At 42.4% G+C, this 227,229-nt stretch overlaps 1 protein-coding gene across 4 annotated transcripts; it reads left to right on the top strand.

Moving 5' to 3' along the window:
* Window positions 1-1,613: 1,613 nt before the first annotated feature.
* Window positions 1,614-169,719, top strand: FER (FER tyrosine kinase). 4 transcript variants are annotated; one of them, XM_081213663.1, is made up of 20 exons: window positions 1,617-1,708; window positions 10,689-10,784; window positions 12,174-12,440; window positions 14,427-14,600; window positions 15,029-15,128; window positions 25,064-25,247; window positions 27,969-28,106; window positions 31,163-31,282; window positions 32,516-32,638; window positions 33,612-33,801; window positions 68,937-69,029; window positions 76,485-76,688; window positions 81,483-81,605; window positions 96,421-96,477; window positions 101,962-102,077; window positions 104,656-104,750; window positions 129,113-129,236; window positions 151,075-151,229; window positions 158,542-158,664; window positions 162,177-169,719. In XM_081213663.1, exons 3-20 carry the CDS (start codon window positions 12,234-12,236, stop codon window positions 162,320-162,322), a joined length of 2,472 nt encoding a protein of 823 aa, XP_081069789.1. In that variant the 5' UTR covers window positions 1,617-1,708; window positions 10,689-10,784; window positions 12,174-12,233; the 3' UTR covers window positions 162,323-169,719. The 4 variants fall into 4 exon arrangements, 3 of the variants coding, with proteins under 3 accessions (XP_081069790.1, XP_081069789.1, XP_081069788.1); XM_081213662.1 differs by having other exon boundaries at window positions 68,937-69,041; XR_014013104.1 differs by lacking the exons at window positions 158,542-158,664; window positions 162,177-169,719 and adding an exon at window positions 110,511-110,625 and having other exon boundaries at window positions 1,614-1,708; window positions 68,937-69,041; window positions 151,075-151,093.
* Window positions 169,720-227,229: the final 57,510 nt, after the last annotated feature.

Here is a 227,229-nt window from a genome sequence, read left to right as displayed (position 1 = left end):
TACCATCTAAATGTCAACTTTGTTTCCCACAACTGCGTTGATAAAAGATTTCAAAGGCATCTTTAACCATATGGTTGCCCATACCGATTCATCTGCTATGGTTCAAGTCCTATGCTATACAAAAACCATTAGGCACAACATGGGATATGGATAAGTGTGCTTTAAGGCTACATGTGTACCATATTTCAACTTAATGAGTTTATTCTATTTTATGTTGCCAGGTATGAAGGGAAGTAAAATAAACAATATTCAGATCCACAAGTGGAAGGACATTTACAGTAACCAGTGTATTAAAATGCTTGCAAGTATAATGTGGGAAGTGTTATACATACCCTTTAAAAAACAAAAACATGTTCTACCCATTCCAGTTTGAGTGAAAAGGGCTGTCTCCTGTGGTTTTTTCTTCTCTCCCAAGATCAGGCACAGTTCTCTTAGCCACTTGGTAATGAGAGATCATCTAACAGTCTCATCTTTAGAAGGCCCTCTTTACTTAAGTTATTTTTTAAATTAAGCCCTTTCAAAAACTTTATTCTATACTAATAGTTGGGGCATTTTACCTCAGTCGGAGGGATATGTTAAAATGCTCCTCGAATATTGTATAATAGTAATTTGGTTGTTCCAGCTTTGCCATGAAACTTTTTAATATAGTTCACTCATATCTGTAACTTGAACGCTAGCTTTGAAGCCCCTCGGATGTCCGTTCAGAAGCAAGTCCCACTGAGTTCAATGGAGCTTAATCCTGTATGTGTGTGCATATGCAGAATCAAGTATACCCTTAAGCAGGATGAGTGAACCTTTTAAAGGAAGTGCAAGGATTTCTAGTCCACAGAAAACGCCTATGACACAACACAAACCACAACGTAAAGGTGTTGTTTTATTGCTGATCACTGTTCAAACAATAGAGAATCCAGTGCTTGATTGATACCGGTTAGGCGACACAACTCTTCCCCAAGCCAGCCTGTGCGCGCAGACCCGGGAGTGCCCGCGATGAACTGAGTGCAAACACGCTCGTCGGAACGGGCTGCACGTGAACACGGGAGGAGCCCCGCGATCGTTCTTGCGCTCGTGTACATGAGACCCGAGCGGGCTTACTCTGCACTTCGGCAGCCTTGTATAGGGTAGGGAGGCTTTTTATGTTTGACCATGTTTTTATACATGCTGGAAGCCGCCCAGAGTGGGTAATAATAATAATAATAATAATAATAATAATAATAATAATAATAATAATAATAATAATAATAATAATATCAGTCTCCAGCTGGGATTCTTCCCAAGCAAGTAAGCCGCCCAAGCGAAACTAAGGGCGGACCCAGCTGCCGGCGGCGCGTATCGAGACCGGGCTCGGCCGCAGGAAAGCGACGGGCATCCCCGCCGGCTTCTTCCCAGCCAGGACTCGATCCCCGCTCCACTCCCTCCCTGAGAGGAAGTCGACGCTTTCCCCTCCCCGACGCCTCACGTCTTCAGCCGTCACGGCGCAAGGGCGGGGTTTGAGCAGCAGCTCTTTCCTCGCCTCTCTCCGATTGGCTGGCGCGGCTCTAGGCCCATTTCGGATCGCGCGCGAGATCGCGGCGGCAGCTGGGTCACCGGTCTCCGATTGGCTGCCCGCGGGGTGGGCAAAGCGGGCGCGGGATTGGCCCGGGCGCGCCGTCACGTGAGCCAGGCGGGGCCGGCGACGGGCGTATTGTGGTGGAGGGGCTCCGCTTGTCAGGTAGGTGGAAGATGCTGGGGATGAGGAGAAGGGGAATAAGAATAAGGGAATTAAGAATAGCAGCAGTGGCGGGTGCGCGCGCACGGGGCCGGGGCCGCCTGTCCTTCGGGTGGGGCTGGTGCTCCGGCTGCGGCCGGGGGGTGGCAGGGGCCTGAGGCGAGGGGACTGGACCCGGGGTGGTGAGGGGGTGCCTAGGCCTGAGGTGGGGGGGCGCTTTCAAAAGGGCGACAGGGAGGAAGCACGGAGGACGTTGCTCCTCCTCCTCGCTTTCCTTGGGCTCGTTTGTTTTGGGAGGTTGGGGGGCGGGTCCCTCGTAGGTGCCTCGCCCGCCTCCGCGCAACTGCAGACAGTTCCGGGGGCGCGCGGGGCGGGTTTCTCTCAGGCACCCCACGTTCCTGCCGCGGGTGGGTTTCGTCCTTCCTTTGCCTCGCCTTCTGGTGGGGCGCCTGACCCCTGGGCGAAGGAAGTGCCGGGAACAATGAAGCTCCGGGGTTGGGTTTCCAGGCTGTCAGCGGCCGCAGGAGGAGGGGCGGAGCCGGCGACAGGGGGGCAGCAGCCCTGTGGGGCAGACTGGCACCTCAGACTCGGGGGTGGAGGAGGCGCGACCCACTCCCCCCACCCGCCGGGCCTGACCAGTGCTCTCTGCTATGGGTCATGCAAAGGGCAGCACCCTCTTCTCCTGCGGCGGCTGTAGGAAAGAGCACCGGGAAGTGCCCGCCAGGCATTTGAGTGGGGCTTTACTCTCTCTCGCCAGAGTGAACAAGTGAAGGCATAGTGGGTAGAAGTGGTGGGCTTGAATTGCAAGAAGGTAGAGCTGGGCCTTGCAAGAGCAGCAGCTTCTTCTGTTCATTTGCTTATGCTCTGTAATGTGGAGGCCTGAAAGATTCCTTTACCCTCTTGCTTTCTCTGATAGCCTTAGAGAGGAAAGCGGAGATGTGAAAGTGAGTGGTGTTTAGCCCATTAAAGGCAGTGCTGGTAGGCATCTGAGTAGAGGTGGTGGTCACTAGCTCTGGGTGGCCCTTCCGGTGCCCATTTGCCACTGCTCTGTCACCCAAACAGTAAGAACCATTGAGTGATCTGGAGCAGCAGTCCATTTTACCTGCTGTGCTACTAGTTGGGGATGGAAGCAATCGGGCAGGGGTAGTAATTTCTTCCCTTCTTTTGCTTGCTTGCTGTGCTTCCCCTGCACCCAGTCCTTTCTGCACTACCTGAAGGGAATGCACAGAAATGTGAGAGGAGCTACTGCTACGTGCTTCTACCTGCTTTTCCCCTAGGGGTCATTCAGCCTGTCTGAGAGACATCTGAGTGAGCAGAACCCGCTGCTGTCCCTACTCAGTTGCCTTTTAGCATTACTCTAGGCCCTCTGCACAATCTCTGCTGTTGAATCACCAAGAACAAGGACACAGGTGACTAAAATGGTGAGGCAGTTGATTCTTGTGTAGTCTCTGCCTACTTATGCTTTTCTGCTAGGGGCTGTGGTGGTATAGACTAACACAAATGCAAGTGGGTTGTGGTTGCCCTACTGTCTCTGGGCAGTTCTGTATAGGCCCTGCCCCCCCCCCCAATGTTTCACTTAGAGAAGGCATGGCCAAACTTGGCCCTCCAGCTGTTTTGGGACTACAGTTCCCATCATCCCTGACCACTGGTCCTGTTAGCTAGGGATGATGGGAGTTGTAGTCCCAAAACAGCTGGAGGGCCAAGTTTGTCCATGCCTGCCTTAGAGAGTGCATGTAACCTGTGCCTACTAGTTTGCTTTCTCTCTTGATGGCATAGCTTTGAAGATTGTGCTGGCTAGTGGGTGAGCAGGTGGGAGGGGGTCTCCAAAATGTTGTTGCTTAAGGGCTACCCAGAACTTGGGATGGAACCTGAGAAGGGGTTAAGAGTAATTCCCTAAGTGGGGAAGTGGTTGGGACTGGCAGGTAGGACTCTAAGGCACTTTTGGGGTTACTTGGCCTTCCACCCAGCAGTGAACACTTACTCCTGTTTACCATATGGACTATGGGATTTCTAAGTGTGCTTACCTCCTTCCAGAGATGGTGACAGGGTTTCATCAATGTGAAAGATAAGGCTTCACTTCACTAGTCAAAATTTGGTGTGCTGATCAGAGGAACTCGGGGAGGCGGGCAGGGAGAGATGAAAAAACATTTTCTTGGTTCTATGATTCTTTTATTTTTTTAATTTTACTTATTTATTAACTTTGTATACCACCCTTCATCCATAGATCTCATGGTGGTTCACAACATAAAAATACAATATAAAAAACACAAAATCCATAATAAAAATAAGAACAAAAACAAACCAATAATTCCTCCCTTTCACAACATGTTTTAAAGGGTGTTGGATGTTAATCAGCCAAAGGCTTGGTTGAGGGGAAACGTTTTCACCTGAACTCTAAAGGCATATAATGAAGGCATCAGCCAAACCTCTCTGTGGAGAGCTTTCCACAAATGGGAACCACTGAAGAGAAGTCCCATTCTTGTGTTACCACCCTCTGGGCCTCTTGTGGAGGAGCACATGAAGAAGGGCCTCAGAAGATGATCTCAGGGTTTGGTTAGGTTTCATACAGGGAGAGGTGGTCTGTGAGGTATTGCAGTCCTGAGCCAACTTTTGCTTGTACACAGTAGTGGAAGAGTGGAACTCTTACTTAGGCTTCTTAGAGCTATAGAAAGAGGTTGTTGAAGGTAATGTACTATTACACAAGGAGGTAGTAGAACACTTTATATATTTTTTATTTTTATTACTTACTCAATTTTAGCAGTGGTCCTGGCAGAAACAAGTTCCTTATTTTGTGCTTGAATTTTATAATTTGGAGGAATGGGACCCATCTCTGGTAGGACTTACCAGTTGGATCTATTGGCTTATAATGTAGTTTTCTTTTTTGGTAGTGTCACAGAAGACTAGTGGCACAAAGAAAACTAGTTAAGCAGGTAGAGTAGGTTTGTCATCTAGTTGCAATTCGATTTGTGCTTCAGTGCCTTTCTGTTGTTGTCTTCAGAGTGTTGTATGGAAACAATTTGAAACATAAATGATTCAAATAAAATATCAAGCGGTTAACTGCTGTGAAGAACATGTTGCTGTCAAAGCAATAAAATGTTTCAACTTGTTAAATGTGTTTTTTGCAGAGTGGGTTAAAATCAATGTTGGGTCACTGCTGTCTGAAACCCCTAAGAGCTGCTACCAGTCAAACAAAACTAACTTCTAGGGACTGATGATCCGACTTGTAAAGCTTCCTATGTTACCAATACTCCCCCCACATGGAACTCTCTCTGCACCTGGATATGTAAAAGAAAATTCCTTGATACATAAAAGTAAACCACAGAAAGCTTAGCGTCTGCTGACAAACTTGGGTTGGTCTGTCATTGCTTGTAACAGCAATTTCAGTTGGTTGACTGCTTATCAGCTTATAAAAGAAATTGAGCCACCCAAAAAACAAAGTAGTCATTTCTGAATACTTGGGTGACTCCCTAGAAACGCAAACATGGGCCTTTGAAAACTGAAGTGAAAATACCTTTTAAAACAGTGGTGGAAAATTCGTGGTCTTTCAGATGTTTGACTGCCACTGCTGTCGTTCCAGACCATTGGCCATGCTTGCTGGGCCTGATGGGAGTTTGAATCCAGCATCACCTGGAGGGCCACAGGTTCTTTCCCCTGCTCTAAATCAATCTGACAGATGGTGTTGAGATGCAGAAGCCAATATCACCAGTTGATGTCAATATTCTGTAATATATTTGCCACCATAGTCTATTCCAAAAGTCTTTATAATCAATTTAAAACCAGAACGATAATGTTAAGATGGAGTAAAAATCAGAGTCTCTGATTACTGAGTCCAAAGCATTAACCCTGGTCCTTAACATAATTTCCTGTCCCCATTTGCCATGAGGTGTGTTAGTTGTAAGTTTAGGTACATTTCAGCCACAGCTCTTTCCAAGGCTGTGGGGGTATGTGGGATATGAGGATGGGGGCACTATTGGATACCAAACCAAGAAACACCAGGACTTGTTTGATCAGAATGACAATGAGATTGAACAGATTATTGACAAGAAAAGGAAGGCCTTTCAGATCTGGCAAAGAAATAGAAACTGCGCCACTAAGAAAAAAACCCTATGCCAACACTAAGGGTAAGGTTTAAAGAAGAACCCTAGAGCTAAAGAACACCTGCTGGATAAAAAAAAACCCCTCAAGAGATCCAGCACTTAGCTGACATTCAGTGTGCACAGAGTTTCTTTAAAGCCACAAAGACCATCTCTGGGCCAATAAATCATGGCATACCCCCCCCCCCCACGTTCAACAGACAGTACCACACTTCTAAAAGATAAAGAAGCTATTGCATTGTGCTGGAAAGAACATTACTAGCATTTCCTTACTGCAACTCCCTCGTAGCTGCTGAGGTCCTCACAAATTCTGCAAAAACAAATTACAGATGAGCTTGCGGTATCTCCAAATCTGGGAGAGTAGTGTACAGCTATTAACCAAATGAAAAACAACAGAGCCAGCAGACCTGATGGGATACCTGCCGAAGTCTTCAAAGTGGGTGGAATTGAACTTAACCAACAGCTTCACAAACTCATTTAAAAAAATCTGGGGGAGAGGGGCGATCCCAGCAGACTTTAGGGATACCAAAATTATCATTCTCTTTTAAAAAGGTGATAGAACGGATTGCGGAAACTATCGAGGCAATTCTTTATTAGCTGTGACTTGCAAAATTCTTGCAAGGATCTTAGCAAACTGTCTCCTAACAATATCTGAGGCTACCCTTCCTGAATGGTTTTTGATGTTCTAGGGGGACAGTGGACATGATTTATACTGCTTGACAGCTTCAAGAAAAATGCAGAGAGCAAAACCAACCCCTGTATATAGCATTAATTGACCAGACTAAGGTCTTTGACACTGTAAATCATAATGCCCTGTGGACTATCCTTCTGAAAATTGGCTGCCCAGATAAATCTGTAAACATTGTTTGGCTTCTCCATGATAATATGGCAGCAACAATTGCAGATAATTATGGATCTCAAAGTGAACCATTCACAGTGGGATCAGGTGTTAAATAGGGTTGTGTTATCGCCCCAACTCTGATTTATATCTCCTTTGATTAGGTGACAACCAGGGTTTCTTTTCAGCCAAAACTCACAGGAGTGGGTAGCATCTCTCAGGCGGGCGCTATTGCCATCATAAGAGAACAAGGGAGGTGTTCATGGTGAGCTCTAGCACCTCTTTTTCTAGAAAAATAGCACTGGTTACAGTCAAACCTCGTTTGTCGAATGTAATCCGTTTCAGAATAAAGTTCAACTTCTGAAACTTTTGACAACCGAGGCGCGGCTTCCGATTGGTTGCAAGAGCTTCTTGTACTCAAGCAGAAGCAGTGTCAAATGTCCGGGTTCTGAAAAACGTTCGAAAACCGGACCATTTACTTCTGGGTTTTTGGTGTTTAGGAGCCAAAACGTTTGAAAACAGAGCCATTTGAGAACCAAGGTTTGACTGTACAACCAAAGGAATTGTAATTTCATATTATTAAAATTGTTGCAAACTGCAGTCTGCAACTCCTCTTCCCTTTGTGTGGATTAAGCAGTGGCGCTCTGTCTCCAATAGATCAAGGCCCTTCACATTATAGCTCACCAGTGGCTTATATCCTATCTCTGTGCTTGTGTGGGGAGCACTGACCCTGCAAACTATGGCAATAATGAGGGCCTTCAGTTGACTTCATTTAGCTGGGGTTTTTTTGCCCTGGGTGAAGGCTCCCAGCCTGTGTGTGTGTACATAAATGTGCATACAGGATGCCAAACTGTGTCTTTGACCCAGGTGAAATAAAGCCTAGTTTCACCCCTGGTTTTAATGTCTCTTTAGTCTCTGTGTCTGTAAAGATATCAGGCACATGATAGAGCGGAAGATGACAAAGCTTACTGAGTGAAATTTCTCTTGTACTTTTGTGTAGATACCATTCATGGTTGCTTTATCCACTATTCCTCAACATCAGTTACATTATTTCCTTCAAAATATGTAATGTTAAGCCTATGAGCTTGTTAGGACAGTTCAAGGTGCCCTTTGCTTCTCACATCATAGTTTGAAGCTGGTGTATGTTCCCAGCTTTAGCTGAAGCAGGTAACTAGTTTCCTGGTTTGAATGAAATGGGGAAATTTTGGTTTAATTAGAGACTTCCTGGTTTAATTGTGGCTTGTGAGAAGGGAGGAGCAAAGGAACTGCATGCACAGACAAAAGGTTATTTCATATCTCTGCTTCTAAGCTAAGGCTGTATCTGCACTATACATTTAAAGCAGTATCATACCATTTCAAACAGTTGTGGTGCCTGCCAAAGACTCCTGGGAACTGTAGCTTGTTAAGGGTGCTGATTAATTTAGTATCATCAACAAACTAGGACACCTAACTTGTCCTATTGTTTATGAGCAAGTTAAAAAGCACAGGTCCCAATACTGATGCTTGTGGGACTCCACATTCTACATCCCTCCATTTGGAGATCTGCCCATTTATTCTTATTCTGTTTCCTGCTGCTTAACCAATTCTTGATCCACAGAGGACCTCTTCTCTATTTTAAACCATATTTTATTGATTTTCAAATATAGCAGAACTAAATAAACAATAATATCATTACCAACCTAACCCCTCTCCCCGAAATAGAGATAGCATTAAAGAATAGCACTTTGGAATCAACAGCTAAATTGATGCCATAAAACGAGAATAAATCAAACAAATGTATTATTCCACATTGCCTCCTATTTCATGGACCTCTCCTCTTATTTCATGACTTAGGTTTAGACAGGAATCTAGTGAGGTACCTCGTCAAAAATTTTTTGGAAGTTTCAAGTGTCTATCCCTATCCATATACTTGTTGACACTTTCAAAGAACTCTGATAATGGGACTTTTATTTGATCACACAACCTTACAACATCTATATCCAGTACGTTGTTGATCTGTACAGTGCTGTGATAGTGCTTCATTATGCATCTGGATCATAAAAGGCACAGTGACTCCACAACAGCAGCATAGAGGCTTGAATTGAAATGGGGTCTTCTACTCAGGGAATGCTCCTACTGAAAGGAGCAAAGTCAGGATCCATGCCAAGTAGTCTATAAAAGCAATAGCAGGCAGTTTTTATAGACTATCATAGTTTGGCATTTCAAACTTCTGGCTTAGTTGTTGAGGAAGTAATAACGGTATTCTAGAGTACATTATGTATATTTATGGGTGCTTATGTTGACTGACTGCTACACCCAAATTGTGAACAAGAGTTACACCTATAGCATTTTTAATGTATAAGATGATGCTTTATTAGTTAGCAGTTTATTCATGCCACTTCATCTAGGAAAAATATGAGTGACTAGAAGAGATTATGACAAGAAACCCTACGTTAGAACTTTAAATATAGGGCAGTTTATATGCATAGTCAAATCTGAATTATTAGAAGCCAGGTTGCATAAAACTGAGAATAGAAGAGTGTGTTCTTGAGTATTGACAAAAAATGTGCCTTTGTCCTTATCTGTCACTATAGTAATTTAAAAAATAATAATTCATAATTTTGTAGAATTGTAGTAATCCACTGTTTTGGTCATATGTAATAGGGGTTAATTTCTCCAATAATACTTGAAGTCTAATTGTTCAGACACTATTTTGTTTTATTATTTATTGAAGCAAACCTTTTCATTTGTTGCTGCCATTTCTGTTTTGTGCAGTTGCAAGTGGCAACTAAATCCATCTTTGTTGACATCAGGAAGAATGAAATGTTTTATTTGTTCTGGTTTAATAATCACAATACTGTGTTATACAAAGTATTCTAACCCTAAGAGGAATCTGGTGATCACAAAGAAGTTCAAATACTGCTAACCATAAAAACAATGCAATATCATGAGATGTTAAAACACGCAATTCTATTGTCAGTACAGATAAATGGGGTGATAGCCAATGAAGTCCAGATCTGCCACTGGAAGCTCAGGTAGCCTCAGTGGCTAGAAGTGCCCTTTGCCAACTGCAACTTTTTGTTTTAATCATATTGGACAATTGGACATCATTAGCAAACTTGGCTATCTCACTCCTCAACCCAAGCTCTAAATCATTCAGGGAAAAAGCCAAAAAGGCACAGATCCTTGCAGGATTGTGCTTTTTATGTCCCTGCATTGAAAGAACCAGTTGTTTATTCCTACTCTCTCCGTTCTGTTTCTAAACCAGTTACTGATTCATAAGATCTCTTCTCTTGCTTCATGCCTGCTAAATTTACATAGGAGTCTTTAGCAAAAGTACTTTTATCATGGGTTATACAGATGGGGCACTTCCAAACATTGAAGAACCTGCTTTATACTGTTTGTGTTTCATCCCTGGTCAACACTGAGTCTGCTGAGAAATGGGGGGTTTTTCCCCTGCAAGTTTCAGGAATGTACATTTTGGATTTATATTGTTTGCTCTTTTTGTCTACTACATATAGAATTCTGGCACAATGCTATTGACTTCAATATTTGACAGTCAGTTGTAAAGGATATGAACTATTATGGTCAGGGAGACAGAGCAACTGTGGTTTTTATGTACTTATATAGTTATATTGACAGAAACGGAAACAAGTGAATTTCATGGGCCTTTGTTAACAGTGTGCAGATCTTTGTGATTATGAGGTTTTGCAAGCCGGTGGGAGTGTTACTCTTTTACATTTTGGTCCCTTCAAGTGATCAGGCCAAAGAATACGCAGGTGTGTTGAGCAAAAAGCAAGGCTCCCTGGAGGAGCCAGAGGTATGTCAGCGAGCAGCAGCAAGTCTGGTAGAACAGAGGGAGGATTTGGTGGCCTCAGCAACAGGATTCCCAATCTGACGAAAGTTGGCGAAGAACCTTATTGGAGTTGGTGTGAATGATCAGGCATAACTACTTGTATTTCTTTCTGCTGACATGAAGCCTGATAGTGCAGTGTCTGCTTCTTCAGGATTCATGAAGTTTCCTTTAGTGTTGTAGGCAAAATGGATCATACAATATTTTTGTTTTATATAGACGGGATAACCGGAACAGGGAATTGAAAGTGCTGGACGAAGGACCACGGCACAAGTGTTGAAGAATAAATTTGTGGGAAGAAAACCTTTTTTAAAGGTACGTTTCTTAAATTTTGTTCTCTTTCTGTCTGTGTCATTTTCATTCTTTTCTGGTATGTCCTATCTAGGGCACTTACCAGCAGTTGTTAAAAATTAGAATTTCCCAGCAAATGCTTTGCGGTTATGTCCTAAGTAGAACTCCTGTCTCATTTCACTTCAGCTTTTTCACTCATGCTGCTGATAGAGATATTTGTGCTTCCTTTTAAATGTATGCTTCCTCCTTTCAGTGAGCTTTAAACTTCTTATAAACTATATGTAATAAATTGGGGCTGATGTAATTGTGCACAAGTTTGTTGTTTTAAAAACAACAGCATGCAAATCCTAAATATTGGCAGGTAGCACATTGTGAGGAATATATTACTATGCAACTATGAAATTATTCTGAAAAAATGTTATTTATTAAATACAGTGGTGCCTCGCAAGACGAAATTAATTCGTTCCACGAGTTTTGTTGTCTTGCGATTTTTTTCATCTTGCGAAGCACAGTGTCGGGAAAGTTTTGGAAAAGCTTCAAAAATCACCAAAGTCTTTAAAAACCTCAAAAAAGGCTACCACACCGCGTTCTATGAGTTGCTCCTCGAAGTCAAGTTGCAACTGTATTAACGGTGTTAAGAAAAAGGAAACAAACTTGCAAGACGTTTCCATCTTGCGAAGCAAGCCCATAGGGAAAATCGTCTTGCGAAGCAGCTCAAAAAACAAAAAACCCTTTTGTCTAGCGAGTTTTTTGTCTTGCGAGGCATTCATCTTGCGAGGTACCACTGTACTCTAATTTGAGAAGCAGTTTCTCATTAAGATTGAAATTATTCCAGCAATAGAAGTTGCAAAATTTTGTTGTCTGTTGTGATATGTTTTAAAGAAACATCTCTCAACATTTGATTTTTGCTAAGTTGTGAGAAAGCTTGACCAGCTGGCATTTTTGAATGCTACAAACTGTTTGGCTTCCCGATTCTTTGTGAATGGTCCATACTTTTAAGTCTGTAGTCTAAGAACATTATTGGTTCTGGCTGTCTTAACAGCCCAAAGACTTCTAAATGGCTCTGGAATAGTGTACTTGTGTTGTCCTCAAAGCCAACTGGACTCAGAGTATATTGCTGATGACAAGCTGCTTACACAAAGCAGTTTTGGGGCATTTGGTGACATTTTCCAGTCAGTCCATGTATGTTTGTAGAAGGAGCTGGCAGGGGTGAATGATGGTTGTGGACTGGAGAAGACCTAATTTGATAATTTAAACATTTTCAAAGCCACAAACTGCCTCTCTTCTAGAGTGTAGTTGAGCTTACTTCTTGTTTTAAGTGTCTTAGTGAGACACAGAATCATTGCCATGGAAATAGAGCATTAATAGGTTCTGCTTTTGACATCTTTCTCATTAGTCTTGTTCTGTCTACAGATGTGTTGACCAGAAGAATCTCTCACTAGTGGCCCTTGAAAATCTAGTGCCTTATAAAAGATGGGGTTTGGAAGTGACCTGAAGTATTCTCATGAAGCATTGGTAAAACTGCAAGATTGGGAATTACGGCTGCTAGAAACGGTGAAGAAATTTATGGCCATGAGAATAAAAAGTGACAAGGAATATGCATCCACTTTACAGAATCTTTGCAATCAGGTTGATAAAGAGAGTACTTCACAACTGGATTATGTTAGTAATGTATCTAAGGTAAGGAAAATTAGGAATTTGAATTGATCACACTTTTGTGTATTTGATTTGCAAATAGTAAATTTTATGGCCAAGAGATGTAATAATGTTTAAGGCTGCAGTCCTAATCATACTTATCTGGAGATAAGTACTATTGACTGGCTGGACTTATATAACTACCCTTAGGATTTCAATGTATGTTTGGGTGGTGTTAAACTAAAGGGTTTTTTTGGGGGGGGGAAACATTTTTGGGGTGAGACTGATCAGGTTGGCAATCTCAGAACTGAAGTCATATATATATATTTCGGACTCTATGGATAGAAAGACGTTCATACTGCCTCTCCTAGCAGACATCCTCACTGTAGCCCAGAGCAATGGGTTTGCATTCTCTTGCTGTCAGTTGTCTCTCAGTCTCTGCTTTCCATACCTTTGGAAAATCATTACAGTGACTACTAGCCACGAGGGCTATGCTATGCCTCCACTGTCAGTATATCTCTGAATATCAGTTGTTAGAAATCACAGGTGGGCAGTGTGTTGCTACATTCATGTCCTGCTTACGGGACTTCTACCGTCAGCTAGTTGGCCATTGTGAGAACAGGATGATGAATTAGATAGGATAGGCCATTGGCCTGATAAAGCAGACTATTCTTACTTTATGTTTTTATGGCGTAGTCGGACCACTCTGGTCTCTTCCATTTGCTGTGTCCTGTAGCTTTCCCCATCCTGTATCACATTTGCCATTCTGCAAGGGTGGAGATTAATAAACTCCCCCCCCCATCCCGACTTACAGGATAAATTCACCGTTACCTTTTACGTTACTGGATAAATGTTCTAAAAACAGTAGATATAACACGGTTTGCAGGTATGCTGTACCTATTGTGGCATTGATTGAATTATGTTGGTACCTGTGTACTTGAGCTACTAACAGAGTAGGCTGGTTTATCTTGACATCTGCTTGTGGTTTTTTTCTAATTCAGATTCATCTTCTCAAGGCATTAATGAAATGCAGCTCACAAAAACGTAAAATGAAATAACATGTTAATAATATGCATTGGAATAAGAACTGCACATAGCTTTAGTTGGGTTTATTAGTAATATAAATCAGTTCAGTGGATAAATAGAAGTACTTTTAGTTACACTCAAAGTTGAGCATTAGTAGTGTGGCTTCTTTTCCCTGTAAGAATGATAGTTTCATTATAATATCTCCTTCGCCTTTTCTGTTCAGCTACCTTTGGGGGTCTATTTGGAACATTAATGGCACTCGCTGCAGGTTTTATTTATTATCACTTTTGCAATCTCTGTTCTTCAATTACAGTTTTATTAAATTAATAGATAAATCATTTTATGATCCAAAGATTCTTGGGAGGGAAAAAAAGTTCTTATTTTCTATTCAAAACATGTATCAGGCCAATTTCAATTCTGTTTCATAATAGTTTTATTCTGTAGTTTGAGGCTGCAGTCCTGTACCCATTTACCTTAGAGTAAGTCCTGTTGGACTAAGTAGGATATACATCTGAGTAAACATGCATAGAATTATGCTGTGAATGTAGCCTATTGTGCCCACTGTCTTTTTCTAAATCTAAACTGTACTTCAAACCTTCCAGTAATTCATTTATTGCTACATTTCTGGCCCTCTTGTCTCTAGGAAGCTCAAGATAGTTTATATGGTTTACATCCTCCCCATTTTATCCTCACAACAACCCTGTGAGGTAGGTTAGGCTAAGAGACAGTGTCTGGCCCCATGGTCTGCAGGAATTCAGTAGTAGAATGATTTCCTTTCAATGTGTTTATTTCCTAAAACTGGGAAGTGTTTGTAATATGACACCAATTTTGTGTATAATTGTATTGTCAGGTGACAGTTCTGTGTGTAGAATCCACAAATGCAGTCAGATGTTTTTATTCCTACTGTACAGTGATCTTTATTGCTATGTATCTAGTACTACATACTACTGTAAAAAAAATCTAATAGACAATAACAAATAAGCTCTCATCTCTTGTTTTCTCAAGTCCTGGCTGCTCATTGTGCAGCAAACAGAACAGCTTAGCAAGATCATGAAAACGCATGCAGAAGACTTGAATGCTGGGCCATTACATAGACTTACCATGATGATCAAAGATAAGCAGCAAATCAAGAAGAGTTACATAGGTGTTTACCAGCAAATTGAGGCAGAGATGTTCAAGGTATCTCATTCAATCATTATTCTGATTTTTTTAGTTTGTAGAACAAATTTAGCAACCGAAATCACCCATCACTGCTTTGTGATCAAAGGCATTGGTGGATTTCTGAGAGAATGTCACCTTATATTGAGCACTTTTACTGGAATACAATAATAATTTGAACTAAACAGTATTTAAATAGTATCCCTGTGCCTTATTCTCTCAAAAATATAATCCAAGGTTCAGCTCAAACGCTAGTCTATTGAAGCTGCCCAAATACTTCTGCTTGGTAGTGCTCCACTTAAGTAATAGTAACGTTTGAGTGTGAATTGCTGTGTCTGATTGTGTAGGACAGGCTGTGCATCCTTTCAGCATGTGGCTGAAACACCTTTTTTCTCTCCAAAGAGTGTCCTCACACATCTCTTGTTGGTTTGTTTGTTTTTTCTTGCTAGGTTACAAAAACAGAATTGGAAAAATTAAAATCTGCTTATAGACAATTAATTAAGGAAGTAAATTCTGCAAAAGAGAAGTATAAGGAAGCTCTGTCTAAAGGTAGGTTCTTAATGATAAATAGTACTACCTTTTGTATCTGCTGTGACCCTTTCATGAAACACTCAAAACAACATGTGTAATAAGACCTTAATAGAAACAGGAAAAATTAGTGGCTAAGTAATTGGCTAGATACGTAGTTGGAATCATCGTGGAATACAGCTGTATCCCATCCCACAGGCAATCCTAGACAGCCTCTCTTGTCCGTAGCAACTATTTGAGCTTTTTCTACAGTCTTTTATATTTCAAATGTTGACCTGCACAACTCCTTAGCTGCACCTAAAAAAGAAATACGGTCCTTCTAAATTATGTGTTTAGCTTAATATATCTATGTAGAATTGCACTTACTATTATTGTATAAGTATCTTTCTGGTAACTTTCTATGTTTTTATGTTGGAAAAAAATTGGAAAATTAAAAAGAAGACATAAACAAATCCTGTGGGTATTTCAACTTCGCACATTGACTTGATGCTGACCTCCAACTTGTGAATGCATAGTAACGTAGAAAGTCTTACTCTGGAGTCATATATTTGTGGGTGCCTATCAATGAAATGCTACATTGATCACAGGTCATTTGCCAGAAAACCCCATTCCCACAGTTTCCAATAAAAATTACCATGTTTGACACTTGCTCATGATACTTTGTATATATGGCTTCAGATGGATTTTATTTTATTCATGCTTTTAGAGAATACACTCATCCAAGTGAAAAACATAATATTTTGTGTTTTAGCTAATATTATTTAAGGAAGCTGGCAAATGTTACATTGGTCACCTAGGAATTACCCATTACTACTTTATTCAAAAACAGAAATACAGCATGTCAACAAATAATCACAAGTATGAGTGTGTTTAGCAGAGTTATCTGAATCTCTTGATAAGGACACAGATCAGTGCATTTTAAAGTTCAACTAATGTGGTTATCTTACTAGGGATGTTGTACTGAAGGAGTGACTTTGAAAAAAGGGTTTTGAAGTAATGGTCTCAAGTAATTGTATTAACTTCCCAGTGTGGTACTGTAACCGGCATTTTTAATAAAGGCCTCAGAAGTATAAACAAGTGAAGTATTTAAATGATTAGTTTGGAATAATGTAGCAGTTATGACAGCAATAAATTCATAAACATACTCTTCAAAGGAGTTACAGAAAGCTACTAAGTTGTAGGCAACATTTTTGTGGACACATTTTTGAAGTTGCAGCCTGTTTTGCCAAATATGTACACACATTCTTCAGTTGTTGTCTGTTGTTGTCTGCATTGAGCCAAAGCTAATATGTTGATCTGCTCACTTTCAGGAGCATACTTTGCTAATTTCATGTGATGCAGCAACCTCTGGTAGTAGGAGTGGTTTAACATGATCTGACAGCAAGTTTCAAGAGTTTCCCCATGAAGGTAGTAGCTTGTGAGGGGTGGGGTGGCAGAGGCAGTGGCATTGGCATTGGCATCCTCCTGGGATCCTTGTCACAACAGGGATGAGGTGAGGAGGTGCCAGTGAGGGTGGAATTGCTCAGGGACAGTGGTCCTGCAGGTGTGTGCACACCTGGGGGGCTGCCAGCATGAACCTTCAGCTCCTATGACCCCATCAATTCTTATGTCTTCAGGATCTTCATGATGACAAGTTGGGGTCAAAATATAACAGATTGGATTATTGTAATAGGCAGCAAACTGAATTAACCCTTTAACCAGAAGTTGAATGAACTGCTATCTAGTTATTTGAGAAATAGTTTTTGTAATAAATGTGTACTCTCTTCTGTGTTCTGTCCCATCTTAGGCATGGATGGCAGGAATCATAGAGCTCTTTACCTTGGGAGATCCTCTTGGTCCTTGTTCTTATCTGACGACATTCTGCCATTACATGAAAATATTTTTGTTTTGACGTGTTTCCCTCCCCATAGATATGGATTTATTTTGCAGGCTGCTTTCCTTTTGTGTAGGGATGAGAGGCCTGTGTGTGTGTTTTTTAAAATATACTTCAAGTTTAATGTTGCCCCCTTGAGGTTCAGGTTTTGAACTAGAAAATGAGGATACAAGTTGTTAATAAATAGGCTTGGATGTTGAATGCTAGCTAAATGGCATTTGAACATTTACCAACAGTAAAAATAGATTCTGTCTGTATCTGGTTTCCATTCTAACATCTTTTTGGGACAAGTGCAAAATTTAGAAGAATTAGGCTGCAACCCTACACCCACTTATCTGGGAACAAATCCCATTGAATTCAGTAGGGTGTATTGCTGAGTAGACATGTATAGGATTGCCCTTGTTAGGGAGGCAGAAATAGGAACTAGAATAAACAGTACTCCAGACTTGTAGTTCCTCTGATTACATTCTAATGTCACAGCAAGCCACAATGAATGGTTTAGCATGAATGTGCAGATTGCTCCCACTTCACTCCAAACCTCAACTCTTGGCTTCTGGTTGCATCTGAACCGGGATTGTGGTTTGTTTTACTCCAAACAAACCATGATCAGAAAGTTTGTTCTTGGTTTACCAATCCTAGTTTGCTTGAGTGAAACGAACCACGATAATCCAGTTTGGGTGCAATGCTAAGCCGAGGATTGTGGTTTGCTGCTCCAGTGCTCCAGTTCACTAGTGAGGCGGAGCAAAACAGGAGTCATCTGGTTTACTGTGGCTTGTGAACACACCCATTGTGTTTGTAACTTGGAAAGTTTAACATCGTGTTCTTTCTGTTTTTCTGTCTATGACGGGCTTTACTTGGTATTGGTTTAATGTGCAGGCTTCTTCAACAAATTAACTTGCCCTCATAGTATTGTGGTATGAATCTGCAACTTGCACACATGGGTTAGTGTTTTAATGGGCAAAATCAGAACAAAACCCAGAAATTATCCATCAAAACAAACTGCCGAAAAAGAGACCACGTCTCAGGATGCTGATAAATATTTATTGGTAACCCAGCAGAAATCATTCAAAAGGCCTTGACTAAGAGCGTTATGTACTATTGAAAATATTTTCAATAACTCAAAGCAGTATCTAAAATGATAATCTCCAGATATCTCTGCAGGTATATAAAGCCCTTGAAAAAGACCTTTTCTGCTGAACTGTGATGGGTTATCCGTAAATACCTATCAGCATCCTGAGACTTGGTCTCTCTTTTGGCAGTGGGGGGAAATACGCAAACGCAAAGCCCCTCAGATGGGAAATGAAATTGGCTTTCAGTAGGTGCATTGCACACTCTTTGTGTGGTTGCTCGCAAGCTTGATAGCTAGAACAGTTTTACAAGCATTCTTTCTTGTACAAATTGAACTTGTGTAATGGAATTCTATAATGGTCTTTGTGGCCTGACATACTGCACACAACCTTGTACTATATTAAACATTAGCAACAGGTGATGGCAATAGTTATAATTAGAACGTTTTGTGAAACCATTTTACAGCAAAAGAGGAATCTCTTACTTTCTTCATATTTTATTGAAAAATAGAACATGTGTGCACCTGTCTTTAGCTTTGTTACAAAAATAAAAAGAAGTAAAACTGCAGCACTTAGAACACTGAAGCTGACAATAAACATGCTCTTCATTGTACTCCAGTCCAGTTCTAAGTCTGACATACAAAGGGAATACAAAGCCAGCCCTGTTTTAAAACATTTTATATCCTGCGTATTTTGGCACTTCAGCTGGTTTTCAATAAAAAGTACAGCAGGTTGGACAAATAATGGTCTTAGTTTTTCTGCCAGGTTTTGTCCACAATGTGTGATATCGTTGCATGCCACCATGTGGACCTGGCACAGCACAGAGTGCATGGAATTTTGGAAAAGAAGACAGAGTGCATGGTATTGGCAGAGCACACTGATGCTCTTATGGTATGAGCGGCATTGAGTGTGGCTTGAACCTTTGCCAGGCTTCTCAGGTTAAGGTGGAGCTAGGAAGGTTGCTTTATGATTCTTGAGGTTTATGTCAGCCTGGCTGTTTGACACTCAGTCTTGAGCATTATCTATTTCTTGTTTGGCCTGCCTACAGTTCTGCTAATACCCTGTCCAAATTTAGATGTGACATTAAGCACTGGATTGTTTGCTTTTGCTTACCTTAGCATCTGGAGTGTGAGTGAGATCTGAGTGGCACAAGGAGGGAAGGAATTAAGGTATTTGGGCTTGATTGAATCCTTATATGGTTTGTGTCCTCCCCTCCACCCTAGTAGTCCTCTTTTCACCATTAATCCAGGAAAACAGTAACAGAAATGGTATATACACAGTCTGGAACTCGTAAGGTGGTTCAAGAAGATCAGTGAAATAACTGCAGGAAGGAGAGCAGAATAACTGCTGGATTTAGTTTTAAATTATCAATATGCATATAAAGTGGATATGTCTTAACTTAAACCGTAACAGACTGGAAATTTAATCCAATTTATTGACTTAAGGAAGATTTTAGTTATTTCCTCCCTGGTTTTAATTGAGGCCAAGGCATTCTTGTAATTTTTTAAAATGCTGAAGTTTAGGTGTCGGGAAAAGTGACAGAGTTGTTCTCATGTAAGATAAAGATTAATTTTAATGTCCAATTAATAAGATTCTTTTTAATATGGCACAGTCAAGACTAATTTGCAAGCTGACCAAAAATATTTTGCAAGCAGAATTTGTTTCTCTCTTTGATCTAGTTGAAATGTTACTTAAAAATAAATGTGGGCATTGGAAGTGCAGCTGTACAAGACATTCAAAGGAATACTAAGTAGTATCTTCTAGGATATTCATATAAAATTGCTTGCTTAGTTCAATAAGGGTACTTTAAAGAAAAGTATTTCTTCTGATATATATATATATATATATATATATATATATATATATATATATATATGTTTTGGTGTCTTCGGGTGTCTTCCCGTGTAAGAGTTGGGGTGTCTAGGCGACGTTTCGACGAGGTCTCACTCGTCATCTTCAGGCTGGTGCTTTCGGCTTCTTGTTACTGGAACAGAGCAGGATCTCAGTGTTTGAGTTCCTATAAATACTGTTGAGGGGGTGTGGTGTATAGCCTCTAACGTTCTGGGCAGAGAGGAAGTTCCCAGGTTAGTGTGCCTTTTCTTCTTTTGTTCATTAATTACTTGAGGGATATCTTGAGTGATTTCTTGAGTGATATTCTGAGTACCACTTAGGAGGGTCATTAGGTGTGGATTAGTTGCTAAAGCTTTCGTGTCTTGACCTCTTGAGCTTGTGAAGAGTTTTTCTGAGAAGATGGCTGTACTGCAAATAGTTGTGCTCTGGCTTGGCTTCGTGTATAGGGGCGAGCTGTGGTTTTGTGCCCTGTGCCAGCCAGATCTGTGTAGGGATTGCAGGGGGGTGCAGCATCCGGAGGTGCCACTATGGTTTGGCTACTGGATGGTGTCTGTAATTTATCTGTGGAGAGGGTCTGGGTTTGGGTCTGGTGTGGTTGATTGGAGATGGCGTTCTGTGTGCCTCTGGTTCTGGTGTCGGTTTTTGTGGGGAGGGCTAATTTCCAGATGTCTGGCAGGCGGGACGTGTCGTCACGCTTGTTCATGTTGTGAGGGTGTTTCTCTATCTCGATGGCTTCCATGATTATTCTCTTGTGGTGATGTTCCATGTTAAAGAGCAATTTGGAATCTGCAAAATTAATTTCGTGTCCTGTTTCTTTCATGTGTTGGTAAAGAGAGGAAGTTTTTTCTTCTTTTTTGACGGCATTCTTGTGTTCTGCGATACGTGCATTTATTCGTCTGTTTGTTTGTCCAATGTACGTGGCTGGGCAGACTTTGCAGGGTATTTCATATTTTGGGGTGTATTTCAACAGCCTACACCCCAAAATACAATTCACTATGGAAATAGAAGCCAACAACCAACTTCCCTTCCTTGACGTCCTAATCTACAAAAAACCTGATGGCTCCCTAGGACACACTATCTACCGGAAAAAAACACACACCAACCGCTACTTACATGCACAATCACACCACCACCCTGCACAAATAAACTCCGTAGCCAAGACTCTCATCTCCAGAACCAAACGCCTGGCTGACAAAGACCACTTGACAACTGAGTTACAGAATCTCTCAAATGTGTTAATCGCCAACGGATACCAGCAAAACAGGGTTACGAAGCTAATCCAAAAAGAAACACCCCCCAAAAACCAAGACACAGAAGAAAACAATGGCATGGCCCTCCTTCCTTATATCAAGGGCACTACAGATAAAATTAGCAAAATCCTCCATAAACACAATATCAAAACAGCCTTTTGCACCAACCAAAAAATAGCCAATATCCTCAGAAACCCCAAAGATAAAATCCAGCTAGAAAACCAAGGGGTCTATGAAATACCCTGCAAAGTCTGCCCAGCCACGTACATTGGACAAACAAACAGACGAATAAATGCACGTATCGCAGAACACAAGAATGCCGTCAAAAAAGAAGAAAAAACTTCCTCTCTTTACCAACACATGAAAGAAACAGGACACGAAATTAATTTTGCAGATTCCAAATTGCTCTTTAACATGGAACATCACCACAAGAGAATAATCATGGAAGCCATCGAGATAGAGAAACACCCTCACAACATGAACAAGCGTGACGACACGTCCCGCCTGCCAGACATCTGGAAATTAGCCCTCCCCACAAAAACCGACACCAGAACCAGAGGCACACAGAACGCCATCTCCAATCAACCACACCAGACCCAAACCCAGACCCTCTCCACAGATAAATTACAGACACCATCCAGTAGCCAAACCATAGTGGCACCTCCGGATGCTGCACCCCCCTGCAATCCCTACACAGATCTGGCTGGCACAGGGCACAAAACCACAGCTCGCCCCTATACACGAAGCCAAGCCAGAGCACAACTATTTGCAGTACAGCCATCTTCTCAGAAAAACTCTTCACAAGCTCAAGAGGTCAAGACACGAAAGCTTTAGCAACTAATCCACACCTAATGACCCTCCTAAGTGGTACTCAGAATATCACTCAAGAAATCACTCAAGATATCCCTCAAGTAATTAATGAACAAAAGAAGAAAAGGCACACTAACCTGGGAACTTCCTCTCTGCCCAGAACGTTAGAGGCTATACACCACACCCCCTCAACAGTATTTATAGGAACTCAAACACTGAGATCCTGCTCTGTTCCAGTAACAAGAAGCCGAAAGCACCAGCCTGAAGATGACGAGTGAGACCTCGTCGAAACGTCGCCTAGACACCCCAACTCTTACACGGGAAGACACCCGAAGACACCAAAACCTACATTCCTGTACCCGTGAAAATCTACGAAAGCAAATATATATATATATATATATATATATATATATATATATATATATATATATATATATATATATATATATATCAGATTACCCCCCTTTCTATTTTACGAAGTGGAAATAACTTTGCCCAATTTAGATAAATATTTATGCTGCATAGATAATTTTTTGTGTGTGTGCGCACACGTATTCTTGTTACTTTTATGTTGGAAGATTTATACCAGTGCTGCAACTTAATATGGACATGGCTGTTTCTGTTTGCATAGTGGAAAAATCAGCATATGCAGTTCCCAGCAATGAGTTGCAGTGCCAGAATTTAGTCCATTGCTTCTAAACTTTACAAAACTCTCCCCTTTGTAAAATCACTTTTGCTTGTGACTAGTCTTTATACTTAGTTGCCCTTGTAGCTAATCTTGGTTTATTTTGTAGCATTTGCCCCTCATCACTTTCCTTACTTTCTCAGTATTGCTCCTAAATTTTTGTGGGAGTATTGCCTCTTTTCCAAACGTGCCAGCTGTTTGAATTATACATACCTGAGCATATCTGTGCTACAAATCTAAACCAGTTTCTGTTGTGATGGTGGCAGATTGTGGAATGCTCTCCCCTCTGAGATGTATCTGGTCTTCTCACTGGATACGTTTTGATAACGGGTCATGAAACACATTTTGAATAGGCCCTTGGGGAGTGGATTTTATATTGTCGGAATCACATGGTGAAGGATGTGAGAAACATGGCTCTGGAATTCATGTCGTAAAATGCTCTGTGATGGGATTCCTCCAGTTTTACTCTACATTATATCCTATAATAGAGAATCCCTGCTGTGTCCCAATAATCCATATTTAAGAAATATACATAAAAAAGCAATTCTAGTTGGTCATTTATCCGTCAGAAGCGAACCCTTCTGATCTAGCAATGACCATCTGTTCTGAGTGCTGGTCATTATATGTCACACTTTAATTGCTGTAATTTTATTTATTTTAGTTTATTCTGAGATTTTAAACTTGGTAATTGGTGATTTTATCCTGATATCAGTCATTGGCTGTAATAAAATGACTTAGTTAGATAGTTAAGAAGTATTTAGAATATATTATTCTATAAATCAATTACAATTGTTTATGCTGTGATCCTTTGTACACTAACATTTATTTCAGTGTGTTATACCTATGAGTAACAAAGGGTTGCATTATTTTACTACTTGCAATTGCTATTTTGTATAGGATAGAGAATCATGATTTATGTCATGGTTAACTTTGACAAAAACAATTACAGTGGTACCTCGGGTTACATACGCTTCAGGTTACAGACTCCACTAACCCAGAAATAGTACCTTGGGTTAAGAACCTTACTTCAGGATGAGAACAGAAATTGTGCTCCGTCGGTGCAGCGGCAGCGGGAGGCCCCATTAGCTAAAGTGGTGCTTCAGGTTAAGAACAGTTTCAGGTTACGAACGGAGCTCCGGAACAAATTAAGTACTTAACCCGAGGTACCACTGTAATTGAATGATGCCTCAGAATAAAAACACTTTGAGATATGAATGTATATTATGAAAATAAATGTTCAGGTAACTGCATTATGAGATTTTTTAGCCCACTGTAAACTAAATGTAATAACACCTTATCCTTCATGAATGTGTAATTCATATTGTTGACCGTAGAGCTGAAAACAAAATATGCAGGCAGCACTGCTGCTGTATGAGAGGAAAAAAATCAAAATAGGAACATAACATCCAATACAGTTGTTCCTCAAACTCGGTGTTAAAAAGGGAAGAAAAGAAAGATAAAGAGTGCATAGTGTAAACTTTTTTGCAATATATTAAACCTTTAAAAATGGTGATTCAGAAAGCTCTAATTAGGGTAGCTTGCGCCCAGTTCAACAAATTATATATTGTACTTTGGCATTCTGAAGCAAAGAGAAGAAGAAGAAGAAGAGTTTGGATTTGATATCCCGCCTTTCACTCCCTTTTAAGGAGTCTCAAAGCGGCTAACATTCTCCTTTCCCTTCCTCCCCCACAACAAACACTCTGTGAGGTGAGTGGGGCTGAGAGACTTCAAAGAAGTGTGACTAGCCCAAGGTCACCCAGCAGCTGCTTGTGGAGGAGCGGAGACGCGAACCCGGTTCCCCAGATTACGAGACTACCGCTCTTAACCACTACACCACAGGCAGAGCCTGCTTTCATTTTGAAAATTGAAAGGCTAGCAGTTATTTGAATCTGTTTCTAGCACTAATTAGAACTCATTGCACCCTGGTAAGGCAGAGAGCTAAAGTAAAGAAAATGAATTTAAAGCCTTTAGAAATTGACAGAAGAACTTAAGGGTCTCATTAGGTTAATAGCTTGCATTAGAGAGCAGATATGAAAACAGAAGTGGTGGCTTGAATCCAAAAAACCCCCAAGAAACTATCTCTCTAGGCTTGTGTTTCTCAATTGCAGGCACCGTGTGTTGCATGGCAAACTGCTTTTGAAGGGAGGTGACCTAGGGTGTACTTAAGTATCTCTTTGGATCCCTGCCCATGTGTGTATTTAGCTAGAAATGAAATCATGAGCAAAGTTTAGGGTGCAGCCCTTCACAATTAACCATGTTAAAGCCCTGTTGAATTCAGTGGAACATGGTTATGTCATATGCATACCTGCACCATTGAAATCAATGGTAGTTAAAAGTGGTTAACTTTGGCTCTTGCTTAAGTTTTTTTTATTGCATCCCTATATAATTATGGATTTTCCTTCCCATTGCTCTTCCTTCAGGAAAGGAGACTGAAAAAGCCAAAGAACGTTACGATAAAGCTACTATGAAACTCCACATGTTGCACAATCAGTATGTGTTGGCGCTGAAAGGAGCACAGTTACACCAGCACCAGTATTATGACGCTACACTTCCTCTGTTCCTTGACTCCTTGCAGAAGATGCAAGAAGAAATGGTTAAAGCACTGTAAGACACGTTTTCTTTTATTGTAAAACCATGCATATTTCAGCTGCTTGGGCACATTGCATTGTTATTTGTAGGTAGCGGTAGCCTAAAATAGAATCCATTGCTGTTAGCTACTCCCAAAATTCTACAGTGGCAGCTAAGGATAGAAACATGAATTTAAGGTGCTGGTTTTATAAAGCATTGCATGGTTGGGAGTATCCGAAGGAACACTTTCTGCCAACCTGGGCCTGTATCAAAGACCCTGCACTCGGTGTCACTGCCCTCAGAGTTGAGTAGTCAACGCAGAAATGGCCTTTCTAATGGTGGAATCCTCATTGTGGAACATTCTCTCCAGGGACAGTAGTCAGCACCAACTTTTTTTGTGTTTGTATCAAGTGAAGAAGATAATTTTATTCTCATGGGCTTTTAATGGATGATTCTGTTTTCTGCCGTTATTTGTCTGAATTGCTGATGAGGTAAAATCAGCAAATGCCCGCAAGAAGTAGCAGAAATAAATAGCTGTTGCAATCTGAAAGCTGGTTGTTGGAACTTTAAACAGTGCTACATTGGAAGCTTGATCTGAAAAGTGGCGTTATAAAAGTATGTAAACAATATTTTCCATTCCATGTCATTGTTGGCTGTTCAGTTTTTATTAATTGGGTTGGATAGCCGTAATTGCTCTCGGTCTTCCTTTTTTGATAGCATAATCTTACAAAAAGACTCTTAGGGTAAATGGAGTTGCATTTTGGTTATGGTAGCTTCCCCCCCCCCCCCAGCTCAACAGCTTCTGTAGATATTCTAAAACCAGGTTACTCCCTCTTCAAACAGTTGCTAAAATATTAATGGGCCTTATGAGACAAACAGGGTTGCATTTTTTAATTTACTTTGAAGTGAATTGTTAAATTGGAGCCCGTATTTGCCATTCCCAAAGCAACTGACCCTGTTCTTTATTCTGTGACTTTTGCTCTTTTTCTTGTTTTGGCAGCTGTGAGTAGCATTGTTTCTCTAAGTATAGAAATTCTGTCTTCGTGCTCTTACCTGTTCAGTGCTTAGGATTTCATGGGGAACAATTTGTACAAGTGGATTAAATCCAATGGTGTCTATCCCACAGGTAGACTACATTTCCTCTCTCACGATAGGGCTTCCTCTTCTGGGGATTCTTCAGCAGAAGTTTGCAGGAAGCACAAGGGTGAGAAGAAAGGAAGGGAAAGTCCTGTTGTGTGAGAGGAAGTCTGTTCTACTTGTGGATGCATACTATGGGATTTACCCACTGATGCAAATCTTTGCTTATTTGACTTGTGCAGATGGGCCTATTTAAAAGGACATAACCTTCTTATAGTTTAGTTCTGAAACCTCAAATCAGTCTGATATTCATTTGGCTCTTCAGAAACCTTCTTGCAGTTGCTGGGTCTTCCAGATCACTCTTGATTCGGATCTGTCCTTAGCCTGCTCAATTTTATGGGTATGGTACTGAATATTTGACAACCCAGTAGAGAAAGGTTTTATGTTTTGATTGATTGATCTCACTCTAAACTAAACCTTTGAAAAAGCGTCATGCAGCAGTGAGTATATTGTAGCATGCGGAGTGCAATTCAATTATTCAGTGTTTATTTTTATTAAGTCATCCTGCTCAGCTGAACCTACAGCAAATTTCTCATTCTGGTGAGCAGGGTAGATTATGCTAAATAAATGGCTACCATCAGGATGTGTGGTTCAAGGGAATCTTCATTTCCTTCTTCAGTTCAACAGAAATAGCAGACAGAGGAGAAGAGATAAGAAGGGCGGTATAGTGGTTTCCTTCACTTCTCTCTTTCCCTTCGTTGGTGGTTTGAAAATGAGAAGAGGAACATGGAGCAGCTGCAATGGCATGTTTCTTGCAATCTGCTTGTTCCCCATGTGTAGTTCTAAAGAAGGAAAGGGAGGAGCAGAAGGGAAATTGCTTATGCTTCAGGGTTGCTCTCACCTCCCTTTCCAGCTTTTGAAGTATCACACAGGTGAGGATAGGCTGCATACCAATGTACCTATCTTGAATGATGAGTGTGTGGTTGAAGCGTGATCACTGTTGCACAGTGTAGACACATGATTGTCTTTCCCAGACTGGGCTCTGAGGGAACTTGTTCATCTGGTTCCTGGCAGAAACTAGATTTGTCACATTGCTGAATGGATGGCTCCTGTGTCAATTATGGAATTCCCCTGTCCCTTTTCAGAAGCAAACTGTGCAAAGCCCTAATTGTCTGGCTGTTGTGTCCACTGTAAAATAACTTCCTCCCCTTTCAAAACTGTTTCTAAAACATTTAAAAACACTGTAAAAAAATAAAACATTTTAAGAGCTGAACAAGTGTTTGATAGGATGAGCATGCCAGGAAGTAGACAGCCCATCTGAAGCACTGAGGTAGGGAGAGAGAGAGTGTCAGAATCTGATCCACATACTGTGATCTTCACAGAAGGGCAGGGAACCAGATTGCACACTGTAGCTCCCCCCCCCCCCCACTTCTTGTTCATATGTCTATACCCTAAGAGAGAAAACTGCTCTTCATAGCCTACTCATAAAAAGCATTTGGAGGCCTTGGGAAGGTTGCAATACCAAGACATTATATTATGACGCAGCATATGTCATATATAAATAAGATTTAACTATCCAAGGAGTTAATGAAGAGTTAAAAGAGTTCCTTCATGTTTTTAGTTTATAAATTACTAAAAGGTTTTCTAGACATACTTACATAGTATTTTTATTTTCTCCAGAAAAGGTATCCTTGAAGAATACAGTCAGATCACCAGTCTTGTAACAGAAGAAATAGTGAATGTTCATAAAGAGATCCAAACATCTGTTGAACAGTTAGACCCTGGTTCTGAGTACAGTAGTTTCATAGAGGCTCACAGGTAAATGTATATTTATAACTGCTGTTGTTGTTTCACCATTGCAAACTATAATCTGTTCTAAATAAATTTATCCTCAACACTGTAGAACATCAGATAATATGGTGGTTGCTTCACATGCATGCGCCTCATGCAGCAGCATGCGAGATAGCGTCTCTTCTTCCACATGGTTGCCTGAAGTTCCAAAAGAACTGGTTGTAGGAATATGGAGAATATCTCCTGTTGGCTTTCTTGTCTGTCTTGCCAGTGAGCAGCATCTTGTGTTTGTCTCTGGATTCAACTAGAGAGTCATTCAGGGTTTCTTCTCCAAGAAATTTGCCACCCACATAGCAGGTGATGGAGAGCTTAACGCAGGACCGAATATCTGCCTCCCAGTGTGTAGATGCCACAGAGTGCACCTGGCCACCACACCAGCTACAAGGACATAGTATCCATTGTAGCTTCTGCAATGAATGCAGCTGAACAGTGTAGCTTGAGTAAGGTTTGGCGGGTACGACTCATATCTTGATCAGGGTTGTCTAGAAGATCATCCACCTGCATTAAGGATGCATGTGCAGACACCAAGTCTGTGCAAACTACTTTTCTGGCTAAGGCCCTGTGGATAGCGCAGTGTAGGTGGCATTCTTCAGCTGAGAGTCCCCTTCCTGCAGAAGCAGAGCTTTAGAACCTGAAATGGAAATAGGTAGAGCTACGCTGGGCAGTTTTAAGGAGTCCATGAAATCAGAATCTAAATAGTATAAGTTTTTAGCAAGCACTACCGCTTTCTGATGCTGGAGGGTTGAATCCCATTCAGCCTTTGTAACCGTCAAGAAGAGAGCTGGAACTGGAACTCCAGACATAGGAGGTTGTGGTTCCTTTAGTACTGCCACTGTTTTAGTGGAAGCAGGAGATGACTCTGCGGGGGGGGGGGGGGGGAGTTAAACTCCAAGGTAGCTAAAGTTTTGCATAATAAAGGAATGTAATGAGATTCCTGGAATAGCCAATGTGAGAATTGTTGGTGTTTGTGTGTGGTGTGTTACTCCATACATCCTCATATTAATCCATGTTAGTAAAAGGAGTCATTGGATTCTAATCCTCTCCTAGACCAAAGGAATGGAGACACTGAGATCTGGTGGAAGCAAGCTCAGTGGTAGGTACATTAGGCTGCCTTGAGCTGAGAGAGAACCTTTTGGGCACTGTCTTTGAGGTCATAAATCCCTTGCCAGCAGGTGTGGCTAGAGCAGGTAAAGAGGCTTTTAAAGCATGCAAGATCTGAGAGTTGTTGCAGGAGAGCCTGCTTGATTTGATTGAGCGTGTCCTCGGACAGCTGTAGGGTATGAGCAGGAGCTGGCTCTGAGGGGGGAATGGACCCCTGAAAAACCCTGGTCAGTGGTAGTTTTGGGGGGAAGGAGGGTTGGAACCCCCTGAATTCCTCTTTATCTGATGATTGAGAAGGACTAATGTGATTCAGAGCATTGCAAGGAAGCAGTTTTTAAAGTCCTACTTGCATCTTTTCCTTTTCTCAGTTGGTATCAGCCTCAGAGGAGGGAGGGTCGCTTCCCCCCTCCCCAAGCATCTAACCCCACTAGCCTCCCTGGAACAGAAGAAACTGTACCTCTGGTGGGCTGGGTGCTGCAGGAGAGGTTTCAGCCATTGATGTCAATTGGCAGGTTCTACTTCCTTCTCCTTTCAGTTTTTTGTAAATGAATTGAGACTCTCTTTTGGAAAGGAATCCCCGATAAAAAAATTTCTCCTGCTTGCTGGAAGAGGAAAAATGGCTTTCTTGCCAAAAGCAAGCAAGATGGGCTTGCACTTTCTCTAGGTTTCTCAGACCCCTTTCCCTTTGTCTTGCATATTAAACGGCTGTTGCTGTAGTGGAAAGGATTTCCTTTTCTCTCGTAGCTTAATGTATGGGGGGGGGATATATAGAAGCTTTTGTTAAATTCCATCTATTCTGGGGTAGTGGTGGGGTGGGGTGGGGGCTCTGTGAAAACTAAAGACACAAAGAAGCTAAAGTTAAATCTGAGGATTTAAAGTTAAATCCGAGAAGTACTGAGTAAAAGGATTCAGTAAGCTATTTGGAAAGACAAGAGAAAGTGAATAAAAATGTAAGAACCTGAGAAATCAGTGGGAGCTAATGGCAACTGGCTGCACTTTGATCGAAAGCATGAGCAGAACTGCATGATGGATGCCCCACCTCCCAAAAGGTTGCTGCCTGCCTTTGTTCAATGGGCAGAGCCATTAACCCATCCTACTAACCTAGAGCTGGGAATGGGAAAACTGTCTTCAACACTGTGGAACAGCAGATAATTGGGTGGTGACCACACATGCATGGTCCTAGTGCATCAGCATTTGAGATAGTGTGGTTTAAATCACCCAACCTGTTTGAGGGACTGCTTCATACAGGTGAATAGTTGCACCAGAACTATGTGAGCCACCTGTGTGAGCTGTCAATTGTATGAACTGGTCCTCCTTTGATCGTGTGATTGGTGTAGATTGCAGCCATTTCATCTGCAGAGAAGGAGCTTTCAAGGATCAGACTAGAAATTCTTATGGACATAAGTCCCGTTCCTCAGGCAAGAGGTTAGTGGGATGGGGCATGGACAAAGGAAATCCACATACAACTACTTTGGCAAAGGTCATTGTCAGCTATGGAGGCATAGTTCATAAAAGTACTTACTTTCTCTACGCTTGTTTTAAATATAAAATATATTGTCTCCTATGGTCCTTCCACTAAATCTTAGTATAATTGTCAGAACTAACAGCCTGTAGCTGGCCAGCCTGGTATGGAAGAAGAATACAGTGTCATTCCCACTTCAGATGCTTGGTGTTAGTCTGTGTCCCACCTTTGGCAGTTCCTAGAACAAGCAGTCCTAGTAGCCCAGATGAAATTCCATTTGTGGGACCTGTATTCATATAGAATCACAACAGCGCCTATGGACAACCGTGATATGTTAATATCCTGCTTCCTTTAATTAAATGCAGTTGTATTTTTGTAGACTACGAATAGCATATTGTACTTGTGTGTGAAGTGTCTTTGAGTATTATATCAAATCAATCAATGTTTTGCATCTGTAAAGGACACCAGATGTTGCGCAACAAGAAATAGAATTTGATACATCTTTATTGGAAGAAAATGAAAATCTTCAAGCTAATGAGATTATGTGGAATAATTTAACAGCTGAAAGTTTGCAAACGATGTAAGTAACTTAGCCTCCTTTCTCATTTTTTTTCATCTTGCCTTATATGATTCAGTTACTGGCATCTCCAGGTAGACCCCTACGTGAAAGCTGGAGAGCTGTGCCAGTCAGTGTAGATAATACTGAGCTAGATAGACAAGAGTTTGCTTCACTGCAATACAGCTTCCTATGTTCCTATTTGTTGACCAGGGTGATGAGCAAAGTGACTGCAGTGTAATGATCAGTAAGCTTAGGAGAGTGGGGAATTGTTACTGGGGGTGAGTGATATATCAATATTTTGTCTCTTACCGGTATGAACTTGAGACAGCGATAAAGGTTTCATATTTTTTTTTCACCCTGTAATATATCGAGAATGCACTACCCAGCTGGCCTTGCAGACCCAGCAGGCAGGAAGCAGCACTTTACTGCAAAGCAAACCTTTACTGCAAAGTAGATGACCATTTCCTGCCTTCAGATCTTCAAAGCATAAGCCCCTGCTGCCTCTCACCTGGTGTTGCAGAGTAAAGGGCTTTACTTTGTAGTAAAAGCTGCTTTCTTCCTGCACAGTCTGCAAGGCGCAAGCCCCATGCCTCTGGCTAGAGACAGATCCAGCATAACAATAAGCTTCCTTGCCGAGGTAGGGAGATTCACTAGGCAGAACAGAGACCCAGCACGATATCAGGCTAAGCATGATATCAAGGTCTCTACTCTGCCTAGCAAGAGTGTGTGCCTTAAAGCCCCATGGATCTTATTGGCAGAAAAATAAACTTTGTTTGCTTATTGGAATCGATTCCGATCAGCAAACAAAGTTTCTTCTTCATGATAAGATCAATGTGGCTTGGTTCCTGCTTTTGTTAAGGCAAAGAAGCAACAATTTACTTTTGCAGGAAAGGCTTTATGCATTTGGAAACCAAGGTGCAGATGATGCTGGTGAATGGGCTGTTGAACTTGCAAGTATCCCACCAGCCTGAGCCAACATGGCCAGTGCACAGGGATGGTGGGATTTATAATTCAAAACAACTGGAGGGCTATAGTTGGTAGAGAATGTATCCCAATCGATGTAATATAAGCAAATAATAACAATAGATGGATATGTGTTCATAGATATGAAAAATCTAGAATGGCTTCATATAAGTGTATATTGCTCTCTCTTACATTTTCAACTGTATTCTGATGAAAACACTAGGGAGTTGCTAAGTGTATGCAATATATATTTGTGAGATGAATATATAATTTTTTTCATTGAAACCTTAGGTTGAAAACAGTAGTAGAAGAGCTGATTCAGACACAGCAGACGCTTCTAAACAAGGAAGAGCTAGTATTGGAATTAGAAAAAAAGATAGAAGAATCTTCTAAGATCTGTGAGAGGAAATCTGAGTGAGTAGTAAAAAAAAGTCATGTAGTTTTAGTGTGCCATGATTGGATCTCAAATCTGAAAATACTTAAGCAAGCCTGTCTGTATGCAAATGGCTTGTTTATAACTTGTTAGGAACATATATTCCAAGGTAGCAGAAGACCCTCCGCAATTGCTCCAATTCGGGCATTAAAATCTCCATAAATACGTATAAATGCAGTGAGAAATTTACCACTGACCTGCTCCAGTAAGGAAGTTAAATCTGACCATATCCTGGTGGTCAGTGACTGACTATTAAGCGGAGGAATGTAGATGTTTAAAAGCAAGGTTCCTAATTGTATTAGCTCCTAACAAGTCTCGATCTATTGACCAGTTAGGTAAGCTTTCATTAGAGGAATATGTAGCAAAACCTCTTATTTAGGATAAGGCATACCCAGCCCCATTTCTTGCACATTTGCCATGTAAAGAACCAGGGCTGTCCATATAAGGCAAATAAATTACACCGTGCTGCAATTGCTTTGTAGTTACCTCCATCTCCCTTGCCCTAGCTGCTCCAGTTGAGGATTTCTGGACAAACTTTCTGGACAATGGAGTCCCAGATGATTTATTTTAAGCACTGTGGGTCTGTGCTTGTGTGGTAACCATATTAAAACCATTAAAATTGCAGAATATCCCTCAGTCGAAATGAGCTTTAAAATTCCTTATCAGCAGAATGCTGAAAGCCGAATCAAAAGTTGCCCTCTCAGCGCCTTTCCTATAATTAACATATATGACTTTTAAGTCCACGTAAAAGTAAAACAGATAAGCTCCTTGCCTGCATGTTGCAATTAACATGAACAGCTGAGCCAATTGACTTTAAAACTAAGACAACTTAAAACAGACGGTGTAGCTCAAAGGACCTGTCAGCATCCTCACCCAGAAATCCATGTTTTTTGAGAGGAGAAATTAACTTCAGGTTCCCCCCCTCTAAATTAATTTTATCTCATTCATTTTCAGTGTTGTGCTTCTGTTAAGCCAGAAACAGACACTGGAAGAATTGAAGCAAACGGTTCAGCAATTGAGATGCACTGAAGTCAAGTTTGCTGCCCAGAAGGAACTTCTAGAACAAAAAGTGCAAGAAAATGAAGGGAAAGAACCGCCACCTGTTGTAAACTATGAGGAGGATGCCAGATCAGTTTCTTCAATGGTAATTCCTGTGATTATTATGGCATTAATGGTGTACTTGTATGGGGCTGCAACTAGCAGTGACTGTTAACTGGAGGATACAGCACAACTACAAGGCATCCTGTTTCACTCTAGAGTTACTTTAATGATACGTTGATAAATTAGGATCTTATTTTTTAAAATATTTTTTTTAAATTGAATTTTGGTGCAACTGTAAATACAAAGAGAACTTAAGAATGAGGATCTTACTCGATAGATTGCTTTAAAGCTGGGTTAAAATTAAGGTGGCTAGTAGCGCATCAAGACCAAAGAGAAAACAGATTTGCATAAAACTTGCATAAGCGAATTGATATGTGTAGATTGAAATTCAGAAACGATTGCTGTAATTTAAATGAAAGGGCAGCACTTATTAACATAGTGAGGAAGTCTGGGGCCAGAAGACCTGTGTGTCTGGTGAATCTACTGCCTAAGTTCTAATTGCAGAAAGGCAGCTTCAAGGCTTCATGGACTATGATAGCTATGACTATATCCTCTTTGTCCAGAACATTACATTTCCAATTACTAGGGCTATGCACCAGATTTGACTAAGTCCTGAATCCTGAGCCACGTTGTGCCTATTTGGAAGGATTCAGGCCTTGCACAAGTCAAGCTGAGATAGCCACAGATCCCTGTCGGTTGTGTTGAATGACCCAGAGGGATATGGGGCTGTCAATTGTTGTAAACAAAATCTGCTCTTATTCCCTTATGGGGGGACACAAGAGTCCTTATAGAATCCTTTGTAGGTTCTCCATCAGTAGGAGAAAATAACAGAGGCCAACCAGAGAATATTGGGAAGCAAAGCAGCTAATAAGTCTGATCTTTATTGAACTGTTGCAACAGGGTGTTCCCCTCACACACAGGAGAGAGGAGGAGGACCCAGAACAAAGGTGTGCCTGCCCTTATATAGACATTTTAAATTGCCCGCCCTGGAGTCCAATACCACCCCCAGAAACCTCATACATAGCTTGCAGAAGGGGTGTAGCCCAAGACCACCCCCCAGATACATCATACCTACATCACAGAAAAGGCGGTCCACAACAGAAATTTGAATGTTGTTTTTCCTGTCTACTGGTTATCTGATTGCCTTTTCCGGTAGTCTGCCATTTCTTTGAGATGGTAATCACTTAGTTCCTAAGACAATGGGAAGGTTCCCTCACCCCCTCCCTCCTTGCAGAGAAACATTTGGTCAGTTTTGGGAGTCAAAATGGTTTCAGGACTGTCTTCCTGTGCTGCTTCAGACGTGGTTTATATATTGATGTACATGTTTGCTTGGCACATTTATGAACATTTATTATATATATGAGACCTTAATTTTTTTTTAATTACACAATGATAAGGCATCAGGCAGGAGGAAGAGGCGTGCATTGAGTTCCTTGTGGCTGACAGCTGCCTATTTTGAGAGCAGGTAGGAGCCTAATGCCCCGTGACTCTCCTTCCTGCCTGATACCCCACTTGATCAGTGCCTCTGCATAACAGCTGTTGAGCAGAGGCATTGATCCTGTGTGGTGCAGGGTGATCCTTGCAAGTGGCTTCCCTACAGAGAAGTCACTTGCAAAGCAGCACCCTGAAGGATAGATGCCTTCAGCTCTTGTGTGGAGGAGGCATTATTTCTGCACGGTATGGGTCCTGGATTTCTTGCTGACATCATAGGGTCACTGGATTGGAAGCCGTAGCTCTGCCCTGAAATCGAGGCAGGAAAAGAAATTATTTTGGAAGAGGGCAGTTCCCAATCAGCTGGTTTATTAGTTTCTGACTATCCTGGCAGAATGGACTGTATGGATTTTGGGGTCTCAGTTATGTTCTTACCCTTTGGAGTAGGATATAAGGCTCTGGATCCCCACAGGAATTCTAATTCATAATATCTATGAAATTGTGTGGCTTAGCATTGCTTCTGTTTCATGGCAGGCAGATAAAACAAAAAAGACATAATTCATTTTATTCTAGTTGGTAACCATGCATCGATATGTGGGAGCGATTCACTAGAAATTTCTGAGTGGCTTTTCTCAACATGCAGAGGTTTGGAGCTTGTGTTTGGTGAAGAAAATTTTCTCTCATTTTTTTGTTCTGCCTGTCTGCATCACGTCAACATGACATCTTGGTTTGCAGGAGAGAAGACTTCATGACATCTATATCTCATGCATATGAAAATGTGCATTTGATATAATTTATTTCTGTCTCCATTAGGGCATGCTTGTTTTCCCATAAACATGTCCAAATATACTGTCTCAATACTGGCTATTGTTTCACCCTCCCTCTTTTTTCCCATCTAGTTGTTTTTCAAATGCCAAAGTTGCATTCATTCCCCTGTCACTATTATTGGTATGCAAAACATGAGATGTACATGCTGCTCTGGACAAACTAATTTGATAAGGGCCTCTGCTAGAAAGTTTGCAATATAAATTAGGTATAGTGTAGCAGGAAAAAATATATACAGTGGTACCTTGGTTTAATAATAATAATAATAATAATAATAATAATAATAATAATAATAATAATAATTTATTATTATTTATACCCTGCCCATCTGGCTGGGCCTCCCCAGCCACTCTGGGCGGCTTCCAAAAAAATATTAAAATACTGTAATACATCAAAGATTAAAAGCTTCCCTAAACAGGGCTGCCTTCAGATGTCTTCTAAAAGTCTGGTAGTTGTTGTTCTCTTTGACATCTGGTGGGAGGGCGTTCCACAGGGAGGGCGCCACTACCGAGAAGGCCCTCTGCCTGGTTCCCTGTAACTTGGCCTCTCGCAGTGAGGGAACCGCCAGAAGGCCCTTGGTGCTGGACCTCAGTGTCCGGGTAGAACGATGGGGGTGGAGACGCTCCCTCAGATATACTGGACCGAGGCCGTTTAGGGCTTTAAAGGTCAGCACCAACACTCTGAATTGTGCTCGGAAACATACTGGGAGCCAATGTAGGTCTTTCAAGACCGGTGTTATATGGTCTCGGCAGCCGCTCCCAGTCACCAGTCTAGCTGCCGCATTCTGGATTAGTTGTAGTTTCCGGGTCACCTTCAAAGGTAGCCCCACGTAGAGCGCATTGCAGTAGTCCAAGCGGGAGATAGCCAAAGCATGCACCACTCTCGCAAGACAGTCCACAGGCAGATAGGGTCTCAGCCTATGTACCAGATGGAGCTGGTAAACAGCTGCCCTGGACACAGATTTGACCTGTGCCTCCATGGACATCTGTGAGTCCAAAATGACTCCCAGGCTGCGCATCTGGTCCTTCAGGGGCACAGTTACCCCATTCAGGACCAGGGAATCCTCCACACCTGCCCACCTCCTGTCCTCCCAAAACAGTACTTCTGTCTTGTCAGGATTCAACCTCAATCTGTTAGCCGCCATCCATCCTCCAACCGCCTCCAGACACTCACACAGGACCTTCACCGCCTTCACTGGTTCTGATTTAAAAGAGAGGTAGAGCTGGGTATCATCCGCATACTGATGAACACCCAGCCCAAATCTCCTGATGATCTCTCTGTTTAAGAACAGTCCTGTTTAAGAACAATTTGGTTTACGAACTCCACAAAACTGGAAATAGTGTCCCGGTTTGAGAACTTTATCACAGTCTAAGAACGGAATCCGAATGGTGGAAGAGCACCGGCGGCGGGAGGCCTCATTAGGGAAAGCGCACCTTGGTTTAAGAATGGACTTCCGGAACAGATTAAGTTTGTAAACCAAGGTACCACTGTACAAAGAAAATTAACTGAGAGAAGGAAGAAAGGGTTGCTGTATCAGTACTTAAGAAAAAGTAAATTAGTTTTCTGATAATATTGCCATGGCCATACTAACCATAGAGGCAGCTTGCAACTACTTTGGGTGCCAAAATGACTGGGGTGCTAGCCTCACCTATGTAAACGGAGAGCACCACTATGTGTGGATTTTTGAAGGTGACACAAGAGACAGCTTAGTAGCTCTTAGACTGGGTGATACTCCCTCCCTTCCAGGAAAGATAAATGAAAGCCTTTTGATCCTCATGGAAACACACTTCGCCAAATATGTGCCTGTTTTGATGTGGGAGCATTTCACACGCATACCTCTAAGCATTTCCTTACATTTCACATGCATACCTCTAAGCATTTCCTTACATTTCCTGGACTTTACACACCCTAGTCTTGGAGACTAGCTTTCAGAGGGAAAGGGGGGCAGGGAGGGTGTTTCCAGGGAGTGTTGGGACTGGAGGGCGCTGGAGGGGCTAAGAATCCATTCCTACCTCATGATACTTGTGTACAAATGACTACTACTCCCCACATTTGTGCTCTCTATCTTTGCTTTGTAAGATGGGGTTCCCCTACCCTTAATTCAAAGAAGAATGCTAAACACATCTTTTCTGTAATGATTGTGATTGATCATCCATTTATCAGTATTTCATCGATAAAACAAAAGTATTTTGGTGGTGAATTATATATAACCTTTTCTCTTATCTCACCATGCTATAATTCTTAGTCATTTTTGAATGGCTTTTCAGATTTAGCACGTATAATGATCCTCCTGAATGAAAAGTATTTATTTAATTAGAAGTTAAATTGTTGTTTTCATTGCAAAGCAGGTCATCCTTTTGACCTTTTCAATTTTGTTATTTAATTCTTCTTGACTTAAACAACTATGAATGCCTTACGCATTTCTGGTTTATGATCTGCAGCATTCTTTTATGAATTTACAGTGTTGTTGAGCACAAAAATATACATTCAGCAGCATAAAAAACCATTGCTATTCAACTATCCTTAAGTAAATTATGCAAAGCTTCTGTATGCAGATGCAGCATAAGATTTAACGTATAAGGTATCTGTAAAATAGATTCTTGATCAGTTTTTTTTAAAAAATATCATTATTATAAATTAGAGTGTTACTGTTTGCATGGGTTTCAGTTTGACATTCATTTAAATATTTTAAATGTTTTTAGTGAGGGTTCATTGCTCAGTTTTTACTTGCCCTCCAATACAGCATGGAAGCTAAGGAGTGAATGGGGTAGAGCTTGGTTTTGTGTTGCTCTCTTCCCCACTCCCCTCATCAGAGTGTGAGTCATTCTTTCAGATAAACACAGGATCTCCTTGTATTTCATTTCCATCTCCTCACAGTGAAGGAAAGGGTAAGAGAGAGAGAGAGAGAGAGAGAATGCTCAGAACCCAACCTTATCACTTCCTAGGGGGTTAATTGGACTGTATTTTACATTACAGTGGTATCTAAGGTTAAGTACTTAATTTGTTCTGGAGGTCCGTTCTTAACCTGAAGACCACTTTAGCTAATGGGGCCTCCTGCTGGAGCACGATTTCGGTTCTCATCCTGAAGCAAAGTTCTTAACCCGAGGTACTATTTCTGAGTTAGCGGAGTCTGTAACCTGAAGCGTATGTAACCCGAGCTACCATTGTAATTTGTTTCCCATGCTTCCACTTACTGATTACCCTTATGGAATTGAGAGAGCTCTGTCACCTTGCTATATGTCACTGATAGCACTGACCTTCATCTGGTAGGCTGGTTCCCACAAGTTGGTCATAGCTTGGCATTTAGTGGGCTGCCCCTGTAACACTATTTCTGCATATGGTAAAATAAATAAGTGGGTCCCATAATGCATATTTGCATTGAAAGGTGCTTCCTAGGTGTGGAAAGTTGAGAACTGCAGGTGTAGTAGTGTTGAATTTGGGCAAACCGAGGCTAAGCACCTGTTGCTTCAGCGTGTAGCTTGATGGGTGACCACTCTGACTGGCCTATTGGGAAGATAAAATATATTAATTCCATGTATCTCTGAACTCCCTGAATACTTAAGAGGAGGGTAGGGCATAAATGTGATAAAATAAATGCTGCAGATGTCAACATTTTGATCTTGTGGGTAGTTTCTGTCAGCTTTCTCTCATAAAGTAGTCATAGCATTTTAGTGTTTATTAACCTTAAGGGCAGGATTCTGCAGGGAAGAGAAAATGTGACATAACTTTATCATGCTCACTCATGATTGCATGGTGAATGTGAAATTTCAAGATTCTTGTTAGAATCTTTGTTTCCTCTTCCAGTTTCCTCCTGTGAAATGGGATCAGGTTCCCTGTCTACCCCCTGCTCCTGATTTAAAATGGGGTAGTAACTTCATTTGTATTTGGTAGCTTTTCCTTGGAAAAACTTAGTTCATAAAACTGTTATTTTGAGGTTGTGTGTGTTGTATTCAGCTAATGTACTTAATAGGAATTTTGCATGTCCAGTGAAACAAATAAAATCAAGTTTGGTGATTTGTAGTAACTGTGGAAAAGAAAAGAGAAAAGAGAAACTCAAAGTTGCTTAAAAACATTTTTGTCAGCATTTTTATATCAAGAATTTCAAAGTGAGATCTTAAGAATGGTTGTGATTGAAGCTGAAGTTAGAAATATTCATCTTGGCATTAAATCAGTGACTGTCTAATAAAAGTATTCATCTTCTTTTTGGAAGCTATATTTCATTATTGCAGCAAATAAACTGTGGGAACATCAAATGTTTTATCTGTTTTCAAGAAAGTGAATAAAAGCGGAATAACATTAGAACTCTGTGTAGAAATGAGGGTATGCAAATGTATGGAATGAAAACAATGTTAACATGACTTCATGACAGCATTCTGGAGGAAGTTAGGATAATTCTGCTGTTCCTAGATGACCAGGGAAGGAAACCAGGACAAAGAGGTCTAGGCACTATAAATTATTTTGGTGCTTTTACCACGAAAGGTTTCCTACATGATGGAGTAAAAAGCCTGCCAAAAGTGGGTCCCAGAACTACTATATCCAATGTCTGATCTCTTCCTTTCTCAATTCTTAAGAACACATGGTGGAGAATGGACAGATTTACAACAGGGAAAAGAGGGCTTGAAGAATTGGGGATGAAGTGGGGAGGCACTACCGCTAATAGCAAACTCAGCTGGCCAGCTCTGACAACCATTGCAGATTCGGCCTTCTCGCTGTAGCCTGCTTTGCTCCCTGTGCAACTGGTCTGAAAACGTGCTCCAAAGGAGCGAAATGTCAGTTCTTCTGTCTCATAGCGGAAGAGAGACTCTGATCCATCGTTCTATAAGATTTGTAAGAGAGGTGTGTATTATAAAAGTGTGATATGGATTTAATCATATAATGGCCAGATTTTGATGTAGTGCTAATAATCTGTGATTTAATGTTTCATGTACAAGCCTTTGACTCCTACTGCGATGGGGAGGGAATTGGAAAGTTTCACTTCCTTGTTCAACCAACTGCTGCGCCTTATGTGGGAAGTCTTAACTGCGATTTAGGGCAGCTTCCCCAACCTAGTACCTTCCAGATGTTTATGGCTGCATCCCTTATCAATCATGTCCAACATAGCATACTGGCTGGGACTGATGGGAGCGCTAGCTAGCTAAAACATGTGGAGGATACCGGTTTGAGAAAAACAGGTTTAGAGGAGTAAGTCAGGATCAGAAACTCTGCTATGAAGATAGCTGACTCAAAACCTACCGTACTTGGACACTCTGTGAATCTGTATCAATGTCCAGTGCTTAAAAAAAATGTTTAGGGGTAGTCTCGTTTTCCTACTTATACTGAAATACTGCTTCTCAATGAGGCCAAACTTAGATTCACAAAATGTTTAGGGGTATTCGTACTCCTGCGTTCCCCCCAGAAAAAAAGCACTGTCAAGGTCCATCTCAAATTGTTCATATTATCGACAAAAAACAATAGTTCTGTCAAAGATGGAATGTTAGGTATAAAAATCCATCATATCTGGGTCAGTTTGCCAGTAGGTGGAGCTCACTGCCAGCTTAAAGATATGATTTTTAAGAAAAACCTTTATTTAATTCACAAGTTTGTTTTTTAGAACAAAAAAAGTACCCATAAGGTAAGAGAACCAAAGAGAACAAAAAAAGAGTTTCTCTCTGTACTAAAGGAGACTGCCTTAAATCACAAATGTATGTCCAAATTATAATGAGGCATACTTTTGCTACACTTCAGTAGGGAGATTAGTCAGATAAGGTCAAGCTGGGAGAAAATCATGGACTCTACCATTTGCTTAATGTCACATCACCATCCTTTTCAGTTAATACAGATAACATAGTTGGTAGGGCAGCTTTTGCCAACCTGATGCCTTTCAGATGTTTTGGACTATAGCACATCAGTGTTAGGGGATAGCTTAAGCAGCATTTTTAGCTCAGGCAGCATCTTTAGAGTTGGTGCTTGGTTTTTAGGGTCATTTTAACTGTGTGTATTATTTAATCACCATATTTTTCGCTCCATAAGACGCACCTGACCATAAGACGCACCTAGTTTTTAGAGGAGGAAAACAAGAAAAAATATTCTGAATCAAATGTTGTACTAAACTATTTAATAAACTACTGGTATATTAGAATAATATTTCAACCATGTAAAGTGAACAGTAGTCAACAGTGGCATTAAGAACCATCATCACTGTCATTAACAAATGAAGAGAGACTTTATCCCCTAGTAAGAGGGGCAGGCAATGGAAATATATGAGCTTCCCACATTGAGTCTCTTAGATCTAAGGACTGTATGGTTTTGCCCTACACAATTATTTTAATAAAGCCAAAAGAAGTGGGACTTTCTTCCTTTTTGTTCATAGCAGAGAGCTCTGGGGGCTTTCATATGAGGGAGGAATGAGGGAGAAATCTGATTCAGTTCCCATTTAAAGTCAAACCTACCTAATTCTCACCTTCATACACAACACAAGGACCAAACCACAGCCGCCCTTCAAATTTCACACTTCTGCAAAGGTAGGCACTACTGTCCTGGCAAGACCAGTGGCGGAGGGAGGGTCTTGCGTGGTGGCACGTCACCTGTGAGGATGTGGGACGTCGCCCATGTGAGCATTGTCCCAAGGGGGTGGCGTGCCCGCATGCACCCATCCCAGTGGGGCGGCCAAGCACAGGGGCAGAGGGATTACAGGGCTCCCTCTGTGCTTGCTTTACACCCGTGTAAGTGGCTTCTGTCCCGCTTTGCTGCTTTAAAGCGAGCAGCGGAGGAGGGAAGGACGGGAGCCATGGCTCCCATCTGTCCTCCTTCCGTGCAGCATTCGCTTCATAAGACGCACAGACATTTCCCCTTACATTTTAGGAGGAAACAAGTGTGTCGTATGCAGTGAAAAATACGGTACAGTGGTGCCTCGCAAGATGAAAAGAATCCATTCTGTGATTCTCTTCGTCTAGCGGTTTTTTCGTCTTGCGAAGCAAGCCCATTGACGGATTAGCGGATGTCAGGGAACTGCCATCAGAGGCACGGGAGAAGGAGAGGGTCTCTGATTCTGCAGGGGAAGGTCCCAGCGCTAGGGGGAGACTCAGCCGGGAAGAAGGGGAAGAGAATGAGTGTAACACCAGGGATCCAGGAGAGCAACGGGACAGGGAGGTGCAGGGGCTCCAGGACCCTTCGTTGGAAGTTAGCGAGGAGAGCCCAAGCACCCCGCTGCCCACGCCCACCCTGCGCAGGAGACTTCCGCGCAGTGAGAGGCGGAAACGATTGGGCGTCAAACAACTCTTATGTTGGCAACGCTTTAAGAAACACCCACAGACAGATTCTACGAGCGACTAAGGGCAGCCACGCTAAGATGGGCTGCGCAGTCCGGAGGGTTTAACCAGGCAATCCGATGCTCAAACGAAGCAGGATTACGCACGAGTAACTCCCAACCACTACAGCAATCTGTCTGTCCCTGAAAGTTGCTCGTGCGCAACAAGCAGAAAGGGGGCATCATGAGTAAGACCGGAGGAGCTGGAGCCACGGGAGGGGCGGCTGGAGGCCAATCGCTGGAGGAGAGAAACTGCGATTTGGAAGAGCACATAGCCATCCTGACGGCGAGGCTGGACGAACGACGGTCGCTGGATGCTCAGGGGAAACCCACCCCCATAGCGAGGAAGGTACCGGGACTGGTGCACAAGTTTGGGGGAAAGCCTCAAGAGTATGGGGCGTTTAGAACAGAAATAGAATATGCCTTGAAGCTGCAGAAAAATGATTTTGAAAATGACGCAGCCAAAGTTGCTTATATTGTGGGGCACTTGGAGGACGGGGCCAGGACATTTTGCCAGAGTCTGCCCACAAAGAAAGGTCTGGCAAGCAATGGTGGGGGGCCGTGGGGGGCGAGGAGGAGGAACCCCAGACTCCAGAGCAGGGAAACGGACACGCTTGGCTGCCAATCAGCGGGCACAGCAGCCGAGCCAACAACCAATGAATGTGCCCAAACCAGATTCTCCAAGAGCAGCAATTGCCATTGAGGTGGTGCTTGAACTCCCAAATGGGCACCCAGTGAAGGTTCAAGGTATGCTGGACTCAGGGAGCTCATGCAATTTTTTTAGTAGGGACTTTGCCTTAGAGCATCAGCTGCACCTGCTACCTTTGGATGCACCTCTGCAAGTCACCACCATTGATGGGAGGGAACTGATTGGGTGGGAAGTTACCCACCAGACCCCGCCGATGAGAATGAGAGTGTCTAGGCACTCAGAGACAATCGCCTTCCACGTTGCCTCATTAGCGGGTCCCCCAATAATATTAGGGATGAGCTGGTTAGCGCAACATGATCCGGTGGTGGCGTGGCATCAGAGGACCGTCAGCTTTGGGTCTGACTACTGCCTGCAGCACTGCCTAGGAGGGGAAACGCCAAGGATGAGCGTAGCCAGAGTGGCAAGCACTGCAGTGGAGGGTAAAGGGAAGGTGCCACCGCAATATGCTGATCTGAAGGAGGTTTTTAGTGAAAAGGGGGCAGTCCAGTATTTTTTGTGGACAAAAAGGACACTGATAAACCGAGGCTGGTCGTGGACTTTAGGGGGGTAAATTTGGTGTCAGAACCTGTGACTTTCCCGATGCCCAGAATTGATGACATTCTGACGAGAGTGAGGAAGGGAAAGATTTTCACCAAGCTAGATCTGAGGGGGGCTTACAACTTAATCCGGATGAGAGAGGGGGGTGAATGGAAGACCACCATGTTCACACCCCTGGGGGCTTTTGAATATCTCATTATGCCTTTCGGATTACAGTCAGGCTCCGCCTGTTTTCAAGCGTTCATGCACCACGTGTTGGGGTCTCTGCTTTACAAGAACTGTGTAGCTTTCCTGGACGACGTCTTGATTTATTCAGAAAATGAGGAGCAACATGTGAGAGATGTCAGGGAAGTGCTACAACGTTTGCAGAAACACCAGTTGTGGGTCAAGCTAGAGAAATGTCAGTTTCATGCCCGAGAGGTGGAGTTCCTGGGGTACAAGTTATCTGACAAAGGCTTAGCGATGGACCCAAGCAAGGTGCAAGCAGTATTGGAGTGGAAGACCCCAAAGACATGAAAAGATGTGCAGAGGTTCCTAGGTTTTGGCAATTTCTACAGGAAGTTCATCAAGAACTTTGCGCACTTGACGGCCCCAATCACGGACTGTCTCAGTAGTAAAAGAAAGTTTGTGTGGACGGAGGAAGCCCAGCAATCCTTTGAAAGATTGAAGAAGGCATTCGCGTCGGAGGAACAATTACTACATGTGGATTTGGAGAAACCAATGAGGGTGGAGACGGACGCGTCAGACAGCCATCGGGGTGGTTCTGTTGCAGCCAGGACTGAACAAGCAAGAATGGAAACCGTGCGCCTTTTTCTCGAGGAAGCTGAGCAAGTCGGAACAAAACTACACCGTATACCACCGAGAACTGCTAGCAATTTACGCCGCCTTTCGTCGGTGGCGCCATTTGCTGATAGGGGCGCAGCATAAGATCCAGGTCTGCACAGATCACAAGAACTTGGAATATTGGCGGACAGCACGGGTGCTCAACCAGAGACAGATTCGCTGGGCGCAGGAGTTTTCCAAGTTTTCCTTCGAAATCCAGTATGTGCCCGGCGAGCAAAACGTGAGAGCAGACGCTCTCTCGCGGAAACCAGAGTACTTCGAAGGAGAGGGGCCACCGGAGACCCGCCACATCATACCTGAGGACCGATGGGTGTGTGGGGGTACTCTAGTGGGCACGAGAGAACTGGCAGGACTCACTAGGGACGATGAATTCGCCCGGACAAAAATCAGGGAACTCCAAGAGGGGAGGGGAGCACCAGAGGGGTTTGAAGAGAAGGAAGGGGTGTTGTACTACAGGGGGGCGATGTACGTACCGGGGGAGGCTCTAAGAAGAAGGGTACTCAAACAACTACATGACACCCCCACAGCGGGGCACTTTGGGCAACACAAAACCATGATGCTGGTGACCCGACAATTTTGGTGGCCACGGGTGAGGGAAGATGTACGCGAATATGTAAGAGGGTGTGAACGCTGCCAGAGGGCCAAAGGGGAACGCACGATGCCAGCAGGTTGCTGGAACCCTTACCCACGCCAAACAAACCCTGGGAGGTGGTGTCAATTGATTTCATGACGGATTTGCCCAAATCGAGGGGAAAAACAGCAGTGATGGTAGTAGTCGACTTGCTAACCAAAATGTGCCATTTTATCGCCTGCTCCCATGCGGTGACGGCGGAAGAAACGGCACGGTTGTTTGTAGAACACATTTTCAGGCTGCATGGCGCCCCCTTGAGGGTTTTATCTGACCGCGGAAAACAATTTACTTCCCGGTTCTGGAGGAAGCTCATGAGCCTACTGCAAGTTGAGGTCAGCTTCTCGACAGCGAGACACCCAGAAACCAATGGGCAGGCGGAAAGGGCAAACAGTGTACTCCAGCAATACTTACGCTGCTATGTTAGCGAAAGGCAGAATGATTGGGTAGAGAAACTAGCGCTAGCAGAATTTGCGTACAATAATGCTGAACATGTGTCCACCGGTATGAGCCCCTTCTTGGCCAATTATGGGTGTCATCCCAGGGCATTCCCGGGTAATGAGGAACAGAGCTGGAGTGTGCCTGCAGTTGAACAGTTTGTGGAAGAAATGGAAGCGTTACATCAACAGCTCAAGATGAACCTAGAAAGGGCCAAAGCCAGTTACAAGAAGCAAGCAGATAAACACCGGAGGGAAGGGGAAACCATTAGGGTGGGGGATCGCGTGTGGTTGTCCACTCAAGGGTTACCCTTTAAGGGAGGGTGCAAGAAGTTGCAGCCCAGAAGGCTGGGCCCGTTTGAAGTTATACAACAGATAAACCCAGTGGCGTTCAAGCTCAGGTTGCCCAACAACATGAAAATACACCCCGTGTTCCACAGGTCCTTGCTCTCACCACACAGAGAGGGGCGGGAATTCGAGGGGCGGGAGGTAGAAGTCTTGCCACAACCACAGGTAGAAGAGAGGGAACACCAGAGCTCGGCCGCAGAGATAGTGGATTCAAGGTGGCGAGGGCGGCAGGTGCAGTACTTGGTGGCGTGGGAAGGAGAGCCCTGGTTGGAAAACACGTGGGTGCCAGCAGAGGCAGTTGGTGACGAGCATATGGTGGAAGTGTTCCACCGACGGTTCCCAGATAAACCCAAGCCCTTAGGGCGATTCTGGGAAGAACAGTTCGGAGGAGGAAGAGAGTTTCGAAGGGTTTTCAGAATCCGAAGAAGAATCGGATTGGGAGAGTCATTCCTTGGGTGGGAACCTTAGCAGGTGGGAAGAGGTGTTCACACCCACAGATGAGGAGGACAGCTCTTTCAGGGGTTTCCTTGGCTCGCCGACCAGAGAAGAGGCTGCAATAGAGCCCCCGGGTCGGAGGGGGAGTGAAGGGGGCCCTGGGAGGGAGGTGGATGTCAGGGAACTGCCATCAGAGGCACGGGAGAAGGAGAGGGTCTCTGATTCTGCAGGGGAAGGTCCAAGCGCCAGAGGGAGACTCAGCCGGGAAGAAGGGGAAGAGAATGAGTGTAACACCAGGGATCCAGGAGAGCAACGGGACAGGGAGGTGCAGGGGCTCCAGGACTCTTCGTTGGAAGTTAGCGAGGAGAGCCCAAGCACCCCGCTGCCCACGCCCACCCTGCGCAGGAGACTTCCGCGCAGTGAGAGGCGGAAACGATTGGGCGTCAAACAACTCTTATGTTGGCAACGCTTTAAGAAACACCCACAGACAGATTCTACGAGCGACTAAGGGCAGCCACGCTGAGATGGGCTGCGCAGTCCGGAGGGTTTAACCAGGCAATCCGATGCTCAAACGGAGCAGGATTACGCACGAGTAACTCCCAACCACTACAGCAGATTAGCGCTATTAGCGGCTTTTAGCGGCTTATCTGCTGATCGGATCAGCTGATAAGCGGCTTAGCGGCTTAGAAAAAGGGGGGGGGAAGGAAAAAAAACCAGCAGGAACTCGCAAGACATTGTCGTCTTGCAAAGCAAGCCCATAGGAAATTCGTCTTGCGAAGCACCTCCAAAACGGAAAACTCTTTCGTCTAGCGAGTTTTCCGTCTTGCGAGGCATTCGTCTTGCGGGGCAGCACTGTACATTCTCCCCCACCTGCCCACCCAATACTATTTGTATTTTTTAAAGCCCTCAAGATAGATCAACATCCCATATTGTTTGGCCCACAGACTTAGGATCTGCTGTCCTAAATCTCACTAGGATCATGCACTGAGCTCTTATGGCTGATTTTTTTTTTTATAAAATCTATTCTCCAACTGCTCTGTAATGAATTCAGTTTACAAATTTTTGATACATTATGACTCTTAAAAAGAATTCGGACATCTACTTTCGGCTACGTTGAAAAACACCCCCCCCCAGCTCCCAGACCCTACTTCATAGAAACCCAAGTTATAACCTGAACCTATGCATGTTGATTCAGAAGTACGTCTCACTTTGTTCAGTAGAAGCTTCTTCCAGATACAGGATTACAGCCTCAAACTCCAAGTAAATGAAATCTGTCCCTTGTCTCAAAGCAGATATAATTCTGAAGTAGGTAGGCTGCATGAGCAAAGCATTTAGGTCCATAGTTTTGGATTGCACCGCTTGGTTGTGCAAATACTTCAGTTAGTTTGTTGAGGACATAAGAGAGGGGCTTCTCAGTGGATGCTCCCAGATTGTGGAACTTGGTTGGCTGGCTCCTTCTCTGCTTTCTTTTCACTGGTATGCAAATACGTTTTTGTTCCAGTGCTGTTGGGGCAGGGTTTTCTAAGGCGCATCTTGTGCTTTTGTGGGTGTGTGCTTTCAAATAGTTTTAAGTGTTTTCAGTGATGTTTTTATACTTTGTCTACTTATTTACTTGGGCATTTTTAGATATTTATATTCATTGTGTATGTTTTAGTTGTATCTGCTTTCTCTTTTTATATATGTTGCCTTTGGTGTTTTACTAGGAGAAGTGTGGGATATAAATAAAATGAATAACTAGATAAATAAGAGTGACAGCCAAGTTTGTTTTAGCTGTTAAAGCAACCAGTTTCCTTGTTGATTTAAATCACCTTGAATTAAGCCAATCCATCTACTCTGCTCCAGAGATCAGCTGGTCACAAGGTTGTGGTTTCAGTTTTGGGCGATAATTCTTTGAGGCTCAATACTCCGTGTGACAAGATTAGCATTGCCAGCCACATGGTGAGGCCCACATCCCTGTAGAGAGCCTACTGTCAATGCTTTAAGCACCTGCTGCTGCTGCTGCTGCTGTTCTTCTTCCTTGGTTTTTTTTTTTTTTGCTCTTGGCTGCCCTTTCCCAGAGAGCTGCTACTGGGATGGGTGAGGAGAAGGAGCCAGTCACCCTTGCATGATTTGTCCTCTCCCTCAGGGAAGAGGTTTGGGTTGGATTTGGTGGAAGAGGCAAGTGGATGGACAGCAAATAGAGGGGGGCACTGATAGCAACTTGCCCAAAAGCTCATCAGAACCTGGAATTGGCACTGCTTTGTGTTATCCCCATGCTCTGTCAAGGCTTTCTTTCTTTTGGTATCTCCGAATAAAATCAGTGCATTTGCTTAAGTGCTATATTTTAGTTTGCTGCTGCTGTTGTTTCTAATTAAAACACACTCGCCCTTGGAGACTGCTGTTTAAACATTTCCTTAAGATTATATATATATATATATATATATATATATATATATATATATATATATGTACCATAGGGTTACAGTGTGCCGCAGCACAGCCAAATGCATGCAAGTGTTCTAAGCATTTCCAGGAGTAGAATTTTCATATCTAAAGTGACAAAGGAACTCTGTCAGATTCTGGGGCATTCTATCACCGCAGTAACTGGAAGCTCAAGAGTATAGCCTGGAACACCTGCTCACCAATGGAAGCATTTCAGTAATGCCTTAAGTACTATGAAAGTGCTTCCTTTATAAATCAGAATGGAGTTTTTAAAAACCTGTTGACTTGTATTACAGCGAGCCTATAAATAAGTAGAGCAAATGACTGATCGCTTGCAACATTTTTGTTATTGGGTGAAGAATAACCTTGTCTGGCAGCATATGGCGTGAGATGTAAACTGACTATTTTGCTAAGATTTGGAGACTTGATTTGAAGTTGGGTACAGTTGAGTTGAAGATTGTGTGTCTGAAGTTTAGGAATTAGCAGAATCGCAAGAGAATTATTTGAGATTCCTGATTGCTGACACACAGCTAGATTTTTTTGTTTTTGTTTGGGGACAATCATATTTAGCATACTAGAATCTACTATGGCCCGAAAATGTAGCAAATGTCCGGGGTTTGAGGAGAAACCAGACCATGAACACCATACTGCACATGGGACAGTTGAGTCTGGGGTTCCTCCAGTTTCCTCTAAAGCTCTGGTTCCTGCGGTCCCTTCTAAGTCCCTCACACCTTCTACAAATACAGGAAGCACCAAAGTTTCGGTAAGATTCTAAAAGTGTTTACCTCAAGAGAATGATTTGCACCATAATTTTATGGTGCAACGTTGAAATTTGCTTCCCACCCCCATTTGTGCTGAGTCAAGCTGTTGAAGGAGTATTAACCTGGATTTGTATTTGTTTGCCTTGCGTTCATATTATTTATAATTTCAATGGTTATGATCTGACCTGGCTGTCTTGAGTACAAAGAGGTTGGGGTTGTTGTTTTGCTAATTTTATTCATGTGAGTGTTCCTTGAGCTGATGTCTGGATCCAACCTTCTCTTATTGAAGGTGTATTCTTAGGGTAACCTGTTAAAGCAGCACAGGAGTACCCCATTAGTTAAGGCCAGTAGAATCACAGAAGTAGCAAAAAAGAAAAAAGATTTCACATTTTATAAAAACAGTACCTATCTACCCATTAACTTGAAAGGTGGTAAGCATAACTGACCTGATGGGGGTGTACAGATTTGCTGAATCTCAAACTGATCCAATAAAATTTGCCACAGATACAATGCTGGAAATTAACACTGACCCTTTTTGCTGGAAACTGACATTAAACGTTGGAGTAAAAACAGTTAAAAAACAGCCACATATATCCAGTTTTATTAAAACCACTGCTGTACTTTCATCCAGGCTTTTTGGTGATAGTAGTTCCTCATTGGTTTGGTGAAGTTTCAAAAGTTAAACGTTTTCTCAGCAAAGCAAGGCTGGCCAAGCACAAAACTGGTTTTTAAAGCATACTTTTGGCTAGGACTACAATGTTTGCAGAGGGAGCTACCTAGTGGAAGCTGTGTGCAATGCTTATTCATTGTACAATGGTTAGATGTGGGCTTGCCAACATTTTTGGACCCACGGAAACCTGAGGAATGTCATGAGGGACACCATCTCACACAGGGACACAGACACAGGAACCCTTACACTTCGCTCCATACTAACACCCCTTTCTAGCACTTTCTAGCACTCAAACCCAATGTCTGCTGCATCAGACAGAAACCCTGCACCACACTGAAACAAACCGTGAGACACACATAGGCATTAGGCACGGCTTAACTCAGGGGTCAGCAAACCTTTTTAGCAGGGGGCCGGTCCACTGTCCCTCAGACCTTGTGGGGGGCCGGACTATATTTTGAAAAAAATATGAACGAATTCCTATGCCCCACAAATAACCCAGAGATGCATTTTAAAAAACACGCTGATTCCCAGACCGTCCGTGGGCCGGATTTAGATTGGTTGGGCTGGATCCAGCCCCCAGGCCTTAGTTTGCCTACCCATGGCTTAACTCATAGGAGGATTCCTACAGCCATATAATAAGCCTCAGGTGCTTCATGAAAGCAGTACAGGACCAGGACAATATGGGAAATATTTTTTTCATTCCAGGCACCTCAACCTCCCCATCTGAATTTGGGCCTGAAAGATGAAGGGAAAGTGTTTGTGCGTGAAAGGCAAGTGGTAAGCAACACATTTTGCGATAGTTCATAGCTGATCATGGGGCGTGTATTCAGCTGTGGATTCCAGTTTCCCAGCTAAGGATACTTACTGATAAGGAGATGTCATTCTATCTCTTCTTGCAGTATTCATTGTTATAAAGAAACCAGTGAGCGCTGAGGATTCACCACGACTTAGAAAAAAATGTAAAGACGCATAAAACGCTATTCAGGTTACTCATCTCAAGAACATGATTTTGATTTGTTTATCCTGTTTCTTGAACTCTATTAAAAGAGCCTTCTGTAAAAAATATAATCTTGTGGAGAAATGGCAAACAAATGAATGAATTAATATTTTGAATTAGGCTAAACCTTTTAGGCGTTGAACTTGGTTACAGCATGTTTGGTACATTAGTTTAATGGTTTCCTGAAAGTTTAATGGTTTCCTGAAAACACATTTTGTTATTTTCACCAATACTTGCATTTTAATGCACAACTTCTCCTCATATAATGCATTCTTGTAGTCACTGATTGTACCCAATGTAGTGGTAAGGTAAAGTCAGTACATTTGTTCTGCTACTGAAATATTTTGTGCCAGTGAAATGTTGTTGAATGTATAAGCAGTTTGCTAGTAACTTTGTGCACCATCAGCTGCATAGTGAGTTTCTTCTAGCACAACTATGGTTTTGGACTATTCTGTGACACAATATTAAAATATACTCAAGAACCCTTGTGGTGATGGGCAGAGAACATTGAATACAACCCCTCTAGTTTGGTTGGAGAACTGCATTGTAAAATTTGGAGAAGTGTGAATATCAAAGGGTGGCTGATTTTCAGTTTGCATATTGGTGCATATTGTGTAATTTCTCATTAAAATGCAAACAAAATAAAATTTCTCCCCCATCCCTAGCTATAGGTCACATACATGGCAATCCTAGGCATGCTTACTCAGAAGTAAGACCCTCAGAGTTAATTGGATTTCACACTGAAGTACGTGTGCCTAGGATGGCAGCCTTAGGTGCTGAAGGAAAGAGATGGACTGAGCTCTGGCCCTTGGTTTTTTTTAATTCATTTCAATCCTGCCCTTTCTCCCAAAAAGGATCCCAGGGCAGTTGACCATTTTTCTTCAGGCCATTAGCTTATTGGTTCAAATGATGCAGGGAAAGAACTTACCGTGTTAAAAAGAATGTGGAGATAATGCAGAATTTTTGAAGAAGTTCATATACTTTGATAGGTTTGTTTCATTTGCTTCCCCCTGCGCTCTCTCTCTCTCTCTCTCTCTCTCTCTCTCTCTCTGTGTGTGTGTGTGTGTGTGTGTGTGTAGTTTTTTACTTTTGCAGGGCAGTAAGCTTCTGCTATAAGCATATGATATCACAGTTGGATTGCTGAGAGCAACTTATGTTCCTAAGGTAGCAAGATCACACCAAAACCATCAACAGATATGTTTAAATAAATATATCTCAGCTTTTTATTTATTCTTTCTGGAGTGATGATGGTGAAATTGTGAATACCATTGTTTCTCCCTAAGGAAATGTGGGTGTAAGCAACAAACATGCAAATACACAGAATACATATAACCTCCTCTGTGAATATTTTTGGTGATCTTGATGCCTAGAGCAATAGCTTTTCTGGGAATAGAATGGATTTCTGCTGCATAGAAACAAATCGATGGTAGGGATAGGAATGAAGGCATTTTATGTTCTAGCAAGGTAGAGTCGAAGCAGAAAATCCAAGGGTGTCCATGGCTGAGAGGTCATGTGACCGACAACTTAAAACACCAGATTTTATGAGGATATGAAATTATAACAATCACACTTTTTAAAAAAGTTACTATTAAAATTCCTATACTTAAATCAACAAACTATGTATTTATTCCAACATTAACAGACTGTACTTTCATAAAAATACAGCAAGGGGGTATACAGCATGCAAAATTACTATTGGATCAATAAATAACCAGTTTGGGGAAAAGAAATTCATGTTCCAAAGGACTGCCTGAATAACAGAGTTTTCAGGAGACACCTGAAAGTCGGCAGGGATGATTCCACAAAGAAGGGCTTGCCATTCTAAAGGATCGGTCCCTAGTACTCAGGAGTAAACAAATATAGATGGGCTGCACACCCAGGTTTCTCCTTTTCAGTTCACAGTTCAAAATCTTGGGACTTGCATGTTACAGGTGATACGAAATCAGAGTGTAACAAAACATTGTACATCTAGGCTATCACAAATAGACCTCTTGATGAAGTATGTATTCATAGTCTTGCTGAGCTGACTGCCTGACAGAAACAGCCACCTTGGTTTTTAATCTGTTCAGTCTGCATATCTCTTTCTGTTTCAGCGTATGAAAGGGTAAGATTTATCCTTTAATATAGTTAATGTAAAAAGCTAAACTGGTTAAGAGTGCATTTCCTTCCCTATCTCGCCAAAAGCTGATCAGGGTTAATTCCATCAGGCTTCTGTTTTACTGAGATAAAGAATTTTCAGTATCTCTCCACATGAGTTTCTAAGCAGAGGGTAGACCTGCAAGATAGTCATATCTAACTAGATTTTTAATAAACTTCTTCCTTGTGAACACCGAGGTGCGGAAATATTCACAGGGAAGGTGGTAATTTCAGGTAGCTTGGAGGCATGATGTTTGCAAAGGCACCTTAATTGGCTGTAGGTTTTTCATATTGAAAATGTAGTTTTAGAACGCAAGTAAAGAGCTCATGGAACAAAGCTCTGCTACCCTGCCTGTAACTGATATTCTGCACTATTTGGATACTTATTAAATATTTCAGTAGTGCTAAGAAGCTGACTGCATCTTTTTAGGTTTTATTCCTCTTGCTTAAATATGCATATCTTTAAACTGTAAGATAACGGTTATGTACATCGGCTGTTTGTTGTTATTACCTAGAGTCTCGTTAGGTGATATTCAACAAAATATTTGGTATATTTGGTATTCAACACAAAAATTAGCACTGGTGCAATGGAATTTCCCCCCTCCCCCTCCCCACCCCCGCAATTCGGGTTCCCTTTGCCATCCTCAGATCTGCTCTGGAGGGTTGGGGACACACAGGGAGAGGAGAATGTTCCATTGTGCAAGGAGAAATTATTACGCTGATGGTATGTTCACATTAGTGCTGTGTTGAATACTATCCTTTATAATAAAGCAGGTAGTGGGTTTTCTTTCCACACTATTTTCAGTCCTTTTCTTATATGCAGCAAGTTTTTTTAAAAAACGAATTCTTAAATGTTATAGAAGGAGGCTATTCCATGGGCTAAGGAGAATGTTTCAGAAAATGGAAATGCTCCCATTTCTATGGCAGATACCTCTTTTCTTGTGTTAACCACTGTGTATGTATGATATAGCCACCCACACCCATACATAAATAAATAATACTGTAATGTGAAGGTTGTGAATGTCTATGCTCATTGACACTAGCATTAAAACATTACGGAGGCATTTCTGGTTTCCGTTGGATTTAAAAGACGTTGAAGAGATAGTTAATATGTCTTTGGCTGAAGCTTGGCAATGCTCTGATGACAGAGAAAATGAAAAGAAATGGCCATAGCCCAGAGAATCCTGCAGCTAAGCTTAATGTCACATCATGTCTGTGTATTCATGTTTCCTGTCCAGCATTCCTCTTTGTCGCATTACAAACCTCCTTTGAAGACTTGTAGGGACAGGATTTTAATAGCAGCCTGATGTGAGATCCATGTTGTATTTAAATAAGTACAGTGGTACCTCGCAAGACGAATGCCTCGCAAGACGAAAAACGCGCAAGACGAAAGAGTTTTCCGTTTTTTGAGTCATTTCGCAAGATGAATTTCCCTATGGGCTTGCTTCGCAAGACGAAACATCTTGCGAGTTCTTGCGAGTTTGTTTCCTTTTTCTTAAAGCCGCTAAGCCGTTAATAGCCACTAAGCCGTTAATAGCCGCTAAGCCGCTAATAGCCGCTAAGCCGCTAATAGCCGTGCTTCGCAAGACGAAAAAACCGCAAGACGAAGAGACTCGCGGAACGGATTAATTTCGTCTTGCGAGGCACCACTGTAATTAGAAGCCTGACTTGGCAGGCTAAAGCCCATAGGTATGCTGAAATAGCCTTTTGGGTTATGGCCAATAAGTAGATTTTGAGAATCACGGTCAATATTGTGAATAACTATACTATACCCTATGGAGAATAAATGAAAATACTAGGAAGAAAATGAATCTGTATGTGGGTGAAATTCCGAACTCCCTCTGCATCTTCCTTTTTCTTTCTACCTTGTCTCCCTTTCTACAGTAGCCCATCATATTTTTACATTGGAGTTATTGGAGAAATGACTGGGATGTCTTTGTTAGGCAGTGTCAAGATAGTCCAGACAGGACAACCAGGGATCATAGAATAGTAGAGTTGGAAGGGACCCCAACGGTCATCTAATCCAACCCCTCTCAATAGAGGAATCGTTTCCACAGCCATCCCTGGGTGGACTCATACCACCAACCTTTTGTTTAGCAGCCAGATACAGTGACCCATCGCACCACAGGATACAAGTGTGTGCATAGGCAATGCAATGTTTATTCAGTTCAAATCCTCTTTAATCGCCCTCTCTTTCTCTAGGAGCTCTTGGTGCTGTGTCAGGTTTGATTTGTAGGTAGCTCATTTCAACACGGTCTCCAATTAGCAAATGCAACATGCTTTTCTGCTCTTGGTGTATATGATGTACTGAGTCAACTTTGTAGTTTTAAAGCTTGTTTAGAGACTTCTGCATGTGACAGACTTAAAAATTGTCAACTGTAGAAAGCTTTTGGGGGGGAAATGGCAAATTAACAATGCTATTTAAATAAAAAGGTGAACTAATTACAGATCACCTTGTCTGATAATTATTTTTTTTGTCTTTATCAGGGTATGAGCTCATTACATTAGTTCACTGAAAAGTGAAGCTGGTGTTAAGTTTTGAAGGTTGTGAAGCTGGTGTTAAGTTTTGAAGGTTCAGGGAGCTAGCCCTGCAAGGAAGCAACTGGTTTTAATGTTTTCATAACAGTTCTCTACTCTTCAACTGCCATGTTTGTATTTCCAATAGATGTCAACGTCATGAACCAATGATTTCATTTCATGACTATATAATCCTTAATGTGGCCAATACGTTTCACAACTGAAACTTTTATTTGCAAGATAAAATCGCTTCAGCTTGACTTGTGAACCCAATTCCTTTTAGTAGCCTTTTCAATCTGTTAATTTGTATCTACATATCTCCATTAAATTGTAAAGGCCTTCTCCCCTCTGTATTTCGTACAGTGGTACCTCTGGATACAAACGGGATCCATTCTGGATCCCTGTTTGCATCCTGAAGCACCCGCACATGCGCAGGTCGCGATTCGCCGCTTCCGCGCATGCACGTGACGTCATTTTGACCATCTGCTCATGCATGAGTGGCGAAACCCGGAAGTAACGTATTCCGTTACTTCCGGGTCGCCACGGAGTGCAGCCCGAAAGCGCTCAATCTGAAGCATATTTAATCCGAGGTATGACTGTACTGCCGGGATGCGGTGGCGCTGTGGGTTAAACCACAGAGCCTAGGACTTGCTGATCAGAAGGTTGGCTTGTCGAATCCCCGCAACGGAGTGAGCTCCCGTTGCTCGGTCCCTGCTCCTGCCAACCTAGCAGTTCAAAAGCATGTCAAAGTGCAAGTAGATAAATAGGTACCGCTCCGGCGGGAAGGTAAACGGTGTTTCTGTGCGCTGCTCTAGTTCTCCAGAAGCGGCTTAGTCATGCTGGCCACATGCCCCGGAAGCTGTACGCCGGCTCCCTCGGCCAGTAAAGTGAGATGAGCGCCGCAACCCCAGAGTCGTCCGCGACAGGACCTAATGGTCAAGGCTCCCTTTATCTTTTATGACTGTACTGAGAAGGCACTTAAAAAAGGGACCCTGTATATCAGGGGTCCTCAAACTAAGGTCTGTGTGACATATCCAGCCCACCAGGGTTCTGAACCCGCCCCGCCCGGGAAGAGCCAGCACCTCCGCCTTATTCTCAATGGAAGGAGGCACAGAATCTCCGCTGCTCCATTTCCCCATTACAAGCTCTGAAATGCGCTTGCAACCAGGGTAATTTCCGAGGGGCTTGCTCATGAACAAACGAGGTGAGTGTTCATCTGTTCCAAGCCTCTACCTTGGCAGCCCCCTGCGCCACTTGCGGGTCTCCTCAGAGGAGGCACCGCGCCGAAAGCCCCACAGAGCAGTGTTTGGCGCTGGCCAAAGGCAGGGAGAGGACAGGAAGGAGGCAGGGGGAGGGAAGGAGAGAAGCAAAAGCTCCCTCAACTCAGGACCCAAACCCTGAAATGCATAGTGTTAAAAAAAGTGATCCCTTGTGTGCTCCTGATCGATCGCTCCGTGCCCCACCCCGGTGCTTTGTCCCATTTCCGCCACCTCTGCCACTGTGAAAGCCTCTATTCCCCGTGTCTGCGGCTGAATGTGGGAAGGAGGGAGGGTTGCGTACTGTTGGGTGAGCATTTTAATCAATCCCACCACCAAAAGCTCAACAACTTTGTGCTCTTCCCCCCAAGAGAAGCTTTAAAACTCCTGCTAACCCCTGCCATAAATAGCTCAACAACTGTTGGCACTCCACCCTAAAAAAAAAAATTTCAAAAACTGTGGCCAATACTCCCCCCAAAAGGCTCAACAACTCTGGGCAATCACTTCCAACTGGGTGGATCACTGCCCTAGAATTATAGTATTGTAGAGTTGGAAGGGACCCTGTTGAGAATCACCTTTCACATTTGCTCTCAGCCCTCATTTGCCCTCCTCCTACTATGTAAATTTACATATCTCTCTCCCCCCCCCCCCACCCCACGGTTGCTAGTCCTACTCGGATGCTAGTCCTACTCAGAGTAGACTTACTGAAATGAATTAAAAATCCAGACAATAATTTGCCCTAAGTAGGATTCAGTTGGATGTAGCCTGTTATTATGACCGAAATATTTTACCCCAAAAGAACTGCGCAAACCAGTTTATCTGAGTGCATTTTTCGGGGGGGGGGCTCATTTATTTATAATTGCATAATCATATGGGACTAAATTGCATTATGTTGTAAGGACCTTTCATAAAATCTCCAGATGTCCTCAGCCTCCTACCCTTTTGCCCTAAGCAAGTTTCCAACCATTGTTCCACCTAGCTCAGTATTGCCGACACTGACTGGCAGCAGTGTGCATAGGAATTTGTTTTTTTTTTTTTTCAAACTATAGTCCTGCTCCCAACAGTGTCTGAGGGACAGTGAACTGCCCCCCTGTTTAAAAACTTTGAGGACCCCTACTGTAGATTATCTTAAAGCATAGATGGGTAGGTATATATGGAAAAGAGGTGGTTCTTGATAGCAAGGTCCCAAGTTTTACAGGGCTTTCTGGGGCTGGAACCACTCCTTCTCTTAAATAGAAGATTTACTAGCCCCTGGACTCAAGACAGCTCACCCCCAGCCAGCGGATGTAATAAGCTAAAAGAATGAGGGGTACAGAAATAGTAAGATGTAAAAATGAAAAGAGTGTACAATACAAAAAAATGGATCATGCATCAAGATATAAAGATATGAATTAAATGGTAGTGTTATGTGAGCTCTGTGCAAAACTGGAATCCTCTCCATCCCCCAGTTGTGCAATGTTCCCCCCAGAGAGGCTCACCTCCATCAACATTAATGTCTTTTCAGTGCCAGGCAAAGATAATTTTAAAAAAAATCCTAAGCATTGTAATATTTTTGAATGCTTTTAACACTTATTTTATCTCTTTTAAATGAACTTCCAATACTGATACCATTTAACTGTTTTTTTAATGGGAGTTGGGATTTGACCTGTTCCTCCAAGTTTGTGATTACCGTAGCTATATAATTTTTGGTCTGGCAATGTCTTTGTTTGGTTCAGTTTTCTTGATTTAATTATTTTGGTGTCTGCATTTAAACTGTGTAATTGTATCTCACCTAAAATATATGCCGTCAGGCTAAGAAACATAATAAATACTCTTGGTATTTTAACAGCTATATTTTGTTACTTGAATTTAGTACCAAATTTGAGCTAGTGCAAATAAATGCTGCAACATACATGGCTTGTCCTGAATTGAAATGAGGTACTGCCTTTGTAGTGGATAGGCTTCTTTTAAGATTAGGTTATCTGTTTCTCCCATGATGCTTGTGCAAAACTGATATTGTAGAGGAACTTCATTTCCTTCAGTAGCTGAACAGGCTGCCCCCATTTGTGCAACCTAGGATATTTTTTTCCAGAGGCAGTAATGTATAAGAAATATAATACAATTTAAATTCATTGTGGGTGAGGTAATGGTTGTGAGGACAAAAAATAAAACCCAAATAAATTGAAAAAACAAACAACTGAGGAATTGATTTCAGTCTCTTTCACATGAATTACACATACAAAAAAGCAATCCCCCACGTTGGAGAGATCATAATCCTTGAAATAACATCAGATGTATTTCTTTTGTTCTGATTACATTGGAGAAGTTTTCCAACTGCGAAGATGCAGGAGCACACATGAATGGCTACCCTGAGTGATTATTCAAATATCTAATCTGTCTACAATTGTCTTTACAATATCAAAGGCTGTCCTGGGCAAGTTTGGCATCTAAAATCCTATGTGTTTTCCTACATATTACTTAAGCATTTTATAATTTGCATATAATTGACTTGGAGATAACATTGTTATAAGAATGCAAGGAAGTTTCCTGCTAGATCAGACCAGATGCCTATAAAGTTCATCATTCTATTCTAACAATGGCCAACCCAGGGTGTCCTTGTGAAGACCACAAGTTGGACATGAGTGCAATATTGGTCTCCAACTCATGTTTAAGATCATAAGACGGGCTGCTGGATCAGGCCAACGTACCATCTGGTCCGGGCAGTCTATTGTCACAGTGACAAACTAGATGCCTGTGGGAATCCCGCAAACAGGACCTGAGTGAAACAGCACACTGCCCATTCGTGATTCCCAGCAGTTGGTATTCAGCAACTTTATAGGCAGAACATGACCATCACAGCTAGCAGCCAGTCATTAGCTTTCTAATCCATGAATTTGTCTCATCCTCGTTTAAAGCCATCCATGTTGGTGGCCGTCACTGCCTCCTGAGGGAGCAAGCTCCATAGTTTAACTGCGCTGCATGAAGAAGCACTTTTTTTTCCTGTCCTGAATCTTCCAACATTCTCTGGATGTCCAATACTTCCGGTGTTATGAGAAAGAAAGAAGAATTTTTCCTCTATCCACTTCTTCCATATCATGCATAATTCTGTTAGCATCTATCATGCCACCTTTTCTGTAAACCAAAGAGTACCAAATGTTGCACCCTTTCCAGCCTTTTGATCATTTTAGTTGCTCTTTCTGCATTATTATGAATATTAACACTTGGGTCCCACTGTTCCTTTGTTCAGGACATGACAACAGTGGTACAAAGGGATTGTTCTTCTGTATGCTTGCTAATTCTTTTCTTTAACAATACTTTCCACCAGTTTTCATGGATGTTAAACTAACCGGCCTGTCATTTCCAGGATTCCCCCACTACCAGATCCCTTCTTAAAAACTGGTGTTACATTGGCTCTTTCCCAATATTCAGAGGTCTACAGCCATGGTGAAAAGACAACCATCATGATCAGTAGCCTTTGATAGCCTTTGATATCTATTTCTCTTTTAAAGCTGTCCAAGTTTGTGCCTGTCACTACATCTTGTGGTAGCAAATTCTGTTAACTGTACGCTGTGTGAAGAACAACTTATTTCTTTCTGTCCTGAATCTGTCACTGTTGTTGTTTTTTACTTGATGACTCTGGGTTCTAGTTTTATAAGAGAAGGGGGAAATAACTTTTTCCACACATGCATAATTTTGTATGCCTCTTAGTAGGTTTCTTATTTGCCTCCCCCCCCAAAAAAAAATCCCCTAAAAGCTCTAAAAATTAAATATTTTTAGGAGAAAAATTCTGGGATAATCGCGGGTGTGTAATACTGAGGAAAGGGTAACCATAATTAAAGGGCTGGAACAACTTCCCTATCAGGGGAAAATTTTTCTCCTAAAAATACTGTAAATTAAATTGGACTGAGAGACATTAACTTGCCAAGGTCACCTAAGCGAGTTTCATGGCTGATCAGCAATCTGAACTCAGCTCTCCCTAGTCCAGATGCAACACTGTTTGCTATAACACACTGCCTCTTGTATGTTCTGTACCTTGAGAAAGTATTAGAAGGAGCTCTAATTGCTAATTGCTTTGGAAAGAACATTTAAGTACATTAGGTGGATGAATTGAAATGATATTAGTGTCACTTTGAAGTGCTTATCTACATTTCAATTTTAGATATGTGTTATAAATAGGATTTGCTTACTGTGTTGCTTGGTAAATGGAGTTCAACCAAGGGATAGTGCCATATTTACATCCAGTTAACTCCATGTGTTGTTGGAGTTCAGTACTTTTAACCAGATTTTGCATATTCAAGCTTCCTCTGGCCTGGTTGTCGCTGTTTGTTGTTGTACATAATTTCTAGCTTGAAGAAAAGAGTGGGAGATTGATCATACCATTTGATGTGTGCACACTGTCTTATGTGGGAGACCATGGATGTTGTATTCTGTAATGAGCTTGTGTACATTCTTTACTGATATAATACCAAGGAATGTGCCAGATGTGTCACTCTCCTTTCCTGGGTCCATTAGTGCTTTGAGACTTCTTCTTGTTGTTATTAAAAGGTGATAAAAATATTAGAAATCAGCCCTTTACAAGGTTTATTTTATAGATAGTGCACTGCATCATCAGATTGGGTGTGGCTTCATCTCAAGTATTTGTACTCAAAGAAGCTGTATGCGTTGGCAAGCATATTCTTTCATTTTGAAGCTGCTGGTTTCAAAAAGCCAACAGTTGGCCTTCAGGAACACTGTCTTCTCAGCATCCCAAATGTGTTTGGTGACTCAGCCTTTTGAATGTTAGCGTGAGTGCCATCTGGAAGCTTCTTGAAAAGCTGTCCAGCTTTTTCATAATATTGGTATAAATTAGGCTACATGCCATTGAAGTCATAAGTAGAGTTCTTTTGGATTGGACCAAGGGTCTAGAACTCTGTTCCCACAGTAGCCAACCAGAAGTATAATGTAAACTATAGAAGGGTGCACCATAATCAATGCTTAATTATAGTGTGACTTTGGGATGGGGTGGAATTTAATTCCTGCAGCTGTGAAACTCTGAACTCATTGTGAGCCAAGCCCAATTCTCCTTCCAGTTTGTTGCAGGTTCTATTGCCAGTCCTCCCTATTGCCAGCCAGTCCTCCTGCCTCTCATCTACCCTTACCAAAGTTATTCTTGCTAAGGTGGGGGACGAGTTGCAGAGAGGGCTGGTGGTGGAGGCCTCAGCTCTTAAGACCTGGATGCTTGTATGGTGTGTCAGTGCCAATGAGCAAGGAAAAGTTTCCACTATTCCACATAATTGATCCAGAAGGCACGGGAGCATACATTCCCCATTCTTCTCTGTGACAATGGTTTCTCTGTGTTGCAAAGATGAAATCTCTGCTTCTGCTCCAGCATGTTAGTGATTCCCCCCTCTTCCTCCTCTTTTTTTGGGCAAAGATAAGTCTTAGGGAACAGGAAGACTGGTGGGAAAGGCTGATGGAGAGATCCCTGTGGCTCATAATGTTCCAAGATTACATGCTGAAAGAGAAATCTCAGTTTCTCCACCCAAGCTAACACTTGAGGCTTTCTTTTTTTTTTTATGAAGTGGAAAGAGTAAGCCAACTCTGAACAACATGTGGGGAGGGGGAGTTTACCAGTCATTACTCATTTTAATCTTCAAAGCCTGTGAAAAATTAGTTCCTAGCTGTATTTTAATGTTGATATTAATTTAAGCTGTGTTAGCACTTTTCCAGGAATACTGTATACTTTACTGATTGCATGCAGTCTCTTTGGATGTGTCAAGACTGTGTTTTTCCCTTGACGTACCATGTCATTTTTGCAGGATCAGAACTTGAAGGCAACATCTCTCAAGCAACTAGTTACTGCTGAAGCTGAGTCGAGTTTAGGGAGACTTGGCAGAAACTTAAATGACAGCTTGAGGGCGTAATAAAGTTTGGCAGGTTATTGAAGGCTGCTCTGTTTTATGTCTATCTCTTTGTTTTGTACTTTTCCTTCTGTGATTTTCTTCCTTGATTTAATTTGTGGTTACCAAGGGACATGGTGAAAGACAACAGGTCTTGTATTGCTGCTCCTGGTGGTGCTGGTGATTGGGGTTGGGTACAGGGAGTGGTGACTGCTTATTTGTGTTAAGGGGGTGGTGCCTGCTGCTTTAAAGGAGGTGGTGGTGCGGCCACTACTGAAAAAAGCTAGCCAAGCACCCAATGCATTTTTCCAGTCTCAAATTCTTCCTTTTGGGGGAAGGTGTTGAAGAGGGTTGTTGCTGGAACAACAGCAGGCAATCCTGGATGATGATTTGGATCCATGCCAGCGTGGGTTTGGACCGAATCCATATCATCACCCTGATGGGTGGTCTTTATACAGAGAGGGACGGGGGGGGGGGTGCAACCTTGCTCCATCCACTTGATTTCTCAGTGGCTTTTATACTGTTGAGCATGACATCCTTCTGGACTCACTTTGTGGGATGGTCAATCACTTAACTCACTTGCATCTGTATTAACACATGGAATTTGGCCACATACTTTCAAATATCTGGCTTCTCAATGGCTGTGAAGTACATGGGGGATTCTATAAGAATGCTAGCATTCCCCCCCTCAATGAACTCTTAACATTATTTTGACCCATTTGCTAAATAGCCACATTAGAATACCTGTCCTAGCTGATAAGCTTGGATGCACATGATGCAATCTGTTTCATGCAGAGTTACCGTTTTGTATCTGTCTTGGCAGCAGCTGTTACTGACCTCCCTGTATTGAACAAAGATCTAGTAGCATTTTTCCCCTTGGCAACTTCTCTGCTTACCGTGTGTGGAAAATAATGAAGTGAGTGGATTTAATATCTGTAAATGAAATAAATGTATGTGTTTAATGACTCCAGGCAAAACAGAAGAGCTAGGACCATCATTGTAGATACCCATTTCCGGGGGGGGGGGGTGTTAGTGAATGTAAAATTAAGGCATTACTGGGATGAATTTGTAGGAAAACTCATCAGCATGCACACATCGTTTTTTGTCCCTTTCCCCCTCAGTGATATGAGAAGCAGTCATTTAGCTGCTGCTAATCCCCATGACTCGTTTATCTGAAGAAGACCCTTTATCTTGTCATTACCTGAGGTGCGTGAAATGAGCTGATCATCCCAAGTCCTGGCAGACCTAGAGGCAAAATTAGGCACCGTATCCATGGTAATGCAGTGAGCGGTTTTTAAAGTAGCCATTTAATCCATTGATATAAAATCGACCCACTAGTGGACTCAGAGCAGCCTGTTTTTTATTATCGGACAGATTGTAATTTAAAATTGATATGACATGTTGTATAGACATGATACTGTTTAAAAGGAGGAAGACATTTTATTTTGTGAGAATTTTGCTTGCAGAAGTAACAGGTATGAGTTGGATGCTGCCTCAAGATTACTTGGATGCAGAATTTAATTTCTGCATCTGCTGTTGTCATCTCTGATAATATCCTGTGCTTCATTGTGGGAATTCTTACGCGACCAGTGTCTCTTGACAAAACAAACATCAGAGGGAATCTTTAGCAGAATGAATGCATTGGAAAAGGAAGCTTCTGGTTTGAATGCCATAACTGGTATACTGGTTGGGTTAGTGGAGACAGGAATTCTAACTGTTGCCCTGCAGATGGGGCCTACCAGCAAGGAAACTCAAGTTGGTGATGGTTTCGAGGTACAGCAAAGATGGGGATAGGTCTGAACTCTCTATGTCCCTGTCAGATTCAGTGGCTAATCAGTTAAATGACATCGATCAAGATTGGTGCTTTAGATACCTGTTTTCACACCAGTATGAACACTCAGGAAATGAACTTGGAGAAGTCATTTTTCATTCTTGACCTAACCCCTTCAGATACAAGGCTACTGATAGTGGATGAATATGCTGATAACACACTTGCTACCTTCCAAGGAAATTATCTCAGGGAAAGGGAATTGCATTCTGGAAAAAGCAACTTGAGAGGAAAGAGTAGGAAGTTCTCAAGCCGCAGGACTCCTACCTTTGTAACTTATCCCAATAATATCCACATATGCTCCAAGAGACAATAAGGGAAGATTTGTTATATTGGCCTGAATGCAGGGATTGGAAGAAATAGGCCCAGATTAGAGGTCCCAAAGGCCTACCCTGCTTGGAAGCAATTTTCTGATTCTGGGCCAGGGGAGCAAGTAAAGCAGTTGTAGACCTCAGAACACACCAAGGTGCTACGTACAAGGTACAGTGTACAGAATGATTCCTGCCACTCCTCAGAGGAGGAAGAAACTTGTGGTTGTGGTAGGTGACTTCCTGCATAGTGTGTGGTAGCAGTTTGTGGACAAAACAGGATGTTCCAGGAAGTGTGCTGTCTTCCAGGTGCAAAGATTCACTGACCACAACCCCTTACTTCTGATTTATGTGGGTACAAATGGTACAGCCAGATACAGCCTTAGGCATATATAGTGATGTAAGGTGAGAATATTCTCCGGAGACTATTCTCCACAAACTGTAAAGTCTAAAGATACACTACTGGTTAAAACTTATTTTTCCCCCGGTCGGTTTGGCTCCTTTAACACTCTTAGACACCTTTCACTCCACCTGGAAAGCTTCCCTGTTTGAAAAGATAAGAAGCTTGGGATTCTCCCCGCAGATCTTGATAGCGGCAGGATATGAGAGAGCCAGAAGCCAAGTGCTTCAACGCATTAGGGACATAGAGCTGCAATGTCATATGGGCAAAATGGATAAACATGCCACAATTAGAGACTTTGGAAGAGGGTTCTCACCCGCAAATTATCTGGCTGATTTACAAATACCCAAATACAGACACTCCTTTACCCTGGCCAGATTTAACATTTTGCCCTCTGCCCTGTTGCTAGGCAGATATGAGGGCAAACCGTATGCATCACGCGTTTGCCCATGTGGCTCATCGGAAGTGGAAACAAGTCTGCATGTATTACTGCACTGTAGTTACTATGAGGATCTATGCCTGACCTTTATTGTCCCAGTTCTACAAAAGCGTAAAAATGAACCAGAACTCCCAACGTCTGAGAGCCTTGATAGAAGATAAGGTTCCTGAAATTACGACCAATGTGGCCAAATTTTGTGTAGCCGCTATTAGGCGCAGGAAACAAGAGCTTCCCAATGTCAATATGCAGGTGAAGGCAAATACTTAATTTTATGTATGTTGTCTAATTTTAAATTGCTGTTATGGCCTAATCTGTATTGAAATTGTCCTTTGTTTTTTTCGGTGTTATGCTTCGCTGACTAGCTGTACGAGTTAATCTGGTCTGTGACCATTTAATAAAATTTGATTTGAAACTGTAAATTCTAATGTAAGAACCAGTTGTACAACCCACATTAAAAAATCTAGTACAGTCATACCTTGGGTTGCGAACGCTGCGGGTTGCGCGTTTTTGGGTTGTGGAGCACACTGAACCCGGAAGTACCGGAACGGGTTACTTCCGGGTTTCGGCACATGCGGAGAAGCACAAAATGACATCACACGCATGCACAGAAGCGCCAAATCGCGTCATGCGCAGATGCGGCACTGCAGGTTGTGAATGTGCCTCCTGGATGGATCACATTTGCAACCCGAGGTATGACTGTAAATAATAAGTCAACCTGTGATATTGCCAATGTAAGTAATGTGTCACTCACCATTCACAGTTCTGAAATGTGAGCTACAGAAAACTTTTTTTTAATGCTATTCATTTAATTTGATGAACATTTGAATGCATATGTATTTCAAGCATATGTAATAGCCTTTTTTCTATTTTGGTGTGTCCTTATTCTTAGCAGTTCTATACCCTTGGCCATACAGTGTGATTTTTTATTTTTTACAGAAAGTAGCTTCAGGGCTTTATACACTTAAAAGTACCTAGGCCTATACAATTATGTGTAACAGGAATGTGAGGTGGCATTGATTTAAACAGTTGATGTTTCTATATTTTTATTTAGTGCCAGTAACTGGGTTTTGCATTGCCATTCGATGGTACAAGGTGCCATTTACCAGAGACTGACATCCTGAAATATATTATCATATAATGATAATATATTTAATGTTAGTGGCTTCTTTTTTATATGTATGCATATAGTTTTGTTTATCAAGCTGTGTTTTAGTCACCAAAACAGTTATTAAGTGTTAGAGCTATTAGAAGCACAAGAGTGCCTATTACAGAATTTACTTCTATCAAACCTTAACATGCCAATTGTATTTTTTGACTTGTCCTATAACATGTAATGCATAATGTAAGGCCATAGTGCAGAATAAGTACACAGCTCTCCCTGTTACTGGAGATAGTACCCAGCTCTCAAGGCTAGTTGTCTTCAGTAACCCTTTTCTCCATGAATGGTTCTGATCTCCTTTTAAAGTCTACCGATGTTAGTGGCTGCTTAAACAGAGGACTGTAGAACCTGCCTTTGTCCAAATTAAGGGCCCAATGTGCATAGTTATGCTTCTGCAAAGCCAATAATGACAGTAAAGTTATTGTAAAACAGCACATCATTTAACAATTCCAGATTCACACTGCTCTACAAGCTCACTAAATTATTGCTCCCTCTGCTCTGAGGAAGTTCCACAAATGGCACAGAAGATACCTTTCTCTTCAACTATTTATGGCGGACAAGAAGAAAGCAAAACCTTCTGTGAAAATTTAATGGGGTGCAGACATTCCTATGGGAATGACAGTAAATTCTTTGTTGTGCCACCCAATGCCATACACTCAAGGGACTGAGTGCATCTTGTGACTCTTAATAGAAATAGGGGAAACACGATTTAATTGTGTTAGATTTTAGACTTATTGACTATTCATGCTGCTTTTTAAACTCTGAAAAAGTATTAAAGTTTATGGCTTAAACAGGCAGGGAGTTTTTATTGAAGTTGCCAAAGTTTCATAATTTATTTTACCCAGTGCTATTGATAAAGCAGGAACCCCACCTAGCACTGAGTACTTAATCTACAAAGGATAGCTGATTTAATTTCTAATGGTCTGCTTTTCTCCTCCTTGTTTTTTTAGGATAAGAAAGATAAAGTTTCCCGGTTTGATACCATTCGGCACTCCATTGCTGGAATGATAAGATCTCCAAAGTCTATGTTGGGCTCTTCATCGGTAAGTCCACAGGTACTGTATTCTCACATTCTTTTTCCTTAGGAACATAACTTATTTACACTGTGTGCATAACATTCTGGTAGTTGCTGCAAGAATATTAACATGCAAAGTGGTTGGTTGTCTAGCTGGAAGTAGCATTGAAGAAAAAGGTACAGCTGTATAAGCCAAAACAATGTGAATTCCAGCAACTCTAGGAAAAGGCCTGGCCATTCCGTAACACACCAGCTGCAAACCTGTGGCCTTCTAGATGTTGTTGGGCTGCAGCTCCCACCAGCCCCAGCCAGCGTGGCAAATTGTCAGGAATGATGGGAGTTGGAGTCCTGCAATATCTGGAGGACCACAAGTTCCCCATCCCTGTCCTAACATGAGACAGTTAGCATGGTGAAGTAGTCAAAGCATTTTCTGATTTATTGTGGTCATCATCCTTCCTCAGAAATAGTATTCATGTTTCTCCATCCCATTTATCCTCTCAACGAATCTATGAGGCAGGTTAGACTGAAAGAGAGTTAGTGACTTGCTCAAGGTTGTCAAAAAAGTAGGTAAAGAGAGGATTTGTACTTGGGCTTCCTGGTCTTAGACTGATACTCCAACTTCACTGTACTGGCTGTCATGTACTATTCTAGAAACGTGGAAGTGTTTTAAAGTTGTTGGATTTTAAAAAAAAAGTTATGTGCAATCTTCCTGTTTTGAGTTCTTTGGCAGCTCCTAATTAATTAGATATGTCGCTTTATTGCGGCTTTCAGTTGAGGAACTTATTCTGCAGATACAGGTTGCCATCACCTGTCAGTTCTGCTATTAGGTATGGCAGGTAGAACATTTATGTAATGGTGGCTATTCAGCAGAGAGCCTGTCATGCAGCGATGTGGGTGGAGCATTTGTTGAGTACTTCTGTACTGTACTGGAATAACCTTCATGGGGAATTTCGCTGCTGAGCTGGTACTCTTTGCTGCTCTTATCCTTGATATTTGGATCAAGCATTTGAAAATACAGGAGGCATTAAATGTGGTCCATTGCTCAGGCAGAGGTTTATTTGTAATTATTGGGAAAGAGGAATATGGTTTGGAGTACAACAAAAGGCCAAGGTGGAATAAGAAGAAAGCTTCTGATGCAATAGGGCAAAATCCCTGTTGGGATGGAGCTTTTAAAAATATGCATCTTGCAAAACAGTGAAAACTCACCTACTTGAATATGCATAACTGATAACAACAGAATTTACCTGGCTGATCCCTCTTGCTCAGTCCAATTACTGAAAAGATAAGTCATTTTATGCTGCGGTTTTTGTAGTTTGTTCACCAAATGACATAATGTTTTTCCTGGATTTACCGTATTTTTTGCTCTATAGGACGCACCAGATGATAAGACACACCTAGTTTGGGGGGGGGAGGGAGGAAAACAAGAAAAAAAATATTTTGAATCCCAGAATCAGAATAGCAAGAGGGATCTGGCTTCTGGGATACCGTGTGGCTGTTCTGGCTTCTGGGAAAACCGTGCCAAGCCTCTTCAGGGCAGCAGGATGAAGGCTCCCCCTGCCCGAAGAAGGCAGAAGCCAGGGCAGGCGCGTCGCTGAAGGGGCGCTGCACAGTTCTTCCTCTCTGCGCAGCAACATTCACTCCATAAGACGCACTCACATTTCCCCTTACTTTATAGGAGGAAAAAAATGTGTCCTATGGAGCAAAAAATACGGTAAGTCATTTGAGATATCTAAGGAAGCATTTGAGTATCTTTGTACAAAAATGGACAATGGAGAGCAGGGCTTTCCTTTCATGGTAAAGTGTTTTGTGTTAGAATGGCTAATTTGAAAAAGGACCCCCTCCCCCAAAAAGTGACTCAAAACAGAACTGCTTTTGGATATGAGCAAGACAAATAGGTTGAGACAACTGAGTAATCAGCAGCAGGGGGAACCCAGTTCACTGCATTTCACTTCGTTTTATCAACTGGTTACAAGGCTACAAGGTGGTAATTCCTTCGAGAAAACTTGATCTTGTATTCTTGCCCCTCATCTTATATGAAGAGGGAAAGAAGCGTTTTTAATACTTTTCTCTCTTTCTTAATATGTTTTAGCCCCTCATAGACAGGCTATATATCTCACTATGAAACTGCTCAGCATTTTTCATGTTCAGTTGTGACATTTCTAATAGGAGGGACCATAACTCATTGGTAGAGTGCATGCTTTGCATCAATCTCTGACATTTCCAGTTAGGAGCTTTAAAAGGTAAAGGGACCCCTGACCATTAGTCGTGGTCCGACTCTGGGGTTGCGGCGCTCATCTCGCTTTATTGGCCGAGGGAGCCGGCGTACAGCTTCCGGATCATGTGGCCAGCATGACTAAGCCGCTAACCGGAAAGGTCTCCTGCTATGACCATGCAAAGGTACTGCCGGACAGTACTGAGCCAGATGGACAAATAGTCTCAGCTGATACAAGGAAGTTTCCATGCCAATGCTCTGTACTCCTTTTAGGGGAAAAGACTGAGTGGTAGAGCTTTTGCTCTCAAATGGGCCCAGATTTAGTTCCTGTTTACATGCAGGTCTTGGAAAGGGAGAATAAGTAACCTGAAGTGGCTGGGGTAACTCAGCCAGATGGGCGGGGTATAAATAAATTATTATTATTATTATTATTATTATTATTATTATTATTATTATTATTATTATTATTATTACAATTCACATCAGAGATGCTGGTTTTTGTGAACCCTGGGATCTTGGTACTTCCTGTTCACTAATCTGAATCAGATGTATCCTACTTAAACTTCAGGGGAAATGATTCAAAATATGTTGGGTTTTAGGGATTGGTTTCCTTCTAAGATTCAAGCCCTATTTCACTTCCGGAGGTGGCGCGAACGGCAATGGCGGTCTCCTTCGCTTGGTGAAGGGGAAGCTCCGCGGAAACGGGTCGTCCGCTACGGCGAAGCGGAGACCCACGTCGGAAAACCACAGGCAGAGTGAGCCTGTGGCCATGGGACTCGGCGGGCACCAGAAGCGCCCCCCGAAGCGAAGAAGGGACCCCGTAAGGGGTTCCGGAACGTGGAAGGGCTGGCGCGGTGCTGTGAGTCGATCGCTCTTTCCGTGTGAGTGAAGCCGCATAGCTGCTGTCGGTGAGCGCTGACCTTTTTTCCTGGAACATCAGACCCGGAAACACCAATCCGTGAGTAAGAGGGACTAAAGTAACTGGACCAAATTAACCTAAAATTCGGCTAAAGCGGGAGATGCAACCAGGAAGTCCGTCTCCCGATTCTGCTAAAAGTTTTAAAGCAACGACTTTGATCTGAAGCCTTTGAAGTGGAGTTAGAAGCTTCTAACTCGTGCATGACCTGAACTGTCTTTACAGGAATTAAGGGATTTAATTCTTTTGGTTTTGGACTTGGTTTTTTCTCTCCCTGTGGATTTACAAAAATTTACAAAGAAACCCAGGTACTTGACTGCCAAACTATTAGAGCTGTCAGACTGCGGACTTTGTCTTTGTTACTGTGAACTGTTACATCTGAGTGTTACTGGACTAGCTACTTTGAAACATTGCTTTCTGGCTCTTTTTTAGAAACATTTTTTAAATAAGGACTAACTCTGCTGATTATAAGAGAGCTGAAGGTCTTTTTGAAATTTATGATTGACTGGACACTATTAAAACTTTCAAGCTTTTGGAGTAAGTTTTGGAAAAACTTTCCTTTGTTTCCCTCAAGACACGTTTGAACTCCCCCTAGAGGATTTTGGATTTATAACTGTCTGGGACCTGTTTTTTCCCTCTTTCTTCTATCTTGTTGTTTACTCTCTGGGCTTGTGGATTCCCATGGGAGCACACATAATTTGACCTTGGCACGTAGACAGGAGTGGAATGAGTGGCTTTGGGAAAACAAGATCGGCCAAAGCTAAAGCTAAACTATTAACTCAAACAACTTTAACTTCTCAGTTGCGCAGATCATCTGTTCCTACTATTCTGGGAACACAAGAAGAAGAAACTGAGCAGACTCCACTAGAAGGCATGGCAGCAGGAGGAAATGAATCAGTATTAGATAAAATCTTGGAGAAATTAGAAACCTTGAACAAAAAAGTGGATGAACAATCGGCTAAGATTGATCAAAACACTGCCAGCCTAAATAAATTAACTGAACAAGTCACTCTACATGCACAATCAATTGGGAAACTTTTTGAAGCCACCACAGAAAATCGTAAATTGGCTGAGGAGGCCAATCAAAAAGCGGAAGCAGTAAAGGAGGAGGTAAAACCATTGCATAAACAGATTGGTGAACATCAGGCCTACCTGTCTATGATAGAATTACGTAGCAGGGAAAACAACCTGAGACTGAGGTCAATTTCAGAACTTGAACAAGGGAATTTAACTGACTATTTGACAAAAGAATTTTCTAAGTTTTGGCCCTTGGAGGAAGATAAGGACTTTAAAATTGTGAGTGCCTTCAGACTTGGAAGAGTAGTAAGGAAAGACAGACCCAGAGACTGCTTGATTACTTTGAGATCCAAGGAAGAAAGGGATAAAATACTAAGCTCACATTACGAAAAGTCACTTGAAATTCAAGGTAAGAGAGCGAAAATTTACAAAGACATCCCAAAACAACTTTTGGATCTTAGAGCTACTTACACAGAGCTAACAAAATTGTTGAGAAGCAATGCAATTCCTTTTAGGTGGGAATTTCCTCAAGGACTATCTTTTACATTCAGAGGGAAGAAAGTGAAAATTAAAACATCTGAGGACAAAGATAAGTTTCTGAACGACTACGGAGAAGACCTTCAGAAAGGGATTACAGGACCTGGGTCTTGGCCACCGCCACCGCCTATACCTACACCTTTGGGACCTGAGGACCAGAAGAAAGAAACGCCACCACCTACGGAATAACAGATTTGGCCAGGATGTCTCTGCAGCTTTTTAGTTGGAACATTAACGGCGGTAACTCCCCGGAAAAAAGGCGAAGGATATTCCATTTATTAAAGAAAGAACAATTGGACATTATTTGCCTACAGGAAACACACGTGACTAGGCTCCACAGAAAAGTGCTAATTAACAAGAGACTAGGCCAAGAATTTATCTCATCAGACCGAGTGAAAAAGAGAGGAGTGGTGATCTATGCAAAAGAGAGCCTGTCACCAAAATTTTAAAGATGAGCAAGGAAGAATTTTAGCAATCAAAATACAAACACAAGGAGAAAAGTTTTTGATACTGGGAATTTATGCACCGAATGAAGGGAAATCGGAATTCTACAAGAAGCTGCATGAGACAATGCTGGACTATCTGTACTCTAGCAACATCATTATGATGGGAGATATGAATGGGGTGGTGTCCACAAACATGGATAAGTCACAAAGCCAAAACTTGACAAAAGATGGCAGACTACCTAAAACCTTTTTTGAATTAACCGACAATATGGACTTGATTGATATTTGGAGGACAAAGAACCCCCTAGGAAGAGAAGGAACATTCTTTTCTGAAGCCCAACTGACGTGGACAAGAATCGACCAAATATGGATAACTAGAGGCCTGGCTCCCAAGACTAGAAAGGTGGAAATCTGCCCAAAAACCTGCTCCGACCATAACACTATAAAGATGGATATGAGACTAACTCCAACCGGCTCCTTCAGATGGAAGACTCCTTGCTAAGAGACAAAGAGACGATTCAGAAGGCCCAAAAGACATTGAAGGACTATTTTGAAATAAATTTGAACACTACAGTTGAAAAAAGAGTAATCTGGGATGCAAGTAAAGCCGTTATGAGGGGGTTTCTGATACAACAGAACACGATAAAGAAAAGAGTACAGAATGAGAAAAAGGACAAGATTTTGGAGAAAATAAAGGAAGGTGAGAAAAAGTTAAGAGTGAAACCAAAATCACAGGAGATTTTGAGAGAAATTAAACTTTATCAATCACAATATTCCAAATTGATAAATCAGGAAGTTGAATGGAAAATTAAAATGATGAAACAAGTTAGGTACCATTGTGTAAGAACAGGGCTTCATGAGCTAGCCCTTCACCTTTAGACCTGTTCCTTGCTGTCTCCACCCCTCCTGTCCATGCATTAGAGGAGGGTCCCAGTAAGGGATATTCCTCAAAAGGGTACCTAACCACAGGGGAAGCATATATGTTGCCAAGAGGCTTCCTCTTTACAGATGAGTCCCCAACACATGGACAGCATGGAAGTGGGACGAGTAGCATGTACAACAGCCAGAGCATGACCAACAAATATGCCCCAACACTTTCCATGTAGTCTTAATTTCAAGGAGGCAATGTCTCAATAGGGTTTAGCTGACTGTCATAGCCAGAAAGATTTTATTTGATCTAATCAAATAAGAATCGGCTTCTCACATGGTGACGGTGATAAATGTTTGCCTTGCCTTGAAGAGTAAGACACATCTTAGTGGCTTGACACAAAGACGCAAGGCTAATGCTTCTTTCATTTGATGAAGTGGTCTATAGTCCAGTCCATGAAGGCATATGTAATAATAAATATCTTGATAGTTAGAGTGCCAAAAGACTCTGTTGTTTTTGTTTAAACAGACTTAAAATTTTTCAGAGGAGTAGCTATGTGTTTATGCTGTGATTGATTCTTTTCAAGGTGTTTCTCAGGATGATCTGCAACGTAATTAAAAGAATCTTATAAATAAAGCCGGCAGGATAGAAGAGAATAGTAACAATATATACGAGCAAACTGGGGGGGAAACACGGAAGCACAATTAAAATTTGAAGCTGTCAATGCCTGCGTAAATGGAAATGTTTTAATCTGTTACCTAAAACCATTAAGGCAGATACCAGCTAAATGGATATAGGGAAGAATTTCTGCTGATGAGGTGCCATCAACAAAAAGTCCTTACCCTCAGATGGACTCTCTCAGAGATGATGTCTTAAGATTTTAATAACTGGGCAGGTTTTTATGGGAATAGATAGATAACCTGTTTAAGGCATTAGGGAATATGATGGGTTTGTGGTAATTGCTTTTGAATTTTTTAGAATGTCAATGGCTTATTTGCTTGGAGTTTTTGGATGTGGAGAGCTAAGTGTTTTGCTGTGGCTAGGAAACAGGAAGCACAAATTATTAGACAATTGACCCTATCCTGAAAGAAAGAAAGAAATCAAATGCACCAGAAAGGGAGGAAATGTTTCACTGTAAGAACGTTTCAACAGCCCTCAGTAAAACACTGTTGTTTTTTATTTTTAAATAGCATTTATATGATTTGCACCACTTGATGTTTCTTTCATTTCTTTTTCTTAACTTTTCTCTGATGCATGGCTCTGCTTCTTACGTTGAAAGTAAGTACTTGGCAACAACAACAAAAACAAAAAAAACTTGCTTGGTTCTATAGCTGGTTAGCTATGCCCACTTTAGTTCACTCACTAATAAATGTACAGTTTTCAGAGCAGTTATGAATTATTTATTATCTACTGCAATTTAAATGAAAGCATAATGTACACAACCTATATTCACTAACCTTCATTCTTTTTTCATATTTCCCCACAAGTTCTTTGATGTAATATCAACCAGCGAGAAACCTCTGGCAGACCAAGATTGGTATCATGGTGCAATCCCAAGAATAGAAGCTCAAGAGTTATTAAAGCAGCAAGGAGACTTCTTGGTGCGAGAGAGTCATGGCAAGCCTGGTGAATACGTCCTTTCTGTGTTTTCAGATGCGCAACGGAGACACTTCATCATACAATATGCTGATGTAGGTTTGTGGTGATATTTTTTTTCCTTTTCAGTGGCACAGCCTGTGTTTTTTTAATGGTTGTATGGTGTGAAATTTATTTATTTATATTTGAGAAGACTGATAATGCTTCTTAATAACATAAAATATTCATCAAAAATAGCAATAAAATCAACAGATTTTAAAAACAAGCAGATATAATAAAAAATAAACAACATATAGAAAAAATAAACTTTTAAAAACAAATGTGTGATAAAATTATGTCTCTGAGTAGACTTTTCTAAGCAAAAGAAGTTTTTAGTAGGTATCAAATACAGTGCATTTTGTTTTAGATTTTTTAAAAAGTCCTGTATAGAGCACTGTTATTTTCAAGGCTCCTGGAGAGATGTTTATTCGGTGCCCCTTGAGGATAAGAAAGCAGTGTCAGCAGAAATCTGCTTTTTAAAAACACCACCCCCCAAACCATTAGAGCTGACTTTTTGGATCAGACCTAAGACCTCTGCTAGTCCAACATTCAGTTTCCAACTGTAGTCAGCCTTTGTGAAACCTTGTGAGCGGGTAACATCCTTGTGTTCTTGGTCCCCTTCCCCCAGCACCTTACATTCAGAAGTACACTGTCTCTGAACAAAATAAGTGGGTAATTACTAGATCTGACAATCCTCATTCAGATAAGAGGGAACTTGAGGCTACGAAGGGGAATGGGCATGGTTTGCTGCAATTTGCACATTATTGTCACTTTCAGGGAAGCACCGAAAGAAGTTCAGAACTGTCTCATAGAGCTGAGGGGATCCTCATATGTCATTTAGTGAAACTTCCTTCTAGCTCACTATTACAGGATGTCCGTGAAGGACAGTACACCATTGTTCTACCACTGAATAGCTCACACTCTTCCTAATGTTTAGCCCAAAGTCTTTTTGTGGTTTAGTTCCTGCCCTCTGGAGCAATAGAAAACAATTTTGCTCCATCTGTGTGACAGTGATATATTATACATGTTCTCTTTCATTCCCACTCCTCCTTAAAGGAAGGGGAAATGATATAATTAAGTTTGTTTTCTTGTCTTGAGGAAAACAAGAGAACACCAAAGATTGATCTGGTGTTTTCTGCACATTCTACGTTATCAAGCAGGTGATCCAAGTATTTTTAAAGGCAAGGGTGAGCCATGGTTTGGCTGCCCTTAGAGTATGAGTATTGCAGTGATTGCTCCATATCCTTTTACTCGCCCCTTTTCCATTTATGTGTAGGCTTACAGGACTTCAGATAAAGATCATAGTTGCCCTTACGTGGACCCATATTTTCATCACACTTCCTTAAAGTATTGCTGGAATGTTTTCAGCCCTATAAAGTAATTATATGACTCAACTCCTCAGGAGCTGCTAGAAGCCAAGAGAGTGTGTTAAGTTGCTGCAGATAACTGTGCTGCATACTGTCGTGCTGATTACATAGATTATTTTTAGAGCTAACGTGGGCTGTAATTGTAAACAGGTGTGTTAGAGTTGGAGAAAGACTCGCAAATGCCCTTTTGGGTTGTATTAACAGCAAAACAAAACCTTTTTCTGCAAGATGCGGAAATGAATAGTGCCGCTCTAAGGGTTCATAGTTAGGCTTCAGAAGTGTTGCGTGCAATTTTTTTTTTTTTTTTTTTTTTTTTTTGCTCAGTAGGTATTTTAAAACTGATCAAGTCAAACTGGAGGAGCTGATAACGGCTTGAAAATCTGTATCATATTAAAAAGCATGAGGGGGCTAAGTATGTTTTCATTTTGAGAATATCGGTGTGGGATATGGCAACGGATCTCCGTAGTCTAAGGACACACACTCAAAATCACATAGTATGCTCCCCTCAGAAGATGGAAAATGAAAGGATGCAACTTTCTGCTATTATCATGCTGGATTATGGGCAAAGTTGGAATTTTAATCGCCACCACTAATTGTGAACACAGAACCTTGGGGTGGTATTTACTCCAAAAAAAGGGGCCAAGCCAAAGATGGTGGAAGGTCTATGACTGGATATCTCACTATTTAAGAAAAAGTGAAATAGGTTTTTCAGAGCAGCATGTGGTTCTTGCATGGATGGGAGGGATTAAACCACTCCCAACCCCCTGTGCTGTTTTCCTGTTAAAAATCACTTTCCCAAGTTCTTGTTTGCTTTTGAGGGAAGGGACATGGAATAATAATAATAATAATAATAATAATAATAATAATAATAATAATAATAATAATAATAATAATAATAATATTATTATTATTTATACCCCGTCCATCTGGCTGGGCTTCCCCAGCCACACTGGGCGGCTTCCAGAAAAATATTAAAATACTGTAATACATCAAACATTAAAAGCTTCCCTAAACAGGGCTGCCTTCAGATGTCATTTAAAAGTCTGGTAGTTGTTGTTCTCTTTGACATCTGATGGGAGGGCGTTCCACTGGGAAGGCGCCACTACCGAGAAGACCCTCTGCCTGGTTCCCTGTAACTTGGCTTCTCACAGTGGGGTGACCACCAGAAGGCCCTCGGTGGTGGACCTCAGTGTCCGGGTAGAACGATGGAGGTGGAGACGCTCCTTCATGGAAATGCTGTGTGGGTATTTAGCCCCATTCAGAGCACAATTTTCATTGGGGAAAATGGAGTAGGGGAAGGGTCCAACTAATTTGTGTAACCTGGTGCCCTCCAGATGATTTAAACTAACTCCCATCACCCTGACTGTTATCCATGCTAGGTGAAAGCTGGATTAACCCTTTCCCTCCTGCAGCACCGCAGTCCCAATCTGAATCAAATGCTATTTAACTTTCATAAAAGTTGTGGAAGACCACATCACAAGTCTCTTGCTGTCGCCACTCATGGTACCTTTGTGTAAAGCAATATGCAAAACCTGTCCCTGTTTGAATGAATGGTTGAAAAATGGTATGGAGTATTCTATTTATTTATTTAAAACATTTTGATACAACTCTTCATTAAAATCCCAGGGGGATTATAACACATACATTATCAATACATTAAAAAGCAACCCATTAAAATCCAATAAAAACAGCAACATCCATAATGGCCACAGAATATTCTATGACATTGGTACCAATAACCAGCTTGGGTGACCAATTCTGGAGCTGGAAACTCAGCAGAATTGGTCCTTTCCTTATTTCTAGTGGTGAGATGATGCTACAACAGAAAATGCCCTCCCCAGTTTTTGGTAGATAGACTTCTGCAGGCTGTAGCACAACCAGGGGGGGATAATATTCTGATATCTCAAGAATTTGGTCTTTTCCATAGTAGGATTATAACTGTGTAGTTCTGGGGATAGGTCACTAAAAGAAAGAGTTAATATATCACCAGAAATGGCTAATTTTCACCTTCCTGTGCCTCGAAAAACTCATGGAAAGTACTGTGATAGTAGAGTGTGTCACCGTGATGGTTTTTTGTGCAATCAGTTTGTATTAGGGATGTCTATGTGCAGAGCAAAGGAGTGAAGCTGCTTTTACCAGTGTTCAGCATTAGTCTCCAAGACTTGCATTAATGAAAGGATTTGGCTGAGCCAGTTCAAAACTGTTAGTAGACCATACTGTTTCAACAACAGTTAAAAGCAATACTTCTTGGTGGGAAACACTACTGAAAGCATATTATGTATAATGATGTACTTTCCTTGTTTGAGGCCTTTTATACAGTTTTCTTTCATAATTTATATTGTATGCAGAGGCTTCTGAAAACAACTGTGAGAGACATCCTCCAAATTTTGATTTTCATTTTTGGTGACAAGAGAAGCCTTCCTATGTGTTTTGATCTTCTAGTTCCCTGTGAAATCTCCAGTGTGTTTCCAGGGATAGCAAACTATTAAATACCTTGCTAGTCCTTTTACCCAGCTGTTCGGGTTGATGAAAAAGATTAAAGCCAAAAATGTCCTCTTTGATTATATACGCAGTTCACGAAACTCTACATGTAGACATTATCCGTTGACATCCTGTTGGATAGCACAATACTAGAAGAGATGCATTCCATTTTATTTGGAAACGAGAAAGTTGGTTTTAAAGAACTAATAATTTGGGACCATTATTTCTTCCTCCATTTGGTAGTTTTTGACTATTGAACATCATTTAACAATGACGTTGCTTTCCATTCATAAGGGATTATATTTCAGGTTATTCAAATACGAAGGATCTAAATAAGTTACCGGTATATAGTTTCTACTAATCTTTGTTACAGAAAATATATTTACATGGGCCCAGTTTTAAACATTTCATGGTTTGCTGAACCATAGTTTAGTAAGTTGGAAATCAGCTTTCTGATATGAATATGGCACTTTAAGATCCTGCTTAGTAAATTAACATTAAACCATAGTTCCTTGTTTTGGAGAATGTACAGGGAAGGGATGAGCGGAAAAGTATATTGTTTTGATGCTCACTTTCAGCTGCTAAATTATGGTTTAGCAAGCTAGGATATGCGTATTCAAACTGGGCAAATGTAAATATTGGCTCATCTTTTAAACTATAATCGATTTACAATTTGGCCTCAATTATCAGCCACTGTAGGTATTTGTCTTAAAATAGAGCAGAAGTATGTAGTTTATTTAGTGAAAATAACTCTCCTTTATTCATATTCTTATTTTGACACCAGTAGAACTGAAATTTAGTTTAACCCCTGTTACACTGTGCTTTTGTAATTCAGAAATTACACATGTTCAACTTCATGGGTCTGAACTCTTTACTCTGTTTCCGAGCACCTTGAAATACCATCCACCTAACAACAATGGAAAAGGCAGACATTTCCTTATCCCTTGTAAAAGTTAGTTCTGTTAAAATTTTGTATTTCCTCTTCATTTCTTTTTGTTATAGAATCAGTATCGATTTGAAGGGACGGGGTTTTCAACTATTCCTCAGCTTATAGAACATCATTACACAACGAAACAGGTGATTACAAAGAAATCAGGTGTTGTTCTGCTGAATCCTGTTGTTAAGGTATGTGTATAAAATTATTTTAATAATAAATAATATGATTCAATTTTGTATGGTGTTTTTTGCACTTTCCTCCCAAGTTTCCTGCAATTCTCAATATGACATCTCAGTGTTTTATGGTAGGTGAATTTCACTCCTAATTGGTTTAATAGATAACTAATTCATTACTTTCTGTAATACTGCAGTGTCTTAAAACTTGTGTTCATCTGAATAAATCACATTGCAGTTCTGATTTGAATTAGCATTTCAGTGTCAGTATTCTGAAAACATGAGTAGATGGTTAAGTTTGCTCCATCAAATGTGACTACATATTTTTAGGCAAAGTTCTTTTAAAAATCCACAATTTTAAAATGTAGTACACAAAGAAAACAAGTATGGCCTCCTAAATAGGAGTGGACAATGGTAGGAAAAGTCCATAGAAGTGTGATCTAATCCACATGCCTACTTTCCAATCTGAGTTTCTTATTTTTTTATTCATTTTGCAGGATTTAAATTCCACTTGATTGTAAGAAAATTTCTACGCCGTTTACAAAAATAAAAAACAAAACATTAAAATGATTGGTAAAACAGTTATTCAAAATATTCCAAAGGATTATTAAAACCAATGAAATTCGTTTTCAGCTTTGTATTCGTTTTCAGCTTTGTATTCTTGTTATAAGAAAGTGCTCCTAGACATTCCATTGTTGCACCCATAACCGTTTAACCTGCCATTTAGCTCCTAGCTTTCATATCTTAGTTTCTGACACTGGTCAGTAGGTAGGGAGTTTCAGTGTGTCAGTGTTGCCACACTAAAATAGCAGTTTCTTACAGGTGCAGAGTGAATATTATAAGTCACCTGTATCAGTATCAGTTGCACAGATTGAAGCAGTCAAGGGGGGTAAGGGGATCCTGCAAGTAAACTGGTCCCAAGCTGATAAGGATTTTATATACTGATTTTAACACCTGCTGGCAAATGGGCAACTGGTGCCACTCTTAGCAGAGGTGTTACATGCAGACAGAGCCTCACTCCTGTCGGCAAATGTGCTGTAGCATTCTGCGCTAACCACCAATTTTTGATCAAGCTCGAGAAGCTGCACACAGAGTGGATCGCAATAATCCAGGTTTAAGTCATCAGTACCTGAACTGCTGTGGTTAGGCCTTCCTGGTACAAGAACTGTTGTAGCTGTTACATCAGTTGTAGCTTGATATGTTGGATACAGACTGTGTAGGTTCCCACCCTTTGCCATACCTAATGTATACAGGTGCCTAATTTTACTTCATTTCATTTTAGAAAAGCTTCTCTCCAACAGCCATATATTCCTTCTGTTCCCATCATTATAACTATTTTAATTGACTTTAGTAGAGAAGGCTTTAAAAGGACGGACAGACCTTTGGACTCTTCAACAATTTATGAGCAAGTGGCTTGAATCTTGGGATGTACTGGGGTTATTTCATGAAGAATTGTTTTATGAAACCCATATTTTTGATCTGATATACAAGCTCAGCACCATTTGCTGGCAGCACTGCAGTGCATGTTTATTTTACTTCTCTCTATATATACCCAAATGTACATTTCAAAACAGCACTGATGCTTGGGTTTTATAACCAATTCTAAAAACAAAAACACCCCAAAACAATTAAAAAATTAAAAGACACGAGTACAGCACTCTAAAAACCAGCATAAAGTTGTAAGAACATAAGAGCTGGCTGGATCAGGCCAGTGGCCCATATAGTCTAGCATCCCATTGTCACAGTGGTCAAAGAGATGTGTTACCCAGCAAATAAATAAAAGTATTTCCTTTTGTTTATTCGTTAGAAAAATAAAATGTGGTATAATATGAAGACATACAAAGCCAGTCTAATTTTCAATCCTTATACAAAAGCTACCACATAAATATTCATAGAGATATTGTCAATGTTCTTGATGATGATGCAGATAATTAAACCCCCAAAATAGAAAATGTGAAAAATAACCATATATTGTCAAGATACCAGTAAGACAGCGTAAGGAAAATAATACATATAATGAAACTTAAGTGTCCTTAGAGGGATTGTTTTATTTATTTCTTATATAGCAGGAAATCCTATAAGCAAAAAATTACACCCTCTAAAACTATATAAGTGAAAATAGAGTGTAAGGTGGGAGATTATATTGAATAATCTAAATATTTATAAAAGGGTTTCACTATTCCACAATGCTCACTCTTGTCCTGCATAAAAAGTAAGCCAAATTTCAAAAGCTGTCTTGCAGATTTTGCAACACCATTGCAATAAAATAATGTTTAGCTTGGTAGGCTAGAAGACTGCTGATAAAAAAGTGAGATGGTGGGAAATCATAAAGAGGGGCAACGGGTTTCTCTCTAGGAGAAGATATTCCAAAGCTTGCACATGAAACTTCATGGGATTCCACTGCAGATGCTGCACACAGAAACTTTTAACTCATGTCTGCATTCATATGCACCTTCGTTGCTGGCTCTCTCTCTCACCTAATTTTCCAGTACAGTATATCAAATTTAGCTTGTCTGCTTCCATACTACACATATCACATTATTCCTGAAAGCTGAATGGAGTAAAGGCACTGTTTATGCTGATTCCTACAGACTGAAGCTTGCACTCTCTGGTGGTCCTCTGCAGAACAGCTGATAAAGTGAAATGAACCTGTGCACATATCTGGGGGGGGAGGAGGGAAGCAACTCTAATAAGTTTTCTTCAGATTTTTTCCATTGCCCTCTCTTGTTAGATGTCCATACTAACTGAAGCTTTATCTGTACAAGATAGAGGTGTCAGGAGAAAGTCTGACCAGGAAAAAGGGATATGGCTTGGCCTGAATGGGGTTGCATTCTCCTTGAAGGCTTTGGTTTGCGGTCTCGGTGCAGTCCAGGATTTGACCTTAACCTTGTGTTGGTGCTGCGCTGGAGTACTTTTGTACAACTTAAGGCTATTCTACCAACTGTCCTCGGTCCTAGAGATGTCGGATTGACTGTGGTGACGCATGCATTACCGTATTTTTCGCCCTATAGGACGCACTTTTTCCCCTCCAAAAATGAAGGGGAAATCTGGGTGCGTCCTGTGGGGTGAATGCAGGCTTTTGCTGAAGCTTGGAGAGTGAGAGGGGTCGGTGCGCACCAACCCCTCTCGCTCTCCAGGCTTCAGGAAGACACCCGCAGCCTAGGCAGCCCTGCGGGAGGTCCCGCAGGGATGTCTTGGCTGCGGATAGCAGCCTGCCGCCCAGCGCGAGGGGCGCCCTGAAGCAGAGCGCCCCTCGTGCCGGGCAGACATCCAGAGCATGGGGAGCCCTGCAGGAGTTCCCCGCAAGGCTCCCCACGCTGCGGATAGCAGCCTGCCGCCCAGCGCGAGGGGCACCCTGAAGCAGAGCGCCCCCCGCGCCAGGCAGACATCCGCAGCGTGGGGAGCCTTACAGGAGTTCCCCGCAAGGCTCCCCACGCTGCGGATAGCAGCCTGCCGCCCAGCGCGAGGGGCGCCCTGAAGCAGAGCGCCCCCTGCGCCGGGCAGACATCCGCAGCATGGGGAGCCTTGCAGGAGTTCCTGCAGGGCTCCCCACGCTGCGGATAGCAGCCTGCCGCCCAGCGCGAGGGGCGCCCTGAAGCAGAGCGCCCCTCGCGCCGGGCAGACATCAGCTAGCCCCACAAGCTCGGGGGACAGCAGGGAGGCGCGGCGCCGCCATCCCGCTGTTCCTCGACCTGGTTCGGTTTCCCCACCTGCTTTTGGGGGGGGAAATAAAGGGGATTTTTTTTCCCTTTATTTCCCCCCCAAAAAACTAGGTGCGTCCTATGGGACGGAGCGTCCTATGGGACGAAAAATACGGTAGTTAACATTCCATTTGGACTTTTGAGACACACTTTTTGTAGGGTTGCTTCAGCTGGTTTAGGATGTTGCAAGGGGCAAGTGACCGCCATGTTTTAACAGCTTCACTGGCTGCTGATCGCCTTCTGAGCACAAATCGAAGCGCTGATTCTTATTTACAAAGCCCTCTGGACTTGGGATCAGGTTTCCTGAAAAACTGCATTCTTCCCATATGAGCCAGCCTCTCCATTCTTGACACTTTACTTTTCAGTATTTTTATTACCACCAAAGTACTGACCTAAAGCATCAGTTTACAGGTTGGGTGTATACGTATGTGTCACTAGCACCCTGCAAAGAGATTTGTCCAAACTGTTGCTTTCCATATAAAAGGAAGTATTTTGGTGTATTATAATTTTGGGAGTTATAGGAACAGGACTACCCAAACTGTGTAGAAATTTATTCATGTATGTGACTACAGTGGCAAGAATGTTACTTGCCCAAAAATGGAAAGAAGAAGTAGTCCCAGCAAAAGAAGAATGGATACAAAATTTTTTTCCAGTTGTAATATTTATTTGTTTTAATTGTATCCTGCCTTACAATCCCAACAGGAATAACCAAGCTACTACATGGGCCATGCTGTTATGGGACATTAAAGAATTTTCATACATATTTGCTTTGGGGAGAAGGTTGCTGCATATGACATATAGAACAGGGAAGATTATTTCTGTGTTAACATACTGTTTGAAATTCATGTGAATTTGCCAGCGACCTTCTTCATTTTTATCTATAGAGCTATAAAGCAGTAACTGGCATTTAAATCTCAGTGGAGGTTTTTAAACAGAGGGCGGATTGCCATATGTCAGGGATTCTTTAGTTGTGATTTCTGCATTGCAGGGGGGTTGGACTAGATGACCCTTGGGTACATTACAATTCTACAGTTCTATGATTCTTCTTTTTATTCATATAATAAACCATTTGGTAAGTGAAAGTCAAACAGGAGCATCAGAAATAATGCTATTTAGCAAGCAAACCAAAAACCTATTGCTTAATTAGTTTGACCTTCTCTTACTTTTTACCCTTTGCAGCTAACTTTTATAATTATGCCCCAAATAACAGTCTTACAATATGCTCTGCCTAGTCCAAATCTGCAGGGACAAGGAAATTTAACAAGATGCACAAGTATTTTTTTATTTGTAGTGTTCGGAGGCAACATTACTTGCTTAATTTGTTACTGGTGCAACCATTTAGCCCCAGAGTGTATATGCTAATAGTTTTAAATAATAAAAAGTCTGTTTCAGCACAACTGGTGTTTGGGCTTTCTAATTTGACCTTAAAGTGCTGGTGATATTAAATTAAATTAAATTATTATTTTAATTTATTAAATTATTAAATTATCCTGGATACTTTTTAAAAGTTAATATCAATGTACCTTTACACATTTCAAAATAAATTTAGATATCTTCATCTTTAATGTTCACAAAACTAAGATCTAGGAAAAGAAATCAGATTCATGGAATAGTTTTTCAATTAGATTAACATACACATTATTTTTGGTAGCAGTACCAAACATTTTTATTTTGGAATTTGTTGAAGACATCAAAATGTCTGTGGAATATCTTGTTTACATTACAGGAGTGAGATTTATAGGAGGTTGGGAAATTGACAGAAAGTACCAACTTGTTTCAGAACCCAAGTATTAAGACCTAAGCTGTAACATCTCTGCAATTAGTTTAAGGAACCAAAGTAAATATACCGTATTTTTCGCCCCATAAGACGCACCGGCCCATAAGACGCACCTAGATTTTTGGGGGGGAAATAAAGGAAAAAAATTTATTTCCCCCCCAGGTGCGCTGCGCTACACCAGGAGCTTGGGGCGTGCTGAGCTCAGCACGCCCCAAGCTTCTGCGTGCCGGCAAGCAGTCCGCTAGCCCTGGGAGAGCCGCGGGGCTCTCCCAGGGCTAGCGGATCGCTGCGCTACACCAGGAGCTTGGGGCGTGCTGAGCTCAGCGCGCCCCAAGCTTCTGCGTGCGCGCAAGCAGTCCGCTAGCCTTGGGAGAGCCGCGGGGCTCTCCCAGGGCTAGCGGATCGCTGCGCTACACCAGGAGCTTGGGGCGTGCTGAGCTCAGCGCGCCCCAAGCTTCTAGGTGCGCGCAAGCAGTCCGCTGCCGCCCCAAGCCTCGCGCACCCGGTGGGACCTCCTGCCGGGCGCGCGAGGCTTGCAGGCATTCGCCCCATAAGACGCACCCCGATTTCCCCTTCATTTTTGGAGGGGAAAAAGTGCGTCTTATGGGGCGAAAAATACGGTAAGCTGTACATTTGCCATCTTGTTTAGAAGCCTGTGGCATCCACCAATTTCAGCATATAGTTAACTGTTTCCTGAAAGAATTCTAACACACCATTTGTTTTGCCAATTTTGTTGTAAAATAAAATCTTTTTCCCCCTGTTCTCTTCCCTAAATCTTCCAAGTGCCAGAGTTTTCTTAGGAATGCACCCCCCCAATTTAGCCAGTAGTAAGAGGGGACACGCCTCCTTCACAGAAAGATTTTGTGAACAGATAGACTAGAAAATTCTCCTTGTGGGAGAGTGCTTTCTATCTGGCGCTTATAGAAAGCTTGTCAGCCAAGAGGGCAACTATATAGTGTCTGCTTTTCTACAGAACTGTTCCACATTCAGGTCTGTGCTGTGCACACCCAAATGTCTGTCTGTGCAGAAGATGGAGAACTGTAGTTATAGGGAAAAAATGATTTTGGTTGTGAATTGGAGGAAGGGGATAGAGAGAGGGAATGCGCTTTTATTTTTACATACAAATGCAACAAAAAGAATAAGACAGCTTATGAAATATTTGTAGGCCTACCTAGTACAATGTGGAACGTTTGGTATTGGTAGTCCTGCATCAGGAACCAGCTTCAGTACCTTGAGCCCCCTAATAAGGGCTTGACAATAGATTGGTAAGTGTGCTTTTTTTAAAAAAAGAACTTGACTGTGTTCTATCCTGTGCCGTTTCAATATAGAATGTAGCATAATGTAATGGAAACACTAGAGCCAGGAAGGTGAAGTGTTTGCTTTTGAACTTTTCACTTAAAACTGCCTTCTTTTGAACCTGTCAAAGATACTGTTCTGCAATAGCCTTTGTTATTAGCCTGCTGCTATGTTCCCATTGATTATACAATGGAGCCGAACAGTTGGGCACTTTTACTTGGAAACTTAAAATGAAATATAGTGAAATAAATGATTACGTTTGTTTCAAGAGGAGTTTCCAGGGTCTGAGAAAGGAATCAAATATTATGTATTTCCTATGAAATAGAAAGCACTGCATTCCTCTATCCAGTTTCAAAACTGTATATGTGTTATTAGGAAGGAAACAAAAGGAAAGGGTTTGTTCGGGTGCTATTTTGGTCCTGGGATTCTACCCTTAGTGAACTTGGCAGTTGGACATCAGGTACTTGTAGTCCCTCACAGTTAGTAGAAGGTAACAAGTGAAGTGGGAGACCTTCATGTTGCATTTACTAAGCAATTATTTATCCAGCCCTTGATTTCAGCTTGAAAACACCAAGGCTAAGAAAAGGACTATTGTATTTCTGTTTGCTTCCCTGTTGTATGGTTCTCTTAGGTTTCCCCAGCTCAGTTTGAAGTGCCTAGTTTGTGGTCTTTTTACTCAAGAGTTCTTAGGCATGTATTGCTTAGCTGCCCATATTTTCTAAAAGCTTGACAAACTTTTTCCCGCGCACCTAGCCAGCTGTTCTTCTTTTCTGGGAGAAAACATTAAAACTGGCATGATCTTACTTTGCTTAATGGCGACAACAGGCTGCCTATCCTCTTCCTCAGACCCTGGGAACTAGTGGGTCCTGATTGCTGACAGAGGGCACTTTCATGTTGTACCTGATTAAAAGCTACTTGATATCTGAACTTGGACATGGCACAATGTGGCCAAGATATCATCGCACCATAAAACCTCTGTCCACTAGGACATATCTATACCTGTGCACCAGCCTCAACAACTGAAATTAGGATGCAACAATGCCAGGCACCCTAGACTCCATATTTTGGTGCCAGTTGCTTGTATAGTTGGGGCATTGTGGGCAGAACGCTAGAACCTGACTTGTACTTTGATCTATTAGAAGTTGGGGATCACAATGCTCTTTACGAAATAATGCTTAGATGGAAATAATTAATGCATGCCACTGTAAAGGTATCGCATGCACCTTAATTTTCATATTCCTTCTGCAATAGACAAAGATAATGGCAGTAGATGCTTGATGATGATGATGATGATGATGATGATGATGCAGAGCTGTCCCTGAAGCAGTTTTTTCAGTACCATGAATTGTTGAGAGTCCTTGAAAGATTTTCTTTTCTGAATCTCTCTTCATAACACATACATTTTTATGAAATACATTTCCTGCTATCTACCTTTATTTTTGCACTTCATCGGAGAAACCTCAGACACTGAGTTTTTGATTCATGAAATTCATGTGCCCTCTTAGAGATACTACTGTAGGTGGCATCAAATATAGTTTTCCTAACAAGATCATTTCTCATTTCCATCGTCACAGATTGTATCAACAGGTACGCATCTGTTATTTACCCTCATTTCTTCCTCTGCTTCAGCAACTTTTGACAAATGATATTTGAATACCTACTTTCGATGAATAATGATGTGCTGTGATGGTTTTGATGTCCATAAAAAAGCATTAGGTGTAATTGTTTCCAATATTGAAAATGGAAGATTGACTTTTCTTTTTTCTTTCATTATGTGATTTTTTTGCTGGCCTTACAGTAAATTATTTTCAGTGGAAGGTGGAAGCAAAAACCTATTTTCAATATATTTCTCTGCAGCCATTTTTAAATTACCTTTTGTGAAGGGGAAGAGATAACTAGAAAAAGAAGAAGCTATACATGTTGCCTTCTGATATCCTTATTCTTTCCCCTTTCTTTTCAGTTGTGCAGATTCTGTAATGCAGTATGAAGTCATTATTTAGAGGAAAGTTTTCATTTATTGGAAGAAAGGCTTCTGTGGTCTCTTCCCCCTCCCCTCTCAATTTGGCTGTAAACAAACAAACAAACTTATCAGCTTTTGAAACCATAGTGAATTAACATTTTTTTTAAAACAGCACAATACTCTGTTAAAGCAGAATCTCAAAACTGAAGATCAGAAAGTCAAGTTGACCCATTAGCAACTTATTGGATCACAGTACTGGTGTTGACATTCCCACTGTAGGTTTGAATGAATGAGACTGAATGTTCTTTATTGATTAGAGTCCGTATATTTAGAGAAATATAGGAAGTTGGTGACTGATCTGGGGAAGAACAGCTGCAAATGTCTAGGTTGTAGGGAGAGCTGAGAGTGACTGAGATGGCTGAATGCTAGAACGGAACTGGGCGGGAACTTTCAGAATAACAAGCTGTATTTTGAGGTTTATCTCTGCTAGTTGTTACCACAGGTATTACTCCTATTGAGAGTCACTGGCCTGGGTTGGAGAGAGGGATTCTTAGCTAATTATGTCAGTGCATGATCTTAAAAGCAGTGGAAGAAAGCTTGCAGAAGGAGACTTCCCCATCCCTTCCCTTCCATTGCTGCCCTCTGCACCCTACAGAAGCTTCTCCTGTGAGCACCAGAGGATCTTTCTGAACTATGTGGCTTGGCAGTGACCACTATGGGGAGGGAGAATCTTCCAGAGTAGTGCAGAGCTCATGTGGCTGAACAGAGCAAAAGGTTGTTGATCTCTTCCTGAACCCTTTGTCCCCCAATCGTCTGGTGTGTGTTGTCCTGCTTGTCAGCATTGCCAATTCTAAATGTCCACAATTGAATTTTTCAAAAATGAATGTAAGCTACCTCATTCTTTATTACTCTCCATATCCACCTTGTTGACCAGATAAACAGTTGACTAAACACACAAACCTGGCTTTGGCTTTAAATTTTGGGAGCAAAGGATTGGAAATCTGTTGCCAGTTCATGTTACCTTTCCCTAAAAGTGTTGCAGAAGCCCACCCATTTCTCTCTTACCACCTTAAGTAAAAACTCCTTGTCACTTCCTGTTTTGACTGTTACATCTGTCCCACCGCTTCTGCCTTTCATTTTTCCTTCCTGTACTTCAGTCCTCTGTCCTCCAACTTTGGTCACAAATCTTGCTCCTAAAAGCACTTTCGGGCAACACCTATGCCAGCCCTTCTCCTCTTTATGCTGAGAGTTGGTGGGGTTCTGCCTGATAAATCAGGAGGGAAATATTAAAAAGGGCAGTGCCCATATTCCAAAAGCCAGGGAGCAGGTGGAGACAGCCGAAAAAGATCTATATTCCTCTTATAATGAAAAATGGATGAATTGCCCATTTCAAAGCCCATATCTGTTTCCAGCATTTCATTCTCAGCTTGCCACCCTCACCTTTCCCCCATTTCTTTAATTCTCCAGTGGCATAATTCTGACCCATCACTAACTTTTTTAATTTGTCAACCCAGCTCACCTTGTCAATTTGCTATTCTCCTTTTGGCCTCCTAATGACCACTTTCTCATAACTGCCTGTACATTTCCCCACAATAAGAAGTTGTCACCAACCAAATAGAGGTTGTCTGACTAATGATGGACAATTATTTGTGCTTCTCTGTCAGCTTGAAGCTGCTGAATGAGAGCAGTGACACCAATACATGCTCAAGCTTGTACTCCGTTCTGGGATTTAAATAATGCCTTGTGGCCGCACTAAACATCTTAATACAAACTTTACCAAGTTGGTTTATGGGATCAAAGTGGAGAGACAGTCTGAAAGAAGAGCCTTGTATTTAGACTTTGTAGTTATTCTGATAAATTTCTAGTAGTTATAGTGAAAGAAGGGATATTATTATGCGGTCTTAGAAAAGCAGATGTACTTTTAAAGAAAAAAAACAAGTCTACACTGTAATTTTGTGGACCTAAAATCAACCCATGCATATAAAATAGAATGCCTACGTGGGCTTCCTATTCAAGACAACTCATGGATAATGGAATTAATTTATAGACCATTTAAATAGCATTCAGTTACTGAGGACTTGTGAAACCGACTTTAACAAGGCAGCAAAATTTGCATATACAAGTCAATAGAGTGAGTTTTTTTAAGCACACATGAGAACATTACTGTGGAAGCAGATGAAATTCTGAATAATTCTTTAGCATGGAGATATTTGCTGGGGTTGAAAATTTTGACTGAAACAAATGTGCAAAGCTTGTATAATAAAGCAGTCTTGACTGAAAGGCTTACAAAAGGGAAGAAAAACACAGGTAATGATTAATGTGCTAATATAAATAGTGGTAACACTTTCTGACAGCTGATTTGATTGCAGTTTATAGTGCCATTTTGTTTAATTATTCCTCTGAAGGATTATATATCAGATACATTCTTCATAAACAAGTCTTTGAAATGCCATGTTGTCAGTATTTTTTAAAAAGTCATTCACCGGTGGTTTAAAACATGGAAATATATGAAAATCCATTTATTTTCATTTCAGTACATCCTCGCTTCTTTGCGAGAGCCAGCGTGGTGTAGTGGTTAAGAGCGGTGGACTCGTAATCTGGGGAACCGGGTTCGATTCCCCGCTCCTCCACATGCAGCTGCTGGGTGACCTTGGGCCAGTCACACTTCTCTGAAGTCTCTCAGCCTCACTCACCTCACAGAGTGTTTGTTGTGGGGGAGGAAGGGAAAGGAGAATGTTAGCCGCTTTGAGACTCCTTAGGGTAGTGATAAAGCGGGATATCAAATCCAAACTCTTCTTCTTCTTCTTCTTCTTTGCAATTTTCATTGTCAATCTAAGAGATCATCAGGTTAATACTTCAAAGAAAATGTTCCTGTTACTTTTTCAAGGAGGTTACTTTGATTCTTTCTTGACTTTATAGAGTTCTAGTCAGTTTGATGGAGCAAAAAAGAATACAGAGTGACTGCTGTAAGGAAAAGTATACGTGATGGGATCTGGCCTCATTACCACACTGGAGAGCAGAGGAAGCTGCCTTATTCTGAGTCATACTGTTGATCCATCTAGCTCAGTAAGGAATCTTTCTCCTGTCCCTACCTGGAGACACCAGGGATTGAACATGGAACATTGAAGATGCTCTACCATTGGTGTCCTTGAAATAGGAGTACATTAGGACAGAAATAGGTGCTATTCACTTTTGAAAATGCTACATAGCAATTAATGGGAAACTACATATCCCATTGTACAGTGGATGCTCGGGTAGCGAACGTGATCTGTGCGGGAAGCATGTTCGCAACCCGCAGCATCCGCAACCCACAGCACCGTGTCTCCGCACGTGCAGGTTGCGATTTGGTGCTTCTAAGCGTGCGCAAAGCGCAGTTTAGTGCTTCTGCGCATGCGCAAGCGCCGAAACCCGCAAGCAACCCATTCCAGTACTTCTGGGTTTGGCGTGGTGCACAACCCGAAATTGCGCAACCTGAAGCATCTGTAACCCGAGGTATCACTGTATTTTCTTTCTCATTGTACTTTTTCTTTTATCCCATTTGTACGTGCACTGCTCTGGTTCGCCGGCTCCCTCAGCCAATAAAGCGAAATGAGCGCCACAACCCCAGAGTCGTCCGCAACTGGACTTTGGTGGTCAGGGGTCTCTTTACCTTTAGCTTACATATCCCATACCTACTAAAGATACCATTAAAAACTGCTGTGTGTGAGAGAGAGGCTTTTTACCTTTGGCCTAGGAAGCACTGTTCTTCATTTTAAAGGGGCTGCATTATAATAATGCAAAAAAGAAGCCCACAATTGTGAACTTGTGGAGTCAGGAAATGTAGTTCTCAACAATATTAATGTTAGTTGATGCCAGCAACAGTTATGCACGTATCTGTTGTATCAGGGCTGGTCATGTTCTTGGAAATTAGATCCTACTTTTTTGCAGGTACTGCTTGAAATACTACTTAAACCTGCAGAATCAGTTGGACCAAAGTTGACAGCAGTCTTTCTACTTACGAGTTCTCAACTCTTAGCTTTTCTGTCCTGCTCAATGCTAACTGTCTTATTTCTCTTCCTTCCTGGTTCTGAGTGACTTTGAAACAAAATTGCTATGTAGGGAGGGTGAATGCTCTAATTCTTATGGTAACTCATTCTCTCTGAAGTATTTAATTAAAAGCAGTTAGCCTCTCCTTTGTGTAACATTTCTGTTGAGACACTTGATGCAGAATGGCAGCTCTTTAAGAATCATTCCCTTGGGAAAAGTTGTCTACTGACATGCTTCTGAAGGTTGAACGGGATAAGTTGGGATTGCATCTAAAGTTCATTCTAACACTTTTTGTTCAGGTTTATATCTGAAGCTTTAAATTAAAGGGGCCTATAACCTTCTTATGAATTGAGCCTGAAAGCAAACTGGAAACCAGTGAACTTGTTTTGAAGCAGGAGTAATGTGACCCAGAAGCTACGCTGAACCAGAATTTTTGCTGTTACAATTGCATTTTGAATCACTTACAGCTTCCAAAGGTCTTCAGGGCTTTAAACACTTACCTTCTGCTGGAGCAGGACTTTTAAGAGTCCATGGATTTCATTTCTCAGCTTGACTTAAGGGGACTTTGTTCATATTCCTGGTGATCACTGATTGCACCTCAAATTCCCCCACAGTCTCACCCACCAGGTTCATGTACATGCTAAACATCATGGGGGACAAGACATAATCCTGTAACATCCTGGAATAATTTCCATGAGGCTAGATGGTTTCCTAGCATCACCTTCTGAAACCTTTCTGCTAAATAGTCTTGGAACAACTTTAAGTAGTGCCCCTAATCAGGAACTAGTGGCCTAGGAGTACTTAATGCTATTGAGACAGGCAGCAGAAGTAACAGTGTAATGCTCCCCATATCTTCTACCGACTGTCATCAGCAAATTGTGATTTAGTATGAATTGCATTTCCCAACTTAATTTGATTGTATAAAGGTCTTTGGCTTCTGACATCCGCTTCTGGGTATCAGAAGAATGAGCCATCTTGGAAATGAAACTGTTAGGTTCAAATAAATGAGAAACAAATAATTTCATAAGGAACAAGCAAACTTGTCAAAAGATGCTTAGTGATTCAAAATACAAATATCATTTATAAATAGCAAATATATGTCTCAACAATAGATATCTGAAATTATATTTGTCAAAATAAATATTACCGTATCCTCTTTAAGAGAGAATTGCTCAAATTAATTGATATGATTAGTTTTATAAATGAGGTTTCAAACATAACCAGCAAAACTCATTCAGTGTTCTTCAGGTTTCTCTCTCTATCTATCTATCTATCTATCTATCTCTCTAAACCTCATTTCCCTCTATGAGCCTAGTGAAGAGATGCTTCCAAAATGTGTTTCAGTGTGTCATACTATATATTGAATTTTTGTTCATGTGTGTCCAGCTGTTAAATAGATATTTACATGGAAAGGTAATAATGGCCAATAGGAAAATGTTGGAAGTAAAGAGATTTGTGCCAGATGAAATTTATGTGCTTGAATGGCTAACAGCCACTACTGTCATGTAATGCCTATTCCATAATAGAATGTTTACATGTGATCATTAGTGTAAACTCTTGCCATTGATGGGTTTTTTTTTAATGGATATTACTGGAACTTGCTTCATGTATGTTTAGCAGATGCTAACACTCAGTTTCTTCATCTGTAGAAAAAAGAACCCGTTTTCTGAATGTGCCAGAGAAAGGTCATTTTTAGGTTGACTAGTGTTTGATTTTTAAAAATATATTCTTTGCCATAAAGTTCCTTTACATAACTTTTTCTTTAAAAAGAAAAACTTTCTTTAAAAAACAGTGGTAGAGTTACCCTGAATTTAATAAAGGAAAGCATGCAATTTTGTATGTTATGATATCACACCTAAGCCTTAATTTTTGGATAGAAATTTGCTGTAGCATGCTTTTCACATCCTATTGTGTAGTAGCAGCTTACTCTTGAGATTATGTTCTTAGCATGTTGCTGATTGAATAGTCTCACTGAATCATCCCTTTAGGTCTATTCCTGCTAGCTCACAGAGGTTTTATAGGAATGTAGTATTTTGTAGACTAAACACTGGTGTGTATTTCTTGCTGCAGGATAAAAAATGGATTCTCAATCATGAAGATGTCACACTGGGAGAATTACTGGGCAAAGTAAGTAAACATCTGTTCTTAATGAGGAAAAGTACACCTTAGCCTTGGAGTATAGTTGTGATATTGAGGATGGTGGGCTTCTTCCACCACCTACTAAATAATAACATTGCTTTGTAGCAGAATTGCATTTTTTTAAAAAAAAAATCATATAATAGACCCAGTCAAAGTTAAGCAGATTTTAAGACCTATTTCAGTGAGAGAGGTTTAAGCACGAGGATAGAAAAGTGTTTAACTTGAGTAAAAAATATGTCCAAAGTTATCAATAATTTTAAAATAGCTTTGTTTTGTAATGCAAATATTACCGTACTTTTCTGTCCATAAGATGAGGGTTTTTAATATTAAAAATTAGCTTTAAAATTAGCCCTTGTCTTATACATGGGCAGTGCAGAAGGGGGTTGGGCGATTGGTCGCAGCCACGAGGAGGAGATTGTAAGTGGTGATAGTGTGGGTGATTGGTGGCTGCTGGAAGGGCTGCTGGTGATTTGGTGGCTGCGTGCCCTCGGCGACGCGTGCGATTGTCAGCGATTTTCCCAACCTGCCCTGCTGTGCATTATTAGTTTCATATCTTTACATAATTTCCTTTTCCACCATTGCTATTTGCTTTTTAGGTTTTTGCACATGTTTTCCCCTCACTCACCCCAATCTGCGGTTTTTGTTTTCTGAAATTCATACCATCATGGAATCGTAGTGTTGGATAATCTAGTCCAGCCTCCTGCAATACAGGAATTGCAACTAAATCATACATGACAGATGGCCATTTAACCTCTGTTTATAAACCTTCAAGTCCACCAGGCACAGCATGCTCTTGCCAGTATCAAAACAATGAAGGGGCAAAACTTACTTGCTAGAAGCTGTGAGACAACGCAGAATTTAGGGAGAGGAGCTCACATAGTGTCCAGTAACTAGCAAAGAAGAAGAAGAAGAAGAAGAAGAAGAAGAAGAAGAAGAAGAAGAAGAAGAAGAAGAAGAAGAAGAAGAAGAACAATGTCTCCAAACTGTTAACAACACATTAAAACATCAGCTAAAACAATCCTGAATAAAACATTACGGAAGAAAGTCAAATATAAACTATACATTCAAAGCAACATAATTAACAGGAAACTAATATATCTTAAAGATTTCAAAATAAAACATTACAAATGCGGTCAACTAGAGAATGTACATTTAACACAGCAAAGTTAACAAAACATTTTCAAAAAAACATTCAAAAGAAAACATTACTAAAAATATTTTTTGCTGCTGTGCAGATTTGCCAACCTAGCTTTGCCCAATTACCTGCAGACTTCTCTAAGTAAAGGAAGCAGCTGCAACCCTTCTTGCAGTTGCCAGTTTCTGTGACATGGTCCGAGCAGGATGTGTCTCTCCAGCCCCCAGTCACAGAGTGGTGTTTGGATGCTGGGCAGTAGCTGTCAGAATCTCTTGTATGCTCTGTATTAGTGTAAGCTCCAAGTGTTTGGGCAATGCCTCTCTGGGCATATTGCATATACAGAGTAGGGCTTTGCATTTAACCTAGGTGTGTGATATGAGGAATGTGGAACCTCCATATTGAGCGCTGCGGGTAATGAAAATAAGCCAGCTCATTCCTTTGTCTTCAGTTTTGAAACACACTGTAAACATTGTGGGTGAAATTCAGAGAACGTTAGATGCACATAAATCCTATTAAAATAAATGGGACTTAAGTGCATAACTGTAAGCTTATATCCCATGAACGTGAATGGTAATTATAGATGCCTAATTTTCTTTGGGTTGTACTGTACAGCTGCACCACAGAGCCTTGCCTGTGAACTCCCTGCACTCTTTTGTGTGTGAGCCAAATGCTGGGAGCACACTGCATGCACAGCAGTTTCCCATTGTACTTTTCTCTCACACAAGACAGTGGGAGGCTTCTGCATGTGTAGGATGTTTTCAGGTTTGTTTGGACATCATATGGAGATCTGCTAAGCATAATTTCTACTTACTCATCCATGTTATTAATGTCTGTGTTGACTAGGTAAGGTAAAGTAAGGTAAAGGACCCCTGAACGGTAAAGTAAGGATCCTCTCATTTATGCCCATGGATTGTATTTGGAGAAATAGTGGAAATATGCCTCCTCTTCTGCATATCTCCCTTTGCTCCCAATCAGTGCCAACCTTAAGATTTTTTGTGGATTGAAGGTAGAGGCCAAATGGTGTTTCCCTCCAACCCAACCCCCCCCCCACCTTGTTAGATTCCATTTACAGCTTTCATCTGTTCCCCACCACCACAACCTTGGCACAGTGTCACCTGAAATCACTTTCCCTTACTGCATGGTAGGGCCAGCCTTCCCGTAATGCAGGGGAAACTCAATTGTGTGATCCCACAGTTACATAGGGACACGGGTGGCACTGTGGGTTAAACCACAGAGCCTAGGACTTGCCGATCAGAAGGTCGGTGGTTTGAATCCCTGCGACACGGTGAGCTCCCGTTGCTCGGTCCCTGCTCCTGCCAACCTAGCAGTTTGAAAGAATGTCAAAGTGCAAGTAGATAAATAGGTACCGCTCCGGCGGGAAGGTAAACGGCATTTCCGTGTGCTGCTCTGGCTCGCCAGAAGCGGCTTAGTCATGCTGGCCACATGACCTGGAAGCTGTACGCCTGCTCCTTCGGCCAATAATGTGAGATGAACGCCGCAACCCCAGAGTCGGCCATGACTAGACCTTATGGTCAGGGGCCCCTTTACCTTGACCTTGACCTTACAGTTACATAAATATGGGATCTCTTGGTTTCTCCACTTGGGATGATCACGCAACAGAACATGTGAGCCTAAGACCAGCTCATGATACCTCTCTGGATGTGGCCTTAGGAAGCTTATTTCATCTGAGTTAAGGGATGACTTACAATTTTTCCCCATTTTTATAGTTGAGCATCTCTGTTACAAGGAACACCCAAATGCCATAGCTAAAATAGAATTAAAACATTTTTTAAAAAAAAAACAACAACCCTAAAATAAAACAGCACAATATAGAAAACAAGAAACAACCTCCTATTATATCGGCCTGCCAGAAATGTCAGCTGAAACAGTCATTTCCTCTCCACTTGTTGTGAACAGTGTTAGAAACAGAGATATGAAAGCTAGGAGCTAAATGGCACCTTAGTTATGGGCACAACAACAGAATATCTAGGCACGCTTTTTAAATAACAGGAGTACACAGCTGAAAATAAATGAACTGCAACTAAAATATTATGTTTGTTTTTCACATGGTCTGGTCATTCCCCTCCCCCTCCCTCTTAATATTCTTAAGAGGGTCTCTTCTCCAGTCTTCAGAGAGTAGCTGAAAGTGGGGAGGCAGAAAAATGTCCTCCTTCCCAAACAGAGGACTGTCCTCTGACATCCATTCAAATAGATTATAGTCCCGTATGAAGTAGGACACATGGCCACCGTAGCAGGACCTGACCTGTAAGCTCCTGCTGGGATCCAGGGCTTCTTACATTCTTGCAATGCTGGAAGGAGAGGCATTTCTGTAGCTCCCAGGCCACTCAGGTCCCTTGAGTACTGGGCCTAAGTTGTTAAAAAGAAGAAACTTAAAATCATCCATACCACCATGTTCTTTTCCTCAAAATACCGCCTCCTCAGTCTTGGACGAAACTGGATCATGTACCTCAAGGCTAGAATGGCTTAGATTAAAGTGATTTCACGGTGTGATTAAATTACTTCAAGTTGTGTTATTTCAGCTCCTCTACCTAATTATTCCATATCCTGTGGCAAATGTCAATAGAAGCAGGTCTACCAAACTTCCTGAACAACTTAGAAATCCAGTTATTTTTGTAAGTCCTATTCCTTCCTTCCTCTAGGACCATCAACTACACCCAAGTATAAAGTGAAATGCGTAGGTATTGGATGAAGAGCAATTGACAGCTAAGCTGATAGCTCTTAAGATGTCATCCCTTCTACCCCCTGGCTATTCTGCAAAAAGTTAAAACTGTCCAAGAAGCATCAGCCAAGGGAAATGACAGATGGACAATAATTCAGTTCCATTTGGTACAAACTATTAAGTAACCTTAATTTCAGCATTTTGCTAAATTATAAGAAATCTGGGCACACCTTCTGCCTTAATTTTTACTTGGTAGCAGATTCCTCATCCCAGTTGCCACCAACAAAGAGAGGGGCATTTTAGACTTCTCAACTCCTGCCTTGCCATTCATTTTAGTGGTATCAGTATTGCCACTTACAACTGTTTATGTGTTATGTTTTAATTCTCTGTGGCACTTTTCAGTGAAAAAGACCCCCAAGGAGACTCTCAAAGAAAATGCAAAACCCACACAATAAAACACAATTTACAAAAGTTTAAGACAATATCTTAGTGGCATATTCACATGCCCCCCCAATCCAAACACATCCTTTCATCTGCCTAAAAGCAAAATGGAGTTTCCCCAAAATGTCAAAGAAAGCAAAGCAACTTTCCTTGAGAGGGTCCCTACTCCTTAGGCAGCCGCCTTCTAAGCAGCAGCTCCTTATGAAGGTTTAGAAGGGAAAGCTCACCCCTGATGGCCCCAAACATACTCTGTCCCAGTAAATCACAAACCTTGCGCAAAACCTCCTTCTAGGCATCCTATTTATTGAGAGTTCATCTTGAACTCTTTGCAGCAAGTTTGTAGGGAGGTTATTTGATGTTGCATCACGCAGTTATTCACACATTACATTGCCTTTTCTCATTATGTTTAGGAGAAATTCTGAGTGGGTTGGGGGGGGGTAGATGGAAGTGGGTTTGTTCCACAAGTGTGCACACATGAACATGCCGGTATTTGCTTGAATCTCACCTACAAAACTGATGATCTGAAAGCAGCTGAAGTCTAAACAGAGGAGACCCTGATGCGAAGAGGGAGAGCAAAGAGGAGCGCTAGGATCCCCTAACAGGCTGGGTTCCTCTATTTTCTCCCACCATTAAGAGAAAATGTTTTTTCTTCCAATAAACAGAAGCTAGATGACTGGGACTAGTCATATACTTCCCCCTCTGAAGTCATGAAAAGGAGTTTGGGCTGGCCGCTATGCTTAGCTGCCTACAGAGAAGGAAAAGTGATGACGGGAAGGGAAGAGGGGGCATTGCAAGGCAGATAAGCAGGTGCAGTGGGGGAAGAGACTGCCTTAATGAAGTGTGCTTCTCCCACTCTTGTGTCAAAATCTTTTGTGAAACATTGCTAAGTTGCTTTTTCCGTGGTAGATGACTGGATGGAGCGAAGTACAAAATTAATGGGGTGTTCAGTCTATAAGGCATTAAACATTCATTATATAAAGGCAGTGTTTGACTAAAGCCTTGAGCTTGATTTCATCGGCTTTTCAAAAATGTTAAAGTAACATTTCTTCCCATAAGTTAAAAAGGGAAGTATCTATTTCCTTAACCCATGTGCGAGCTTATATAAGCATATTGTTAACTGACACAGCTGTGATATTTTCTGCACAGTGGAACTTTATTTTGCTGAGGAATGCCATTAAGTTTGTTTACTGACAATTTGTAATATCTGCAATTTCAGGGTAATTTTGGTGAAGTATATAAGGGAATATTGAAAGATAAAACTCCGGTTGCTGTGAAGACATGTAAAGAAGACCTTCCCCAGGAGCTGAAAATAAAGTTTTTATCAGAGGCCAGGTGAGTGGTGTAAATGTGAATAAATGGGCACTTGGGATCCATTACATACCTAAATTTAATGCAGGGAACAGGGAACAGTTCCTAGATTGTCTGAGACTAATCAATACTTTCCACTTCAAAATATATTTCAAATTAGCAGTGGTGGCGGAGGCCCTCCCTGAATTAATTCTCCCTGGAAGAAGTAAAATGTCATATGCAATCTGATATAATATCAAAGGTGAAAATAACCATCAACTGTTGATAGAAATTCCATATTGTGTAATATGCATACAATGGAAAACATTCCAAGTTAGATTATCTTACTGGGTCAATATTGTAGTAAGTGACATCAAGAAACTATTTTACCCTTACAAACAACTTGGACTGCATGGAATAGGTTTCTCTTTCTCTTTCTCTTTTCTTTTTTGCTAAGAAACCTGGAACTATAGCAATTATTCATTATGAATTATTTACTGAGGCTCAATTGACATCTTACAGTTTTTTGTGGTTTTTCTTCTTTAAGGATAAACCACCTAGAAAACTATCTCAAAACAGTACTTGGCTGAAATATTATACAACCTTTAATGTTTCTCTAGATTTAACCTCAGCCACAGTTTCCCAAGTGTGGCTTTGTGCAGTATAATAGTTAGATAGCTGTTTGTGGCACTTGGGTTTCATATCCTTGCACAGTTGTGCAGAACGTACCTCCCAGGGCTACTGAAGGATAAAATGTGAATTTGAGCTGAGCCTTGCCTGTGGGAGAAGCAGTTGGTTGAGGTCTGCCTATTCCTCACAGTCTTGATCTTTTTCTTCAGATCTTTAGTGATTTCAGTCACATTCCCTCCCCACCCTGGCCTGCCAAATCAAATGCGGAATGCATGGTATAAAGGGCGGGATGGTGAACCTGCAGTCTTCCAGATGTTGTTGGGCTACAGTTCCCATCAGCTCCTCCTATCAGTAGGGAGGATTAGAATTTGACAATGCTTGGAGAGCCACAGGTTCCCCATCCCTGGTATAAAGGTTCCATGTGCTCTCAAGTACATTGGGAGTCAAGGAGGAACAGCCATGGACATCTAACTCAGTGCCACTCTTGGCTGCTCTGTATGGATAGAGCCCCTATGTTTTTGTTCCTTGGCAAGGCAAAAGTCCTCTGCCCTCCACCCAGGAATCCAACAGCCCAGCTCTTTCTGTGTAGATTGCATGTGCAATTCATGGTAAGAACAAGTGTGTGACTAGGTGGGGGGTCTGTTAGGGGAGGAGAGCCCTGTAGAGGACAGAATCGTAGAATTGTAGAGTTGCTATGAAGATGTGCTATGCTAGTGGCAGCACTCCCACGCAGAGGAGGGGTGGGATGGATTGGGATATATACCTCTGTACTACTAGTGGATTTACTTGTCCATGCCATGAGGTATGGGAAGTATCAAGAGGTACTTGAATAGTGTGTGTAGCCTTGGGTCTTACGGAAGAGGCGGAGGAACAATACCAGAACTTCAAAGAGCAAGGGAGAAGGCAAGCATTAAGGTAGTGCAAAAAAAGAGTAGCCATTTGGTAACTTGTACAAACTGTCGTGCTATATCCTGATGACGATTGACTCAAAAGGTTTCGAGCAATCTTCAGGTAGTAAATTGCTGCTTTCTAATACCAGCTTGAAGCCCTGTTCTCCTGGCTCTTGCAATCATGAGCTCTCCTAGCATTGGGGAAGGGAGGGCATAACTGTACACCTGGGCTTTCCAGAACTATATGAGGAGCTAGATCATGACACGGCTTGTTAATTTGTTAATGAGAACATCTCTTTGGAGCTTAAGTTGAAAATGAATCAGTGTAACTTCTCTGTTCACATCTTTAAAATGATTAAGATGGTAGAAGGCACAGGTGTTGATTGCAACTGGAGAGTGAACACATGCCATTTGTCTTCATGGAAATGTTCGAATGTCTTCCAGGATTTTCTGCCTATTCTAAAGTAGTGAATATTTGCTTTCTATCTATTTTTACTTGTACGTACTTATGTCTGGTAGATGTTGATTAAAATAAATGGCACTCTAGCCCTATCACTTGCATGGTGGGGTAACGTAAATCTAAAGGGGACTATAGAGTCTCAACTTTAGCCCCACCCCTTTGTCACACTGCCCCTTACAGCTTCCCATATGTTCAGGGCAGATGTGTGCAGTGGAGAGTGTTTTGCACTCAAGTAGATTTCCCTGCACATTCTAGAAATCTGGTTGTGTTTGGTTCTAGATGATATGAGTGAACCTGTATAAATATTTATGATGTGTATTTTCCTGTTTGCTTAAATTGTGCTATGGTTGTGTTTAATTTTTTTTAAAGTTACCCTGGGATTCTTTATGTGAAACGTATTAGATAAAGTAAATGAATACATGCTCATGATCCCCTTTCATGTATGTTGTCACCGAGAAGAGCTTTAGTTTTATCATCTTTCTTAGTAAGAGGTGGTTTCAGTTGTACAATGTGATTCTTTTCGTGTTTACTGAAACTCATCTGAGTTTATTTTAGTCATGTAGATGCTCAGTAACTTTTTTCCTACATAACTGAAATCAAGTTGATACAATGACATGATAAAACCTTTGTACCCCTTTTTCAGAATACTCAAACAGTATGACCATCCGAATGTGGTAAAGCTTATAGGAGTTTGCACTCAAAGGCAACCTATATATATCGTTATGGAGCTTGTTCCAGGTAATGTGTTCATTTATTCTTATAGCATTCTTGTAGTACCCAGGTTTCTAATCCTCCCCATTTGTTTGGATATACTCATTGTCCTTCCTCTGCATCTTCTCAGTTTAAATAATCTGCTCTTTAGAGACAGAAAGGTCTCTGATATCCGCACACTATTTCAGAATCAAAGAATAATTTTGTTTTTACCAGCAGGTGGAGACAGTATCAAAGTCATAGCTCGTAGGCACATCCCATTGTAAATCAGTATGAATCATGGGAATATGTGCAATCTGCTGTTCCATGTTCATTCCACATACTGAATACATATGTGAAGAGCAAAAAGTAAAAGTCTTATTCTATAATATTAAATTAATCAGTAATTCAGTACCTCACTTTCACTTAAAAGGAACAGGGAAGTTCTCAATTAGGGTTAGGCTAGATACTGAACCTGTGTTCCCTGAGCTGTTCCTGGACTCCAGCTCCCATCAGTCCCAAGCAAGAAGGTTAATGGTCAAGGATATTGGGAGTTGTAGTCGAGCAGCACCTGGGCTACATCCCCATCCCTGGGTTTACATGTATTTTCAATGCTTTTGGTGCACGAATATTGTTGACTAGTTTAACTAGTCTATTTTTTTCTTCAAAGTTTCCCCCCTCACTTTGAGTTACAGGTGAGGAGGTGTTGTCATTGGAAGCAAGGTCAGTTGCTTTCTGTCTCATAATCTTTGCTGAACCTCGTGCCCCTTTTGCTAACAAAAAAATATTTTTGGAGAGAGAAGTGTGGAGAATATGCTGTTTCCATATAACTCACAAGATTAATATTCCATATGGTTCCTGAGTGCAAAACCAGGTGGAATTATAACACGGGGTAAGTGTTTATACCAAGGGTGCGGAACCTATGGGCCTTCAGATGTTGCTGGACTCCCAACTCCTATCAGGCCCAGCCAGCATGGCCAATGGTCAGGGATGATGGGAAATTTTGACCAACATCATCCAGAGGCCCTGGCTTCCTGGTTTATACAATTGGGATGTATCAGTCTTGAGTTGACTTTTTTTAAAGGGTTAATCTAGTTTTTTATGTTTTGTTCTCCATGGTGTACCCATGACCAAAGCAGCTCATGATCAATACCAAAATACAGCATCATAAACAAGGAGTTCATAACAAAACATATGAAGCAAATTCAAATAGGACAAAGTCAAGTAATCAGATTCAGTACTATAATGAATGATACTTTTAAATACAAAGGCACAATAAGAATGAATGGTTTGTGAAAAAAGAGAAAAAGTTAACCCAGTGTTTGCTACTACAGTAGTTGCAAGTCTTGCCTCAGCAGCCCAGTTTATATAACAGTCTGGCATGTCTAGGGCTGGGCTTCTCACCAGGCTGCATGGCTTGCAGCTGGCTCCTTCATTTCTCCTCTAAGAATGCAGCATTAAAAGAGAAAAGGCTGCTCTCCACCAAGAGCAGCAAGATGTTAGACCTTAATGACAACTATTTGTATTTTTATCTCATCCCACTAGTGTAAATAGTCTGGTAAAAAGATCTGAAGAACTCGCGGAAGCCTGGAGGGCAGCATGAGAGCTAGCCACCTTGTCACTTCCAATTTATATGATATTATTCCTATGGCAATGAAGCATCTGCCTTTGATTGGCTAAGGTGGTATGGTGACATGGAATGTTCATCTTGCAGTCCAGCTCCTGTGTAAGAAACGTTTTCAATTAGGCTGGATTAAATGCTTCGGCAGGGGCCGGTTGTGGAATGGAAAACGTCCCAGTGTGCAGAGAAGCCAAGGAGAAGCTCAGAGAAAAGGAGGCTAGAGGAAGGATGCATAGTTGGATTTGGGCTGGGAAGGGCAGAGAATAAAGCAACTGAGGCAAAAGGGAGCTATAGTAATGAGAATAGGAAAAAGAAACCGCATCCTAGTCTTTGGGCCGCATGGTGTGGAGGAACTGAATGATGTGAGAGTGAGTGCTAGGTAATTTGCTTAAGAAACATGGAGGGCAAGGGAAGTGGTTGCTTGGTCTAGAGCCTTGAGAAGGGAATTGTGCCAGGCATGGCTTCTGCTGTCACTGCAGCATTGTGACTTGACTTTCTTAAGGGTGCAACAGTTGGACCCAAAAAGCAGGAGGCAGGGCTGGATTTCGCGTACTGAAACCCAACATTCCCCAACCTTGTGCCCTTAAGATGTTTTGGACTACAATCCCCAAGAGTTCCAGCTGGCTTTGGCAATTGTCTGGGGTGATGGGAGTTCTAGTCCAAAATATCTCAAGGTCAACAAAAAGTTGCAGAAGGGTGGGATGGAGACTGGTAAAAAGTGTTAAAACCAAGAGGCAGGCAGCAGGATCAGAGTTAAAATAGAACAAGCCGAGGTTGGGAGCAGGGAAGTCTGAGGAAGAGTCTCAGGAATCAAGGTAACAACAGGGCACAGAAGGAAAACATGCACTTGCATCCAGGAAATCAGATAGAAACCTGGAACTGGAGAGTTAACCAGAAAGCAGCAACTCCCAGGACTGTAATTGCTTCCACATACAAAGGACATGAGCACGGCGAGGGATGGGGGTCAGGAAGCAGTTGCTCAGGTTTCAGTCCTATGTAGCTGAAATGATAACTCAGCAGCCATGTTTCTCTAAACACGACACTTCTCTTTTTTTAAAAAAATATCTTTTTATTGGTTTTACAAAAATTTTTATAGACAATACAAACAAAGAAACAAACAAACATGTATAATTTCATATCCTTTTTTTCATAAACCTCACTTCTCCGACTCCCCCAAACCTCCCCTTTCTACATCCCAATTTCCAAAATTATTTCAGCAAATCCTAACACTTATTTTAATCCAATTTGTGCCTTATTTATTCTTTTCTTTTACTTAATCTTATGCCGCTGTAATCCCCTTTTTTCTAAAACCTCAACATTTTAGCATTCATTAATTTTATAATATTTCTTAAGATAGATTTTAAATTTTTTCCAATCTTCATCCGCCGTCTCTTTCCCCTGATCACGGATTCTGCCGGTCATTTCAGCCAATGCCATATAGTCTATCACCTTCATCTGCCATTCTTCCAGGGTGGGTAGATCTTGGGTCTTCCAATGCTTTGCGATGAGTATTCTTGCTGCTGTAGTAGCGTACATAAAAAAGTTCTATCTTTCTTTGGCACCAATTGGCCGACAATGCCCAAGAGAAAGGCCTCTGGTTTCTTAGGGAAAGTACATTTAAGTACCTTTTTCATTTCATTATATATCATTTCCCAGAAAAGCTTAATCTTCGGGCACGTCCACCAAAGGTGATAGAAAGTACCTTCAGTTTCTTTACACTTCCAACACTTATTGTCAGGCAAATGGTAGATTTTTGCTAGCTTGACTGGGGTCATGTACCACCTATAGATCATTTTCATAATATTTTCTTTTAAGGCATTACATGCCGTAAATTTTAAGCCGGTGGTCCACAACTGTTCCCAGTCAGCAAACATAATATTATGACCAATATCCTGTGCCCACTTAATCATAGCTGATTTAACTGTTTCATCTTGTGTATTCCATTTCAGCAACAAGTTATACATTCTTGACAAATTCTTAGCATTGGGTTCTAACAGTTCAGTTTCTAATTTTGATTTCTCCACCTGGAAGCCAATTTTCCTGTCTTGTTTATAAACCTCCATTATTTGATAATAATGGAGCCAATCTCGTACTTTAGTTTTCAATTTCTCATGACTCTGTAGCTTCAATTTGTCTAAACACGACACTTCTCAGCCAGTGTGACTTCAATTGTTTCTGCCCTCAACTCTGTTTAGGATTATGAGCACATGGCTGCTTTGTTTGTGGCACATGCTTCTCCTTGCCCACTCCCTTCTCTTATTGGTGGCAAATAGATATTCTCAGCCTTTTTTTCTGTAAGTAGAAGCTGCCATTTGGCCCATGGCAGCAATCATAAATGTGGTTTGAAAGATGCCAAGCAAAGTTCTACTCATAGCGAGTGATTCAGATGATCTGTCAGGAGTTGCAGTGGCAAGGAACTGCCACAAGCAGAGTAGTCCTATAAGGTCATAAATACAGCTGAGGTATCCGTCTGAGTTGGGGGACTCATGACACAATTTCAATGTTTTTTCTTTATTATAATGTGCTCAAAGAAGTACTAAATTTAAGGTGGACTGGGCAGAAAAAAAGTATTCTTGAAAGGACGAAGAAGTGGGGATCCCCTTAATGAAATATTTTAGGGTATGTATTTTGAAACCATTTTTCTGCCTTCTGTGCCTGTTAGCTGGGAACCAATCACATAATACTGTTTTTAATTTGTAGCTTTTAAATGTGTATGGTTTTCATATGGTTTAATATAGATGCAGCCCCTACTGAATCACTGGTTTGTTTTTTAGTGTCAGCATATAACTGCAAAATTCATGCCAGTGTGCTTTTTATAGCTTTAATATTTCAAAGCTTATTCCTTTTGATTTCATCCATCAAAATATTGCTGATACAGCATTAGCCATTTGTGGATACTTTAAAATAGTATTCCATAATGCTTTGTTTGGTTGCTCTAATGTTTCATTTGGTGCCTAATATTCCAAAACAAATGAGGACGGGAGAGCATAAGCTGACCACTTATTATCATGGTGAATAATCATTAATTGTTTGAAATGGGAGCCAGATATTTCAATTTGCACATTGCATAAGTTCAAAGCCTGTTAGCATACTCCATAAGAAACTGTTGACATTTTTATCGTTCTCCTCTGGCTAGGCTATTGTATATAGCCTGGAGAAGAGGAGGTTAAGGGGTGATATGATAGCCATGTTCAAATATATAAAAGGATGTCACATAGAGGAGGGAGAAAGGTTGTTTTCTGCTGCTCCAGAGAAGCGGACACGGAGCAATGGATCCAAACTACAAGAAAGAAGATTCCACCTAAACATTAGGAAGAACTTCCTGACAGTAAGAGCTGTTCGACAGTGGAATTTGCTGCCAAGGAGTGTGGTGGAGTCTCCTACTTTGGAGGTCTTTAAGCAGAGGCTTGACAACCATATGTCAGGAGTGCTCTGATGGTGTTTCCTGCTTGGCAGGGGGTTGGACTCGATGGCCCTTGTGGTCTCTTCCAACTCTATGATTCTATGATTCTATATTATACCACTACTTATTTTTCGTGTGAGGCTATACAGTAAAAAAGGCTGAACTAAAAGAAAAAAATACCTTCTCCAATTTGAGAGCTGCTTCTTGTTTCTTTTCCTTTCTAAAAATATACAAAGCCAGAACTAATGGAATCATAGTACTAGCAGTTTCTGCAGCAAACAAGGGAGAGAAAACTTTATTCCAAATGTAATTATTCTGTCTTGGCACCCATGCCACAGGTTTAGGAAGAGGTGAATGCCCCCAGGTAGGTCTAGGAATACCCCCGGTCTGAATCCCTGGAGAGACTCTGTTGATCAGTGTAGACAATACTGAGCCACATGGACTAATGGGTGGTAGAAGGCAGCTTTTCTATGTTTGCTGAGCTCCTCTTCCAGTTTGTCACCTAATGATGGTAGCCACCATTATGTTCAAGCAGCCCTTGCCTTCCTATCAAGAGTTGCTACAAGCCCTAGAACATTTTGACATCATAGCAGTTGAAACAGTGTTTGGGGAATCTTCCCCTTTTTACATACGCATGCAGAGGTCCCCATTTGTCTCAGTACCGTGTTCTCCATCACCGCTTCTGCTGCCTCATACTTCCATCACTTGTTTTCTAGCCCCCTCCTGCTTCTCACACCTCTCTCCCTTTTGTCCTCATATCAATGACATTGGACCTTCACTCCAGCCTTTTTCTCCCAGTTCCAACTTCCACATCTCTGTGTTTCCTCAACCCTCCTCATATCTTCCGTGTCATCACTGCAGTTTAGCCAACCTCTGGAAGGAAACTTGCAGACTCACAGGCAAGTGCCTTAAACTAAAGCCTTTCATCTTATGTGTGCTCATATCTGTGCTCATATATTCCACACTATTTGGAGTCTCAGTAGTTGAACTGAGCTGAAATAGTTTTTTTGGGTGTTTTATTGGGCAGAGGTGCTAGATTTTGGTCAGATCCCCATGAACTTTGAGCTTGCAAGCAATGTGGAAGCCAAGTGTTCTATCAAGTGTTCTGATAAAAGTGCTTTAATGTAGTATGAAATGGGTATACAGAATTGTTCAATTATGCCTAAAAGGTGCCTAGTGTTACATAACACCCAGAACAAGGTGGCTTCCCAGCAATCCTGCAGAAGAGAGGATTATAATTGTCGTGTGCCTTCAGACATTGAGGGGTCAGTGACAGTTTCTGCTGGAGGGTTTTATGTAAAATATTTCCCAAGAGAAACAGATGGGAAATATTTTACACAGAAACGTGCTGGAGTTACCATAAAATTTCCTTCCTTCCTTCCTTCCTTCCTTCCTTTCTCTCTCTCTCTCTCTCTCTCTCTCTCTCTCTCTCTCTCTCTCTCATTAGAAATAGATCAGCATCACCAGTTCAGTCATGAGATAGCTACCTGTCTTGGTGGTGCCAATATTGGGCCAACCCAGGTACACCATTCTTTGCCTATTAGTCCAGGTTAAGCATACCCAACTCCCTCAACCATTGCTCATAAGGCTTGGTTTCCATATCCTTGATCATCTTGCTCACCCTCTGTCTTCTCACAAGACAGAGAAACCAGTAAGAGAACACTTCAGTCTCCCAGGACAATCTATACAAGATCTCAAAGTAGCTGTGTTATTACAAAAGAATTTCAGAAATAGACTGGAAAGAGAAGTTGCTGAATTGCAACTTATTACCAAACTTAAAACCATGGAGAAACCTGGTCTGAATAAAGACATTGGATTCTTATCTCATTATACATGATAAAGCTATTTTAAGCCATCTTACCCCTTGCTTTTTCCTCTAAGACCAATTGCAGTCATTAAAAGTCGTCAACAGGTTTACCACACCTATCAGCCAATCACCCATTCCCACCACCCTTCTGAGTAATATCCCTCCCCACCCTCTCACTATATATAAGGGTCTGGTGACTTCTATTTCAGTGTATCTGAAGAAGTGTGCATGCACACGAAAGCTCATGCCAATAACAAACTTAGTTGGTCTCTAAGGTGCTACTGGAAGGAATTTTTTTATTTTGTTTTGATTACGGCAGACCAACATGGCTACCTACCTGTAACTATATTCTCAGAGTATTAGACTCGGACGACTCAGCTTCTCAACAGTGTTGCTATTTGACTCATGGTAGTGATAGCACTTTGCAATAGTTTTCACCAAGTAAGGCTGCCCATTGTGCAGTTGTACTTCTTTGGGTGCATGAAAGTGAAAGAGAATATAGTGATAAGACCCGCTTCCCCTTTCTGGGTTCATGTAAACATTGCAAATTACTTGCTTCAGCAGCCTTAGCTAGAGTCTGTACCTGCAGTCTTCTCAAGATCCAGACACATTAGTTAAAATATACCCTTGTGTAGACAAACTACGCTTGGGTTGCTTAGAGCTACTTAAGTCATTTTTGAACCTCTTCAGGCTCATGATACTGTTGAACTTGGATACTGCCTTTTCTCCTATCATTCCTCCCTTCTGTCTGCAGCAGATTGCCTCCAGACCCAGCTGCTTTGGAAAATGTCATTATGTTAATAGCAATGGCTTTGAGGTTTTCAATACACAAATGATGAGGGTAGAAGAAGTTACTGCTTTACCAGATTTCTATAACACCGCTGTTGGATTCCATGTTAGTGGCATTCTTTATATTTTGGACAAGTGAGGAAAGAAGCAGCAGGGAGTATTAAGTATTTGGTGAGGAGAGAGAAAATTCCCCAGCAGCCTTTATTCTCTGTGCATTCTTGCTCGGATACCTGTGGTGGAAATTGATTAGTGCCTATCCAGCCCTCTAGATATCGAAGCTAATGGTCTAATATTTCTCTGTCTCACCCACATGCACGCTGAATTCAGGCTCTCTTCTGTGAAGCAATAAGAGGATAACTTGGTTTACCATTTCAGTTATGAGGTGCAAAAATAACAAAAAACGAAAAAACCAAACACCTTGGGTATCACAGGCTAACTGCTGGACTGTTGTCCTCGTGAGCTAAGTTAATATCGCAGCTAAGTGGAGTTGCTGACAGAGATTTAGAGTTTAAAATGACTTTCTCCCAAGAGAAAGATCTCAGTGTTGTTGGTTTTTTAAAAATAATAATAATTCATTAAGAGTAAATACAGTAATCCAGGGGCTGATTCAATTCCCTATTCCTGTCTTGAGTCATAGTTCACAGAGCAAAATGGAGAGAGATGTTCCATTGGGTGTCATTTCCCTGCAAGTGATGCCAGAGCCTACAAGCCTATTAAGGGAATACAGGGGCACTAAAATATAGATGTTATTGCTCTGACAGACAAATGGTACTGGCTGTTGCATGCATCGACTCACTCGTTTTTCTTAGAAAGGAGGTTGCCGTATGAGTTGGCACCGAAAATATCATTTGAAAATGTTTTTGCAATGTTCTGTAGCTCTGCAATAATAAGGCACTAAAATGCCACATTTCTCAGGCCTGCTTTAGCTAACTAAGCAATACTTATTATGTGAAGGACAAAAATACCCTCACACAAAGACAAAGGACACGAATGGCAACACAAATAATCTCCCCACCCCCTCAGGTATGTAGCCGAGTCACAATTTCAGCACTTGGAGACTAGAGAGCAGTAGAATTTCATATTCCTGTCTGGAAAGAAATGTATGATCCTGCTGAGAGAGATTTTCTTTGTGCTTTGTCAAAGAAAACTACTGGTCAGGCAGTACATGGGAAGAGGACTCTGGAGCATTTTTAGCACATTATTTGTTTCAAATACACAGTTATCTGTTCTAGCTAGGCAGAGTAAAATTCCATGAATCATTGTACCATTTGTCAGAATGTTGAAAAGACACACTTAACCCATCAAGCAGAATGAAACGTGGGAAGTGTTCTCAGGAAAATGGAAAGCTTAGTTGGAACAATATTAAGATGTTCTTCTGTTCAGAAAGTGTTGATTATGGAATACTTAGGAGTAGCTATCACGTGTTTTATAGAAAACTGGCTTGTTCCAATCAATGGGATATAGCTTTTAGAACAATGCTCATTTGATTTTCTACAGTTTTATTCAGAAGCAATCCTGTCTTTAAGGACAGGCAGTTATAATCTATGGATGGTAGCTTTGCCCCATTGGCTGCTTAGATCTTGTATTTCTTATGATATGATATCTGATTTATTCCTTAATGTTGTCACTTACTGTGGGTTTGCCATGTACCTGGGATTTCAAAAGAATGGGAATACAGCACACTTGACTCTTGGATAGGTCAATGCTGTGTGTGATAACTGCATAAAATGAGATGTGACTCTCGTTGCAATTTATTATGCTGCTATATCATAGTTTACATGCAAAATAGGGACTTTTATTAAGATTAGGCTCCAAAGACTGCACGCAATTTTGTATTCTAAATACTCAGATTTTTAGGCAACTACGTTTTATCTCCATAACTTAGTGCTTTTCAAATTCTCTGCTTTTTGAAATCACTTTCTCCATTGACTTGCCTGCTGAAGAAGCCTCTGAATGTCATGCACTTCTGGGTCTTGTGCACACCCAGTTTATGCAGGATGCACACCAGGTCTTTTAGGTCTTCCATTGACCCACATCAACCAGGAACATTGCTAAGATCACATCCAACACTCCCCCTTGAACTGGAAGATGAGTAGTGTTCATCCTGTCTTTTAGGGAAAACTCATCTGCCATTAGTGATATTTTCATTGAGAGACCCCTGAAAAGCTTCCAAGGAGCCTTAGAAAAATGATTTGAAAACGCTCATTTTGTCATTCATATACATTGCAGTACAAGAATCACAATGATAAGCGCCAATACATGGAGTTGGAAGTAATCAGTGTTTTTGTCATGTTCTCCCCACACCTGAGCTTTGGTTGTGAGCTTTCACACCTTTACTGAGATTGCATCGTAGAACATCCTTTTTCCCAATTAAAAAATGTGTCCTCTTTCCTAGAGTCATCCTCCATACGGCTTCTTAGACGATAGCTCAGTGAGACCTTCAGTACCTTGGGGTTAAACCAAAGCTGGTTGACATTTTTCAGTACAAGTTAAAGATTTTACACACAAACCGGGAGGTTTGGTATATTTGTTTTAGCATCTAGGCTATATGACCAAAACAACATACAGTAAATTCCAAAACATGGTAATATTAGGAGTTAGTGCAAAGCTAGGCTTCTGTATGGTCACTGTGAGAACAGGTTACTGGACTAGATGGGCCTTTGGCCTGATCCAGCAGGGCTTTTCGTATGCTTGTGACTTTCAGCAAGACAACACCATTTGTTGTTGTTTAGTCGTTTAGTTGTGTCCGACTCTTCGTGACCCCATGGACCAGAGCACGCCAGGCACTCCTGTCTTCCACTGCCTCCCGCAGTTGGGTTGGGTCAAACTCATGTTTGTAGCTTCGAGAACACTGTCCAACCATCTCATCCTCTGTCGTCCCCTTTTCTCCTTGTACCCTCCATCTTTCCCAACATCAGGGTCTTTTCCAGGGAGTCTTCTCTTCTCATGAGGTGGCCAAAGTATTGGAGCCTCAGCTTCAGGATCTGTCCTTCCAGTGAGCACTCAGGGCTGATTTCCTTCAGAATGGAGAGGTTTGATCTTCTTGCAGTCCATGGGACTCTCAAGAGTCTCCTCCAGCACCATAATTCAAAAGCATCAATTCTTCGGCGATCAGCCTTCTTTATCGACAACACCATTAGTCCACGGAACACAACAACCACACATACCTAACAGATTTAAACCTAATTCCCAGTCATTTCCCCCCTGCAACTCAACATGTTTGACCAAGCCAGTCATTTTTTTAAAACTCCAAAATGCATTCAAAGTACTGGCATATAGAGATTATCCTACTTTTTTTACTCCTGTTTTCTTTTGCAAAATCGTTAAACAGATTCCATTCATATTTTCTACTTAACATTGCCTTAAATTACTTTATGCTTTTCTTCCTCTGGACAGACAGCTGTGTTCCCTAAAAATCTGTAAAATTCAAAATGCTCTACTGTGTGTGTTCTTTAACAGTGATTTTGTGAGTTTTGAAGACCTTTTGTTGCATTCCCTTATGTTTGTGCAAACAGAATTTTGCCAAATGGCAAATTTATATTAAGGCTAACTTTGGAGCAGATATTCGATCAATACTAGAGGAATAATACATGCCATTTGGAGGAAAGGAATTTTTTCATCACGTCTAAACTTGATTGTTTTGGGTATGATGTGGCATATACTTAGCTTTCTATAATTAGCTGGGAAATTATACTTAAATAACATTGCAATACAACATGCTTTTCAGTGTTATGTAACTTTAAAAATTGATTTCCACCCCCCTTTGTTGAAGGTAAATGTAAAAATGATTATCAACACGGAGGGCATTCTAAATTGCTTTGTAGGCTCTTTCCCTCCAGAAAACTAGAAACACTGCCATCCATGACTTGATCATGGATGGAGGATTTGACCTGGCATGTGTAACAGAGACTTGGTTGGATGAAGCAGATGGGCCTGTCCTTGCCGCTGCTTGTCCACCAGGTTTCTCTTACGCACAGCAACCCAGGTCACGTGGGCGGGGAGGGGGGGTTGCAGTGATTTTTAGGAAGTCATTAGTTTGCACCAGGCGTCCTATTGGGAAGACCCAGTTTTCTGAGTGCATGTTCTGGAAGTTGGGCAATAGGGGCAGTACAGGATTCCTTTTGGTGTACCGACCTCCCCGCTGCACCAAGGATTCCCTGCCCGAGCTGCTTCAGGTCGTGGCGGATGTTCTCCTGGAGACACCTAGCCTGGTCGTCCTAGGGGATTTTAACATCCATGCCGACACGACCTTACAAGGGGCCGCTCGGGACTTCGTGGAAAGCATGGCCTCCATGGGGCTGTCCCTGAATAAGTCTGGCCCAACCCATAGCCGTGGACATGCCTTGGACCTGGTGTTTACCTCTATGGATGTTGGTGATCTGACACTAAGTAAAAGCGAAATGAAAGAAGTGCCATGGTCAGATCACTTCCTGGTGCAACTGGACTTCTCTGCGACCCATCCCCTCTGCAGGGAGGTGGGACCAATTCGGATGGTCCGCCCCCGCCACTTAATGGATCCAAATGGTTTCCAGAGAGTGGTAGGGGATGCTTTATCCCATGTTGATGGCCTTTCAGCCGATTCCCTGGTGGCCCGCTGGAATGTGGAGTTAACCAGGGCTATTGACTGTTTGGCTCCGAAGCGCCCTCTCCGATTGCATGGAGCCCGGACAGCCCCGTGGTTTTCCACGGATCTGAGGGCAATGAAACAATCGTTGAGACGGCTAGAGCGCCGGTGGCGGATAACTCATTCCGAATCTGACCGGACACAGGTTAGAGCTCAACGTCGAGCCTACCAAGTGGCGATAGCGACGGCGAAGAAGAATTTCTTCACCGCCTCTATTGCATCTGCAGAAAACAGCAGCAGGAGACTTTTTCAGGTGGTTCACAATTTAGCGGAACCACCTGCAACATCGGGGCCCAGTACGGGCCACATGTTCTCCTGCAATGATTTTGCAAAGTTTTTTGCAGATAAAATCGCCCAGATTCGGGAAGAAGTAGACTCCACCGTGGGAGCAGGGCCGGGGCGGGAGAGTGCTAGAGTTCTGTCTAGTCAAGTTGAGTGGGATCAATTTCAATCTGTTACCTCCGAGGATGTGGACAGGCTGCTTGGACGAGTGAAACCAACCACCTGTCTCCTGGATCCTTGCCCATCCTGGCTTATAAAAGCTAGCCGGGAAGGACTGGGCGATGGGCTTCGTGGGGTGGTGAATGCTTCCCTCCGTGAGGGAGCCTTCCCAGACCCGCTGAAAGAGGCGGTTATTAAACCGCTTCTTAAAAAACCATCTTTAGATGCGGCCACGATGGCCAACTATCGCCCAGTCTCAAATATTCCATTCCTGGGCAAGGTGATTGAGCGAGTGGTTGCTGAACAACTCCAGGCACGCCTGGAAGAAGCGGACCATTTGGATCCCTTCCAGTCGGGATTCAGGCCTCATCATGGGACTGAAACTGCCTTGGTCGCACTGGTTGATGATCTCCGGCGGGCTAGGGACAAAGGTGAGAGCTGTTTCCTAGTTCTGCTGGATCTCTCAGCGGCGTTTGATACCATCGACCATAGCATCCTTCTGGACCGTCTTGAGGGGCTGGGAGCTGGGGGCACTGTTATACAGTGGTTCCGCTCCTTCCTCCTGGGCCGTGTTCAGAAAGTGGTGGTGGGGGATGAGTGTTCAGACCCTTGGGCCCTCACTTGTGGGGTGCCTCAGGGTTCTGTCCTCTCCCCCATGCTTTTTAACATCTATATGAAGCCGCTGGGAGAGATCATCAGGAGGTTTGGGCTGGGTGTTCATCAGTATGCGGATGACACCCAGCTCTACCTCTCTTTTAAATCAGAACCAGTGAAGGCGGTGAAGGTCCTGTGTGAGTGTCTGGAGGCGGTTGGAGGATGGATGGCGGCTAACAGATTGAGGTTGAATCCTGACAAGACAGAAGTACTGTTTTTGGGGGACAGGAGGCGGGCAGGTGTGGAGGATTCCCTGGTCCTGAATGGGGTAACTGTGCCCCTGAAGGACCAGGTGCGCAGCCTGGGAGTCATTTTGGACTCACAGCTGTCCATGGAGGCACAGGTCAAATCTGTGTCCAGGGCAGCTGTTTACCAGCTCCATCTGGTACGTAGGCTGAGACCCTATCTGCCTGCGGACTGTCTCGCCAGAGTGGTGCATGCTCTGGTTATCTCCCGCTTGGACTACTGCAATGCGCTCTACGTGGGGCTACCTTTGAAGGTGACGCGGAAACTACAACTAATCCAGAATGCGGCAGCTAGACTGGTGACTGGGAGCGGCCGCCGAGACCATATAACACCGGTCTTGAAAGACCTGCATTGGCTCCCAGTACGTTTCCGAGCACAATTCAAAGTGTTGGTGCTGACCTTTAAAGCCCTAAACGGCCTCGGTCCAGTATACCTGAAGGAGCGTCTCCACCCCCATCAGTCTGCCCGGACGCTGAGGTCCAGCGCCGAGGGCCTTCTGGCGGTTCCCTCACTGCGAGAAGCAAAGCTACAGGGAACCAGGCAGAGGGCCTTCTCGGTAGTGGCGCCCGCCCTGTGGAACGCCCTTCCAGCAGATGTCAAAGCGATAAACAACTATCTGACATTCAGGAGACATCTTAAGGCAGCCCTGTTCAGGGAAGTTTTTAACGTGTGACATTTTACTGTATTTTTGGTTTTTATGGAAGCCGCCCAGAGTGGCTGGGGAGGCCCAGCCAGATGGGCGGGGTATAAATAATAAATTATTATTATTATTATTATTACTTTGAATGAGTGAAACTCCTTAATAGAAGGTTCTGCTCATAAAGTAAGAGAATTCTTAGTAATTTCAATAGTGCTGAAAAAGCAGTATTCGCTGTAATCGATATATTCATTAGGCACAGCTTAACAATACAGTTTAATCTTGCTCTGCTTAGGAGTTCTCACTTGGTAAAGGTTACTCAACACTTACATTGGAAGCAAACGATAGCCTGTCTGTTTTCTTTAGTTTAACTGATACCTTCAGTAAATGTTGAGTTTTGAGAAACGATAGCATTTGTATTTGTTAGCAGACCTTAAAGGCTAGAATTAGTTTTTAAAATGAGAAGTTTTAACACTATATTTTTTAGATTGCTGCCTGAGAGATGGAGCATGTTTACTCACTTCTTTAAAGAGAATCAGGCATATCCCTAGAAGGGCCAGTAGGCATAGTTCATGTAATATGCATACTCTCAGTTCTAACTAAAGGTTTTTGTAGTGGGGAGAAGGATGTCAGGGTTAATTCCTTTGACTCTTTTGCACATATAATCTACTGTCATATTCCAATCCAATGCCAGATCCCACAGAGAAAGAGGCAAAGCTGGTTAGAAGTTGTGGGACCACAGATAGCTCCAAGTGAGCAATTTGCTCCAGCAAAGGTTGAGAAGAGGAATGAACCTTTTTAAGCTACTGCTCTCGGTCTACCTCTAAGGCTCCACCTGTTTGGGACAAGGTTTAGATTTTTGACGAGTCACCAAGGCACCATATCATTACATGTGTAAGACCCATTGGTGACAGTTAAGGGCAGAGCCGGGCCGGCTTGGAGGTCAGGGTGAGGCCTCCACAATAGTTCTCCTGCGGGTACCCCTTCCCTTTCACCTCTGCCAGTGGTGGAGAAGCACCGCCAGCGGCAGTGCTGATTTTGGGTAAGATCACGCTGATTTTGAGCGAGACCTTGCCTGAAAATCAAGTGAGATTCCACGGAGCAAGTGAGATCTAGAATACTTTCCTTGCATCCAGAGATCCCCTGTGCAAACAGAAATAAAACCTCTCATGCAGGGATGCCCCCCTTTTCTTTTTGTTGAATCCCTTTCCTTCTGCATTCCTCCTCACATGCAAACACATTATGTTGCCAACAGACCGCCAAGCATTGGAAACAGATTTTTCAGGGGCCTGCTGTGGGAAGGGGGAGGCAACACAGCCCTTTCCGTGAATAGAGCTCTGTGCATGGGAGATAGGATGCAAGCCATTGAATCCAGTTTGCAATAGATGTTATTAGTTTCTTGTTATCAAGTTACTTAGCCGTATTTCAGAAACAATATAGATTGTTATTCTGTATAAATGGGCTATTTCAAATCCTTACTGCTTGCTGTTATATTGTAAATGGTATCTTCACAACATGTATTCCAAATAAATGTAACATGATGGCAATATGAAGGCTTGTTTTTCAAAAGGAGGCAAAGAAATTTGCACAGCTAGAGATATGAACTGAAAGAGCTGGAGTGAAATCCTCTTAGCATAGCTTTGAAGTATTTATGTGGTCTGTGCCTTATGAAGATGAATTACTGGGATTTTTCTACAAATGCTATAAATGTGTGAATTTACCAGTGGAATAATCCCTTGTTTGTTAAAGGGTTGGCAATTAAGTGTTAATTCACATCCTAGACATGAACATTATAAGGGTCTAAAAGGAATTGGCACTATGTCTTATACTTGGCACTTTAGTCATGTAAATTACCTGTTTACATCCATAAATAATGCCACATCATGACTGAATAGAATAACATTTTGCATATCCTAATATAAATGAAATCATGTTTTAAGGTAATAAAGTAAACATAGAAGGAACCCTGATAAACTATTTCTTTACTTTTTTAGATTGCCCCCTATATCAACGCTTAAGAATAAAACATTTTCTGTGCATCCTATAAAACAGTATTTTCTTGAGGCATTTATGCTGCAAAGTGAAGGATGGCCTGAAATGAAATAGTGAAGCATCTACAATGTGATGCAATAAGGCTACATATGATAAGGGAGAAAATTCTGCTCCATTAATTTAATAAATTCAACCTAGAAAATTATCTCGTCTGCTTTCCTGATTTCCCTGCCCCACCAGCACCTCCATGCTCCTCTTTCTGATACAGGTCCTCTGCCTTTTGGTTATAACGCCAGACAAAGAGCATTATTGGGCTGGTAGCTGTGTTACCGTGGTAGATTTCTATACAGTCTTTCTCATCAGTGATTCTCCACTGTTGGTTCACCTGGACCCAGAAACAGTTGCAATTGGTCAGGAAGCTGCTGTTCATGCCACAATAAGAATACATTTGATGGCTTCTGTTTTTGCTTATACTACCATGCCTGAATCCAGGAGCTCAGGCAAGTTGTAGATCTGTTATTTCACTTGCAAATAAAATGACCATAGTAACTGATTCTTTGCACTGTTCCTTTAGGCCAGTGGTTCCCAATTAACTAAGTACTGCAGACTCTCTGTTTTTCTAAAGTCAAGCCATGGACCCCCTACTTTTCATATCTCTATGGTAGTTTTTGTTATGTGAATGATGCCATGGACCCCCTGGGTGGGTTATGTGGACCTCCTGGGGTCCATGAACCACCAGTTGAGAGCCCCACTGCTTTAGGGTGATAAGAGCCCAAGGGAAGAAGTACTGACTTCATGGGCACGCACAGCTCACTGTCTCTCTAACAACAGCAGTAAGTTGATCTTATGGCACAGTGACATGGAGAGCCATTCATGTCCAGCTGGTGTTGGCCATCTGTACATGTGGATTTCCTCCTAGTCTGGTATTAGTACATTCCTAGGAGCAGTTAATTCTGCATTAAGGAAAGTATTTCCTTCCCTCCTGTATCAGAAAATGTGGCAGAAATGTGGTTTCTTTATTATGAATTACTGACAAAAATATTTTTTGTAATGCTAAATTCTTTATCAGCTGTTATAAAGTTCACACATTAAGAATTTTCCCCTTACGCTGGCATTTTTTTAGAAGTCTCCAGCTGATAGTGCTTTCCATACAAGCAGCAGAGTTTGCAATGTTGACAGTGGGGGGGGGGGAGCGCCAAATGTGTGTAAACAGTTTGCTGTGCTGTTTTGGTGCAAATCAGTGTCTTCAGCTGTGTTCATAAATGTAAAAGAAAACTTGATTTTTATGTGCTTGTTGAACCCTGTGTTCCTGTGAAATAGTTTAAAAAGAGGATTCTCAGCTAATGTTACAGTGGCTCTTCTCCCCACTCCCCTTTTCAGTTAAATTATATTGTTTTGAGTGTAACTTAAAAGAAGACTATGCAGGTAAAGGTAAAGGACCCCTGGACAGTTAAGTCCAGTCAAAGGTGACTATGGGGTTGCGACGCTCATCTCGCTTTCAGGCCGAGGAAGCCGGCATTTGTCCACAGGCAGTTTTCTGTGTGGCCAGCATGACTAAACCGCTACTGGCACACAGAGGACCATGACAAGTGCCAGAGCGCACGGAAACGCTGTTCACCTTCCCGTCACAGCGGTACCTATTTATCTACTTGCACTGGTGTGCTTTCAAACTGCTAGGTTGGCAAGAACTGGGACAGAGCAACGGGAGCTCACCCCATCACGGGGATTCAAACCACTGACCTTCCGATCAGCAAGCCCAAGAGGCTCAGTGGTTTAAACCAGGCTTCCTCAACCTTGGGCCTCCAGAAGTTTTTGGCCTACAACTCCCATGAATCCCTAGCAAGCAGGACCAGTGGCCAGGAATGATGGGGACTGTAGTCTCAAAACATCTGGAGGCCCAAGGTTGAGGAAGTAGGTTTAAACCACAGCTCCACCCACGTCTTTTCCCTTTACCTATGCAGATAGTTTAGCTGGCCACATGCATGATTTTCCTAGGCTGAGGGTGCAGAAATTGCACAGAGCAAGTGACCCCTGGGACAAGTTGCAACCATGGGGAGCAATTTTTGTTAGGCTTTCCACTCCTGCTGCAGTTTTTTCAGGCAACAGAAATCTACGAGAGATGCACAGCAATCAACATTGTACTCAGTATTATAAAGAGGGGCACAACTTACTTATTTATTACTTGTCTTTAAGGCACCATGCCACACTTAACAAAACCCAATTGGTGTATGTTCAGAAGTGCTTGTGTTTCCCTGACTTCTGGGAATTGTTTAGAAATCTCAAGCAGTTCCTTATGTATTAAAGGGTTAACTAAGCACCCCTATGTTTTTGGCGGTTCTCATTTTTATATGTAATCTGCCTTGAGTCCCATCAGGGAAACAGGTGAGGTATAAATAAATATATAACAGCAGCGACATAGGAAGCTGCCATACTGAGTCAGGCAATTGGTCCATGTAGCTCAATGTTGTCTACACTGGCCAACAGTGCTTCTCCAGGGTTTAATTCATTCATGACATTCCCAGTCCATCCTGAAATTCCCAGGGATTGAATATGGGGCCATAAAATGAAATGACTGACTGTAGCACTTACTAAACAGAAATCCTAAAGTAGCCAGTTCAGCACATATTAGAACATCATTTTCAGGCTAAGCCTGTGTTCAGTTAGTAGAAGACAGAATTACTCTGGGCTATCAAGCCAGAGACGAGGTATTACCAAAATATTGATGTATCTCTGTTGGGTGCTAGCAAGAGGGTATGAAGAGGAGAGGAGTTGGAACCAGCCAGTCAGGTGAGAATGCTTCCCACCCCACACTCCTGGACATCTGAGAGACATACACAGGGGAACTGTTGGCCTATTAAGATGGGGTGTGTGTGTGAATCACATCACCCTTCCCTTGATTCTCTGCTGGATGGAAAGAGACATCACTTTCTCTGCTCAGAAGAGAAAATACAACACAGTGGTGACATGTCATCTTGCTTAGGAGATTATGGCTGTGAAGGCTTTTCAGATGGAAATATGGAGTTCAGGAGGAGTGGGGTCTGCCTGTTTGTTACGGTATATGTACATTTTTCCAAACAGACGTATTTTAGCTAGATTTTGGTTTTAACTTCATTTAATTGGTAAGGAAGTGGAGTATAAATATTTTAAATAAATGAAATGCCTTGCTTCCTTGCCATTAAAGTAAAATCTCTTTTCGTCTCTTTTAAAGCAAGAACATACCAGTTGTTTTGAGATCCCTGATGACTTAGGAGGTTTCATAACAAGACTTCTCGTCCCTGACTTGTGTTCACACTTCGTTGAAATTTATCCTCTTTTAGCTTGACACTGTTTGCAGGAATAGTGTTCAGTTTTAATTAAAACACTTGACTCCACTTTAAACCATAATATTCAACCCCTCTAGTGCTTTGCCCACCTTTCCCTCGAAATGTAATTTTCTACGGTTGTCTGTTCTGGGGATTTGGCTCTGTGTTTCTACTTTGCAGCTGATTTTATTTTTAATGTCTGTTTTTTTATTGAAACAAGACACTTGTTTTAAAGCAAGCTATGTGTTTTGGGGAAAACATCTCTCTTGATAAGTCATAGTTCGTTAGAAACTAATCTTAACCTATGGTTTCCTAAAGGGATTGGGGAAAAGTTGAACATAACAAGATTTGCATTTTATTCTTTCATTTTTGTTCCCTCAAATATTCTAGCTGTGGTATTGAACAAATAAATTGTAGTCTCTGCTGAAAAGTGTTTTGAAATGGAATAAACAACTGGATACAGATACCTTTCAAAATAAATGGGAAGATAGAGGAAGCACAGTTGGTTTTAATGGCTATGGATCTAGCATTGTCTGCTTCTCTCCCTTATTATAATAGTAATTTTTAATAGACTAAGGATCTGGCTTTGTTACCTCCTTATTAATTATAGTGTTATAATTGTAAGTACTGAAACACTACTCATAGCCATGTCTTGTGTACATTCCTGATTTAGTGAAGTTACTAAAAAATAGATTTACAGGGTGGTAGCCATATTAGTCTGTTGCAAGAAGAAGAGACACAGCAATTTGTTACAGCCCAACACATTGCAGATCAGAGTCTGCTTCTTCAAATGCATGCATCAAATCTTATATACTATTAAACTTATAGGTCTTTAAGGTACCATAGAACTCTTTGTTTTTGAAAAGTTGTTGATTAGGGTTGCCAGACTGCTAGGGCCCGACCTGCAGTCTCCAGATTCGCCTGCCTACAGTAGGTGACAGCAGGAGGGCTTGACTCTCCAGGTGGGCAAGAACACCTTTTAAAAAACGTTTCATTAAGAAGAGTATGTGTGCAGCTTGCAAGCTTCAGCCTGGCAGGAGCTGGCTGCATATTATTGCATATATTCTCTGCCCTCCGCCCCCTCTTCCAGTCACAGTTCTGTCTCCAGGGCTCAGTTGTTGGAAGGAGCAGAGAGGAAGAAAAAGAACTGGGATGGGCTCAAGAGGGAAAAGGTGTTATGAGTGTGCATGCATGCCTGGTGCTGCCCCTAGGTCTCAGGGTCAGGGATGCTCCTGACCTCGCAAGGCTACAGAAGATTTATTTTGTGGGGCAAATATATCATTGAGCTTTTCAGAAGCTCCCAGAGCCTCTGTGTTCCCTTAGAGAACAGAGTGCCAAGCATCCTTGTATGTCCTTTAAGGAGGTACTCTCATCTTCTCCCACTGGAGAAAGCAGAGTAGGTTCTGGAAAGCTTTAATTGGTTATGCTTTGTCCCACCGAGCAGGTAGGTAACAGCTTGTGACCAACAGACCTCCTCGCATCCCCTGCCCTGTTAAAACTTCACAGACCTGACTCCATCTCCTTCAAGAGCATATCAGGGATATGGGTGTCTCAGCTACCTGGCAAGTGACAACTATTTCAAAATAAAACCCTGAAACTGTTAGAATTAAAAAACAGCAGCAACCACAAATATTTCTCATACTTACCTTGCTAAATTTTACTTCAGTAACGTAATATCTGAAAAGGGTCATTTTCTGTATACTTTAGCAATTATAGCTAGACACTATCTTTCCTATACTTCATTCTTGATAATTTCTTTTTTATTTTCAATGTGTGCTTTAAAAAAAGAAAAAGTAATGCTCCTCCCCCCGTGCATTATAGAATAATGTGAAGGGGGGGGGGAGGTACAATTATATGTGCATTAATTGCAGAAGCTAAGAAAATAATGAGTATCTTCTTACATGTTCCCCAAATTAAAAACCATCTATTTATAAGAAATCAATTTTCATGCAGAATATTTTTCCTTGTATGGTTATAAGTTAAATTATACATCTCCACTGTATCCAGAATACTAAAAATCCTAAAAAATAAAAAGGGTATGGGACTATGTGATGCTAACAACCAATATCAAACTGAAGGCTTGCATTTTGAGCACATTGCTTTATGGAAGTGAGTTGTGGACAACTTACAGCCACCAGTATTGATGCTTCAATGCCTTCTACATGCGCTGCATCAGGAAGATTTTTTGGGCATCACATGGCAGGGCAGAGTCTTAAACAAAGATGTGCTCTTCCAAGCCCACACCCCCAGCATGTTCGTACTTCTGTCTCAATGACGTCTACACTGGCTTGGTCATGTCCACAGAATGGAAGATGGCAGGATCCCGAAGGATGCGCCCTACGGGTAGCTGGCTTCAGGCACTAGGCCTGTTGGCAGACCCACTCTGCATTACACAGATGTTTGCAAATATGACATGAAGGCTGGCAGCGTTAAACCTGCTGTGCTTGCCCATTCAGCAGACGCTAAAGCTAGTAACGGTCTTCCTTGAACATCTTACAGCACAAAAGTGAGATGTGGTAACTGTATTTATTAGCAGAAGCTATTTACATGGTACTGTGCCACATTATCACTAGGTGGGGAAACTCTTGTGGGTAGTGTTGTTGATACTTCTGAAGAAGACCATTTCTCTACACTACCATCAAAAAACAACAAATGCCATTTGGCTGTCATCTGTTTTACAATCTCATAACCCCACAAATGCCGTAATGTTTTATGTAGATGTAGCCTGTGTAGCTATAAAACAATTCTTCTCATATCTGTTTTAGTACATCATAATTGTGCACTGAAGGTTCTGTATAAGAGCCTTTGGGGGGGGGGGGATAGGTTTGACTCATGCCACGACAGTTTGAATTTTATTCACCTACTCTCAGGCTTTTATGAAATGCCATAATGTGTTAAGATTTGAGTAAAGTATGATTCAGAATTGTGAAAACACTATTACCAGAGGAAAAAAATGGATAACATGCTGTTGTCAGAAGACAATATAGGTGAGCGAACAATCAGAGGGTTAAGCAGGCTGGCTTGTTTTTCTATAAAGCTTTAATTAAAGAACATGCAATTAAGCCATCACCTCTTGAGTCCTTCTATCTAAAGAAGCCTAGAACCTTGGAAGACGTGGTAAAAACAAAAAACCCACACAAACTCAGGAATTGTCAATTAAGATGCTAATCCCTCTCACAAATACGGCAGCTTATCTGAGGGCTATAGCATTAGAAGATTGAGTCTGCTGTTAATAAACCCATCTCTTAATAATTTCATACTTTATTTCTTGTAATGTAAGTACACCCAAAATCTGATCTGGAATTGGAATGCTTCTGTGTAAAACTACGAAACTCACCCGACAGAGATTCACTGAAATTAATCAAGCGTCGAATAGAATAACGGCTGGGCCGGTATCACAAACAACAGCCTGTGTGCTTTAAGATGTGAAAGTCTGTGCCGTTATTTTTACGACTGCCTGTTAAGTTACGAATTACATTGTGAACTTGGTTCTTCAAGATAATGTTCATTCAGTCTTTTGGGGTTATCCTTGTCTCTGCTTTGTTCGCTCAGTTCTAAGTGAGCCTTTGGGGTGGAGCAGTATAAAAATGCAAGTGGATACCCTGGCTAGGACCCAAAGAACTATTTTAGAGACCCTGTAGGGTTTGAGCACACCCAGTGGGATTTTTGACATTTTTCTTTGAACAGTCTCAATACCCTATCACAAACTGCTTTTGAGAATCCCTCCTATATCCAGACATGTTTGCAAGGAGCCTTGGCAGTCTGCTATTTAAGAAACAAAGAGCACTTAAGGAAACAAAGCTAGTTGTATGGGTCTTTGGGGTTTGTTTTTTTATCCTGTAAAGGGTCAGTGCATGCAAAAGGTCCTAGTCAATCCCTGCCATCTCCAAGCATTGCTAGGAAAGACTCCTACTTGAAACATTGATCTAGATCAGGGAAGTCCAGCTTCCAAGAGACTGCGATCTACTCCCACCATAAAAAAAACCTGGAAGTGATCTATCCATTGGATTGACCAAAGTTGTTGAGCTTTTTCTGGGGAGGAAGACCCAAAGTTGTTGAGTGACTGGTAGATCGCGATCGACCTGTTGGACAGCCCTGACCTAGGCCGACTCTGTATAAGGCAGCTTCCTGTGTTCCCAGGCTTCCTAATTATTACACATTATGAAACCACCCCTTATGCAAAATAACCTATTGTCACATTCATAGGATGCATCCAGACTTGCCCCTCTGAGAGAAGGGGGATCAGGGATCCAGTAGAGGCTCCTCTTTGGAGGAAGGAAAAAGATAGCATTTTGCCAATGTTCCCTTCCTCCCGCAACCTCCCAGCATCAGCTGTCATGCTTTTCAAGAACACCTCGTCCCCAACACCTTGGAGAAGATTGTGGGGGGCTATAGTGGAGAAGGAGGAATTGGCAAAAACAATATCCTACCCAGTTTCCCCAGCACCAGTAGAACTCTACTAAATGCAACTCTGGATCCAACCTTTCCCACCCACCCTGCCATATTTTTGTTTAAGTGACCAGGTGTTGACTGCACCTCTTTTTAATCATCCCCAGCAAATAGCACTCTCCTTTTCAAGTTATACATTGCATTTATGTACAGGAGATGTGAGATCAAGCATTCTACCCAGATATACCACTGCTGAAGTGTTGCTGTACAATGTGCCATTTTAGCCTTTTGGCAGAGTAATATTTAGGGCAGTTTAAGGAAGCTGTATATTGGCAATAATATGCTCTTTGCATTTTCAGGTTGTTTTTTACCCTAGCCTCAGACAAATTGGTTGAAAAACACAGCTGAAGTGTAATACCTTCTGTTCAGCCAGGCATTGCTAATGAGAGATAAATGGGAATATCATCCCTGTCATGTCTCATTGTCCATCTGTCTCTTTCTCTAGGAGGTGATTTCCTCTCCTTTTTAAGAAAGAAGAAGGATGAGCTAAAAACCAAGCAGCTAGTGAAATTTTCATTAGATGTTGCTGCTGGGATGGCGTATCTCGAATCCAAAAACTGTATACACAGGTAAGATCAATTCAGATGCTCTGCCTTACAGTTTGATCAGTCGGATATCTAAACAAGTGTGTGAATATTTAAGTAGTAACATAAATGGATGGCTGGGTTCAGTTGTGGAATAATAAATATGTATAGCACAGTTGTGACAGCACACCAAATCATACTTTGTGCTGACCATAGTTTAGAACATAAACCATAGGTACATACATCAAGCAACCCATTGTTTATTATTGTTGATTATCTGCTTTTATTATGCATCCTTCAGAACTCAGGCTCATAAATTTAGTTTAGCGTGGCATCTGAATTGAATATATAATTTGCATATTTCCTTGTCAGTGAGGACAAGCTGTGCTTCACGTGAAATGCTATCTTAAGAACATAGTTTAACGTATGGTAAGAGACTGTGGGTCATTGACTTAATAAATTAAAACCCTGCCTCAAATAAAGTTGTTCATTGTTTCTCTTGAGAAACACCAGTGCTCAAACCTGAGACAATTGGATTTTATTTGTTTGTAGCCTCCCTTTCAAATGATTGATCTTCAAGACTGCAAAACCACAACAAAACCTACAACACAGAAATCCTCTGGCCAGTGAATGGGGCCAAAATGTGCCTCTGTTTGGTACCACTTGGAGGTGGCTTTTTCTGGTAAAGAGGGAGAAAGCATCCCCCCACACACACACAGAGAGAGAGAGCTGTGTCTTTTATAGCCTATAGTTGGTGTCAGTCTCAACTTACCCTTTCCATGATATTTTTTTCTGGGAAGTATATTGCAGAATGTGGTTCCCTTCAGTTCTGCAGTTCCTAGGGCAACTTAAACCTTCTTTCCTAAAAAGAGACTCCTATACTACAGTGGTACCCCGCAAGACGAATGCCTCGCAAGACGGAAAACCCGCAAGACGAAAGGGTTTTCTGTTTTGGAGGCGCTTCGCAAGACGAATTTCCCTATGGGCTTGCATCGCAAGACGAAAGCCCATAGGGAAATGCTGGCGGTCGGGAGCAAAGACTTTCGCCCACAGCCGGCCTTCAGAAGAGGACCTCTTCTGAAGGCCGGCGGGGGCAAAAGCCTTTGCTCCCCCCCGCCTGCCTTCCCCCCACCTGCCCCGGGCGATCTTAAAATGCTGGCGGGCGGGAGCGAAGCGTTCGCTGCCGACCCCCAGCATTTTAAAATCTCCAAGGGACAGCAGAGAAGTCTCTGTCCCGGGGAGGTTTTAAAATGCTGGGGGCCGGGAGCGTTCGCTGCCGACCCCCAGCATTTTAAAACGATGTTCCGAAGTGGGAAGGTGGGGCGGGAACATCTGCCCCAGCCGCCCCACTTCGGAACGATGTTCCGAAGGGGGGAGGGGAGGCGGGAACAGCTGCCCCAGCCGCCCCACTTCGGAACGATGTTCCGAAGGGGGGAGGGGGGCGGGAACAGCTGCCCCAGCCGCCCCACTTCGGAACGATGTTCCGAAGTGGGGGGGTGGGGCGGGAACAGCTGCCCCAGCCGCCCCACTTCGGAACGATGTTCCGAAGTGGGGAGGTGGGGCGGGAACAGCTGCCCCAGCCGCCCCACTTCGGAACGATGTTCCGAAGTGGGGAGGTGGGGCGGGAACAGCTGCCCCAGCCGCCCCACTTCGGAACGATGTTCCGAAGGGGGGAGGTGGGGCGGGAACATCTGCCCCATCCGGCCCACTTCGGAACGATGTTCCGAAGGGGGGAGGTGGGGCGGGAACATCTGCCCCATCCGCCCCACTTCGGAACGATGTTCCGAAGGGGGGAGGTGGGGCGGGAACATCTGCCCCATCCGGCCCACTTCGGAACGATGTTCCGAAGGGGGGAGGGGGGCGGGAACAGCTGCCCCAGCCGCCCCACTTCGGAACGATGTTCCGAAGTGGGGGGGTGGGGCGGGAACAGCTGCCCCATCCGGCCCACTTCGGAACGATGTTCCGAAGGGGGGAGGTGGGGCGGGAACAGCTGCCCCAGCCGCCCCACTTCGGAACGATGTTCCGAAGGGGGGAGGTGGGGCGGGAACAGCTGCCCCATCCGCCCCACTTCGGAACGATGTTCCGAAGGGGGGAGGTGGGGCGGGAACAGCTGCCCCATCCGGCCCACTTCGGAACGATGTTCCGAAGGGGGGAGGTGGGGCGGGAACAGCTGCCCCATCCGGCCCACTTCGGAACGATGTTCCGAAGGGGGGAGGTGGGGCGGGAACAGCTGCCCCATCCGGCCCACTTCGGAACGATGTTCCGAAGGGGGGAGGTGGGGCGGGAACAGCTGCCCCATCCGGCCCACTTCGGAACGATGTTCCGAAGGGGGGAGGTGGGGCGGGAGCAGCTGCCCCAGCCGCCCCACTTCGGAACGATGTTCCGAAGGGGGGAGGTGGGGCGGGAACAGCTGCCCCATCCGGCCCACTTCGGAACGATGTTCCGAAGGGGGGAGGTGGGGCGGGAACAGCTGCCCCATCCGCCCCACTTCGGAACGATGTTCCGAAGGGGGGAGGTGGGGCGGGAACAGCTGCCCCATCCGCCCCACTTCGGAACGATGTTCCGAAGGGGGGAGGTGGGGCGGGAGCAGCTGCCCCAGCCGCCCCCCTTCGGAACGATGTTCCGAAGGGGGGAGGTGGGGCGGGAGCAGCTGCCCCAGCCGCCCCACTTCGGAACGATGTTCCGAAGTGGGGGGGTGGGGCAGGAACAGCTGCCCCAGCCGCCCCACTTCGGAACGATGTTCTGAAGGGGGGAGGGGGCGGGAACAGCTGCCCCAGCTGCCGGGCTTCGTAGCGCTCCTGCGAAGCCGGGCGGGGGGGTGGGAACACCTTCTGAAGGCGGGCAGGGGGCGAAAGTCTTTGCTCCCCCCTGCCTGCCTTCCCAGGGGCTTTTAAATCGCCCCGGACAGCGGAGAAGTCCTCCGCTGTCCGGGGCGATTTTAAAATGCCGCCCGCCAGCATTTTAAGATCCCCCGGACAGCGGAGAAGTCCTCCGCTGTCCCAGGGTTTTTTAAAATGCTGGGGGTGGGAAGAAAAGCCCTTGTCCCCCCCCCCAGCCTTCAGAAGAGGTCCGGGGACAGACTGTCCCCGGACCTGGCCTGAAGGTGGTTTCCCTAGGAACGCATTAATTGATTTTCAATGCATTCCTATGGGAAACCGTGCATCGCAAGACGAAAAACCCGCAAGACGAAGAGAATTGCGGAACGAATTAATTTCGTCTTGCGAGGCACCACTGTATTTGCTACATTCTAGAAGGTTACTGTTGTTTTGTTCATAATTGTCCCTCCCTACAAAGACTTCTGTAATTTGTGAAATTTCAGCTGAAAAAGTTTATGTTTTCTACATAAATTTCTCATTTGATGTTTGACATAGAATTTTAAGGTATGAATTCAAGAGGTTAGAGTGGGATGTAACATTAAACAAGAGATGAGGAACTTGTGGCCCTCCATTTGTTTTAGGCTACAACTCTCATAATCCCTAACCGTTGGCAATACTCAGTGGAGCTACTGAGTATATTCAGTAACATTTGGAAGGCTGCAGGTTCCCTATCTCTGCATGAAACAATGGTTTGCTTTGATGTTAATAAGCCTGAGCACACATTCCCTCTTCCCCACATTGTGGCTAACCTTAAAGCTATTCTTAATTATGAGTTATTGAAACACACCACCTTCACATAACAATTTGAAGTTGGCTTGATTCAGTACACCATGGTTAGGACTCAACAGAGTTTGTCCAAAGTTTGACGGAACGCTAAATAACAATGAGTTAGAAACTGAAATGTAAGCTACTGATCACCTCTGAACAAGAAAGGGGGTAGTGCATGTCCAAGACTCAGCCAGCTTCATTCAGATAAGAATCACGAGACTGAGAAATAAATATCCTTTTTGTTTTTGTTTTGTTAACAAAAGCAGCCATATTTTAAACCACTTCTCTTCAGTTTATTAGGTTCCCCACCTGTCTGCCTGAAACCATGAATCACTTCCATCAGGCACCCAGGTCTGCATTTATGTTACTCTTGCAGCTTCTATTGGCACCTGTCTGTTCTCTAAAGATCAGTATTGCAGGATATTATGAAAACACCACCACCTAAGAAAGACTGTTATCATGTTGCTTTTGTACATGAAAGAGATGGTATATGCAGCATTGTGGAGAGAGGTTAGTATGAGTCGGGCTGTACTCTAAGATCAGCAGCCACTTCCATGGTCATGAGCAGCAGCTGCTTTCTCACCACATATTTACATGTATTATGCAAAATTGGAACATTACTGTAGTCTGTGTAGCTCGGTATTGCCCCTCCATATAAACTAGAGTGGCTCTCCACAGATTCTGATAGAAGTCTTTCCCGGCTGTCTCTAGAGATTGATGACAGAGATCAAAATTGGGACCTTCTGTATGAAAAGCATGTGCCCTATTCTGTGAGCTACTGATCTTCTGACTATGGTGAACAATAAACAGCCCTTCCACAAAATATTCTGGAACTGTTTATAAAAATTAACCCACCCCCAAATAATAGATATTCATGATAGTTTTCAGATTCACATTAGCACCCTAATTCAGTTCTTAGTCTGCCACAACCATAGATTCAAATGAATAGAAGATTTGTTCTTGTTCTGCTGTTCAGGACGCTAGTCCCTTTTTTGTGTGTGAAAACGCCAGTCAAATGAAGTAGGTAGCTGTCATCCACAAAAATTACATTTAAAATAGTTGGTGCTTTAATTGACAGCAGTAGTGCCTCTAGCCACAGATATTGTGGTGCAGGTTTGGACCCTGGCATCACCCTCAGAAGATGGGTGGGTGTGCTTTCCCCCTGGTGCTTGCCACTTCTGCTGCCTGGTTAACCCATGCCCACTTCTTGTCTCTGAGTTGGTCCACTAAAGGAGTCACCTGTGTCGAGTGCAGTGCTGCCTGTCAGCTGCCATGCATTTCCTCACAGTCTGCTTCATAGGGAGGTGGAACTGAGAGCCCGACAGGTGTGCACAGGAAATTGGCCGCACGTGCTCAGTCATGCCATGCAGGCTGGCACAAAGGCAACACCATACTTGTGCACCCATGGTAGAAGAGGAGCAGCAACATTAGCTAACAGCACTGGCCATCCACTTCTCTGCATGGACTGGTGAGCGTTTTCTTATTTCACCGCCTGCTACATTGTGCACAACACCTTTCTTTTTTTTTTTACAGAGACTTGAGGTCTTTTAGGAACAGGAGATAGTTGGAGGATAGTGGGTGGGTTTGGAATAGAGATGTGGGGTGGAGTTTGAGGGCAAGGGGTGGGGAGTGGAGGGTGGGGGAGATGGGGTTCTTCTCATACTAGCTGCAGAACTTCTGATATGTTGGTGGGGCAGTATTTTGGGGCAGGATACCAAATGGTGATGCCAAATATCACCTTTTAGTTTGAAGGTGCCAAAATCCCCCCCCCCATTTTTTCTTTTTTCTTTTTTGCTGCAGCAGACTAAAGCAATCACTTCAAGGATGCCCTCTTTATTCAAAGTGCCTTTCCTCCAGACACACACTTATTTGTATATGTAGAAATGGAGAGAAAGGCTACTAGGCTGAAATCATGATTTCTGGGCAAGTTGGAGCACATTCGTACAGTCATCAAGACAGAGGTGCAAATAATCTTTTAGAAAATGATTTGAGGAGCTCATATCTTCAGTTAATCCCAAATGTAATCAATATAATTAATAGGAAATTGCTAATATAACTGATAAGCAAGGTAACTGTCCTCATTTGTGAAGATGCTCCCAGTCTTTACAGTCATACCTCATGTTGCGTCCGCTTCAGGTTACATCTTTTCAAGTTGCGTCCCGTGGCAACCTGGAAGTACCGGACAGTTATTTCCGGGTTTCGCTGCATGCGCAGAAGCGCTAAATCACGTTTTGAGCATGTGCAGAAGTGCTAAATCGCGCCGCATTTGCAGACGCGGTGCTTCTGGATGTGAACGCTTCGAGTTGCGGATGTGCAACCGGGACGGATTATGTCCGCAACTTGAGGTTCCACTGTATTTACATACATTCAATCTAGGTGTACCTAGAATGGGTAGTTGATGCAGTATACGTCAGTTTTATTTGAAGGACTGTGTGTTCTGTTTTGAGCACACAGTGCAAGAAGAATGTCTTCCAAGTTAGAAAGGATTCAGATAATGTTGTTGATTTTTTTGGTACAATGGATAGCTCCATCTAGAGTCACTGCCTAGTGCATATTTGCACATTTTGCTCCCAAGCTTTGAAAACGATTACAGCTTTTTAGTACAGTTACTGGTTCATTGCTGATTCTGAGTATCTTAGTGTAGCTAAAGAGTGAAATATAAAATATATATCCCTGATCTTTACAGACTGCAGATTACCTGGCTTCTCTATTCACATTTACCCAGTACAGACATTGCACAGGAGATCATGTCTAGATTGCTTATATTTCCCCAAAGGCTTCTGGGGTCTCACTCACACAGTTTCATCTAAATGTACCTTCAAAACTACAGACAGGCCTTCAAGACATAACTGGAGTTGAACCAGAGTATGTGGAAGATTCCACAGTGCTCTTGGGCATTTTTTATTTGAGTTATTAGTTTTCAAGCTGTCTCTTGTGCTTTGAAGCACATTACATAGAGTGTTATTTTGACAGCAGTGTTATCCACCAAGGGTCACAGACAGGTGAACATTATCCTGTTTCATTTCATTTGTTATGGATCCATAGTTATTCATCACATTGACATTGCAATATTGTGGCCTTTTTATGTCTTGGAGAAAGAGTTGTGTTATAATAAGTTGCAGGGCAGATTCATTTTTAACATGTAGTTTAACATAACTTTGAAGAAAAGCATTTGTTTTGCCTCTCAACAAACTAAACATACCACTTAATTTCTTGCTCTCCTTCCCTTCTACCTCAACTCTCTCTTTGTCTCCCCCCGCCCTTTATTTATGTAAATTTTATGTGATGGAGTTTTTCTGTTAATACAGTTCCAGTAGTGCTTAGTTCCCCACCATTTAAGACATTGAGGTAGCAGAATAACATCTGATCATTAATGAGCAATTTTAATTCTCTAGAGTAATATTTCCCCTCCCCTTCCTTCTCCTTTGAATATAGGGAATCATTTCGTACATAAATTGCATGAACAGGCAGATTTGCTATTATCATATTTGCAATTTGAGTCATTAAAAACCCCTTTGGCTGCAGAAGAGCCATAATGTAGATCCATGGCTGAATGAAAACATGTTGGGTACATAAATATAACTTTAAAAAAATATATTACTTGCCATCGTGCATTATGTAACAATGTGCATTGTTAAATCATATTTTATTTTTCAGACTAATTGCAGTAGTAACTATTCCCATATTGTCAAACTCAGATTTATTAAACTGAATTCAGAGAAAGTTCAGTTAATAGGAAGCGAACTTGTGGTTGCTCTTGGACCCAATCCCAACACTACTGGTACTGCAGGGATCAACCCTGATTTAGTTGGTCCACTGTGACCTGCTCTTAAGTCATGGCACAACTATGAGCATATGGACAATAGGCATGGTGTAATGATGGGAGAGACAGGGTACTTATGGTCTCTATCCCTGGAATCCCCTCTGCATCAGCCTCCTAGCAAAAAACGTCTATACCAGGGAAATGCATGGCTACCTATAATACATTAAACTGCATATTTCATACAGTTCTTTTGGAGTCTTATATCAACTTTGCCTACAGGGCCTTCTTGTGAGAGCCCACAATACTTTAGACCAGTGGTTCCCAACCCACCTAAGCATATCTAAAATCCTGATGCCCGCCTCCCCCCCCCCCGTGACATATAATTCTTATTATTGAAAAAGTGAACTCCTATTCACGTGGAGGAAGCCTAAAAGGCCATTCACTGTTAGTAACTCATTCTTGAAATGGAATTGTCCCCATTAAAAATCAAATGGCCCCCCTGTGGGGCATGTGCCCCATGTTGGGAACCACGGCTTTAGACCCTCATGCTCTTCCCATGGTATCTTGGGAGAGCAATAAGGTCCCCAGGTCCTCTTGACTACGTACAATATGAAGTCTCATGAATCTTCTTCCCAATGTAGAAATCCTTCTTTTTGTTTTTTGTTTATTTGTTTTGTTAGCTACTTGTCTCCACGTTAGGCAAGATTCATAGAATAAATTTCTCATTAGTTCTTTGCAGCTGCAATCATTCCCCTATCAACTCCACCCACTTAAGGCACAAACTCTGCAATGCAGCCGCCTTTTAGCACTTGATTTTCACCTTGAAGTACATATTGCATGGGGCTTGCAGTCATTTCTTGAGCACCAGTTAATCTGGGGAGAAACCCCCACCCCAGCCCTTCTAATATTGCACAAACCACAGTTTTTAAGTTGTGGCAGCTTAAGCAGATCCATTGGATCAAGCTGCCAGAAGTAAGGGCAAACATGGAATTGATTAGACATAAACATTCCTTTCACACTAGCTTGTTTTAAAAGATTGATATTTGTATCTTATAGAAATAATGGACTCGGTGTGTGGTTTGTATTCATGGCAGGGGCCTCGATGGCAGGTTGACACCATATTTCAAGATAATTGTTACTGATGCAGGATGATTACTTATATACAAAATAATTACACTGCATTTTGCCTTAGGGATGATAGTTTCTTAGACTAAAGACAAGCGCACAGTTCAAGTAAAGGTGAATGCTTGCCTATGCGTATTATTTTCTTTCACTCCTGTTCAAAATGTTTATCAGAATGACTAAAGTGGGTCTGAATAATGAGATATATTTCTATATATAATCACATTTTAAAGGTCAGAGAACAAGAGATGGATAGAGTCTCTAGGTGTGTGATAGAAGATTTACTTCCTTTGCATTATTATAAATGTCGCGGCTCATGGAAGAGAATCTATTATGAGACATTTTGTCTAGACTCTTCGATTTCACAAAGCTGTTATTTGATTTTTTTTTTAATAGCCTGACTTAGCACTGTAAGGTTTTATTTAAAAAAACCTCATTCCAACCATAGTGCTGAGGCATTCTCCCCTGTCCCCATCAAGGGATTTGTGACAAAGTGGTACATTTCTGTTTTTGTTGCATCACTTTCTCCCACACTGATGCTCCCTTTTAGTTGTGGTCCCATTACCCCAAGGGTTGCTTACCCGCTTTATCCTGGCATACCTTAGCACTATCTTCTTAAACTATTTCAGAAGGGAATTTGGCTTTTCAGGTATTTCAACACAGCTGTTACTTTTGCACACCCAGGGATACTTTAAGGCAGTGGGGCTGCCTCTGAAGAAACTTCAGCTGGTGCAGAATTCAGTGGTCAGGTTGTTCATCGGGACAAGATGGTTTGAGCATACAATGCTTATCCTAGCCCTACTGCACTGCCTTGCCAGTTAGTTTCTGGCCCCAATTTAAAGTGCTGGTTTGACCTATAAAGTCTTAAACAGCTCAGGACCGCAGTACCTCAAGGACCACCTCTCCCCATATGGACCAACCCAGACCCTGCATTCATCTGAGAACTTTTTTGTGTGTCCTGTCCGCAAGAGGTCTGGAGGATGGCAACATGAGAACGGGCCTTTGTTGTGGTGGCTTCCCCTTTTGTGAAATGTTTTCCCCAGTGGGGTTCATTGGCACTGTCATTACGTATGTCTAGGTGCCAGGTGAAAACATTCCTCTTGCCTAATTAAACAATCTGGTGTTTTAAATATGTCAGGGGTATTTGTTGTTGTTATGTTGCATCTTTTTTGTTTTTATACTGTACTGTTAACTGCCCTGTGATCTTCAGATGGTATATATAATTAGTTAGTTAGTTAGTTAGTTAGTTAGTTAGTTAGTTAGTTAGTTAATAATTGAGGTTTCTACTGAAAATATAATTGTAGATTTTGGGAAACCAACCAAACTAACTGAACATTTCCTGTTTTATAAAATAATCATAGTCTGTCTTAAACAATGAGCAGGAATTCAATTTGTTTCTTCTACCCTAAAAGACAACTTGAATTAGTTAGTTAATAAATGAAGGGGATGTAGTTCATGTTCAGTTCTTCACATTCCATCCTGTCTAATCAAAGACATTTTGATGCCATTCAGTCCAGCAAAGGTAATTTCTGAATTGATATTTTGGTTGTGTATACCACTTGTGATGACACTCTTTCATACCTCACTCAATAATCTTCTTTCAAAAAGCTTCCAAGAGGGTCTGTCTGAGAATACTTCTGTGTTAGCTCACTAATCTGCTAAATAGAATTGAAGTAAATCTTATTGAATACTTTATTGACCCCAGACTTTGATAGTCGTTTATGAATGGTCCTATCCCTGTAATGCTACTCTTTAACAAATCTTTCCAGTGTTCCTTCTTTATTTTTCATTGTCTAAAAACAGGGTGAATATACATTAACTAAGCTTGGGAAAGGCTTGTATCTGATAATTTCAATCAATTAAATTAATTTGTGGGTTTTGTTTCCTTTTGGTTGTTCCCTCATAAGATAATGTGTTAGAACTGGAAAAGGTTTGTGTTGTCTGCCAGTGTATTTCCTTAGGAAAATTAGCCTTTACATTTCTCTGTTTGACATTTAGCCATTTTGGAGAATTAATTATTTTCTGCATTTTCATACTTAATGTCCTTTTTGTTACAACTGCGGCTTTTCTGTACAGAAAACTATTCTCTACTAGAATTTCTATTTAACCTGCTTGAAGGAAATGAGGACATCAAAATATTAGCTTTGGAGTTGTTGTTTTTTGTCCAAAAGGTTACAAGTGCCTCAATTCCATGGTGGCAATGAGATGTTGTATCAGTTAATAATTTCTCTGAAAGAAAACATTATCTTTATCTACTCTTAACTTTGGGATTTGGAGCCCAAAATTCTTGCAGCAATATTCTGACTCCTTCCTGGCATTACTGTGGCAATTTATCAGGTGAGGGAGTTTCTATACCTGTAACTGCTGTTTGTTGCTTTGAGGTGCAATCAAATGGGATATTGCAGCCTTTTATTTTTACATGCCCAGGCTGACTCAGCGGTTTTCCCGGTGATGTAATTGGCCAATGCGGTTTGAGCTTAGCCAATAAATCCCCAGAATCTTCATCTGACTCTTTGGTCTGAGCAATTCTCAACTCTATAGCTATGACTGCAGATCCTGCCTGCCTCCTTACCTTGTATCTACTTTGCCCATATGTCTTCCCACCCTGTCTGCTCCTGCAGGTGTCTGTTCAGTTTCAGTGCATTACCTGGCTTTCAAATTACATGCCGAGTGCTTCTCAGCCTGACACCATGGCTGGGATCCAAAGATAAGCACCTGCATGTGGAGCAGTGCTTTTCCTTGTGCATACTCTTTGCATAAACAGATTAACACTTATGCAAAACATTTATTTAGAATAGAGGGCTGTGCTAGCCCAAATTCCTTTGTTTGAATGAGAGCTTGCACTGTGCTTGTGTCACGCAGCATGATGCGGTGCTGATGAAGAAATAATCTACAAAAAGAGAACAAATTGGGAATTAGAAAGAAATGCTTATGTTAAAAGGTATAATATTGATTGGCTGCATAAAATGTGCATTTCACCCTGTTGAACAATTAGTCTCCTGGGATGAGAACACTTGTTATTGACCTCAAAGAAGCTGATGGTTTTAGAATGAACTTATCAAGAGAGAAATAAAGCAGCCTGTCTTGCTAGAGGGGCGACAATAACAAGGAAATGTGATTGAAAGATATGAAGAGAATGTTGTAATCCTTCTCCTGTAAGCCAAGTTGTGGGATAGCAGATATTGGATATGAAGTCTAGACTATGGTTATTTTGTTTGCTCTAGAGTAACATACTCATTCCCAAATATTTACAGTTGCTGTTCAGGGAATTGCGCTGGTTAGAAAGTATGTGAGGCTAGGGATCATATTTCCCTTGCAGGTTTATACTTGGATGGAAAGAGATCAGAAGTGAGCTAGTCTCCCATGAAGGAGATTAAGCTACATTTCTAAGAAGATTGACCAATTGAAGAACAAGTGTGTTGCATATGTTAGAGTTTTCTTAAATTTTAATTTATATCCAGGGTAATTTGTCTTTTACCCTGGCCTTGGCGTATCTTATCATGAATAGTTGCTTTCTTGCAATATTTTAAAAATCCTCTTCAATTTTTTCGAAGCATCAGCATGTTTTTCCTTCTTCTGACTCTTTCATTGGCTGAGTTGATACCTAGTTTCTTCAGCAATAATAGGCTTCAAATTTTAATTTTGGAAATGGTTAATATTGTTAGATACCAAACATGCCTTTCCACAAACAGAAGGCTCCTTCCATTTGCAGGGAGTGCAGTGTAGTGCAGTCTCCCTTGCTGCCCTGGACTGTCCCCTAACTTTCTGGGAGCAGCTGGTGGAGTACAAGGAGAAGGAGGTATCTGGAAAATTTGTCTTCCACCCACCCAGTCACACCCCCCCCCCCCGAAGTGCCTGTAGGAATGCCCCATTAGTGGAACTCTGCTTATTTAAAGTCTGGATCCAACCACTTCTGTCTTAAGGAGACCAACGTAATTTTTGATATGCAAAAGAATCTATGGGTTCAGATGTGGAAGACCACATTTAGCCATTATTGATCTTGTAGGTAGGATATATATTGGCAAGTTAAGCCTAACCTGTAAGAATTAATTAGCTCGTTCCTTTTGATATCTTTTATAAAACAGCAACCAACACATTTGTGTATAAACATCAAAGTTAACCAGTTCATATTAGTACAGCAAGACAAGCTATTGAAAGAATTCTTTGCATAGAGTTGCAGACTGGGTGAAGAGTTCTTACCCAAACGTATTGACTTGAACAATGTTTTCTGCATTCAAATAACAAAGGCTGCTTAGTCTTTATAAAGCATACTCTGAATTCTGGCCAAAATGTTGGCATAACTATGACTCTTCCAGACAAATGTTCCTAATAAGCTAACATTTTTAAAAATGGGCCAACAGGACACCAAAGGAATTAATGTTTCAAAGTACTATGGCAGATTAGGCATGTTTTGTCCTAACTGAAAAATAGAAATGAAATGGGAATAATGTTTGTTAGCAGCATGATGAGCATACTTAGAAATAGAACGTTTTAAGAAAATACATTTTCCTTTGTTCTTCTTTGCTGCAGTACGACGTACTCTAATTGAAATTGTATTGTACATAGTCTCCCCATTTGCGACACTATAAATCAACATCATCCACTTTCTAGTATGAAAACAAAACTCTCACATTTCCAGTGCTGAGGTCTCCCCTAGGGTCCACCCTAAAGGCCAGGGGCAGGATCAGAGCCCAGGCCCCTGGGCACCACGTAAGGAGAGGGCATATGGGGAAGATACTAACACTGAGATTTGGGTCAGGGATGCAAATGTTTTGGACCCTGGCTATGATGGAGTTGGGAGGGGACACACCTGACTGGGGGTGTGGATACCAATACCATCCCTCACTGGCAGAGCCACCTCCTTTGGAGTCTGTGTAGACTCACCGAGGGGGCTCCAGAATTGTGGCCCCAGCAAGCACGGAAGGAGATGGGCCAAGCCCAGGCAGCCTCTTGCTCTGGCTCTGCCTAGGGACAGCCAACAGGGAAGGAAAGGCCTGCTTCCAGGGCCAGAAAGATGGAGGTATCCCACATCTCATGAAAACAACCACAAAGGTATCGAGGGAAGGAATCAGAAGCGGGAGGCAGGGACAGAGGGAAAGGTAAAGGAGAGGGGGAGGTTTTTAAGCAAAGGTTGGATGGTCATCTGCCAGGGGTGCTTTAGCTGAAATGCTTGCATTGTAGCGATGACCCTTGGGGCCTCTTCCAACTTATACAGTTCTTTGACTCTTATATAACATAGTTCCCTTTCACTCCATAATTTTCCTAGCCAAAGATGTTTTCCATGTACGGTTAATCTTAGCAAAGCTATACCTTCAGATAGTTTCATTAATGCGGAATTTCCTATAGTTTGTTCCTCCTTCCTTGAGTTTCCCCTTCATTTCTACAGCCTAGAACAGCCTTCATCATGTTTTCAACTACAGCTTCCAACAGCCCCATGCTGCTGGGAGTTGTAGTCCAAATCAGCTGTAAAGCACTGGGGTGGTGAAGGCTGGCCTGGAAAATGGTCTCAAACAGCATTCTGGAATTTCACTGCTGAACCTAAGGTACACAGAATGGCTTACTTTTGCATCTCCTCTGCTCTGAGCTTCTTAGAAGAGGAATGGTTTATGTGAAATAATGAACTTGGAGCATCTTCAAGCAGCTGTTTAAGTGATAAAATGATAGGTAGTACCATTAGCTATGTTGTATGCTAGTGACTAGCAGCTGTTCTACAAAGCATTTGCAAGGTTTTTTGTGGGGGTTTTTCTTGTAGAGAACCATCCCAGCTATTATATTTGTTTCCATGAAATAAGATGTTCTACCCAAGTTGTCAATACTGCATCTATTTGATTAACCTATCCATACGTAACCCTGATCCTATCTTTTCATGTTCTGAACTGAGGCTGGACTTTAATTGTGATTTGGAACTTAGTCTTTCATGGTATTGATTAATTTTTGTAATGCTTCCATTAACCTTTCCACCATCTGCACAATACTTTATCGCTCTTGGGTGTAGAATTTGTTCTTTAAAATCTGTAGTAGCCTTCTAAAAGAAGATTCTCATCACACCAACTCAAGCCTAATCAGGATGCAATAAAAGTGTTCAAAGATATATTTTTTGCCAACATTGTGGTAAAAAGCATAAGGACATTCGAAACGCTTGCAATTTAGGGCCTTTTTTCGTTAGGGGGCTTCTCTTACTCTGATTACTCATGCCTCCCAATGTGCAGTAATCTTTTGCCACTGCAACAAGCCCAACTATTACAGCTAACTTTGCTATTTTATCCCTGCCATCACACATCGTTGAGATAGAAAAAGGATACAATGACCAACTTATGTTAGGATTGTTTTGAGTCTGTGAGCTCTTTTTAGGTGCTTTCATCAAGCTCCTTTGACCTTCATACTTTTCCAAATTGCATTCTGGCAGATGTTAAAACTTTCATGTTATCACAGTATAGTAGACTCAGAGTGGGACTCTAAAAATGCTTCACCTTAGGTGGAAATCACCTTTGAATGAAAACACATTGTTCTCACTTTTTGAGAATGTGAGTCCTGATAGCCATTTTTCCCTCTTGGTATTAAACTGAATATCTGACCTTCTCTAACAAAGGGATCGTGTTGGCAAAATGATTGTTTGTTTTGTCACTGGAACAGACTTTCCATTCAGTTTTTACCAAAACAGTGAGCAGTGTTAAGCTAATGTTTGGATTTTCTATATGGATGGCAGTGATTTATGAGTGTACTTGGGAACAAAACAAAAGACTGAGCACAAAATTTTGAACCTTGGCATAAAGGGCTGTCTTGTACGTGGGAATAGGGATAAAATAATCATTTTGGGGTGAGTTTTTACTCTCTCTTTACACAATGTCGTGCCCTCAGATGATGCCGATGACGATTTATTACATTTCTATACCGCCCTTCATCTGAAGATCACAGGGTGGTTTCCATTTTTTTTAAAAAAAAAAAAAAACCACCCATACCATAATAACAAGCAAAAACAATAACCTCCCTCACAGTTTAAGAGTCCGTAACTTGCTTAATTAGCCAAAGGCTTGGGAGCAGAAGAATGTTTTTGCCTGGTGCCTATAGTTATGTAAGGAAGATGCTAGATGAGGCTCTCTGGGGAGAGCATTCTACAAGTGGGGAGCCACTGTAGAAAAGGCCACCCTCTGGACCTATCAGGGAGGAGGCAGACGAAGAGGGGCCTCAGAGGATGATCATGCAGGCATTGCAGTCCTAAGCTGTTCCAAGCTGTATATGTCAAAAATAGCACTTTGAATTGGACCTGGAAACTAATTGGCAGCCAGTGTAGTCCAGCCAAAATCTGTATAATAAACTCAAACCATCTTGCCTCGGTGAACATCATTGCTACCGAATGCTTTGCTGTCGCTTGAGGCTCAGGTGACCTCAGTGGTGCAGACTGCCTTCCACCCTTGTCAGGACAGGGATAGCCTAACTGTGTAACCCCATCAAGAGCAGACAACCTCCTAGCCATCCAGTCTAGGAAACCACCCACTAACAGTGCCTCAGTTTTATCTGGATTAAGTTTCAGTTTGTTAGGTCTCATCCAGTTCGTTACCGAGGCAAGACAATGGTCCACCATATCCACTGCCACACCTGCAGATGTAAAGGACAAACAGAGCTGTGTGTTGTCAACATATTGCTGACAATGTACTCCAAACCTCTGAATAACCCCACTCAGTGGTTTCATGCAGATGTTAAGCAGCATAGGCGGCAAAACAGAACCTTGAAGAACCCTACATTGAAGACTCCAAGGAGCTGAAGAACATTCCCCAAGCGTCATCCTCTGAAAATGTCCATCCAAATAGGACCAGAACCACCACAAAGTGGGTTGTATAATAGATTATAATTGAGTATTACCAACTGGCACCACTTTTGCCTATCAAAAAAGTGGTAGTTTATAATTTGAATATCTCATTTCTTATTGTATGGAGCTTCTAGCAGTGGAGTACTTAATCCACGAAATTCTAACTGCTAATTGGGACATGTTGTCAGATGTTATGTTCACGGTATCCAAAAAATTCCACCTGCCCAATTTATTATTTTGGGTGATTTAAATGTATGAATTGGGGCCAGCAACCAAAATACTGTATCCCAATTGGGCTTTGAAGGAATAGATACAATACCTACCCCACTGTCTCTTCCCTGCTACTCGAATAAGGCTAGATTAACTAACAGAACGGGGTTAAAACTTGTGGAATTTTGTATTGCCCATAAAGTAGTTATCTTAAACGGACTGAAAACTTTCCTGGTGATGATAAGTTCACTTTTATCTCGTCAAGGGGTCATAGTGTAGTTGATTATTGTATCCTTTTCTCTAAATCTACACTCTGGTGTTAACTTCTTTTCTATTGGACTCCGTACAGAAAGTGACCACTCCCCCTTACTTCTGACTATACAGTACAATGCGACCCAGCGAAAAAGACCTTGAAGCCTGGTAACTCAGAACAGGCTTCTTATCGTATTCTGAAAAGGATTAGATGGTCCCCGCAATTTGAAGGGCTGATTGCCAAATTCCTGGACTCTGACAAAATGTTACATTTGAGAGCAACCCTTACTAACTCACATTCTATTAAGGTAGTAATAGCAGCTTACTCCCAAGTAATAGACTTCTGTGGTACAATAACTAAGCCTGCATCTGTTACCCTCTCTAATCGATTCCCTTGGTTTGACCAGAAATGCTGTACAGAGAAAAGATTGCTCAGAATATCTTTTGGAGACTTTCGCAAAAAGGGTGATAAAAAAACCACCCCTATTTTGCGTGTAGGAAGTTATATAATGAACTTATTACTAAGAGTACTTAATCAAGTGGTCTTCTCAGATCAGTATGCATCATCAGCGGTTTGGCATATGAAGCAACATTTCATGAATAGCAGACATGGATCATGAACCTAAACATGAAATAAGTGCTAATGAGTATTCAAGACTTTAGAATCAAGGACTGTCTGGTTATGAACTTGCCAGGTAAACAAAGTCCTCAGCTTGCATCACCACAGGGAAGGAAATATGCCATATCTGAGATTGGATCTTCATATAATACAGCTAAAAATAAAATCTTATCAAACACAGTGCTGAATTATTGAAATTGGACAAAGCTAAGGCATGTTTTTTAAACTGCAGAAAAGAAATATGTTGAGACAGAAAAGAAATTGAATTGCAGACCTTTGTTTCGAGACATAAATGAATTATAGGAAAAAGGTCTTTATTCATAACATAGTCTCATGTTTCGATCCAGCACATTGAAACAATCATAAGAGCAGAAGAAATTTATTGTAAAGTCAGCAGTGATCTCACACCGTGTGTGTTTGTGTGTAAAAACAAAGAAAATCACATTATAGATTGAAATGGGAATGATACAAAATCCATCAAAACAACTTGAAAATAACTGCTAGGATATATTCTCCCAAGCGACTGCCTCATTCTTTACAGGTCTGCCAATGTATAAGAATATATTTTTGAATACTTTACTGACATTATTAGTCTAACTGCATTATCTATTAGTCATAAAAAAATTGATTTATTTGGCTACATTTTTAGTCTGTCTTCTCCAAGGAGTTCAGTGTGACATTCACAGTTCTCTGTCCCTCACGTAACTCAGTCCATAGAGCATGAGACTCTAGATCTCAGGGTTGTGGGTTCGAGTCCCTCATTGGGCAGAAAGATTCCTACGCTGCAGGGTGTCGGACTCGATGACACCCCAGGATTCTTCCAACTCTACAATTCTATGATTTTAACCTCACAACAACCCTGTGAGGTTAGCTGAGACTGAGAGAGCTGCATAGTTGAGCAGGGATTTGAACCTATGTCTCCCCAGTCTTAGTCCAACACTCTAACCACCGCACCACACTGAGGCCACATCCAGACATTTTAAACCCTCTTATGCCACTTAAACACTCCATAGCATCTCCCCAGAAATTTTGGGAATTGTAACTTGTTAAAGGTGCTGAGAGCTGTTGAGAGAGCCCAGTCCCCTTCACAGAGCTACAGTTCTCAGTGTCCCCTGACCCACAACCAATCCCTCTTTCCTGGGAACTGTGGAAATTGACCATGGAAAAATATACTTCCTGCCTCAATATGTCCCAGTCTAGGCAATGTGAGCATCCATGCAGATTCACAGCCCATGATGCAACCAGTTGCTATTACTGCCGACATGTCCTAAAAGGTAAGAGACCCCTGACCATTAGGTCCAGTCGTGGCCGACTCTGGGGTTGCAGTGCTCATCTCGCTTTACTGGCCGAGGGAGCTTCCGGGTCATGTGGCCAGCATGACTAAGCCACTTCTGGTGAACCAGAGCAGCGCACAAAAACGCCGTTTACCTTCCTGCCAGAGCAGTACCTATTTATCTACTTGCACTTTGACATGCTTTTGAACTGCTAGGTTGGCAGGAGCAGGGACCGAGCAACGGGAGCTCACCCTGTCGCAGGGATTTGAACTGCTGACCTTCTGATCGGCAAGTCCTAGGCTCAGTGGTTTAACCCACAGTGCCACCCGCGTCCCTATCTGGCATGTCCTACTTTTGCCCAAATAGGTTAATGCCACAGACAGTGCTTGAGAACTTGCCTTGGATGGTATAGATTCTCTACTGCCCATCATCCCTCCTTGAAGTGGAACTTGTATACACGTTATACAGTCATTGAGAGGGGCAGTCACTCAGTATGGATATTGTCATGCATGGTGACTTTGCACAGAGACTCAAATTCTTGTGTCTGCTTTTTCTGGTTGTTGGGTTTGTCAAGAAGTCTTCCTTTGAGTGAGTGATTTGTAAATCCGTAGTAACCACGATATTGCATTCTAATGTTCAATAATTCATTTATTCAAAATGTGCATATCTGTTGCCCTGATGGTAATTTTGTGCCAATACTTAAACCAGTATGACTCTTATTGCCTTTCAGTAGAACAACATCAGTTTTACACCCAAGAAAGCACAACAGAAATAGGTCTGTGGCTTGTACCCAGCTTGCATATAAATAACATTCCATTTAAAAGCCTGTATAATTTATAATCTTAATAATCCTTAAAGAAATCTTAATAATCCTCAAAGACACAATTCATTACTTATGCATAGCAACCTGCCTGCTAGCAAATTATCTGTCTGTGCTAAAAGCAAATGACAAACTCTTCATAAATCCTTTTCTCAGGAATGACTACTAATGCTACAACTGTAATTCTCTACATTAAATGCCTGTGTTCAAAATAGTTTAATGTTATTTTTCCTTTGGACAGCTGTGCTCATAAACAAATGGAAATATAAGCTCTTTTATAATACCTTTAAGAGTGGGCCGAAAAGAGTCTCACTATTGCAGGCGGCTTTATACTGAGCCTTTTTGCCTTCATTTTTAAATTTTAGTTCCCTTTTCACTAGCACAGTACTCAAAGGCATTTGAAACTGTGAGAGCAGCCTTGAAATGATAAAGGATTTGAGCTTGTGAGGCTCTGATGTGAAAATACTTCTACTGCAGACCTGGCCACAAATCCAAGGAGCAAGTTTTTAATTCTTTTAAGCTGTTGCGAGTTTTTACTAGATTGGGTTTTTATCCTGTGAGGTTTTATTTATTTTGCAATATGTTTCTTCTTACTCTTTTGTAAGGCTCCCTGGGAATGCCAATTGGCCACCAAAAGACAAAATACACATTTTAGAAATAATTAAGTAAATAATGGTGCTGCTAAGTGCCACAACGTTCTGTTTGTTTTCTCTCTCTTCTCTGTCACACATTCAGCTATCAGTTATTTGCATGAACATGTGAAGAGTTAAGTATGCTCACACAAGGAAAAACTAAAGTAAAACAGACCTTGGTAAATGTCTATGCTGCTTATAGAGATGACCTAAGGGTGATGGCAGACTATAGTAATAAATTTACAGAGAAATTTCACACACGTATATATTATATGGTGTCACTAAAATTACAGCTATAATATACATCAGAATATAGAGTTTTCTCTTACCTGTCACTCTTATAAGAGATCTTATAAGCTAGGAAAACAGATATCAAAGTGTGTGTGTGTGTATATACACACACACACACACACACACACACACACACACACACACCCCTAGTCAGCCATTAAGCTCGCTGGGTAACCTTGTGCCTATGTTCTATCACTAAACAGCAGGGTTGTGATCAGGGCTTTTTTTCAGCCAGAACTCACTGGAACTCAGTTCCAGCACCTCTCAGGTAGACACCATTACCATTATAAGAGAACAAGAGAGGCATTCATGGTGAGTTCCAGCACCTCTTTTTCTCGAACTGGTTGTTATTATAATGGAAGAAGAAACAAGTCCTTTCAGCTCCTGGAAGAAGGTGAAATTCAATTCATGTGTGAATAGCAAGGTGCAGAATTGTAACCTTGAGTTTGGTGTCAGTATTGTGATTGTTATTGAAACAATTGATTTCCTGCTCTTGCAAGTAGGCGAGCTCATTGAATTGAGCCAAGGCGACTTTTCATATCTGTTTGTTTCGCTTGGAGATATGGGTTATGTTCTCCCTGTATTTCTATCCTGCTGTTAAACCAGCAGGTCTGGGTTCAATTCTCCATGCAGCTGTGAAGCTCATTGGATTACCTTGAACCCAGTCACTATCTCTCAGCCTAAGGTGTACCACCTAAGAATTGTTGTGGGGGTAAAACGACTGAGAAGGAAATCCATCAATTTATATAGACTCAACATGGTATATTTTTGGATGGACTTGAACTGACAAGTATTATTTGTTGAAACAAATTTATTTAAAATGCTTTGTGAGCTATTTGCTAATAAATGGTTAATTTTTGTTCTTTCCATGGCTCTAGCTTTTTGGGTGGGACGGGGGGGGGGGTTAGGCTATGCTTTACCAAAACCCATAAAGACTTAAGGAGAGGCTAAGGACACCATCTTTAAATCAGAAGCTACATTGGGACTATTGCAGGAGGGATGGGTTGGGCTTTGGAGTTTGTTTCTCATTGGCAATCAGTTGGTATGATGTGGAGCATGTGTGAGCCTAAATCATATATGATTCCCCTGCCTCTTCTCTACCCTTGGCAGTTCCGAGAACAAGACTTTGACTTCAAGCTATGCTATCTCCCCACATCAAATCTCATTTACTGGCCTGCACTCTGCTGGAAATAATAACCCTCAAGGGCAGCACGGTCACAGTGCTCTGTTGCCTTGTATGCACTTGTTTTACTATTTCAGTAAAAATATTTTATTTTCCAGGAGCCATTATGCTTTGTGATCTTACATTCCCAGTGGTGGATGAAGTTTTCCCCCAGAACAGAATGGATGGGAGGAAACCTTCTTGCTCAAGCAGATTTAGGTTTTGAATATAAAAGTACGCTATCGTTTTGCGTTGTATTTATAAAGGCTGCATCTTTTTCCACACAGGGACCTTGCTGCAAGGAACTGCCTTGTAGGCGAAAACAATGTCCTGAAAATTAGCGACTTTGGAATGTCTCGTCAAGAAGATGATGGAGTATATTCATCTTCAGGATTAAAACAGATTCCCATCAAATGGACTGCTCCAGAGGCTTTAAACTATGGTAAGGGAATACTGTTGCTAACAGTTTCGGTCCAAAATATGCTGTGTGATGTCTGAAAATATAAAGGAGATGTACAAATATTTGCAAGAAGATATTTTAAGATTTCCCTTTCTCTCAAAATTAAACAGCGTCTCCTGTCGCTGCCCAAGGCGGGGACCACACTGGGGGGCAGGGCACACCTGGGGGTGCACTCACGCACCAGAGCCCAGTAGAGGAGAGGGGCAGTGAAGTGTCCGGGTCAGACCTGGTTTATGAGTGGAGCTGCGGCCAGCTGGCGACTGTACCCTCCCCTCCCTCTTGCTTCATCAAAATAATTAAACATCTCTAATAATTACCATATTTTAAACTTCCATACGAGCTGCTTCCACACAAGCCTCCTTGGCTACTATAATCTGCCTCCGAGGGCCTTCTGTAGTTTATCTTTGGAGGTGAGGCAGTTTAGGAGCACAATAGGGCCTTTTCAGTTGTTGTACCTTGACTATAAAATGCTATCCTCAGGCTGTCTCAGCAGACACTGACTCTGATATACTTTATATTTGTTTGGACCCTAGATGTTTGGTGGGTGTGTTCAAATCTTTGATGTAGATACCATGTATAGTTTTTATCTTTGATTGTTCCTGTTCTGTTTTTATGCGATACTATTGGATTTTTAAAAAAATAAATCAACATTTTAACATTAGCAGCTCTAGGAGATTATCACCTGAAAAATAGGGTATATTTATCTTTTAAATAAACTGATTAAATGCAAGTATAGCCATAACACTATGGCTTTGTGGCTAGAGCTTTGTAGTAGATTTCCTTGTAATTTATCCTGATTAGATAAACTTTAACTAAATTAGAACATACGTAGAATAAACGTAAATAGAAATGAATAGGAAATTAGCAATGGATTTTTCAGACTTTTATTCTTGAAACTACTACGCAGGTGGCACCGTGGGTTAAACCACAGAACCTTGGGCTTGCCGATCAGAAGGTCAGCGGTTTGAATCCCCGCGACGGGGGAGCTCCCGTTGCTTGGTCCCTGCTCCTGCCAACCTAGCAGTTCAAATGCACATCAAAGTGCAAGTAGATAAATAGGTACCGCTCCAGCGGGAAGGTAAACGGTGTTTCCGTGCACTGCTCTGGTTCACCAGAAGCGGCTTAGTCATGCTGGCTACATGACCCAGCAGCTGTACGCCGGCTCCCTTGGCCAGTGAAGCGAGATGAGTGCCACAACCCCAGAGTCATCCGCGACTGGACCTAATGGTCAGGGGTCCCTTTACCGTTACCTTACTACTTGTGTTAGCAGCTCATGAATTGTCATAGGAGAAGAAAGAAACCAAAATCGCCCCCCCACAAAAACCTTTTAGAGTTACTTACGCAGCACTCTTATGGACCTTCCTGCTGTTGTTTTTTTCAAAATAAATAAAGGCACTATTTATAAAGAGGAAAATTGCCTATAACGAGATCAGTTGGTCACAAAAATAGAATAAGCCAAAGTGCTCTTAGTGAGAATGGAGGAATAGGGCACTCTTAATAAATAGGAAAAGAAGAAACAGCATGTGTGTTTTAGTATTGTGAATGGGGTAATAAAGAACTGATTAATAGTTACCAAATAATGGTTTATTTTAGGGTGTTCCTCTGCATAGGAACAAGTTTGTACCATTTAGTTGCTTTCCATTAAACTTGTAGGAGAACTCAAATTTCTTTTTGGTGAGAAAGAATGTAGATTTTAAGAAACAACAAAGTTAAATGTTGGTGTCTCTCTGTGCCATAGAAAGCTGTGCCCATTGAACCTGTTAGACAGTTGTCAAGGGCAAAGAGTCTCTATCAACAAGAAATATGCACGCTCATAGACCAAAAGAGACACTTGAATTTTACTGTGTACACACAAACAAAATATTCTGTACTGTTAGCAATTTGCATTTCATGGTATTGAGTTATGTCTAGGGATACATGCACATCCCTTACTTCAACCTGAAATAGATTGTGCTTTGGAATGTGTAGTTTCATGATGAATCAGGGCAGGGGGCAATATTAGGAGTTCTCCTGTTCAATTTTGTATGCTATCCCTAGTTGTATTTGCACTGAAGTTAGTGTTAAACCATGGCGAACCTTAAACCAGACTTTGAAACGAGGATTTGAAGCTGGTTAATTCTGAATGGGGAAGGAAGGAAGAGAATTCATAAGTGTTCAAAGTGTGTATAAGTCAGTGGGACAATCCTAATTTCTTAACTATGGTTAAGAGTTAAGGGAACTCAGATCCATTTTTCTACATTAAATGCCTTTACTGTTTTTACAAGTGTGCACTTTCAAGTGTGCTTTCATAAAATCTAATTAGGGAATGATTTAAATACACATTTCTTTGCAAGTTATAACTATGTGTAACACATTTCCAATGTTATGTTTTTACTCACATGACTGACTTGCAGGAGCAATACTTGGAGTAAAACTGTACTATGGGAAGCAGTTCAATGTATTAAATGTAGGGATCAGCATTTACATGATGTTGCATTTTGAGGGATTTCAAAGCTGAAGACATGGACCCAAATACTTAGAGTTGTTTTTGAGATGTTCTAAACAATATTATATTCCTGGTCCAAACTACAGTGCTTTTGTGATTTTTAGTTTTCTCGGAACATTTGTATAACTTTGTTTATTACAGTGGTACCTCGGGTTACAGACGCTTCAGGTTACATACACTTCAGGTTACAGACTCCGCTAACCCAGAAATAGTACCTCGGGTTAAGAACTTTGCTTCAGGATGAGAACAGAAATTGTGCTCCGGCGGCAGCAGGAGGCCCCATTAGCTAAAGTGGTGTTTCAGGTTAAGAACAGTTTCAGGTTAAGAACAGACCTCCAGAACGAATTAAGTACTTAACCCGAGGTACCACAGTATATTCTCATGGTTCTAGCATAGCTTTATCAATTTTCTATGTCACTAATGCATACCACACAAGTATATTATTGCCATGCTTTGGGGGCCTTGCTGAGAAAGGTAATTGAGTCCAGATAACTAACACTTACCTAAGAAATGTATTACTTATAACTAGTGTCCCCAAATGTTTTTAATGGAAGGTGTTAAATTAGTAGATGCCAAGCTCTAAAAGGAGAATATATGCAGACTTACAAGAACAATCACACTACCAGCAGCACAGCGAATGTCCATAATTGCTCTTTATCAACCTGGTAGCCTAATTTAAAACAGCATGAAATGATATTTAGTTTTAAATGCAAACAGAACTTTCTGAGGTCAGAACAGTTAGCATAAACCCAGCTGTCAGTAACATTTATATGTATTTCATTTAGGCTGGTAATGAGCAACATACCTTGTCTTTAAAATATTAAATATTTAGCAGCTGGAAATAGTGTGCCACTGGAAAAAAACTTCAGTACTTAGAGGCAGGGGTGACGGGGGAGATTTTAAAACTCTAAAGCGGAAAAGATTGCATACCCTCCAACATTTTTCAGCAGGAAATCGGGTCCAGTTATGCCTTGTAAATTCTGAAAAAAACACTCCCCCTCCTCATTTGGAAAGAGTACAAAACCTGATGAACATTCCTAGTTGGGATCATACGTCAACCTGTGAGGTACCTGCAATTTGTGAAAGAGAAGATGAGGTTCCCAGCATCAAGAATATTTACGGACATGTGAACTTGCTTCTTCAGACACGCTCCCCCCCCCCCCAGGTCAAACAAAACATCACACAACAAAGTGTAGTTGATTCCATGACCAGCACAAGTACATTGCCCTTGGAGCAGCCATGGGTAAGATTGAAGTGCTCCTGGCGGAAAAATCTTGCATCTACTACTCATGTTACATATAGGGCCAGATTTAGGTTTGATGAGGCACTAAGCTACTGAAGGTTATGGGGCCCTTTGTTGTCAACAACAAATTGTCACTGTTTTTTTGTGTTCAATATATGCTATATGGTCATTTATGGACCTAATAGGTATCTAAAGCCATTTGCACATAACAAAATAAGTATTTTATCAAAGTAATTGTTGAACTGAAATACAATTAAGAAGTATATTAATAGTGAAATTTGGGGGAGGGGCAAGAGAGTGGGGCCCTAAGCTATAGCTCGTTTAGCTTATACGTAAATCCGGCACTGGTTACATAGGTAGTCTCATAGGTAGTCTCTTGGTTGTTCCGTGCACCTGCCACTCTTCCACTGCTTATGTGACTGGTTTCAAAAGGACCTCTGCTGTGAAAGAAGAGGACAAGCTGGCTGACTTAGAAGGCAAATTCATAGCTGTCAACTTTCCCCTTTTTTGCGGGAAATTCCCTTATTCCAGCACTATTTCCCGCTGTTTCCCACTACTATCCTGGATTGTTAGATATCCCATAGACTGTCCCCGGGACAGGTGAGGCTGCTGATCCCTTATTTTTGAGGCTGCTGATCCCTTATTTTCAAATCTGAAAGTTGACAGCTATGGGCAAACTCCCTCATGGAGGGTTCTGTAGGGAATCAAAATAGGTGTGCAGGAATTTTGACCTTTTCACAGCTGGTATCTAATAGTGTTTTCCAAAGAAGCTGGATGCTTCATCTCTAGACTTTGAACTTAAAGCCAGGGCTCTAATCAATACAGTCCCATCCTGTTCTGCAGAGATATGATGGCAGCAATCAAATAAATTGTCTGAAGCACCCATAGCAATTGCAGGCAGATGACTCAAAGATACAGGTGACGCCATAATGTCTGCTATGGAAGTATAAGGGGCTCTGCAGTGCACTATAGAGATGGTGAAACCCCCAAATCAACTCAGAATGCTGGCCCTAAATAAATGCGTATCATTTAACCGCAGTATAGGATTTATGGGGGACAACAGTGGGTAGCACCTTGTATCTGATTTGATTTTGATGTAATGATGTGCAAATTGATTTTCAATCAATCAGCTGGTTTCAATGTGGAGCACAGGGATGATGATCCCTTCACTTGTCATTGACTTAGGGGAGGGTCTTCCCACCTGACCCTGAGCCACAAGAGGCTCTGTTGCCTTAAACAGCTCAGGACCGCAATACCTCAGGGACCGCCTCTTCCCACATAAACTTACCTGGATCTGCAATCATCTTTTGCCTTTTTTTATTTATTAAATTTTTATACCTCCCTTCATCTGAAGAACTCAGGGTGGGTCACAGCATAAAAATACAAGATAAAAACACAAAATACATAACAAGAACAAACCTTCCCCTTCTTCATGTGCCTCCTCCTTGAGACAGCGGCAACACAAAAATTGTCCTTTTCTGTGGTGGCTCCCTGCTGGCAGAATACTCTCCCCAGAAAGGCTCGCCTGGGGCCTTTGTTACATATCTTTAGGAGCTATGCAAAAATATTCCTCTTCTCCCAAGCCTATGGCTAATTCAGCAAGCTGTGGCCTTTTAAACTGCCAGGGGAGGGGGGGCGTTGTTTTTGTTTGTTACTGTGGTATGTATTTCTGTGTTTTCATATTGTAAACTGCCCTGTGATGTTCAGGTGAAGGACGGCATAGAAATGTAAAAAAATAATACATAAAGTGCTGATTCTCTGGTGCAGTGGTAGCATAGCTACAACTTTCCATAAGCCCCAGTCAGCACAGTCAGTGATCAGGGGTGCTTGGAGTAAGGGCATCAAGCTCAACAAATGAAACCTGGTTAGTCTTGGCGTATCCTAATAATTTAAAGCTTGAGGAATGATGTTTGCCTTTTCACTACCCCTTGCTGAAGTACAAGAAGACCTATCCTTATTAGCATTGTGCTGGCTTTTGACGATACATCTGTTTAAACTGGCAGTTCACTGATCTCTGAACCTAGATCCCCCTTCTTAATTATCGTGTTGTTTTAATGGAATCATTTTGCTGCATATTTTACTTACGGTTTAAACTTTAATGTTTTAATGGGATTGTTTTAGTGTGTACTTTAACTGTGTGTTTTAATTATGGGTGCTTATATTTTAATGCCTGTGTAATTAGTTTTTAAACTTGTAAATTCCTTGGAAGCCTATATTGGCATTAAGGAGTTAATTAATTAATTAATTAATTAATATCTGGTGTGTACCACATTGGCTGCTTTGCTCTGCAGTGCTGAGGATATATACCTCTCCGGAGATTATTCAAAATGCCAACAAAACCAGTTCTGGAAATATATTTTACATAACTTTTTTTAAAAAATGGAATAAGAGAGAAAAATATGCTGTGCTTCATAGTCTTGTGTATGCATGATCAGTTGCTATTAATGGCAATACATTAAGTCCTCTAGCTTCTAAATTTTGTGGACACCGCCTTCCCTCAAAAGTGGGTATTGGCGACAGGCTGATAGCTGTTGCAATTCGGGTGGGTCCAGAGCCAGTTTGTTTAGGAGCTAGTTGTACGGCTGCCTCTTTCAGTGCAGCAGGGACCACCCATCCCCTCTTGCAGCAAAGTGTTAACCACACTCTGGACCCAAACAGTGAACCCCCCCTTTTGCTAGATTTGATAAGCCAAGAGGGACAGGGGGCACATGGTCAAATGCATTACAGGCAGCATCTTGTGCTCATCAACTTATTGCATAAGGCGAAACTGATCCCAGAAAAGGTCCTTGATAGCAGCACTAGGTACCCACTGTCACAAGTAGGTTCTGTGCATTCACAGTTGTATACGGAGAATTTGTGTCACACTAAATATTCTGTGTAAGGTGTAGACAAGCCCAAGGTTTTTTCTCCATGAAAGGAACATGCCAGGGCCATGTGCACCTGCTAGCTTTCATGTTATTTCTGAAACTGGGATGCCTGACGCTCAAGGAAAGACCATGTCCCAGATACACCAATACACTTATTCATCATGAGAATGTTGCAGGGCAGTATTCCATCCCTACTTTGATAAAATACAATTGCTGGTTTCAGGAGAGGTTTCTTTAAAAAAAAATTGTACACATCAACGAAAAGCAACAAAGCAGGCATAGGCAAACCCGGCCCTCCAGATGTTTTGGGACTACAATTCCCATCATCCCTGACCACTGGTCCTGTTAGCTAGGGATGATGGGAATTGTAGTCCAAAAACCTCTGGAGTTTGCCTATGCCCGGCAGCAAAGGGATGTTTTAATGTCTTGTATTTAGGATCTAATTCCCCAAGTAGAGAACACATACACATAGCATAATTTGAAGGGATGTGCCCAGTCATGAGATTGCAAAATAGATGCAAAGGAACTAACCAGGCTCCCTAGTGTCATCTATTTCCTTGTCTTTTATTTTGGCACAACTGTGGACCACTGTAAACTTACCACAGCTTCAAACGTAAGCATTTCATGTATTGGCAGAATTACTGTACCATCCGCTTATTGCCTATCCTCTCTCTCTTTTTATTTTTATTTTTCTGGTAGGGCGATACACATCTGAAAGTGATGTGTGGAGTTATGGAATTTTCCTCTGGGAGACCTTCAGTTTAGGTGTCTGTCCATACCCAGGAATGACTAATCAGCAAGCACGGGAACAAGTGGAGAAAGGTAATTGCTGCATGTCACACCATTTATGATTAATTCCATTGAAGACTAAGAATTCTTTGTGCGCCTTGGATGTATCAGACTTGGGGCAAAGGTCTCTGATGTGAAGAAATTCCAATCTAACTACGAAGTTTCCAAATAGGGATAGATCATCATGAGAAATAACATTATTGAAACATTACAGAAGGTTTTGTGTTAGCTGATTATTTTGGTCTTTGATTTCTGTTTTGTAGAAATGGGTGGCCAGTGACTAATAATTAAAAGTCTGATAATTAAAAACTTTATGCCATGAGAACTATCCAGGAGCTGGTTTCAATATGGGAAACGTATGAGGAACTGGCCTCTGGCTCAAGAAAGCTATGTTGCAATAAATTTATTGGATTTTCAGTTGCCACAAGGCTGTGGTCCTTTTCCCTAATACCTTTAAATAAAATCAAAGGCAAAGGACCCTTAGTGATGTTGATCAAGTGCAGCCTCCAACTGGGCCAATGTCATTCAAATATTGTGTAGGTCAGGTCAGAAAAATGAGGGGAAAGTAGTTAAAATACAAAGTGGGAATAGCGTAGAATGATATGTGGCTTAACTTAACATCTTATTCACACATACATTTAGCGGAATGCGAATTGTTCACCTGAAAGGGTGGGAAGGGCCTATTTAGTTGGCTCTGTTCATTTGGGTCCAGAATTCAGTTGCATTCTCCTGTGACCTAGGATTTCATCATGATAGAAGTGGTTTCCGTGATGGTAATAGCATGTATGAATTTGGCCCAAGGCACACAGACTACCTGAACAGAATGCTCTGTGTAATAAAGTTAGTTATAACTGATTTAAATCTCCTTTAGCATTTTCTTCATTAAATGTCTATATGACCTGATATGAAAGGGATAAATGGATCTAGCTCAGTTTGGCAGAGGGACACTTATCAGCATGAGTCTTGTTCCTCAGGCATTGGGAATTCTAGTTCCACCTTCCTTACTTCCATCAAGCTGCTACTTCTTGGGCCTCATTAAAAGAACTGTCCTTTTGTGGTGGAACTCACCAACACATTACTAATCCTTTCCTTAAGATCCGCATTGCAAAAATCAACAATATGCCCATAGATTTTTGAAGCAGTTTCCTATCTTTGAGATAATAAAACATGCAGCCTGTTCCTTCCAGCCTTGCCAGTCATAGTTAGTTTAGAGTGACCAGTGACTCTGCCTCCTAGGAAGATTTTTCATGTTTGAGCAGCAGGGAAAAGGTGCTGTAAGCTGATTGAGGAAAGAAAACAATTTGCTGTGTGCAAGAAGAGTCAAATTCAGAATGAGATTGGGTAGGAGAGAGAAACCTGATTAGAAATGGTTGAAGCTAGAAGAAAGAAAGAGCAGGAAGCATAAGGAAACATCAGGAAAGGTGAAGGTATGATTAAGGCTGCAGTCCTATGCATACTTTCCTGGGAGTTGTTCAGATGAAATCAGTAAAACTTCAGAATAAATCCCCAAAGGAAAGGCAGGCAGTCACAATGTAAAGATAATGATATGAGAAGCTAAAACCTGTATCAGGAAGCAGCAAAAGAACCCAAAATTCCAATTAACGCTTAGGTAAACATTAATTTTAACCCAGAGGGGTAGCCAGGTTAGTCTGTTACAGGAAAAGCAGAAAACAATTTTGTGGCACCTTAAAGACTAATAAGCAGAGCAGTCAATACACAAAAGATGAAATGGACATCCGAAATGGCAATATTAAAACACAACAACCAAGGGGGTGATCATTTTAGCCTCCCAGAACACTCTGTAGATGACCTTGAAGTGGCCATACCAGTTCAAAGGAACTTCAAAGGGAGGCTTAACATGAAACCACTAAATAAAAAGTAAAAAATGTCCACAGTTAATTGCGTAATTATCATTGTACTTTTCTGCATGTCATTTCCCGCTACCCTCTACCCCCACTATTTACAGCCTAACACTAACCACCTCCCCGCCAAAAAAAGTCCTGTGTATGCATACCTGTAACTGAGGATAATATTTCATACCACTGATGAAGTGTACTGTAGTCCACAAAAGCTTATGCTATAATAAATTTGTTAGGGTGGAATTTCTAAAGAAAACTTATTTTACAGTAAACAAAAACAAACAAGACATCAAGCTAATAATAATGGTAGCCATGAGAAGAATAAACTTACAAGATAATAAAATAAGAATCATATTAATACAGTGATACCTTGGTTCTCAAACGCCTTGGTACTCAAATAACTTGGAACTCAAACACTGCAAACCTGGAAGTTAAGTGTTTTGAACTTTTTTTGGAAACCGAAAATGCTCTGTTTTGAGTGTTACACTTCCGTTTTGAGTGCCACGTTTCCATTTTGAGTGTTGAGTTGAGGTCTGTCTGTTTTTGCTATTTATTTTGCATTTTTGTTTTTGCAGCTCTTTTTGTTTTGTTTTTGTGACTGTGTGGAACCTAGTTCAACTACTGATTGATTGATTGATTGATTGATTGTGTGACTGCAGTATACTGTTTATTGCTTTCATTTTATGGATCAATGGTTGTGTTAGATAGTAAAATTCATGCTAAATTGCTGTTTTAGGGGTTGTTTTTAAAAGTCTGGAACAGATTAATCCATTTTGCATTACTTTCTGTGGGAAAGTGTGCCTTGGTTTTTGAGCACTTTGGTTTTGGAACAGACTTCCGGAACGGATTAAGTTTGAGAACCAAGGTACCACTGTAACAGAAAGCTTTAAAAAGAATGAGTGGCATAAAATATATTTCATAGTGGAATGCAAGGTTCATATTTGTACAAAACATATCAAATAATCATGAATGTAGCCAAATAAACTCATAATTAATGGGAATGTGCCAACCATAAGATTGTTTTGTTATATAAATTGCAAACTTCCCCCAAGTCGGAGGGGTCCACATCACCCCTGGCGATACGTATTTTATGAGCCTGTTTTCAGAAATGACAGTGCACACCGTTAGGGCAGTAGTCAACTAAATAAATGTGTGAGAAGAATGACTTCCGCTTGCAAAACAGGACTTTCACCATCTCCAAATCTGCTTCAGAAAGTTGGAGAGAAACCTAGAACAGATTGAGGGATGAACAGGGGGCAAGGGGAATCCTGTTGCAGAAGTGAAAGTCACTTTGCTTGCACAAAGCACTACTAACCACTACATTAAATACAACCCTTAGTCTTTAAGGTGCCACAAAACCATCTATTGATTGTATTAATCCTCCATTTTGTGGGTCTTGCCAGATGGATTTAAGAACATAGAGCCAATATTTGGTGCAACAAAATGATCTACCTGCCCAGACAATGAAACATTTTTCTCAATCAGGTTTTGGTACCATTCATATTCCAGTCTTGCAGACTGGTGTGGTGTGAAAATTCTTTAAATGTATTCAAATCCAGCACACAAATATTCTTCGTGAATCAAGTCTGAGGAAGTTTGGTTGGTCACTGAATTTTTAATTGTGGTTTTTCCCCCCTTTTGCTTCTCAATAGTCATCTTCTTTCCATGTCTTTCTTAATACGGTAGGCTATCGAATGTCAGCACCTCAGAAGTGCCCAGAGGAAATCTATAAAATAATGCAACGGTGTTGGGATTACAATCCTGAAATGAGACCGAAATTCAGCGAAATTCACAAAGAGCTCTCTGCATTGAAAAAGAAAGTGGCCTCATGAGAAGTTAACAGGACTCAAAACTAGAGGACTCTTTTCTCTTTTCCCAGAAAAGTAATATTTTATGTCATGAACACTACACTTTTATACATTTCTTTCAATATTCTTCTAGAATTCTTTTTTAAAAACAAAAACAAAAAACGGTTTGTATTCAAGTGTGCCAGGCTGAAAATGTCAAAGATATCTATGTTAAAGAGAGAGAGCTCTGCCAAATGCTTTATATCTGATCACAGTGATGCTGTCATTTAGGTTATATGTAAATAGACAACATATAGTATGTGTATAGGTTTTGTGTTTTTTTAAAAGAACTCTGTCTGCTTTCTATTAGCGAGATAACTCCCTAATCTTTTTTTCCCCCTGGGCTTTACCTCTGCTTTGATTCCAAGTCCACACAGTGCATGCCAGGTGGTTTATGCACGAAGGCAGGCACATTTTTGTTACCTCCGTTTAAAAGAATATACAATATAATGCTCTGAAAACAAACAAAAATACCAGCTAACACAGCCTTGGATTTATGTGTATTCTTACTCTAAAAGATCTTATTTGAACAGTTTGATTACAGAATGGAACTGCATGCATATATTTCTAGCAGATATTTCATGACAGTAAATATTCCCTATACCCCTCCAATTTTTTAAACCAAGAAAAAGTAGGCACAATTCACAAAGCGCAAATCTATATGGTCTGGCTGTTATTGGGGGGGGGGGAGCACAGAATAAATCCAGATGTGAGCCTTATGTATGATGCATCTATCAGGAAAACACTGTAGATGATCTGTTTTTCAGAAGGATGAGCTGCAGCAGTGCATAGTTGTTCTTGAATGTGTGCATTCAGAAGTGCTGTCTGCAAGAAACATGTTTGAGAAGGAGAGTGGCATATCATGAAGGTAACCAGTAACACTGAATTTGGATGGGGAAGGGGAAGTGACTTACTCAATTGATCTTTGGAAGATTTGTGAATTGATTTTCCTGTTCAATATGCAGCTGAAGCAAAGAAAAAAGGAAGAAATGTATTTCATGTACACTTTCCAAAGGGGGAATGTATTTTTCAGTAGCAGGGAGCAGGGGGTGGGATCCTAATGGTGGGGAAACTAACAAGGAAATGTTATCTTCTGTATATAGTATCTGGCACACTGAACAAACTACAAAGTCGAAACATTAAGTTCCCTAATTATGCTCTGATTCTGCTGGGTTTATTCAGTTGACAAACTGCAAACTCCAAAATGACAAATGAGCATCAACATATTATTTCCAAGGTCTCCTACAATTAGACCCTTTCCGGGCTATTGTGTAAGTTGATGTTATGACCCTGACCTCTTGGATCTTCAGTTGATGAGTCTTGTTGCAGGAGTTTCAATTTGTGCTGAAGAGGCAGCAAAATGATGGCCACAGTGTGTCGGCACATTGATCGTTTCCAGCCCAGGATAATGGAGATGAGGAAATTAAAAGGCGTTTTGAGCCTCAAAACGGCATTCTTTTGTACAGTAGGACCAAGATGTAGGTGAAGTCTTTGACTGCTTTATGTTACCTGTTTGGCTGACCCTGCTGGCCAGAACACATTTGCTCTTCTGTGTGTGTGTTTTTTGTGATAGTACAGAGTGGTGATGTTGAGCAAGGTAAAGTATACTTGTAGTCTAGAAAAGTTGATGTCATTAACATGATGATAACTTTAATTGTTGGATTAAACAGTGGAGTCTATTGTAGATGGACTTGTTAGCAGTCTAGCACAGGGGTTTCCAGGTGATTCTTGCCTTATTACACCTTACTACACCAGGACTGGTCAATGAGTTCAGAATCTAATGGAGAAGGAGAGGGGGTGGGAAGAAAATAGCTTAGCCTGGCAGTTTCTTTATTCAGCAGTGGGCATGTGCTGATCTTTGTTCAACACAAATAGGAAATACTGTATTAGTTCATTATGGTGACCCCAAAGGGATCCACAACAGTGTGCCTTAATTCATTGGCATTGTTATCTAAAATGCACAAGTTCTGAATGCTATCACCACATGGGAGAAAACACCACCAATCGCCTAGCTTTAGGTCTTCATCTATGCATTCACGTAAGGGCAAGAATGTACCTTTTATTCACTGTGTTCTTAATTTTTGTCTTAAGTGTTAATATTTTTATATACGAGAGACTATACCATTTCTTTAAAGTCTTCTGAATGTACTCTTGTCTTTCAGAAATGAAAAGGACAGCTCTTTGTCTTAATTCAATTAGTAGGACTTTCTGTCCTGTTCTTGTACAGATGTAAAGGATAAACACTATTTATATTTCATTTATGTAAGCAGATTTGCAATTCATGTCAGACTGCTGCTCAAATTGAAAACCATTTTCCAAACACAGGATACCAGTAGCATTTAGAATTTGTTCTGGCTGTCCTAAAATCAGGGGTCAACTGAAGATCACTAACTTATGGGATATTGTTGGTTGACTGATTAAAAAAAAAAAGTAAGTCTAGTGTACTGGCAGTTTTCTTCACACCATCTTGTGAATCACTCTCTTAGAAAAAGTCACCTGCCAATGCCTGTTGGAATTATGTATGTTAGGAGGTGAAATTCATTCCAGATGCATGCAGACATAAACTATTAGTTGCAAGGATTTGGTCAAAAGAACGAGGCTGTCTCAGTGAAGTTTATTAAAGCTGGGAAAACTGCATTTGAAGCTGCTTTCTTAATGAAGTAAAAACTTCGCATTATTATAAAATTGTTGTTTGAGACTAGGATTTATATAACTAGTCTCTTAGAACAAGATTAGAATCACACACACACCCCAACCCTCTTTCTTGGGAATATGCAATATGAAATAAATATTGTCATTTATATCGTTCCGTAGCAGTGTACATTAATGGCCTTTGTAAGTGCTGTAATTGTGTTTATCTAGGAAGCAAGTTTGCTTCCACGTTAGCATTTCACAAATAAACCTTTAAAAAGATACAGCACAAAGTGCAATTTAGAACTTGGCAATTTGAGCCTCTTTGCCACAGTCACTTTTCATTTTCAATAAATATGATTTTTAAAAAGGAGTTTATAGTGCAAATTCTGAATGGAACTAGAATCTTGAACAAACAAATAAATTGCTATTAGGAGAATCAAAGGCTTCTTACATTTACTGAAATGTGCAATATTACAAATATCTCTCTTCAAAAACACAGTGTGAGGGAACCTTTAACTGTCCTCACTCTTACAGTAATTTTCCAATGTACCATAGTCCCCAAATATTTGAAGCCTTTCATTTGATGTATGAAGTTATTTATAGATGCAGCAAATGCCAACTCTTTGCTTTTATAAATATTGAAGCAGATACTAGAACAATGTTGCCAAACAGCACTGTTTATGCAATAAGCCACTGGCTTGTTTGGTTAGAAAACAGCTGTAAGGAAGAAGAAAAAACACTTCAGTTGTTTTATTGTGTTTCTGTTTTTATCTTCTGGGTTATCAACTGACCATATTGGCTGGTGACCTCGGTTGGCATTGTGTTGGCAGTAAGTTACAGAAAGAAAGTAATAAAAAGCACAGACTGTTATCATTGCTGTTTTTATATATTTAAGCTGCTGGCTAACATTTTTTGTAGTTCATTTTGCTTTCAAAAAATTACCAAGAAGAACTTTTAACCCCACCCCTTTTAGCTGGATGAAATCATGGAGGTATGCAAGGGCTTTCACCAGAGACATAGCTTTCTTTCATATCGCTTGTGATGGCTCTTCCTCATGGCCAATATGTGTTTTTTAAATCATCTGAATAGGTGCAATGTAAGGTGTTTTGACTTCCCATGCCTCTTTCTTTACAAAAAGCACTTATTAGGGACCCTGATCTGGATTAGGACTCTGGGAGAAGAGTTCATTCTTCTCTCATCCCTACAGAAGCTGAGTGGGGTAGGATGTACTTTCAAAAGGAAAATAGTGTGAGCTAAAGCAGGATTAATTCTTCCTTTCCCCTGTGCCATGGTCCCAATCCAAATCGAGGGATGTTTTTAAAATTATTTTTTATTATTATTTTAGAGAACTATGGCCAGTCCCTAAACACCCTATTCTAAGCATACTATTAATGTAGCACATAGCTTTAGTTCTTACTAGATTGCTTTCTTAACTTGAATGAGAAAACAGGACTTTGGGGTTTTGTCATACAGCAATCTGGCCCTTGAATAACAAAATCAGATTCTCTACTAACCACAATAATTATATTCCTTTTGTCAGTCAAATGAACAAAGAGAGATACCTAAATCCGACTTCAGTCTGAATAATTAAATGGACAAGAGTTCCAACAAACCCTGAAGCACAAAACCATACTTTTAAAGTTTGCCACTTCTTAGTTTTAGAAAATATTTGTTCTGATAAGTTTGGGGTTTTCTTTGTGGCCTTGTGTTACTTTTCTTCTGAGCTCAGCTATCTGCATGCAGGTCCACCAGCGCCTGTTTTCTTGAAACCTAAGGCAGAAACTGGTTGAACTCTTGCCCAGACGTGGCTCTTTTCTCTCCTCAGATGTTAAAACGTTAGATCTTGAAACACTGAAAAATGTGCAGAAGGTCAGAGTGTACATAGCTAAAAGTTACATCCCTCCTTCCCTTTACAGCCGGCAATATGTTAGGCAGCATTTGTAAGCAAAAGAACTTTTCTTGTGTTTAGAAGAAAGTTATCAACAAGAAAGAAAGCAAAAGTAAAGGAGATCTAGATGGCTTTAAATGACCTTACAGTTTTAAAACTCATCGTGCAGCAATTGATACGATAAATGAACAACATGTTCACTTTTTAGGGTGCTTGTTCCAAAATGTTCATCTTAGATCAAAAGTATTTGCTGCGTTATATGCAGAAAACTACCGTCTTGCTGGCATGCAAAATGTACTTGCTTCAGGCAGCAGTCTTTCTGAAGCCATTCCTTCTTCCCCCATTTTTTTGTGACAATAATAGGCCTGCTACATATGTTGCATATGTGCGCTGGGAAGAAAGGTACAGCCAGTCCCAGCTTTAGCTTTCATGGGTTTGTAAACCTACTGCTATCATACGCACGCTGGATTGCATCCAAAGTTTCCCTTCGTCCAATGGAAGGCATTTTCCTCTAAAGTAAGGGAGCCTTTGGATGCTACCCATTCCAATGTGTGAAGAGGCCCTAAACTTTTTCATTAAAATCTTATGTGCGAAACCTCCTTCAATAGTGATTGATCGTTATTAACTCCAAACCATTAACCTTGGTGCAGGGTCCAGAATGCTATGGAATCCTATCCCATCACCCCTTGCATCTTCATTCAAAATATATTCCTGTAGGAATTTTGGGATTGATTTCTGCAGATAGTCACTTGAGGTAGGTCAGGCCACATGTTGTGAAAGTAGAAAAGGTTACGTCAAAGGAGTCAGCAAAGTTTTTTTAAAACCTTTTATATATGGTCTCCAGGAAATGTAATGTTTTGGTTTGACACTAGCTTCCTAAATCTTGGGATTTGAAGATCTGCTTGGAGGCACAGCCCAAGGGGCTTGTGGACACTGAGTCAGGCTACTTCGTTGTTCAGTTAGAGCCCCAGATTGCATTGCAATTTGCTGTCAAAACTTTCATTTTGACAAGTAGTTTGTTTGTTCAGCAGGGGAAGATTCAGTTTGATAAGCACAAGATCCATTAAGCGAATGGAACTGGTCTTGTAGGTTTGTTTGTTTTTTAATCCTGGCCTGTATTTCCAAATACATAATCTAGATACATATATTAAAGACCCTTAACCTAAATATTCCGGATTGCTTATGGGAAATGCATAAATAAATATAGAATCGGCACGGAAAATAATATTGGAAGAAAACTGCATAACTTAATGAAAATATGATATGCAGCTACCCTTCTATGCCCTCAACAGTTAATCTTAGGTTTACAAAAGATTCCCTTATGCAGAGGAATTGTCCAGCTAAGGTAACTGTTTCTTTAAATAGAACTTTGGGGCCTTGCATCATACAATCAACTATGTATGTTCTGCAGAACCTGCATAAAATACAATTTGACAAAAAGGGTGGATAAAATGTGCAAGACAGCTAAACCATGTGATAAGTTTATCACTAGGAAGTGGGGACCAGCCGAACTCCTGTAATTACTGGCAGGTTTGTATCTTTTGGTGTTATTTTAGCTCTGATTGCAAAATACAGACTTCCTCGTTCTGCAGAAATAGGGCACCGAGTACATCAAGGGAAGACGGAGAAGCCCTCTAGCAATGCCATTAACAATCCAAACCAAGGGGAGCTGTGTGTAAGAAAAACAACTTTCTAAAGCAAGAAAAGGAGGCCAATGCTGTGATTAGTTTACAGAAGGAAGGTACATCTTCAAAGTGAGAAATGTAAGAGCCAGAAGAAACATATCGGAGTAGGTGATCTCAAATGTATCAAGGAATAACACAGGAAATTATTCTTTTTTGGAGGAGGGGAGTATTCATAGAAGTACAAGGCAGAAAAGAAAGAAAAAAACAGGCTTCCAGCTGTATAGACAAGCAGGATAATAAAGATTTTTATGTACAGTCAAATCCTGCCCGTATGTTATCCCACGGCTGGTCTTAGGGAAATACCAGGAACATATTACTGGTTTAACTCTGTGCCATCTGCAGCAGACCTTCTTTCACCATCGCTTTCTTTCACAACGATTGGTGACTCATGCCTGTGCTTATTAGAACGGAGTCCTTTCTCTCTTTGATGCTAAAGCGATTGCAAGGTCACATGACTAGGCAAGGAGGATTCCACCCCCGCCCCCATAGTTGATTTGACAGTCCAGAACTAGGTTTACTAATTTTTTAGCTGTTCCCATGAAGTTGAGTAAGGTCATAGGGGCTCATTGTCAAACCAGAATAGAAGAATTTTAGATATATTGAGTAAACGCTGCAATTGTTTACAGCTTTTTACATATATGTATTTTGGTGTGGCTTTGAGTCTTTTTCTCTCCTTTTTTTTTTTTTTAGTTAGTGCCAATATATGCACCAGCAGGTTTAATATCAGGTAAAGCACCTTTTATGCTCTTTTGTTGTCTAAAAATAATATATTTGTGAAACACATTGATAATACATAACACTGGAAAGGGTTGCATCTTCCCAAAAAGTACAGGTGCTTTAAAAAAAAGGGAGGAAAGGGAAGCTTTCCTGGCTTTTAACAAGAGTCAAAATGATAGCTTATGTATACTTATTAGTTACCTGTTCTTTGTAATTTTAACAGATCTACATTTTATCTTTTATTTATTTGCCTTTTTTATATTCCTATTTGAACTGAAGTTAACCTTATTTCACTTTCCTAGCCTGTTTTGTTTATATAAAAAAAGGGATCTTCTGTGTTCTTAGAAAATCTGCAAATAGTTTTGAATGGCCTCTTTCTCTTTGGACCAATTACCACTAACAGGTCAGCAAGACCTTTTTTTTTACTGTATTCTTTCAATAAATGTACAATATTTGTATTGGATGTGTCTCAAATTTTGTTTGATGCTCAGGGGTTAATTTTACTCTTTTTCTTCCTCATTTAGATAAATTGTACATTATACAAACACTAATAAATGCTAGTCACCCAGTTCTCAGAATTTGCTGTTGGGGAGGGGGGAGGAATTATGAGAGAACAAATATTACGTTGTAGAGTACAGTCATACCTCAGAAGTCGAATGCCTACAAGTAGGAACGTTTTGGATCCCGAACCAAGTGTTCCAGTTTGCAAACGTTCTTTTGGAACCTGAACATCTGACGTGGGTTCCGTGGGTTGCGGCCAATTGAAAGCCACGCCTTGATTTCCAAACGTTTTGGAAGTTGAATGGACTTCCGGAACGGATTCCGTTCGACTTCCAAGGTACGACTGTATTAGGAAAGAGGCTGAGAATAAAAAGAATGGTATTATATTGCTTTTATAAATCTATTGTGTGACCAAATTTGAAACCTCCAGTACAATAAACCTGGGGATGAGTAGCCAGCAGATTGCAGACCTTGTTCTTTCCCCCTAAAATTCTTGGGCTCACCTGAGAGACTTTAGGGTTTTCTTACAGGTCAGTATTGTAGTCACTCCTTTCTGGAATCTCAATGGAAAAAGGGTCAGGGCAGGAGTCAGACAGAACCTCAGCACACTGACCTGTATAGCAACATAGCAGGTAGATGCTATGCCAGTCGGGATTAAATTCCAGCCACAACAATACCATCATATCCAGTGACAGCTCATCTCTTCATTTTTAAACCACACACTTTAGTTATAACATGCCGTTGTAAGGAGTTTAAAAAGAGAAGCAACGTTACGGAGAAAACTCTTATCTTTTTTATTTTAAAAAGTGTTTCCAAGGGGTTTCATCAAAAACAGATTGAGGACACTATGCTGCACTACCTTTGCAAATATTCGTCCACGAAGGAAGGTCAGTCTTGCGTTTTCTATGCTAAAATATTTACTTATTCAACACTGGGAAATGTTTTATATTCTATAAGGTCTCAGGTTTGGCTCAGCTCTTGTTTTGTAAACTTGAATCCTGGTTAAAAGCCCCGCTCAGAAGAAGGGTTTTTGTTTTCTTGTGACAGAGGTCTCCGAAATTCGACATTCCATAGCTCCCCAGCGTCTTTTAAATATTTGAGACTGTCTTGGCCCACATTGCTTTCTTTCTGCTTGAAGTCTTATTCTGACTCTAATGCTTGCTGTCAGTTTAGCCAATTATATAAAATCCCAAGGGATTTTCAGGGCTGGAAGTTTGTTGATTTAAAAAATATATATAGTTTCGAGGGTAAAACGCTAGAGATGGATGAAACAATGAAGAACAATATTAGGAGACAACTTTTCAACTCCAGCTTCTTCTGTGGGTGATGGATGATGGGTGGAAATCCCTTTTTTGGTTCCCAGGTACTTGGTTGCACATCACAATCTCTGAAACGTGAAGTACATAATGTTTCTATTAGGCTAATGAGGCTTTTAAAATCCTTTGATCTTCATCCAACTTAGGTGTTTGAAGCAAAAATTAAGGTGGATTTTATTATGTGTCTAGGCTAGTGGTAGATGTGAAATTTTTGAGCTGGGGACTGTAGCTTTTAACCCCTGCATGTTTTGCTTCCCTCACCTACTTCTTGCTGACCAGCCCTTACATTGTGTAAATAAACCTTAATGACTTGGTTGCATGGTGTTGGTGGAGTGAAATGGCTAAAGAGTTTGAGATGTAAGCCATGAAGTTTTGAAGTTTTGGTTGGAAGATGGAAAGGAAATTCTTAGTAAGAGGCTATGTCTGGGTGGGGGGGTGTTAATGGATTTTTGCTGCTTTTCAAATATGGCTGAGATCAGAAAAGATGAATAAAGGACTTTCCCTATATTAAAGATGAAAAAGACTTAAAGGATGGCTCCAATTCAGATTTTAACCTCAGCAATGAACCCCCTAAGGTGTGGCCAACTTTTTATCTCTTAGCTTCATCTTTCTGTTTCATTTAGAGTAATTTACTTGGCTGCCAAGGTTGGTATAAAGGTGAGAGAAGCACTTTGGGCACTCTGAAGTTCAATCTAAATGCTGTTCTTTTATTTCATACTGAATATGGGAAGCTCATAAAATGAGGAAAGTGCTTAGAATTCCTTTTGCTTAATTTAAATGAGGATCTCAAGTGAAGTGAGAAGTGAGCACCACTGAGCATACCCCAAAACACAAAACACCTGAAAGACCACCTTCTTCCTTTTAGACCCTCTCATGTGCAAAGATCAGCAGAAGGAGCCCTCTTGGTTGTTCTTCCACCCTCAGAAGCATGTAACGGCCCAGGAGAGGGATTTATCTGTGGTATCCCCTAAGCTGTGGAATTCCCTTCCTACAGAATTAGATCTGGCACCTTCATTATACATCTTTTGGAAAATTCTGAAGGTGCAGCTCTTCACCCTGGCTTTTCACACTTGAGATGTATATTTTTGGGACCCACCTTATTTTTGAAAGTGTATGTCGTTTTACTCTGTTTTTAATACCGTGTTTTAACAAAACTTCAGTGTCTAAGGTTTATCTGAGCTCCAGTCTGTCTTGCATTGCTGACCCTTTCCCTCACTTCTGACTTTATCTCCTAGATGCCCTTCATTCATAGTTGCTGGCTCTCTCCAAAGTGCTGCCTATGAGCCATCCCAGGCCCTGGGTCACCCCTGTCCTTTCCTGGTCCACTTCCCTGACCCTTAAGTTGACGGAGTTGAGTCTTGAACGGATATTGAGTTGGAGCTAGAGCAGACTAGCGGTTCAGCCAGCTGAGAAAATCTCTAATAGGAAGAATTTTTTGAAACAAGGCTTTTAAGCAGACTGTTTTGACTTTGCTGTTGGATAATAATGGGCAAAATTGTGAAAAACTGGGGACAACTTCTCTCTTTCAAACCCTGCAACCTCTAAAGGTCAGGAGAAGTAGAGCCTGCCAAGAAGTCCCTGCTAATTAGCTGTGGTGGCAGCAGAAGGAAAAGAAGATGGAAATAGTGGAAATGACAGTAGTTCATAACTTGGGGAAATTTAAAATCCCCATGCGGAATGTGTTATGATTATTTGGTGCAGTGGCTGCATTTTAAAACTTCCCTCTGGTGTCCTAAGCAGACACCCAAACCTTGAAGATATGGAGAGCTTGTAATATAAGGTTACCAGGTGTCCCCGTTTCCCGGGGACAGTCCCCGGATTTACAAATCAGCCCCCATACAAAATCCATTGAAGTTGAAAAGTGTCCCCGGATTCATTGAAAAAAACCTGGTAACCTTATTGTAATAAACACTGTGTCCAACATGTGGACTGAATCAGATAGAAGTGCTGTTCAGATAACACAGAAATTTGGAGAGTCATAGAGCTGTCATTCCATGCTAAAGATTTATCAAAGGGAAACGTGGATGAGGGCAGTGATCTGCTACACAGATTTAGCTTGTGTCATCACTGACACCCTGTTGCAACCAATTAGACTCCAGATCAAGTCATCTAAGCATGCCGTTCATAAGCCCTGTAAAATCAATGCTGGTAAAGAGAATGTGGGAGTTGGGCACCTGATCTCTTCAAAGAAGCCTATTGCTCCTCCAGTGGTAAGAACAAGAAAAGCAAAGCAAATACAGGGATACCTCAGGTGGATCAACTCATAACGCACGCCCAAAAGCATTTAATTGAAGAGTTACTTCCTGCCCTTTGCATCCTCCATGCTTGATGGACACGCCTGCTGCTCACCCTTCCATACCATTCTTCATGGACAAGTAGCAATTGGAAGAGACATCCACGATGCAGCCAAAATGGAACCTCCATGCAGCCAGCAACGAAATCAGATATTTGCATGGAAATTGGAGAGGAAGCCCTTGCGTTGATATTTCATCCACAGGCTCTGTTTAAAGAGCCAAGGAAGATCAGTTATAAATCACCTGCCCTGTTGTAAGGTCGTCCTATTAAGCCAAGAGGACTACATCAGTGTTTGTGAATTGGCCTCCTAGGAAATGTCGAGTGATAGTGATAAATTACCCCAATAGGAAACAGCCTTGTGTCTTCTGGCTAATTAACTGAAAACGTTATCTATGAACCCGGTCATTGCAAAGATCCTTGGTTAGAAAAGCAATCTGTGTGAAGCTTAGGAGTTATTTGAAGAAATCCATTATTAAAGCCAGGTTGGGTAAGTAATTGGTATGGGGTGTTTTAAGCCCCCTCAGTCTGTATCATCAGAGGCCAAGCTGTTTCTACAGATCCTATAATTATGGTCATACACTTCTTGTCCCCACTTCCAGAATCTGAATGAGATCTGAATCTGAATGAGAATCTGAATTTATTAACCTTTATAGGGATTTCCCTATAAAATGGAGTAAGGTGGTGCAGGAGAAATGAGTAAATTGTGCCTGCACTTATTATTGAGAAGTTAAATCTAAAACAAAAATATAAGCAAAACATGCTCCTGTAAGAAATCATACTGGCATTGTAGCAGTTCACCCTTTGGACAGGGGTGGCACTGTGGTGTAAACCACTGAGGCGGGCTTCCCGATTGGAAGATCGGCGGTTCGAATCCCCGTGACAGGATGAGCTCCCGTTGCTCGGTCCCTGCTCTAGCAGTTCGAAAGCACGTCAAAGTGCTAGTAGATAAATAGGTACCACTCCAGCAGGAAGGTAAACGGCGTTTCCATTCACTGCTCTGGTTTCACCAGAAGCGGCTTAGTCATGCTGGCTACATGACCCAGAAAAACTGTCTGCGGACAAACATCAGCTCCCTCGACTCGTAAAGCGAGATGAGCACCGCAACCCCAGAATCGTCTGCGACTGGACTTAACTGTCATGGGTCCTTTACCTTTTTTCCAGGGTAAAGGACCATACCAGATGTAACTAACACAAGTATAGGGAAGGTTTGACTCTCCAGACAGCAAGAAGAGAGGAAGTGCCCCTCCCCACCTCCTGTAATCCAAGTATTTAAAGCGCCCGAGTCTCCCCAATAAATCCTGGGGATCTGTTTGTTAATGGTGCTGGCAATTGTAGCTGTGAGGAGTAAACTACAGGTCCCAAGATTATTCAGAGGGAGTCATGCCCTTTAAAAGTTAGGGTGTGGCCATGATTTCTCAAATACCCCAGAAGCTTCTATTTGCATTTCAGACAAACACACAAAGACTTCTTTTTTTTAACAGCAAGTTTAGGCCTTAGGAGACATCTGGCCAACTTTGTCTTCTTAGGATGGGGCTTATGTTGGGTGTTCATTGGCAACACAATTTAAGCTGTTTCTCTGAGTCACATGAAAGCAAAACCTGGTTTCCTTTCACACACACACACACACACAGAGAGAGAGAGAGAGAGAGAGAGAGAGAGAGAGAGAGAGAGAGAGAGAGAGAGAGAGAAGGTGGGGTAAAATGACAAAAGTGACCTTTTCTTCTTCAAACTTGCACCATTCTTGGTGTTTACAAGGATGAAAAAAAAGTCAACACAGCTATTTAACCCCTTTGTGTGCTTCCTTTGCAAAATTTTATGAATTACTGATCAGTCAGTGGTTTCCTTGTCCTTAAATTTAACTGTCAGGAATTAAAGTGCATGTCAAAACACAGTAAAGGTCAGGCTTGTTGTGTTTTGAAGAGAAAAACAATGTTGTTTTTCCTTCTATTGAATTTGGGGTTCAAAGAGTATTTAAAATAAATGGTCTGTCACCTTGATGTTAATCGCGACACTTCGGGTGTGACAAATTACTACATCAGCTCAAGAAAGCTTAAAAAAATTAAACAACCTCCCCCATCCTTGTGATAAACTGACAAGGAAAAAGTAGATCAGAAACCTTGACTTTACAGATTACCAGATGTATGGTTTATATTCTTGAGTGTCTGTAGAGTTATCAGAGCAATGCCATTTACTAAATCTACAGAAATATGACAGGCACCACAGAACTGAAATTATGTTTCCCTTGCAGTGTATTAAAGTGAAAGAGTATAACACGATGTTCTGTCTTATTACCTTTAGGGCACAGCTCTTTGGAAAGTCAAGTTAGGAAAATTGTATTTCTGCCAAGATTGTGGAAAGGATCCCATATAGAATCGGCAGGGTCCATAATCTCTCTCCAAGAGATAACCTCAAGCAAACTTGGGAAGAGCTCACTTAATGCTTCCTAGTATGGCACAACTTCGTCACACCAAAGGACATGGCAAAAGCAATAAAAGTTGTGAGACGTTACAGGGCTAGAAAGATGGGACATATGTTGTGCAGGCTTTTTGCCTTAATACTGTAAGGACTTAAGAAGCCTTGCCCATTGCATTAAGCCATAGAGCTACTCTGATCTGGTCTTATCTGCATAGTTTGCCTACCCCCTACAAACTTATTTCTACACAGTAAAGAAAGACTACTGACTTGCAGCCAGGTAAGTAAATTAAGACCACCCCTTCAGAGAAATTAGACACCCCTAAATTTTTTATCCTTCACTGCTTTAAGCACTCCTTTTCAAAGTGGGGGATGTTGGAGGAGTGGGTGGGAATTATGTGATTTCCCAAAGTGGTTGTCCATCTCACTGGGCTTCCGACAAAGGGTTTTTCTCCACTTATTTTGTAGGTTTCTTCCTTGTCAGCTAGTCTAATTCCATAATATGTGCCAAGGCTATTTCATTTTGGATATAACTTTGCCAGGCTCGATCAGATGTGCCAGATCAAAATATCAACAAGAAAAAGATTCACCAATACGGCAATGTTGATAGGAAGGCACATCCATCATGTTCTAGGAATGAGAGAGTTCTGGAATAATAAACTGGTTTTTAAATAAAGGTCACCTGAGCAGGCGTAGGTTGATGGAGAAGCTGGTGTTAACTGAGGTTAATAAGATATGCCAATGATTAATTCATATTTCAAATAATTGCAAGCTTAAGCAAAGCCATCACATGCCTTCCGAGGGAAATAAATGTTTCAGGGTGTATTTGAAAAGGATATCCAGCACTCTTGTCTGTTGTGAGTTCTGATCTTTAGGCTTTCATGATAGAATCGTTCAAGTGATGAGCAACCAACTTTGTTCTCAAGTAAAAAATGCTTATCTTATACAGCCAGTTTATGAACAGGAAGGCAGAAGGCAACATCAATATTAGGAAGTTCCCAAGCAACCTCTATTTAGGGCAGGTAACTTTGTCTGAGGTCTCCTTTGACCTGAAGTGTGATGTTGGCTGCGTACTCCATCCAGGATCCAAGACAGCGTGCATGCAAATATCAGCTGCTGGGGGTCATGAGCAGGAGAGGGCTGTTGCCTTCATGTCCTGCTTGTGGACTTCCTATGATGTCCGATTGGCCACTGCGGGGAACAGGATGTTGGCCCTTGGTCTGATCCAAAGGGGCTCTTCTTACATTCTTTGGGTCACTTATAATGACTTCCTGCTTTAAAAAGGGGGGGGACAGAAGAATTATACTGACTTTATTCTGCATAAGGCAAGTCTGTGTACACATTTCCTGGAAGTTGGGTTGGTTGTTTTTTTATCAGTGATCATGCCTGAGAACATAAAATTCTATGGGAAAGTAATGCCATTAGAAGTACTTGGCCCTCTCTAAAGTGGCTGTCACTCATAGTTTCATTTTCTCATGGGGCTGCGAAAGCTGGAATTCGAGATAGAAGATTCCTTTTGATAGTCTTGAACAATCAGTTTGAATTGTAATTTGTACTAGTCAAGGTGTTTCATTTCCACTTTTGGTTTAAAAGAAATAGATTTGGCAGCCTTTCCAGGAGAGAAAATAAGTTCCATTGAACTTGTGTCTATGCTCCTGTCCCTCGGATCCAGGCGGATTCACTCTTCATAAAGCTATTTAGATTAGATTCCTGGAACAACAAATGCAGTCTGACAAGCGTCCCATATAAGAAGGGAGCCAATTATTGGGTCTCCTGAACTGGCATCGCTGTGCAGAATGATACAGAGAAGTCAGCCATGTCCATCAGCTTATTATTCCGACAGTCATAAGGATATTACGTGAAATCCCTGAAGGTAAGTCGATCTCATAAAACCCAAGCTGGCAGAGACTCTGAAGTGCTAATTTGTTCTCACCCTCTCGCTCCCTGCCTGAATTAAGCCAAAGGTCCAAATATAGATGCCCCTGGTTATTGTTAAGCCTGCTGGAATGCTGCCGCATTGTCCTGATTGAAAGGATAAAAAAGAAAACCGTTGAAAGAAATGTCCTGAATGCCTTTTTCCCCTTACTCTCTGGCTGCAAATGACACGAGCAGGGAAATGCGCATACATTATTTATGTGTGACATTCAGTCAAGCGGAGATTACAAGGGCTGCCGTTGGTGCTGCTCTAATTGTGAGATCAGTTAATCCTCGCACCCCACTGCTTGTATGAAGCCTGTAAGGGGGAAATCTACAGCCTTCCCTGTATTAAAAGCAATGTCTTTGCATTAACAGAGCCAACCAAAGCTGAGGCTCGGTGACAAACCAAGGCATGCCTTGTCTAGCACAGCCGAATTTTGTTTAGCTTCCAAATGAATGCAAGGCGCAGAGCTCCAGACGAGCAAAACGGCTCGGTTCGTCCGCTATGGGTTGCCAAGACCAACCAATTTTATTCTCTTTTTTGACAGCGTTTCACACTCCCCCGCTTCTTGAGCAGTAGGACGTTCCAGAGCACCCTTCTCTCCCCTCCCCACCCGCCCCCAACAACAGGGCTGCTTTTCACATAAAAGGAATGTGCTGGAAACTTACAGGGCAACTGTGATAATCTGGATGCAAGCTGAGCAAAGAGGATGTGAAAAATGTTCTGGACAACTGTGCTAGCGTTAAGGATAGCAGATGTTCTCCCAAAGCTACAGCTTAGATTGGGGGGGGGGCATTTCAGCCCGAGGGGACATCCCAGTAACAGGCAGAACCAAGAAGAAGCAACAACAATGGGTTCTGCTGTTGTGCCATAGGCTAGTTTGTACATAGACTAAGGCAACCCACTCCGTCCTCCATCCTTCCAAGCAAGCAAGCAAGAGACATTATCCAAGTTCAAGGACATGTTCCAGCCAGACCTAAACACTTAAAGAGGACACAAAGCAGGGGCGGTGAGAAGTGTGGCTTCAGGAGAGGAGCTACAGCTAGGCCTGGTTAGACTCCCAAGGGAGGCCTGGAGACCCACATCCAACTCTCAGGTCTGAGGTTCCCCATTTCAGAGTAGGGCATCCCTTTGAAAGCTGAACTTTGTTGCTTCTTGGGAGCGGCCGATGGTACCATATAACACCGGTCCTGAAAGACATACATTGATTCCCAGTGTTTCTGAGCACAATTCAAAGTGTTGCCAGGTGCTGAGCTTTAAAGCCCTAAATGGCCTCAGCCCAGTATACCTGAAGGAGCGTTTCCACCGACATCGTTCAGCCCGAATACAGAGATCCAGCTCCGAGGGCCTTCTGGTGGTTCTCTGACTACGAGAAGCAAAGTTACAGAGAACCAGGCAGAGGGCCTTCTCAATTGTCACGCCTGCCCTGTGGCATTTTATTGCATTTTATTGCTCTGTGAACTTTAGCCAGCAGTGGAGGAGGGGAAAGCCCCGCAAAACCATTTATGTAAGGCTTTAAAAACAAAAACAAAACAGGTTTGGGTTAACTACTCATTCAGATTCCAAAACTGCGACCGCCCTGGTACACCAGCATCAACCTCCTGTTGCCCATCATCTCACCCACCCTAGGTATTTGAATATCGGCTGCTTGCTTCTCTGGAACCTCTTGTGCCTTGCCATACCCCAAGAAGGTAATAGGAGCAAGACACGAGCCGTTTAAAGCTGTGCAGGAAATCAGCCCCATCTCTTAAAATGACAGACACAACCAAAGGCATCTCTGTGTGGCTGCTTTGCACATGAGAGTCGTAACAACAACAGCAGAGCTGCTTCTGAAAGGGTCGCACTCCCCAGCGGGAAGTAGCTAGAGCTAGTCGATGAGTAGGCCTGTCGGGGGGGGGGTTTGGGGTGCACAGTGACAGCATTTGCCTCAAGGCAACAGATCCTTGCAAGCTACAGGGCTGACAGCAGCAATTCGACACTCAGAGTCTTGCAGCACAAAATATAATGGCTTCACAATAGATTTCCTGTGGCCAAGGGACTTGAAACTGACGTTAGCATAGGCCTCCCCATATATAGCTCCTAAACAGCAGAAGGTATTTGTGTTTCCAAGCAGCATGTGGAAACTGCTCCGCTGTCCTCAGGCAAATAAAGGCAGTGGTTGGTCTTGCTGGCTGAGGAGCATACTAGGGCTCCAGACGCAGTGCCCTGTATTTCTCCTCTTTAAGCTACTGAGACAAAGAGCTTTTGCATTTTTTGACACCCTGCCTGGAGAAGTAGGTGATGTTGGCATTGAGAGAAACAAATACCAGGCTGCCTTGTCTTTTGAAGCTAGTTCAGCTGCCGGTCCATTTCACGTGCCCCCCCCCCCAAAAAAAACGCTATTTAGTGATTTTAGCAGTACCAAGTGGACTATTTGTTCATTTTTGCAGGGGAGAGTGTGTCCTGGGTTCATTATTGGCTCTTAATTTATTTGTATGTGTAAACCTCTTTTCCACCCCAGAGTGGCTGGGGCAACCTAGGCAGATAGGCGGGATACCAATACCACTTAATTCGTTCTGGAGGTCTGTTCTTAACCTGAAACTGTTCTTAACCTGAGGTACCACTTTAGCTAATGGGGCCTCCCGCTGCCGCCACGCCACCGCCACACAGTTTCTGTTCTCATCCTAAAGCAATTTCTGGGTTAGCGGAGTCTGTAACCTGAAGTGTCTGTAACCCAAGGTACCACTGTATTATTATTGTTATTTATTTATTATTATTATTATTATTATTACTGAAATATACTCAAAGTTGAGTGTTGATTTCATGCTTTTATTTCAGCTCATGCTAAACAGTGAGTGAGTGTCTTTCCCCAAAAAAACCTCTGGCTATATATACACAATGGGTCCCATGTGATTGGCTGATTCAACTCCCCTCCTGGAGCCTGATTGGGCTGCTCTTGCAGGCCAATCAGGTTGCTGATTCACTTCCTCCTGGAGCAGGATTGGGCGGCTCCTGCAGAGCAGTCATGTTGCTGCCTTCCAGGATCCTACCTGCCTGTTGTTCTACGATCCAAGCCCAGTACATAACAATTACCTAATTGGCGCTTTCCAAAACTATACAGCCATCCTTCAAAATTCACACTTCTCCAAATCTGTGTGTGTACATAAATATGAAAATAGCATACAAAATGCATTCTGTCAGAGAAAATTGCTTGCAAAAATGGAGAATTCCAGGCAGCAGCACAATTCCATAAAAGTCATTTGAACATTGTTAGAATTGCAGAGTTGGAAAGGTGCCTAAGGGTCATCTAGTCCAACTCTCTGCAGTGCAGGAATCCTGCCCACAACCATCCCTGGGTGGGCTTGAACCACCAACCTTCTGGTTAACAGCCAGGCTCACTGAACCATTGTCATCATCAAACTAGGAGCCATATGATATCAAAATAGTAATTTATGGAAATGGTCAGCAGGAGCATATATTGGCGCATAAGGACAGTGCATCGTACAGCAAATAAGCGGCATCCATATGTTGCAGATGGCTTAGTGGTACACTGATAAGTAATTAATGTAATTAATTCCATATCTTACTCAGGCACTATATAAGAATCCACATCTTATTTAGGCACTAATTTTTATTAACCTTAGGCACTGTGTTCAGCAAAAACAGCGGCCCTGGAAACGGCAAAAGAGCATCTGTGTGTGAAGTCTTCCAGGTTGACTGTGCTTTTCAATGTCTCTAACAAGCCTAATAACAGAGGAAGTGTCAACGGTAATTGGACGACATCGAGAGTGTTAATTACCATCATCCAGTATTGTTTGACTCCTGCAGGAAGATGTCCTTGGCCAATTAACAAAACCAACATTTACCTTCAAAAATATTTTTCACGTCTGCTAAAATGCTTTAGTCTCTGTGTCTGAAGACCTAACAAGAGAATTGGCCCTGGAACCAGAGTGAGGAAGCAGTTAGGAGGGTCAGAATAAGACCTGGGAGATCAGGGGTGCCAACTTTAATAAAATATTGGGGGGGGGGGACAGGTAAGTCCCAACCCACATAATCGATCACATGATGCTGTGCATGCACACTATTTGAATGGTAATGCCTGTTGAATGATATTTGTGCCCCCTCAAATATTTTAGGGGAGGCATAAACCCTCAGCCTCTAAGAGTTGGCTCCTATGTGAGAGATCGCTGCTTGGGCTTGTCGCACACAACACAACCCAGCGACTGGTCTGGTTAGCGCATCGCAGTCAACCAAAATACAGTGGTACCTCGGGTTAAGTACTTAAATCGTTCCAGAGATACGTTCTTCACCTGAAACTGTTCTTAACCTGAAGCACCACTTTAGCTAATGGGGCCTCCTGCTGCTGCCACGCCGCCAAAGCACGATTTCTGTTCTTATCCTGAAGCAAAGTTCTTAACCCGAGGTAGTATTTCTGGGTTAGTGAAGTCTGTAACCTGAAGCATATGTAACCTAAAGCATATGTAACCCAAGGTACCACTGTATAGCTTTTGTAAAAGCTGGTTTGAGCACAATTTTTAGCAGCTGCAGGAAAGTGGGGGTGGTGCAGGCACCCTCTTGGCCAAGATGCCTCGCTGTGTGGACAGACCCCTTTTGGCCCTTCCTCAGAGGGAGACTGGGAAGAGGGAAGTGAGGGCCACAGAGCCTGAAGGGACTTCCTCTGGGGGAGCAGCAACGGCGGCGGCAGCAGTACCTGTGGACCGTGAGGCAAGTTGATGGAGGTCTCAGAGCTGACATCTTGGTTTAGCTCATGGAAGTGCTGACCTGAATGCCAGTGATTTACTCAACAACAACCCCACAGTGTTGTCTGGAGGTATTAGGTCTCTGTTGAAGGTTAGGGGGTTTGAAACACCCCCTTTGTTGTTATCCACTGTTCCCCCCCACACACACACACATGTTGGTGGGGCTCAGAGATATATAACATTACCCAGCTGTGTAGTTTGCTGTTTTATTGTAGGTACCAAGGCTGTGCTGAGAGAAAGAAGCTTGCAGCAGCCCTACCAGGTCATTAGTATTACAGGCCACAGGTGTGGCTCCTTAAATTGCTCTCTCAGGCCTCCTGTGAGGCCAAAGCAAGCTCCCAGATGCTTGGAGAAGCCCAAGGCTGCTCTTTAAATACCTTTAAAAATAAAATTGAATAGATAAATAAATTCAGTGCATGAAGTAAGACCAAGCTAAAGAAGGGATTTCTGTCTTTGATGCTCACTTCAGTTTCGCCTGCCCCTGACCCTCTCAGCAGAAGACTCAGGTAAGATACACGTGCAGTGGAAATACTGCAATTTGCTGAAATAAATACTGGCAGTGGGCAGGAATGTCAACAAGTAGGTATTCATACAACAGAGGGGTTTAGGGGACACATTTCTGTTCCCCCAAAGTACAGCATTTTACCTCAGAAGTGAAGAGACAACTGTTTGGTGTAGCTCTAATTTCAGTAGGCGATGAGAAGGGAAGCTTTAACCCAAAGTTTTTTTGTGGGAAAGTTTATCTTTTTGGGGAAAATGTTTGAAGAAGAAAGGTAGAATCTGGTCTGACTGGATTTTCATTTGCTTGACCACCAGCCTTTGCCAACCTGGTGCCCTCCTAAGACTACAATTCCCATCAGCTGTTATATTCTGTTTTGTAAATACTTAACAATTTATTAACATCTAGCTTTCCCATTAGAATGTATCAGAAAACCCGAAGGTGCCTTTGGATTTTTCCAGACAAGTATGATTTAGACAGGCAGGGTTTGTTCTTAAAATAGATTACATTGGCTCCGTTGCAACAGCTTTGTTCTTCTTTTTTGTTTTGCCAGGATTCTGTACTCCTTTTCTCCCCTTTAAGCCCCCTAATATCCCCCCTCCCCGCTGCCGCCCAAGATGTATGATTGCAGTCTCACTGGCCACAAGACAGATTTTGCCATGTTTTCCTCTGAAGGAATGCTACATAATCTAGGTTTGAAAAGAGCATCATGTTGTTTATATAGCTGTGACATTCGGTACGCGGTGATCAGACAATTATTGTAGCTTTCCTTTATGGCTGTGAGATTATTTTCCAGGGAAGGCCAATTTGTGTTTTATAGTAGCACATTTGCAAGTCGTATTCCTTTGCTGTGCTTGAAAACTGATGATGCACTGCAAAAAGGGGAAATAGAAAAATAACCAGGAGTTGCTGTGACCTGCTCTTAAAATTAAATCGAGAAGCAATGGTTTTGTTGTGGATATAAATTTGTTATTTGTGTGTGTGTGAAGCATTGCTATGGGGGAGAGGGATCAGAAGCTATCAGGCTTTCCTTGGGGAAAGCTAAATTATTTGTAGAAAGGATGTGGATTATTCCACAGACTAAAAGCTGCTAGAAGTAGAAGCCAGCCCCATTTTAGCTTATTTCAGGGACAATGGCTGCTTTTCAGAGTAGAGAAGAGGAAAGCTTGTGAACCACTTGTTCTTATCCCCTTGTCCTGATGAAGCCGATCAATGCTCCTCTTTAATTCTTTGGCAAACCAGTTTATTTCTTTTAAAGCCTTTACAAACCACTTAATATTTTTAAAGCACCTAAGGAGTGTACAATATAGAAAACAGTAGAATTAAAACAAAAAAAATGCAACACAAATCAAAGTGTTGGGGCTGACCTTTAAAGCCCTCAACGGCCTCAGCCCAGTATTCCTGAAGGAGTGTCTCCACCCGCATCGTTCTGCCCGGACACTGAGGTCCAGCGCCAAGGGCCTTCTGGCGGTTCCCTCACTGCGAGAAGTGAGGTTACAGGGAACCAGGCAGTGAGCCTTCTCGGTAGTGGTGCCTGCCCTGTGGAACGCCCTCCCACCAGATGTCAAGGAAATAAACAACTATCTGACTTTTAGAAAACATCTGAAGGCAGCCCTGTTTAGCAATGTTTTTAATGTTTGATGTTTTATCATGTTGTTAATATTCTGTTAGGAGCTGCCCTGAGTGGCTAGGGAAACCCAGTCAGATGGGCGGGGTATGAATAATAGAAAAATGTTGTTGTTGTAGTAGTAGTAACCTAAAACTGGTAAAACACCAGTATGGAAGCATATAGCAAATGGAGTCCCGTCTCAAGTTTAGATGTTTTATATGGAGCTGCATCAGTGTCTAAAGCTCTCTGAGTGATCCTGGGCCCAGCAGGGAGAAAGTGCAAAGGAGCACGTGTGCAGGTTCCCCGTACAAAGATTTATGCCTTAGCCCCAGGTAGCATGGCAGCAGTAGAACCAGGGAAGGCGTGCAGTGACTGCAACCTTTGGTCTGGGAACCCCCTTAGTTGCTTGCGTGAGTGCACCAAGTCATGTTTTGGGTTAGTGTTCTGTGTGAATCTGGACACTGTGTCTGCACTGAAAGCTTCAGAACACACTGTTTCAGATAAAATTAAAAACCAACGTTTTAATTTGTAAAATATGAGCTTTGGAATTATTATTAGGGTGATATTGTTGACTGAAAGGAAAAAATATATAGAAAATTGGAGCAAGTGGACTGAAGTGTCTTTCTTCCCTGACCTCTTAGAGCTCTGTAAACTCTTCATCCAATATCTAAGCTTTCATTAAACTCTTAGTATATATACTATAACGATGAGGTTCAGACACCTGAGTTTTCTTAAAATAAATTTTGGAATTCTTTCAATTCTGCAAATATGACCATAATTTCTGCATGTCAGTCATACTGTTATGTAATATATATAGTACAAGCAAAGCCAAAACTTTTTCTGTGTCATGGAGTTATCTTATTTTGTGAAAAAGGGTGTTCTATGCTATTTTTGGGGGAGGGGGGAACACCTGCAGGAAATCCCTGACTCGTTGCTACTTTGACTGTCACAAGTAATCTTGGTTGTTTGTAGAAAGCTATGGATGGGTATTAGTCAACTGTGCTCCTGATTCTCTTTCTTCATGTAATACCCTCATGAATCAGAAAAGTTCTGAAAGACTGAAAAAGCCCTTCACATTCTCACCCTCCAGACAAGCAATCCCTCTTCCTTTCAGAAAAAATTGGAAGCTAGCCTATCTGGTGGAATGGGCTCTCAAACAAGCAAACAAATATCAATGGAAAATTTCCAACTGCCTTTTCCAGAATGGAATCCGTGCTTTTCTAATAAAAATGTAAATTTTGGCTCATCGGTGGAGAGGGAGTGGAGTCAAAGCTGTCAAATTAAATCATTGTGTATTAATTATGCATTAGTGAAGATTATTTCACAATGCAACACAATCCTTGCACTCAGTATTCAGTCAAAGGGCAAGAGTAAGGTAATGTAATTTTTCTTATTAATAAGCCAGCCCAGACTTTCGCAGGGCTATAATTAAGAGAGAGATCCTTGACAAATTGTATGTGCCAGGGGTGTTTTTAGGGGTTGGAGAGTTGAAGCGTGTTTTCAAACAGTTGGTGTCCATTTACATCCAAATAGTAAGTGACCAATAGACACCTCCATACTGTGAATGCTGAAGGGCTGCTACTGTTGTTTCTTTAAGCTTTCATCACTCATCTTTTATTATTTTTGCTCTCTCTAAAAATTTATGTTTTGACTGTTGTAATAAGACTGAAGAATCTGTAAACTACATTCCCTACAGACCTTGCTGTGTGACCTGTTGACTAAGGAAGTCAAGGGATGGGAAGGACCAACAGAAACCCTGAAAGGGAAATCCTCAGCAGTAGTTTGGAAGCAAAGGTAGCGCTGGAATTGCTTCTACACAAACAGCTACCCATTACATGTCCCCGCCATATAAAGTACAAGGTCCCCTTGTACTCACAATGAATTGGCGGTCGCTGTCCCAGCGGCTCCACCTTGATGCCACGCAGCTTCCTTGGCCTACTCTCAACATCCGCATACTGAGTGTGGAGGTCTGCAAAATAGGCTTCCAAAGGCAGGGACATGGGGGATTTTATTCAGTTCACATTTACAGACAAATTTACTTAATTCACACTTTCTGAAACAAGATGGGACTGAAGACACAGTCACTTTTTGAAATCTTCACTTCTCCCATTTTACAGTGCAGTTTTCCACCCAAGTAACATGCACAAAAATGCATATGCATATGCTAAGGTAATGCATATGCTCAGGTAAAGTGTGCCACAAAATACATATATTCCTAAAAATAGCATACAAAATGCATTATATTTGGGGACATTGCATTGCATAAATGTGTATGTTAGGAGAAATTGCATACAATTAGTTGAATACCACCTTGTGTATCTGAAGAAGTGTGCATGCACACGAAAGCTCATACCAAGAACTAACTTAGTTGGTCTTTAAGGTGCTACTGGAAGGAATTTTTTTATTTTGAATACCACCTATTATATTTATCACCCAACCTTCACCAGAAAATCTCAGGGCAGGTAACAGCAATATGGAATAGAACATTAAAGACAATTCAAAACAAATGCCAGTTCTTCGCAGTTCTTTTAAGGAGTGAAGGGTTATAACAATCAGCATCTGATTGGTACAGAGATGGCAGCAAAATTTATGTTTAGTGATGCTGAACATGCACAGAAATGACAAATTAACTTGTAATCAATCTTGGTAAGGATTACAAGTACAGTTCAGTTTGCTAGAAAGCAACCATGCCTTTTCAAGTCAGACTTCACACTGATCTGATTGACACCTCTAGTGATATTTGGAATGGACCGATTAGGAAATGGGGAACAAACTGACAATAAAAAAAATTCTGTGTAAATTCCTGTAAGAGCTTAACTCATCAAGAAATTAAAAAAATCCTGTCCATCTTTCACATCTTTTCAAATCTTAATGAAGAAGCAAGTCAGATTTAATTGTCTGGGTGTTTTTTTAATAATTAATTGCTTCAGGCATTAAAATTTGCATATGTTGCTTAAACTGCAAAATGAGTTGTGCTGGAAATTTCTATTCAATTTTTAATCAGTCATTTTCAATCTCTTTCTATTTCATCAGTTCTGATCACTAAGAGTATCATGCTTTTTCTGAATTCTTGTACTCAAACCTCTGTTTTACTGCTAGCTATCCTTGTACTGTGTGTGTGTGTGTGTGTGTGTGTGTGTGTGTGTGTGTGTGTGTCACAGGTGACACATATATTCATACGCTAAATCAAGAGTGGCTAATGGGATGGCATCCAGATGTTGTTGGACTGAAACTCTTATCTGTAGTTCTTTCCCATCCCCTGATACCTCATCCTTTAACCTGGAAATGCCAGAAATTGAACCTGGAACCTTTTTAATGCCATGTTTGTGCTCTACCACTGAGCTGTGGCCCTCCCTTTGCTACTAAGTAAAAGAGAACACCATCCCTTGATGGACCTGTTCACACATGTAGGTTCATTGCTTTTCAAATCTGCAACTGAGTCATCACAAATGGATCTCTGCACTCAAGGTGTTCCTTCTGTCAGCTCAGACATAATACGTCTCAGTGTAGACAATTCAGACATAAAGTGGTTTACCAAATGATGAGGAGGTCAAGTCATATAGGAGCCTCTTTGAGCCAGCTCAAGAAATACAGGTGAGGGTGGAGAAAATCTATGCATTTCCCCATTAGGTTTCATTCAGACGTGCTTTGTAGCCTGTTGTACATAGGGTGCTGCCAAAATGGTACCATCGCATCAAGCTTGTTTGCAGGGAAATTATGGACCTTATTGGTAAGGTTGACATAGTCTTAGGATATGATCTTTACAGCTTGTGAAAAACAAACACAGAGCAGCTTCAGGTACTTCAGACCCAGAGATTTTTCAAAAAATAGCTCAGTAGCTTTCAGATAAGGCTTCGCTTGATTGAACCAAACGTGATCTTGCCCATTGTTTCCATGCAACATTCACTCCCTGGCTGCCTTGGGAAGTTCACAAGTGGGGTGCAAAGGAGAAAAATGCCCAGGGTCTTTTTTTGGTCTTAAATATTGGTAGTCATGTCAGACATTATCATGTCAGAACCATTGGCTCTGAACACAATGCCCAATATTTTGGATCTCTACATAATATTGCCAGGTTGTATTTTAATGGGTAACAATGTCGCTAGGCTGAATGGAAAGGTAAGTTTCTGCTGCTGCCCCCAGTATCTGGTCAGTTTCTTGTTGTGTAAAGCAGCTGAGCTGAGCAAAGCTTGTTTGGCCTCTGAGTCTGCCTGAGATTCAGCCAGGCCACCACCTCGGTTTAATAAAAAGTATTTTAATTTCCTCTTTCTTTCCATGGAATCCTCAAGAAATTTGAAATCTTGCATGCAGTGCTGTAAATAGCCAGTGGGTCCCCTCTAAATGCTTTTCTGTGCTCTGTGTTTTTCACAATGGGACAGGGTTGCATTCAGTGTTCCCCCTTTCCTCCACTTCCCATTAGCAAGTGTTACAGCTGCAACCATTTAGAGGAGTTACTGCTGTACTCTATTCTTCCTAATGAAGAGCTGCTGGTTTCTTGGACTCATGATGAATGTTCTCAGCTTCTGTTTGACATTGATCCTTGACTGTTGCCGAATGGTAAAAGAGCCTTCCTTCCTGCATTTACATCACACACACTGACATATGTCTCAAATGTTAAATTGAACTTGGGCTCCTTCTTTTAGCCCAGCTGTTTTGTGACGGCAGTTCGGGAACTTGCCGCATCGAATGGCTCAATTGCTTGTTTCCTTGCTGCTCTTTCCAAATTGCCTTTGTCAGCTTTACCCTAAGAATGTGGACAATTTTGCCATTAATCAGAACCAATGATCTGCTGAAATGAAGAGTCATCCTGCTGGCCTGCAAAACAGGAGATATTCGGCAGCAAAGACGCCCTCAATCATCCCAAGGCAATCTGAAATGACTAACAGCATCTCGGTTTCTGGTGCACTTTATCTTCAATCAATGAACTGATCGCAGATGTGATGCTGATTGGAACACTGGAAAAGCAAATAGGCTCCCGCTTGAGAGTTAGGCTAAGATTTCAGGAACAGCTGGGCAGTGCCCAGATCAGCTGCACTGGGATCTCTCACATTCGCTTTTGGAAAAGGTGATAAAATATAGAGGGGTCCCAGTCTGCTTGGAGTCACCAAGTACCGTATTTTTTGCTCTATAAGACACACTTTTCCCCTCCTAAAAAGTAAAGGGAAATGTGTGTGCGTCTTATGGAGCGAATGCAGGCTGCACAGCTATCCCAGAAGCCAGAACAGCAAGAGGGATCATTGTTTTCAATGCACAGCGATCCCTCTTGCTGTTCTGGCTTCTGGGATTCAGAATATATATATTTTTCTTGTTTTCTCCAAAAACTAGGTGCGTCTTATGGTCTGTTGCGTCTTATAGAGCGAAAAATACGGTAGTGATCAAGCTCCCCCTTGGCACCAGTTTCATCATCCCAGGTATGTCTTCTCACAGAAGAAGATGCTATCAAATCACAGAGTTGGAAAGACCATCAAAGGTCATCTACCACTGATGCAGGAAACCAGTTATTACAGCATTTCTGATAGGTTCAGCCTCTACTTAAAATGTCGAGCAAAGGAGAGTCCACCTTTGTTCCACTGTCAAACAGCTTGTTAGGTCTTCCTAGCATTTGCTCTGAATTCTTTGTTTTTCATTTGAATCCATAGGTTCGGGTCCTGCTCTCTGGAGCAACCAAAAACTAATTTGCTCCATCATCTATAATCTGTCAGTCTCTTTATTATGGCCAGTGGCCAATATTCAGGAAAAAAATGTTGCACAGATATATATAACATAATTCCAAAACAACAGAAAACAATAGCAACAGAAATACTTAGAACTTTACCATACTCTAAAATGCCAGACATAGAACATGAAATAATAAAATTGCTAAAATTAATTCCTGGTGAGTTTTACATGCAGCAGCAGCACAATATTTAGCCACCCTGGAAGAGATTAATATGATCTGACCCGAAAGGAGAGAACAAAAGCATTAAATGCATTTATTTTTTATTTATTTATTTTCATAAAATTTATACACTTCTTGGCTATTTAAAAAACTACCTCAAAGCAATTTACAAAAGATAAAACAGTAAAATCAAGAAAAAAATCACAACCCTACCTTTAAACATACAAAAGATAAAATACGAATATGGATTAATCATCAAATAAATTTGTTCATCCTTGGAATTTCCATAGAAAGCATTCAGTGAAAGTCTTACATCTGTCATGAGAAAAGGGGCAATTGGTTCTACCTCTCCAGGTTCATAGGGGCATTTAAGTGGACATTAGGGATTTTTGGAACCTCCACTCCAGAACTGCTGATGGCCCATCATCTATGTGACAGCCCTTCACATAGCTGAAGAGGGTGATCCTATAACCCCAGGCTAAAGATACCTGAACTGTAATAATTTATGATAACCCACTAATTTCAGACCAAATACCTGACTTCTTCAACCTTTCCTCATACTGCTTGAACTTTAGTTCCCTCAATGTCTTTGCCACCCTCCATTGGACACATTGCAGAATCAAGCAGCTTACAATTCAGGATTGGGCCCACCAGCATCCAGACCAGGGGTCAGCAAACTTCAGCAGGGGGCCGGTCCACTATCCCTCAGACCTTGTGGAGGGCCGGACTGTATTTTGAAAAAACATGTGAATTCCTATGCCCCACAAATAACCCAGAGATGCATTTTAAATAAAAAGACACATTCTACTCATGTATAAAACATGCTGATTCCTGGGCCGTCTGTGGGCCGGATTTAGAAGGTGATTGGGCTGGATCTGGCCCCCGGGCCTTAGTTTGCCTACCCATGATCCAGACAAACAGGTTTTTGCCCATATTGGAATGCGCAAGTGAAATACTTCTTAATGGCGCTTAAATAAATGGTGCCTATAAATCGACAACTCCTCTCCCCCAATTATTTACTAGTTTTTCATATATCCTTTGCTGAAAAAGTTATTTCTCCCCTCAAGCCAAATACCAGCCTACATCTTTCATCATTGTTGCAGGTTGGCATTTAAAACATGTTCCAAATATTTTTGTTACTCATAATCCTTATATTGACACACAAGACCTCCATCAGGAAAACGCCACACCTCTTCGCTTTCACTGACAAAGGGGGGAAGTTGCTATCCATTTATTTCCTCCTCCTATCATTTTCTAAAGCATGATGTGAAACCTTATAAAACACCCAAGGTGAAAATTAGTATTTGAAAGCGGCAATTAGAATATTGATGCAGAGAGGTCTTGGCTAATCAAAGCATTGACTCTCTGTTTTTGTCAAGTCAGTCAGTGGCTGGCTTGCTATCTTTAACAAATATGGAGCCCATTAGCTGCCCTTTAATCACAAACTTGGTTCCTTGCAATGTGTTGACACATATCTTTGATCAAATTCTGCATCAACCACAATGGTGGTTTTTTAAGCCTACAATAGTTTTAGATCATATTTCACTGCACTTGATCAAAATGGCTTGCCAAGAGGTAGTTTTATTGTTTCCTCCTAGGTGCCTATAGGAACAAATTATAGCAAGATGTGTCACTGTGGAGTTGAGTACAGATTGCAAAGTTTGTTGGGTCTGAGAAGTCACAGAGGAGCTGCAAACATTTTTTTAAAAAGTCACATTGGTTCAGAAATACATGGTGATACCAAAAATAATTTGCTTAAACCTCTGCCGGTATTACATACAGTTAGAATCGGAAGCCAATTTCAGGCTAAGAGAAACTGAGAAGAGCAAGGTAAGTTAAAGAGGACAGGGTAGTGATTTATAGATGAAACACAAAACGTATCAATGTTCGTTATAACCCGTTTTTGTGGTAACCTTCCCCCTCCTCCTGCATAAAGTGAAATATAGCCTTAGAATGTAAGATCTGACAACTGAACGGAACGTTGGAATCAGTTTTGCCTTTTTCAGGTCTTGTGAAAATAACACGAAATGGCACAGTGAGGTTAAAGGGAATTTAGCCTTTGGTTGGAAGGGGGGAAATGGTAATGCTTCATTTATGAGGAACCAAAGCTGCAGATATTCCATACTTCATGCGTGCTGTTAGTAAAATGAACAGAAAGATGAGGAAAGAAGGATAGGGGGTTTTTATTTTATTTTTTGTTTAATGGCAGCCTGGGGAGAGAGAAAGAGGATAAAAGATCGCTTTGAACCTGAACTACTAAAGTAGTTAGTTGTTAAGGAGTGGCCCAGAGGGTCTGACCTACTGGTGACAGGTACCCATTGGGACTGGGAGGGCAGGAGACAGGGGTCCAGTAGGGGGTGAAGCCAGAGCCACTGACAGGCGGAGCCAAATAATTCTAGCTGTGTCCCCATCCTCCTTCCTGCTGAGGGCAGCAGTGTGTTTATAGAGGAGGAAGGCAACAGGCAGTGCCACCCCCTGAACTGTTTGTAAGTAGGAAGGCAGACTGAGGTTAATGGTCCAGTTGCCCTAATAGACTAGCTTTCAATGTTACATCCCTGAGTCTAGTACCTAAATCACTTGCTCCTTCCTTTTTCTTTCTTTCTTTTTTTAAAAAAAGGCAAACTTTGCTTACTGCCTCTGCCAAGCTGCTGGGCATGGAGCCACCCAGCATTTGTTCAGAAGCCTAAATTTGTATCTATAAATCTATATTTGCATATGGAAATGTTACACAAATTTGTATTGTGGGCCCATGGCTTGTGCCCGCTAATTACTTAGCAATGCCATTGCCTGAACCGATAATCAATGGGGGGGGGGGAGGGAATGGCGCATTTCATTTCTGTAATCATCTTCCTTGGCAAGTGAAATGACAAATGTAAAATACTGTGTTATCAGCGATTATGGGGAAATGCCCATAAAAAGGTAGGATTATTGTTATTTCAAGTTTCTGCAGCCTGAGTTAATTCTCTTTCCCTCATTCAACCTCCCATCAACTCTGAGGTGTCTCTTGTTGATTCAATTTTTTGCTGATAGTGCCTTGCTCAAGGGTATTCACCGACGACTAAGCCAGACCTATAAATAAAAGTTCTGAGATATATGAACAAATATCACCAATACAAACTGTATGAAGACAGGGATGTTGTTCGGATATGTATACAGTCCTGACTGTTGTTATATCAACAATCCTAAGGCCAGCAGTGAGGTGATAAGTCTGTTGTGGATACACCTTCAGTGTATTTTTGCCCAAGGGATTTGAGGTGCATAATTCTCTATCAGCCTTGTTTCCCCCTCTTTAGCAAACTGCTTTGGTGAAACTGAGGGTGCCATTCAAGACAAGCAAAAAACGTTTGTGATATGGCTCTGATAAGAATGCAAAACTATCAGACCTGTGTGGGATTTCCAAGTAAGAGCAGTTCGTCAGTGAAACATACGCCCTCAGGAGGTTGTGGGATCTGATTCATGGGAGGTTTCTAAGTAGAGATTGGAGAACCATCTGTCGTGGATGCTTTAGCTGAGATTCCTGCATTGCACGGAAATGGACTTCCAACTTCCCTTCCAACTCTAAGATTCTATGATTCTAAGTTGTGAAAACTGAAGGGGGGGTGTAAATAAGGGACTGAGGTCCCATCCTGATGCTAGCCTGCTCTTGTAATGTTTTATCAGAGGTTTTTGGGGTGGTGGTGATGGCAGTTATGCTATCACCGTTGCCTTTAAAACCCAGGTGGAAGTAAGTCATATCTCTCGCCAATAAATTGCCAAACTCCATGCATTCTTCCACTGTAGCCATCCTTCTGCGCTAGCATTCAGTATCAAATTGCTCCTGCCCTGCGAAGCTATTTCCCTGCAGTTGCTAACCTTAATCTTTCAGAACTCAGCAAGGCACATGTCTGTATTGTACACACCGAGTGGCAAACTGTCTAAACGATGTACATTGTACCCCAGCACAAAATGCAGGCTGTTTTCCAAGAGGTGCTTTATTTACCAAGAACCAACTACATTAAGTGAACATTTAATCGGATTGCTCTCGAGAGTAGCTATTGCCACTTTTATTCAGAGAACTGGGGTGGGGGAGGGAGAGAACAACTTCAGCTGCAAATAACAAGCAAATAACTTGCCTGCGCTTGGAATAATTGCATGGTGTTAAGAAGAAAAACATCCAATCCGAAAACGGATCACGATATACACGACGTACTACGCACGTTCTTCTGGTTGACAGATTTGTTGTGTTTGAAATAATTGTGTGGTTGTGTGTCTGGAGTGGACTGGCGGGGGGGGGGGGAGAGATAATCTTGCAACTAATGGCGTGGTCCCAACCTCCAGCTGCCTGTCCTGCAGTGGGAGAATGGGCAGGACGGGACGGAGATCTCTCTCCACCCAAAAACTTCTTAGTTGGGATGTTCTGGGGGTGGGTCTGAGCTGGCCCAGAATCTCCTGGAACCCAAGCAAGCCCCACTCCTGTCTCTTGGGCTCCAGATGTGTTGGTGGGTCTGCCACTCCATCATGCCCCACCACTGGCTAGCTGGAGTTTGGCTTGCTCTGTTGACTTCTACACAAAGTTGAAAAATCTGCGCATCCACATACATTGGATGAGATTGTAGATTTCAGTCATTGCTTCCAATAGGAATGTATTCCACACTCCACAGAAGAAAGGCATCAAGTTATTCAGACATGCTGTTTGGATAGAACAGGGTTTTGGAAAACAATAAAAACTGTGTCTCATGGTGGCTAGTGGTCATGGTGGATGAGAGTTATATTCTAGAAACATCTGGCAGGCCACAGCTTCCCCATCCCTTGAGATAAACAGTGCAACCCAAATTAATCTGGTTTCTTAAAAACATCCTTACGGTTTTTCTGTTGTTTTCAGTATAGCTCATCTGATATCTGGTGCCAGAACTGTGTGTGCATTTAAATAGTTTCTGGTCCTGCCAATCTGTGCCCAGGCTCACGCATTAGATCCAAATAGACCTGCATTAACTGCTGCTGCTTTTGTTGTTCAGTTTCGAAGTGAGAGGAAGCAGAAAGCAAAATACCACTGCCATCATTTATACATTACCCAGACCCTCTCATTTGTACTTTTCCAGCTTCATTTTACAATGCTTAATTCTCCTCTCCTAAAAGCAGACGCCTGTGTTTGCTGGACACATGCTTGTTGCTCTGTCCTTTCATATCCAAAATGCACAAATGTAACTCAGTGGGAATCTGGAAGCTCATCCACCTTAACACAACAGTATGTCTGGAAAACCCCAGCAAAATACTGGTGGGTATTGCCGTCTCCCATCACTTCTAGCCATAATGAAACAAGATTCACCTTAATGGTTTCCCTCCTTTGCTGATGGAGTTGTCTGCCAAATGTGTAGAGATAAGGACAGTGTGCATTTTCTCTCTCTCTCTCTCTCTTGACCTGAAAGAGACAAATCTGCCAAGTAAGTCCGAATGCAGGGCAAAATTAGGCCAGAAGCCAAGTTCTTCCTGTGTGACAATCTCCTAAATTGGAAAGCTGGTTCGAAAATGGAGAAGAAGTACCTCTTGAGTACTGTGCTCTACCTGCAGCCTGAAGTGGTTGAGCCCCAGGAGAGTATGCCATATGCTCCTCTCTTTGCAGGTTTGAATAATCACTGTTTCAACTTGCTGAATTTAATCCAACAGCCCATATGAATGCTTATTAAAAATGTAAAAACAATGTATTAGTCTGACTGCATGTTTGATAATAAGCAGTGGAAAAACATCAGACACCCAACAGGAATTACAGTGCACACAAGCAGTGAAAAGCAATGTTTGTTTTTTTGTATTTATTTATTTCTTTAAAAAAAACAAAACTGAACAAGTTCTTTTGGCAATGTTATTTAGTTTTATGACATATGATACAAAAACCTTACCAGGATAAATGTAACGTTCTGGGTATAGGCAGGTGATGCGATACTCATTATAAGAGATAATGAAAATAAAAGTGGAAGTGTGCGCTTGCTGAGAGAGAGACAATTAGATTTCATACTTTGAGAAGGATGGGTACATTATTTATGCCTATATCTCTCTCACACTGTGTGAGAATGAGTGGGATGTAGTCGTATCCAATCATCTTTTCTAAAATGGCACACAAGTGCTCCCAAATTGCCTCAGATCAGGAAGAAATTGTATTGTCGCTTATATGATGGGATATATATATATATATATATATATATATATATATATATATTCCCCTTTTGACATTCCCCTGCTATCAAATACTTTCACACTCTTTTACTCCTTTCTAATGTTCAGACTGTGGAATGGGCAGGTGATAAGTGAATCAATCCTAGCCAGATAATTAACCCCCTGTTTGAACACTCTCTTAAGCTTTACCTACCAATCGCCATCAGGGAGGCAAATGCCCATCTGTATATAAATCACCATTCAGAACAGACTCTTTCCTACCAGAACATCTTGATTTGGAGTGCCTTGGAGAATGACCGAACTGAAATCAGAAGAAAACCTTTCTTGCTGTTTAATGATCGTTATGATCATTACAGCAAGTATGATCATTACAGCAAGTAGGCTGTATGCCGAAACCCTTTCTAATTCCATCAAGTGTTAAAATCTAAGGAAGGATTCAAACTGTTGGACTAGCCAGACAAGCTTCTTGATCATAAGCCTTCTAAATAATGGGTTGGGAAGGTAACAAAGGAAGTGGCTCTTTGCCAGACAGGAAATGGGTGGCCTCTCCTCTCTCAACTCACTGGTAGCTAGTTAGAAAAGACAAAGGCCAGAGTTGAGTTGTGTATGCGTAAAGGTAGAAGCGAGAGGAAGAAGCAGGCTGGAGCTTGTGGGGAGAGACATGCCTGATTTCTGCTTGCATCCAAGGCTGTGGCTATGGGTGAAGCAAGACCCTCTTGGGTTGTTAATGCTGTGATCCCTTCCATTGTAGGCTCAGGTTGTTTATGCATAAATAAGCCATACATCATAAAGACACTACAGTCTCTGCTGTACCGCATTCCAAAGGAAACACAAACACACCTGGAACCCCTGGAATCTCATTCTGCTCAGAGGTTGGGACGGCATGCAACATTATTATATTCCTTTTTTCAAATGTGCTATTTAGATATGGGATGTCACATGAAGTCACACAGTCCACTAATAATGCTGCAGATAGGATTTGCACACAAGCCTTAATGTGCTCTTGCGCAGCTACTGCTCATTTGATTAGAGGCAAGGAATGATAAATTTCTACAGATGGATTGTTACCTTAATGTGTGAAACTATCTTGTGTATGATATAGACATAAAGTCGAGAATGGGATACTCCTCATCAGGGTGGACTTTTGGCTCAAAACAAATGGGACAATGTTTGTTGTATATTTGCCAGCAGCTACTCCAAAACATGGAGTAAGGAGAGTACGTTGTGGCTTGGTGTGTAAATCTATGGCATGTCCAAGAGGGAACCCTTCATTTCAATGTTTCACCATTAAGAGATATACCTTATGAAGGCACATGACAACCTGGTGTTATCTAGCTTTTGTTGATGGCCCTGCCTTCTTCCCTGGTTCCATTCCCACTGTTCATCTGTGTTAGTCCCATAAACCTTGGAGAACTTGTAAGGCGGAATAGGCCATTACATTATGAATTTGTTGTAGTTCTGTTTCATGAGTATATGCAAAGAGGCAGCGGCGTAGCGTGAGTTGTCAGCACCCGGGGCAACGCAAGTAATTTGCGCCCCCTAACCTGGGGCAAGGCAAGTAATTTGCGCCCCCCCAACCCCTAACCTGCGAGTTGCCGCTGGCGCTGCCGCGCAAACAACGCTGCTTGCCCGGAGGAGGATGGAGGCAGAAGCAGCCGCCGCCTGTGGCTGGGCCGAGGGGATGGCGGCGGCGGCAGGGTGCAGAGGCTGCCCGTGCCCGGCCAGGCGTCGGTGGCGGCGTCGGCGCTGCTGCAGCGGCTGCTCCTCCTGCGAGCAGTGAGCGGAGCGCAGCCACAGCGACGGCGGGGGGCGCGCGCGCTAGGGCGCAAGGCTGGCGGTGGCGGCGGGGAGCCCGGCGGAGGAAGGAACTTGTCCCTTCCCTCTGGACTCGCGCCCCCCCAGATGTTGCGCCCGGTGCGGTCGGCACCCCTGGCACCCCCCACGCTACGCCACTGCAAAGAGGGAAGAGGGGCATTATCACCATACCATGAGACATATTGCCAGATTTCCAGCTTTCATGGAAAACAGAAATAAAAGAAACCCTTGTAGGCAGAATGTGCAGGGTTTTGCAGCCCTGAAAGTAACCCATTGTTCTTATATTCATTTTGCTGGGGAGAGAGGGAAGTGAGAGCAGTGTGGACCAACACAGAACTGTAAAGGTAAAGGGACCCCTGACCATTAGGTCCAGTCGTGACCGACTCTGGGATTGCGGTGTTATTTATTCTGGATGTGTGTGTTTTTTTTAAAGGGAAATGCAGTGAAGGAAGTGGGGCTTGCCGTAAAGCTGATTGTAGAAGTAGCGCAATGAATTAAGCAAATGAGGGACTCAGTGTAAATATATCATCTGAATGCCAGGTCTATCTGTAGATCAGTGACAGGGTATCTGTGGCTCTCCAAATACTGTTGAACTTCAACTCCTATTGGCCTCACCAAGCATGGCCAATGGCCAAAGAAGATGGGAGTTGTACTACAGCAACATCTAGAAGGCATCAGGTTCCCTATCCGTACAATAAAGAAAAAGCAGCTGAACCTGCAATGGAGAGGTAGACCTGGAATACTAGTTTCTCAGGGTCTAGGTCTACAAATCTAGCAGAAGTGGTAGGCCTGTTCTCTGATGCTCAAGGGGGGGGGGTGTTTGTTTGTCCCCACTTGGAAAAATGGCTGCAGCCATGCTTATAATTTATAATTAACCAAGAAAGGGGGGGGTGCAGTCAGCTTGACCAATAACTCCATCTTTCTTTTGTAAGATTCATTGCAAACAGCCCCAAAAGTAGGACAAGTAAAAATTATAGGCAGAGCAACAAAGGTTTATATTTTTGAAATGCCGATGCCTTTCTACAACAGGAAAAGATAGGGGCTGCTGCACAGCCGCATCTGCCAAAATTTATATGCCAGTGGAGATGTCCATTTTGAAGGGTAATGCTTGCTTTTTTAAGGCAAAGGCAAGACCTATTGCAGCTGCTCTGCAATCAGAGAAAGAGTTGCAGACATAATGGAAATCAATTGGAACAATGTTAACAGCGCCTCTAAGCCAGTTCCAAGTTAAGAGTGGTTTGTCATGATGTCCCACAGAATTTAGATGCCATTAAAGCAAATGTTCTCTATAAAATATTTCCTCATTTCTCCTTCTGTTACAAAGTTTGGAAACTTCTGAATGTATTCCCTTGCATAATGTGTATATAAGGATGAATATTTTCTTAATGCCATCTGCTGCAGGGAGTTCCTTTCCTGACAATATTATCAGACAGAACATTGGCCATTTTGTTTCATTAGTGCCCTACTTTAGAAAGACTTAATAACCTGAGGCAAGATGTAAGTCAGAAATGAGCCTCAGTAAACCCAGTGAGACTTAATCTGAAACAGGTAGAGAGGCTGCCTCACAGCCCAATCCTGTGCATGCTTACTCATAAGGAAGTTCCACATGTATACTCAATAATAAGCCCCAATGTGTTTAGTGCTGCTTACTCCCAGGAAAGTGTAATAGGACTGGCTCCAATCCCATGCACACTTACCATGGAATAAGTGCTTTTGAACATTGTGGGATTTCCCCCCCAAACAAATATACTACCATAAGTTGGGAGGGAGGAAGTAGGCTATATGCGAGATGTTTCTAACTCCTGGATCCAGCAAATGTTAAAATACAAGCCAGGCAAGCTTCCTGTGCTGAGGTGATTGCCTGGGTGATAAGCCATTATGGGAAACAAAGGAAGTATTATTATTATTATTATTATTATTATTATTATTATTATTATTATTATTATTAACAACAACAACAACAACAACAACAACAACAACAACAACAACAACAACAACAACAACAACATATTTATACCCCACCCATCTGGCTGGGCTTCCCCAAGCCACTCTGGGCGGCTTCCAAAAAAATATTAAAATACCGTAATACATCAAACATTAAAAGCTTCCCTAAACAGGGCTGCCTTCAGATGTCTTCTAAAAGTCTGGTAGTTGTTGTTCTCTTTGACATCTGGTGGGAGGGCATTCCACAGGGAGGGTGCCACTACCGAGAAGGCCCTCTGCCTGGTTCCCTGAGATGGCAAATGGGCCAAATGCAGTTTACCTCAGCTTGCAGTTAGTTAGAAGGATGAAGACAGAGTTTAGAGCTGTTATGCTGTGGTGTGACCTAGAAGCAAAGTAGCAAGCCAGATAGAGAGTCAGTGCAACGTTTGAGAGCAATGTTTGATTTCTGTTTGAATCCATCTTGTGGCTAAGGGAGAAACAAGACCATTTTGGGGTGTTGATGCTGTGAACCTCTCCATCATAGTCTCTATCACAGTCTTAGGTTGTAGACACGTGTAAATAAACCATATATCCGAAAGACACCACAGTCTCTACTGTGTCTCAGTGCCTGGAACCTCTGGAATCTCACATCGCTTGGAGATTGGGGTTGTGTGCAACCATAGAAAGGGTTACGCTGCATGACTCCAGTGCTATGCCTATTTCCTAGGGAGTAAGCTACATGGAACAAGTGATACTTATTTCTGAGTTGGCATGCTTCAGATCAGGTTGTGACATTTCACCGTTGAAATCCTAACTTCCTTGCAACAATCCAATTCTTACAATCCTTCAGAAGTCATCCCAGGGGAGGGGGAGACTATCCACATGATAGAAAGGATCCTCGCCTTTCAAACTGCATGGCAAGTGAGCAAATTATTCTTGTGCCAAATTCTATGGGAGGACAGACAGAACTCCCCATTGGTTAATGCAAAGAGTTGATGTGGTTGTGAAGACTGGCAGAATAATGAATGCTATTGTGGGTTTGAAAGAAGCAGTGCTACAAATGCCTCACTCCATGTCACCCGGTCAGTGTTTAGGTGACAGATGGGCCTTGTGTCTACCCAGAAAGACTTTGGCCTCGCCATTCCCCATCTCATCTCAATTTGCTTTTCATGCTCCCCCAATTTTAGGAAGCAGCTGTTAGGTGGTTGAAGTTGAAAGGCCCTTTGGGGCAGGGCACGTGAGCCAATGTTCCCATCTGAAGCTTTATTTCAAGCAAAAGGCAGCTTCCCATATTTCTCTGATCATTTGGGTTTGGACTAACGTTCACGGATTACTGTGCTGTGGTGGCCTGTAGCCACTGCGCTCTCCCCTCGACTGGCTTCTGAACCTCAGTGCCGGATGCCTGCCTGCTGCTTTGCCCAGTTTGGCTGGGGGCTTTTGCTGGTTTCTCAGAGAGCTTGGCTTTGCCCTTGCTCTGCAGCACCAGCTCACAGCAGATTGTGGGTCTGATCGGGCAAGTGCTGTAGTGCCATTATGTTGCATATGCCTGATGCTTGGCACGCTCTGGGTGTTTTCGTCACTTTGCCCAAACATACAGTTGTGTTTTGTGCTGCCTCCTGACACATCCATTACAGAGAGAAGTGCGGACTGGCTCGAAGCTGCGGCAGGCCAGGGAATTTATTCAAGGTTCAGTTTCACAGAGTTGTCAGACATGTCATCGGAGGCAAGCATGCTGCTGCTTGCCAAATGGTGACTAATTCCAGCTTCCCTTGGAAGCTCGATCTGGGGCTGGTTTCGCATTGCACAGAAGATACTGAGCCCACTTATCGGGATGATTTAGAGGAGAGCGGGAGAAGAAGCAACCAGGTAAGCAGATGCCAGGCCTGTCATGAGGATGCGTGTGTGTCCATCTCATTACTCATGGAGCCTAAGGGCTGAGAGGTTGCTTAAGACCACCCAGCAATTTTTACAGCTGAACTGAGAACAGAACCAGGACCTTCTAGTCCATAGCTCATGCCTTTAACTAAATGTGTTGCACCAGATAATCATTTTTCCTCCAGAGCCAATAACACAGTGGTGGAGAACATTTTTGGACCAGCAGGTTAGAGCTGTATCTTCCCCCATCCCGTGGGCCAGGGAATGCGCAAACATACTAGTGAATCAGCACCAAACAAGACTGAAGTCTCAGTTCAACCACTATTGAACGAAGGGTTCAATCATGCTCTTTTTAGGGATTTGCTTTGCCAGCACGTTCCCCAGAAGGAATGGCCTTGGTGAAGGGTTGAAATCTTCTCCATCAACTCACATCACTTAGTGGCTCCAGCTGATTGACAGGTGGGTGTGGCCTGTGGGGAAAGGCCTATAGCCCAGAGAGATCCCCCAGAGTCTCTAAGGCTTCATCAAATTGTTCGTGCAGAAGTTTAGGCTGGAGAGATGACATGGCAGCCATTTCAAACAGAATTGCACGAAGGCCAAAAAATACCTTGTGGCTGGTAATCCTCCAGCTCTGAGATTTGGCTCTTGTCCTAGCAGCAGTTCCACTGTGTCCAGGGCATCTCCAGCTCAGGAGGACAAAAACAGAAATAGAAAGATTCTGTGGGAGGTTTGGGGGAGTAGTCATCATGTTGTTCCATTCTTCTCACATTGAAGTTGATCTGAATCAGCACCCTGGTCCCAGATCGCAGAATGGTGGTGGTTCATCACATAACTGGCGTGGAGGGCCATTGCCAGGTGTGAAGTTAGGAGAACACGAGCCAGAACTGGTCTCTACATTAGTTTAGCTTATGCTGGGAGCTGAAAAGACACAGACGGACCTGTCTTGCTCTTGAATACAAGGCTGTAGCTTTGAGGATGCCCCCCCCCAAAAAAAAAACTAAGGAAGAGGCAAATTCTGTTGAAGTGTTAATTCTGTGAGCCTTTCCATAGTGTCCTCAGATTGTATATATAAATATATATATCCTAATGGCTGAGGGAACCCAGCCAGATAGGTGGGATATAATAATAGTAATAGTAATAGTAATAATTAATGACACCACAGTCTCCATTGACCTTTATTCCAAGGAGCCCGGACCCTAGATAAGTGCTGGAATCCCTGGAGTCTCTTGCTGCTTGGAAATTGTGGTGTGCACAACAATATAGATCATCTACAGAACACCTGAGAAAGCAATTAACATGAGTGCAAGCTGGGTCAAGCTCAAATTTGCTAAGGAAGGTCTTTGGACCTGACGACTTTAGCTAATTAGTACAGAAATTAGTGTTGCCTTTTCATGCAACCCCTGTGTTTTGAACATTTGTGTTGGCTTGCTTATTATAGCTTCAACATTTATAATAGGCCACATCCCGCAGCCCAACAGAAGAGTCCAGATGCTCATTTTTAAATTACTTGGGCATGTTGAAGATAATACCAGTTTTTATGTTTAAATGCAGCTGTAAATCCACCTTCCAGCTGGACATACTCATGGGTACAAAGTGTTCTTAACTTCATTTATAGAAATGCTCCTGTTATGTTTTAGTCCTATAGTCAGCAACTTTTCATTAGCACCTTAGATGTCAGACCACAGTCTGCTCCGTCACACCTATCTTGTAGCATTCCTATTCTGCAGTTGTTTCAATGTGATGCAACCTTTTGGTTCACTCCATAATATACTATTGGAAGGAACTCAGAAATGGTGACCTATGCAGATTCAGTTCATATGAATCTGCCCTGTATATTATAATAGATTGGTGAGAGGATCTTCCTTGGTGAGTTTCCTGGGTGATGCTGAACCAGCCCTGCTATCACTTCTATATTCCTCCTCTCCATTTTTGGATGCTTTCCGTACAGTTGCATCAAACTAGTTTTAACAAATTAAAGCATATCAACAGCATTTGCTCTAGCAAGCTTGACAAGGGAACATGTTTAAGTGAATGCACCATCTGTTTCTCCTGCCTTGCCGTCTTAATGTTGTCATTTCTCTGTTCTCTTATACGTTACCTACATGCATGGCTGCACATTGTACATTAACAGGCAGCAATGTGAGCAGATGCCGTAATGTCGACGGCACGTATCAAAACGCAGCAGATCCGAGCCCGTTGTTCTGAGATTCTGATGTTCTTCGAACTATCATTATAGAATTGTTCTGATAGATGAAGTCATGTTTTGACTTAACTCTTATGTCACCTGGCATGAGGGTGGCTAAAAGTTAGGAGATTCTTTGGCAAAGATCATAATATAAAGTGAAGATGAAAACAGCTCTGCTGGCAATGTAACAATAGCTGTTCCAAAATCAATTGTAACAATGAATGTTTTCAATAGTACGATTGCAAAATTACAAAGCGGTACTGTTGGAGTTCATGGGCAGATAAAAAGGAGGGAGATGCAAAAAGGATTGTATTAACTGGATACATAATCTTACAGTTCTGTGGTTGCTAAATGCCTGGGTTCGAAACCAGAGGCCTTCCTCTTGGGCATTGTCGGCCAATTGGTGTTAAAGAGAGATAGAAATTTTTTAATGTATGCTACTACAGCAGCAAGAATTCTCATCGCAAAGTATTGGAAGACACAAGAGCTACCCACTCTGGAAGAATGGCAGATGAAAGTGATGGACTATATGACACTGGCTGAGATGACTGGCAGAATCCGCGACCAGGGGAAGGAGATGACGGAAGAAGATTGGAAGAAATTTAAAATCTATCTTAAGGACTATTATAAACTTGATGAATGTTAAAATGTCAAGGCTTTGAGAATGAAAGGGCTACAGCGATATAAGAATAGATTGAAGGAAAGATTAGTAAGACATATTCCTGACAGAATCATTAGAAGTTGCTGAAAAAAATTGGACATTGGGATGCAGAAAGGGGAGGTATGGGGGAGTCTGAGAAACAAGGTCTATGAAAATAAGGTTATGAAATTATACGTGTTTGTATGTCTTTTTTTATGTTTGTACTGTTTTAAAAATTCTGTAAAACCAATAAAAATCTATCTATAAAAAAAAATAATGCCTGGGTTCACTGGAATTTAATTAGAACTTATATGTTAAAACAGGATGTCAGACCTGTTTGTTATAAGATATGTGTTAGACTCATGTATATTAGGCCAAACACCATGTGTATTTAAGCTGTGTGCTAGACCTTTCTAATCCTTTAATTGAGCCAAGTGTAAAAGCTAATTAACTCAGGCAATTTCCTTTTGAGGTGTTAGCCTGAGGATCAGGCCATCTTCAGGAGCTTGTAATAGTTGTGGGTTTTTTTTTACAAACATATGGATTGAGCATAGGTGGAGACACAACTCCACATTCCTAGCCAGGTTTTGTCATAGTGATTTCAACTTTTGGCGACTTCTCACCCAGCAGGCATGGAAAGATGGCAAATGGGTCTTGTAATGGGAATTGGGGTTGCTTGTGCGTAAACTGCCAACTGCTCCAAGCTAGCCGTATAGCTAAAACTTTCCCTGGTTTGACAGCCCTTGAAACGCGACTGTCTTAGTCACTGGCAGAATCCGTCAGTGGGCGGGACCTAAATTTCTTCCAACATAAAAGTTGCTTGACTCCAAGTCTCCTCCTAGATTCTCTGCGTGGAAGCCTTCTGCGCAGCGTGGGCGTGCCAAGCGGAGGTCCTGTGCTCTCTCCGCTGATTTCACTGGAAGAGTCTTTGAGCCTCTCCTCCGCCTTACTCTCAGCTTCCCCTTTCTCCCTGGTGTCCCCTGGATTTCTTTCCCCCGTGGAAGCTCTCTCTCTCTCCTTGCTAGTTCCCTCCCCTGCATCACTGGAGCGACCTTCCTCTCCTCTTCCCTCTGATGGCAGTTCCCTGACAGGTCTGATGGATTTGGCAGCTGTGGAGCCAAGGTCTTGCAGGTGGGCACTGCTGTGAGAAATCTGGTAAGAAGCCTTTCTTATCAAGTAGACGAGCACACACTCTTCAGACCCTAGCCACTTCTTCCTTCTCTTTCATATCATTCTGTAATTCTGTGGCATCTCGTTGCTGCTTCAGACAGCCCTGCTGCCTGTTATTATTTCTGCTATAATTATGCAGTCTGCTCTGTCTTTACCTGACATTGCCTTGCCCACCCGCCCCCATGCAATTCTCAAGCAGACACTGGTGGAAGTGCAATAATAGATCCACCAGACAAGGGTCTGGTGTGTGAAGAATTGGATGCACCTAGCCTACAGATGGCATTCGTCTCCAAATCCCCCAAGGTTTTTAAACTGGTCTTGTCAACATTTAAAAGAGAGGAGTGGCATTGAGCCTTCTGGCATGCTAAAGGAAAGATACTGAGGAGTTAATTGGTGACAACTGATGGAAGGATTTGGCAAGCATTCTTGTACCTTGCAAGAAAAATTCAGAGGGTGGTGATGGGTGGTAAGGTAAAGGTAAGGGTAACGGACCCCTGGATGGTTAAGTCCAGTCAAAGGCTGTGGTTGTGGTGCTCATCTCGCTTTCAGGCCAAGGGAGCCAGCGTTTGTCCACAGACAGCTTTCCGGGTCATGTGGCCAGCATGACTAAACCACTTCTGGTGCAATGGGACACAGAGCACATGGAAACGCCGTTTACCTTCCCGCCATAGCAGTACCTATTTATCTACTTGCATTGGTGTGCTTTCAAACTGGGGAGCTGGGACAGAACAATGGAAGCTCACTCCGTCATGGGGATTCGAACCGCCAACCTGGCAAGCCCAAGAGGCTAAACGGTTTAGAGCACAGTGCCACCTGCCTGGTAGGTGGTAACCCAACAACAGGGAACAACAAGCTGTATTGATGGTCACTGACTTCATAGAATTGTAGAGTCAGAAGGGGCCATAAGAACTTTCCCAGGCACCTGAAGAATGGTGCCCAGCTCTCTTGGAGCTGGTGTACTTGGTGATGGCTTTGGTGCCCTTGGAGATGGCATGCTTGGCCAACTCCTCGGGCAGCAGGAGGAGCACAACGATCTGGATCTCGCAGGAGGTGATGATTGAGCGCTTGCCTTCAAAAGGGAGTGAGGCAAATTCATAGAGGATAAAACTAGCAATAGCTGCTAGACCTGATGACTGTGTCCTATCCCCAGTGTGGGAGTGGTTTGCCTCTGAATACCAGTTTCTGGGATGTGCAAGCAGAGAGAGTGCTGTCTTGCTCATGTCCTGTTTGTATTTTCTCTATGTTATAGGAATTCTAAGGCCTCCAGTATAGAATAAATGTTGATAATTGCACAAGGTAAACACACATATGTATATAAACCACATGTCTAAAATAGTACAGGAGAGCAATCCAAAAGCCATCTTGGCTCCCCTAAAGACTAAATATTTCCTCTGCCTCCATAATCCCCCTTGCCTCAGAACATCAGGAGAGGTTTCTGAAGGGATTCCTTTCCTATATCTATGAAACTCCTTTGTATTGTCAATGCTCTGCATTGAGGGATGTCTGCTGGCATCCTAATTGTCTTATCAGATGCTAATGTTTTCTGTAAACTGCGTCTGGAACTATGTAAAACTTGCTGAATCCTCAGGAACATCACACTGCCTGAGCCACAGTAACCCCACCTTATGTGCGATGTAATTTCTTACTGGTTGCAGAGGGGATGTCCTCCTTCTCCACACCAAAATGCAAACCCTTAAAAGAGATGTTTCTTCTTGGTTCTGGATCTCTCTTGCTTTTTTGCTCGGAGGGGAGGGAACTCTGTTGCAACAGAAAAATAAAGATCTGCTTTGCTTTCACTTCATCCCGCCCTCCATCCATTCATCTCTGACCAATCATGGACTTGGGGGACTTAGTCCCTTGGGGAGTTGGGCAGCAAAAGCCAACCACCCCCATGTTTTTCTATACCAGAGAACAGAAAGCCAGATGAGATGGGCCTTTGGTCTCATCTAGCAGGTCTCTTCTTAGGTTCTTAACAGCATCAAAGGCCGTTCAAAGATCCAATAAAACGCACAGACTCAGATCTCCCCTGTTGGTTTTCTAGAGTAGCTTGTTTTCCATGGCTGCACACAGGGGCTCAGAAATATATTCAGGTGTGTCTAAAGCTGAGCAGCAGCTAACCGCTGTCTATTCTAAGGGATCATTAGAATCGAATTAGAAAAATTGAATTAGAATTAGAAAATGGGATGAGAAATGGCTGGTGAATCAACAAGAAGTTAGTTTATTGATCAAGCTCTTGACAACAGTACATTTTGAGTATAAATGATTGCCACTAGAAGGAATAGAGTAAATGGGGTAATGCCAAATACAATTGTAAAGCAGTTATTAAATGGCTGAGTTTTTAAAATTAAATTATGCTAATATGAGGAGCATGGAACAATACCCTTTTAGAAAAATATTTCTTATAATCTTCACTTCATTGCAATCAATGGATGTTTTGCTTGAATGAACACCAACTCATTCTATTTAGTTTTTCAAACATTGGCTAGTTGCCACTGCGCCATTTTTTAGTGAGCTTGCCAGCCTTTTGTACTATATTTAAACTCCGTAGTGGTAACAGTGCATAGAAATAAATATGTTTGGCATAATGTGCCAGTGTATACATCAGCCACTAGTTTTGGAAATTGCTAAACTCAGAATATGCTTGCATGGAATATAATATATTCATACTCGTTTGCGCAATCACACAACCCCATTTGCTGAGTAAGGAATTGCTGAAACTGCCAGATTTATGAAGTAAAATCTTTAACATTAATGCCTTCAGAATACTGGTTTTTAAAAAATAATAATATAAGATTTATGCAATGTCCTTCCTCACAAGTGATCTCAGGGCTGATCACATTCAAACAAAATATGAATAAAGGAATACAATATAATCAATCAATCAATCAAAGCCATTTCAAATTGATTTTCTTCCTATGAAAATAGGAAAACTCCTATGTTTTAATTTTTATTTCTTTTGTAAATCACTTAGATATTTTATTACAATCAAATGGTATATAAATGCCGTGGCAGAAAATGAATGAATGAATGTTTGATTTGGTTTTTCTAAAATCAATATCTCAACCTTGTTTACCACCAAATGCCTGGAGAAGAGATGGGCTCTCAGCTGGTGTTGGTCTACCATGCCCAGCAAAAGTTATTGTTAGATATCAGCCTTTTAGGGCCCTTTTGATAGTTTTTAGGGCCCTTAATCTGTTAAGCCTGTGTAGTGCAGGCATAGGCAAACTCCGGCCCTCCAGATCTTTGAGACTACAATCCCCATCATCCCTGACCACTGGTCCTATTAGCTAGGGATGATGGGAATTGTAGTCCCAAACATCTGGAGGGCCGGAGTTTGCCTATGCCTGGTGTAGTGCCCTCCAGATGTTTGAGACTACAATTCCCATCATCCCTGACCACTGGTCCTATTAGCTAGGGATGATGGGAATTGTAGTCCCAAACATCTGGAGGGCCGGAGTTTGCCTATGCCTGGTGTAGTGCCTACAGTATGTATTTCCAGGGATCTGGATCTCCTCACAGAAGGACATGTGGGAAAGGTATCCCTCTCAGGAAAAAAAAACAGGACCTCTGAGGTCTACATGCAGAACCTTTATTATTCTCTCTCTCTTTCCTGTTGGAGTGGTGGCAGTGATGGTGGAAGGAATGTCCTTCTGCCAAAATGGCTTCTGCCTTCTAGAGGAGTCTCCAGTCAGTTCAGGTTGCAAATCTGTAGTTTCCCTAATAAATGAGACACTTGCCTATTTTGACAAGGCTATTAAGGCAGTTTCCAATAGTACTGCCTGTTCAAACTTCCTGTCTTACAATAATATAATTGGGGGGGGGGGGAGCAGGTGGTGCTGTGGTCTAAACCACCAAGCCTCTTGGGCTTGCTGATCAGAAGCTTGGTGTTTCGAATCCCCACGATGGGGTGCAAAGCACAGCAGTGCGAGTACGTAAATAGGTACCACTGTGGTGGGAAGGTAAACGGCGTTTCCATGCACTCTGGTTTCTGTCACGGTGTTCTGTTGCACCAGAAGTGGTTTAGTCATGCTGGCCACATGACCCGGAAAGCTGTCTGTGGACAAATGCCGGCTCCCTTGGCCTGAAGCGGGATGAGCGCCACACCCCATAGTCGCCTTTGACTGGACTTAACTGTCCAGGGGTCCTTTACCTTTTTACCTAATATAATACATGACAGACTTCTAGAACCTGGTGCCCTCCAGATGTTTTTGAACTCTCCCCAACTCCAGCTAGTATGGCCAATGTTCAGAGATATTGCTGGTTGTACTTTGGCAGCATCTGAATGGCAGCAGACTGGGAGCAGACCGATCCAGGGTGTCTTTGAGCTGAAAAGTCAATTTAAATTAACAACATTCATATAGAACTTCGTACCATCTCCCCTTCTCGGCCCAGTCTTAGTATAAACGTGACCTAATTCCGCCACGGAACAGAATAAAGTAAATTATTGTTTCGAAGTTATGGTTATTAATTAAGTTTTCTGATAATGAACATTTGTCAGCTGTCAAGCAGGAACATTTGCAAGCTTTCTTTCAGAATTAAGGTCAGGAGGTACTTTTTCCTTAATGAGAGTTGTCACCACTCTTTAATATAGATGGCATAAATGAAGTAACAGTCTTGAGGCAGAATGATAGTTTGACAGAAATGTGTGCAGGATATCCTTGTCATAAATGGATACTATTTTGCATTGATTTTCAGGCACTCAAAAGATTTTTAGTTTTATTTTTTGCTTTGCTTTGTATCAAGAGCTTTTGGTATTCTTCAGATATATTTTTTTAATTTCCTGAATGTCAACACTGCATTTGGGGAGGACACTAAACATGGACATGCCGCAACAATATCTCGTTCCCTGTCCAAGACTGGTGGGTAGTTATTCAGAAGATCTGGGATCTCCCAGTCTTTTTATTTTGACATTAAATACAGCTGTGGAGAGCTCTGAATTTTAACAGCAGGGCTCTTATTATGCTCTTACAGTCACAGAAGCCTCCACTGGATCAGAGAGCCTTCAATGAACAGCAGGACACCACTGAAGTCAATTCATAATCCAGTATTTTAAAGCAAACAGCACTAAAATGTTCAAACTGCAAATAATTTAACACACAGTTTGAAAGAGTGATATTCTTAAAGACAGGAATAGCGAAACTAACCACCAATGTGTACCATGAATAATAATTTCAGTTGTTTCAACCTTTTTTTAATGGCTAGGGTGGCCATTTGTCCTGTTTACAGATAACAGTCCTCTGCTTGAAAGGATGTCACTGGACAGTCCCTTGTTTGGAGGGATCCTCTATTCCAGTGGTGGCCAAACTTGGCCCTCCAGCTGTTTTGGGACTACAATTCCCATCACCCCTGACCACTGGTCCTGTTAGCTAGGGATGATGGGAGTTGTAGTCCAAAAACAGCTGGAGGGCCACATTTGGCCACCATTGCTCTGTTCAAAAGGCTGGTGCAAGTGTGGTTTAAAGGTAAAAGAGCTGTGGGAAGAGAGAACAGGTGCCCTGAATTGGAGCATCAGTAGTTAGCACCTGGGCAGTTGACTGAGCAGGTGCACAGCTCACTTGGTCACAGTTTTCTCCAGTATTGTGAGTTGCACTGTATTTCTGTTTATATTATAGTATTGAGTTCTAAACATGCATCCATACATGCACATCAGCATATGCACATTTCACACATTTCTTGTGTCCTTTCTTTATTAGTGGCATAACTACTCTGGACTATGAAAGAACTGCTCAGGCTTGCATAGATCAAAAGACTTGTGCGCTTAAGGGAGATGTTAAAAAATAATAATAGCAAAAGCCTTCCAGTTACTCTGTATGCAAATCTTACCCTATATAAAGAAATACTAAGGGCTGAGCTGCCCATAGCAACTTACCTAGTGTGTCATAGAACTATCTTTTACCTCTTTGGAAGGCTGCAAAACCTTCTGGTCTTTGCTCCCTAACTTCACAGAATGCAATGTGTCATTTAAGTGGGGTAATCACTCCCTAGGGAAAAAAATCTCAATTGACATATAGACCACAACTATCCCTCCAACAAGCATCAACCGACAGACACCTTGTACCAAGTACATATCAGAAAAGGTACCAGTCATGTGGTCTTACACTTAAGGATATCACTAGCAGTAACACAGTGCCCACATATATAACTTACCTGGTGGTATGTGTGTGCTTTGAATATATGGTGTCTACAGAGCCTCAGACTATCCACACCCACCAGCAGGTCTGTCAGGAGTGCAGAGCCTTTCGACTTCATAGAAACAATTCACACAACACAGCGCTGTGGTTAACACCGTCATTCAAATTACAGACTTGGCCTAGTCTTTTACATCTTTGATGGCTGCTTTATGAAGGCTACTTGGGGACATGATTTGGTTTAGGATTGTGGAACTTTCTCCTGCTGGAGATGCAATTGCCCCCCTTGGTATTGGCATGCTGTTTAAGGTGGTGGTTGTTATTGCTGTTGTTATAGTTAGGGAAACTGAGGCACAAGGGCTGAACATATTTTGAGTCTTTGAGATGCTCACAGTTAGTTTATTTCAACATTAGGTTTTTTTATGACACTCTGTGGATCTATTGCATGATTTTATATTATATTACTGTGTACCATCCTGCAACCTTCAGATAAAGGGTGGTCTTAATAATAATAATAATAATAATAATAATAATAATAATAATAATAAATTTAAAAATTAATGGTAGTAGTTTATTGATGGGAGAGTCAGGGGTTGGGTATTTAAAAGCTGCCTCCCCTTTCCTCCATAAATCAAGCACTGGTTAACAAACTGGCACCTAAGGGCAAGAATTGACTAATTTTGCATTTTCTTGATTACTGCCATTTAGACTGCCTTAATTTTAGCCTCGATACTGCTCATAATGGACTTCCTGCCAGTAAAAGCATCCTAAAATGGCATTGGATTTTTTTGTGCTACAGCATCACAGTGTTGACTTGTGCTCCTAGTCTCTTATCGCTCAAACATGTCCCCCTTGACAACATTCCTTTTGATTTGCGCTGTGCATGGTACTACAAATTACATCTAACTAGTGCTGAATGGTCCTGGCTGCAAGGACTATTTAATTCCAGGTACTGAAACTACCCTTTTAAAAAAAAGAATGGATGTTTTAAATAAGGGTGCTAATCAAGTAAAGCTGTTCAATTAATTAACTGTCTTGCTTTTAACTGATTAACAGACACATGGTAGAAGAGGCAATGGGAGCTGGAAAAACAAAGTCAGCTTGACATTGAAATTCTAGGAATTTTTTTTTTACTCCGGGGTGGGGGAGAGGGGGTGCTGTGGTCTAAGGGCTGCATCCTTGGCTGACCCCTGGGGTGCAGGGGGGTGGGGAGAAGGGTAAAAACCTGGGAAGGAGAAGAAGCTGAAACCAATTGAGCAATGGAAGGAGGAAGTTGGATGAAAACCCTCCCTGAGAAATCTGCCCCTTCCCCAACCAGGGTGATGGACAGGAGAGAAGGTGGTGTCAAGATGAGTAAGAAAAACAGGCAGACAGGCCACTGCTGGCTTTGGCTGGCTCACTGCCAGCGTGTGACCACAGACAGATAACCTCCAAGGGAAGTTGGTCCTCAATAGGAAAAAAGAGAAAAGAATAAAGGTTCTGCGTGTACACCTCAGAGGTCCTGTTCTTTTTCTGAGAGGGACATCCATTCCACATGTCCTCTTCCTCCATCTGTTGGGAGGAGATGCTCCAGAGGCAAACACTCAGAGCGACCAATGAGTGGACAAATAGACTGTCCCCCTGAAGTTTAATGGATATAATTTTGTTTGCCTTTCCCCAAGCCATCAAGTAAAGTTTAAAGATCCTGGCAGAAGGAAGGTGGCTGGAAGGCCATCAACTTTGGGGTAGCAGTGGTGGGATAATTTCTCAAGCCCTTGTGCTGCCTGTCAGATCTTCTGGCCAGCCACTGTCCACTGTTACCTATCCCTCCGGAAAGGAGGATGGATGGATACAGCTAGCACATGAACTGACTGCCTGGGTCTACATATTTCACATCCTAATACCACATCCTGTCAACAGTTCTCTCCGTCTGTGATCTAGCCCATAAGAAGTTGTAGCTCTCTGGTGCAGCTCTCCTAAAGAATCGTTTAATGTTTGCACTGGAGAAGAAGTGGCTCAAGAGCTCTTTGCTTATGTCTCCATTTTGGAGGAAACGGTTGAGGGACATAGTGGCGCATGTAGAATGGAGGGGCTGGAACTCCTTGAGATCAGGGGTTATGTTGGGGCCCAAATGGGAAGACCTGGGGTATGGCTTTGTGCACTGAAGGAATTGCTTGCAACATACATTGCATTTTAATTTTCAAGTTTTGCTCCATCCAGTCAGGCAGGTCTTGAACGGTAACGGCACATCCTGAATTTTAAATATATTAGTAGGAACATTCTACTCCTGTGCAGTGAAGCTTATCTTCACTTTTACAGAGATCATCTCTACATTAACAGGTCACAGTTGACTACTGTTCTTCAATTTACAAGACAAAATGCTGGAGCACTGGGGTGTTTAAAAAAACCACAAAAAAACCTCAGCAGGTTTTCCAATTTCAGAACCATCAAGCAGCTACCAACTTTCAGGCATTATTAATCATGGTTGTCACTGTAAGACACTATGAACTCCCATCTATTTTCTTTTAATAAAGCACTTGGTGCTAAACATGTGACCTTAAGCAAATGGAAAGAACAAAATCAAGTTAAAGCATAATTTTCAGCTAGGGATTCAAATAATATTTCAGAGGTCCCAAGAGCTGTACTGTATTCAGGAGTCAGAGCGAAAAGCCTTCCCAAACAGACACTTGAGCCAGTGTGGTGTAGTGGACTCGTAATCTGGTGAACCGGGTTCACTTCCCCGCTCCTCCACATGCAGCTGCTGGGTGACCTTGGGCTAGTCACACTTCTCTGAAGTCTCTCAGCCTCACTCACCTCACAGTGTTGGTTGTGGAGGAGGAAGGAAAAAGGAGATTGTTAGCCACTTTGAGACTCCTTAAGGAGAGTGAAAGGTGGGATATCAAGTCCAAACTCCTCCTCTTCTTCTTTGCATCCACACAGCCGATTTCCTCTTACATCACTGTATCATTTTGCAGTACAAAGTTCTACAAACGAGGTGCAGAATCGGAAGCCCAAATGCAATTATCTCTGTCCCTCAGGATTGTTCCTAGGTCCTGCCCTCCCCAGGGACACTCACTCTTCCTGCCCTCTCCTGAAACGCTTCTGCTAGGACTGACACATGTCCTTGAATTGGAGGTGTGAACCCAGAAGCTGCTCACCCAAGTGCACTGGCTAGCTTCCTGGCAGCTGTGTCACTTTTGCTCACTGGAAGAGGGGAAGGGATGGAGAGGCAGCCCTGGGAGCCCTGCCCCAATGCCCACCAGGGAGCTTTTCATCTCAACTAATTTCAAGAGTCGGAGGAGAGTAGGTAGGAGTGGGTGGGTCTGTTTTATGGGGCAATCCCTGAAGAATTCTGCAAGTGGGAGCCTCCGAAAATTGAAAGTGAAATCTTCCTCTTAGTGCAAAGAAAGGGAAAGATTTCAAATAACTATTGTGATATGCTGTCGGCATACATCTGTCTCTAGAGACAATGGAGTGCGCTTCCGCAGGTGCAGTCAAACTGCTTGTGTTAGCAGCACCTCTCTGGAGTGCAAGCCTGGAGGTCTTGGACTGCCCAGACATGGCTCTCTTGGCTTCTCTGATGTGGTCCAAAGGGAAGCAGCGTTGGTCATATAGTGGTGAGCACAGCTGCCTTCCAAAGGGAAGCAGAGCAATCCAGTTGGCACCAGCTGGGCTGCAGGAGCTGCAGGTGCCATCTAACTGCATTAGGGACTCCACTCTGGATTGCTGTAGGGTTTACTCCTTAAGCTGCCCGCTGCAGGGGGGGGGGGTTGGCGTTTTTGAGGAGGGGAGTCAGCTCCTCCCTGCTCCTCTCCCCCTCCTCCCCAACACCTTGGCCAAGGGTTGCACACTGAGCTCCTGCAGGAACACGATGGCCTCAGAAAAATCTTCCCTCTGGTGGAGTCGGTTTGAAGTAAAAGGGGCAAATTGATGGAGACTGATACAACATGTTTATCTACCTATAGATCTTGTAATAGAAAATATATGGTAATTACGTTATGGAACTGCCAACTAGAAATGTCATGGGTGAAGAGAGATGGAGAACGAGGAGAGTAATTTAGTTATTAAAAAAGGGGGCATTTTAAAAAAAAAATATCAAAGAGAAGGATTTTTAGCAAGCCCATTGATTTTGCTCCTCCACCTCCCCTGAAATGGTACCCCTAAGAAAGAAAATGGTAGGCGACAGGAACATAGGAGGCTGTGTTATTCTGAGTCTGGCTGTTGGCCCACCTAGCTCAGCTTGGCCTGCACTGACTGTCCATGTCTCTCCATGTTTTCAGAGAGGGGACTTTTCCAGCACTACCTGAAGATGCCCGTAGAAGATGACCTTCTGCATGCCAAGTGGGTGGTCTACAGCCTGTTTTCCTCTCTTTTACAGGTACGTATAAAATTTCCAGACATATGCACTGCTATGAAAGACTGGCTCTGTGGCAATTTTTGAACTATTTTCTTGTTTTTCCCCCAGTCCTAACCTGAGAGCCTATTTTAAAGTTTTTATGAGCCCCGTGTGGATGATGATGAGTCCTCAGTAGGAGCACATAGCACAAGATTTGATTGGGACCCCAATTTGGTGTTTTGGAAAACAGACCACTTTGACCCAAGGCACTTTGTAGGATGTTCGATTCAGCTTTGGGTCTGCTTCATCCCCTCCCCCTTTACTATAGGGAAATTTAAGAATGGCTGCTGTAACTTTACCCCCTTTTGAAAGAAGCACTGCAAGTCCATACACATGCTTTTATGCCAGCACAGCTGCTGCCTGGCATACATAAAAGTAGTGTGGCAATGCTGGTTCAGGGTAAGAGAGTTTTAAGTATTATGTCCTGTACGTGGGGGTGCCAATCTGAGATTGTTGTATTTTCTTGAAGGTTCATGTACAAGAGGTGAGATGAAGCATGGCATTCACACTCCGCTCTTCCTATGTTGGGACAGTGCTTTGAATGTTTAAATGTAGCAGCCATCATTACCATTGGATGTGCTGATGAGGAAAAAACAAATACAAGGCTTCAACAGCAGGATTCATAATCCAAAAGAATTTGAGAATCGAAGCTCACCAGCCTACCTTTTAATTAGGATACATGAGTTTGAAAACCGTGCCAACAAAGACTACAAATTTGGGTTAAGAAGTCATTACCTTTCGACAGTTTTTCCTTTGTGCCAACTGCTGAGAGGGGGGTGGGGAGCCAAGAGATGAGGCCAGTAACAGATGGTGGGGAAATAACCATCTCCAGCTCTGTTCTTTTTTTGTTTCCAGTTTATACAAACAACTGGTGCAAAGTTTCTAACAGTGCGATCTACTCAGAAGCCCCATTGAGCCCAGTGAAGTTTACTCCCCAGGTTATAGGATTGAAGGCAACATACGGAAAACTTGGCAGAGCAACTTGAAAACTGCTCTGTGGGTGGGGGGGATAAGGTTCTCTTGTAACACTGTGGTCAGCTAGCGAGAGAGAGAAACAGAGTGCCTGCTTAAAGTTCTGTCTGCATGAAATCCAATTCCAATGTGTAGAAAAGTCTATTTATTGGAAGCCCCCTACAGGTATTCAAAGGACAATATTAGGCCCTCGGTTTATGTGGAGAGGATTATGTATTTTCACTTTTGCTTACCATTGAGTGCAACGCTGCTTTTAAAGTTCTATTCCGTTGTTATAACTGAATATTGAATATTTGCAGTAAGGTGAATAAGATCATATATATATTAAAAAGCTTAAAAGATTTGAGATTGCATCCTGCAAAAGCATTCAGCAAATGTAGGTTGCTACAAGACCTTTGTGGGACGCGGGTGGTGCTGTGGGTTAAACCACAGAGCCTAGGACTTACCAATCAGAAGGTCGGCGGTTCGAATCCCCGTGACAGTGTGAGCTCCCGTTGTTTGGTCTCTGCTCCTGCCAACCTAGCAGTTCGAAAGCACGTCAAAGTGCAAGTAGATAAATAGGTAAGGTAAATGGCGGGAAGGTAAACAACGTTTCCGTGCGCTGCTCTGGTTCACCAGAAGCGGCTTAGTCATGCTGGCCACATGACCCGGAAGCTGTACACTGGCTCCCTCGGCCAATAAAGCGAGATGAGCGCTGTGACCCCAGAGTCGGAAGCGACCCCAGAGTCGGCCACGACTCGACCTAATGGTCAGGGGTCCCTTTACCTTTACCTTACAAGACCTTTGACAGTTAATTTACAACTTGTACTTTGTGGCATTGCAGTTGATCCTAATAAAGGTATTGGCCTACTGTGGCTTTTGGACCAGCATGGTCCTTTTAATATGCCAGCCGTGTTATCTAGTGACACAGAACCCACCACCAAATTGTCCCCGTACGTAAGATCTAAAGAGGCTCTTGCCAACTTGTCCCATTAACAAGACACATCACTGTTTGTTTAGCTTTTTTACTCATTTCTTCACATGTCCAAAACTAAATGGATATTTAAAAGCACTTTATGGATTAACTGGATCATTCCTGACCACATTTTGCCTCCGAGACATAACACTTGGGAGATTTCACTGAAATATATACACGACGTCATTGTAATGGGATATGTCATTCATACAGATTGTTTGACAAGAACCCCTGGATCTTGAATTCCTGCCCACAGGACTAATCTTGAAGAGGTGGCTGACAAGATGCAATGAAAACAGTTGCACTGAAACAGGCCTCAAGTCTCCTTGCCTTCCAAAATGTAAAGAGGTATGCAATGGTTATATTTGAAATAAGCTGTCAGAGCTGCTTCAAGATCCTAGCTCACAGAGGATCACGCTAGCCAGCGGTCATTAAGTAAAAGTCTTTATTGAGTTACAGTTTCCATTCCCAAGCTGCTGCGTGCAACTCTACGTCTAATGGCTAGATCGGCGAAGCTCCGTCTGAGTCTCCGCCCCTTGTGCACCAACTTAATATCCTAGCCCTGCTCCACCTTTTCCGCCTGACTGCTCTCCTCTGGGTCCCTCTGCCCCCCGGGGTCTCTTCCTTCCGGGATTCTTCTGACGCCGACCCCCCGGAACTCCGTCTCCTTGCGCCGGGCTTTAGGACCTGGCTCCCTTTCCTGGCTGCCTACTGCGTCACTTTCCTGTGCATTTGAACTTGGCGCGCGCGCCCAACCTTCCACTTTCCGTCTGACCGTTTCTTCGCTCCCCGATGGAGGTGTGGCCACTCCTGACTCGTGCCCTCCCCCCTGTTGCGAGCTGCCAGCGCTTGATCTCTGGCGCTCTTCCTCTTCCCTGCTCTCTGGCTGTGACGCTGGTCCCGATTTCCAACTGCTCTCCTCGGAGTCCCCTCTGGCCCTATCTTCCTGGGGTGTCCCCCTAGGCTCCCCCCTTGCCCTGACCACTGGTGCTCCTTTCTGTGAATCTTCTGATTCACTGGAAAGACTCGGAGATCTCGGGTCGTCGTCATCACTCATCTTTTCTTCTGCCTCCTCCCCCTCGCTCTCTGTTTCCTCCCTTGCCCTTGCCTCTGCTCCTGAACCCCTGACATCCATCCCCCCCTCGAAGCCCCCCGTTCCCCCCTCCCCTCCTTCCGGTGCGGGAACTGGGTGCTGCTGTGTCAGAGGGACGAACGTCGGATACAGTTCGCTTCCCGTGGCGGGCCTCCATCTGAAGTCTCCCGGTTCTGCCTCCCTGCTCTTGTCGACGACGGTCACCTCCGCTTCCATCTCTGTGCCGCCGTGCTCGAAACCAGGGTCGTCCCCGAAAACGTCCATGTCCGTCTCTCCCTCACTTCCTCCTGGTGGCGTTGCTCGTCCTGGACCTTCCAGCCACTTCTTGCGCCACTGCTCCTCTGGTCTATCGTCCCACCAATACGAGGGTTCTGAGGCAGATCCCGAGGGTGACCCCTCCGGGGAACGGGCGTCTCGTATCGGGTCCTCGTCCGAGTCGAACCCCCGGAACGTGCTGGCAGAAAGCGTTGGCGTGAAAAGCCAGTCGTCGAAAAAGTCTGCTGGCATTGGTCTATGTGGGAAGAGGGCATGAAACTCGTCTTTGAGCAGAGGTTCGTCCAAGGCGTAGCCCGGCACCCAGCTGTTCGCACTGGCCGGGGTGCCCTCCTTGGCGAGAAGGTATTCTACCCCTTCTTCCCCCCATCTGGAGTCCAATATCTCCGTGACTTCGTTGATGCGTTCCTTCTGTGCCACTCCCGCGTGCCCGGTTCCTTCTCTGAGCGGACTCGGTGCCGTTCCGGGTTCCTGAAACCTGTGCGGTGCCTTGTAGGGAGTGAGCACCGATCTGTGGAACACCGGATGCATTCTGGAACCCTCCGGAAGCGCCAGCCTGAAAGCCACCGGGTTGACCTGCTCTTTGACTTGGTAGGGCCCCAGTTGCTTATGCCCCAGCTTCTTCTTGGCCAACGACCTGGCCGGCACTGCGTGGGCTGCTAACCAGACCCAGTCTCCCACATGGATCTCTTCGCCAACCCTTCTGTGTTTGTCCGCTTGCACCTTGTATGCATGTTTGGCCAGCTCCAGGTGTCGCCGCAGCTGATCGTGGACCTCCTGCAACTCCGACGCGAACGCATCTGCTGTCTGCGGCTCCCCCTCCCCCATCCTTTCCAGTCCCGGGAAGGTTCTGGGGTGCCTCCCGTTGTTAGCGAAGAACGGCGTGACCCCCGTGGACACGTGCTTCGTGTTGTTGTAGGCAAACTCGGCGAGCGGCAGGTAATCCACCCACGTCGCAGGCTGTTGATTCGCATAACATCTCAGGTACTGCTGCATGATGGCATTGACCCGCTCCGCCTGCCCGTTGGTCTGCGGGTGTCTCGCCGACGCCAGGTTGATCTTGACGTTCAGGAAGCCCATCAGCTTCTGCCAGAAATTCGAGATGAACTGTCGCCCCCGGTCGGACAGAATAGACCGTGGCAGACCGTGAACCTTGAACACGTGGTCTATGAACAGTTTGGCGGTTTGCTCCGCCGTGGCCACCTTGGCACACGGAATGAAATGTGCCATCTTGGAGAACAAGTCCACCACCACCAGCACGGCCGTCTTGCCCCTCGAGCTGGGCAGATCCGTGACAAAGTCCAGGGCCACTCTCTCCCATGGTTCGACCGGAGTTTGCAGCGGTTCCAACAGTCCGGCCGGCGGTTTGTGCACCGGTTTGGCCCTCTGGCAGGTGTCACACCTCGCCACGTAGTCCGCGACCTCCCCTCTCATTCCGGGCCACCAGAAGTCCCTGGCGACTAATTCCACCGTCTTCTCCTTGCCAAAGTGCCCGGCAGTGGGCGCGTCGTGCAGCTGCTGCAGTACCTTGGCGCGAAGTTCGTCTCCCGGCACGTAGATGGCCCCTTTACGAATGAGCAATCCATCTCTCAGCTGGAACTCGTCGGTCGCTGCCGTGCCCCTGTGCACCTCTGCCATCTTCGCTTGCGCGAAGGAGTCATCCTGCAACGCTCGCCGCACCGCCTCCAGGTCCACTGTTGCCGCAGCGCACGCCCACACTGTTGGTGCGAAGATGTGCATGGCGGCCGCTGGCTTGGCATCCTCCAGATATTGTGGCTTACGAGAGAGAGCGTCCGCCATGATGTTGGTGTCCCCCGGGACATACTCTATTCGGAAGTTGAAGTTCGCAAAGAACTCAGCCCAACGTATCTGCCTTTGGTTCAGGAACTGTGCCGTGCGCCAGTGCTCCAGATTCTTGTGGTCCGTGCAGACCTGCACCGTGTGCTTGGCGCCGATCAGGAAGTGTCTCCATGCTTTGAATGCTGCATGAATGGCCAGCAACTCCCTGTCCCAGATGGTGTAGTTCTGTTCGGACTTGCTGAGCTTCCTGGAGTAAAACGCTCCCGGCCGCCAAACCCCCTGCGGGTCTTTCTGCAGCAGGACTGCTCCCACGGCTCTGTCCGAGGTGTCTGTCTCCACCCTCATCGGCCTGCTGGGGTCGACATGCAGCAGCTGCTCTTCCGACGCGAAGAGACGCTTGAGTGCCTGAAAGGACTGCTCCGCCTGCTCTGTCCAGATGAACTTCTTTTTCTTGGAGCTAAGCGTGTCCGTGATGGCCGCTGTCTGCATAGCGAAGCCTTTGATAAACTTGCGATAGAAGTTCGCGAAGCCGACAAACCGTTGGACCTCCTTCCGGTTGCGTGGGCTCTTCCAGTCCAACACCGCTCGAACCTTGGCGCTGTCCATGGCGAGCCCCTTGTCAGACAATTTGTAGCCCAGAAAATCCACCTCCGTCACGTCGAATTGGCACTTCTCCAGCTTGGCGTAGAGCCTATGCTGCTGTAGCCTGCTTAGCACTTCTTTGACGTGTCTGTCATGCTCCTGCTGCGATTCCGAAAAGATCAGGATGTCATCTAAGAAACAGACGCACGTCTTGTAGAGGAGCCCTGCTAACACGTGATGCATGAACGCTTGAAAAACGTGGGAGCCATTTTGCAATCCAAAAGGCATAACTCTATATTCGTAGGTGCCCAGAGGCGTGAACATGGCCGTCTTCCACTCATCCCCTTCCCGCATGCGAATGAGGTTGTACGCCCCTCGCAGGTCTAACTTGGTGGACACGCTGCCCTTCCGTACCTTTGCGAGGAGGTCGTCGATTCGGGGCATGGGGAAGTCCGATGGCTTGGTCACACTGTTTAAGATGCGATAGTCCACCACAAGTCTTTTTTGGGGCGTGTCCCGCTTCTTAACAAAGAATACAGGACTGCCCCCCGCTGCCTTGGACTCCCGGATGAAACCGCGCTCCAAATTATGATCTATGAACTCTTTGAGTTCCTGCAGTTCGTCCTCAGACATGGAATACAGCTTCCCTTTAGGCAGCGCCGCCCCCGGCAGCAGGTCAATCTTGCAGTCATATGGTCTGTGGGGGGGTAGCCTGTCTGCCTCCTTCTCGCAGAAAACCTCCAAAAATTCTGCGTACTTGTGGGGAATCGCTTGCAGCGTGCCTAGCAGCAGCTGTGACTCCTCTTCCTCTCCTTCCTGCCGGGGAACGATGCAGTGTTCAGCACAAAAGGAAGAGCCGAAGGTCAGCTGCCTCTGGTACCAAGCCAGCGTTGGGCTGTGCTTGTCCAGCCAACTCATGCCCAATACAATGGGCGTGTCCGATAGTTGAGTGACGTTGAAGCTGATGATTTCCTTGTGATTCCCAAGGCGCATCACCATTGGTGGCATCTGCTTCACCACTTGCCCCCCTAGCAGCTCCCTGCCATCCACCGTGACCACCTGCAGGGGCAGCGTGGCCGGCAGCAACTGTATAGCGTGCCGGTCTACAAAGTCCTGCCCTATAAAGTCCGCATTGCTTCCCGAGTCAATGGTGAGCGGCACGTCCATGGTGATTCCATTGGGCAGCTGGAGCGATGCGGTGAGCCTCACTACTGGTTTGGGCGGGAGGGGGTCCATGGGCTGTGAAATTTCCGGGGACTTCTTCACTGACACGTCTGGCTGGGCCCCATTGCCTCTTCCTCCAGCCAGACATCGTCGTTTCCCTGCTGTGGTCCTCCTTGTTGCGTTGCTGCAGTTACCATTGCTGAGGCTGCAGTGTGCTTGTGGAGCCTCCGGGGACACTCTTTCGCCATATGCCCTGGATCCTCGCAGATGTAACACTTCCTGTTCCCTCTAGGAGGCTTCGCTTTCACTGTTGTCGGTGCTAGGGCTCTGGCTGCTGATTGAGCCCTTGCACTTCCAACCTCCATAGGTTCCACCCCTCCTCCTTGTGGAGGCGTGGATTGCGCACGCGCTGCTTCTCTGGGAAGGAAGGAGGAGCCCCTGGCTGGTTCGCGCCCTCCACGCCCTTCGTCCCTGCTCCACGGACGTTCTTCCAGCCGCACCCCCACGGCTAGCGCCCTCTGAACGATCTCCTGCGTGGTCCGGGGTCTCTCCCCCCTCGCAATTTCATCTTTAACAGAGCCGTGCAATCCCTCCCAAAACAGGTCTCTTACAGGAGCCGAATCCCTGTCCCATTCCAGAGCACTGACCAAAGCGAAAAAGCGGGCATGATACTGCCTTACGCTGGCCCTCCCTTGTTTCAGTCCATGTATCTGCTGCCGAGCAAGATCCACGTCAATGCTTGATAAGAAACACCCATCCATCGCTTTAATAAAGGCATCCGCATTTTGGAGCGCCGGATCCTTATCCCTCCACAAATTGCGCAGCCATGCTTTAGCTTCCCCATGCAAATGGGACATGATGAACCCCACCTTCTCTTGCTCATCTCTAAAGTCTTTTTTCAGCAGTTCCAGTGCGCACATTACATCTGCTCTAAAGTTGGGGTACTGCTGCAGGTTCCCATCGAAGTGAGAGACCAGACCGCCTGTTCGTCTCGCCAACCCAATTCCCTCCTGTTTGGGTGTCAGTTGCCCGTGCTTCGTAAGCATGTCCAACCTGACCTGGAGATCCCTGCAGGCGGCAGCTGCCTCCTCCTCTCTCTTCCTGGATGCGAGAGCCTCGGCATTCAGTTGTGACACTGCTTTTCTGAGTTCCTCTATCTGCTGCTCAGCCGTCATGTTGTCTGCCGTTCGTGAGCTAGCTAGTGGGCATCTGCTTCTCTCCTCTCCTCGAGGCTGTAGATGCCCACAATTAAGGGACGGAGCTTACTGTCAGAGCTGCTTGAAGATCCTAGCTCACAGAGGATCACGCTAGCCAGCGGTCATTAAGTAAAAGTCTTTATTGAGTTACAGTTTCCATTCCCAAGCTGCTGCGTGCAACTCTACGTCTAATGGCTAGATCGGCGAAGCTCCGTCTGAGTCTCCGCCCCTTGTGCACCAACTTAATATCCTAGCCCTGCTCCACCTTTTCCGCCTGACTGCTCTCCTCTGGGTCCCTCTGCCCCCCGGGGTCTCTTCCTTCCGGGATTCTTCTGACGCCGACCCCCCGGAACTCCCTGTCTCCTTGCGCCGGGCTTTAGGACCTGGCTCCCTTTCCTGGCTGCCTACTGCGTCACTTTCCTGTGCATTTGAACTTGGCGCGCGCGCCCAACCTTCCACTTTCCGTCTGACCGTTTCTTCGCTCCCCGATGGAGGTGTGGCCACTCCTGACTCGTGCCCTCCCCCCTGTTGCGAGCTGCCAGCGCTTGATCTCTGGCGCTCTTCCTCTTCCCTGCTCTCTGGCTGTGACGCTGGTCCCGATTTCCAACTGCTCTCCTCGGAGTCCCCTCTGGCCCTATCTTCCTGGGGTGTCCCCCTAGGCTCCCCCCTTGCCCTGACCACTGGTGCTCCTTTCTGTGAATCTTCTGATTCACTGGAAAGACTCGGAGATCTCGGGTCGTCGTCATCACTCATCTTTTCTTCTGCCTCCTCCCCCTCGCTCTCTGTTTCCTCCCTTGCCCTTGCCTCTGCTCCTGAACCCCTGACATAAGCGTTCACTATATGGGCCTAGATTGGGCAAAAAACGTGCTCTACTTTAGCTTGTAGCTGGGAATCAGGCCTAGAACCTATTGCATGGTATGACTAGAAATTCATCTTGGGGAACAGAATCCAGGAAATGCCTTCTTTATCTCACCAGGATGAAAGAAAAAGTATCTTAGCTTGTGCCCCTATTTTATGCTCTCTATTGTTAGCTTTGCAGTTAACAATAGTTATGACTTACTATTTACTATTATTATTTAATTTATATACCGCCCTATACCCAGGGGTCTCAGGGCGGTTCATATACTTAACAAGGTAGACATTTACTAGCTGTCTTGCTTTCCAACAAGGCTTAGTTCCAAAAGGTATGCCCAGGATTGCAGTGATATTCTGCTGTATTATTATTATTAATAATAATAATAATAATTAGATTTATATACCACCCTTCCTCATAAGACCTCAGGGCGGTTCACAGAATAAAGTACAGGATAAAAACAAGTAAATAATTAAAACAAAACAGCAAAACAATAACCCCAACTCCCCACAGACACCTTTAAAAGGCTGTAGAGTATTAATTAGCCAAAGACCTGGCTAACGCTTTTGCCTGGTGCCTAAAAATGTATGATGAAGGTGCCAGTCAAACTTCTCTGGGGAGAGCATTCCAGAAATGGGAAGCCACTAACAGGGAAGGCCCTTTCTTGTGTATCCTTGCACGGGTTGAGAGTGCTAAACAGGAAAAAGTCTCACGTCTCTCTATAGTTTTGCAGTGCAGAAGCTTTGTGAGATGCATGGCCAAAAGTTCTGGATTATGCTCCGAGGTTGTACAAAACAGTTTCAATTAAAGTATGCATCTCCCCCCCCCCAATAATATTTATTATGTTTCATACAAATACAACACATACTATAAAACCAATGAAACAAAAATAAGAGAAAAAAGAAATAAAACAAATATAACAAATAGTAACGAAAGATATAACCACAAACACACAGACAATAAAAATTAATTAATTAAACTTCCAACATCATAAACATATTGCTTGACTTCCTCTAATCTCTTCCATTTGAATTTCCTTGTAACTAAATGTAGCAGTTTTCCAATATCATTATTCAGAAAACAATTTTCTTATAATCGAATTTCTTAACTTTTCTTAACATTCTACCGTATATCTCATTTATTTATTTAAATCCTAATTTAAACCTAGATCTATTTAGTACTTTCAAGTAACTTCTAATCTTTAATATTACAATATTTATTCAAATAGTCTTCTAATCTTCTTGGTGTTCCTCTTCTTTCTGGTCACGGATTCTCCCAGTGAGATCACCTAGCTCCATAAAGTCCATCATCTTCATCTGCCATTCTTCCAGTTGGTAATTCTTGTGTTTCCCACTTTTTGGCTATTAAAATTCGAGCAGCAGTTGTGGCATACAAAAATACCTTCACATCTTTCTTGGTCAGTTCAGAACCTAATATTCCAATGAGGAAGGCCTCTGGTTTCTTAAAGTATGCATCTTTTTCAGGAAACATGTATTTCAGCATGAAAATTTTTATTTAAGAGGTTATTTAAATTGGACTTTTGGGCAGCAAAAGCCTTCTTTATAATGATAGTAACGAAGAGGAATGCTCTGTTTGCCAAGGCAGATTGATTTAGATCACTGGGGTGGGGGACAATCCACCCTTGGGAAAAAATGGGC

The sequence above is a fragment of the Podarcis bocagei genome (genome assembly GCF_964188305.1).
Source record: "Podarcis bocagei genome assembly, chromosome: 11".
Classification (NCBI taxonomy): Eukaryota; Metazoa; Chordata; class Lepidosauria; order Squamata; family Lacertidae; genus Podarcis; species Podarcis bocagei.
The sequence above is the reverse complement of the archived record's forward strand: the minus strand, read 5'-3'. Positions and strand labels throughout refer to the sequence as shown.

Bases quoted from the DNA above. Each gene is read 5' to 3' on its own strand.
- FER (XM_081213662.1), top strand. From the start codon at position 12,234: ATGGGGTTTGGAAGTGACCTGAAGTATTCTCATGAAGCATTGGTAAAA. The intron at 28,107-31,162 runs GTAAATGTATAT...GCATCTGTAAAG, and splicing joins AGTTTCATAGAGGCTCACAG to GACACCAGATGTTGCGCAAC. The intron at 102,078-104,655 runs GTGAGTGGTGTA...CCCCTTTTTCAG, and splicing joins AAGTTTTTATCAGAGGCCAG to AATACTCAAACAGTATGACC.